This window comes from Sinohyriopsis cumingii, unplaced genomic scaffold, assembly GCF_028554795.1.
Source record: "Sinohyriopsis cumingii isolate HCF-2022 unplaced genomic scaffold, ASM2855479v2 utg001510l, whole genome shotgun sequence".
NCBI classification, from domain to species: domain Eukaryota; kingdom Metazoa; phylum Mollusca; class Bivalvia; order Unionida; family Unionidae; genus Sinohyriopsis; species Sinohyriopsis cumingii.
The window spans coordinates 974,058-1,262,415 of record NW_028316007.1 but is presented as its reverse complement, the minus strand read 5'-3'; the positions used below and the strand labels follow the sequence as shown (position 1 = coordinate 1,262,415).

Here is a 288,358-nt window from a genome sequence, read left to right as displayed (position 1 = left end):
CAATGTCTCTATTTTTTATGTTACGACTAGGATAAGCTCTCAACAGATTCTTTTTCCTACAAAATAACTTTCATTATCAACCAAACCCATATATACTCTATTTAATCTTCCATTTCTAGACTGCTTCCCACTTTTCCCTACAAATTCCGTGTGTCATATTATACTGGCCGCCATACGTAGACTATCATTTGCTGCAGCAGAATGACGTTAATCCCACAAAAAACATTTTTACATTTAAAAGTGCAAATTTATCGTAAAAGGATACGTTCAAAAAATCGTCAATAAGTGTGTGTGTGTGTGTGTGTGTGTGTGTGTAAGATTTGGATTTTTAACGTAGCTTTAACAATTTTTCAGTCATATCGCTACGGTATCTGCAGTGTGACAGTTGATAGTAATGTCTATCACTGGGGCATCATGCCGCAGACATGTAGCATGATGTCCCACCCAGTCACATTATCCCGACACCAGGCCGACCAGTCCTAACACTACGGTAACCTCTTAATGATGAGCACCTAGCGAGGCAGCTGTTAGTACCATTTTTGTAAGTCTTTGGTATGACTCGACCGGGGATCGAACCCACGACCTCCCGCATCCGAGTCGTCAATAAGTAAAGAAATGTCTAATATAGACAGCTAAATTAACTCATCATCGTTATCAGAGAGAGAGAGAGAGAGAGAGAGAGAGTTTGTGTTTTGGATCTTTAACGTAGCTTTACCAATTTTTCAGTCATATCGCTACAATATCTGCAGTGTGACATTTTATAGTGTCTTGTACTGGGCATTATGCCACAGACACGTAGCGTCATATGCCACTAGTCATATTATCCTGACACCATGCCGACCAGTCCTAATACTAACCTCATAATGCTGAGCACCAAGCGAGGCAGAGAGAGAGAGAGTTTACTTCAACCGTTGATATAATAGTCACAAACAAAATAAAGAAAGAATGTAAGGCTAAAAAATGTCTTTCCTATTGCACTGGTTTTAAAATAAGAGTATATAGGTAGTTTCTTTTTACATTATATATATATATATATATATATATATATATATATATATATATATATATATATATATATATATATATATATATATATATATATATATATATATATATATATGTAATGATAAGACACTAACAAGCAAAGTAAATTAAAATAAGACACGTGCAAAATATGACTGAATAAGCTTCAATAAGGGGCGATAAAGTAAAACAACAAAAGTTGTCAGTAGGAAAAAAATATGAACTTGAACAAAACAACTTTTATAGAACCGAACAGCATAGTAAATGAGTTGCCGTTGAGTAATGTGCAGATGTTTTTGTTGTTGTTGTAGGGTTTAACGCCATTTTTCAGCACACGGTAGCTATACATGGCGGCCAGTAGTAATGGTGGAGGAAGAACCCGGGAAAACCCTGGGAAAAAAAAACGACCCACAAGAAGCTTCTGGTAAGCTTCCTCGCATACCCACATTAGCCAAATCCGAGACTCGAACCCACGCATACAGAGGTGAGATGGCAGTGATCCGTAACGGAGAGCGCTTTAGACCACTCGGCCACTCAGGGCCCCAAAGTGCAGATGTATACGAGAGATTAATCGTTCATTATTTATTTTAATAATAGATTAATTGTCATTAGCCGTTCATTATTTCTTAAATAACAGATTAATTGTCATCAGCCGTTCATTATTTCTTAAATAACAGATTAAATGTTATTAGCCGTATTGAACGCGTGCATATATCAGAATATTTGCCGGCTGTATATGTAGATGAAAATATTATTTCTTCTCCTCTCTCTACATTTGTAAATATAACTGATAAGGCTAGATAATCTTAACGTTTTTTTATGACCCTGCCATTGCTGGCGTTTTAAAAAAAAATCATAATTTCGTTTTAGATCTCTGTATTTTTACCACACATTGCACACACAACTGCGTTTCATCTCTAACACCAATACCACACTTCAAACACGGTTGTAGTTCTCGACTCCCTAATGAAGATATTTATCGTACTGAATCTCTCCATGAAGAAATGAAAAATCTTGCGCTGAATTATACCCATGACGATGCTGAACAATTACTGAGTAATTATTTTACCGTTTTGTCAGTTGCTGATAATTTTACTCAGAAGGAAAATTCGTGGAAACCAACGCGATTGGATTTCTTAAAGATATCCAACGCAGTTGTCGAATACGGGCACGGTGGATTATGGATTACTATATACGGATATGATCTCAGTTGATATGGTTTCATGCTATCCTGGAAATTTACTTGGAATGGGAAAGTGTTCTAAATCCTTTAAGAGATTTGGACATCCAACACACGATATGACCAGAGTTGCGATAAACGGACCTTTACCAGATTTTGAACTGACCGGATTTGCATGCATTGAGTCAATCGAATTCGCACCGAAAAACCATCATCCGATTGTCGCTGTTTGGTTTGGAAAAGATTTTAGCGAATACGATTGGGCTCCAATTGTTTTATTACGATATACGTTTGATGTACAAATAGTGATATCGTTGATTGTAAGTGAAGCAATTATATCATGTTGTCCGCAGAAACAAATTTGGTGACCACAGCAATAGAAATATTCTGATGATGAAAATCCTAATATAACTGATATTGAGAATAAAGTAACCAAATATATTTGTTAGCAGAAAAATAATTGGCAAATTTACGCAAGGAGGATCATAAATGGCATTGTACAAGATTAATTATAGACGATGCTGAATTCGATTTTATAATTACTGATACAAGGATGAGAAACGCATTTATAAGTCGAAGTAATTTTAACTTATCGGACGGAACTAAATTGGGTACAGTTATGAGTTAAGCTGATGGTGTGTCTCCGCAGTTTGCTCATTTAAGATCCTCAATGATCGAGTAATATTCGATAAATTTATTATCGATGCTAAACAGATTTTCCGATGCTGCTGTTAGAGTCGCCACAGATTCATTTTATATCAATGAAAAATTACAGGATTGCTAGAACAACTACATATCCGCGCCGATTCATCATGGGGCGAATGGAGAATAAAACAAAAAACATATTTAGTTATTTTTAATCTGCCTACTTGAAATCAAAGATATTTATTACAAAAATAATAAAATATCAGAATTGTCATCTGCACCATCGGTATAAGATCCTGTGACCAGACATAATACTGTTTATATCAATGGACCGGGAGTTCGGGTAAAACAACTCGTGTGATCAAATTATTTCGTGGATTTGATATAAATGTGATAACCTCTACATACTTGCTTGCCAGAGAAATGAACGAACGAGGAGTAAAATCTCATTCTTATCATAGCTTCTTCCGATGGAAGGGAGGTACATGGACTCCTGATCGAATGGGTGAAAAATATATTCCAAAGATTATTATCTGGAATGAAATATGTACTGTGTCGCTGGAGACATAAAACATTTTTCTTGATTGGTTGTTGACAAAGAATACTGCTGTGATAATGTGTGGTGATCATGCTCAACCGTCACCTTTTGCTGGATTGTCTCCGCATGAATAGTTTAAAAAATAGTTCGTAGATTATTATGAGGAGATAACGGAGGATCATAGAGCACTTGATCCAGAATTAAGAGAGCTTAAGAAATTAATCAGACTACAACCAAATAATATTCAGTGTGAAATAATGCGTGCAGTAATTTCAGAAACTCCTATGAACAATTTTTGGAATTTGTGGAGACCAGATAATTTAATAGTTGTAAGTAGAAAGATAGTTCGTGATACACTTCAACAACAATTATTTCTGTTATACAAAGAAAAGTTTTCAGATCTACCTGTACCATTGTGTTATCGACCAGCAAATACAGGCAAACAAAATACTGAAGTTGAGGTTCCTGGACCCTTTAAGAAGCAGAAACCCTTCCATATAAATGTAATAATATTATACGAGATAACAGATCCAAGCTTAAGAAATAATAATAATACTAATAATAAGAAGAAGAGGAACAACAACAACAACAACAACAATGTGGATTTTATCTTTTGGTTGACATTTTAAGTAGTTCGGTTTGAAGACAAAGTAGCAGTCTGGGGCGTTTGTCTACGGATTACATAAATTCTTTCTTTACAGCTGTAGCATCCTGATTCCGTACCTCATTTTACTTCAGCTGGACATGCACAGGATCCTCTTTTGGTATTTTTGGTCGCCGCTAAGCGGCTAGACGTGGATTTTAAAAGACATCCCTTGGACGTGCAAAGGAGACGTAATGTGTCAATGTCTCTGACAGTTTGTTCCATGTTCGGGGCATCTGAGTGACACAGTTGTTGGCTGTCTTAGCTATTATATGTAAGTAAATAGTTTTTGTTATTGGTCTTTGCAGTTTCTGTTACCGGATTTATTGATTTTAGGTGCCCGTATACATCTATGTATATCATTACGCTATGATAAATACATCGTGACATCAAGACCTACAGCATTGGCACCATTTGTTTCTGTCAGGAGCAAATGTTTAAGAAAAGATGATAATACATTCTAACATGAACTGATTGATTCCGACCGGTTTTGAGGAATACGCTCTCGTGATGTCAGCTAAACTCATAGAAATTTCGCGTACTACTTGATAACATTTTTTCGTTTAGACCCCCCCCCCCCCATCCCCCTACGTTTTAAGGTTAATTGGTTTGCAATATTTGTACCTTGTAATTAGTCATGTAGGAATACTACATGGTTTACAATGTGCAAACTTTTACCGGAGTGCTCAAGGGAGACTGAATCGCCGCGATGAAATTATTCCCTTTTGCTTCGTCAAACCGTGTATATTATCTTAGTATTGTTATTACACAGCCATTTAATCTTATATGGTTGATCTAGTGTTTGATACGGATGTTCAATCCGTTTTCTCGTATCGCAAGTCCAGACTGGAATTATTTAGCGGTTTTGACTAACGTCCACACGTCGAAATTCTTCGATACACCCTATCAAACATTTATAATTTTCATTTTTTTTCGTCGAGAAATTAACCTGTTTGGAATGGTGCATAAACATCCGTTCTGGCCGTCAACTTGGTCTTTTGCAGCCTGCATTTTTCCATACGCCATACAAAACTCGTTCCTTCCGTCGACTCGGAACAAAACATTAATCTAGTTTTTGTATATATACAAAGTGGAGAGAGAGAGAGAGAGAGAGAGAGAGAGAGTCCTTCAAATGTGGTATAACGTATAGTATCGAAGATTGAACACGATATGTACATCGCTTACCGGTTGTTGATGGAATGACAGATTTTCCTGTTATGATTCAATAAATTGTTATTTACCTTGAGCTTTATTCCTTAGAGTAAAAACGAGAGTGAAATTAATATTTTTTCTCTGTTCATTTCTCTTAATTCAATTTAGATAGAAGAGAAGAGTTATGGTCAAGATTAGCTTGTCAATGAAATACGCATAAGATGGTCAGTGTTTACATCAGATTTAATAATCCTTGTCCACTTTCTTTCAAACAGTCTTGTTATATGTAATTTCTAGTGAATACTAAGCAGCCTACCAGTAATGTCTGCACAACAAAAAATATATATTTTAAAGTCAAGTAAAATCATTTAAAGGTTGTTAACCCACACCTGTGTCTCAACTTCGATTGCACTTGGCTGTACCTCATTGTCAGTTACCATATATAACTATCTAATACTGCAATGAAACAACGATATATATCATACTGCAATATATTGATAGATGCAACTATGATGTTATCACAAGTGGAGGTGCAAATTGAATTATATAGTATCTCAGTTGTTTGTTCCTTGAACAAAACAGAGAACACCAGTGTGATGAAGCCACTTCTGGAAATTGAAGAAAGCCTCTTAAACTAGGTTTTTGCGTAATTGAAGTTAATTTAAACAGTAACCTGATGTAAAGGACCACACACGAGTGGTTGTTTACGGCAGGGGATTGATGTAAGAGGCCATAAACGAGTGGTGGTTTAAGGAAGTGGATCTGATGTAACGGGCAACAAAATAATGGTTCTTTAATCAAAAGATTTAATCCAAGCGGTCACAAACGAATTGTTGTTTAAGGCACCGGTTTTTTGTAAGGGTTAGGAAATTTTATGTAAGGGGCCACAAAAGAGTGGTTGTTAAAGACGGGTGATTTGTGTAATATTGGTGACCTTTCTGGCAGATTTTAATATGCTCAGCAAATCATGACGGGTAACTTATTGTCTGATAACATACTCAGTCTCAACTGGTACTGTTAATATCTAGATTTTTTAAAATATAGCTACTTATGTTAAACTCCAAGTTGTCGGTCTTTTGTAAAACATATCCCCCATGTCAAACTTTGGATGCAAGTCGAATTTTACGTCATTTTAGAGCGTGCCATTGACTTTGTCACCAATCGCACACTCTGTTCTTTGGAAATACCTTCTTCGACACAGTCGTAAACCTCCTCCTCGATTGAGGCCTCGTCAGTACTGACAGTCTGAAGTGGTTTGAAATTCTGCCTAACTTCCGCCAAATTCTTGAGCGCCGAGAGTCTTTTGGCTTCTTCTGACGCGTCGCCTAGTGCAGATTTGTTGCGCGAGAGATGAAGTGACGTCACCCCTTTTGCCTTAAGTTTTTTGAAAACACTTTCGCTAATGATGCCTTCATTAATTGGCAATCCCGAAGATGCCTGTTGCTGGATTTCCGCGTCAGCTACCGCCATCCACCGTTCGAGCGACAGTTCCTCACGCGCACCTCCAATGATAACTCTAGTAGAAAGAAAAGAAAATTATTGATTTTTAACAATAATCGCATATCATGATATTGTTTTATTATATTGGCAGACACGAGAATTCATTGTTTCATCCTAAAATTGACACAAAGTCAAAATTCTGATTCTGTAGAAACCAAACATCCAGCTAGGTTTACGACTTTCTCAGTTTGTAACGAAGCTGACATTTGTCTTTAATTTGAATGTGATATATGCTTGATCTATTACCTTGAATTAAAAAAAAGGTAACCTAATACCGTCTGTAAAACCAAAAGAATGCTAAATAACCAAATGAGCCGTTCAATTTTCATTGATTTGTCATTGCATGAGTACTACACTTGAGGCAACCAGCTCAGAGGGTCGTCGTAGCCAGCGTAACTGTTACTGCACACATTCCGGAAAAGATCAACGGCAAAATGACATGATTAGGAAATTTGTTTGAATGTAGAGTGTAATTATTTGTTCTAGCAATTATATTTTTCGCAAATCTCGCTTTCGGCAGAAGAAACGATATATATATATATATATATATATATATATATATATATATATATATATATATATATATATATATATAGTGAACACCATATGACCCGCGGCATTTTTTAAATCTACATGTGCACGTGTTATTGATTCTGCACCAAATGAATCAGGTGCTACTTTCATTATTGAGCACTCCTAAGCCAAGCCTGTAAAAATACTAAAACTGCATCAATAGAATTTTGTCTATATTTTTTTAAATTGCAGATAGGATAATCTCTCAAAAGATATTTTTGCTACAATTTTAATTTTCATTATTAACCAATTATGGACCACCAAACCCGTAAATACTCTATTATTTGTTCACCAATTTCTAGACTGGTTCAGAGCGGAGAAAGAAGAAAAACATATGGATATTCAAGTATTAAGTAAATATTAAATCATAGTTGTCAGCCCCCCCCCCCTTTAGTTTACTGCCCCCAGATTTTGAAGACAAGGGTTCGAGATAGAGTTTAGATATAATCCTGTCAGCATATCTGGTCGCCTGATGATGTTAAACCCGAGACGGTCTTAGAAATTATAAATGTGTGCAGTCCATATAAAAATTTTACTTCTAATTTAACGATTTGACCCTTTTCCCGCCATATCTTAGTTTCAATATTACCCAGCAGCGACCGCTCCGGTGGCCTAGTGGTAATGCGTCCGTCTCGGATGCGGGATGTCGCGGGTTCGAACCCCGACCGAGTCATACCAAAGATTTTAAAATACTAACAGCTGCCTCGCTTTGCGCTCAGCATTAAGAGGTTAGTGTTAGGACTGTTCGGTCTGGTGTCAGGATAAGCGACTGGGTGGGACATCATGCTACATGTTTGCGGCATGATGCCCCAGTGCTAAACATCACTATAAACTATCACACTGCAGACATCGTAGCGATATGATTGAAAAATTGTTAAAGCTACGTTAAACACCTAAATCACACACACACACACACACAACAGCCATCTTTAAAATCTCGTTAACGCTACGCCTCCTGATGAATGGTTTATCAACACTGCATTTTCACAAAATTTCTTATGATGTCAAGATAGTATATCCGATGAATTGAAATGATGCAAACCACATGTAGTATAGTCGCAATGGCAGCCATATTGAAAATGTTCCTAATACTACGCTTTCTTAACGGAGAGTCATATTGACATGCGGTTTCACCAGAAGACTGTATAATGTCTGTTTTGTCCTACATGAAAATGGTGCCGACCTGATATCCAACAAGGCCACAATGGGAGTCATCTTGAAAATCTTATTATCACTTCTTCTGAATGGGAAGTCATACTGACGTGTGGTTTTGACTAGTTGACTTCTTATGTATCTAGTTCGACCTTAGTGAAAGTGGTGCTGCTCAGACATCCAATATGGCTGCACCTTGACTATCGTGAAACTCTTGCCATACTAGTAAATGAGCTGTCATATTAACATGAGACTGCCCTCTGTTTGGTATCTGACTCCATATCACTGACTTTATTTTCGTAAGAAATGAAGGAAGATCTTTGTGATTGACGCATATAGTGTCACAGATGTAAGTGTTATCTCTTCCCAGGTGTTCAGCAAGTGTAATACTGGAAAAGTACCTATCAAAGTAATACAGTTGCCCCACGAAATCTCGTGATACACCATGGACGACAATCCATACGTGTCGAGAGTTCACTTTGATCTTTTTTGTTACAATAGAACTGGAGGTTACTCCATCACACCTGGCCCAAACTCTTATTCCAAATTTGTTTGGTTTGACAGTCATGTATACCCTCAGTTGTAACTGTCCGTTGTGTCCCTTCATTTGCAATCTCAGTGGCATAGACTCGTAACATGTGTCATATATACTTACAAAGTGCATAAAGCTCATTTCAAGCTTCCATTATTAACATTAAACTTGGACTGTGGGTGAAATGGGGATGAGTATGTTTTGTGTAACATATAAATAAACAGCATTACGACTCTATGGTCTTAAAATAAGGAATAGGAAAGAATGAGATCCATCAAGCTTTGTATATTTCAAAAATAATTTATTTCCCTTCAATAAAAAAGTAAATATATAAAAATGAACTTACGGTATTGCGAATTATTTCCCAAATAATACTAGAGTTGTTGACACAAGTCCTAATAATTTGAATTCTAAATAAACTTTCATGGAAATCAAAATTAAATTCAATGCTGGAGGTGTTGATGTGCATGTGGTGGCCCGTAAAATGATGGTCTGCCAACAGTCTTTTGTTGGATGACAATAATACAATCCAAGAATGAAATCCTTTTTTAAATTTCAGTACAAATGCCAGTCTCTATTTCCACGAATGTTATTTTTGAAGAGCACTTTGTATTTCCAGAGAAGAATCATTTTAATTAAATAATTTGAATATATAAAATTCCAGCCCAATTTAATGTTTTGGACGCAACCATAATACATTTGATTCTGCCTCAAGATCTTATAGCACGAATAATTAATTTTTCCAGTAACAAAATTATATATTCTAACTGACCTCAGGTCACAATTCAATTAGCATTTTCTAAAACAAAAACATTACCTAATGGAAAATAACCTTCGGGAAGGTTCGTAATGTTTACAAAATTAAATCTTAGTTACAATTAGAAGTCTCTTATTAAAACTATAATATAAAATGTGCAGTAAACAACAGGCAGACCAGGCAATTCATGGGGAATTTCCAAATTTCAAGAATCAGATTACTGCAAAACCAAATTCAATAATTCAAGTCGGGTATAAAATGAACTTGATTTTGGACAAGGTCAAGTCCAACATACAATGTCACATAATCAATAGCATATAATGAAATAAAAAAACAACCTAACAAACAATGCAAATTGAATATACATAACAGACAGATGGCTAGTCCTTTTATTATTTTATTTTACGAGAGAGAGAGATTACGATGTAAAACTTGAATCGGCAATACTTTGAGATGACCCTCTTGATCCCATTACACAACACACTACTTGCTTTATCCACTGCTCTACAACTGCATGTTAAAACTGCTATACGTAAAGGAGATTGCATTACTGTGTATATAACCTTTTTTCATCCCAATGGCGACACCAGTACGTCTTGTATTATCACAAATTAATGTGAAAGCATCAACATTCACCCCCACACTGTTCAGGCCGAAGAGTAATTTGTTTTTTTGTCACGCGATCATATTCATTCAGAATATTCTTTCCTTTTGGACTTGTGATAGAACATTTAGGATTATTTGGGATTTAATTAAAAAATTTGTTAGTTCTTTTTAAATTACTTTGTTTCCTAGGGAAAGAAATTGTTTGTTGAATTTATTCAAATGTATTGGTTTCACTTTCTTTCTTTTACTTAGTTTAAGACCAAAGATTCGTAACATGTAATTAGTGTTCTCCGCCAGAAAGTAATTTCGGGTTGAGACTGAGATTATGTTTATTATAAAGACTGTCTTATCGTTCAAAATGGATTTATTAATTTGATGGTAAGCTCAAGTTCTTTCTTCCATGTACTAAACTGTAAGATGTCGATATAATGTAAGATTGGCGCTCAAGTTAGAGTCCAAAATTAATAAGATAAACCATTTAAAATATATTATTAATATAAAGAAAACAATAGCAATTTTAGAAGTAAATCTACATTATATCTTTTGAATAAAATAAAAATAAAATAAGACAATGTTTGTTTTCATTGATACATGTTATTATGTTAGTATTGACATCCGTTTAGCGCTGACTGATTACCAATAGATTGTTTTGAAGAACGATTAAATCCAAGTCGTAACTGAAAAACGGGATCGGGTTTTACTGTGGCTCCGCCTGTTGGGAAGAGAACTGGTTACGATCCCTCACTGAAAGCATGTGCAAGTACTACAACGCGAGCAAATGATATAAGACGACAAGAGAGAGCGCGATCAACGTATGATGAAGAGAACAGACATAAAAAAAAGTATCAGAAATGATGAGCAGATGAATAAATACAATATTACACAGGATGAATAAATACAGTATTACACAGGATGAATAAATACAATATTACACAGGATGAATAAATACAGTATTACACAGGATGAATAAATACAGTATTACACAGGATGAATAAATACAATATTACACAGGATGAATAAATACAGTATTACACAGGATGAATAAATACAATATTACACAAGATGAATAAATACAGTATTACACAGGATGAATAAATACAGTATTACACAGGATGAATAAATACAATATTACACAGGATGAATAAATACAATATTACACAGGATGAATAATACAGTATTACACAGGATGGTGAGCACGTTCTGCAGTGAGTATTTGGAGAAATATGAAAGTGTGCTGGGTACTTCATTCGAAAATGCGAAAATATTTTCATAAATCGTCAATGGAATCACACAATGCAATCACCCATCAAAAATGACAGAGGAATATGTGAAATCAAAACAGAACGTTGGTACTTCAGAAGCAAAAAAAAATTGAAGCATCTTTGAACAAGAGTGTCGTTAAGAAGCCTAAACATGAACGTTCAACTCTTCGTGAATCTTATTGAAATACAGTAATATTTTTTTACTCGATAGTAATTAATAATAATGGTTTAATTAAAGACTGAAATGGCTTTCTGTTTGATTTTAGCAGAATCAGGGAACCTGCGGGTCATTAGTTAAAATCATATGCTAGTAACTGATGTTAAAGCTTCGGATTGTGGAGACGGAAAATTTACGCTGGAATATTGCATGTGCAAAATATTGTTAGGGTCAAGAATACAAGAATTTGTGCTGCAAATAGTGAAGTCGACATAATTTATTGTCATTAAGTATTCAGTGACTTAAATGTCTTTTCATCATACCTTGTCAACATTGCTGCCTTACGGAGGGGCACGTATTGGCCGCCGGTTAGGTAGGCAAGGGCTGTGAAAAACTCTTTGTAGGGCATGACAGCAGGTTCACATCCTACAGTATATAGCGTAATTCCTTTCTCTGCTAACTCTCGTGTGGTAGTCATAGGATCTAATTCCAATGGACATCCATTCGGAAATCCGTCCCCATGTACGTTCAGCCCGTGTGGCGGAGCATCCATGATGAATACACAGATTTTCGTGGACTTTGATCGCCAGGTGAGTTTGGTCAATTCTTGCAGGGCATCGGCGACCGCTTCAGGAGTATCTCCTCCACCCTCTGCAGTACAACTCTCCAGCCACGATTTCATGGTAGGTAATGACGTAGTAAAGTCATTGACTCTTGTCACAAAAGTTGCGTCTTGGGGTGGATGATCTCTGTATTCCACCAGAGCCATGCGAATCTCGGTCTTTTCGCTGGCTACGATCTCCTCCACGATGGTCCGGATATTTGTCTTCACTGTCTCAATGTATGGTCCCATGCTGCCTGTGCAGTCCACAGAAAAAGCGAGATCAAGAGTTCTGTGTTCATCAGCTAGCTTTTCTGCTTCCGCCATTCTTAAAATCCTTGCAGATTTTCAGCCTTTGTTTAAAACCGTAAAGATGACACCGACTCCAAAACGGTTGTGGTTAATCTCGTTAACTGGGTATCTAACAATGTACTGTGTCTAATACTGAACCATGATATGCAGAAGGCTTGTTTGATATTTTACTTCCTTGTCCTTACTAGGAATGCAATTATTATAATACATGCACATATATTATGTAACTCTGCCATTGACGTATCGAAAGTAAATCACGTGATATTGTTGGGCTCGGTTTTTTTATATATACAGAAGTGTTAAAAATGCCAGGTTAAATCATTCTATTAGTATAGACTTGGGATCCAACTTGTCTTTTTCCATGGTGCTTATTTATCTGAGCGTGCAACTCGTGGTTATCAAATTGTCCTTTCATATTAACCGCATTCCTATCATACGACATTCGTTAATCTATGCAGGTATAAACTGGGACACACCCACATATCTTCTAGAGATGGCGGGAGTATACTGTTGATTTGTTGTTGTTTTGGGTTTAGCGCATTGTTCTCGCACATGATCTCGCACATGATAGGTCATACACGGCGGAGGAAGAACTCGGCGAAACCCCGGTAAGAACCAACGACCAACGGGATGCTACTAGCAGGTCTTTTCACATACCCACATTTGTCGAACCCGAGACTCGAACCTACGCGGACAGAAGTGAAATGGCAGTGGTCGGTAAAGGTTTGCGCTTTAAACCACTCGACCACTCGGAGCCGTGTTGATTGTCTGGACAAAATCTCAATTTTATAATTTTTTTCACATGAAAAAATGTTCTGAAACTAGAAACCACCGTACGCTAAATGGAGGTACACACACATATAAATTTTCCACCAGACATATAATGACATATTTCACCCAGTATATAAAGATAATAACCAACTTCTCAGTAAAATTATAATGATGTCTACTTAAAATATATATTTTCTAGAGGGAAAGCAGTAATTAGGATTCCAAGAATGTAACATTTATCTTTTAACGTCCAGTTGTGACCTGAAAGATATGATATGATATGATATAACACACACACACACACACACAAACACACACACACACGCGGAATTTTGAATTTTGGCTAGAATATTTCAGAAAACTTGTTGTTTTTTTTAAATTTGAAGTCCCATAGTTTCTTAAATCTTTAGTGAAATCGACAAGCTTTTTTTAAAATGTCATCAAAAAGGGATATAATTTTTTCAAATCCTACCCAGGAACAATTAGATATTTACAAAAAAGATGAACTGATTTAACTTGCCAGAAAATACGATCTTTCTGTGGTAAAGGCTTCCTAAACGAAACAGGAAAAAAGAAATATTTTGGTTCAGCATTTGGTAGTAAAGAATGTTTTGGATAACCCACCCCCATGAAACAGACGCAGCCCAGCTCCGAAAGCGAAACAAATTTCCATTCAAAATTACATTTTTAAACTCAAAATATCCCCATGAAACCGACACTCACTAAAAACCTACGCAATAGCTGCTAAATTCCTGACAAAGTGGTCGATATTTTTTAAGGTCTGCAAATACTGTGCCAGGAATCTGAGAAAATACCTCAAGGGCACACGAAGTTAAACCATACTTGACACGCGCGGTCATCGATTAAGGCCGACATTAGGCAAATATGAGCGAGCTTTTAAGGAAAATTATTAATAACCAAAAACATTCAGATAAGCCATTTCAGACATTTTGTGTTTATGTTCTACCATCTAATTGTGACTGATGCTAATCGTTTGTATATATAATAAATATATTTTTTTTTTTTTGGGGGTGGGGGGGGAATAAATGTCCGAACTTTATGAACCAGGCAAGCGTACTGGCTTGTGATGTTTTGCTGATGCAGACCAATGAAACAGAATTCAGAAGGTCAGATTGATTTTCAACGTCAAGATATCAAAAAGGACCAGCTTAAACAATTTTGCAAGATTAAATTAGTTCGATCAAAAAAGTATGAATATGTGCCAAAACCCACACAGAAGAAACCAGGCGATAAACTAGCACAGGAGCATCTTCTTTTTCAGAGCTTCTCAAGAAACGGATTTCTTCAAGAATGAACGAAGTTTTAGGTCTTGAACGGAGATTTAAAAGCTTTTTGATTGCTAAAGATGAGCGTTATTTGCCACAAGAACAGGAATCATTAAAATAAGTCACAGTAGCAAAACAACGATGTGATGACAAGGGGGACAACGTTCTATGCTTTCATCAATCCAGGCTATTGTATTGTGAACATTATGAATTGTACGGATTATCATTTATAACTCTAACGGACTTGTAGAAAGAGTATTACAAGTATCCCGTTCCTTAAATATTTCTTGACTCGATGACTGTACTTCTATGCAGAACTATAGTGTGACCGATTGTTCTATTTGAAAGGAACGTATTTTGGAAGCCAGTAACCCTTAGACCCAACAGAGCATACGAATATAGGTAGGAGCTTTGGTCATTGAGACGACAATTCAGAGAAACTAGACGAGAAAATGGGAAAGACTGTCTAAAGTTAAGGAAGCAGAACAAATGCGACAGAGGATGAGAATGAAGCCAGGCATGAAGATGGCCTTTATTGCAAATTCCTGCAAATTTTCTTCATTTCTCCTTGGAGAGCAGCGGTCTGGCCGTCTGGAGTGTAGCAGAATGGAAGCAGAAGAGTTCTTGAAACAAACTCATTCTGACCCACACAGAGATGATGATTTTGAAGAATGTCCCAGAATCCTACCTGTAGTTTCACCATTTTATGACCTATAGACTGGGAGCTTACCTGGAAAGAAATGTGCAATGCAGTAAGGAAAGCTAGATATAGCTCGGCCTCAGGACCTAGTGGTATCCCCTAAAAGGCGTACTGTTTCGAGTAATATGGAGGAAGGATATGATCCCTCTTTGTTGACAGGACACAAAAAATATCAGTCTGCTCCTCAGCACTTGCATGACAAGAAGATCGCTGCTGCAGACACTGAAGTCAGAACTGGAAGAAAGTAATCAATTGCCCGTGCAGTTGAATCAACATAAAGCAGACTTCTGCACAAGAACAGTGGGAACAACTTACTCTGGATGACAAGACGTTGGACTAGGTCACAACAAGCAGACCGGGCCCTAGGATGTGCGGGGCCCAAGTCAGCATGCGGGCTTAAGGCAGCAAAAGCGATGAGCGGGGCCCCAAGAAAAAAAAATGGCATTGCGTAGTAGATTTCCTGAAAGCGCGGGGCCCAAGGCGGTTGCCGTGTTCGCCTTGCCCTATGGCCGGACCTGACAACAAGTCCTGGAAGGAAGCTGATCCAGCTGCGAGCAGGCCAATGATCCAGGAAAGTGGCGGAAGGGAGTCGACAATCAAAGAGTATCCAACTTGGAAGCCAATAAGCATGGGACATGTGGTCTTTACCAGATAAGAAGATAAACCTGTCCGATATCTGGAATGACGAGCCTCTGGATCGATATTGCTGTGATAAATGTATGATATTTTGCCATCTCCAACAAACTTGCACAGATGGGGCCTGATTGAGACTCCTTTATGTCGTAAAAGGTGTAACCTAGAGAACATCCTGCAGCATGGCACACTTCATTTATACAAGGCCGCTACTGGTGGAGGCATGACAGGGTCTTCCAAGAGCTAGCATACATCTGAGAGAGAGAGAGAGAGAGAGAGAGAGAGAGAGAGAGAGAGAGAAGAAGAAGAAGAAGAAGAAGAAGAAGAAAAGGCTAGCACCAATTGATAGACCAAGATTTATCAACTTTCTCAAAGAGGGATAAGACAAAGATCAGACTTTACGACAGCAACGTAAAGTCGCAGAATAGTGGAGACAGACATGAGCAGAGTAAATTCATTTTCTCACAAGTTCTCAAGTGTGAACCTTTATAAAAAAAAATGCAACAACATTTCCCTGGAGATCTAGATACAAATTATCAAAAATCTCGGGCAGGTAATGAGGATGCACCAAGAACAGATACCCAATGTAGCCCTCAGATGGATGCCAGCTAATAAGCGCAAATGTGGACGGCCAAAGTTAACATGGCGAGGACAGGGATGACCAAGCTGGAAGAGATGGGATTTTTCTGGAATGAGTCACAAGCCATTGCTCTAGACCTATCTAGCTGACGGAAGATAGTTACAGTCTTATGCCTCAGATGGAACGAAGAGGCTAATTAAATAGCAAAGAGGGAGAAACTGGTAACACCTCACCACAGAGGAGGCGAATCCTCTATGAAGAGAGCTGTGACATACGTGTGCCTGTAGGGTAAGTCTGTCCTGCTCCAACTAATTGATTTTGAAAAGGACGAATGGGAATCTTTGGAGAATGCTCTGAAATCTTTTGATTATGTTGAATCAGTTTGACACTGGTTTAAAATATTCTGCAACAAGTTCAAAAACAACATCATCAGAATGATTACTTGTCTCAGTTCTTTCATTTAGGTAGAAGGTGTCGTCAAGGACACCCATTAGCTCCATACTTTTTTATCATAGTGATAGAACTTCTCCTCAATGAGCTCAAGAAGAATAGAGTTATCGCTGGCATAATGACAGAAAATTTAAACTGGGTGAGTATGCTGCTGATGATTTTTTCTGTTGGATGGCCCTCAACAGTCTTTCGCATCTACCATTGTAACTCTCAAGGATTTTGCATCAGCTTCTGGTTTACATTGTAATGAAGCAAAATGGATAAGAAGGAACACATTTTCAGAAGAAAACATGCCCTGACTTTGAAATAATTTGGTCTACTTTTTCCTTTCCACGTTAAGGAATATATTTTTCTTTTGAAATTAGATGAAATGTTATAATTAAATTACCGAAATGTAAGTTCAGCACAGCTTATATTATAAAATTCAGATCTATTTACAAGCAGACGATATAAAACGTAGTAACGGATACATTTAATGTGCCATGTTCAAATAGGTATGGTAGTGTTAACAAAGATAACTATTCAAATGTTAAATATATCCAGTGTATCGTGTATTTGTAAATGTTCTGTTATAAACAGACCTTTCAATCAATGGTGAAATCCATGATTATCCGAATGCTAAAGGCAACTTCTGGGCCGGTACTAGCTGATTCTTCGAAATCGGCCAACAAGTACAGAATTTTCTTCAATATGTCATGAATTCAAAGAAGTATGTTAAGATGTTTGGAAAATTAATATATTCTTGATTATTGCTGGCTTAAGATGCACATCAGGAGACGAAAGCAGGACAAATAAGTAGGCTTGGATATAACGAGGGGTGCCTACTACTTTCTTCCTTTGCGTAATATTATTACAGGTTGGACACACACACACACACACACACACACACACCGCCCGTTAGTCATTGTGATTTAACACTGATCTGACACTTGTTTTATAGTATTTATAGTGGCCGAGTGGTCTAAAGCGCTCTCCGTTACGGATCACTGCCATCTCACCTCTGTCTGCGTGGGTTCGAGTCTTGGATTCGGCCAATGTGGGTATGTGAGAAAGCTTGCCAGTAGCTTCTCGAGGGTCGGTGGTTCTTTCCGGGGATTTCCCGGGTTCTTCTTCCACCATTAATACTGGCCGCCATGTATAGCCTATCATGTGCTGAAAAATGGCGTTAAACCCAACAACAACAACTTTGCTTTACTTTTAGTTATACGTGAACTACTTTGCTCTATTTTTAGTTACACGTGAACAACTTTGCTTTATTTTTAGCTGTGAATTAGCTACACTGCCTTATTTTTCGATGACACATGGTCGGCAGCAGAACCTCATAGTTGGCAAAAGAGCATTATCTTTGACAATATAGATGACTACGTAGCTGAAAATTATAGTTGACAAAAGGACCTCACAGGGCAACATGGTTGACAACAGAGCAACCTATGCGGCTCTGCGGCTTCAAAGCAACATAACTAGCAACACAGCACTCTGGTTCGCAACACAGCGCGTGATCGATGGTTGGATGAGCCACAGAATAACTTCGTTCAAGCGATGAGAATTGTGAATTGTATATTTAAATCTTGAACTGTGAACTTGGAATTTTGCCAATACATAAGCATATATGAACCAGACGCCTCTTTATTAAAATCATGTTCACATTACGGTGACTACTAAACAAAACAAGCTGTATGTCATGAAGTCAGCATCATAATATCATACAGTCAATTTTTGTTATATATGTATGGGAGTATCAAGCCCCAGCTTTCAGGTTAATGTCTTGTTGTTTAAGGCATTGAATATCGTGTCCCTCTGATCCTGACTGTTTTATACATCATTGCATATGGTTAATAACATACACATTGACAGTGCTGACCAACTAACAAACTATTTAATTAATACTTATAAATTACAACCATAATCGTTATTTTGCCCCATTTTTATAAACTCATATTAAAGTGAAGGCTATTACTGAATGATGTTATCTGTCCATCCGGCTGTTACCAATTTCTACACAATAACAAGAGTTTTTCTCCACCGACGGTTACCAAATTTTGTGAATGGATTGTACTTGGGGGGTTAAGGAAGAACTCATACTATTTCCGGGTCATAGGTCATGATCACTGTAACTGATGAAATAAAACGGGTTTCCACACAACACTAGTTCACCGTCATCTACAGTTACCAAGTTTTGTGGATAACTTACACGTGGAGGAAGGAAAACCCATTCAGTCTAAGGGCCAGAAGAGCAAATGTCACGGTCACTGTCACTGAAAGAAGAAACCCGGTTTCTGCACAGTAAGGATTGTTCTACATTACATACCTGTACCTGTACTAAACTTTGTGGCTGACTTGTACATGGGGTAAAGAAGCCTCTTGTTTTAGGAATATAAAAAAAACTAAATGTCATAGTCACTGACGGACAAAAGAAAAATGTTGATATCACAAAAATGTTGGTATCACAAGATATTGCCTATTTGTTTACAAGTTGGGTCAAAGATGTGTTTAAGAGGCGAGAGAATAATATTGCTGCTTTGCTGACTTTAAATAAAACAATAAATCCTTAAAAGAAATAAGATTTAGTTATTGAGTAATTTCAATGATCATAAGATTTGAAATAAATATCATCAGTCTACATTGCAAGATGATTAAAAATTCACTGAATGATAATAAATTAACAGATTTGGATACGAGTAAATTCATTGATATGTATTAGCTACATTTACACTTCAGTATCTTGTAAATTTTACAAGATATATGTATAAAAACTTCACAAAATGTACAGAATTTACGGAAAATTAGGTTCGATTCGAGCAGTGGTGAATCGGTTGACAAAGTAACTGATTAACAATGAGAGTATGAGGAGATCAGAGTAATTTATTAGGCAGCAGACGACATGTTAAAGGACTGAGTTAAAGTTTGTGAAAGTCTTACATTTTTTACATCAGTGGTTGCATTTAATTGAAATTTTAAGATATTTGTATCTGACGTTGATTAAATCAACTAGCACATCTGACGTAAGCGTAGAGAGTTATACGAATGAATCCTCTGATGATATGAGCGAATATTCCAGCATTAGTGAAGATATCCAAGAGCAAATCAGTGAAGCAACCGTTTTTTGTTTGTTTTTTTTTTGGGAGGGGGGTACATGTATTAATATAACACTGGATTCCAAACTCAACAATTTTCAGCATATCTAAAAAAATTGGTACAACAACGCAAAAGAGAAGCGGTGCTAACACTTGAAACACTTTTCAGAAGCTACTGCTAAAAGTAACGAAGCAAATACTACTGAGGAAATTTAACAACGCTCTCAAAGATTTTGATGTTATTGCATACAAACTTACAAAGTATGGTCCTATCGAGTTGGTGTAATATTTTCACCATTCTAGCTACTTTGGGATGATAGTAAGTTGGAATTTATTTCATCTACTTTGCAGATGAATTTATATTTACGTTATCGCATTATATATGGATAAAAGAGCGTACCTGGTTCTCTTGATTAACTGACACAGCAAGTACCACGGTAAGAAATTTCTATTGCAGACACTGCATGCATGTATTTAACACCCAGCAACTGCTCAATGACCATGAATTTTACTGCGGTGGGATCAGTGAAAACCTGCAGCGGATATTATAAAATGGAAGTTCCATATATCATTTACGCGGAATTTAAATGTCTCAACGTTGAAGTGAAAGATGCGAACAAGTCCAACTACCAGAACCCTACAAATACAACACAAGTTGCTGAACAAGTACCATGCGGGTTTTGTGATACAGCAGTTAGGTGTGATGGCAGAGGCGTAGCGGGGGGGGGGGGGGGGGGGCAGGGGGGTACATATGTCCCCGGGCGCCAAGGTACAGGGGCGCCAAAATGAGGCTTACAACGTTACATTATAATAAGTAAACAAGGGTAATATTAAAAAATGTGATTAAACGGGGAGGGGGCTGGGGCGCCAATTTTATAGTTCGTCCCCGGGCGCAAAATATCATAGCTACGCCTCTGTGAGATGGACAAACTGAACCACCAATTTCGTACCATGGCAAGGACATGGTAGAAGATATTCTAAAATTACTATATAAGTTAGAGCGAAATCGACCCGGCAAAAGTTTTAATCGACAGCAGACGTGATTATGACTAACAATATCATTTGTTAGTTTTCCGCAGCCACTCATTGCTGGACATGTGAAGGAGCTTTTACTTTCATCGCGACCGGAAGTTCCGGTTCCAAAGTTCGCTATCACTGTCACAAAACTGGTGCGTACAAAGCGGCCGCGTTAAACGCATGTAATCAGCAATTGTGTATTTACGCAATAAAATAAAAACTTCTGAAGTGTTTGATAACCTCTGTGGGTATGATGCAGTTTGATTATGCAAGCAGTAACATGGCGTCAAAAGAATCGATAAGTGTTATTCTAAACAACATGGAAAAATACATGACCTTTAGACTGGGTCAACTGCTATTCATTTACTCATTACAGTTTCCGAATTAAGTTAGTTAGTAATGTGACCGTGGGAAACTTCAAAATCACTAGTCAGAATCGTGCTACCAACTCGGACCTGTTAATGAGAAAATACATGTATCAATACGAGTACATTAGCAATTGGGACGAATTTATCGAAACACAATTGCCACCGATTGAAGCGTCGTGATCATTGGTGTCGCGTAAAAGTGTTTCCGAGAACGACAACATGCACGCAAAGAAAATTCGGTCGGCATTCAAATTTAAAAACACGCGTGACTATTATGATCTGTATTTGCATAACCTAGGTGACTATAAAATTTATGGCTGAGCAATGATGCAACCGTTGGTGGATTTTCGTGGATTGACCAGGCACAAGTTGACATACATAAACACGTGCGCGATTCAAGCATCAAGTATGACCACGGTTTCTTTTTTGATGTTGATCCAAAATACACGGAGCAACTTCAACACGCTCATAACGATTATCCCCTGGCTCTAGAAGCCTTGTCAGTGCCTGGTACATGACTCTTCCCATATAGTGCAATCGTGAATGAATCCGGACGTATAATTCCTGAATGAACAAGCTTGTTCCAAGTCCTAAGACAGTTATGTAGTACACGTACGAAATCAGCAATTGTACATGCTATTGGGAATGCAAGTAACCAATATCCATTTGGTACGTAGATTTCGTCAGCACGCTTGGATGCCGCCGTATATACAGATTTTACCGACTCTTATGTCACGTGTTTAGGCTCGAATAAACAGTAACACAAGAAAGAGTGAAAACAACAAGCTTTGAAGAAAAAAAAATTATTTCCCTGGAAAAATGAAAAAATATGAACTTACAGTTTTATAGAATCAAATCCAAAAATAATCCAAGATTACAATGTTTGTAGTCCTAATAACAAAATGTTCTACTGATTTCACGTTCGAATCCCGACGAAGAATCCAAGATGGAAGACGATGACGTATGCTGTAATCTGTAGTGTTGAAGTCTACAGTTCCTTGTGGAAACAAGAATTATGACTCCGGTTTCTGATTACTGAATAAATTTTTATTAAAATAAACTGTTATTGTTCCACAATATTACATGACCACACGTATTTTCCAGAAAAATAATAGAATTAATCCTTCTGAATCCAAGTAATTTGAAATACCTCAAAACCAAGTAATTTGAAGTAATTCCAAACAGCACAACATACACCTAACAGTTTAACAGCCCAGCTTCTACTAAGATTAATTCTCCAAAACATGGGTTATATCGTATTCTTAACGTAAACATGGGGTCACTTGATCATCTTCTCGAAAACCAATCATTTTACTCTAAGAAATAAAAAATAAAGCAAAATGGTTTACATCTTAAAGACAAAATCTCATCATGACCTCGAAAACAACCAATCATTTTAAAATAAAATAGAACTTGTTTACGATGTTTGCTACAAATTTTGAAACAAGGTCAGGATTTATATCAACACCTGGTGTTTATAAACTACCAGTCAAGGTCAAACTATTTTCTGAAAAAAAAATATCATCTCTAGTGAATAAATTTACATTACAATATCATATAATGAAAATAATTTTAAAAAAAACCTGACAAACAATTAAATTGAAATATATATTAAATCAGATACAAGTAAATCAAATATACATAACACGATCTAAAAACAAAAGCCACTAACGACTTTCGTCAAACTCATGAACAATGCTGTATTTGGAATAACCATGGAGAATCTGTACAGACAGATTCGTGTAGATCTTGCCCGTGATATTGAACAAGATAAGCTTCGAAGGCTCGTCACTGACCCGGCATTTGGATCCCGAAAGATCTTTAATATGGTGTTCTTCTTGTGTTTCAAAGTAAAATGTCGAAACTGAAGTCGACAAAGTTTCCACGGACACTGACTCGCTGCTGATGCCTATCACACAAGCACACTCGTAGACGAATTTGACAATAGCGATTATCCGAAAGAACATCCGTTGTTTAGCAACGCCAATAAAAAGGTTGTCGGTAACTTTAAGGACAAGTGTTCGGGTAAACAATCGAACTTCGACATAAAATGTACTGAATCGTTGTTTGACCACACACCTCCGAAAAATAAGAGTGCAAAAGGCGTTCCAAAAGTTATTGTAAAAGAATATATTCAGCATAACTGTATATTAGTAAAGTCCATCTGGAGTCACCAATGCTGACATTTCCTTTACTTCTTCCGCAGTGGAATTCACCATAATACCTTCAGGAGGCAAAATTTGGTGACACATTTGGTATTTCTAAATCCGTCAATTCATGTTTTGCCACCTAGGAATATTATTGATGTAATTTAAGTCACTTATTTTCTTTCTAACTTTATAAGGATCAAAATACCTAACCAGAAGATCTTCGGCCGATTTCCTAAGAGGAAACAACACCAAATGGAAACTTTCGTCCGAATCCTTTCATATATAATACCAAAATGTTCACTCTCGTCTCATTTTTTTCATATATTTCTGTGAAAGCTGAAGTGTGTGAAAAACATTACAAAAGCTTCTACCACGGTCTTTGTTTTTATATTCTTCAAAGGAATAGCTTCTGGAAATCTTGTAGACAAACACATAATCGTCAACAAGTATTGATTGCCTAACTTGGTCTTCGTAATGTGCCGACAGCAGTCTAGAATTATTCTATTAAATGGTTTGCCAAATACAGGAATAGGTTGCATGTGAGACTTATGTGTCTTCTGATTGGGCTTTCATACCATTTGACAAGTGTTAAAAGATCTTCAGTATTTTAAAAAAAATCACTATTAATTTATGGCCCGTAAAAATTAATTAAGATCATGTGATAAGTCGTACTGATTCCTAAATCACCAGACAATGGAGTTTCATGGGCTAGACTAAGAATTTCCTGTCGATATCACCTAAGAACAACATTTTGACAGCTAAATGACCATTCATTACCAGCGGGTACCTCATGTTGCTCCCATTTCGTCAGAAGGAATACATTTTGTTTTTACAAGAGGTAGGTTGTTGTAGGGTTTAACTCCATTTTCAGCACAAGATAGGCTATATATGGCGGACAGTATAAATGGTGGAAGAACCCGGAAAACCCCGGAAAGAACCACCGACCAACGAAAAGCTACTGGCAAGCTCTCTCACGTACCCACATTAGCCAAGCCCGAGACTCCAACCCACCCAGACAGAGGTGATATGGCAGTGATCCGTAATAGTGAACGCATTAGACCACTCGGCCACTCATACAAGATGTTGGTGCTTGTGTGCATTTCGTTTCGCTAATAGCCCCCTGAATCAAAGAAGGGATCTCAGGATCTTGCTTCTGTCAGACAACTAGTGATTGTCGTTTATCACCTTCATTAGAATAAAGAGAATGAGTAGCAAAAAGAGCATGACTGTGATCAATACTATTTGATTAATTCATACCAGGAGCAAAAGTGACATCATTCAAAGTCTGACCCATAAATGTGTGAACGAAAGAAATAACATCCTGATCAACATTATTCTCAAGAGCTTTCTTTGCCATAGCTCTAGTAGCAGCACAAGCTGGATATAAACCAGGAATTTCAATTTCAATGAAATCAACTCTTTGATCCATACAAGGTTATAACTGGATTAACCACAACTTTGTCTCCAGCTAGATCATTACCTAGTAATAAATGAACACTCTCAATGGGCAAAGAGGACACCTTTAATGACGTGACCAAAGGCTGTCTGATGACAAATTAACACAATTGAGAGAAACATTAACAAATTCGTACTCAACTCTCTGAATAAGAACATTTTCACTAGAAGAGTTCTCAGAAATGGCGAAGTACTTGACAATAAAAGACTCTGAGAAGCTCCGATATCTCCTAACATCGAATAGACTGAGCATAACCACCAAGTGATACACGACGTTTTGACATGAATGGTTCATAATTATCCATAATAAAATCAGAATGGTTTTGCTAGACCCATCAAATGTATTGCTTTTAATAGATGACCATGACCTTGCCCTCTTAGGAATAAAAATCATCTGGAACAGCTGTGTTTATTTTGTTGCCTAAATTTCAACCTATAGCAATCATAATTAATGTGCCCTTCAAGTCTCAAAATGGTACAACTATTAAGAATCAAATTTCTGATAAGACTGATCAGAAAACCATCTGTTCCCAGAAACAGTAGTGCACATGGGAACAGATATGGTTTTCTAATCAGTCTTTTCAGAAATTTATTCTTAATAGTTGTACCATTTTGAGATTTTAAGTATTTACACGAGACATGTTTTTTTTTTTTAAAACAAAACTGCTGTACTAGGTGCTTTCTCTAAAGTTTCAACCTGTTCTTCGAAAAGTAGGTTCTAACTTCACTACTGAGTATTTAACTCTTCAATCAGTTGCATTGTCTAAGGTTACCATCATCTTTGTCAACCTTCTTGGCTGCACACCAGATTAAATAATCCATTCTTTTTCCAATGGAAGTTTGAGATGAGTCTGAGTGGTTTCTTTTCTAGTTTCTAAACCACACATGATAGGCCTCAGGCACCAATTCATAACCCTTCAAGATACATTCTTTGATCACATCAGTCATAACTTTGTTCTGACGAGAGCGAAGTATTCACTTCACTAGCTTTGCCAATAGGTATACTTAGTAATATTACAGTCCAGTGCTCTCCTGGCCATTTCAAAATTCAGCAAATTTTCTCAAAACAATGAAAATATTTATGTAGCTCCTTTTGTCTAAAAGGGTGTACCAACCTAAATTGTTAGGCAGCAACAAAGCAAGTATACATGAGAAGTGTGTGCTTTATTTGTCAGTTTTAATTCCTTTAATTCAAAGCTACAAATCCCTTTCTTCTTCTTGCCTTTGCATTTCCATTGCTTCTTTCTTCATCTTACTTTTTGAATTTGCATTGCAACCTGCTGATGCTGAAGCTTTCTTAATTTGATTACCATCTGGTTTTTTAACTGCAATTCCCTTAATTTCCTACCCAAACCAGATGGAGAATTCATAATCAAAACACTTTCATCAAGACTATCCTTGTTCACTAAAAAATCTTTCAAAACAGTCTTGATCTCTTGATTCGTTAAATAAACTTTTGCTTTAGAAATATCATAATGCTTGGCAAGTTCAAGTAACTTGTCTTTTTTATAAGGACTCTAAACCCTCTTGGGAAGAATCTGCAACAAAGATCCCTGCTTTAGATGTCATGGCGAAAGCTTGTTGGGCTCACTATAATTTTTCTAAATATTTGAAAGTAAAATACCAGCGACTAAGAAAATTTCAAACCAAAAGAATTTTAAATTTCAAAAAGAACTGAACTGCTCCGCAATAATAAAATCTCGAAAAATCTTCAAATCAATTCAAATATTTGAAATATTCAAAACAAAATTCAAATTGTGGACAAGCACCCCAATTTCTTTAGTACGACTCTAGGATAATAAAATAATTAACAAGACGGAGCGACAAACAACAGACATTGTATAACTGGAAATATAATTTACTTCCTAAAATACAAAGTGAAAGAATTAAAAATAATTTAAAGTATGCGGAAGAATTCCTAACATCTAGAAGTTCTATCAAATCCAATAGTTTGAAGAAATCAGAATAAGTTCCACAGGTATTTCCAATGATGTCTTTATTGTACTATGTACCAACAATACAGCTGAATCACTAGGTTAAAATCTCAAAATGTCTTTAAATGAATTCATGGTAATTCCAATACAACTATAAATCCAAATGTCTTTGAATGAGTTCACAGTAATTCTGGACAGCTATTAATCAAATTCATCTTAAGTATTTTGATAAATTTAATTCCAACATATGATTATTATATAATTCAGTTGGTGTTCCTGGGTAGTAAGTGTTATTTCTTAATTGCTTATGCCTACAAAGTATAGAAAATGGCTGTTATTCCACACAAACTTTGCTTCTGTGACCAGAACAATGATATTTTGAACCCTTCCAAACGTCGAACTGGCAAGAATGTTGAAGAAATAAATACACAAAAAAACTAAAAACATTATTTAGGAACATAATATGGTCTGTACTTCAAATACATGAAAAACCTTATGTTGACGAGAAAGAAAAAAACAACAAACAAACAACCGGTATTTAGGAACCTAATACGGTCAGTATTTCAAATAGAGTCCTAAGCTTGAGGATTTCATGACATGCAAAACCGAAGTTTCACTTCAGTTAAATGACAGATCACCTCAAACTATAACTATCTGGGTTTTAAAAACAGTACAATACTAGGATAAATATATAGGGTATATGAGACACCTAATGTGCTAGATTGGGAAAGAGCCCATCTTATTCAAAAGATCTATTTTTAATAGCAAATGGTACTAATGTATCAAAATCATCATCTTTCTTTAAGCCCCACAATAGTGAAAAAATCAACCTATTTTCTATTTTGGACTAGTTGTTGTGGGGTTTAACGCCATTTTCAGCACAAGATAGGCTATACATGGCGGCCAGTATTAATGGTGGAGGAAGAACCCGGGAAAACCCCAGAAAGAACCACCTACCCATGAGAAGCTACTGGCAAGCTTTCTCACATACCCACATAGGTCAAGCCCACGACTCAAACACAAGCAGACCGAGGTGATATTTTGGACTAAAAGTATAAAAGAAAAAAAATAGCACAAACACTAATTTTTCAACAAAATTATCAATAAAGGTACATTTTTGCGACGAAATTGTATGCAAGTTTAGAGCTTTACCTTGTATTAAATAGAAGTGGAAGTGATGTTTAATTATAAAAAGTATGTATCACTTTAGAAAGTTCCTGTATCCAGTCTCACCAATTATTAAAAAACAAACTAGAAATCCTTGAATAATTTCTTCTGTCAAAATGTTTAATTTAAAGAGAAATGTGTGTGATGGTTAATTTTCAAAATAAGGCGATAAAAACTACATTTATTACATCATCAAAAAGAAACACAATAAGACATTTGTTGCTTGAAAATACATATTATTTAGCATTGTTAAAGTTTTTCTTATATTTATCGTATTCGTTTTGGAACATATCTTCTCGCAAAAGTTGAAAAAAATCATGTTCATATTATGATTAAAAAAATTAGATTTCGTGTATAACTGTTTTCCAATACTTATTTGGCATTGTTGATGCACAGAACCTCAATCTCTGAATGTAAAGGTTCTTTTTTAAACTTTAAAACTGGTTTGCACCTTCATAACTTGTGTCTCTAAAAGTACAAATAATCAGAGACATAAGACGCAATGTTGCAAGAAATGGTTTTATTTTCATTTATTGTAATTCTTACTATTATTAAACCAATTTATAATAATAAATTGGTTAAATTAACATTCTCTAAAAGGCCAATTAAAAATGTACTATTATTAGAGCTTTCTACGATATTGCAGGTTCTTTGATATTGCAGTATAGCGCCATCTATCATGTGTTTTACACTGGATGACCATAAGTCACTATTTCTTCACCACCAGTTTTATTTTGCAAATATGTTCGAACTGCTGGTGAGTATACTATTTTCAAAAAGCATGCATAAATTTAACTTTTTCTAACCATTGCCATTCCCATGTTATCAAATAAAAATCTATATCTTCTTAAAATTGATTTCACTGTAACAAAATAGTTAATCAGTTTGTTGTCTGAAATGTCCAATGATTTCATGCAAAAGCCAGATCACATGATTACCATATTTGTCAAGAAGCAAGAGAATGTTTCTATGGTAGCAAATGAGAGTCAAAATATGAAGGATGTTAATGTTGTTTTTCTGCTGGCTTCTGCAATTGACAGATGTTGACTTAGAAACTTTCTTTTACATGATTTATTACTTTTCACTGTAATACCTGGTTTTGTTTAAACAGTCTGAGGTCGACATGTACTTTCATGCTCAAGTTGGTATGACCATTCTCACCAACAATCCTTGCAGCACCCCCCCCCCAGGTCAAAAGTAGTTACATATGCATTGTTTTAATTCACTCAGATAACCTTCTGTTCTTGGTGTTACTGATGCCATAGTTAGAGTCACAGAAGTAGCATCCAAGTTTCAAACTGATTTACAATGTGTGCAGCATAGACATCAAGATCCTAATGTTTGCACATGTATATGCTATTATAAAAGTATTTTTCTGGTTTACTGCAATATCAGAGTAGCACTCCAAACATAACAAGGAATCTGTGTGGCCTTTGTTTATCATCATTTTCCACAATCATATGACTTAAACTGGAAATTAAATACGTTAATATAGAGCAAAGAACACCAAATACAGTAGACATATATAATATCTTGAATGTAAGTGTCATTATTTACTGATTAAGATCCATGATACCACAGCACTCCAGTGTAAAGTAAATTTTCTTTTTTATCAGATAGAAATAAATACAATATTTTTAAAATAAGAAATAATATACAGGATGTTGATTTAGTTATGAAATATATCATAAAAAATTTTCATGTAAATTTCCACAAATTATAATAACAAAAGAAGAACCTCTGAATATTACTAATGACAGATCCATATAAAACTTTATAATGTTGTAAACCATTCTAAACCGTGTTAGTTATCTATAGTGAATCATCAATACCTGTCAGTCTTCACACAAGAGGACAAGAGTGACCAGCCCAGCCCACATGGAGGTCATTAAACACCAATGCAACTTGCTCCCCACCCCCATTACACCAGTAAATACATTTTGACCTACATCTGCAAAGCTAAATAACTGACCACTACAGGTTTACCCTCCCCCATAAAAAAAATTGTGGGTGCCTTGAATGCACCAGACATGATTCCAGCAAGGATCCTGAAAGATCTACCAGAAGTGTGTGCACCATGCTTGAACTACATTTACCAGTGCCTCTCAACAGGTTATGTCCCTAATGTGTGAAAAACAGCAAATGTCAGGACTATCTTCATAAACGGAAGAAGATTCAAGATGAGCAATAATCGACCTGTCTCCATTACATGTATCTTCTGAAAAATGCTCAAACACATCATAGTCAGCAATATGATGCATCATCTAGATCAGAGGTCTAAAACATGCCAAGCCATATCCTGTGGCCTACAAAATGATTGGCATCACAAAGTGTCATTAGAGATTACAAAGGTGGTGCCACCCTTGGGCCAATGAAAATGCCCTCATGCGGCCCTAAGGGTGATTATTGTTTGAGACCCCTGATCTACATCATTTCAACATCCTAACAGTCTGCCAACACGGTTTCCATGTGAAAGTTGTAAAACACAACTCATAAACCTTGTAGATGAGCTCGCCAAATCTTCTTACAGAGGAAAGCAGTATGACAATGTTGTCCTTGACTTTAGTAAGATTTTTCATCTCCCCCATTAAAGACTCGTTTGCAAGTTGGGCTACTGTAGCATCAGGGGTAGTGTTCTGAAATGGATCAAAGATTTTCTGACAGAAAGATTATTGATCACAGAGGTTACTGTAAATGGAGCAACATTAGACCCAGCATTGGTTGTTAGTGGAGTACCTCAAGGAGTGTTTTGGGTCCATCCTCTTCCTAGTGTTCATCATTGACCAACTTTCAAGCATCAAATCCAACACAATGCTGTTTCCAGATGACTGTATAGTCTACTGGGAAATCGACATATCCAAGGACTGCGAGATCCTTCAAGAAGTTCTGAACTGACTGGCACTCTGGATCCGTGGCAAAATACTAAACTAAGCATAAAGTCAAACTAGGGCAAATCACAGAAAAAGAAGTTCGTACTGGTCTGTATCATCAAACTGTTTAAAGTTCAGCAGCCTTCCATGTACTATAGGGACTTGGAACAAATTACCATCAACAATAGCAGAAACTCATGACTTAGTATTTCACAAGCAGGAGCTTTTCAACATTACAATCATTATAATAAACTATTCCACTACAAGTAAGACCCAGTGATTATCAGGGCTGTGCCAGTTGGAGTTCATCTATCTCACTGCCGCCATGGTGGCCTAATTCGTCTGAGTATAAAGGGATGAAAATGTTGCCTGATTAATCTTTGGTTTTATCACTACCTTCCTTCCTATATTTGTGACTACACACCACCTGTTGCTTAAAAGTGAAGTTTTACCGTGTCAATGTATTTATAGATGCTGATGCAGCTGCCAGCTGTGAAAAACATGGCTAACACAGGCTGAGGAGCTGACTGGATGATTATTAAGCTGGAAAGTTGATTTGCCCTGTTAGAATAGCTGAATTTTAATGAGGACTTGCTGATTGCAAAAAAGAGGATTAATTAAAATGCGTTTTTTTTCCCTTCATGGTAGATATGTGAATAATAGGATTTTCGACAAATGTTTCTGTCTGCATTACTCAATGTTGATTAGTGTAAACAAACGTGTTTGTGATGTCAGTGAGAGATGTGTTCTTTCAAGAAGTTTTGAGTCTTCTCTTGAGAAGTGAGTTTATGACTCTACATCAGAATAGGGCAGCATCAAATTTTGGTGTTAGATGATAGTGATTTTTTGCAGCAATTCTGAAATTAAATAAGAGGAATATTTAATTTCTGTCAGTATATGTAAGGAACATGTTCAAAACTTTTTATAGTAGGCTGAAAAAGTGCAGAGTGTCAATTACACCTGGCTGCCCATTAATACACATAGGCTCATGTTAGTATCAATACACCTTTCATTTGACCAAAATATTATGTTGAGGTATGTATTGGTATTTTCTGTGACAAAATTGCATTTTATCAAACTAATTTCAAATCCAAGTTTCCCATCTAGGTCAACATATCTTTTATAACTTTTTAACTATTATGTAATGAAATTTTTCCCACCAAATTAAAAACCTAAAAAGATAATAATGAACTTTGTGCATGTATTGTGGAAGGTACTTCACCATGATTGGAAAGAACAATATAATAAAGTGTTGTGGGACAAGTGTGGGTTCCAAAATCTATAGATCTGAGGACATTTTTTGTTAAAAGGGCTGCATCTAAGGCTGGAGTGTCCTTGTTTTACGAGGGGTAAGTTATTGTACATGTCGATAAATAAAGGTTACTTCATCAAACAGACCACATTGAACATTGTGATTCATCAAAGTTCTATAACCTAATCATAATGTGAAGCTTATAACCTAATCATAATGTGAAGCTTATAACCTAATCATAATGTGAAGCTTATAACCTAATAATAATGTGAAGCTTATAACCTAATCATAATGTGAAGCTTATAACCTAATCATAATGTGAAGCTTATAACCTAATCATAATGTGAAGCTTATAACCTAATAATAATGTGAAGCTTATAACCTAATAATAATGTGAAGCTTATAACCTAATCATAATGTGAAGCTTACTTCAATGGAAGTTGACATTGGCTGATGAAGTTTATCTGGAACAAAATATAAAACTGTTAGCCACTTGTTACTTGAAATATGACCATCTTTGTTCTTGTGTACATTTATTGGGTATTATTCATAATTTGAAGAAATAGGCACATAGAAATCTGAAATTTTGGAATATAAAAAGACCCCGACACTTGACCTGACCCAGCCCTGGAAATACATTGTATGTGCCCATTAATTTACTTGTAATTACAGCATTTGTTAATTGCACCCATCTCCACCTTTTAGAACATTTATGTATGACCAAATGAAGATTTAATTCAAAATCAAAATCATCTGTATCAGTGCGATGTTAGCAGGTAAATGTTTATTTTGGCAAATATTAATTAGGCATGACAGTGACAGTAGCTACCTTCATAATGTTGACCTTTATGGGAAACTCACTTTTGAAAATAAATAAAACCAAACCTTCCATAAAAAAACATACAATGACACTCACAACATTTCACATTTTCATTGATTTCTCCACTGTCTTATCTTATAACTTCACATTAATCTTCTGCATATTTCCTGGCATCTAAATATAAATATATCAATGGAACATTCAGATATCCCCATATTTCATTCAAATATGAACCTAAAGGCATTTACATTTTCACTGGTAAGACCATTGAAAAAAGCAAAAAATCTTGTGATCTCTAAAGTGCAGTTCTGATGGAAAACATTACAAGGAACTACATTACCCAAATTTTTTAACTATCTCTTTTATATTTGAAAAGCTGTAAAATAAAACACAACATACCATTCATGGAACAAACAAACAAAAAAAGATAGAGTCTCCACTTCATACCCAGCAATTCCTCTCACTCGTTTAATGGCATAGCTGGGTGTTGTGTTTGAGAAGATGTGTTCTTGACATGTTGAATAATACTGATACAAACAAAGAAAAGCCAGTCACCTTTACAACTGTTTGACTATTCAGTAAATGACAGCATTATGAAGCCTTTAGTTGGATTCTCTAGTTTTTAACCAGCACCGTCATTATGTAGGGAATCAACAAGCTGATAGCCATGGCCTGTAGATCGACATCACTCCAAAGATTCTAGTACATCGGTAATATACAATTCAAGATGTATCAACATACCAAGTAACACGACTCTCTGGCCAACTGAAGAAACTGACCATATATAAACTGGCCAACTGAAGAAATTGACCATATATAAACTGGCCAACTGAAGAAACTGACCATATATAAACTTTAGCACTCAGGCTGATCTTGGATCGGTAAGGATGGGTGTACAGATGGACTCTGCCAAGGTGGGTTCAGCAATTAAAGGTATATAATGCCATTTTGTTTTCTTGCTTACTTAAAACTTAAGGTGGCATTTTGTGTTCAAAGTGTTTTAAGAATATGAGGCCTAGGTACATTGGTTTAAAAATGAAGAATATGGTACCTGGTAAAAGTATGAAGAATACAAGACTTAATGGTACAAGAATAGTGTGAGCTATGTTCAATGATACATTCAATCAAGTACTGAAAAATCTAGTTTGAAATACCATAGTTATTCTAATAGATACCTGTGGGCAGTGTAATTTCCTAAGGGTGACATTGAAGACTGTACATCACTTTTTGACTGAAAACATTCCTAAATTAAACTGTTTTAACTTTTCTAACAGTTGTTGGATTCCTGATGAAGTGTTTTAATTAAATAAATATACCATAATGGATAAGGTAGGAATTTATTCTTTTTGTGAAAAAAAGGAGAGGGGCATTTATTATTAAGGGGCTTCGATTAGAATAACTATGGTAAATATTACAAATGAAAGCTCACATAAAATTGAATAATTACTTTTGTCTACATTTTACGTGAACAATAATTTAAATTTTACCATTACTTTATGATACATGTGAAAACTTCATATAAATTAATATAATGATGTAATATTAGGGTATGTACAAAGTATTTAGAAAGGGACAATATAGGAAACTGTGAATTCATCAGGTACTCTTTTTCTTGCGGATTTTGGTATTGCTCAGCACTATAAACTTCCTGATCAAATGAGCAATGATCCATCTATAGTGACAAAAGGACTAATTGACTGAATGTTTTTCAGAGGTTGATCTGGAGGAGGATGTGAAGCTGGCATCCCAGAGTAAAATAACCGAAACACTTTACTAATGTAAGTTTTCTTTATATTTAGATGGTTAATATTATGCCTGGAAACACATAGGCCCCACCCAACTCACAAGATCACAACAACCCAGATAATATTGTATCCACCAGTGGTTTTCAACAAACACATTCAAAACAATACTGGCTATATCATGCCAATAAAATAAAAGCCAAAGTGACTTTACCTAGAACACACACAGTTAACCAACCTGAGCTAACCTGATTACAAGTCTGATGTTCTACAAATAAAGCTATCTTGGCTCCCAACAACAGGACCAATATCACTATTAAAGGCATATTCGTGAATTTAAGTATGAAATAACATGTAAATGCTCATACAGCTGCAGAACATGGCACCAATGAAAATAAATGAATTCACAAGACATGGTTAGATTTAGTATATATACTGTACTAAGATGTAGATTATGTCAGAGTACTAATGAAACAAAACTCAATGAACAAGTTTGTAAATCAGCTTATTTTGTTATTTTTATTCATGTATAAATATTGTTACAAAGAACTCTGTTTGTCATGGTATGAAATACGATTCTACAGTGTTGACCTAGACTGCTTATGAAGGAAGGATGCTGATTGCCTGTCAGGGCACTGTAAGTCTCATCTGCAGCACCCTCTCCATGGAAAAAGGGCACTTTTATGAATACCATTGATACGGTGAAGATAATATTTTGCAATGCAAATAAACATAGATGTTAATGATGTCAAGCTGAAGCCTAAGATTAAAAGTTGAATTTTACCATAGTAACCATGTATGAACCATCCACAGAATTAAGACCGAGGCCTTCCTAAATCTGATCTTAATATTAGTTATTAACACCAAAGTTTATATTCAAATACATTTAATGTACTTAAATTTCGATATAAGAGTCTTACTGACTTTAAACTTCACATTAATTATGGATGTTGAAAGATGCATGTCCAAAATCTAACAATATACTCACTTGTAAGAGGAGCCAAACTGTCAACTGTACACACCCAGATCTGCCATCACATAATGCAAAGGCAGATCTGGATTTGTGCAGTTTGTTAGGAGTAATTAGTAGAACAAACAAAACAGACCCTGATCTGCAGGCGTATTATGCTAAAACATATCACAAACATTGTGGTTTGCAGTTTGACTCGATTTTTAAGCAAGACAGTAAACAGACAACTCTAATACTATTATAAACATAATCTTTCACAGACAATTACTGACTGAAAAATAACATGCCGAACTAACGTGGAACACTTAAAATAATTGTTCTGCTAATAAACTTGCATGTAACTAGCACAATTTTGTATCCAAGATATGAGACAAAACAAAAAGTCTACTTTTGAGATGGTTTTCCATGCATCCTCCATAATATGTTAACACATTAACCCCTGGCGACTAGTTAACGTGGCAGGAGGTAGTAGCCTACTGCCGAGCTCTGCAGTGTCATGGTCATGCACGATACACTAAAGTGGGTAGTATTATAGAAAGGTAGACAGATGGAGCTCTACAATGATACCAAATAATCAGGTATTTCTAGTTGCACTACAAAATACAGAGGGAAACACCTCATTTTTGGACCAGATTTTTTTCTACCCACAATTCGCTCGTGGTCAAAATCTGATTTTTTTGTCTGGATTTTAGACTTTTTGGTCTCAGATCTAAGGCAAACCAGTATGAACTGCAAATATATTTACCTTTGCAAAAAGTAGGATAAGATGGACATTTGGAATAAAGAGTGGTCTCAGTACAAAAATAATGGCTCCGTTTAGCAAAAAAAGAAAGAAAAAAAGAACCCCAACTTTTACCCTTCTGCTCATGCGCAAGCCAAATTGCCAATGAAAAACCATGTTTCCAACACAACTAGGCAGTATGATATTTGTTGATCACCTGGAAGTTGGTGCTTTGGAAGCTTTCAAAATGTGTTTCCTACTCGAATTTCAGGCGAAAGCGACAAAAATCTCCAGGGGTTAATGTGTTAATAAGCTTATATTGGAGTTGTTGTCCATGCATCCAAACTTGAAAATCCTCTCGATTCAACAGTCTTATGTCCACTCACCAGAAAAAGCCTCATTTTACATAAATATGTATGAGATGACAAAGAAAACTATTAAGTCAATCAGTTCTTTTGTAATGAAGTTTTCTTCAAGAAGATAAGAAAATATGGTTGCCTCTAAATACATCAAGACTGATATTAATAGACCAAAGTACCTTGGAAAGTGTATGTGCGTGTGTGATTTGGATTTTTAACACAGCTTTAACAATTTTTCAGTGATATCGCTATGATGTCTGCAGTGTGGCAGTTTATACTGATGTCTAACACTGGGGCATCATGCCGCAGATATGTAGCATGATCTCACAACCAGTCACATTATCTTAACACCAGGCCGACCAGTCCTAACACTAACCTTTAAATGCTGAGCATCAAGCGAGGCAGGTGTTAAGTACCATTATTGTAAGTCTTTGGTATGACTTGGCCGGGGTTCAAACCCACGATCTACCACTTCCGAGGTGGATGCTCTAACCACTAGGCCACTGGAGTGGTATGTACCTTGGAAAGAACAGGTCCAACTAGCTGATTTGTTCCCTATCTCATAACAGTACCACACTGTGCAGTTGGGTGGTACTGGGTGCAGAATCTGAATTTTCTGACCCAATCAAATGTCAATATTTGCATTGCTACAAGTTTTAATCATGAGCATCATAGTTACCTTTCAATGTACCCATCAATGAACCCAAAGGTTACAGAGTTTGTCATTAGCCTTTCAATGTATCCAAAGGTGACAGAAGTTGAGAGGCAGAGTTTGTCATTAACCTTTCAAGGTACCCAAAGGTTACAAAAGTAGAGAAGCAGAGTTTGTCATTAACCTTTCAAACAACCCAAAGGTTACAAAAGTAGAGAAGCAGAGTTTGTCATTAACCTTTCAATGTACCCAAAGGTTACAAAAGTAGAGAAGCAGAGTTTGTCATTAACCTTTCAAAGTACCCAAAGGTTACAGAAGTAGAGAAGCAGAATTTGTCATTAACCTTTCGAACAACCCAAAGGTTACAAAAGTAGAGAAGCAGAGTTTGTCATTAACCTTTCAATATACCCAAAGGTTACAAAAGTAGAGAAACAGAGTTTGTCATTAACCTTTCAATGTACCCAAAGGTTACAAAAGTAGAGAAGCAGAGTTTGTCATTAACCTTTCAAGGTACCCATAGGTGTCAACAGTAGAGAAGCAGAGTTTGTCATCCCTGTATATCTAAGGATCAAAAAGCAGACATCATGATGAAAACATTTACAACATGTTCAATAAATGTTGGTAGTGATTACAGTAGGGATATCATCAGTAACATGTTCAACATCAATGCCTCTGACACACATTAAAAGCTCCATCACTGACCTATCTGCAAGAATAATATATAATGATGAAAAACATTATATATATATATATATATATATATATATATATATATATATATATATATATATATATATATATATATATATATATATTTGTATATGAAGTCAGGTACAACCAATACAAGCTTATTAGTTTTATAATTTATCATAAATTTTAAGTTATACACCAATCACAGATTACAGTTACATGCCATGCATCTTAACAAAAGGTATTAAAGTTGTGGGAATGTCTTCCTCAAAAGGTATTCTGGCTTTGACCACAGCAGCTGCTGAAAGACACCGTAAGGTAACATAGTTTAGTGGACATATAGGAAGCCCTTGATTTTTTAACATTGCCAGGGCACTCTGTCCCTCGCAGTTGAACATGTCCACATGGGCTCCACTGTCCAGAAGACATTTTAGAATTCCTTCCTCTTGAAGCTCAGAATATGTCAGGAACTTGACGGCATTGTGAAGTGGAGTACTGTTCTTATCATCCATAGAATTCACTTCAGCCCCACACTTCAACAAAATCTCAATAACAGAAAGTGATGGAAATGGGGAGAAAAATTCCTCGCTTGTCAAAGAAATTTTTGGATCCACCGCAAGATGTAAAAGACTCTCTGCATGATGACCTCTTGGATCTAGAATTACTACTTTGTGTACCAGTCTGAAGAACTGAATATTTTCGGTATCACTAACATTTAGCCGGGATATTAGATGGATGAGATGTAAAGACAACTGAAGTAGAAGCTGAAAATCTTCTATAGCGTTAGCTGGTAATGGAGGCGAGGAAGTCACAACTTTGCCAGCATGGATTTGTTGTACCAGAATGTCAAACACTTCAATGGCATCCTTGAAACGAACCTTCTCATCCGTTGCTCCAGATTCCACCTCCACCTGAATTTCCCAGAAAAGCTTTACAAGAGCCTGTATTGTAAAAAGACATTCAGGGTTTAACGGCTCACCCTTTTCATGACGAAGTATGAAGGCGTACTTCCACAAATCAACACATCTTTGGTAACGGTGCGAGTCTGCATATACAGCTCCACGATACATCAATCCAAAAGTGGTATCCTTATGGTGAGGTCCTAGGATCCTTTCCCTAATCAGTAATGCCTGCATGTGAATGCTCTCTGGATCAATCAGATTTTTCATCTCTTCAACAGTTGTTGGCTCTCTGGCATGGTTATAAGCATAATTCGTCTCTGCTGGCAGTACTTTGAAGACTGGATTCTGCAGACTCTGGAATCTCATGCCCATGGCTTTCTTCCAAACTTTCAGTGCTTCAATGATGTCATTTTTCTCATCAACATAGTTTGTTCCAAGAAGTTCATAGGCATGGATAGCGTTAACATGACTTTGCGTTGTCTCCTGTAGAATAACATTTACAATTTCAACATATCCCCTTAAAGCTGCAGTTTGCAGGGCATCATCTCCAAAACAGTTCTTTGTAGTGTGATTTGCCCCATGTTTTAGTAGTAGTTTTACTGTTTCTAGTCGTCCTTCTCTAATGGCATAATGGAGGGCAAGATTGCCAGAGTTATCTCGAGCATTTACGTTAGCTCCCTTCATAATAAGAAAATCACAGAGATGTGGGCTCTGAACAGAGTTAATAAGACATGTTCCACCATTAACATTTGGTTTATGGATATCTGCCCCATGGTCAACAAGATATTTGATCACAGCAATATTGGTCATATAGCAAGCAGATCGGACTGGTGTGGAATCAGTATCGGAAGGGCTGTTCACATTGGCACCATGATGAATTAGCGTCTTCACTACTTCCATCTTGTTTCCAACTGATGCACACCAGAGAGGTGTGACTTCATGGCGTGATCGATCCTCATCAACTTCATAGATTCCATGTTGCTCAACATCTGCACTGCACTCGTCTAAGAGAAAATTCACAAAATGGACCTTTCCTTGAAGGCAGGCAGTAAATAATGGTGCATTGCCATTAATCTTTTCTTGCACAATCCTCTTACGCTGGTCATGTGTGAACTTCTTCAGAGTGGCTTTCAGCTTGCTGAGTTTATCCTCTTGTATACAATTGTGAACAATGGAAGAAAGAAGTGTAACATCGATATCATCCGTCCTTGACAGAGCAAAGGCCATGTCACCTAGAAATATATCAAAATAAATATAAATAAATTTAAAATGATGGCTGGTTAGTTGGTTTATAATGGTGCTTTCTGCACTTTATTGACTATCATTCTGAAGAAATAGCATCGCAGCTGAACAAGGTTAGCTTGGGCAGGTACTGAACCAGTGACCAACCCTTGAATTACAAGTCCAATACTCTGCAACCAGAGACACCATGTCTTGCTGTGAAATGGCTTAAAATACATTTTTAAAATAAAAATCATCAAAATTTGGGTCTCGTTTATAGAGAAATTATACATATTTTTAAAACACTAACATTTGCAAACTAATGGGATGGTAATTCAAATTGAAGGATGCAGGGTTTGTTTAGACAATTCAATGATCTACAGTCTGAAAAGAATTTCCAAGAATTCATGATAAGACTATTTCTTCTTTAATTTTAAGTTCTGAGTATTGAAACCATCTCTGATCTTCTTCATCAACAAGATCTTAAAATCAGCTACATCATAATGGATGTAAGATCAGAACCATTTTTATTTAGGATAAACCAGACATTATTAAAAGCCATTTTGGTGAAAACCCAATGTTGTTATAATCATCCTTTGTTGAGAATTAAAGACACGATTTTCAATATGTTCATTGTGGCAGCAATATTTTAGGTCGGCTCAGCTCTATTTTTTATTTAGGACTCAAAGCATATCAAAATTAGTTTTCTGGTGAAAACCCCAAGTCAATATGACTTTCCCTTAGGAATAGCAATAAAAAGATTTTCAAGATAACTGCCACTGTGGTGATAATGGATGTCAGACTGGCACCATATATAGTTTAGTACCAACTAGACATAATAAGAAGTCTTCTGGTGAAAAACCAAAGTGTTGGGACTTTCCATTTTGGCAGAGTAGAGATACGATTTTCAAGATGTCTACTAAGGTGGTCTTGTGGATATCAGGTAATAATTTTTTAAATTTAAAACCATCTAGACCCCACAAGAAATCATCCAGTCAAAACCAAATGATGACATGAACTTCCATTTAGGAGGTGTAGCAAACTGGCTGCTGTGGTGAGCATACTGTATGTTCAGGCACAGCCATTTTCATTTAAGCCCAACTAGACATAAAAGTCTTCAGGTTAAAACCCCATGTTGATACGACTTTCCTTTCTGGAAGAGAAGCAATAAGCACATTTTTAAGATGGCTACCATGGCAGCCATATTAGACATCAGATCAGGACCATTTTCATTTATGACAAACTAGTCATCATAAAAGGTCATTAAACGAAAACTCATTGTTGAGTAGGCCAGCTATAAAAATATTATCCAGAAGAAAACTGTGATAGCCATATTGGATGTCTAAGTGGACTCATTTTCATTTAGATCTAACTAGACATTATTAGAAGTCGTCTGGTCCATGCTGAAATGATTGATCACTCAGGAGAAGAAGCCATAGCAAGATTTTTAAGATGGCTGCCATAATGACATTATTAGACAAAAGTTTAGCACCATTTTTATTTAGTATCAACTAGACATCATAAAAAGTCTTTTAGTGAAACCCCATGTAGATGTGACCATCCATTCAAAAGGAGGTACAATAATGTGGCAGCCATGTTGGATGTCTCAGCAGTTTTCATTTAGGACTGACTAAACCTTGTGTGTGTAAAGGACTTATGGCATCCTTCCAAGTAGTTTAGGCTAAGGAGTGACAACAAACTTGAGCTAAAGAACCGACAGATAGATATTAGATGACAGACAATGGACCATCTAGAAGGCTCTTTTGCTTCATGATCATTTGATCTATAAATTATAACAAAATATTTCATGTATGTGCATGTTTCATGCTATCTTCATACACAATATGGGAGATCTTTTGAAATTCAGAATAAAAGACATAAAATATATTTCATTTTGTCATCAAAAGGAGTTGTCAGAAAACAACATAGCTCATCGATACATTAATGTCTGCTAGTACAATTTTACAAAGATAAAACCATTTCTATATCTATGGAAATCCAAGCTTTGAATGCACTTTTAAAACTTTTTCAAAAAATAAATATCAGGAAAGCAAGGCTTGACTTTTGGGGCTTAACAATTCATAAATTTGTATTGGAATTTTCGGCAAACAGAAGCAGATGATTGGGATAATATAAACATACCACATTCTAATTGGGGATTTACATGACTACTATTCAACCATAGCAGACTTGAGTAATGGTGAGCAGTTTACAAGTGTAAACATATCCCCACCCTGCATTCCATGCCTACCCCATGATGAAGATGCAACAAGTCAAAAATGTATACAACTCATCTGAAAACTGTTCAAGTACAATGATTTTTGTCAACTATTGTCTGATTATGACCATAATATGTACAAAGTTCCATTAAAAACTAAAAGTGCATTCACATCATTTTGTCGGCTAATTTTTAGCTAGGGAATTAGTGACATATAAACCCCATCCCATACAATGTTTTTTATCTTAAAGGAACTGAGATAATTAAATTATATTTTAACCCATTTAATTTGGAGAGTTGGAAGTCTCTGATTTTATTTGACAGAGAGCTTTCTGTAAATATCTACAGGATTATAACATAAATTAATAACCAAACTTGAAGCTATTGTATTTCTGATTGATGTAAGAAAAACCTACAAACAGCTTTTTCTAACTTAAAATCCATCTGCATAACAAGACCATACATTCTATTATTTTGACAAACCCACCCACTCCCAGAAAATTAAAGGGTCTGCACTTTTTGTTAATCATGAGACTGATGTAATGGGACTCAAAACTAACTACTGTTTCCAACAATTTCTTCATGCTCAGTTGTAGAACTCTGATTAATTGTGGCATGCACACATTTGCTCTTGTGATTTCTGATGTATAACTTCAGTTGTTGATGCACAGACACTGTTTTTCATCATAAAGTGGGGTGGGTGGGTCAAACAGTTTCTTTTTCCAAATGGTGTTTAGAAAACCTCCATATTTCTTGATGAAAAAAATGAAGCCAGAGTGGCATTAGTTTTGCCTGAGGTGCAGTGGGAAGGATTTGGTTGTTAGTCACCTGCAGGGGTCAAGCTAGACTTTAATTTTAGGAAGAAGTGACTTCTCCTTGTGGACAGAACAGGAAGAAATGAGAGAACAGGAGAAGTGGGAGCAAAGCAAGACACTCAAAATATATGTGTGTGTGTGTGTATGTTGTTTTCATTCTCTTATTTGAATTATGCCCTCTTTTTCCCAGTATGCATATTTGCATTTAACATTGGTTTTAAGCAACATTTTATTTTCAAGTAGAATCTGAGTTCTATCTATAAACACATTTGGTGTACATTCATATTCATTTTGGCAATTTGCCTTACAAAGAGAACAAAAGAAGCTTTCCACTGTAATGAATTTTAACTGAGTAACTAGACTGCAGTATTGTTATTGTAAAAATGCTTAATCAACAACCCTTAATCAAGAATTTTTGCTTTTACTTTTTAAAAGTTCACTATAAAATAGCAGTTGAAAAGATTTCTAAACTTGTTTGAAACACCCCCATACCAAGTCCATGAGAGCAAATGCACGTCTTTCTGATCATACTGTTCATCTGAATGTCTTTGTTGCTGATAAAACTGTAGCATAACTTCTCATACACAACAAATTGAAGAATGAAAGTCAGTATATGAATGAAATAAACCCTTTTTCAACCGCATCGATACAGCCAGCATGAAAGTGAATCTATTTTTAGAAGGAGGGGTTTTCTTAATGTAACCACTCACTTTACTGCTTCATTACAACAGTCCTTTGATAGGACTGCAAACAGAAGGTTTTATTATTTGTCTATGTACTTGGTATAACATTAGGCATTGGTTAAATACTATTTGCTTTGCTGTTGTTTTTTGTTTTTTTCTCATATCTTCACAAAAATGAGTGAACTCAGAATACAACCTTGACCTTACAGCATCTCTTGAATTTCACAACATAGCATTTTCCCCGTAAGTTTCTGACCTTCATATTAGCATTTAAAGCTAAATCTTCAACAACGTAATTTTAGACTCTGCTTTCTATGAACTGTATGTTTTCCTGAATATATTTACCCCCCAGTTTACGAAAAGAAACAATCTAATAAAGTGGTACTTCCCAGACTCAGCAATGTCTGCCATTATTTCCAGATGACAGGTTCACTTATGGTTCCAAACTGATTTTTATGAAGAAAATAATGTACACATGGCAGTTAAAATATTCATGTTACCAATCCTATTATTAAAACACAAAATGCTATTTACATAAGTTTAAGTTTCGAAACACAAGTTTGTATGTTTTTATCATCAAAAGGATAACTTGCAGAAATTACACAATGGTATTTGCTAACTTACTTGGGAAAGGGCAATGATCAATCAGCTATCAAAATGCATGCCTGTGAATGTGCAAGAGTTTGTCGGTGCAATTGATATCAACACCAACTATTTCATGGCTTGAAGCCTACATTTCGAATTGAGCTAGAACACTGGAACTAACCTGGCCAAGACAAGGGAGCATCTCAAAGAGAACAGTCATTCAATGTTCCTCTAAAAATTCACAGTGCAAAGTCCTTTTTGATTTCCTAACAGAAGAAGGCAAAGTTTACATTTTTTAGGTGACTTAGTCACCCAATTCAACTGGCAGATTGAACCCTGCACCTGTGCTTGAACACTCAGACTTGTTCTAGATAAAATTTTCCTTGCATGAGGGAATTTCACTATTTCTTCTGTTCTGAAGACAACACTAATCTAATCCCTTCCACTTTTATGTGAAGCCATGAAATTGGTAATAAAATGTTTTTGAAGCATTCATACAATGCAAAACAATGGGCATAGTGACCCAGACAAGTCCTGAAGCTGATCAAATGAAGCAGTGTGAAATGGCCTGAAAGGTTAAAATTAAAATCACTGACACTAAGAGGCTGTCTGTTTACAAGCAATTTTTTTTATCTTGTACAGGTTAAAAACATATAAACAGATAAGCATGTCTATCTGCAGTATGCTGACTGGAAATACAACCAGGATGTCAAAATGTCTAAAAAGGCATCACCCTAAATGAAAAACCTTCAAAATAAGTGATAATGTAATGTACTGTAGGCTCATTATTGTGAATCATATTGATACATGGCAGAAGTGTATTGTTTTACCCCTGGATGATGTCCAATACATTTTCCTGTTCTCCATTTAACATCTGGTAATTTGTATGTGGCTGTCATGTAAATGAGTCTTCCTTATAAGTAGTTTCCATAGCAACAGTGCACAGAAGTTGTTGTAAGAGTAGGTATAAGGTGGCTGTGGAAATACATGAATCACCACTTTCATTAACAATATCACAACTTTTTACACACTTAAAATGTTTATTATTAAGGGGGTATTGTGGATAATCCATGTCAAGAAACAATTTAGGGAATTATATCCCGAAATAAAGCAAGCTATTAGGTATGTTGTATATTAATTTAGGTCTATAATGAAAACAGAACAAATCCTTGCATATGTTGTGGATTAATATTTCTTCTGCAATATTCAGATGAATATCTGATTGTGCTTAAAGTATTTTTACCCAAATGACCTCTGACCTACTACAAAGGGAGTAACTCATGGTATCCTCAGAGAATTTGTAGGTCTCCACACTTTGAGAAATGCAGTAAATAAAACCTTAACGATTATGTCTTTGTCAAAAAGAATATTTTTGGAAAATCCGCATGTTTTGCAGGCTAAATTACAATTAAAAACCTGCTTTCCTTTTGACACTGGTAAACAATGCCACTGCACTTACAAATTGTTTGATACTTGTTAACCTTATTTTGAGTTGGCTTTAAAATCATTTTCATTTGAATATTGATGAACAAGGCTGGTAAACTTAGAACATTTCTGTACTAGTTCTGCCATTGCAAGACTAATTATATCAACATTTTCCATTACATTTATAAACTAATTGGAATATGCATTTCTACAAAATACTTTGATACAAACTTTTGTTAGGAGTGCCGTGTCAACTGAGGAATGAGCGCCACATGGGGAAGTATAGTCTGACTATATGAACCCATTTGTTTGTACCCCAATACCAATTTCAATAATGGAAACCTTTAATGTGATAAAAAGTGCAAGGAACTTAGTCAATTCATTCACTGATTTATAATTTCTACTGTGAGTAGAGTGGCCATAACACCGTCATCATCTGCGCATTTCATGCTTAACGGACGTTTTCAATATAATAGACGGACATGCTCGAGATCCATTTCAAGTTTCTGTAAGTTCATTTTCAGCAAAGGGGTGTGTGCACAACTACAGATGTACATACATAAGTCGTTGGCCTCCAACATTTACAATGTCGAATCAAGCAAAGGAAAAGAATGACAACAACAAATTTGCCTTGCATGTGGATTTAACAAGCCATTTAATTTCGATGAACTACATCATTATGTTGTCTGATGGAAATAAACTAGCCCACAGTGTACGCAATATGGCGCCGTGCTATTATGGAAAGTCCGTAAAGCATTAAAGGTGCAGGGGATGCCAGTATTTGTGCCATTCTGGTGACAGTCAGGTTAGAAATTATAAATCAAAGATTCAGTTGACTTAGTAATGTGCACTTTTTATCACATTAAACCTTTTCGTTTTTGAAATCGGCGTTTTTTTTTTTTTTGTTTTTTTTTTTACAAATAAATGGGGATGTATAGGCAGACTATAGTTTCATTACAGTGCCCCCAACCCCACTTCATCAAGACCATGACGATAGTTTTCCCGGGATAGCCATAGTTCTCAAGAATCGAAGGAAATGCGACAAATATTTTCTTTTAAGAATAACAGGTACCATAAAATAACCCTATTTTGTTTGCAAGGTCTTTAAACAAGCGTTATGTAGGACGACGACTGCCTGATTACAGCAGTGTTAAGTCGTTACTGTACTATCTCTGGCAGTTTTTTTCTCCTATCAACCTATTTCCAAACACACAAAGGCGCACATAATGTTTGTGTACCACAGATACTTGCTGGAGTAATTCTGATACCTTAAAACAAAATGAAATAGCGGGAAAAACATTAAAACAAAATATGTTGCAAGTTCTTATACATATCCATGGCATGGATCATATCAGAAGACAGCCGGATAGCACAATTTCCGATTATGCGCAATCGTCAAATCCGGAATAATAATCGGCGGTGAGATTAACACGATACGGAAGACGAGATCCCGATGATTATTATAGAATATAGTATTTGTACTCTTGCACATTATAAACATATTAAATAATAGTTAACGTAAAGAAAAAGTCAGCCATTTTCTTTGCAAGTCATTTGTGGTAATTTCCTTCTTGAGAGTATGGATCTGACTGGTAACAGATCTTATTTTGTCTGACTATACCAACCCGTTTGTTTGTAAACCCCCCCCCCCACCGATTTCAATAATGGACACCTTTAATGTGATTTTTAAAAAAAATGCAAGGAACTTAGTCAATTAATTCATTGATTAATAATTTCTAACGTGACTGTGAATAGAGTGGCCCTAACGCCGTCATCATCTGTGCGTTTCATGCTTAACGTTAGTTTTCAATATAATAGACGGACATGCTCGAGATCCATTTCCAGTTCCTGGACAAGTCCATTTTCAGCAAAGGGGTATGTGCACAACTACAGCTGTACATACATAAGTCGTCTGCTTCCGATATTTACAATGTTGAATCAAGCAAAGGAAAAGAATGATAACAACAAATTTGCCCTTCGCGTGGATTTAAGAAGCGGTTTAATTTCTATGTTCATTTGTGCATGGAATAAAATTACAAATTCTTAACGATATGTAATTTACGGAATTATCCGGCAGGTGCCGAACAGGATGAACTACGTCATTATGTCGTCTGATGGAAATAAATTAGCCCATAGTGTACGCAATATGGCGCCGTATTGTTTGGAAAGTCCGTTAAGCATGAAAGGTGCAGGGGATACTAGTATTTTTGCTATTCTGGTGACAGGTTATAAATTATAAATCAATGATTCAGTTGAATTAGTACTGTGAGTGAACAAAGCAGCACAAAAAAGGGGGAGGGATAAGCTGGTTCATTTGCACTGTCTTTAACCCAGCTTTGATTTGTACCAGCTTTATCTAGAACAACGTGAAAGAAAACGCCAGATCAAGTACACTGTTAACGTACAAATAGCCTTATGCAAATTATGTACGCAGTGGCCGTGTGAGTAGCCGTTGAAACTCATGTACACGTCGGCTGTATGAATAGTCTCCTTTAAAGTACATGGTGGCCGTTCGAATAGTCCAGGCGTCTTTCAATCAAAGCAAGGAGGATGTTATGAGCTGGCAGTTTAACTGAGTCTGCTCTCAATTCTCTGGCCAAACTATTCAGGTTAGAGTAGGGACTTCACAGCGGTACTTTTTCTGGCCAAAATATTCAGGTCAGAGTAGGGACTTCACATTGGTACTTTTTCTGGCCAAAATATTCAGGTTATAGTTGGAATTTCACATGGGTACTTTTCTGGCCAAAATATTCAGGTTAGAGTAGAGACTTCACAGAGGTACTTTTTTCTGGCCAAAATATATAGAATTGTGGGAATACAAGGGTAAAATGACTATAAAGTAGGCCGTGTTTGGTCACCCCAAAAAATTAAGACGCGTGGAAATGAATTTAAAAAAGAATAAATAAACGAACGAATTGATACCACAGTGAATGTAAAGGATCAGAAATTAATAAAATGACACAAATGAATCATTAGTTCTGGAAATATGATGTTTACTGACTAAACTATTTAGGAAACTCAGATTTTGAGATTGATCTGCTGCCATTCCAAATAAGTCTATTTCTAAAATCCACTTGTTTCCGTACACCTTTGGTCGATCGTGGCTGCATGCTCTAAACATGGGTCATGTGCACAAATCCAATGCTTTTTGTTATTTTCATGTTGTTTTTTTTTTGGCGTCACCTCAAATCACCACAGCTGCGTTTGTGTATCTTACAACAAAAGCATCGACGCTGAAGGTAGTATTTGCTATCCTTAACAAGACAACATAATGTGGTTGTGTTGAGATTCCATTAACTCTGAAGACATCAATTACATAAAAAGTGTATTCCGGTTCAGCAGGACTGAGGTCGAAAGTAAACTCTATGACAGAAGGAAAGTATCAAGAGAACGTGTCAAGTAGGATGATGGCTAAGCACGCGATAAGGGCTCAAGTGAGCGAGGTTATGATAATGGAGGACTCTGTAGGATGTATCAGTCCCTACCGAAGTGACCGAGCTGCTTGGACAAACTCGTAGTACCCTTGATAAGAGCAGCATAAATTCCATCCAAGCCAGTGAATACCTACCTGTACAGAGCCATAGGAGTCTATAGTGGGCATAGAGCAGACCTGCTTAGGACATAAAAAAGGAACAACTAGATTTCTTTATCGGTAATCCTATAACGTAGCTAATACGCTAACATGCCGTATATAATGTAATATTACGTGTTCTTTTTTTTTCCCCCAAACACCTGCACACTTGTTTCTTGTTTTCGTCGTGATTATTTTGCTAATGCTTCGACACAGTGTTGCATAATTCCTCCTTATAGAGGCAACTCATTGGGGTGCCATATAAAGGATTGATTGTAATATATGACACCACCTGAAATCCAAGCGGCATCCTATGTTAAAAGGGTTTTAATAAAAGATGTTAGACCCAAGCAGGAATTTAGCATTATGCCGCTATGTCGAAATATATAGAGACACTATAATGTTAGATATTGATTCATAGGTTTCACGTGATGAATCAATCTGTTCCTTTCTTTTTGGGGCACCAGACAGATGCCCCCCCCCCCATCCTAATTACATAAATTTTTATGTGTTTTTGTATTCCCCCAGATATGTTGTAATGTATTATTTCATCGTTTTTTTAACGTGAATTTAGGAGATGGGTATTTATTCAATCCCTAGTGTATCTATAGAGGAGTATCTCCGAGAGTGATTTAAATTATCCTCTCGGTTAAACTTCCTCTATTTCGTTTTCTCTGTGACCTTGCTAGGGTCTCCTACATCCCATGTTTGTTATATGTTTGTGCTATGGGTTATGTATGCTATAATGTGTTTTTGTTGGGATAGCTTGTTAGATCAAATTCTTGTAGTGTATAAGTTTTCCTAATATATTCCGTGTTCACATACCACGGAAGATCCTGTTTGTACTTTTTTGAATTTGGGAGAAAGGTGATGTCCCCTTAATTTTTGAATCTTATTGATTCTTGTGAATGTGCTATATCACCTTTCTTAATTAGATTAGACTGAGCTCCAGGAAGGGTTCACATTTTTTTTTAATTGTTAGGCTTCTCCCCCATGGAGCTGGTCTATCTTTTAATTATAAATGTTTCTAAATTGGTTTAATAATAATATTTGAGAGAATAATGAAAAAAAAAAGTAAGTAGGTAAAGAAGGAAGAAGAAAAGGTCTTCATTTTATTAATTTTTTGTAAAATAGGTGATCTCAAGAGGGTTCTTTTCCAGACTCTTACATGGGCCTGTTCACTTCGCGTAGCGCCATGTGACATAGCCCCATGGCCTCATTATCTGTACTTTCCCTCTTGAAATCTATTTTATACTAAAACTTAATTGGGCCACATATTTTAATGGTATTTACTATAAAGCTAGAAATTTTATATAGACTTTCTTTATTAAAATCACCGTCAAGGTATAGTAGACTTTGCGGCTTAAATATACTATATTTATTTATTTCATTTATTATTGTTGTTCTATCATTTTGTATTTCTCTACAGTATAAAATTACATGTCTTTTACTATAAAACCCTATTTTACACAGCGGACATTTTGGCGGTACTCTGACCATACGCCGTCTCGCTGCCACCTCTCCTGTCAACCACGCATCATGCATGTATTTGAAGGTGAGGCTTTGTATTTTCAGGGACCCTAGTCTAGACCAGTGCCCCCATGCATTCTTCCAATTTACATATAGGTTTTCTCTTTCTACTTTAATTAATATATTTTTGGTCATGTCATTTCTAATCCAATTATATGAGAGTTTTTCGTCTAAGTCCCAAAATTCTTTTTTATCTCTATATTTCATTAATAAATCCTTTATACTTTTATATTTTCTAGGTGCTTCCAATAATTTCATAACATTGTTATTTTTGTATATCACCTCCCTGTTCCGCAAAACGAAACCAAACCAATATATATATATATCCCTTCCCATGGTAGTTTTGGATCGTCGCTCAGTCGTTTAAGTCTATTTAGGATACACTGGACAACAAATTTTTACAAAAGTCATGTTACTGAAATAAAATTAGTCAATTCTTATCAATTTTTATGTGCTGAACACGAATATGACAGTCAAATTGCAAAATTGGCTCTAGTTTTTTTGTAATCTGCAAGAAATTAATGTTTACATACCGAAATGCATTCCAATAGTAAAAGGTCAACTGTAATAGCCTACCTATAAAAAATCAAGTCATTGACTACATCTTAGATTTCTTCGCCTGTCTCTTGTACAGCTGTTCGGGAGCATCTCTGAGGAGTGTCCAGCAGTAGTCAGCCAGCATTGTAGTGGACCATTTTCCCTGGTATCTTTGTTCCATTGTTGCGATATCTTGATGAAAACGTTCGCCGTGTTCATCACTAACAATACCACAGTTGCTAGGAAAGAAATCCAAATGGGAATGAAGGAAGTGAATCTTTAGAGACATATTGCAGCCAAGTTTCTTATACTTCATCAACATGTCTTCTACTAGTTCCTTATAGTTTTCTGCCCTAACATTTCCGAGGAAGTTTGTAGAAACTAGGCGAAAAGCTCTCGAATCTGAGGACCCACAAAAACTCCCTCTTTAATCTTTGCTTCGCAGAGTCGAGGGAATTTTTCATGCAGGTATAGGAATGCTGGCAAAGTCCGGTCAATGGCTTTCACGAAGTTCTTCATCAAACCTAGTTTGATGTGAAGGGGTGGTAGCAAGATTTTCTGAGCCTCAACCAGAGCTGGGTGTTGGATATTCTTCTCTCCAATGGCTACATTCTGCCTGTGAGTCCATTCCTTCCTCATGTAGTGCATTTCCCTTGCTCGGCTATCCCACTCGCATAAGAAACACATGTATTTTGTATATCCTTGCTGCAGTCCCATTAAAAGGGCAACTACCTTCAAATCACCACAGAGGTGCCAGCTGTACTTGTTATACTCAATGGAATTCAGTAGCTGCCTTAAGTTATCGTATGTCTCTTTCATGTGGACAGCATACGCTACTGGAATAGATGGAAGAATGTTTCCATTGTGCAAAAGCACAGCCTTGAGATTCAGTTTCGAAGAGTCCACAAATAGTCTCCATTCTTGTGGGTCATGAGTGATTTTTAAAGCATTCATGAGGCCCTCAATATCGGAACAGAATATCAGATTACTTTCCTTTCTGAAGAAAGGCTCCAATTGCTGGTGGCGCTTTCGATATGCAGTAATTGTGACATCTTCTTCTAGAAGATTCCATTGTTGGAGTCTTGATCCTAGCAATTCTGCCTTGTTCTTTGATAAGTCCAAATCACGAATCAGGTCATTTAGTTCTTCCTGTGTTATTCTGTGTGGGGTTGATGATGCACCACAGTGAAAATCTGGATCACTGCATGCTGATGGACCAGGAGAAGAACAGGTCGACTCACCTTTGTCTTCGTCAGATGAATCAAGAGAATATTCTGCTGGAGGTTCTGGAATAGGAAGTCCCTCACCATGTGGAACTGGTCTCAATGCAGACGGAATGTTTGGGTAGACTATTCTCGACTTCTTTCGCTTCGTTATTCCGCCGGAAAGAGGAGGAACCAAGCAGAAGTAACAGTCATTTAGGTGGTTGCTTGGCTCTCTCCACACCACTGGGACTGCAAACGGCATTGATGACCTTTTGCAATTCAACCACTGTGAAAGCTGTGTTGTACATGTAGCACAGCATATATGCGGAGCCCAAGGCTTGTCTTGGTCACCAACCTTGCATCCGAAGTAAAGATGATATGCCTTCTTCACTTGAGAATTGATACTTTTCTTCTGGTTGGCAAATGTCACTTCCCCACAAATATAGCAAAAATTGTCCGCGGTATTAACACACTTTCGAGGCATTACTGTTCTTTATTGTACGTAAATGGATAAAATAATAAGTTTTATGTAACAGTAGCTTGAACTGTCTCGCACAACGTCTAAAATATTTTAAATGCTGAACCTATCTGATTGGGCTTTATATAGTACACTGCTTACGTCAGCTTCAGCAGCCGCCTGGCATTAGTATAATAGGCCTACACATGTATAGTACACTGCTGACGTCAACTTACTTCAGCAGCCGCATGGCATTAGTATTGCATTGCATCAGAAAATGATGCAATCAACTGTGGATGATGTGAGCATGATGGTATTATGCAATGTTACATCATTATTCCGGAAGTTGCTGCAGTCCTACTGGAGAAATTTACACAGTGAAACATAGAAAATGAGGTATATGAATATCTTCAAAACTAGAGCCAATACAAATTTTTCACGGTTATATTCGTGTTCGGCACACCAAAATACTACAGATTAGGGCCTTTTCAAGTCAGTAATGATTTCACTGTTGACCAGTGATATTAGTAGTTTTTAAAATTAATGGGCTTGGTATTCCTATCCCCCCCCCCCAGTTCTCTCGTTTTATACAAAATCTCTTTTATTACATAATGTAGTTTAAAGTCCCATATATAATTAATTATAGGTTTGTCTATGTTATTCAATATTACGTTACTTATGTTAGTCGACTTCATTATATAGTTGAGGTTAATATACATTTATGTTTTGGCCACTTGGGCTCGTTCCATTAAGCATAACGGCGTAAGTGCCCAGATATCGACATTCCGTTTAACCTCGCTTTCCATTTTTTTTACAGTTTTCTTTCTCTTCGCTTTTGTCGAAGCACACCCCGAGTGCTTTAACGGTATCTTTGAATACATGGGCAGGTATGCTTGAGTGCCTACCACGCCAGTTGCCTATCTCTAATATTTCCGTTTTGTCTTGATTTATTTTTGATCCAGACGCTTGTCCAAATTTCTCATATTCCTTTATTAGGTGTTCAAAGGATTTTGGATCATCTAAAAAGTTGATGCAATCATCTGCATGTTGTAGCATTTTCACTTCATCTGTAATATTTGGAACTTTTATACCTTTAATTTCTTTGTTTAGTTTTATGCTAATGCTCAGCATTTCAATTGCTATTACGTATAATAGCATGGATAGTGGGCACCCTTGCCGCACTGATCGTTTTATGTCAAATTGTTCTGTCATTGCTCCGTTATTTTGTACTCTAGAAGTTATGTTATTATATAGTATTTTAGTCCATTTTCGGAAAGGTTCTCCGAATCCAAATTTTTCCAGGACTTTTTGTATATAATTGTGCTCTATTCTATCAAAGGCTTTTTCCTGGTCAAAAAGTACCATAGCAGCTTTTTGTCCCATAATTTGTAGATATTCGATTATTGTGTTTATGTTTAAAATATTATGTTGTATATCCCTATTTTTTGGCCCACAGGTTTGATTTACATTTATTATATCCCCTATCCCCTTTTTTAGTCTATTACTTAATATTCTACTCAGGATCTTGTAGTCTGTGTTAAGGAGGGAGATGGGCCTCCAGTTTTTCAAATCTTCTCTATCCCCCTTCCCCTTATATATTAAAATAATTATCCCCTCCTTCATCGTTTCTGTCATTTCCTTATTTCTTAAAAATATGTTGTTATATAACCATTCGAGAATGGGCAACAACTCTCCGCATAATGTCATGTAGAATTCTGCAGAGAGCCCATCTCCTCCTGGCGATTTCCCCTTATTCATTGAGTTAATACTCTCTAAAATTTCCTCTTGCGAGATAAAGTCATCACATAATTTTTTAAAATCGAGTTTAATTTTTTCACAAGGTATTTGGTTTAAGTAATTATCAATTTCATTATTTGCTATTTTCTGAGATTCGTAAAGTGTAGCATAGTAGTTCTTAATGTGTTCCATAATTTCCTCTTTCCCTGTGATTGTTGTTGTTGTTGTTGTGTTAATTTTGATTTTATTCATAGTTTTATCTCCCCCCATTCTTTTTTCTTCCCTTTTATATAACCCCTCAGCTTTTTTGTAAATCCCCGTATATTTCCCTGCCCTGATTTCTCTACCCCTGTTTTCTAATTTATTTATTTCTTCCAATCTGTTTTTTAATCTAGTTTCTATATTATGGGTGTTCAGTTTTTGCATTTGATATCTAATCGCTTCCCTTTCTATTTTTAGTTTCCTACTTTTTATATTACAGTGTTCTATCGCTATTTCCTTAATTTTGCTTTTAAGTTTCTCCCACTCTATTATTATATCTGCATTTTCCCTACTTTTAAGCTTATCTATCTCTTTTTTTGTAGTTTGTATGAAGTCTTCATCTTTTAAAATTGAGTTGTTTAGCATCCATCTACCTTTTCCCCATTTTTCTCTAGATTTGATTATTACAGTCATATTAATAAGCTTATGATCTGATATTTTAAAATCAGTAATGTTAGTTTCTTTGTATACATCTTTATCATAGTTGTTACAATAAAATTTATCTAGACGACTCCCTTTATTTGTTTTATATTCATACGTAAATTGTTTCCTTAATAAATTCTGCATTCTATAAACATCTATCAATTTGTATTTCTTAATAAAGTATTCCATATCTGGTTTTATTCTAATATCGTTTGGTGCTAAGTTACCTTCCCTATCTATATTATCTCCCACCCAATTAAAGTCACCCCCATAATAATGTTTTATGTGGCAAATTTCTCCATATATGTATTTATATGTTCTAAAAATATTTTCTTTTGTTCTCTATTGGCTGGCATGTAAATGTTAATTATGTGTATTTCTTCAATTACAACGTGTATCATCCTCCCTTTGAAAAACTCTCCTACTTCGATTCTATCCCATACTAGGCCCTTTTTGTTTTTAAATAGCATTGCCACCCCCCACCCCCTTTTACATCTGTGTGTACATAATCGCTAGTTATTAAAATTCCGTTTAGTCGGCCCTCCATTATTGATTTCATATTATCTTTAAACCCACTGTGAGTTTCCTGTATTAGTAGCACATCATAGTTTAGGTCTTCCGGAAATTTTAACAATTTTTCTTTATTTATACCATTCACATTTATTGACAGGAGCTGTAAGTTTTTTCCCTCCGTTCCTGTCTCATACCAGGGTGTTGCTTTTTATTTCTTACTGATTATCTATCAATTATAATTTACATATTTAGTTGTGAATATTCACTAGAGGGGGCACTGGTCTCCCCACCCCCCTGTGCTGAATCTATAGTGCTTCCACTTTCGGCCGTACTATTGATTGTGTGTTGCATTGAGCTGTCTGTGTTATTCAGTTGAGTTGATTCTTTGGTCCCTGTATCCGTGTCCGTGTCCGTTTCCAAATCTTCTTTTCCCTTTTCTCCCTCTCTGTCCTCTGTTTCATTATCTTTCGATTCCATTGGTCCCTTTTCTTCATCCTCACTTTGACTGTCCAGGTCTGTTTTTTCCTCACAAGACTCAGTTTCTATATCTTTTCTCTCTTCTTTGTTTTGCTTTCTTTTCGATGACGATCTTTCCTGGGGTGAGATTGTATCAGTTTTTCTTTTTCTCCTCCCTCCCTTCGGCATGGGTGTTGAGGTTAATTGTGGAGTGTTATCCTCTTGCTGGGTAGGCTCTACCTCCAGGATTTCAAATCGATTCTTTATGGGTATGCCTTCTTCTATTTGTACTTCTGATCTGCCGGTTTTGTTGGGGCTTAAATACCCCTCCCATTCTAGAGTCTTATGGGCCTCAATTTTTGTGATGTCAAGTTTTGGGAGGGTATGTATTGTTTCTTCTCTCTCCCTAACATTTTTTATCAGGTTCATTATCTCCTCCGCCTGATGTTGTTGTTGTTGTTATTGTTTTCCTTGCAGGGTTTGCAGGAATCAATCTGTTGAGCTGGAAATTTAACGATGTAGCATCTTGGGTCTGTCTGGCTGGAATGTAACATGCGGATCTGCCTGGCCTCTAACTGAACTGAATATTACGCAGTAGGTTTAACATGACGGGGTTATATTTCCTATCGCATGAAATGTAATGCTAAAACCACAACTACAATTTAGCATGCCTTTTGAAACGGCCAATATTCACTCATTTACAGACCACACAGGGCAGGCTGTGAAAGAAGGTGTATACAAATATAATTTAAATTAGCCCTTCCTTACCCTATCCTATTCTATGAAGCCCTTGTAAATAAAGTAAACTTCAAGCTCCTCAATAACGTGCCTACCTTCCCCTATAAAAAATAAATTGACGTTCGCCTTTCCATCCACATATTCCCTATAACTGTACCAAGAACCAAAAAACCAGATGGAAAGAATAAGAAACACACGCACTCGCGCACGCTGAAAGATAGAACTGACTTTTTCACATTCCCAAACACAAACATGTGTCCGTCATATATATTAACCTGTATTGTAACCCAATTGGAATTATCGAATTTTGACTATCGTAAATCTAAGATTCTCACTTAAAAATTGCTGCGTATTTTACAGACATTTTTTGCGCAGAAACATTTAATTTCAATCTGGCTGACTTGAGTTGGTCTTTTTTTTTTCTTCAGGTTGGCTGACAATTTTGCCAGCCTTAATGTCAGCCAGTTGTTTTTCTTATTCAAAACAATACATTGTGAGGCACATTTTTGTTCGTCAATATTGTTACAAATGTGCACCATTCCGCTAAGATACGCTGCCGACATTTTACCCCAATGACAAAACAGCTTCTGCCAGGAAGAAATGCACAGCTGTCCGAACGCAACCGTACACCCCAAACCACGCCCTCAAAGAGGCGATGGGGGAGGAAGAGAAGATTAAAAGGCTTTTGAAATTATATCATTGTAGGGTGGGCAAATTGAAGGCACTGTGGTTTGTATAATAGGAGTAAAGCATATTTTAGAAGATATAGAGGCCTGCTTAGATTGGTATTACCCACCCGTATCCAGTGTCAGAAGGGGAAGCAGAGCTGAAAGATTTGAGGAAAGTCACGGTGGAAGAAGTAGTGAAGATGAAGTTTAACTTCACAAAGGAAAGATAAGAAAAGAAACTAAGAAGAAACAGCGAGAATTCGAAAGACTAAATAACAATTGCATGATGGTACAGGAAACAGTCAGAGTTTGATACCAGAAGACAGTAGGAAGAAGACGAATTTCCTAACACCACCGAGAAAATGTTGGAAAAACTGGATGAAATAAAAGAAAAAACTCAGCGGCCCTTTTCAGGACCACTCCTATTCCTGAAAAAGATATGCTCTTCTACTCTTATCCAAACAATTTTTCTTTGTGTTTTATAAATGTCTGTTTGTCATTGATATGTAGAGAGTCAGATAATGACTATCTACAAGCAGAAAGGAGATCCACTCGAATGTGGAAACTACAGAGAGGTGAAACGTTTGGAAACTGTGTTGAGGACATATGAAAGAGTGGTTGAAAGACGTATCAAATGAAGAGTAAACATTCAGGACAATCGGTTTGGCTTCATGCCTGTCAGGAGCACAGCTTATGCAATTTTCATCCTCAGGCAGGTGTAAGAAACGATTATGGAAGGGAATGACAAGATATACTGGATTTTCATGGATTAGGAAAATGCTTTTGATCGAGTGTCAAGAGAAGTTGTGTATTGGAGTTTAAGGAAAAAGAGAGTTACAAAAAAGATGATACGAGTCATTAAATCCATGTATGAAGGAGCAAGAACAACGGTGAGAAGCAGTGTAGGATTACAGTGGGATTTGAAATCCGAGTTCGGGTTTATCAAGGATCGTGCCTGAGTCCATTACTGTTTATAGCTGTATTGGATGCCGTCAGTAAAATTGCCAGGCAATATGTACCATTGGATATGTGGTACACAGATGATCTGATTGTTGCAGAAGATTCAGCGACGAACCTTCATACAAGGTACATCAAATGCAAAGTGCCTTAGAAAGTAAGGGCCTTGAAATCAATGTTAGCAAAACAGAAACCATGGTATGCTCAAAGATCGAGGAACCCTTGGTAATCACTGACAGCAAAGGAAATGTATTGAAGCAAGAGGATCTGTGATAAAAGCTAACGGAGGATGCGAGGAGGATGTCAAGCAGAGAATCAAGGCAGTCTGGCAAAAGTGGAGAGACTTATCAGGTGTAGTGTCTGATTCGAAGATGCCAGTCCGAGTCAAACGTAAAGTAAACAAACAATCACAAGACTAGTGCTTATACATGGAGCAGATGTATGGCCAAAAAGAATGAAAAAAGAAGAGCTCCTAGAGAGAACAGAAATGTGACTGTCATGTTGGATACTTGGGATCTCACTTAAAAAGAGGAAACGAAATAAAAACATGATTTGTTGGAGTAGCTTATGTCACAGACTACGGTGCAATGGGTGCGTTGAACTGAGGGATGAAACAGCAACATCCGAAGAATCATGTTGGCGGAAGTCAACGGACAACGGAGTCGAGGACGGCAGAAGTAAAGATGGATAGATATGGTACAGCAGGATCTGAATAAACTCATACTCACTGCAAAAATTACTGGTGTAAGTAACTTCCAGAAAAGTTAGAACCACTGTTTACGTGTACTCAAATTGGTGGGATTTATTGCTATAAACATTTTAATGACAGTGCCAAGCTAAAGTTTAGCTCGTTTGATTCTCCCCATCCATCATGACAATCTGAATTCTCCTGAATTGGTCAAGTTTAGTACACCGGAATAATTAACACCTTCCAAAACTAATTAAAAATTCGACACGATCAGCAATCGAATGACGAGTTTAAACGATGGAAAATAACTCTTCACATGACTTGTGTTATACTTCATGTAGTAGACTCATTATTATTCAAACCATATGACCTACGTTACACTTTATAGAAGTAGTAGACGCAGTATTATTCAAACTCACAACTCATAAGCTCATGTGTCCTTAGCCTGAGCCATGAACTTTCGGAGAAGTAGCATGCAATTGCAAAAGCAATCTTGAGCTGTATTCGTCAATAATTAAATTTTCCTAAATACAGCAGCCGGATAGGGTCCTCCGACCAGGGGGCGGCCAGACATAGGTGAAGAAAATGCAGAAGATACATAGAACCGTTGGAATGACGAACAAGCAGCATAAAATATATGTGACACATCATGATGTTTTTTATGTGCAATAAAATGTGAATATTTTTATTTGATAGTCAACCGAGTGAAAATGACGCAAAGGCAGTGTTTCAGTAGCTAATCGTTGTAAGGAAAACTTAGTATCTGTCGTTGGTTAATTTCGTGGCTTCGTTGATATTTTTTGATGAATCGGACTTTATTTTGTGGACTTGGTTTAATAAATTGTGGCGAGAAAAAAAATAGCAAAAGGAAATACCTGCGTCCTCGTTGAATGATCTTGGATGTCTCTTAAGTCTTGGGTAATTTTTTATTTTTCGTTTTGCATTACAATTGTTGGATCGCTAAATGCGAAATTTTAGAGATTCAAATGATTTTCTTTCTTCCATTTTTCTTTTTCCATTGCAATTGTTGGATTCCTAAGTGCGAAAGAGGGGTTTTGGTTTGTTAATTTGTCATCAACCACGCCACCACCACCCCAAGTGAATTCCGGGCGCTTTAAAATTAACACCTTTTTGGAGCTCGGGAGGGCCCACGCAGGTTGCATCTGGGTTATTGTTTTACAAGATTACAATAACCCATATAACTATATCTCGTCTTTTTTCATTGTATCGCGGGTACAACCCCCTCCCCACTATAACAGCATATGTCGCAGACGCTGACACGTGAAGTCGTTCTCATTGGTCGATAGAAAGCTTGTCTGTACTCCTTAACCTCTTGAGCCACTGTTTCAGTTAAGAATATACGAAAAAATAATTCATATGAGCATACGAGCTTACTGAACAGATAGACACACATTAAACATACACAGGCATTTAGATAGTATAATTTATTTATCAATTATTTATATTTAATGTAACAGGTAAATTTCTCTATAGAGTGTACAATAGTAAATTTTTACCTGGAGATTTATTGTATGGCGATATCAACATGAGCAGAAAAACATTATCAATGTGAGAGAACCAAAAATCAGATGATGAGGTGGCAAGAAATACAAAAATACGTATACAACAACTCCACTATTAGAAATGATCAGTAAATGCGTTACTAATGCCTGCAATGCAATGACTCGCGATCTCAACATGAGCGGAAATAACATTTCTAATTTGAGAGAACCAGAATCAAACGATGATGCTTCAACGAAGAAATACGTGGACATCAACAACATCCCATTGATGACCTCGTTAAAGACAATCAATGATGGAATGATCACGTTCAGATTTAAATATACTAATCATTTAGCCGCGTTTGCAAATTTTCGTAGAAACATGACCAGAACCATAGATAATTTCTTTGGAAATCCAACGGTTATCAACACCAAGCTCTCTGAAATTCACACACAACTTGTTGATCTAGTCAACGTTAAAATAACAATCAAAATTATTAACAGCATCAACTTAAGAATCATTTCGATAAGTACTGAACTCCATAAAATAAAAAAGAGTGTCGACGGTGTAATTCACACGACTTCGCTCATCAACATGGTATATAGAGCAGTGTCTAGATCAGCAACATGGACGCTGAAAAACAAATTCATCAAACATACCGCTTAGGTTACTGGGGTGTATAGGTTATCCCTGCTTATCCCTGAGCAATTTAGGATGGTTCCATTCTTTCAACTGAGCTATGGCTCCGAACCTTCTTCTAAATCTATGGCAATCACGATATAACAGAATACAGAGGCAATATTCGTATTGGAATCAGAGGATAATATCTTAACCTCAGTGATATACTACTACTGTCTGGAAGAAATCTTAATTGATTACTTAGTATTACACGTAATGAATCCCACAAAATCCTTTCGGTATGATCAAGGATGTGAGTGGAAGGCGTCTCTGGAAGAAATCATAGACGAGCACACAATAAAGCAAAACAAAAAAATATCGCAGACGGACCATCGTCATCGACATTGTAGTATAAGCGGTTTCCTCGCTGGTCTCTGTCACAACGAAGTTAATCGGCACATTATCAGCGACGCATGGTTGGAATCAGTGTCTGTTGTTGTCGTTGTCGGTGGTATGCTCAATATTATAGCTAAAAATGTATCTACATCTACCAGCACAAAATTGCACGAGCACACAGAAATAACTTATGTGTGTATAAATATATCATCGATACTGTCAGCGGGGTTATACTATGGTGTAATATTGGATAATGAATTTTGATGCAATTAGATGTATTATTTATTATCGATCTCACAAGAACGCCAACACACCGTTGGCAATGTTGCCAACGCCACATTTAGAATCCGCCATATAGATAATAATGACCGCATGAATAACTACACATGGGTTTTCCAACTCCGATTAAAGCTCATAATGGTCGGTAACTTGAAATAACACTGCCACAATTATTGCTTTATTATAGTTTGCCAAATATCAGAGAAAAATCATTTGGTGGATTAGACCATAACAAATCGTCGATCTAAACCCTGCTAGGATGGACGCTGTCAGCAGCAGCTGTTGTTAAACCACGACGTCCAAAACGACATGATTTTTATTCAACGGAAGACCATTCTTATAGCTGTTTAGTTACAGAATAGGATTATCTACACAGTAATTTCCAACGTCTGGATAATTAACGTCTTCAAGGAGAAAAATAGCCAGCAAGATCTCGATGTTGTAGGAAAGGGAACAGTGAGAACTAAGAAAGAGGTTTGATAAAGATATACATCAGTATCCTAAAGAATGTATTACAATAAGTATCAGTGTTATAATGAGTCATCTAGGAGGTCTGAGTGAAAAGGATCCCGATCAGCAAAAAAAACCCATAAATTTATTTTCGTTTTTAAGATCACTGAAACAGACAAAATTGATACGTTTAAACTACTCGAGCTTAGTTATGATAAGATGATGCAGACTAGCAATGATATAGCTGACGAATATCTTCCAAAGATTGTTGTCGTATGGAAGAAAAATAAAAGCCCTCCAGACATTCTCCGACATAAGAACTATCCAACATGTGGTGGTCGTCATGTATCTCAGGGTATTTTTGTAAATCTGGTCTGTGACGCAGTCGAAGGTAGCTATACCTGGTCTGGGCAAGCATTAGAAAGGTGGGATATGTTCTTTACAGCTTTTCTCCAGATGCCCCGCCGGGTCATTGGATTGTGTCGGCGCCCGCTAATTCTGTTTATTTACGATTACATAATCCATCGATGACACAAATACGTGTTAGTCTAACCGACCAATAAGGTAATGTATTGGACACACGTGGTGAAGAATTGACCGTTAGTTTGTATGTGCGTTATAGACCATGACGGCACACTATCATGCAAAAAATAAATAAATAAAATAAAATAAAATAAAAATATATAAAATTAAATTTTTGTCGTTCATTTTTTTTTGCCGTAATTTTTTTATTGTCGCTAATTTTTGGCTGTTGTTTTGGCTATTCCTCCTAGGGCAACGCTTCTCATTCTGCAGAATCTTAATAGATTCCAATACAAGTTTTTCTTTCGCTGTCGCACGAGCACTTACAGCCGTTCCATGTTCACATTGTCGAGACAACTCGATCGTATTTTCTCAATGCACTTGCCAATAGAAGACATTTAGCTATATCATGTTCATGTAAATTCGCCAACGACAATTCTATTTGGCGCTTGAATAATTCGATAAATCTGCTCAGAATTTACAAGGTTATTTTGCATTGAATAGTACAGTATAGAAATCTAATAAACAAGCTAACCGCTCCGGTGGCCTAGTGGTTAGAGCGTCCGCCTTGGATGCGGGAGGTCGTGGGTTCGATCACCGGTCGAGTCATACCAAAGACTTACAAAAATGGTACTAACAGCTGCCTCGCTTAGCGCTCAGCATTAAGAGGTTAGTGTTAGGACTGGTCGGCCTTGTGTCAGGATAATGGGACTGGGTGGGACATCATGTTACATGTCAGCAGCATGATGCCCCAGTGCTAGACATCACTATAAGCTGCCATACTGCAGACGTCGTAGCGATATGACTGAAAAATTGTTAAAGCTACGTTCAAAATCCAAATCACACACACACACTGTACCTCGCTGCTCTATCATTTCATAATAATCGTTGATATTTTTCATCACAGATTTGACCCGCGAGACCATCTTGCTGCAATTGTTCGATCATAGAGATAATCTCGTTAATGTATTCCTGGTTCATTATACAACAAATGCATTTCTTTAATATAAAGATTTTATCAAGACCAATTCGATAACGTGTTGCTGAATCGTGTAAACGTATCGTGATGAATCCATGCGGGTCTTTCTGAGCATATCCAAGGAAGTTTTTATATTTGTTTATGTCCATGTCGCCAGGAGACCATGTCTGATTAATATTTCGCAACGTATGTGTATCAACCCCCGTTAAGAATAAGCAAATAATACAAATTTTATCTGATAACGTTGGGAATCTATGGTTTTTACGTCTGCCCCGTGAAAATATTCAGGCTCGATTTGCTTGTTTGTCAAGCATGACATCATCGTAAACCACTAGATTGTTGGTCATCCACGGATTGCACCTCTAATTTAAATAACGTTTGTCCCATTCGAGCCACCTCATTATCAGGTCGAGCAAGAACTGGGTTTTACCCGGTTCAGAATGACCAATTATTATATCTCGAATGGAATTTGGCAACACTGGATGATGCTTGACCGATGGTTGCTCACGTGTCGCTGAAAAGTCAATCAAATCATATTGTACAATTATAATATTATTTATAATCATAAGTTTATATTGTGTTCGGTGCAAGACAGTCACTGGTACAAAGTTTATTAGAGTAACCACATTGGAAAATAACACTCCGGCACTTACAGGTAAATGTGTGAAATGCGGAATACAAAAATATAAATCTGTGTGTATTCCTGTCAAAACAAAAGGTGACGATATTGTTAAGGCACTCGGGAAAATACCTGGAACACCATAGGCTAAGTAGCCTGGGGTAATTATTCTTCCAGGATACAATTATTGTGGTCCTGGACCTCGCCTTGATATTAGACTTGACCAAAAAAAAATTAAACCAAAACCAGGCGAATTTCCGGTAAATGCGATTGATCAAGCGTGCCATGTTCATAATGTCGCGTATAAAAGTCTGGATATACAACAACGACAAATCGCTAATGACAAGTTAATTCACACGCTGGATTCTATAAAGAATAAAAGCATACGAGAATCACTCGCTAATTGGTTGATAAGATTAGCGATGAGATGTGAAATAGCAAAGAATTTCTCGATACAGTAACGACTCTGATGCCACAACATCATCAGAAGTGGACACGCTGCAGTGCATCGCGATCAGGCAATTGTTAAACGATTTAATCAAACACTTGCACAGTGACTCTTTGGACATCAATATATCCAAGAATTATTGAGCGAAACTCTGAGCGTTCAGGACAGAACTCGTGAATCGGTTACGAGACTACCTCATATAGTGGCAGCGTTAAACAACGAGTGGAATTAACATGAAACCCATCGAGGCAGTTGCGAAATAACATATACCACGACGAAAATCACCGGTTGATCATCCACAGCCAGTGTTGGGTAATAAAGTAGCAGTGAGATATTTATATGAACCAAGTGAACTTGAGGGTGGTGCAGCAAGAGCAACTGATTCCGTGTGGAGTGTAACAACACATAAAATTTCAAGCGTGGTAAGATCTACCACGCAGCCACCAATCTATGGATTAGATTCAACAGCTCCTGAACGTTGACTTTTCCGTGAACAATTACAGGTAATTCCTGTAAACAGCCAGTTATGACCAGATTGGATATGCGCCAACAAAATCGCTAACAAGAGTCACACATTGAGGAACGAAGCTCGTCTACGTCTGTTACATTCAAGACATGTCAGAAAGATATTTTCGTGTGGGTGACTGAGAGAACAATCGATTGTTTCCACGGTAAATTGTCGTTCTTATTAGGAAAATATTGCCACAACGTTATTGTGTAACGGCAAGTGCAGTGATTATTTTATTGTTGTTTCAGCGGCATGACAAATTCCAAATCCAGATCAAACTTGCGCTGTTATTCTTTTGTCATCTTGCGCATAACCAGCTAATTTTTTCTTCACCGCGTTAATAATTCTGAGTTAGGTTGTTGTTTGTGACGCTGATGGCAACTGCAACACATAGACAACCATGTGTAATTGAAATATTTTTGTTACTCTGAATACAGCCAGATAAACTAAATTTGACACTTCGATGCGATAATCGACAATCCAGATATTGGTATCTGATATTGTTAATCCCCTGAGATGAATTGTTGTCGCATATCCCAGACTGCAGCACTATGGGTTTAACGACTACGCTTTTTGTATAGCCTCTACTGGACGATATGATTAAGAACAGTGTTTTGTTTTGTCTCCGTTCCTGGGATATCAACAATCATATTTTGTCTGCGTGTATCTGTTTGGTCGATAACATAATGAAACTAGTTGATCAGGAAATGTTTTCTTGTGATGCCCAAATACATTACGCTGAAGTGAATCACGGACGTTTCTCCTGGATACAACTATTAGATCATTAGGACGCCATAAGTTCTAGAAATCTGACATTGGAGTCTCTGAAATGGTATGCAGTATTTCACAGTGAATTTCGTCAGGTTCTAATCTGATTAACTATATCAGTTGTCGGAGTTGTTCATCCTGTGATTGATGGTCATACAAAACTTCTTTATGGTGGCTGACATATATATTGATTAACCATTTGTGTGGTGATTCACCTGTAAACAGCGGAGGATGATCATGATCACCACGGATGATAATTGCAGTAGATTTTGTTAATAACCAATCAAGAAACATTTCTAAAGCATCTTTGGATACTGTACAAATCTCATCCCAGATAATTATTCTCGGGATATATTTCTCACCCATTCCTTTGGGGGTCCATGCATCACTTCGCCATCTGAAGAAACTAAGATACGTTCATGAGCGGACACCACGCTCTCTCATCTCTCTGGCAAGCCGATGAGTTGTCGGCAACACAATCATGTCAGTTTCTAAATAACTCTATTGCACGTACTGTTTTACCAGAACCACCTGGACGATTCAGATATACCGTGCTATGTCTCGTGATTGGATCGTTTAATAATGGTGGTAATGATGGTTCTGATATATTATCTTTGCGATAATAAACATCAGGTGCTTTAACTTCAGCTGACTCGAGGTAATTGCGTATTTTTCACATTTTATTCGCCACGAACCCCAGTAGACACCGCTGATGACTTCTTCGATAAATGGTTTCACAAGATCAATTTTACAAGGACTAATTTATAAAGAATCTGTGGCGACTTTGAAAACGTCATTAGGAAACTGTTGATCATCGATAACAGGTTTATCGATGAGTAGAAGAGCATTGATGATCTCAAATGAGCAAATTGAAGAGAATTGCCGTCGCAGTAGATAAATATTGTACCTATGATTTTTCCATCTTGCATGATTGCATTTATCCGACACACCAGTACACCTTTTGCCGCTGTGTCCTTGAGAACAAAATCTAATTCGGCTAGATCCATGGTTAATCTTGTACAACGTCGTACATTATCAGACGATAATGTTGTTGTGGGGTTTAACGCCATTTTTCAGCACACGATAGGCTATGTATGGCAGCCAGTATTAATGGTGGAGGAAGAACCCGGAAAAACCCCGGGAAGAACCACCGACCCACGAGAAGCTACTCGCAAGCTTTCTCACATACCCACATTGCCCGAATCCGAGACTCGAACCCACGTAGACAGAGGTTAGATGGCAGTGATCCGTAACGGAGAGCGCTTTAGACCACTCGGCCACTCGGGGCCCCTGTCAGACGATGAACCCCGAGTGCACTTAGAGATGTTTTTTTTTCATGCAGATATCTTTTTCTTCTTGTGTTAATCAGACAGATTTTTGTGAATTGTATGAAATTATCTCAAATGTTACAGATAAGGAAGTGAGAATCTTATCAAGGAGCATATATCGTAATAGCGCTATTGGAGCCAAACCAGGCTGTATTTTTCCAGAAGAGTCGAGGCGATTGACACTGGTATCCGGTTTATTAAAATGTATACGAACCAAATTAGTGTCACCTGATATATACTCGCTGAAAATACTCGAATGATTCAATCTCCGCAAATCCAGTAAGATCGATATTTGGTAGTGACCCGTTTATTGCTACTCAAGTCATTTCGTGTGATGGATGACCGAATCGCTCGAAATATCGTTGACACTCGCAAAATCCAAGAAAAGCAGTGGGATAAGCAGCCACATTGTCAACATAAATCATGTCGGATTAATTATATTTTGTGTTCCAGAGACCACCATATCCAAACTCAAAAACAAGATTGTGATACATCATCTAGAAATGTTTTTGGAGTTGGACGCCATTTTTTATTTGGCTACATAAGCTACAACGGATGAGGCTATAAAATAGCTAACCAGTAAGTCATCGCTGTCGCCGTCATATTTTTACCGCAATCTGTTTCATCGCACGTTGGAGTGATTCGTTCCTATAAAGAACCTCGGACGAGAGAAGAAACTAATCAAATGTTGATTCATCCGACTCAGAGTCATCTTCGTGAAATAGCCAGACCAATACAGGGTCATGCTTACTTATGTTGTCGATTTCTCCATAGATACCGCGGTCATAAAATTTTGTTACCGAGTCTGTGCACGCATGTGAATTATGATTACATACAATTACTGGAGCACCCTTACGACAGCATTTACCAGAACTGTACAAAATCTCATTGGTTATTGTTTTTACAATTATTGAAATCTTCAACTTTTTTTGTAAAATAACAACGTAATCTATCTTAGCTCCGTTGATACGATAGTTTTCCCATTGTGATATTTTTTAATTCTTGATTCTGTAAGTCCATTTCTACGTATGGAGTTTATGAAATGTTCTCTGACACGTTGGGCAACACAAATTAGCAGCCCTGTTTTCCTTGATGCAAGAGCAGCTATGTCTGATTCATTCGTGTAATACATTGCGTAAACAACGGCTGTAGCAGGATAAACGTTCTTGTAGTAGGTAGCGTCTGTCCCTATAAATGTTCCTGGTTTCGTATTTTTCCAGGATGTCTATTGATGATGATCTTGATTGTTTTACCGGATCCAATTTATCACGTATCATCCACTGTGAACCATCTGGTGTTTGTTGCTCAGCTATAAATTTTATCCTGATAAAATTACTTCTTGTTGTCCTGCAGGTTTTGTATTATTTTATGAGCAAAAATTTGTATTAATTGTTGAATCTATAAGTATTCCATCACCATCTATTTTAAACGTTGACCAAGCATAGACAGCACCAACGTTGTAAAACTCATTCTTTGCTTGTTTGACAAAATCATGTAATTATAGTTCAAGTGGTATTTGTTTTCTATTATCATTCAGTCGGTCAAAATCAAAACTTGATGTTGACGACTCATTCGCAGACAACCATATAAACTCATCGTGTGATGCTTCCAGTGATATGATGTATGTTTTTTATGAGATTGAAATCATCTCTTGTTTTTTGGTAATATGATTGTATTGCGGGTGAGATCCTGATATTGTTGCTATGGTAGTCTAGCTTCCTCTCACCGGCCCATATTAGACCATAATAATAGAATTATTTAATTACCTTTTTTAATTGTACTTTTATCCAATTAGACCTTTACTAATGTTTTAATAATGAATAAATCATACAACAAATGTCGTTGGTTGATGATAGGATCAGTAGTGCAATGTGGTAAATACTGTTCTGCTAATAATTGTAAGATTCACGTACATTGTTAAAAACGGAAGCAGTGGGCCATTGCCATATCTAAATTGTGGTGTTAGAGTCCAAAGTAGGACAGGACCGTAGAATGCAATAACGGGCCTAGGGTAGGAAACACCCGGGCTTCTCCTAAAAAAAAATTTGAAGGAAAATTTTTCTTTTATAAAATGTAAAGGTGTTGTTAGGCACTAGCCCCCTTACAGGCTCTCTACGGCCCTGCACACAGTCAGTAGGAGGGTAGTCAATACAACGAATTCTTGATGAGTGGTAATACGGCAACCGCAAACGTATTTCGATCCGCATTTATGACTTGCTTGTCAATTTTCGGAGAATATCTTAAGAATAGGTAACTTAGTTCGACGTTTGACATGCAGACAAGTTTAGCCGGTGAACACGTTTATCGCAAATTATAAGCGACAATGGTTTTAATCATATGTGATAACATTTCCATAATTTCCTTTGAGGAGTGTGTGTGCGTGTGTTTTGTGTGTGTGTGTGTGTGTGTGTGTGTGTGTGTGTGAATTCGATAATGGGATTTTAGACTAGAAGCAGCAGAGGAGGTGAACAGACCTTTTGCTGAAACGTCATTTTTGAAAAATAAAATCTCGTACGAAAAAATAAAAAATAAGGTCATAAACGTCAAACCGAAGTCACTAACTTACCGAGAGTTTCTCTAATTGGGTTAGGTTGTTTTTTGTTACATTATTTTTGTCGTTCGTGTTTTTCTAAATTTGTATGTACGTTCGTTTAACCGCCGGACGTTTTATAGAGGTCGTTCATACTCTGCTGCTATAAATATATGAGTAATTAAATCAATCTCTCAACCAAGTATTTTATCAAGACCTGTACGATGTCGTGATCGAGGATCATGTAAATGAAATGTTAAAAATCTGTGTGGAGCAGATTGTGCTTTTGAAAAGAAGTTTTTGAGCCCAATCATGTCCATATCGCCTCTAGACCAAGACTGATATATATTTCGCAGAGTATGTGTATCAACTCCATTAAACAAATCTAAAATATTGCACTTATCTCTAATGAATTTAGGTATTTTGTGTATATCGCTGAGTAACATAAATCACATCAGTATTTTGATGTCTGCCTCGAGAAAATATTCTTGCTGGATTTGGCTGAGAAATCAATGACATCTATGTTGTGAAATATAATAAATAATATGAATTTATATTGTATTCGATGTGGAGCGTCCACAACCACAAGTGGATTAACAGCAATAATAGCAAAAAATAAAAAGCGTGCACTTACTGATAAATGTGAAAATGTGGTACAAGTAAATATAAATTTATTTCTTATAATAAAATGGGTGGTGATGTCGCTACTTCATTAGGAAAATTACCAGGAACTCCATGGGCTAAATACCCAGGAGAAAAAACTTCCAGGATATAACTATTGTGGTCCTGGAACCGGACTTGATAGCCGACTTGATATCCGACTTGACGAGCGAGTTCAACCAAGACCTGGTGAATATCCAATAAACGCTATTGATGAAGCATGTCACGCTCGTGATGTAGCTTATAAAAGTAAAGATCTGCAAAACGACATATTGCATATGTGAAGTTGATTCATGCATTAAATTCTATCTAATCTAAAGCTTTCAGAGAATCGTTAGCTAATTGGTTTGGTAAGATCTGCGATAAAGGGTAAATTATTATTCGGGGCCGGTAATTAATCAACCGATTATTATAAAATAATGGAATCGATTTATTATAGCCCAAGAGGATATTGGAGAGGTAGAGCAGCGATTATTAAAGTCTCTGATGCAGCAAACGTTACACGTTCTATTCCTGCAATATGGTTAGCACGACAGGCAATATGGCAAATTTAGCTACCACCACTTAAAAAAATTCATCTTGCACATTTTGATATCAGCATTCATAATGAAGTTCATCAAGCAGTTACTTTATTTTTACCACATGATACTATTAAAATTGGAAAACGTCAATCACGTACATATAAATATGCGTTAACTGTCGTTGAAGTTGCAAGTAGATATCAAGAAACGGAACCATTATCAACTAAAACAGCAAATGAAGTTTCTTCTGCTTTTGAGCGAATTTATCAACGAGGACCCTTACGATGGCCACAACTGTTACAAGCTGATCTTGGCAAGGAATTTCTTGGTACAGTATCATCACTGATGAAGAGAAAAAAAACATAACGTCAAAATTAGACGAGGACATAGGGCAATTCATCGTGATCAGGCAATTGTTAAACGATTTAATCGAACACTTGCTGAACGGTTATTTGGGTATCAATATGCAAAGGAAAAAATTCAGAAGGATACGAGATCTCGCGAATGGGTTGCAAGATTACCAAGTGTGATAAGTGCATTTAGTAATGATATTACTCGAACAACTGCCATGAAACATATTAATGCCATTACAAAAAAAAACATAAACCCATACAACGACATGAATTTTCAAAACAACCAGTATTAGGCAATGTGACTGTTAGATGTTTATATGAACCCGGTGAACTTGAAAGTGGTAGAAAAAAGCTACTGATCCTATTTAGAGTATTTCAACACATAAAATTTCTAGCGTGGTAAGATCCACGGGTAGATCTACAATCTACAGATTAGATTCAACTGCTCCTCAACGTTAATTTGTACGCGGGCAATTGCAAGTAATTTCTGGAGACACACAATTGCCACCGCATTCACTTTTGTAAACTAGCACCTCGACGTCGATTACATTCAAGACAGGTCAGCATTACATTTTGTCGTGTATGACCAAAATTACTATTAATTCTATCTACCGTAAACTGTCTTGGATTAGAATTTGAATACTGTCACAACATTACTGTGTTACAGTTCGCACAATGATTATTTTGCTGTTGTTTCAATGTCATGATAAATTCAGCATCGAGATCAAAGTCGCGCTTTTTTTGTCACACTGTTTATAACTAATTTTTTTCTTACTATATCATTGTCAATACCATCGCTATTACCAGCAGTTTCTGTGAAGTCTATGACAATTCTCCGCAGCTGAGATATTCTTCTGACTCGAGACTCTGCGAGATAAACTAAATTTGACCATTCGATATGATCATCGACGATCCAAACATTTGTATAAGAGATGGTTAATCCATGTGATGAATGAATCGTCATTGCGTATGCTAGCGTCCATGGAGTTTTGGACATGGTTAACGCGCTCTCAACAACATTCAGAGGAACTAAGAAAATATCATTTTGTTTTTCTGATGATCTTGGTATATCAACGTCGATATTCTGCCGTCGCGTATCAACCCGTCGATAACACAATGGTGCGGGTAGATTTGAAATTTTCTCTTTATGTAACATAAATAATTGTTGCTGAAGTGTATCACGAACTATCTTTCTACTTGCAACTATCAAATCATTTGGTCTCCATAAATTCCAAACATTGTTAATAGGGGTTTCTGAAGTTATTTCACACGTTAACTGTCGTTGATATTGCAAGTAGATTAAAGAGGCAGAACCACTATCAACTAAAACAGCAAATGAAGTTTCTTCTGCTTTTAAACAAATTTATCAACGATGACCCTTGCGATGGCCAAAACTATTACAAGTTTATCCTGGCAAGGAATTTCTGGGTGCAGATTCATCTCTGATAAAAAAAAACCAAAAAAAAAAAAAACATAACGTCAAAATCAGAAGAGGACATACCGCAATTCATCGTGATCAGGCAATTCTTGAACGATTTAATCGAACACTTGCTGAACGGTTATTTGGATATCAATATGCGCAGGAAATAATTCAGAAAGATATGAGATCTCGCGAATGGGTTGCAATATTACCAAGTGTGATAAATGCGTTAAATAATGAAATTGCTCATGCAACTGCCATGAAAGCTATTAATGCGATTACAAAAAAAAAACAAAAAAAAAAAAAACAAACCAATACAACGACATTAACTTTAAAAAAAAACTTGTATTAGGTAATGTGACGTCAGGTATTTATATGAATCTGGTGAACTTGAAGGTGGTTAAAAAAAAGAGCAACTGATCCTATTTGGAGTATTACAACACAAAATTTCTAGCGTGGTAAGATCCACTGGTAGACCTACAATCTACAGATTAGATTCATCTGCTCCTCAACGTTAATTTGTACGAGCGCAATTACAAGTAATTCCTGGAGACACAATTACCGCCGCATTCACTTTTGTAAACTAGCACCTCGACGTCGATTACATTCAAGACAGGTCAGCATCACATTTTCTAGTGTATAACCAAAATTACTATTAATTCTGTCTATAGTAAATTGTCTTGGATTATTTTTTGAATATTGCCACAACATTACTGTGTTACAGTTCGCACAATAATTATTCTGTTGTTGTTTCAATGTTATGATAAATTCAGCATCGAGAAGAAAGTAAACATTTGAGTTACCAACCCTAACCGCTTGGTAGGAACAGATGTCCACTTATATTTTCAAAGGTAAATTGTCACGCACTGTCGTACACAGATTCTGAGCTGTCTAAATCTGATGAAAGGAATTATTTGTTTTGGAACGATTAGGGACCACCGACTACGATTGGGTAGAATAAATTAAGGAGTACACTTTAGAACAATCTGACTTTAAAGTGACGATCCTAGTCGAAATTCTTTAGTCTGAAAATTTCATAGAAGAGGAAACTGAGTCTACTCCGGTGAAAGCATAAAAGTGATTAGTGCTTTCCTCGTGAAACAAGGAAGGGACCAAGTGGTCGTCGTGTATAAGGAAAGGCATGTTTAGTGCTAGGACGGAAAAGTTCGGAAAGAAAAGAAAAACAGTGACAAGTACGCAATTTCAGTTTCACGTAATATTCTATTATTTCATTGTTTGTTTTATGCCAATATGCTTGCTATGGCTAGGTTTCTATATTATGTATCGTTTATTCAGTTCATGGGAATGTGTTGATGCTAGAGATGTTATGCAATTTATTGTATTCGGTTTCATGGAAAGTATTGTTTCCAGAATTTTTATGCAATTTACCTTTTTAATTATACAGTTGTTAGTTCATTGGTAGAATTGATTCCATGCGATCCAAATGTTCATCTGTGTAGGATTTCATATGGTTATTTGAAATAACTTTCTTTATTGTTATGACGCTACAAATCATCGTGAGTTAACGATAATTACCTAATTATATCTGATTTTGTAATGCTTGGATATTCTTGTCGTTAAGGAATGCCGTGAGTTACATTTCTTTTGAATTTCATGCAATAGTAATCGAACATGCAGTAGCATATGTAAAATAATACGGTAATACTTGATAGTCGTTCACGTGGTAATTTAAGACTTGCCATTGGAAGTGAGGTCAATATCCTACCGTACTAAGTCAGAATTTACGCGGTGTGTAGATAGCAACATGCTCTAAATAACTTGAAGTGAATTGTGTGTACATCTAAATAGTCGGTATACGGAATTGTGGGGTAAATATATCCTTTGAGGAACAGTTTCTGAGAGGAAGACGAGACAGTCCGAAGACAGGAGTACGGGGAAAAGGGCGAAAGAAGGACGAGGTCAGAACAAAGAACCAGGACGTCCATGAAGGGGCCGAACATAGAGCTTAGGAAGGATGAACTAGGAGACGTTGATATACGGTCAAAGTGAATGAATGTGATGCAATCGATCGTGGACATTGCGCTCTTTTCACCTCTCGGTATGATGATGTAATGATCCAAATTGGACACACCTGTTAAATTCTACTTGTATAATCTAACTTGAATTGGAATTGCCGTTATTAATTTGTTTTGATTAAATTTGTTATTTTCTTGTCAAAAGGGGGCTCGTTTTGTTTATTTCTTCCCATTATTCTCGCTCAGTTCTCTGTTGAAATTCCATTCTTATTCCACTCCCGCCGGGCTATAATATCGAGGGAGGTCATCCTCTGGATAACGCCAGCCAAACCCAATTAAACAACCCTCTTACTAAGAGTGAGACGTTACGAAGCGAATCCAGTCAATTAAAAATCCGGTAATGGTCAATTTATCGATACTCTGGTCATCTCGTTTCTTGGATGCCCAAATCGCTGAAAATACTTAGAACACTCTTCCATACCAAGAGATCTTCCGGGATAATATTCAACCATATCAACCGAAATAACATCCATATAAACGTATTTAGTATTCCATAATCCACCGTGTACGTATTCGACACAACTGCGTTGTATTTCTTCAAGAAAACGCAGTCGTATGGTTTCCACAAATTTTTCTCTCTAGCAAAATGATCAGCCACTGACGGAACGACAAAACAATTACTCAGTGATTATTCAGCATCGTCATCGGTATATTTCAGCGCAAGATATTTCATTTCTTCATGGAGAGATTCTGTACGATAAATATCTCCATTAGGTCGTGACAATTGAACAATTGATCATAATTTCCATTATAGGAACATTGAAATAACTATACTGATACAGGATCGTTCTTACTTATTTCGTTAATAAAATAAAATATATCTCCTTGATAAGATTTCACAGTTCGACTTAGTTGCAATATTGTTACTGCGTTAGTCCACGCATGCGCATTACGATCATTAATTTCAACCGAAGCTCCTTTCGATTTATATTTCGATTCGTACAAAAATCTCTCCGGTTATCGTTTGTATTGTTATCGGGAATTTTAATTTCTTTCCTAGATCATCGACGTCTTTGACAGATGCTCCGTTATCTTTAACTATTCCTCCCCACTCGTGTATTATTTTACGTCTTTTATCCGTTAAATCATTTCCACGTATTGTAAACTGTTCTTTCCTAGTTCGGCTACACAATTTATTTTTGAATACTTCATCGATTTTACATTATTGGCGCTGAGTTTATCATTTATCATATAAATTCTACGCTCTTTCATAATACGGTTTGTCAATACCAGTCAACATTCCTGGTTTGGAATTTTTGCTTAATACGGCAATTTTTTCATTATGAAGGACGTGGTCACGTTTGTCACTGATAATCCAAGTATTATTATTTGTTTCTGTTAATACCATAAACTTACTCTGAAAAATATCTTCGATTGTCGAGATAATTAATAATCGTTGCCGCTCGGTGGTCGTTCATTGTCGGATCGACGACTTTGTCGACACAATCGGTGTTAAGTATGATCTTGACAGTCGAGCGCACATGAGAGGCACAATCTTTACTAAATTCTTTCTTGGCGTCATGAATAGTATTATTCGTCGGATCAACCAGAGCTCACATTGGTAAGTAAGGTGATATTCTGTCAAGATTAAATTTATCTCAAGAAGGTTTACTTACTATATATGATGATTCAAACAAAGAACAAATGCAAATTGCTTATGATTGTCTCTACAATTCGTTGTTACAAATCTTATGTGTACGAATTCTGCGGATATCATTTACAAAGTGTACGGGGAGGGAGTTAGGACCTAAAACGTGTTTGAAATGTGGTGTTGGTGTTAGGGGAAACATGCAGTTGTGTGTGCAACGTAGTGGTAAAAAATACTGAGAACTCAAAAGATATTATGAGAACAAATAACACTGATAATAATGGTAAAGTTATAAGAAAAGTGAAATATTATCTAGCTAGATTTTAAAAATAATTATTGAGACAAACAATCATTTAGACAAAAAATATTATATATAAATGGAGCAAAAAGAATTTGTGAAACACCCCGGCATTTCGTGATTGTATCATCAGGCACTGTCGACTAAACAATCCAATCGGTTCTGTCACTGTTACTTGTTATCTTCAATTTTCTGTTGGGAAGAAACATTATTTCTGCCACAGGTTCGTTTATGAGTGTTTTCGGGGTGAACTCGAAGACGGTCTTGCGATCGTTGATATTGATGGAGAAAAACTCAATAATTCCTTGGAGAATTTACGAGCCATTAAACAGAATCAAAAGAGCAGATTTGGAAAAACTGGGAGCTGTAAAACAACTTGAAAAAACCCGGTTAAATCCGTAAATACAGATACTGAAGAAGAAATGATATGTCAGTCAATAAACGCAGCTAGAAAATATTTCGATATTTGTGTGCCGTCGATTGAGCGCGTCGCAAAGAATATTACTAGATCAGCGTTTTCGACAAAATATAAACAAAAGATAATTTTTCATTATTCTTGAAGGGAGATAACTCCGTCAAGCTAAGATATGTCCAGTAGAGTAATTAAGTAGTTACCTTGCTTGTTGCTACTAATATTATAGTACTATTTAATTAATTTATATTTTTTTGTTATTATATTAATTGTTAGAATAGTTATTGTTAGAATAATTATTTATTAATTCTGAGAATTTTTTCATCAGAAGTGAAATTTCCATTTTCATAGAATATATATATATATATATATATATATATATATATATATATATATATATATATATATATATATATATATATATATATATATATATATATATATATATATATATATATATATATATATATATATATATATATATATATATATATATATATATATATATTAATGCACTTTGCCAGTCGTGAAACATGTAAGGTGTTTTTTTATGCTAGGTAAAATGTCACGATAGAATAGTTTTTTTATTTTTTTTATTTCTGCTATAATTGAGGGGAGATAACTCTGTCAAGCTAAAGCTCTCTCCGGCAGAATAGTTCAGCAGTTATCTTCTTTGTTATGACGTTTTGAGCTCAAGAAAGGAGATAACTCTGTAGCATATCTTTCTCCGGTAACGCTTAATTTTTTTATCATTTTAATTAATTATTAACCATCTATGTTATAATTAATATTAGTGGAGTAACATAATTTTATAATGATTCAGATTAGTAGAAGGATATTTGCACTTTCTAACTTATCGACAAAATCAGAGCATAAATCGGTCACACACGCCGTTACATGTACAATACAGCGAAGCTATTTTTAGATCTCTAGGTAAATGGCTGTATTTCAACCCTGACCTTGTCAAGTATATATATATATATATATATATATATATATATATATATATATATATATATATATATATATATATATATATATATATATATATATATATATATATATATATATATATATATATATATATATATATATATATATATATATATATATCATCTGTAGGAATCCAGCATAGATAACTTTATAATAGTTTCTGAAATATATATCCAGGGGGGCCGGCGCTACCATATAGGAAAACTAGGGAGCCGCCTAGGCCGCAGATTTCGGGGGGGGGGGGAGCGCATTTTGAATTTTTTTTAATTGTTTATAAATTTGGAAATTGATATTTTCCGGGGGGGGGGGGGCCCCAGAATATAACCTTGCTTAGGGCGTCAGATAGTCTGGCCGGGTCTGGCGCCGGCCCTGTATATATCGTCTAAATTGGAACGTAGAGCAATGTTAGCGTCGCTGAATCTCATGCTCTAGGTTAGGCGTTCGAAGCCCGTGATCGGATATACGGCCCACGTTGTCGATATTTCGCGATTTTTCATTAAAAAAAAGCGGGAATCCACCCCAAACGCGAACTTCAGCAGAAAAAAATACATCCCTTGCAACATGTCACCACTCTTTTGCACTCTCTCGGGGTTGAAGGATATTTGTGTGTGTGTGTGTGTGTGTGTGTGTGTGTGTGTATTGTCTGTTTTTAGTGTGTTAAACGTATCTGCTCCCGTGTATATATTGTGCCGTGCTTAGAATTAAGTTAACTAAGTTAATGTTTTGCCGTCCTTAGTACTAAGATTGTATATAGTGCTGTAAATAGCTTAATACAATGCTCTAAGTATGCTACTCCAAAGTCAGGGTTGAAATGCATCCGTTTACCTAATACAATACATATGCAAATATATATAATAAATTATGAAAATATTAATGATATTTGTTCTGCAATAAAACAGTTAATAAAAGACTGCATACAAATTCAACTTGATCCAGAAAAAATTAATCTTGATTTTGAGCTTGTTTCTGGTTGAAAATCCTCCTATACTTTTTAAAATTCATCTATGTTATCTAGATATTTTATAAATTCATGATCATTATCTCTAGCCAGGTTAGTATCTTTATATAGTCGATATACACATTTTTCCGATTTTTTGTACCTATGTTTTCATACTCAGATTTTACATATTTTTTCTGTGATTAAAAAAATATAATCCAAATTTAGCTAAATCAATGTCACTATGTCTTTTTATTTTATCAATAATTCCTGAATTAAATTTTTCACTTATACTAGTTTTATTCTGTTTTATTCTTTTTTTTTGGGTTCAGGTTCTGGTTCTCCACCAACAGCACCTTCAAGCATTAATTCAAGGTCTGGTTGCGTCTTAGGGGCAAGTTGCGTTGAGCAACATCTATTTCAGCTGGAAGATCTCTTTGAATCTTTTTTCTGTTTGTATAGTTCTTCTTGCTTTCTTTTCTAATTGCTCAGCAGTTTGTTTTAATGCCGGAAGAAGACTCTCAGTAACTTCTGCAACTTTTTCAGTAGCGTTTGTAACAGGTTTAAAAAATTGGTCTTTTTCTTCTGCATATTCAACTTGTGCTTCTTGTCGTTCTTGCAGTTTTTGTTTGAGAGCGTCATGAACAGGAAGATATCTTCTAATTGCTTCTAATCTTTCTCTAGGTAGTCTACTAGTATAAGATTCCATTATTAATATAATAATGATTTAATTACTCCTAAATTTTAGCAGCAGAGTAGGTGCGACCTCAATAAATCGTCCGGCGGGTAAACGAACGCACATACAAATTTAGAAAAACACGAACGACAAAAAAACAAGTAAAAATAAAATTAATTAAATAACCCAATTAGAGAAACTCTTGGTAAGTTAGAGGCTTCGGTTTGACGTTATTGACCTTATTTGTTATATATTTTTCGTATGATTTTTTTATTTTTCAAAAAATGACGTTTCAGCATAAGATCTGTTCACCTCCTCTGCTGCTCTAGAAAACAATGAATAATTTGATATTAAGATTAATATTTTTAGCATAATTTAAATCATGCAAAAAATTTCTTTGTTTTTATATGTTTGTAACATATTTGTACCATATAAATACACGTTAAGTCAAATGTTTCTTGACCGTGCAATTTACATATGCTTATATTTTGTGCGTTCTCAGTCATGGAAAAATATGGTTCTCGTGCGTAAGCGCACAACCAGGGATTTTACGATCATCAAAATGGCAGCTTGCAATAAGAACACGCTCCACCACGCGGTATTGAAGGAACAAGGGAATTGATATATACTATGAAGTTTTGATACGTAAGTTTGTACTTTTAATTGAGTAGAGAATTTGTTTTGAATTTGTACAATATCCACGCCATTTGTAACATCTGTTTTGATGATTTATTTATTACGCGGATAACAACGTGGTAGCCGAAGGCGATGTTCAATTACATATAGAACATGAAACCTAAAATGCCGGTGTTTTCAACAAAATCTGGCATTTTAGTTTACAATGGAAATGCATTCAAGAATGATAAATATAAAGTTTTCTTGGTTTGTGTGATGGTACTTGGTTTGATTTCCAGGGATTTAAGGATAACTGAAGGCGATGTTCAGTGCTGTGCAGGTTTAGACTTTAGGGTACGTTCGTTTTACACATCCGTCATAATCCTGATATCATCCGTGTTTTATCTAGCTTTCCCTTCCCAAGAAAACCAACCCTCCCCATCATAAAACAACAGTTTCCCTAAATGCCCCCAACACTTTAAAAGATTAGTCCTAGTCCTACCTGTAAGACCTTGACGCTGATATTTATGTTTTGTGCGTCAGGGTCTTACTGCCTAACAGTGCTCTGTAGTGTGTTTTGATGTCGACTAACATCGTAACAAAAGTAAAATTTTCAGGAATATCTCACACAACTGGCAACTAAAATAATGGTGCTTTTCTACACAGTAAAGTCATAATGTTTTAGTCAGACTTTACTTACTCTGATGTCTTTTCTCTAATAAATTCAAATTCTCACAAAAGAAATTGACCTGTTTTCAAGTTTCGTTGGCCTTCATTCCAGTTGACTGGAAAGTGATGAAATCGGGAATGCCGAAATTGGGTTAAGTTGAAATATTGTTCTTTAATGAAACAAATACAAAATATATTTTGCCTATTGGAACTGCAAGCAACATTTCATTTCATTCATGAAACTTATCTGCCACATGAACCTACATTGTCATACCTCGACTGTTGTTGCATTTCAACAAATTCAAATATATGTCAACGGAACATGAAAATGTGTCCATTTGCTACTGTCAGAGTAAAAAAATCTGGAATTGAGAGAGTGAGGGAGAAAAAGAATTATGTTCACTTTTAAATATGTTACAGTGCATCATCAAAAGCTGCATTTAATTGGTACTTTTAGGGAGAGAGGGAATTAAAAATGAAGGGAGACAATTTAGTCCTTTATTAATGAATTTTTCATTGTTTTTTCATTTTTATGTATATTTGCAGTCTCTTTAGAACAGAGAATTTATGGAAAGCAAAGATGGCTAAAAAAAGGAAACAACTTGCAGACAAAATCAGAGTCAATCGCAACAAGAGGAAGGAGGTTCCAAAGACAGTCAATCCATTTGAAGTTAAGATTAATCACCAGAAGCATGATGTTTTGGGCAGGAAAATTTCAAAACATGACAAGGGAATGCCTGGGCTTTCTCGATCCAAGGCCTCAAAAAGAGTAAGAATGCGTCATGTTTAATAGGGTGACAGTTAAAATTTTGACCTAATTATGACATGAGAAAAATGCACTTCAGATTCAAATTTGTGTACTTCTATATACAAGGTTCCTAAGTGATCAGGGAAAATGTCAGGAGAAAAAATAAGTTTGTATCAGACTAGGAAAAACCCTATAATTTTGCAAATATTGATCATTCACGCAAAAATCTGAAAATGTCGGCTGCTGTGTGAGTGAAAAAATAGAATGTTGAGTCATAAATGAAGCAACAGAATGTGAAATTTATTGAGTTGTTGCTAGGATATTTGGAGATTGCAGATCTCTTCTGTCAGTTGAGATACAATTTTTGTATGGATCATTTGGTTACTTGATAAGATAATAATTGTATAGTCAATCCAAGTGCTTAGGCAATCAGATTTGTCAGGTAGACTGGTTATCCTTTTGTGTACTTCATCTTGGCATAAAGTGTAGAGGATATGAAGACCAATCTAGCATTACACTGTCACAGTATGTCTGCTGCGTGTAATCATTGTAAATTCTAGATAAAAATCATAAAGCTTATTTTGATATTAAATGTTACAGATTACTCATCACTACTACTTTGACACCCTTAACTTGCCTTTTTAGTGAATTTTACTTTGCTAAATGAGTATAAATATTCTCACTGAGCAAACATCTATGTAGAATCATATGGTTTATGTGTCCTTGATAATGATCGTGTTAAACATAGTCCGTTATTGGATTACATTGAAAATAGATGTTTGGGTTCCAAATAGACTTCAACAGAGCTCAGGAAGATCACTCTTCCTTCAATCCTGATGATGTGAAAATTGCCTGTGTCATGTAAAACTAGACTTCTTACTCATCCCTGTTCCAAGTAGACTTTCACACCTTGAAAGTATCAGCATTATCAACAGCTATATAGTGTACGTCAATTGTTCAGAACTTTTGCTTAACTTAGTGCAGAAAAAATTGCAAGGGAGCCATCCAACATGGCATTAAAATGGATTATCATAATATTATGTTTAGCGCAAAGACAGCATGTTTATAATCCTTGTATCAAGTATGCATCAGGTGCGATTGTTTATTTTAATGAAAGCTTAAGCAATATCATGACAGGTGTATTATGTTAAGTGAAATTATTGAGTATCGTGACAAGTGTACTATGTTGAGTGACGTGAATGGGTTATCGTGACAAGTGTACTATGTTGAGTGACGTGAATGGGTTATCGTGACAAGTGTACTATGTTGAGTGACGTGAATGGGTATCGTGACAAGTGTACTTTGTTAACTGACCTGAATGGGTATCAGTTGCAGACATGCATATGAAAGGGAGGAGTATATTGACAAATTTTCCTTGTGATATGCACAAGTTGATTTTAAAATAGTTCTTTTGTTACAAACGATATATAATTTGTATGGCTTCTTGTCAAAATTGAATTGTAGTATTTTTAAAGATAACTTTCTTCATGTTAACATAATCAGTTTATGAGAGATGAAGTTGAACTATTTTATTCTTTACATTAAAATGAGTTATTGCAGATTTTATATGAATTTCATTTGTTATAGTTTATCTTGATAAATCCTGTGGTTTAGTGCTTGGGTTTATGTCAGATGTAATAGAAGAGCCTCAAAATAGACAAATATTTTAAATGGGTTTATTTTAATTCCATGAAGTGAGGGTCATCAGTTAACCTTGAAAAAATTAAATACAAAATGACCTGTAAAGTTTGATTTAAAAAAGGATGGAAACCCTCTCTAGAAAAATTTGTTTGAAATTTCACTTTCTTGGCAAAGATTTTACTTGTATATTTGTGCCTGTTCACTGAGAATTTACTCATCAAACCAAAGATTGAACTGTGCATGCCATCTTGATAAATATATACATACACTTTGACCCTGGTATAGAATGCTCCATTATAACATGAATTCCGCTGTAACTAGGGCTGTCAACGGGTACTCGGGTACCCGACCGTATTGAAAAACCCGGGTATTGAACCGTAAACGCGGGTACCCATAAAAAAAAATCGCCACACTCGCCAACCACTTCAAACAGGTGTGACAGCTATGGCTTTAATTAGAAACCAGATCCCTGCTTAATATAAATAAACAATACATCAGAGTCTGTTTGGATTAATAAAATTCATTGGCATTGTGCAACAGGACAAACCGTTATCCCCGATGCATTATATACCAAGGTTAAAACATAGCATTGTTCTACAGGTAATAAACCTCTTTGTAGACGATAACTATTGATTGTGGGTGCTAAATGATCGGTACATTGCATGCTCTTTTAATGAAATCCAGATGGATACCTTTGATTTCCGAACACACATGTCGACGAAGAAATCCCACAATTTATATTATGAACAATTATCACCTAGACACCTTGAAATCTTCGTAATGCCTCAAAGTAATCTTTGAGCAGCTCGTTGTTTTTCTAGTCGACTAGCTCTGCTAATTTTGAAAGTTAGCCATCATACATATACCGATATTTCTACTTTCGATACTACTATGTTTTTGTCATAACTATCTTAAGAATTATAATTCCAAAATAATATCACTTCTGCGAGTGCGTGGTCACGTGGTATAACTGGGGCATAATAGCCCGATTTGTTATTGCCATTTTAGAAGAGCTTCATGTGTCGAACAAACAGTTATTATAGCGACTCTTAGTAATATTATTTTTGTATTTAAATAAATTTTTAAGAAAGAGTAATGGGCAAAGGTTCTAAAGTGTGGGCGCATGTTGAACGACTAAATGATAATAATGCTCGTTGCAAGTTGTGTGAACTGGTGCTTTCTGCAAAAGGTGGAAACACAAGTACTTTGCGGAAACATCTCGTTGGAACACATCGCATCGACGTTGATAAGAATGAGAGCGCAAATAGTACTCCGAGCATTGCTTCATTCTTGGTCAGAAAACCAAACTTATCAAAAGCCAGGACCTTACAAATTGATCGCAGAATTGCGGCCTTTATTGCACAAGATGGGCGGCCAATAAGTATTGTGGATGGAGAAGGTTTTAAAAGCCTAATTAATTTTCTCGAGCCAGATTACGACATTAAATCTAGAACAACGACAACTGCTTTAATAAAGGAACTATATGATGGCGTTCGAAAACTGTTGGTGAAAGTTGGAAAAGGCTTTATATGTAGCGTTTACGACTGATTTGTGGACGTCTTTGCAGAACATTGCATATATGTGTGTGACTGCTCATTGGATAAATCCTGTGTGGGAACTAGAATCGGCAATTTTGCAGACAAGAGAGACTCCGGAAAGACACACTGGGCAAAATATCAGTGTTCGTCTGAGTGATTGTGCCAATGAGTGGAACATTCCAATAAATAAAATAGCTGCTACAGTCCATGACAACGGATCTAATATGAATGCAGCCATGAACTTGCTGGATGACTGGCCAGATCAACTTTGCTTTGCGCATACGTTGCAATTGGCAATTAGCGCTGGTTTAAAAGTGAAATCCATAGCCAGAATGCTTGGTGCATCCAGGAGATTATCTGCACATTTCAAACGCAGTACAGTTGCAGCTCAGGCTTTGCGTGAAAAACAGAAAGCTCTTCAAAATAATGACACCACAACGGTTTCAGAAGTTATAATAGATTGTTCTACAAGGTGGAATTCGACTCTGGATATGTTGGAACGCCTTGTCAAATTACGGTGGGCGATCGGTGCAGTTCTGTCTGACCCACAGTTAATAGTCCGCAGTATCGCTTCTACATATGAAATGATGGACGAAAACTGGTCATTGGCTGAAGCTCTCATACCAGTACTAAAGCCTTTTAAGCAAGTTACTGTCATGTCATCTGGACAAAAGTACCCATCTATCTTGTCTGTGTATGTGCACTTGTACATAATAATGAAAAACATTTCCGATTTAAAACCAGATGACGCAGCTGCAATTAAAGAATGTAGGAAAGCAATCACAAATGAACTTCAAACCCGCTATTATCCTACTGGATACAGCGTGCTCAATGCAGCTAAGGCTGCAGTTGTCAATCCACGTTATAAACTTTTAAAGTTTTTTAAAGAAGCACCACGACAGGAGACGTACGCTGCTGTCAGACTGGAGTTGATGGCAGTAGTAATCCCGGATCCACTAACTGTGTCGCATACTAATGATGCCATCACTGACAAAACGGATGAACCAGAATCGAAGAGACAGAAACTGGAAAATGTTGCAGAAAATAATATATTTGATGATCTCGCTTCTCTGTGTGCCGCAGATGACAACGCTTCATCAGTAGACGAATTGTCAACATATCTGTCGGAGACGCCACTTAATGTTAATGGTGACATTCTTCAGTATTGGAGAGACAATACACCACGTTATCCCAGGCTGGCTGCCCTTGCACGAAAGTATCTCTGTATTCCTGCGACGTCGGTTCCATCAGAAAGTGCATTTTCGACAGCTGGACACGTTATAAACAAGAAAATGTGTTGCGAACAATGATCATGTACTTGTTGACTATGACAGACTGGCATTATTGAGATTTGCTAAATTCTTTCTGAGTTTTTCTCATAAAAATAAAAACATTTACAAACATTATATTATCTAGTTTGAATTATTATTATTGTGTAGTGAATACAGTTTATGGTCTTCTCTCTCTCACTCACACACACACACACAAAGACGGTTTTAACGCATTACTCTTGACTTGTGGTAAAGCTGCATTACACGCATGCGTGGGTAATTCAAATCTGCGGTCAAAAGCCGATGAATAAATGTGGTCTTTTCTAACAAGGACTTATACTTTAAAAAAAGGTGAGTGTTCTAAAGGATTTAACGCGGCTGATCACAGTGATCATTAAAAGTTGGATTATACCTACCATCTGTGTACAAAGGTCATTCTAAATAAATTTATTAATTAATAGCGTGCGGTCAGATCATTCGCAGCTACATCGGTGTGGACGCATCAGACCGAGTAGTGCATTACACGGTTAGCCTCTATTGCCATACAAAATATTAAAGAAATGAGGATAACAATTAGTTGGTCTACGGTTGTACATGTCATCCATGTGCTAACGGGTACCCGTTAAATTTCACAACGGGTACCCGGGTTGGTTTTTCGTGATTTTTGACAGCCCTAACTGTAACACGATTGTGGGGTGGCTCCCTAAATTTTATGTATATTTTGTGTACACAAAAAAATGTTTTTTTACAATGTACAAGAAATAATGTATTAAATGTTTATAATCATTCTGGGGAAGTGATCACATATGAATTCAGTACAAGACAATCTTGGCATAGCTTCTCTAATTTCACGTGTGGGAAACAATTTTCCTTAAAAATAGGAAGAAACAACATGTAAAACTTATCATTTAAGTAAATTTCTAATCATTAAAGTCAGTTGGGGCAACAATTTATAAAGCAAAAAAATGAAATCAACCAAAACACATGGGCTTAGTTTGGTGCTGTTGTTGGACATAGTCAGTTGACTGGTGAATATCATCATTCCTTATAAAAAGTGGTTGAATCAAGAGTGTTTTTGCTGTAGTCCTTCAAACAGAAAGATGTATAAGTGTTAATTAGTAAGCATTTCAGAAGTTAAAATGAAGAAGTGGTCGCGTATTAAATTTCTGGAATGTCTGCTTGTCCAGTACAGTGTCAGTCCATTCTAGAGGCTCTTGTTATATTATGTAGTAGTTAAAGTATATGTATGGTGTACTTTATTAAAAGGTGGTACCCCCATGGCACTTGTGGAAAGTAAAATGAGTTAGTGCTGAGTTATTATTATCATTGGTGATATTAGAAGTATCTTTAATAATAATATTATTATTAAGATATATTTACTTTATATTCAGAGGAAGGAGACATTACTGCAAGAGTACGAGAATCAGTTCAAGGCTAACACATTTGTGGATCAACGATTTGGTGAGACAGATACCAGTCTCAGTCTGGAGGACAAGATGCTGAAGCGTTTTGCCATAGAGAGATTGGTTAGTTTATTTTGCATGTATGTTATGTGCTGTCCCATGTTCTCAATTCATGATTAAGAGGTTAGTGTTAGGACTGGTTGGCCTGGTGTCAGGATTATGTGACTGTGAGAGATTATGCTACTTGTCTTTGGCATGATGTCCCAGTGTTCTCACTTCATATACTGTGTCTCATGTACTGCCTTGTGTTCTCACTTCATATACCGTTTCTTATGCATTGCCCTGTGTTCTCTATTCATATGCTGTGTCTTATGCACTGCACTGTTTTTTGTATTCATATACTGAGTCTTAAGCACTGCCCTTTGTTTTCCATTCATATACTGTCTTATGCAATGCCCTGTTTTCTCTTTTCATTAACTGTGTCTTGTGCACTGCCCTGTTTTCTCTGTTCATATACTGCATAGCTGCCAGCCCTTTTGATTTTGACGTGAATTTCACGACTTTCTACAAGATTCACGCCACATGCCAAAAAATCATGAATTCCCCAATTCTCAATTATTCTCGTTACACGCTGGTTGTGATATCGGCTGTTGCCGAAACCGTTCGGCACTGCTAGTCTCTATATTAGTAGATCTATAGCTGATTCGGTACCATTGGCCTGGTAGCATTTTAGTGCATTTTAATCTATATGTGTAAGAGTAGTTTTACAGATGCTTTTAAAAGAAACTGGGGCCTAACCGGAATTTCTCTCTGCGCTTGTGCTGCCAACACTGATTTGAATTACCGTTTGGCATCACATCTTTAAAACATTTTCACCACCAAGGATAAAGAAATGTAGTGCACAAAAAGCGATGTTTACTTTGGAATATTTGCTGTGCATTCAGCCACAAGATACTGATTAACATCATGCTTTTTGCACACCGTGTGCCGCAAATTTTAACATTGTGCATGGTGGTAGAGACGATGTGAAGAAGCACATTGGTAGCAAAAAGCAAATAAATGTTGAGAAACTACATTAAGACAGCTTTTTGAGTGTTGGAATTTTTTAGATTGAAAGATTAACATATTTCGTAATTTGCTTCAGTTCCCAGTTTTCTGTGCACTAGCCAACAACTAATGGTTCATCATTTGACGTTATAGACAGTATAGATTGGAGTACACCAAAATTTGGCCTAGCGTTCAGCCATCAAACATCGATGTACATTATGCTTTTCTCACAGTAGTGTGCTGAGAATGTTACCATTGGGAATGTGCACAAGGGTTGGTATTGTTGCTTATAATTTACCTGTCATATATGTACCATGTAGTAATATTATTATAAGTACATGTATGAAAGATTAAATTGTAAGCAACGAAATAAACCATTGGAGGTATGTGGCAGAAGAATATGAAACAGCACACTGCTATAGCACCCCACCCCCACCTTGATTTCAGTGTTGAAGTACTTTAAGCCACCTACTCAAGTCCTACATGCTACCAGTGCTGAAGCATTGTTTGTGAGCTTTCTTGTTGAACATAACCTGTCTTCTCAGTTGGAGATCAGCAACAGTGACAGCGAATGATTATTTCCTATTGTAAGGAAAAATAAGACAAACTTTAAGTGCCTCCTTAGGTGCTGAAAATTTGCAGCAATTTTAGTCACCAAGATTAACTAGCAGGTAAGAAGCCAAAACTGTTTTGAAAACAAATTTCCCATAGCCTAAATGAGTAAGTCTTCCACAGCATCATATAGTTACAAATAGTGTGAAGTTTGTTTATATCAGTAAATTTGGCTACAAATATAGTAGTACATGTAATCAGTGTAAATAATATGTTTTAATTTTATTTTGGGATTTTCATATCATGCAGTACTGACCATCAGAGTGGATGAAATTACTGTTATGATATAATATTTTACTAATTTTGTTCAAAATTCGCTAATTTTTATCCCTCTTTTCACTAATCGTGAGTCTGGAAGGTTGGCAGCTCTGTATACTGTGTCTTATGCATTGCCCTGTTTTCTCTATTCATATACCGTGTCTTATGCACTTCCCTGTTTTCTCTATTCATATACTGTGTCTTATGCATTGCCCTGTTTTCTCTATTCAATTACTGTGCCTTATGCATTGCTCTGTGTTCTCTGTTCATATGCTGATATCTTGCCTTGTGTTCTCAATTTAGATACTGTAAAGTTTAAAACAAAGAAATATCTTTAATCTTAAAAAAGGTAGAATCATAAGACTTTCTAGTCAGTGGCTCATATTTCGTGCTTGATTGATGTCATTTTGGTTCAAGTTTGGTTCAGGCACCAGTCGAACCATGTCACTGACCTACATTTTATATTTTCTGGCTTAGGTTAAGTTTTTGAATTTAGTTTGTGACCAAGCAGGTTTTTGTATGAAGTGTATTATATTATGATGTTATCCATTTGACTGCTAATTGTGACATGTGGAATTTAAAAATTACCTATTTTTGACGCATGGAAATTTTGACATGCATAGATTTGGGCTGGATCATCAATCTTAATTACCCTTGATTCTCTTCCAGCTTAGTTTCTTACCAAGAGTACACTGTCCATAACAAATTTACTATTGGAGGCACTTGTTCAGGGTTCTTTGAAAGTCTTTGACAGTTTGGGGAAAATGAGGTAGTATTTCCAAGGTCTTGAAAGTTTGGGAAAATCGAGCAGATTATCCTGAGATTTTTAAAAGTCTTTGAACATTGAAATAAACCGAAACGTTTTAATTTCTTTCCATAATCACAAATAAAATTGTCCAAGGTTTTTAGGTTCGGATGTAGTCGAGTTTTCCTGGTTTCTTTCTTTTGATTAATTTTAGTTTGAATGTCATCATTAAACAATATTGTAGTATTTTGCATTCATTGTTTTCTAATATAACATAATTTTGTATACAAAATGTTATTGAAAATAGGTCTTGGAAATGTATGTTTGTGGTCTTTGATAGTTTGGGAAAAGTCTTTGAATTTGTCATTCAGAATTCTGTATGAACCCTGTTATTGACATCTGCTCGACAATAGTTTAGATCTTGATGGCCAATAATAATGCACCAATGGAAGATATACATGAACTTGATTAACAGTTCACTGAAGTCAGGCTTAGATTGGGCTGTTTTGAGATTGCATTTGAAGTTTATGATAGAGGAATAGGAAACAATTACAGTATGAATGGACTGCCTTTTGATCAAATATCAAATTATAATCAACTGGTCAGAACTGGAGCATATTATCATTATGTTGGCTCGTGCAGCCGGTTGTCAATGGAAGTGGACCAACATTAATTGTTTTATTGGCAAGTAGCTCCATTTAGTGGGATGTTGACAAATTTGAAATCATTTATGACTTACTTGATTAATTTCTGATAAAATATTGGCATTTGTTTGATTGTACTCTAAATTATAATCAGTTAGACAAACCGGGAATATGAGGCTTCTCGCTAAGCCAGTTTTTGGTGTGGGATTGTGTTTTATTTGCGATTAATTTGCTTAAATTGGCAAAACATTTAAAACCTTGAACGTTTTAATTAATGGATCATTCAGAAAACAAATGATAATAACACATGGTGCATACATCTTTAAAATCACAACGGCGCAAGGAAGTATATTTTCTTTTCTGTCTCTGTCTCTGAAATGACCTGGAGGTGATGAATTTTTTTACCCTGAGACTCCAACGAAACAGAAAGATAGTGTCAGCTTTGAGGAGAAGAATAAGAGTCAATCTCCAAAATTTGTTAGAAAATTTAAGGACGAGTGGAATATTCAACTGGCATTTCTGTGATGTACGTCATTGATATTTGAATAATATATAATCCTTATAGTTTTATGGATACATTTTTAAACATATGTTTCTACCAATACCGAGGAATCACAACTATGCGCTCATGACTGTCCAGAATAATTGACTCTTGAGATTTTCATTTGACTCCTGAGAGTTTGGGGTCAAGGGTCAACTAACTGTTCAGTTTGGAAATCTATTGAGAACCCTGTAGCATCTACAATTGACAAACTTTATAGATGGCTTCCACAGAGGGTAACAAAGCTTATTGATTTTGAAGTAAAAAGGTCAAAGTGACAGTGACTGGAGAATAAAAATGTTTCCTGCACATTAACATTAATTGTACGTCACATTACCTGGAATAAACTGTATGGATGGTTTGTGCTTGGAGTTAGGTTGAAGCCTATCAGTTTTGGGGACAAATGGTCAACGTCACAGCCTGCAAAGAAAAAGGTTTCCTTAATACGTTTAGTTCATGACCATTTACCCTGATTAACTTAATAGTTTTTTTTCTTCAGAAGACTTTTTCTGGTTTAATTTTTGTTTTCCTTTTATATTTACATTTTTTAAGCTTAATTTTGAATCGTCAACCATAGCCATTATGATATTGACATGCCATTAAACCTAAAACTAGTACTTGCTTGCATGATGACGCAAAACCACATGCAATAGTGAAATTAAATTTGGTATTTTTGTTTGTGTGGATCTTGAGATGACCTAATGTTTTTGCCCTTGTAGCATTTTTTTTGTTGTTGCACTTGTAGTCTGCAGTATGGGCATAAATGTTTGCAAAAGCAGATCAAGTTGCATTTGGCTTATTTTCACAGACAGCCATGAGACTTGATTGGGGTATCTTTGATGATACTGTTCTAGTTGCATTTGGCTTATTTCCACTGGCAGCCATGAGACTTAATTGGAGTATTCATCTTTGATGATACTGTTCTAGTTGCATTTGGCTTTTTTTTACAGACAGCCATGAGACTTGATTGGAATATTCATCTTTGATGATAGTGTTCTAGTTGCATTTGGCTTGTTTTCACAGACAGCCATGAGACGTGATTTGGGTATTCATCTTTGATGATAGTGTTCTATACATGCAGCAATTACTTACAGTGGCCTAATTTTCTTGTTTAGAAACTTTTCAAGAATTCTAGATTATGCTATGGAAGACCATGCAGCATGGCATTCTATAGAATTCTTGTGTACACATTAAAACATTTTCTCAAATTACCAAGCTAATATCATTGTGAAATAGAAGATTTATAAATTTTCATTAAAATATTTTGTTTTGCATTCAGAAAATGGCAGATAAACACAGCAAGTTTAACCTGAATGAAGATGAAGAATTGACCCATTATGGCCAGTCCCTGTCACAGATTGAGAAGTTTGAAGATCCAGATGACAGCGATGAAGAAGATGATGATAATGGCAGAATTGGAGGTCAGATAGTAGTTAACAATCATTGTTTTGTTGACCTGGTCTTGGTAGTGACTATCTGTCAACTAGTCCTTACAACTAATTCCAGTGGCCATCTTGGTACAGTGACTATCTGCCCACTAGTCCATACAAATAATTCCAGTGGCCATCTTGGTTTTTATGTAACATTTTAATATGGTTGGATTTCATCCCTCGAAGCATATGGCATGAGGTTTTTAGCCACTTACTAAAAATTGTTTGTAATAAATAGCACTTTCTATGTTGTGCTCTTCTGTCCTTTTGATCTTGCAAATCCAATCAAGATGTGGAGACAGCTTTTAATTCTGACTGGAAATGATTAGTTACCTCCCTTGATTTAGTTTTATGGTCTTTATGTAGCACCTGAAGCAAAACAGGATCATTTCATTAGAAAAAAATGCTCCTCAAAGGTAATTGCTGAACTATTTTTTTTTTCAAAATACTTTTGATGACTTTTTTAATGAGTACATTTTTAAGAGATAAAGACAAGTTTTTAAAAAATTTGTATTTAAGGTTACATATTTTTAAAGGTATTTTGGTATTTAAACAGTTATTGTTAAGATTACATATTTTTTAGAGGGATTTGGTATTTAAAAATTTATATTTAAGATTGCATATTGTTAGAGGGATTTGATATTTGCTTGTGGTCATAAAAAAAGGAACAGTTATCTTGCATTTTCACATGGCTTTCATTGTTCTTGTTTAGTGTTGTGTTACCTGAATCCTTCATGCCATCAGTATTGTCAGTATTTTGATTTCTATTGATGTGGGTTGATCGAGTGGTCTAGGATGCTTCTATGTGTTGTACCAGTATAACATCTACAATTTCAGATCTTTTTATAACTTCATTGTGTGGTCCAATTTTGATTAACATTTTTCCACATGCTTAAAAGTCCTGTCTTTCACCATACATTTTTTCAAGAGGGAATTTATAAAAAAATGGAATAACTAATTAGTTGGCAAAGCATTCTGAGAGGTCATTTGTAATGTGCATATGATGGCTGTTCCAGAATCAAAGGTGGTGGTGGTGGTGGTAAAAGATTCATCTTTTTATGTGCATGTGCCAAAAGGCAGAGCATATTTAGTTTATCATTTTGTTCATCCATCTGTTACCAATTTAATTTTTGCTCAATAACCTGAGGTGACCATTGATGTCTAACCCTCTAACATGGCCACCATAGTGGCCATTTGTAAAATCTTATAATTGTTTCATCTTCAAGATGACTGGTCATACTGACATCATGCTTTCACCAGGAATCACCTTATGATGTCTGATTTGTACAAAATGGCATTTGTGTGCATCTCTTATCCATTATGGCCAACATGAAAATCATCGTTATTACTCCAGAACGTAAAGGCATGTCATGTTGGGGTTGTCTTCAGAAGACTTTGTACGTCTTGTTGGTGTTAAATTTAAATGGTGCTGTCTGATGTCCACTATAGCGACTATGATGGCCATCATGAAAATCTTCTTGTTACTGTGCTTGACTAGAAAGTCCTTTTAACTTCATCAGACAAGTTCTTATGGTATCTTGTTGGTCCTAAATGAAAATGATGCAGTGTGATGCCTACTGTGATTATCATGGTGTCCAACTTGTTAATATTATCTTTACTCTAACATGTATGGATTTATCATAAGGGGTTTCGCCAATAGTCTTATGATGTATAGTTGTTCCCAAATGAAAATTGTGCCAATAATATATCAAGTTTGGCTGCCTTAATGACCTTCTTGAACATATTGCTCTCACTTTTCTCCGCCTGAATGGATGGGTCATATTGACATGGGTTGTTCACCTAAAGATGATGTCTGCTTGGTCATGAATGAATATTGTACCTATTGGACAGCCACATGTGAACCACAACAGCTAATTTAAAAATCTTTGTATGACTGAACAACATCTGAGATGGTTAAGAGAATGAAATGGTCTCATCTTGAGTTCCTTCCTATTGTTTTTGTCCTGTCGAGCATGTATTCCATAAAGGGAGTCCTTATTTTTCCTTATGATTTCCAGCAGTTTTATTTTCCTATTAAATTTCTTTGATTTATGCAGTCTCCACTTTTTTTTTTTTTTTTTTTTTTTTGTGTCATACTTCTGTGTATTTTTATTTTTTAAATCAATCCTTAAACAACACGATAGAAAAGTTTTTGGCTTTGTGTTGAGTCTACTTTGCCAAAACTAATCAGTGCGATCACTTTGGCATCTATGTGTTTGTCCATCCATCTGTCTGTTGTTCTGCACACTTGATAAAAGGTAATGTTGATGTGAGTCTTTTATAGATTAAACCCAGAGTTAAAGTCCTATGTCCATGAAAAGTTACTGGGCAAAAAGTTAATCTTTTGTTATATAATTTCAAGGCATAGTACATGTTTGAATTTTTTTCCAGCTTTTATATATTAGTTTATTTCATTTTGTTAGTCCACCAATAATTTATTTGAAAGTTCCTTGATTTATGTTTAGATGAAAAGAGGTAGATTAAATAAGTCTCATAATTTATTGTTGCTATCGTCTCCTTAGATGTAAATAATAAGGTTTTGTGTATGTTATTCTGTGCAAACTGTCTGTTCAACAGCCAAGATGGTGTCCGAGGAACATTTTGGAGGTTTTATGACCAGGAAGGAGGCAGAAGATGCTAGAGATGCAAGGTCCTGGAAGGAGAAAATGGAGGATGTTATTGCCAAGTCAAAGAAAGAAAAGGTGACAGAACATGTACCATAGTTATTTAATTTGAATTGAAAGATTTTGGACCTGAAAAATATTTTTAAAAATTCGGCATGATTGATCATGTTATATATTTTTTTAAGTACTTTATACATACTGCAGATCAGTATAGTCGTAAGATTCATCTTTGCTGATTTGCTGGGATACAGTAATATTGTATGACTATCCATCTGTAACAGTCTTCTAAACTGAAGGATGGACATTATCTGGTGACCTTGGGGATTTCATCAGATAAGTTCTTATGGTGTCTTGTTGGTCCTAAATGAAAATGATGAAAAGTGACACTCAGTATGGCCATCATGGTGGCCTGCTTGTAAATGTTATCTCTACTCCAACATGTATAGTTATATCAGCATGGGGTTTCCTCCTTTCTCATCAGTGGGAGAGGGTGACAAGATCATATGTACTAAAATTGTAAATTTATTGACAAAAAACAATAGTTTTGAACAAAATTTAAAAACTGGGCAAACCAGGAAGTATCATAGATTGAGGTAATAACCCATAAACCAGGAAGTATCATGGATCGAGGTAATAACCCATAAACCAAGATCAATGATAATAGAGAGAGGCAGAAGGTTTAAATTAAACCTGTTTTTAATTAAGCAATGTTTGCAGTGCTTTTCTAGTGGAAGGTCTAAAACAAAACTGTTTTAATGAAGCAATAGTCTAGATCAAAATCATTGTTTCAGTGTATCCTCTAGGGGTGCAAGACTGAGAGTTAAAAAAATCTTGGTGTCAAAACTGGGGTCATATTAAAAATTTGGGGGTCTCTGAACCATAAATGAGGGTAAAGGGAACACTTGTTTTATTAGGTTAGCTGGTATTTAGAGCTTTGAGTAGTTTTAACATATTGGGAGAAAATATGGTCAGCAGAGGGGTAGGTTGGGTTTTTCTCTCTGCAATAGTGGGTTATAGTTAGAAATGTAGCTGGAATACATTAGTGTGAGTCACCTTCAGCTAGTTACGTAGCATCAATATTTGATACAGGATTTTTGTGATGGAACTCCTTCAGCTAGTTTACTATTGGGGAAAATATCATTTGATGCAAGATCTTTGAGAAATTCCTTCAACTAGTTCAGTAGAATGGTTTTATACATGATTTTTGTGAGAAATTCCTTCAACTAGTTCAGTAGTGTTAGCAATATTATTTGATACAGAATTTTGTATATAAAAAAAATTAAGTATAACTTCTACCAAGCACGAGCATAAGTATTGATGGGTTTTAGCACCAATCCATATATCCAAGAGGCTCACTATAGTCCGACTCCCACCTGTGCCATTTTATAGCTATAAGTTAACTTGGGAGGGTTGGATTTGAAAGATATTACTCCAGAGGTATTATGATTGGGTAATGTGTTATCAAAGAAATATATTTTACTACAGAATTTTGTTTTGGGATGTTTTCTTAAAAATTTAATTTTGTACTTTACTGTGAAATAGGCAAGTGAAATAATTTCTGTGTAGTGATAACATGATTTTAAATTTGTGGTATTGTCTTGTATGTGCTGGTCGAAAAGGAAACAATGCACTTCATTTGATAATATTTTGATGTTAAATTTATATGGATGTAATGTAATCTGAAAAATTCATGTTATACATGGTAAGACATTCAGATTGTCACTTTAAAAAGTATTTCCTTCTAAATAAGGAGCCCTGAGTGGCCAAGTGGTCTAAAGCGCCCACCATTACAGATCACTGCTGTCTCACCTCTGCATGGGTTCGAGTCTCAGGTTCAACCAATGTTTGAATGTGAGAAAGCTTGCTAGTAACTTCTCATGGGTTGGTGGTTCTTTCCGGGGTTTTCCCCCATGTTCTTCCTCCACCATTTATACTGGCCATCATGTGTAGCCTGTCTTGTGCTGAAAAATGGCATTACACCCAACATCATTGTAAATAATTTTTTCCTCAGAATATTGATGTTCTTTTGGCGTTATTGCTTTAGCTGATTTCCTTTATTTCTTTAACTGATGTTGATTTTTTTAAAGACAAAATCAATGTAAATTTATGATCACTTCTGATCTTTAATTAAAACATTAATAATTTTGTTCATGCAATACATTGAATCAGAATTTATAGAGGGTTGTGATACATATTATTCTTGATTGCCTTCATTTTCTCTTTCAGTATGATAGACAGATAGAGAAGGAAAAAACAAGGGAGATGACAGAAAAGCTGGATGAAGATTGGTCAAGTTTACGGTTATTGATGAGTTCATTATCTGTAAGATTCTGATGAACTTGCAAATTTTATAGAGTCGTATAAACAGTTTATAATGTCATTAAATAAGAAAAATACAAGACATGATGTGCCATAGGACGTGAGTCATGCCATATGGTAAGACATGATGTACCATAGGACCCCAAGTCTTGTCATATGATTGTACATGATATGCCCTAAGACTTGTGTCTTTCCATATGGCAGGATATGATATGCTGCAAGACTTTGGTCTTGTTTAAAAGCAGAATCATCATGCCATGTTCCATTATACATGTTTTACCAGGGGAAAAAAGCTTCTAACAAAGTGTTAAAAATTAACACAGAACAATAAAACAGAGTATTCAGATTCTTAAAAATAAAAGCTGGAAATTATACAATTATTTTTAGTGGACATCATGTGCCAATTTTAGTATGTCTTGTGGCGGGAGATATGATTGCTGTCGTCATGTGAAATGGAAAAAGAATTTCAAAGAATTATGTCAAGTTGAGAGATAGCAACAATTCATTGAGTTGCATAGGGTTCGGAACTAAAGTTTGCGCAACTGTACTATTGGTAAATAAAGTCTGTGCATACTTTACAATATTTTCAGTTGAACATAAAGTTTAGCATCGATGCATCAAACTTTTAATTACGTTGTCCAGCTTTACCAAAGCAGTTATTGATATTTTGTTACACATAACTGAAAGTTGGTCAGTGGGAAAAAATCGACTGCCTTACAAGGCCCAGAGTGGCCAAGTGGTGTAAAGCGCTCACCGTTATGGATCATTGCCATCTCACCTGTCTGCGTGGGTTCGAAACTCGGAGGTTTGGCCAATGTGGGTATGTGAGAAAGCTCGCCAGTAGTTTCTCATGGGTCGGTGGTTCTTTCCGGGGTTTTCCCTAGTTCTTCCTCTACCATTTGTACTGGCCGCCATGTACAGCCTATCTTGTGCTGAAAAATGGTGTTAAACCCTACAACATCTGCCTTACTGAGACGGACTCATCAGGGTTGGCAGGTCTGGTTCAAGTCTCAGGTTTGGCCAGTATTGGTATGTGAGAAACCTGTCAGTAGCTTCCTGTGGACTGGTGGTTCTTACCAGGGTTTTCCTGTGTTTTACCTTCACCAGTTATACTGGCTGCCATATATAGCCTATCTTTCACTGAAAAATGGGAGTTAAATACCAAAACAATAACTTATGGGATTGACTTTCATGGTCAGGGACTCAAATGAAAACTGATATCATAGTGATACATCTTGGTCAAGTATCCAGCTTAGAAGGCTTTATATTTTTACAGTTTTTGTACGATTCATTTTACATTTTAGAACTTTACTTTTAAATAGTATGATATAGCCATTATTGTGCTGAGCTACTTTTGAATACATACATACTTACTGTTATAATCAAGTAATAAATTTCTTGTTGATATTTGTTTTTCTTCAGAAAGCAAAAGGCAGTAAAGGCGAAGAAACTGTGCAGAAAAAAGTTGATGACTACGATATAGCAGTACGAGAATTGCAGTTTGAAATGAAAGGAAAGGTAAACAAGGATGTCAAAATTGTGTGCTTTTTACTTTAACCATGTTTGGTTATTATACCCAGAAATATTGCTTCATTCTACCATTTTAATGCAGAAGAGCTTAATGAATGTACAGATCATAGTTATATATAAGTATTTTTTATTAAGATCAAAAGAGCAGTCACCATATTTTGATTTATCTTCAAAAGATTTTGGATCTCATTTCCATGGTAAATTGTCACTGATTGTATAATGAAGAGAAACAGTTAAATTTTCATTTCTTTTGCTTCACAATATTTGTTAATAATGGCCATAACATACCTATAAATATTTGAATGCAGCTTTCTTTAACTTGTTATTTCAGGCCACTGACAGAATGAAAACAGAGGAAGAAATAGCCAGAGAAGAGAAAGAAAAGTTGGAAAAATTAGAGGTATTTATTATTATTATTATTATTGCTGTCATTAGAAGCCAAGAATTTAATTGTAAATCCTAGCCATGGACCAGAATATTTATAGGCAGAGGAACTATCATTGAAGCTTTGATTTAATACTCCTTATTGCACACTTTTCTTTAATTTCATTAGGTGAATATGACAAGCATCAGGTGGGTCTGTGCTAATGATAGATTCATTTTTAGTGTCTCCACAAATTTAAGTCATTATTTTGACTTTGAGAGCAGGGGACAAAAATAATTATATTTTGCAAACTTGCAGATGAATGGCCTTGAAAGGCAGTTGTGATTGAGCAGACTTGATTGTTCTGTTTTGAAGCAGAATTCTGCTTTTCTCCTGACTTAAATCAGATTTTTCTTGATATATTCCGTTTTTTTTTTATATCATCTCCAATCCAGATCACTGCCATCTCACCTCTGTCTGCGTGGATTCGAGTCAAGGATTCGGCTAATGTGTGTATGTGAGAAAGCTTGCCAGTAGCTTCTCGTGCAGTTGTTGAAGTCCAGCATTCTCAAGGCAGCTTTTATTTAGGTCCAATCTTTCACACATTTTTGTGTGAACCACACTTTTCCATTGAGGGGTTTGATTCAGACAAGGTTTGAAATCCAGTGGTTGAAATTGGTTTTTACATCGGGCAGGCTGAAACAAAGGATGCCATTGTTTCTCAATTTATTATCATCATCTTAATTGGCTTTGAACACATCAAATGGTAACACTACAAATTGCATTAAGCAAGGGCAGCTCATCGTATGGTTGGTGGACATGCAGTGGGTGAAGCTTGCCAAAATCTCCAGGAATCTCACAAGGCCAGTAACCTCCAGATGATCCTGGTCTTGTTCGTGACCAAATGGTCCTGTATGTCATGATACAAAAAGACAACATGAAGTCAGTGGCTCAAGTAAATGCCGGTTGAGAATGAGCATTACCCCATGATGAGGTTATCTACATTATTTTTTGTGCCAGTAGGCATTGAAATTAGCAGTCTGGCAAGAATTTCAAATGCTGTTGACACGTGGAATGATGAAATTAATCAAACAGAGATCTAAGTTATATTTTACCACTCTAAACCCACTTTGTTGACACCACAGCTTATGGACAGTGTTTTAAGAATATATATGTACTTTTATAACCATTTAATAGGTTAGTGTTGTTAGCTGTATCAACCCCCATTGATGTTGAATGTAAGTCATATATCTCAACAAGTGTTTAAGTTGTGCTCATACAGGTGGTAGTGCCATTTTAACTTTTGAACTGGCCATTGTTATCGCTGTTTTTTTTATATATATAGTATTGTTTGTTTTGGGTATTTGTAGAGTTTAATCCATGAAATTAAATTCCTATATATGTGCAAACTTTGACAGGCAAACCATAAACATAAGTACCCATGAAAGTGTCTGCTTCAAAGCCATGATAATTGTGCCCCCCTTTCCCCTATTCAGTAATTATATGTCTTGGAAATTGTACATGACAAATGCTGCATCAGACCATAATATTAGTCCTGTAATCATATATCTTGATAGTAGTTTCTGATAAATGCTTCCGGAGTGTATGAAAATTAACATGTATTGCTTGTTTGTATAACCTCTTTTTTCATTTGGAAGCTTTGCATTGATTATGGTCACATTGGGCTTAATGCCCTATTATAAATCTGTGGAAACTTGACATTGATTATGGTCACATTGGGTTTACTGTCCTATTATAAATCTGTGGAAACTTGACATTGATTATGGTCACATTGGGCTTAATGTCCTATTATAAATCTGTGGAAACTTGACATTGATTATGGTCACATTGGGTTTACTGTCCTATTATAAATCTGTGGAAACTTGACATTGATTATGGTCACATTGGGCTTAATATCCTATTATAAATCTGTGGAAACGATATTGATTGTCATCACATTGGGCTTCATGTCTTTTTATAACACTTGAATCAATAATTGCATGAGACTAATGTAATAAATCCTGTAAATATTTTAGCAATTTACAGTTTTGAGCAATTCTAGTCCTGTGAATAAAAAACCTGATGAATGCATTTTAAAAAATTACATTTGAGAAAATCTTCATTTTCAGGCAGACAGAATAAGACGTATGAAAGGCATCACAGAAGAAGAAACTCCCTCAGAAAAGCGAGTTCATTTCTCAGCTGATGACCTGGATGATGGGTATTCTTACATTATTTTCTCATTGAAAGTGACGCCATTCTGTCTTTAAGGAAGAAAATAAAAAGTCCATTTAAATTGTCATGCCATTCAGTGTAATAAAAAATGAAAAGACATTTAATTGTCATTGAAAGTGAAACCATTCTGTTAAAAGAAAGAGTAAAATAAAACATTTAATTGTTATTGGAAGTGAAGCCATTTAGTCAAAAGAAAGATTAAAAACCCTTTGATTAACCTTTATATTATGTAGAGAAGCACTGTGTGCTAAATTGTCAATTATTTACAAATTTGTATTGTGCAAACTTCACTCGTTGAAAATTAGTCAGTGATCTTATTTGTTAACTTGCATTTATAACACTGAAAGTGTGAAGTTGAATTACAATATTTATTCTTAACATTTTACATAGTCTTTATAGCACTTCCTTCATATTTGCAGATTCGTAATAGACAGTGCAGACAAGGAAAAGTTCCAAGTAAGCTACAAAGATGGGAAGATGCTAAATTATGATGTAGAGGCACATGTCAGTGCAGATGATGAAGGAGGAGATGAGAAAAATGATAGTGAAGATGATGAGAAAGAAGTTGTTACAGAAGAAAACGAGGAGGAGGAAAGTGGGGAGGATTCAGGTAGCATCTTCAATTCCTTTTATGTAGAGTGGGAGAATGAATGTTCAGCACAAATGTGGTTTAAACCTCAAAATGATATTTTGAGTGTACAATCAAATTCTACATAAAAGTGGTTGAATGTCCAGGTTTGGAAGAAAACTAATAATGAGAATTGTTTTAAGAGATGTCAGATGTGTGCTTTAGTTTATTTGACGCCAAAGACCCTTAAAATGTCCAGTAATGTTGTATTTGATGCAAAAAAAAAAAACCTTAAAATATCCAGTAATGTTGTTAGAAAAAGGAAACATTTGGCAGTGTCATTGCAATTTGACTAACACAGAGCAGTATAGCTGCCATTTTGCTAACACAAAACGGTATAGCTGCCATTTGATGCAGTGTAGCTGCCATTTGACTAGCATGAAGCAGTTTAGTATGGCTGCCATTTCACTAACACAAAGATGACTGAAAGCCTATTAAAATATAAATTTGTGGGGGGCGACAATGCAAACAAGAGTAAGAAGGAACAAGACCAGATAAGCTACATCCTATGTATATAATATCATGTACAGAGGAACCCCGCTATAATGCACTAATTGGGGTCGACAAAATTGGGTCGCGTTAATATCGGGGTCACACTAATGCGGCATTTTGCAGTATTTTACTTTTTTGAGAGAACAACTCATTGGCACATATACATGTATTCATGACTAATATATATGATGAATAGGGTATCAACACCGTTTGCTATCGTGCCATCGTGGCATTCAGTTTATCTATAATGCATGCAATTCCATTGAAAAATTGCACACAGATTTACAATATTCAATATTTTTTCCCCTGATCATTGTATCTGAATTCAACGTCTAATATATATCATGAACAGAGTATCAACACCGTTTACTTGCCGTCTGATATCGTACCGTCATGGCTTGAAATTAATCAATGAAATATGTAATTCCATTGCAGAAATTGCATACATATTTAAACTATTCAATAACTTTGACACACATCATTATGTGTCTGAATTCAGTGATAAAAATTAACGGCAAAATTAGGTTAAGAAAGACGAAGCACTTGTACGTTCCAGGGTCTAGGAACGGTGTCTGCACAAATTTCATACTGCTAAAATTTTCTCATATGCGTTTCCATGTACGCTTATCCATTGCAAATTTCTAATAATTAACGCTTGTACGCCTATTCGGTTGAATGACTACAACAAGAATAATTATCAATGAACATAAGCTTTCAGCGTGCATGTAACTTTTACTTCAGATTTTGTGAATATCGTGGCACAAAGTGCAAAGAATGATTTGAGTTTGTGATCTTGCTTTTCTATAACGGTAAAATATTTTTATAAAAATAGGATGTTAATAATGACTTCATAAACAAACACCATACCCATGTAAAACCCGAGAACTAAGTGAAGTAGGCGTGCAATGGTCACGAGTCACTTTTTATAAAAAAAAATGTAAAGATTAACACACGTACAATTTCATACCCTTTCAATTTCCAGCTAATAAAGCAGACATTATTTACTGGTCAACTGAGGGGGCCCCAAGTGGTCTAAAGCGCTCTCCATTACGGATCACTGCCACCTCACCTCTGTCTGCGTGGGTTCGAGTCTCGGATTCGGCTAATGTGGGTATGTGAGAAAGCTTGCCAGTAGCTTCTCGTGGGTCGGTGGTTCTTTCCGGGGTTTACCTGGGTTCTTCCTCCACCATTAACACTGGCCGCCATGTATAGCCTATCATGTGCTGAAAAATGGCGTTAAACCCTACAACAACAACAACAACTGGTCAGCTGATTGCGTCTAATAACACCGCCAAGCCCAGCAAACATGTTGGCGGCTTTCGTCTTTTGATGTTTATTAAATTGTGAGAATCTTTTATCAACCACTGCTACTTGTGTGTGTATGCAGTTAAAGAAACACATGTTGACTATTGTTTGAGCAACGATGGTATACAGAATTAATTGAAGACAATCACTAAGATGACTTACTGGCTTTACTCATGGATCAGTAACAAGTAACATTTCCGATAATGTTTATTTTGGCATAACACTTCAAGAACCTGGTGAAATTATTAAATTTCATAAGCCAAGTCACAATCGTATTATATTTAAATTCATACTCGGACTCTTCCCCAAAATGATAATAAACTTTTATACACTATTTGTTATACTTTTAAAAAGTATTTTCCCAGGTACGAGAAATATACATGTACCTGTATTTAAAATTTCAGGAACCACACCACAATCATATTATATATCGTATTATACTCGAATTCCTACACAATCTCTTCCCCAAAATGATAAAATAATAAAAATTGCGCAAAGTGCAGATAACGAATAACGGTAACATATATATTTTTTAAAAGAAATAGGAAATTAATACCGAGTTCATAAGTAAAACCCGAGAACTAAGTGTAGTAGGCATGCAGTGGTCACGAGTCACTTTTATAAAAAAAAAAATTTTTAAGTTGAACGCATGTACAGTTTCATACCATTTCAATTTCCAGCTAATAAAGCAGACATTATTTACTGGTAACATGTCAGATAATGTTTATTTTGGCATAGCACTTCAAGAACCTGGTGATATTGTTCAATTTTAGAAGCTACGCCACGATTGTATTATATTAAAATTCATACGCGAACTCTTCCCCAAAATGATAATAAACGTTTTACACACTATTTCTCATACTTAAAAAATATATTTTTTCCCAGTATGAGAAATATACATGTTTTTAAAATTTCAAGAACCACACCACGATCATATTAAATCCGAATTTATACGCGATCTCTTCCCCATAATGATACTAAAATTTTTATTCACTATTTCATGTACAGTGTGATCCCGCTATTGCGCGCTCCGTTATAACATGAATTCGGATATAACGTAGTCGTGATGTGGCTCCCGAAATTTCATATCCAAGTATTTTTCTTGTATACAAAAAAAGATCTTAAAAAGTACGAAAAAAATGTAAAAAGTTGCTTATCATTTTGGGGAAGAGATCGCGTATGAATAATACAAGATGATTGTGGCTTGGCTTCTGAAATTTTATATGCATTTTTCTCGTACACAAAAAAGTATCTTCTTCTTCTTCTTAAAATTAAGAAGAAGAAAAAACGCATAAAAAGTTTATTCTGGGATCGCATAGGTCTTCGCCAATGTTGCAAACTTGGATTGTTTTTCCTTACTGGCTGCAAAACATACCATGTGGCTTTTTATTTATTGGCGACATTGTTGGCTGTTTAAACTTTTATATACAACCATTGGTTCGGAGTGCAGAAATTCAGAGGCAGCCGCAAACTTGTTATAAAATGCACTGAAATTTATCTATTGTTACATAAACAAATTCTTTGTCCATACTGACAAACCATCTAAACAGTGCATTGTTATATCATAATCCGCTTATCTTGACATCTAGCATGAGTTCTGTATGTTGTGAAATATCCGTTTTTTTGTTGTTGACATTTCTGGTAACAGAGATCAACCAGACGAGGCATTGTCTCGTAATCTATCTTTCATCAGATTTTTGGCCGCTTGCTAGTAAATAATATATTTACAAAGACTAACATTTGTATGTGGATGGTAAGTAAAATTCCTCTTTCCACACAGAATTAAATCCTTCAGAACACTCTTGTTTTCTGTAATAATCCCTGTCATTAGAACACCTGCGTCTCTATCGTCTGTTGACCCTTTGTTAATTTTCAGACGCATGTGTGGATAGCAGCATCACGTTGCTACCACAAATGTAAAAAAAAAATACATCTTATTGGTTTATTTCAGTAGGCATGGAGGGACAGTAACTAGAATAGTTTAAACGATGGCCAATTCCTTTTTAAAAATGTACTCAGATAAAATAGTTTGTTGAAATTTCAAAGGAAATAGATTACCTTTGAAGCACTGACTGTTATGAAAACGTACTCAGCAAATGGAAAAAATATCAGTCTTAATCATGCAATACAGTTATTTGATGTTGCCGCCACAAAAAGAAATGGGCATTCGTTTGGTTCTCCAAAGCTGTCGTTTAGTGGTGACTTCAATACCACATGCACCCTTCATCAAAGAAAGCCGAATACAATCTTTCAATAACAGCAAAGAACTTTTCTTCAAAGGAAGTCAGTACCAAACTTGAATAAAAGTAATGGAATCTGATGGATTTTTGCATTTTCCAATGTGACTGGAACACGTTAACTATGCTGTGAAAGTTTCCTTTTTGTAGGGAAAAAGTTTATGCTTACGAATGCTACCAACGGCGGCTTGAAACGCAAAGTAAATTTTACCGACTTGAAACGTACTTTAAAGTAAATGTGTTTTGTTATTCGTTACATGCTTGTGCTGTGTTTTTCCACTGAATTCAGACCAATATGACCTGCTACAAAATCATTAATATTTTAAAGCTGTGTGTGCATATTTTTGATGGAATCACTTGTATTGTGGATTCAATGTATATGATGAGGTTCACAGGTGAGTACATGGGGTGTTGATACTCTATTCATGCTATACATTAGACATTTATATATAAACAGGATTCACGTATATGTACCAATTCTTGGTTCTCTAAATAAACTTTTATATTATGTCTTCTCTGTTTTCACGACAGGTGTATTTCTCATTTAATATGCATCAATTTAAGAAGGTAACTGTGCCAACGAAGCACATATTTTACCACCTGCATTTATTACCTCCCCCACCCCCAATTTTTTTTGGAGTACATTTTCTTCAGCTAACTGACTTGGTTGCATATAACACGGTTCGGTATATTACGCGGTCAGGTTTTATGGCTCCCAACTACTGTGTTATAGTGGGGTCACACTGTACTTTGAACAAAAATTATGTTTTCATGTGTGACTGAATATACAAAATTTCAGGAGCCACGCCACGACTGCGTTATATCTGAATTCGCGTTATAGCGGGGTTGCACTGTATATACAGCACCAATTGATTTGCCCTATCAGTGCAGCAGCTGTGTATGCAGTATCACACACAGAGTCAAACCTGGTTATCTCAATTATATCGGGGGTATTAAAAAGTTTTCGACATAACCAGGTCCTGAGATGTTAGGGTTTAGTTAATAAATCATTTCTTTTAAAAATTTCTCTTAGATGGACGTTAAGAGTTGCATTTTCGCCAAATTAGGCGGGTCCACAAGTTACTTTGGACCAAAACTTATGCCCGACTTAACAGGGTTGTCAACTTAACAGGGGTCAAGATAAGCTGGGAAAAATTAGCATAGCAAAGAAGAATTTTTTAGGGACTGGTCCAAAACACTCAACATATGCTGGCTCTCGATTTAACCGAGGTTGAGTTAAGTGGGTTTCACTGTGTATATATCCAGATCACTACCATATCATCTGTCTGCGTGGGTTTGAGTCTCGGGCTCTGCTAACATGTGTACATGAGAAAACTTGACACTAGCTTTTTGTGGGTTGGTGGTTCTTCACGGTTTTCCAGCGTTCTTCCTCCATCAGTTATACTGACTGCCATGTATAGCCTATTTTGTGCTGAAAAATGGCTTTAAACCCTACAACAACAACAACACTATTTGTCTTGTCCCTAGCAGATATGTATACAATATCATGTGTATACAGTACTGATTGACTTGTCCCTAGCATGATATGTATACAATATCATGTGTATACAGTACTAATTGACTTGTCCCTAGCAGATATGTATACAATATCGTGTATACAGCACTGATTGACTTGTTCCTAACTGATATGTATACAAAAGTATGTGTATGCAGCACTGATTGTCTTGTCCCTAGCAGATATGTATACAATATCATATGTATACAGCACTGATTGACTTGTCCCTAACAGATATGTATACAATATTGTGTGTATACAGTACTAATCGACTTGTCCCTAGCAGATATGTATACAATATCATGTGTATACAGCACTGATTGACTTGTCCCTTGCAGATACGTATACACTATCATGTGTATACAGCATTGATTGACTTGGCCCTTGTTGCAGCTAGTCTTGCTATGATTAACATTTTAAGAGATGGAAAGCAAGCAAGTTAACACTGCCTCTAATCATGTACAATTTGAGTCCAACCTGACTCTAACCCTAAACTTAAAGCAAGCAACCAAGTTAATACTGCCTCTACTCATGTACAGTTTTGAGTCCGACCCTAACTCTAACGCTAAAGCAAGCAAGATAATACTGCCTCTACTCATGTAAAGTTTGAGTCTAACCCTAACTCTAAAGCAAGCAAGCAAATTAATACTGCCTCCACTCGTGTACAGGTTGAGTCCAACCCTAACTCTAATCCTAAAGCAAGCAAGCAAGTTAATACTGCCTCCACTCATGTACAGGTTGAGTCTGACTCTAACCTTAAACCTAAAGCAAGCAAGTTAATACTGCCACTAATCATGTACAGGTTGAGTCAGACCCTAACTCTAAACCTAAAGCAAGCAAGCAAGTTACTATTATACATTCTCTTTACATAGATAACAGTGATGACAGCTGTGTGACTATATTATACTTTCTTGTAATGTAGATAACAGTGATGACAGCCATGTGACTATATTATACATTCTGATAACTTAGATAACAGTGATGATAGCCATGTGACTATTATACATTCTGATAACATAGATAACAGTGATGATGGCTATGTAACTATATTATACTTTCTTGTAACATAGATAACAGTGATCACAGCCATGTGACTATATTATACATTCTTGTAACATAGATAACAGTGATGACAGCCATGTGACTATATTATACTTTCTTGTAATGTAGATAACAGTGATGACAGCTATGGAGATATTGCTTCAGAAGATGAAGAAGCAGAGGAGAGTGTGGAAAAGCAGGAGGAGGAGAAAGAGGTCATAACTTCCTTAGAGAAAAATAGAATGAGCAAAGAATTTGATCACAAGGTAGTAGAAAAGGCAGTGCTGACTTCTATGTTCATCTCACTGTTTGCTCAACATATGTTGTCACAAAGTTATGTTTGACAAGATTTTTGTTTTTGTTATATCAAACTTGTTAGTAAAAAAAAATAATTGATATTGGAATTGGTTAGACATCACTGACAAAAATGTTTATTTAAATTACCATCAATCCTGGATGGACAATTCTGTGTCAAATTCTAAATTTTTATTAAATACTCTTTCATGCTTGGGTACTCTAACCATATATATAACCTTTCTTCCATATGTGCCAACTTGAGGTTATCAGCTAACTTTGTTGGCTGAATGCTAATTAATTGATCTATCAAACTAAAGTCAAACAGAATTGGTGCACTCATATTGTGGGTTTTGTCCAGCCAATCAGTATCTTTTAAGGATCTTGTATATTATACCATCACCGTTTAATTTATATACCCTTTTCAAAATATTAACATCTTTACCTTTTATATTTTTTCTTGTACTTTTCGTATTCATTTATTTGGAACTCTACTTTTAATTGGTACCATATAGTGATCATTGTGTGATGGCTGATGTTAAATGCAAATACATTCATATACTGAATGTCCTGCAAGTCAGAGAAAGTTAATTTCCAAAATGGTGGTGAATATCTTGAATTCGTTTATATTTATGTATATCATAGGCTCAACTGGTCATTGACCTGAAGAGCTTATGTGATGACCTATTATCCATCCACTTGTTAGCACAGGTGTGTTAATAGTGCTTCTAAATACATGAAGGATTGCCATGAAACCTTACATGCACATTAATCCCAAGGTGTTCTTTAAAATAAAAATGTTGCCAATTGTACTTCCATTATGGCCACCACAGCAGCAGTCTTGATAATCTTATCAGTATTGCTTATAAATGTGTATGGTTATATCAGCATGAAGTTTTCATTGAAAAGACTTGTGATGTTTAATTCATCTCGAATAAAAGCGGTACTGAAGGGACATTAAATACGGCCACCATGGTAGCCATTTTGAAAATTATGTTATTGCTACTCATCCTACTTGTAAAGTCATATTGAATTAGGGTTTTCACCAAAAGACCTATGATGGTGTCTGGTTGGTCCAAATGAAAATGGTGTTCATTTTACATAGCTACTTCTAAACTATATTGAGAATATATGAAATTGCAATCATTCAGCCAGATCTGGATATAAATTTGGTTTTCATGCAGCTTTAAGACTTTGAAGTTGGTCAGGGAACCAGGCTAACTTTACAGGTGTGCTACAAATGCTCAAATTCCACCCATGTGGAGTTGGTCAGGGAACCAGGCTAACTTTATTTGTGTCCTTCAAATGCTCTAATACCACCAATGTGGAGTTCGTCAGGGAACCAGGCTAACTTTACAGGTGTCCTTTGAATGCTCTAATTCCACCCATGTGGAGTTGGTCAGGGAACCAGGTTAACTTTACAAGTGCATAGCTGCCAACCTTCACGAATTTGGTGTGAATTTCACGACTTTTTCAGCGATTCACAGATTCACTCCGCAAGCCAAAAATTCACAAATTCCTCCAATCCTCAATTATTTTAAATCTTTAATAAAATAAACGATTTCCTGGTAAGTGCTAGTCATGATATTCGCAGTTGCCGAAACGGTCTGGTACTGCTGGTCGCGATATTAGTAGATCTACAGCCGATTAGTACAGTTGGCCCGGTAGCAAGCATTTTAGCCTATTTTAATCTATATGTATAAGAGTAGTTTTGTAAATGCTTTTGAGAAAAACTGGGGCCTAACCGGAATTATGCTCCACGTATGTGTCACCAACACTAATTTGAGTTACCGTTCAGCATCGCATGTAAGATGTTGAAAATGTCTTCACCACCAAGGAAAAAGAAATGTATTACTCAAAAATTGAAGTTTAATTTGGAATATATCAAAAATTGGCCGTGTATTCTGCTATTAAATATTGATATTCATCATGCATTTTGCACTCAGTGTGCCATTGCTGAGACGATGTGAGGAAGCATGTCGGTTGCAAAAAGCACGTAGAAGTTGGGAAAATTAAGAATTCGCAGATTTCGTCTTTGGAATATTTTAAGCCATCGGCGGAAGACCTGCAGGCTACCAACGCTGAAGCATTATTTGTGAGTTTTCTTGTTGAACACAATCTACCTTTATCAGCTGGAGACCATGCTAAACATTTGTTCTGACAAATGTTCCTTGACTTGAAAATCACTTCCAAATTTTCCTGTGGAAGAACCAAAAGTGCTGCAGCTCCTGTGCATTCCTCACAGCAAAAGTCAACAGTGACAGTGAAAGAGTATTTTCTCTGGTGAGGTAAAATAAGACAGACTTTAGGGCCTCCTTAGCTGCAGAAAATTTGTCAGCAATTTTAGTCATCAAGATCAACCAGCAGGCAAGAAGTCTGAACTGTTTAGAAAACAAATTTAAGATCAAGCAGTTGAGGAAGTCTGCCACAGTATCATGTCTTGATAAATATTTCTGCATATATGTAGGGTTTTAGTTTTATATTGCGAACTTGATATAGTGTAGTTTTGATGGTCAGAGTGGATGGAGTTATTGTCATGGTATTTTTCACTAATTCATGTCCAAATTCACGACTTTTTATCCCAATTTTCACTAATTGTGAGTCTGGAAGGTTGGCAGCTATGCAAGTGTCCTTCAAATGCTCTAATTTCACCCATGTGGAGTTGGTCAGGGAACCAGGCTAACTTTACAGGTGTCCTTCAGATGCTCTAATACCACCAATGTGGAGTTGGTCAGGGAACCAGGCTAACTTTACAGGTGTTCTTCAAATGCTCTAATTCCACCTATGTGGAGTTTGTCAGGGAACCAGGCCAACTTTACAGGTGTCCTTCGATTGCTTTAATTCCACCCATGTGCATATAAAATGCCATCATATTTTTGTGCAGTTTGGAATATGTTTTCCAGCAAACAAAAACATGGTGAAGGTGACAAGTTTTTGAAAGTTCTAAATAGTACCGAGATCCCCCAACCCAAAATTCAGATACTTGGCCCTTGGCCATGTTTTGGAAAAAGATACAATAAGCAACAAATTTATTGGACATAATGTCATGTTGATATGAGCACTGAACACAGTAGGAGAGATGATTGCCACTGGCATGCGAATTTTAAATCAATTTATAAAAATGAGTTTAGAGACTAGCAAGAAGCTATGGGCTTCCATGTAGTTTGGAACTGCAGTTTACAAGAAAATTTGTACTAAAGTGTACTTTATGAACTACATCATTGCATCAGACTACACTTATAAACTTTTAAAATGCATGTTTTCCAAAAACCAACAGTTACAGTGCATTACATTTCAGTATGCTTTACTGTCTAGCTTAGAAAACAATTTATACTGTCTTATTGAGGTAATTGCTGAGTCTGCTTCTAAATTAATGATAGTTTTGACAGGTGCTTTTCAACACATGATCTTTTTTTATGTCTAGTTTGTCCTAAATTGTTATGGGCTAAATCCAGCATCCAGTATGATCACCATGGTGAATCTCTTGGTAATCATGTTATTACCACTATCAGTGAGTGAAAACTTGTACCAACATGATGTGTCACTAAAAGAAGTTTGTTATTAAAATGAAAATGGTGCCAAGCTGACTCCAATATTGCCACCATGGTGGCCAATTGAACATTTTCTTCTCACTAGTCCTCCAGAATGATGGCCAGTTTAACAATGGTTTTCACTAAAAGACTTTTTCTGGTGTCTTGTTGGTCCTAAATAAAAATGGTGCAATCTGATCTCCAGTTTGGCCACAATGACAGACATCTTGAAAATCTTGTCAGTACACTATAGTACCCCTAACTTGATATCATAAAATTGGTTGGGTTTTTTTTGTGTTGCTCATCCATTCATCCATTAGCACAAGTTTCTATTGCAAAATTACTTCGAGGTTTGCATTAACAAGGGGTACTGACATCCATTGTCTATATTGACCAAGTCGGATATTTGTTCTTATGGACAAGCAGCTTTTGCAAGATTATTTGTCCTTGGACAAGTAAGTTGTGGCCCGTAACTTGAAAGTTTGAGTGATGCTTTTGCTTACATAAGCACCATTCATACTTACCATCAAGTACCATATGAGCGTGGTATTTTTACATAGCATATGCTGAAATTTATCGATTAGGGCACAAACTGGCAGCAGCTTCTACAGATACAACCAATGGAAGCAGACGGTACTAGTTTTGCTTGATATCTTTTGATGGCTACATCAGAACAGATATCTTTGGCTGGAGGATAGGGCTTCCCTGAGCAATCTTGATTTGAACGAAGTGCTGGTCTCCATCAAACCTTTATGTACAACGAAGATGAATTTTCCCACAATTGCATTTGGATGGCTCGTTTTCTCATAAAGCTTGGACAAATGATGAACAGTTGAATTCAAATTCAACAAAATGGGCCAGAATTGAACTTTCACAGGAAATACTTTTAAAAAAAGAAAATGTGTGTTTAAAGATTCTTTTCATCATGAGCTTCTTTGTGTTGAGGGTAACAAAGATTGAACAGTCCTATTTAGTTCATTCCATACAGCATCGCAAATTTTATCTGTCCAGTAATTCAGTAAGTTTGCAGGTCAGTATCATTAAAAGTACCTAATTTGGTTCACATGAAGTATTTAAGACAGACTAGATACTTTTACCTACATTTAATGATGCTGACTTGAAATTTTACTGAATTACTGATCAGATAAAAAAAATTGACGCTCAGTTGTTTGAACAATAATACGCACAAGAGATATCCCTTAACTAAAGACAAAATCAGTTAACTGTTTGCAGGATAGGTTGTCATGAGGAAAGTCAAAATGTAAGCATTAGCAGAAAGTAAAAAAAAAAAGTTACAGGTAATTTTTTTGTACACCCAATTATAATGAATAAAAGGTACAAAATATTACAGGCATTACAGTAATTGTCAGATGAAACTCTTTGGTTAGATGGAAGTTACCAAATTGGTCATGGTACGTTTTGAAGTTGGTAAGAGCTTGGTTGGATGGAAGCAGAAAAATACAGTCATGGTACATTTTGAAGGTGGGAATGCTTGGTTGGATGGAAGCAACAAAATTTGGTCATGGTACAGTTTGAAGTGGTTAAGTGCCTGCATGTAACACCTAGTATTAAGTCATTTTATTTTATTTTTCATCAGGCAAGAAAAATGATTGAGGCTGCTACAAAAGAATTACCTTATACTTTTTCAGGTAAGTTTATTAAAAAGGAAACAAGTTTTTCAGCATTGGTAAATGAAATGTATTTAATTGCGTGATGGTGATCATAAAATGTCCCAGATTTTGAAACTTGGTTAAGCATTGCCAGGCGATCCAAGCATTATCACCACTTAGATAATACAACTGTCACATCAAAATGAACACTATGCCATGCTGACTTGTCAACACTTAGATAATACAACTGTCACATCAAAATGAACACTACACCATGCTGACTTGTCAACACTTAGATAATATAACTGTCACATCAAAATGAACACTATGCCATGCTGACTTGTCAACACTTAGATAATACAACTGTCACATCAAAATGAACACTACACCATGCTGACTTGTCAACACTTAGATAATACAACTGTCACATCAAAATGAACACTATGCCATGCTGACTTGTCAACACTTAGATAATACAACTGTCACATCAAAATGAACACTACACCATGCTGACTTGTCAACACTTAGATAATATAACTGTCACATCAAAATGAACACTACACCATGCTGACTTGTCAACACTTAGATAATACAACTGTCACATCAAAATGAACACTACACCATGCTGACTTGTCAACACTTAGATAATACAACTGTCACATCAAAATGAACACTATGCCATGCTGACTTGTCAACACTTAGATACTATAACTGTCACATCAAAATGAACACTATGCCATGCTGGCTTGTCAACACTCAGATAATACAACTGTCACATCAAAATGAACACTATGCCATGCTGACTTGTCAACACTTAGATACTGTAACTGTCACATCAAAATGAACACTATGCCATGCTGACTTGTCAGCACTTATATACTATAACTGTCACATCAAAATGAACACTATGCAATGCTGACTTATCAACACTTAGATAATACAACTGTCACATCAGAATGAACACTATGCCATGCAGCATTTAAAGGCTGACTTGTCAACCCTTATGATTTGATGACGAGTCTCACATGACTTGTAGAATAGTAAAAAATAATTTTGTAAATACAATCATTGTGATCAAATCTTGATACAGGTGCTTATATTTTTATGCAAAATACCTGCATTACCAAGATGTTTCTTATATAGTGTTATCTAGCAATGGCATCCAATGAACTAAAACATGTTAAAGATGAAAAGAAAATAAGCCTCTTATAAGTTTTGAACATTTGGCATGTATTAACTATAAAAAGGAATATTCAGATTCTTGGGAATAGGCTTGAAAGGCAGCTTTTAGATTTTTTTAAAATAATGTATTGATTTGAGTCTATCATGGCGGGAGAGACAGTAGCTGTTCTTATGGAAATTGAAAGTACAAGATTATGTTTGGTTGGGTGAATAAACAAGCAGGGTTTGATTGGAGTTAATGATGTTTTTGATCTGCTGTTTCTGAAACGACTGGAGTTAATAATTGAGCTCCATGAGGTTTTGATCGACTGTTTCTGAAACTGTACTGGAGGTAATAAAGTTCTAACTGTATTTCACAAACATTTAGTTGAACATAATGTTTGCCATCACTGCATCCACCTCTGATCACATCTGTTTAAAAAATTGTTTTTAAAGTTCCATTTGTAGTACATTATATTTTGTTTATCTTATTGAAAATTGTTCCAACTTAACATGAAAATACCAGTTATTGAGAAAGTGTTGTTAGGGTTGGCTGGTCAATAATGGCAGCAGGATGTCAGATGAACACTCAGCCATGCAGCATGTAAAGACAGGTGTTAAAATCGATGGTCTTGAACTTAGTAACCGATAGAAACAAAGCTAACCAAGTTTAGAAAAATCAACAAATAATTTAATTCTCCAAGTTATAAAATAAAAATTTAAGAGGAAGTGTTGTGAATTAAATCACAAATAATCCTAAAGATCCATCAAAAGTAAAAATTTATAATGTGTTTGGAATGAGTTTCATGTCTTGAATGTGCTGATACACCAGTAGCATTGAATGTGCTGATGGGCCAGCAGTCTTGAGGTATAACATTGATATAATCTAGAATGTACTTGAATAAATTCACAATAATCCCAAAGTAATGTTTTGGTCCAAAATTTCAATGAGCACTTTGTACTTCCAGTGATTGATTTAAATAATCCCTCATATTATATCTGAACATACTGCCCCAGTGGCCTAATGGTTAGAGTGTCTGCTTCGGATGCAGGAGGTTGTGGGTTCAAACCCCAGCCGAGTAATGTCAAAAAGACTAATATAAATGATACTAACAGCTGCCTTGCTAGGCACTCAGCATTAAGAGGGACGGCATGGTGTCAGGATAATGTGACTGGGTGGGACATGATGCTTCAGTCCTAGACATCACTATAAACTGCCATACTGCAGACTTTGTAGCAATATGACTGAAAAATTGTTAAAGCTATGTTAAAAATCCAAATCACACGCATTATATCTGAACACAACAAAATGTGAATCCAGGAAAAACAGGAATCCAGAATAAAGAATTAAAAATCTTGATCTCAAACTTTTATATTTCTCCACTTTTCCAATGTTGCAATGACCTTTTTTGAAAAACTTCATCTTAAGCAAACATACCCCAAACTGTAAACAAATTTGTTTCTAGAATTTTCTACGGTCATGATCAAGGCTGTGTCTTTAACTCTGCGAGTTTGATTGAGAATAAAATGAAGATGAGTTACAAGTTTAGTTTCTTATTTTGGTATGGGGTAATAAAGTTACTGATTTTATTAATTGCTGGAGTTTCTAAAGGAATCCTTTTTCTTCTTACATTTATAGATCTTTAACAGTATGTTGCTCTCATGCTAATTCAGTATATGATCACCAGTACTTAAATCAGTGACAGTCTACTTTGAGGCTGTCATGCCAGTACCTTGCATTTTATAATCAGCCATAATTGTATCATGGTCTAAAAAGTGTGGGTCTGGTAAATGTTTACAACATTCTTAGTAAGTGCATATTGTAAATTTTTAAAACGTATTCTTATAAGTATTTGACAGAATTAAAACTAAAATTATAAATTATAATTAAGCATCAGCTTATAATCAGACTATATTGTTTTGCTGTTGATACTAAGCCTTAAACATCAAGTAATCAAAGCCATGGAGATGGTAAAATTTACACTTTATGTAAGGAAGGTGTTGATATCTTAATTGATGCAGATAGTGAAACAGACACTTTATGTTAGGACAGTGTCATTATCTTAATCCATGCAGATAGTGAAATAGACACTTTACGTAAGGACATTGTCAGTATCTTAATCCATGCAGATAGTGAAATAGACACTTTACATAAGGACATTGTCAATATCTTAATCCATGCAGATAGTGAAATAGACACTTTACTTAAGGACATTGTCAGTATTTTAATCCATGCAGATAGTGAAATAGGCAGATAGTGAAATGGACACTTTACATAAGGACATTGTCAATATCTTAATGCAGACAGTGAAATGGACACTTTACGTAAGGACAGTGTCAGTATCTTAATCCATGCAGACAGTGAAATGGACACTTTACGTAAGGACAGTGTCAGTATCTTAATCCATGCAGATAGTGAAATAAGCAGATAGTGAAATAGACACTTAAGGACATTGTCAGTATTTTAATCCATACAGATAGTGAAATAGGCAGATAGTGAAATAGACACTTTACGTAAGGACAGTGTCAGTATCTTAATCCATGCAGATAGTGAAATAAGCAGATAGTGAAATAGACACTTAAGGACATTGTCAGTATTTTAATCCATACAGATAGTGAAATAGGCAGATAGTGAAATAGACACTTTACGTAAGGACATTGTCAGTATCTTAATGCAGACAGTGAAATGGACACTTTACGTAAGGACAGTGTCAGTATCTTAATCCATGCAGATAGTGAAATAAGCAGATAGTGAAATAGACACTTAAGGACATTGTCAGTATGTTAATCCATGCAGATAGTGAAATAAACACTTTATGTAAAGACAGTGTCAGGATCTTAATCAATGCAGATAGCTACATATACACTTCTTGTACGGAAGGTATAACGTATGAGAAAAATACATGTATATACAATTTTGGGAGCCACGCCAAACACTGTGTTATATCCTGATTCATAACGGAGCATGCTATAGCAGGGTCACACTACACACACACACACACACACACACATACACACACACATATATATACATAGCTGCCAACCCTCACGAATTTGGTGTGAATTTCACGACTTTTTCAGCGATTCACGAATTCATGCCGTAAGACAAAAATTCACGAATTTTCCGATCCTCAGTTATTTTAAATCTTTAATAAAATAACCGATTTCCCGTTAAGCGCTAGTCATGATATTCGCAGTTGCTGAAACGGTCCGGTACCGCTGGTCACGATATTAGTAGATCTACAGCCGATTAGTACAGTTGGCCCGGTCGCAAGCATTTTAGCCTATTTTAATCTATATGTATAAGAGTAGTTTTACAAATGCTTTTGAGAGAAACTGGGGCCTAACCGGAAATTTGCTCCGCGCATGCGTCAAAACACTGATTCGAGTTACCGTTCAGCATCGCATGTAAGATATTGAAAATGTCTTCACCGCCAAGGAAAAAGAAATGTATTACTCAAAAAGTGAAGTTTAATTTGGAATATATCAAAAATTGGCCGTGCATTCTGCCATTAAACATTGATATTCATTCATACTTTTTGCACTCAGTGTGTCATCACAGAAACGATGTGAGGAAGGATGTCGGTTGCAAAAAACACATAGAAGTTGGGAAAATTAAGAATTCGCATATTTCAGCTCTGGAATATTTTAAACCATTGGTGGAAGACCCGCAGGCTACCAACGCTTAAGCATTATTTGTGAGTTTTCTTGTGTCGAACACAATCTACCTTTATCAGCTGGAGACCATGCTAAACATTTGTTCTGACATATGTTCCCGGACTCGAAAATCGCTTCCAAATTTTCCTGTGGAAGAACCAAAAATGCTGCAGCTTCTGTGCATTCCTCACAGCAACAGTGACAGCGAAAGAGTATTTTCTTTAGTGAGGTAAAATAAGACAGACTTTAAGGCCTCCTTAGCTGCAGAAAATTTGGCAGCAATTTTAGTCCCCAAGATCAACCAGCAGGCAAGAAGTCGGAATTGTTTAGAAAACAAATTTACGATCAAGCAGTTGAGGAAGTTCAAGTCTGCCACATTATCATGTCTTGATAAATAAATATTTCTGCATATATATAGTGTTTTATTTTTATTTTGCGAACTTGATATAGTGTAGTATTGACGGTCGGAGTAGTCAGAGTGGATGGAGTTATTGTCATAGTATTATTCACGAATTCGTGTCCAAATTCACGACTTTTTATCCCTATTTTCACGAATTATGAGCCTGGAAGGTTGGCAGCTATGTATGTGTGTGTATATATATATATATATATATATATATATATATAGAGATAGATAGATAGATAGATAGTTGTGGGCTTGAGTTGCTAGGATATCTTAACCCTTCAGCCTTTGGGGGACCACTCCGATGGCCTAGTGGTTAGAGCACCTGCCTCGGATGCGGGAGGTCATGGGTTCGAGCCCTGGCCAAGTCATACTAAAGGCTTTTTAAAAAAGGTACTAACAGCTGGCTTGCTAGGTGCTCAGCATTAAGAGGTTAGTGTTATGACTGGTTGGCTTGGCATCAGAATAATGTAACTGTCTTCAGCATGATGCCCCAGTGCTAGACATCACTCTAAACTGCCATACTGCAGACATTGTAGTGATATGACTGAAAAATTGTTAAAGCCACGCTAACTAATCCAAATTGCACACCTATTGCATGCCAACTCTGTATAGTGTTGCTGTACACTACATAGGAACAAACATGCATAGAGAAAATTTGGTAGACAGTAGAAGGTTGTGATGTTTATCTCATACACATACCTATGGACATCTGCCAGACAAATAGAACATGATTCATATCACAGACACACATGTATGGACATAAGACAAAAAGAATATGGTTTATAATATCACATGCACTTACCTACAGGCAACTGCCTGACAAATATAACATGATTCATATCACAGACGCATAACTGCAGACAGCTGTCAGACAAACAGAGCATGGTTTATATTAAATAGATGTAATTGCAGACATCTGTCGGACAGATAGAGTGTGGTTCTTATGAAAGAAACATGGATTTTTGCCAGACAAATAGGACTTGGTTTATATCAAATAAACATACCTGCAGACATATGTCAGACACATTTAACATGGTTTTTAACACATAGCGGACATGGGTTCAATTACTTTTGTCATTTACAATTGTGATTGCAAATGTCAATTGCAATTACAATTTCAGTGACTTGAAGTTATGACTTAAGTTACATTTTATAATTTCAGTGACTCTAAGTTGTGACTTTTCAGTTACAGTTTCAGTAACTTGAAATTATGACTTCAGTTGCAATTTACAGTTTCAGTAACATGAAGTTATGACTGGTCAATTTCAGTTTACAGTTACTTTTGTTAGTCATAAATAGAATTAATTTATCCACACAATGAGACACAAAGAAAAAACAAATACTTTTGGTGCGAGTATTATATGCATGTGTTAATCAAACATATACATTATAAGCAAACAAAAATATATTGGCTTGAAAACGATTTTATTTGACATAATTGTTAAGAAATATTTGATAAGGAGTACAGATATGCCAACCAGTTATATAAATGCTGATTGCATCTTTGTGGAATAAAGATCTTGCCAGTGATTGAGAAAACAAGACAGTGGCTGGTCAGTGTTCATGGCGGGTTTCATAGACTAAATTTGCATAAACTTAGCCTTGTATACTCTGACTCTCAAATAGCCTTATCGCAAGTTCACAACACACTTGGACACACTGTGGTACTAAAATTGTACAGTGTGTATCTTACAGGGATTTGCTGTGAAACCTTACAGGGAAAGTTGTGAAACCTGCCATGACCAGTTATAATCTTGTTACAACATACTGATAGATATTCTGGTACCTATAAGCCCAGTTTGCACAATTCCAAAAAATATCTGCAGTCTGCATGTATAAAATCATTTACATACACATTTTTCTTATCTAAAACTTAGATATGTGTTAAATATGCATATTATGTAAGGAATGTGTTAAATATACACTTTGTGCAAGGAAGATGTCAATATTGCAGATAGATTTTATTGCATGCCAACTCTGTATAGTGTTGCTGTACACTACATAGGAACAAACATGCATAGAGAAAGTTTGGTAGACAGTAGAAGGTTGTGATGTTTATTTCATACACATACCTATGGACATCTGCCAGACAAATAGAACATGATTTAAGCTACATGCACATAGATTTTAAAATTATTTTCATAGAGGGTCTGCATACAGATGTTTAAATATACACTTTTTGTAAGGAATGTGTTAAATATAAATGTTATGTAAGGAATGTGTTAAATATAAATGTTATGTAAGGAATGTGTTAAATATACACTTCATATTAGGAATGTGTTAAATATACACTTTATGTAAGGAAGGTGTAAATATTGCAGATAGATTTTATTGCATGCCAACTCTGTATAGTGTTGCTGTACACTACATAGGAACAAACATGCATAGAGAAAATTTGGTAGATAGTAGAAGGTTGTGATGTTTATCTCATACACATACCTATGGACATCTGCCAGACAAACAGAACATGATTCATATCACAGACACACAGGTAAGGACATAAGACAAATATAACATGTTTTATAATGTCACATGCACTTACCTACAGGCAACTGCTAAACAAATAGAACATGATTCATATCACAGACACATAACTGCAGACATCTGTCAGGCAAATAGAGTATGGTTTTTATGAAAGAAACATATCTATAGATACCTACAGGCATCTGCCAGACAAATAGGACATGGTTTATGATATCACATAGCTATGGACAACTGCCAAACAAGTAGAACATGGCTTAAATGAAAAACCGCAGACATCTGTCAGATAAATAGGACAAGATTTAAATCAAATAGACATCTATGGATGTTTGCCAGACAAATAGAACATGGTTTAAATAAAATTTGTGCATCTGCTGACATTTGTCAGCCAAATGTAACATGTTTTGTATCATATGTACCTATGAACATTTGCCAGACAAATAGAGCATGATTTATATTATATGCACATAGATTTTAAAATTTTCAGAGAGGGTCTGCATACAGATAGTAAAATATACACTTTGTGAGGAATGTCATCAATATACACTTTATGTAAGTAAGATGTTAAATATACACTTTATGTAAGGAAGGTGTGAAATATACATTTTATGTAATAATGTGTTAAATATACACTTTACATGAGAAATGTGTTAAATATACACTTTATGTAAGTAATGTGTTAAATATACATTTTATGTAATAATGTGTTAAATATGCACGTTACATGAGAAATGTGTTAAATATACACTTTATGTAAGTAATGTGTTAAATATACATATTATGTAAGGAATGTGTTAAATATACACTTTACATGAGAAATGTGTTAAATATACACATGTAAGGAATGTGTTAAATATACATATTACGTAAGGAATGTGTTAAATATACATATTATGTAAGGAATGTGTTAAATATACACTTTACATGAGAAATGTGTTAAATATACACATGTAAGGAATGTGTTAAATATACATATTACGTAAGGAATGTGTTAAATATACATATTATGTAAGGAATGTGTTAAATATACACTTTACATGAGAAATGTGTTAAATATACATATTATGTAAGGAATGTGTTAAATGTACACTTTATGTAAGGAATGTGTTAAATATTCATATTATCTAAGGAATGTGTTAAATATACACTTTATGTAAGGAATGTGTTAAATATACACTTTATGTAAGGAATGTGTTAAATATACATACTATGTAAGGAATGTGATAAATATACACTTTACATGAGAAATGTGTTAAATATACACTTTGTGTAAGGAATATGTTAAATATACACTTTATGTAAGGAATGTGTTAAATATACATATGTAAGGAATGTATTAAATATACACTTTATATTAGGAATGTGTTAAATATATACTTTATGTAAGGAAGGTGTCAATATTGCAGATAGATTTTATTGCATGCCAACTCTGTATAGTGTTGCTGTACACTACATAGGAACAAACATGCATAGAGAAAGTTTGGTAGACAGTAGAAGGTTGTGATGTTTATCTCATACATATACCTATGGACATCTGCCAGACAAACAGAACATGATTTAAGCTACATGCACATAGATTTTAAAATTATTTTCATAGAGGGTCTGCATACAGATGTTTAAATATACACTTTTTGTAAGGAATGTGTTAAATATACACTTTATGTAAGGAAGGTGTAAATATTGCAGATAGATTTTATTGCATGCCAACTCTGTATAGTGTTGCTGTACACTACATAGGAACAAACATGCATAGAGAAAATTTGGTAGATAGTAGAAGGTTGTGATGTTTATCTCATACACATACCTATGGACATCTGCCAGACAAACAGAACATGATTCATATCACAGACACACAGGTAAGGACATAAGACAAATATAACATGTTTTATAATGTCACATGCACTTACCTACAGGCAACTTCTAAACAAATAGAACATGATTCATATCACAGACAAATAACTGCAGACATCTGTCAGGCAAATGGAGTATGGTTTTTATGAAAGAAATGTATCTATAGCTACCTACAGGCATCTGCCAGACAAATAGGACATGGTTTATGATATCACATGCACTTACCTACAGACAGCTGCTAGACAAATAGAATATGATTGATATCACATAGCTATAGACAACTGCCAAACAAATAGAACATGGCTTAAATGAAAAACCGCAGACATCTGTCAGATAAATAGGACAAGATTTAAATCAAATAGACATCTATGGATGTTTGCCAGACAAATAGAACATGGTTTAAATAAAATTTGTGCATCTGCTGACATTTGTCAGCCAAATGTAACATGTTTTATATCATATGTACCTATGGACATTTGTCAGCCAAATTTAACATGATTTATATTATATGCACATAGATTTTAAAATTTTCATAGAGGGTTTGCAACAGATAGTAAAATATACACTTTATGTAAGGAATGTCTTAAATATACACTTTATGTAAGGAAGATGTTAAATATACACTTTATGTAAGGAAGGTGTTAAATATACATAGGTAAGGAATATATTAAATATACACTTTCCATAAGAAATGTCTTAAATATGCACTTTTTGTAAGGAAGAAGTTAAATATACACTTTATATAAGGAATGTGTTAAATATACATATGTAAGGAATATATTAAATATACACTTTACATAAGAAATGTCTTAAATATACACTTTATATAAGGAATGTATTAAATGTGCACTTTATATAAGGAATGTGTTAAATATACACTTTATGTAAGGAATGTCTTAAATATACATAGTATGTAAGGAGTGTGTTAAAATACATATTATGTAAGGAAGGTGTTAAATATTCATATTATGTATGGAATGTGTTAAATATACACTTTACATGAGAAATGTGTTAAATATACACTTTATGTAAGGAATGTGTTAAATATACATATTATGTTAGGAATGTGTTAAATATACATATTATGTAAGGAATGTGTTAAATATACACTTTATGCAAGGAAGGTGTCAATATTGCAGACAGATTATATTGCATGTCAACTCTGTATAGTGTTACTGTACACTACATAGGAACAAACATGCATAGAGAAAGTTTGATAGACAGTAGAAGGTTGTGATGTTTATCACATACACATACCTATGGACATCTGCCAGACAAATATAATATGATTTATATTACATGCACATAGATTTTAAAATTATTTTCATAAATTTTACAGGTATTTAAATATACCTTTTATGTAAGGAGTGTGTTAAATATATTTATTATGTAAGGAATGCTTTAAATATACATATTAGGTAAGGAATTTGTTAAATATTCATATGTAAGGAATGTGTTAAATATACATATTAGGTAAGGAAATGTATTAAATATACACTATGTAAGGAAGTTGTTAAATATAAATATTATGTAAGGAATGTGTTAAATATACATATTATGTAAGGAATGTGTTAAATATACACTATATGTAAGGAATGTGTTAAATATACACTTTATGTAAGGAATGTGTTAAATATACATATTATCTAAGGAATGTCTTAAATATACACTTTATACAAAGAATGTGTTAAATATACACTTTATGTAAGGAATGTTTTAAATATACACTTTATGTAAGGAATGTGTTAAATATACACTATATCTTAGGAATGTGTTAAATATACACTTTATGTAAGCAATGTGTTAAATATACATATGTAAAGAATGTGTTAAATATTTATATTATGTAAGGAATGTGTTAAAAATACATATTATGTAAGGAATGTCTTAAATATACACTTTATGTAAGGAATGTCTTAAATATGCACATTATGTAAGGAATGTGTTAAATATACATATTATGTTAGGAAAGTGTTAAATATTTATATTATGTAAGGAATGTGTTAAATATTTATATTATGTAAGGAATGTGTTAAATATACATATTATGTAAGAAATGTCTTAAATATACACTTTATGTAAGGAATGTGTTAAATATACACTTTATGTAAGGAATGTGTTAAGTATACATTTTATGTAAGGAATGTGTTAAATATACATATGTAAGGAATGTGTTAAATATACACTTTATGTAAGGAATGTGTTAAATATACACTTTATGTAAGGAATGTGTTAAATATTTATATTATGTAAGGAATGTGTTAAAAATACATACTTTATGTAAGGAAGGTGTCAGTATTGCAGACGCATACCTGGACATCTGCCAGACAAATAGAACATGATTCATATCACAGACACATAACTGCAGACATCTGTCAGACAAATAGAACATGATTCATATCACAGACACATAACTGCAGACATCTGTCAGACAAATAGAACATGATATATGTCACATGCACATACATAGATTTTTGTTGAGAAAAGTTCAATGTGGGTTTGGCAAAAGGGGTATAAAGGTTGTTTTTTAAAAAATAATTTAGATCAGTGATCGTTTCAGAAATTACTCTCGATACGTTGCATGAGATGAGCTTATTTTGTTGAGAATGGATATCGAATGATAAGTGTTCGAGTGTTACTCTGCACGTTTCATGACCATACTCCATGTTTAGAAAAAGTCCATTGTAATAATTTTCTTTAATTATCTTGTTTCAGTTCCAGAAAATTATGAGGCTTTACTTGACTTACTACAAGAACACAATATATCGGACCAGATCACAATAATGCAGAGAATCTGCACGTGTCACCACCCTAGTTTGGCTGAGGGAAATAAGAGTTTGCTGGAGGTATAGATATCTGTCTCATTTACAAAACAATTCCACTTGCCCCTTTAAAGGTTAAAAATTTAGAGAATGTGTAGTATATATTTCACAATTTACAACATGTCTGAGTAGAAAATCTTGTCTTCCAGTACAATTTACAACATGTCTGAGTAGAAAATCCAGTCTTCAGGTACAATTTACAGCATGTATGAGTAGAATTTACAATATGTCTGAGTAGAAAATCTGGTCTTCCAGTAGAATTTACATGTCTGAGTAGAAAATCTGGTCTTCAGTACAATTTACAGTGCATCTGAGTAGAAAATCTGGTCTTTGAGTACAATTTACAGCATGTCTGAGTAGAAAATCTTGTCTTCCAGTACAATTTACAACATGTCTGTGTACAAAATCTGGTCTTCCAGTACAATTTACAATGCATCTGAGTAGAAAATCTGGTCTTCTGGTATATTTACAACATGTCTGAGTAGAATTTACAACATGTCTGAGTGGAAAATCTGGTCTTCCAGTACAATTGAATGAATCCCCACATTGTCATGCTTACATCAGTGACAAGTTTGATTTTCCAAAACTGATTACATTACATACATTGACTAAGGCTCAGAATACTGTTGTGTGTGATGTCATTCCAGAACCAGCTTATCATTGAAGACTGTAAAGGTGTTTTAATGGAATGGTAAAATCAAAGGAAACTAACATTTACAGCATATGGTCTTAACCAGGGAAAGGACATGGTTTCTTAATTCATTCTATTGAAGAAAAAGATGCAGACAATATGGATTGAATGATTAGATGGTGCCCAAAATGGAGGTCTCTTTACATTTGTTATAATTTCTGAGTTTTTAAGCTTGTGATAACCTCTTGGAAATGAAAGTCATTCTCAGTGCTGTGGGTGGAACATATCCATGGAATCTCAGTGTTGATAATGTCGGACAATTCTTTTGTGGTGACATACCTCAGCATGGGGGGAACAATCACTAGACCTTGCCTCATGGTAGGGAATACGTTTGTGGATACTCTCACTATCACCAGATCTTGTCTCACAGTAGGGGAATATCTTCATGGATATGCCCAATATCACCAGACCTTGCCTGATGGTAGGGGAATACCTTGTTGGATACTCTCATTATCACCAGACCTTGTCTTATGTTAGGGGAATACCGTCATTGATATGCCCAATATCCCCAGACCTTGTCTCATGGTAGGGGAATATCTTCATGGATATGCCCAGTATCACCTGACCTTGTCTCATGGTAGGGGAATACCTTCATAGATACTCTCAGTATCCCCAGACCTTGTCTCATGGTAGGGGAATACCTTCATGGATACTCTCAGTATCCCTAGACCTTGTCTCATGGTAGGGGAATATCTTCATGGATATGCCCAGTATCCCCAGACCTTGTCTCATGGTAGGGGAATACCTTCATGGATACTCTCAGTATCTCCAGACCTTGTATCATGGTAGGGGAATACCTTCATGGATATGCCCAATATCCCCAGACCTTGTCTCATGGTAGGGGAATACCTTCATGGATATGCCCAATATCCCCAGACCTTGTCTCATGGTAGGGGAATACCTTCATGGATACTCTCAGTATCTCCAGACCTTGTCTCATGGTAGGGGAATACCTTCATGGATATGCCCAATATCCCCAGACCTTGTCTCATGGTAGGGGAATACCTTCATGGATACTCTCAGTATCTCCAGACCTTGTATCATGGTAGGGGAATACCTTCATGGATATGCCCAGTATCACCTGACCTTGTCTCATGGTAGGGGAATATCTTCATGGATATGCCCAATATCCCCAGACCTTGTCTCATGGTAGGGGAATACCTTCATGGATACTCTCAGTATCCCTAGACCTTGTCTCATGGTAGGGGAATATCTTCATGGATATGCCCAGTATCCCCAGACCTTGTCTCATGGTAGGGGAATACCTTCATGGATACTCTCAGTATCTCCAGACCTTGTATCATGGTAGGGGAATACCTTCATGGATATGCCCAATATCCCCAGACCTTGTCTCATGGTAGGGGAATACCTTCATGGATATGCCCAATATCCCCAGACCTTGTCTCATGGTAGGGGAATACCTTCATGGATACTCTCAGTATCTCCAGACCTTGTCTCATGGTAGGGGAATACCTTCATGGATATGCCCAATATCCCCAGACCTTGTCTCATGGTAGGGGAATACCTTCATGGATACTCTCAGTATCTCCAGACCTTGTATCATGGTAGGGGAATACCTTCATGGATATGCCCAGTATCACCTGACCTTGTCTCATGGTAGGGGAATATCTTCATGGATATGCCCAATATCCCCAGACCTTGTCTCATGGTAGGGGAATACCTTCATGGATACTCTCAGTATCTCCAGACCTTGTCTCATGGTAGGGGAATATCTTCATGGATATGCCCAGTATCACCTGACCTTGTCTCATGGTAGGGGAATATCTTCATGGATATGCCCAATATCCCCAGACCTTGTCTCATGGTAGGGGAATATCTTCATGGATATGCCCAATATCCCCAGACCTTGTCTCATGGTAGGGGAATATCTTCATGGATATGCCCAATATCCCCAGACCTTGTCTCATGGTAGGGGAATACCTTCATGGATATTCTCAGTATCCCCAGACCTTGTCTCATGGTAGGGGAAGAACTTCATGGATATGCCCAATATCCCCAGACCTTGTCTCATGGTAGGGGAATATCTTAGGGTTACGCCCAGTATCACCAGACCTTGTCTCATGGTAGGGGAATACCTTCATGGATATTCTCAGTATCCCCAGACCTTGTCTCATGGTAGGGGAAGAACTTCATGGATATGCCCAATATCCCCAGACCTTGTCTCATGGTAGGGGAATATCTTAGGGTTACGCCCAGTATCACCAGACCTTGTCTCATGGTAGTGAAATATCTATATTGATACTCCCAATATCACCAGATCTGCCTCAGGGTAGGGCGTAGCTGCCATGTGTCGTTTTATATTTCCATATTTTTCCTCTATTTTGGAGCTGAATAAGACTAGCTTTTCTTGTTAAAAATCCGTTTTATTAATATAAACAAAAAATTGAAAATGTCCTTGCAATTTTCTGTTTATAACTGGCACCTGGTTCCATTTTGAGAGTAAATGTGTTGCATATGTATCGGAATATAGTTCTAAAATATGATTTATTCATTTGAAATCGAGGTGACCATGCGATTCTTTAACCATCATATTGGATTGCTTAAAGCAGTTGCACATATCTTTTCCATTCAATTCTAATTTATAATGTCTTTTTTATTTCAGACTTTTTAAAGATTTTTTAACATCAGTTTTTACATATGTCAGCATAAGTCTTTTTTATTTCAGGCCTTTTGAAGATGTTTTAATATATGACTTTACATCTGTCAACATAATGTCTTTTTTATTTCAGGCCTTTTAAAAGATTTTTTAACATACATCAATATCATGTCTGTCTTTACATCTGTCAACATAATGTCTTTTTTTATTCAGGCCTTTTGAAGACATTTTATCATATGTCTTTACATCTGTCAACATTGTCTTTTTTATTTCAGGCCTTTTAAAAGATTTTTTAACATACATCAATATCATGTCTGTCTTTACATCTGTCAACATAATGTCTTTTTTATTTCAGGCCTTTTAAAAGATTTTTTAACATGCATCAATATCATGTCTGTCTTTACATCTGTCAACATAATGTCTTTTTTTATTCAGGCCTTTTGAAGACATTTTATCATATGTCTTTACATCTGTCAACATTGTCTTTTTTATTTCAGGCCTTTTAAAAGATTTTTTAACATACATCAATATCATGTCTGTCTTTACATCTGTCAACATAATGTCTTTTTTATTTCAGGCCTTTTAAAAGATTTTTTAACATGCATCAATATCATGTCTGTCTTTACATCTGTCAACATAATGTCTTTTTTTATTCAGGCCTTTTGAAGACATTTTATCATATGTCTTTACATCTGTCAACATTGTCTTTTTTATTTCAGGCCTTTTAAAAGATTTTTTAACATACATCAATATCATGTCTGTCTTTACATCTGTCAAAATAATGTCTTTTTTATTTCAGACCTTTTTTGGTTTACTAGTGCAGTATTATGGAGACCTTGCCCTTCAACAGCCCCCTCAACTTCACCAGATGGACCAGATGGTGCCCATACTATATTCACTGACTCAGCAATCTCCTGTGGCAGCTGCCCAAGCTGTGGTGGACCAGATAGCAAACAGGCAGAAGGAGTTCAAACAGATCTGTGATAGACGTGCTGGAAGAGGGATGTACCCTGGCCTTGATACAGTTAGCTACTTTTTTATATATGTACAGCACTTAAGCATAATTCAATGCCTGTTTTACAACAAAACTTGTACCATACCCCTTTCTGTATAGCCCTTTTGTGTTATTCAGTTGTCATCTATTGTTGTTCATATGAGATGTTTATTTTCTTATTTAATAGCCATAATACATCAGCTGCTTGTCTTTTCTGAGATGGCAACTCCTCAGTACAAGATAGCCTTAGAATTGAAAAGATTGTGATTTCACTCTGATTCACGGGTCATAGCCAACATACAGACTACCTTCATGCTTTTCCTAGGGCTGGAAGTTCATACAATTTCATAGTTGTTCCTTTTAAATGTCTTTTGATGTACCTTACTATGCCAGTTGGGTGTTATTCTTCCGAGTCCATTCCTTTTGTTATTTTTGATGGGGTTTTGCAGCTTGCTTAGTGGCAGGTCATTCTTATGGAGTTGACCCATTCTTATTAATTATTGTTTGTATAAGCTTTACTTGCCCTTGTTTGGTTAACTGTTACCTTGTTTTTTTTAGATTTGTTCTCTTTCAAAGATCAATATGTTGTAGGGTGTGGGTAAATGTGGACACAAGTAAGCCTCTTGGGATACACACCACCTGCTGTTGATGCAAGGATTGATGTCAGATATGTTATCTTTTGACAGATTAAGTGTGTTTGTGTTTTGAGCTCTCCATGTACAGATTTGTTTGGGGAGATTGCTTCAAGATGGAGACTACTGCCTGACAGGAGTGTCATTAGGTCCTGTGACTGGTTAGATCTGTAGGATGTGTGCCTTCACATCCACATGTTTCTGCTTGGCTGGAAATACCTTTGGTTTTGTCTTGGCTAGGAGATATTTCAGTTTTGGGGTCCTTGTCTTCACCCACAGAGCCTTTTCCAAATGGGGGTGGGGGGATAGTGGCAGCCTTAAAAATCTTTTGGAGTCCCCATCGTTCAGTATTTCAACAACTGGTTGATGCACAGTATCCACAGAGATATGCTTCTGAGAAAAGTATTCCTCTGTTGGTCAACTATGACAGTTCAGTGTCTATTCCACAACTTCAAGAAGTTGGAGACCGCTCTGGTGGCCTGGTGGTTAGAGTGTCCGTCTTGGATGCAGGAGGTCATGGGTTCAATTTCCAGCCGATTCATACCAAAGACTTATAAAAATGGTACTAACAGCTACCTTGCTTAGGTGCTCAGCGTTAAGAGAATAGTGTTAGGACTGGTCGGCCTGGTGTTAGGTGTCTGCAGCATGATGCCCCAGTGCTAGACATGACCATAAACTGCCACACTGCAGAAATTGTATCAATATGACTGAAAAATTGTTAAAGCTACATTAAAAATCCAAATCACACACACGCACACAAGAAGTTGGATCTCATTTTTTTCTCAGGGGATGAATTTCTTTACTGATTTAGGGAGGGTTAATGGCCCTCCAGACAGGACTGCTCATAATATGTCTCTCTTATGAATAAAGACTTCATTGTCAGTTTGCCTTTACCTGTCTCTCCTAAGAACTTTGAATGGATGTGGTTCCCCAGAGTGACTTTACATTTTCACTTTCTGTGTACAGCAAGTACAGCTTGTAGCAAACTTGAAACCACACTAGGACCAGCTTTCAAATTGGATTCCTCTGGGAATGTGAATTAGCATTATTTGTTGGCTGGCCACTTTCCCTTGCACATAACAAAACCAGAGCTGCACTGTATAACACTAGTATTGGGTAAGATTTAGATAGCACTAGACCAATAAAAAAATATTTTAAAAAAACATTCAATACCCACATGCCCAATCAGACAAGGGTTAAAAAGTTTTACAGGCCCAGAATAAACTCTTACTCAGCCAACTATTTTAGAAATATTAAAGTTGACCATGATCATGATAAGTTTGATTGTGTTGAAAGTTGTATTCTGGCACTTACTCTGTAATTGCAAACTGAGATCAGTCTATACTCTGTAATTACAAACTGAGACCAGTCTGTACTCTGTAATTACTAACTGAGACCAGTCTATACTCTGTAATTACAAACTTGGACCAGTCTGTACTCTGTAATTACAAACTTAGACCAGTCTGTACTCTGTAATTACAAACTTAGACCAGTCTGTACTCTGTAATTACAAACTTAGACCAGTCTGTACTCGGCCTTTATTTGTATTGAGAGTGAAGCTTGTACGAGGTTGATCAAACCAAATACAAAAGAAACTATTTGGTAAAAGGTAAAGACTTCAAATAAGCTTATGTGGCAGTGTTCTTGACAAATTTCTTTTCATTAGAGAAGCACTTGTCAGCTCTGAATCAGCACTTACCCTTTTTAAGTTGATTGAGTCAATTTGCAGCCTTTTATAATAGTACTGATGTAGGAGCTGCCAATGAGTGGCACTGGGTGGCATATGCTAACATTTGAGAAAGAGGCAGTTTGCATCCTTCGATAGAAATGACTAGAACAATCGCTGGTCTTGGGTTTATTAGCAGACAGGAAATTTATGGGATAAACCTAAAACAAAACAATGAATACTTAATATACAATACTATAAACATACGATACACAACTCGCACTCTGGTCTTTCAGTTTGTGAGCTCATTAACATAAAAATTATATCTTACCAGAAAAGAAGAATGTATGCAAGAGTAGGCTGAATTAAGTGTTGTTCACCCAAAAACAAGAGAATTGCAAGGTGATTTTGTTAGATTGCAGGGAATTGATGTTAGCACCCCATCATGTGCTTCATGCAGTGTTCATGTTTACCCAGTCTCTCACTCGTGACAAAAACGCACATGGGATACATTTGCATGCATTTTTTTTCACCTATGTATTGAGTATGCCAGCTATTAAAATGAGGGCTTTGAGAACCTAGACATGGCTTTGAGTGCATATATAAATTGGCTAATTTTTCTTTCATCTCTGAGATATGTAGCTAAGTTTTAGCTTTGAAAGTCTAAATAGATGGCTGAATTGGCTTTGAGAAGCAACATGCATATCTAATTTGAATTTGAGAACCAAGATGATTGACTGAGAACCTAAACATATGACTAATTTGGCTTTGAGAACCAATATACATATCTAATTTGAGCCACAATAGATCCAGAGGTACTGAACATCCCTCCAGCAACTAATGACAACCACCCTATCCTACGTAAAGAAGTAGAAGCTGCAGTGAGATCGCTGAAAAAGAGGAAGTCACCAGGAGTGGAGAACAACCCACCAGAACTGATCCAAGCTTGGGAAGAAGCAATGATGAGCACCCTCACAAACATCTGCAACAAGATCTGGCAAACAGGAGTATGGCCATCGCTGTGAACCCAATCACTGATCATCACCCTCTCCAAGAAAGGCAACTTGCAATAGTGTCAACAAAGTATTTGGGGGCAACTGTAACAGACGAAGGATCGAAGCCGAAGTACTCCCCAGGATTGCACAGACAACAGCAGCGCTGAAAAAATTGAAGCCCATCTGGAAGGACATGAACATCAAACTCAGTTCAGAGGTCAGACTGATGCACTCACTGGTGATCTCCATATTTCTCTACGCCTGCGAATCATGGAGGATAACAGCTGACTTAGAGAAAAAGATACAGGTCACAAGAGATGAGATGTTTCCGAAAGATCCTTGGTGTCACACACAAAGACCATGTCACCAATGAAGAAATATGGCAAAGGATAAGACAAGCCATTGGGCCTCACGATGACCTCATGATCACAGTGAAAAAAAACTAAGCTGCAGTGATATGGGCATGTCTCCTGATCATCAGGACTTGCCAAGACAATCCTGCAAGGCACTGTACAAGGAAGAAGAAAGAGAGGCAGGCAAAGAAAGAGGTGGGAAGATAACATCTGAGAGTAGAGAGGCTTGACACTGAGCGACTCTGTGAGAAAGATGAAAAATCGAGAGGAATGGGGGAAATTGGTCGTTTGGTCTTGTGCAATGCCTCAACGGTCTACCAGACTTCAGGACTGATGATGATGATAAATTTGACTTTAAGAACCTAGATACAGTGTGACCTTGCTATAACACAGTCACTGCATGGCTCCCAAAATTTTATATACATGTATTTTTCTTGCACATAAAAAAAAAATCTTAAAAGTATGAGAAAAAAATCGTAAAAAGTTTATTATCATAGTGGGGAAGAGATCTTGCATGAATAACACAAGACAGTCGTAGCGTGGCTCCTTAAATTTTATACGTATTTTTCTCGTACACGAAAAAAGTTTTTTCTTCTTAAAAGTACGAAAAATAAAGTTTATTCTAGGATTGCATAGGGCTTCGCCAATGCCACAAACTGCGATTTTGTTTTCCTTATTGGTGGCAAAATATACCATCAGGCAAATTTTTTATTGGTGACATTGTTAGCTGTTTAAACTTGTATATGAGATGTTCGGTTTTGGAGTGGAGAAATTCAGAGGCCCCGTGAACGGAAGCTGCAAACTTGAAATAAAAGGCACTGAAATTTATCTATTGTTACATAAACAATTTCTTTGTCCATATTGACAAACTATCTTAACAGTGCATTGTTATATCATAATCTGCTTATGTTGACATCTAGCATGAGTACTGTATGTTGTGAGATCTCCACATTTTTGTTGTTGACATTTCTGGTAGTAGAGAACAACCGGATGAGGCATTATCTCGTAATCTATCTTTCGTCGGATTTTCTGCCGCTTGCTAGTAATTAATATATTTACATAGACTGACATTTGTGTGTGGATGGTAATTAAAATTCCTCTTCTTTTCACTTAGAATTAGATCCTTCAGAACACCCACATTTTCTGTGCTAATCTTTGTCATCAGACCAGAACACCTGCATCTCTTATCATCCGTTGACCCTTTATTAAATTTCTGATGCATGAGTAGAAGGTAGCAAAAAATTAACAAAAATTCTTGTTGCTCTGTTGAGTAGGCAGGGAGAAACTTTAACTACAATCGACCAAACCACAGCCAATTCCTTTTTTAAAAATGTACCCAGATAAAATAGTTTGCTGAAATTTCAAAGAAAACATTACATTTGAAGCACTGACTGTTATGAAAACATACTAAGCAGATGGAAAACAAATCAGTATTGATCATGCAATACAATTATTTGATGTTGCCACCACTATAAGAAATGGAGCTTTTGTTGGGTTCTCCGAAGCTGTCTTTAGCAGTGACTTCAATAATGCATGCACCTTTCATCAAAGAAACCCGACTACAATCTTCAGTATAAAAAAATAAATTTTTTCAAAGATGTCAGTACTAAACTTAAATAAAAGCAATAGAATCTGATGGATTTTTTCGTTTTCCAACATGATTAGAACATGTTTATTGTGCTGTGAAAGTTTCCTTTTTGCAGGGAAAACATTTGTGCTTAAAAACGCTAACAACAGTGGCTTAAAATGCAAACTAGCTTTTACCAACTTGGGATAGTAAATGTGCTTCATTTGTTACGTGATTGTGCTATGTTTATGCACTGAATTCAGACCTGTTTGACCTGTGAGAATTATTGAGTGTGTGTGTGTTTTTTTTGATGGTATTGTTTTGTTTGATTCAGTGTATGTGATGAGATTTGCGGGTGAGTACACAGTGTTGATACTTTATTCATGCTGTACATAAGACATGTATATATAGATAGTATACACGTATATGTACCAATCTGTGGTTCTCGAAATAAAGTAAAATATATATGCATTCTGTTTTCACTACAGGTGTATTTCCTGTTTAATATGCATTGATTTAAGATGGTACCTGTGCCAGTGAAGCACATATTTTACTGCCCTCATTAATTACCTACACCCCCCCACACACAAATTTTTTGGGGTACATACATCATTTTCTTAAGCTGACTGACCTAGTTGCTTATAACATGGTTCAGTCTATAACACGGTCGGGTTCTATGGCTCCCAACTACCGTGTTATAGCGGGGTCACACTGTACATGGCTAATTTGACTTTGAGAACCTAGATACATAGCTAATTTACCTGAACTGTTGTATGCCTAATATGTATTTAGTCTTGTTTCCTTGATGTGAATTAAATGTTCATTTCCAAAGGGAATGTAGTGTTTATTTTATCTTTAAATTTAACAGTTTACTGGTCAGAACATTTTATTCTTTTCCAACTCTTAGCATTTATCCACCGTACTGAATATATCTCCAAGAGGACACAATGCTCAGTGTCCTGTATAATGTGTCACACTTGATTACTGCGCACAGTCCTAACCTGAGAATGCAGAATGACATGACTACTGTGCTCCCCTTTTTTATGGTTGTATCTGTTTTCAGTTACTGATGTTCAAGCTGGTATCCATTCTGTTCCCCACATCAGACTTTTACCACCCAGTGACCACCCCAGCACTGCTGTTCCTCTGTCAAATGTTGGCACAGTGTTCAGTCAGCCAGGAAAGGGATGTGGCAGCCGGACTGTTTGTGTGCAATATCTGCCTAGAGGTATGCATTGACATATTTGCATGTAGATATTATACACAATGGACCACCAATAGGAAACCATTAAAAATCACCATAGAAGACTAACCCTAACCCATCTGCAACAGAATTGTAAAATATTGGATAATATTGTGGCATAATAATTGGGGTCTTTTGAAAGACATAGACTTCTGCAACTGAATTGTAAAATATTGGATAATATTATGGCATAATAATGGGGGTCTTTTGAAAGACATAGACGTCTGCACAACTCTGATTGCATGTGGACAAATATGCATGTATATGACTTCTAAACAGATGCATGAACAGATATGTAGATATTAAGACATTGAAAGACCCATAGACATATTTAATAATGTAAACCTCATTCCCAGTGGTATGTATTTGATGCATGATGGACTGTACACAATATATTTATGTTACTAATATATTTACGGCACGCATACGTGTAATCAGTGCAATGTATGTATGTGTGTATATATATGTGTGTATGTGTGTGTGTGTGTGTCAGGAGAATGTGAATCGGTGATACATTTAAGAACTGCGGCTAACTAAAAGTAATTGATGCAAACACTTAGAATATCGAGGAAAACTTGGCATCCTTTAGAGACTGTATTCAGCTGCATCCAAAACCCTCAGTCCCACCACAAATAAATCTCCAGATTGGCTTGATGAAAATGATGCTGTTTGGAAGGTAGTGCTTTATCATCTAAGAAGACATCCTTTAACATGAAGAGTTGTGGCCAAGCAACAAGGCAAATGAGATTTAATCCTATGAAGGCAGGAATGTGGCCTTTTGCATACTTCGCACAAAGGTGTGGAAGCACAGAAAACTTGTCAACAAAGCTGTTGTGTTGCCGACCATGCTGTATGCATGTGAAAGCTAAACAGTGTAAAAGCGACCAGTCTGAACCATTCCATGCATTCACACTTGGCAAATGAAGTCACAGATGAGATGGGCAGGCCACATCATCAGGATATCAGAAGATTGACTACTGAAGAACTTACATGGAGGAAAATGTGTCTGACCACGAGTCTTGGGAAGATCCCTCACAAGATTGTTCCACCTGACAGTCTCATCCATATTGGAACTACAGGACTTAACCGAGGAGATTGCAAAGACAGTGCAGATGTATGAGCAGCACAAATTGGCCTGAGCAGCCTCTCTTGTACTCAAAGAAATAAAACCTGTTTGTGATGTCATGGTCATCTTTTAACTTAAACGATGAACAAGATATATGTACGTATTGTCTGACCTATTTAAGCATGGTTAGACATGGTATCACATTTTCAGTGTCAGTTGTATTGATGTCATGATAAGAGAAATTATAATTATGTATACATACACAATACTTTTTTCTTTTTCAGTATGTCTCATTGTCTAAGAGATACATCCCAGAAGTGGTTAATTTCCTCCATGGTCTTCTGTTCTTAGCAGCTGAAAAAGATCCCAATAAAAGTACGGGTAATTTATAAATTTAAATTATAAGGTGACATATTGAACAGCTATTTGAAATATGATGCCATCTGAAAAATTACTGTCCTGCCCCAAATGCAAATGCACAAAAACAATTTGTTTCTGTCAATTATCATACGTTAGCTAAGTTATTAGGAAGCATTGGTTTTGGCATGCTTATTGTTATATGCCAATAACATTGTTGGAATTTTACAATGTTCAGATAAATTGTTAGGGCGCTGTAGGCCTTTTAACCAAAAGAAATTGTTTTAGAGTTATAGGTCTTTTAACCAAAAGAAATTCTTTGGAATTTATAGGCCTTTTAAGCAAAAGAAATTGTGTCTTAACATGCATATTTTTCTTTAAGCTAAGATACTTTAATCCATATAATTGAATGAGGGGATGTATCTTGACTAGTACCACACCATTGTCATAAAGGCTAGTCTGTGAGCTATATATCGTGCTTCGCTGCCTTGGTTTGTCTTGAGCATTGTTTATGCCAGAATTATCATACTGTTTGACTGTATACACAAGTACAACAAAAGGTCATTAAGACCTACTGGCATTTCTTTAGTTTTTGACCACATACTGTTGCTGCATAATACACAATAGAACTTGTTGAGAGGATGCATCTTGGTGAGTACATCTCTCCCTCGATAACTCATGTATGATGGGGTCCAAAAACATCGACCGCATTTGAGGGTGCGAGTTACCAAGGGACCTCCATAACAATATGAAATGATGCCATTGTCGCTGGACACAGAGAAAACTGTCAAGGGGGGGGGGGGCTAACTGGTCTATTTAATTGCTAAATGCTTGTTTTAAAGTCGCATTGGGAATAATTGTCAATAAAACACTTTTTCTAACCCAAGTTATTTGGGGTTTTTGTGTGTAAAAATGACTTTTATTTTCGAGATGCCCAACCACTAAGAGATTGTTAAAAATATTCCATCTGGCTTCATCAACTGTCGCATCTATGCGAAAACATTGTGTATTACATCACTGCTTTATGTTGGTGTTTAGAGTGGTTCCCTGATATGTATGCTGCCTGCTTTGCTCTCTACGATAGTTGAATGCAACGCAAAGAGCATGGTAATCAGGGAACTGGACTCCTTATTGATTCAATTTCACAATCAAACAAGATTTCTTTTATTAAATAAAAAAACAGAAAACATGTACAAAAAACCCCAAAAATGAACACTTAGTTCATGAAACAGCTGTCATCATCAAAAGTCATATTTTTTATTATTGCATTGATTTGATGCAATTATTTCATTGCAAGTAATAGTGAAGCTTCTCATCCATGAGAAAATCAGAGTACCAATTCAGTAATTACAAATTAACTACATTCTCTGAAACACATTTATAAAACATATATGTGAAACTGAATTTTATTTTATCAGGTATTCATTTTGTTTGGTTGACTTGCTATCTTTGATCACAAATGTGAATGAGTATGCTAATTTGAGGCAGTTTAATTATATTTAACAAACAAAAAACAATTGTATCATTGTTCGATGATCTGTCACTCGACCAGGGCTGCTAGCTCTTTCGCAGGATGGATTTGCATCCCTTTTAAATTTTCATTTATTCCACCCTCTTTATTTGATACAAAAGACTAGCCAACGTGGTAATACACGGTCAGCTTTCAATTCAGTGCAACAATACAACAAATACCAATCAGATTGCAACAAATACTTGTGTGCAAATTAGGTAACAAAACTTTGTTGGCACTTGGGTTCTCACAGAGCTAGCTGTCATTGCTGTTATAGTAGATTTACATATTTCACTTTTGAATGCAACATTGCATATTGTATTTTTGATTATTAAACTTAAACCGAACTAAAAGATAATTTAACATGCATTTTTCACTTGATTAAAGAAAAATTTAATTGGTATTTATTTATTATAGTGTTAGTGCATCAAGTAGGTGTTAGCGCCATTTTCATTGCAATCTGTTATTTACAGTATACCAGGAATGTAGTTTGGAAATAAATTTTAACATAATACATGACTTCTTATTAAAATTTGATAATTTCACAATATTGATTCAAATGGTCATACCAACCATTTTCGACGATAAAACAGATGATATATCAAGGTTTCATTTACCAATTTTGATCATGATTTTCTTCCTGTTCAACAAATTATTGTTACTTTCTAGTATTAAAAAAATGGGATCCACGACTGACCCCGTGTTATAAGCAGGTTTTAGTTATCAGGGCGCGAGTTATCGAGGGAGTGGTGTACAACATCCTGTTCATTAAATTAGGTCATTGTGACCCATATTTCACATTTCACTGGCTTTTTCATTTTGATATTTTAAATGTATGCTGTAATCAGTAAACTGCATGAGTTTAGATATCTCTCGTAGTACCATACCCATGCCAAAAATGGTCACTGGCTATATTTCACATTTTACAGGCTTATGTTAACTTGTTGCATGACCACACAAGTTTCTGGCATGCTCTGGGCATACTGTCCTATACAGAATTGTGAAATTCTGGGATGCATCATTATAAGCAAAAGCTATTCTCAATTAATTGACCATATTTTACGTGACACTGACTTAATTTCGTCTTTGGTGCTTCTGTTATTTCCACACCCTTATAATAAAGGACTTTTTTTCAGTCTTTACAGAGGCCCCAGTTTTACGCACTTTTTTTACTTGTTTGTAAGACTCCTTTTATTTCAGTCTTAACAGTGGTCCCAGTTTTACCCACTTTTTCTACTTGTTTGTAAGACTCCTTATATTTCAGTCTTAACAGTGGTCTCAGTTTTACCCACTTTTTCTACTTATTTGTATGATTGTTTTTTTCTGTTTTTTTCCCCAAAATAGTCCTGTTGGCCCCACTTTTTTTGTTTTCTGTTGAATATTGACTTCACACTGCATGAATGGTTGTAGCAAAGTGAATTTGGGTATGGTCTTTGCTGTAGAGCAGGGTTTTAAATGTTTGGTCATTTCATCTTGTTAGAACCATATGACAGTTAGGTGGTTTCACAGTATGACATCAAGTAAGCAGGTGAGTAGTTAGATGGTTTCACAGTGTGACTTGAGATAAGCCGGTGGGTAGTAAGGTACATGGTTTCACAATATGGCTTCAGATAGGTGGGTGGGTGGAAAGTTAGGTGGTTTCACATTATGTTTGCACAGTAATGGCTATTTAGTATTAGCTCAAATTATCAAATTTTAAAATGATTAAAAGTTGAATGTAAATGTAAATCATTGCCCAAAAATGATCTTTAGTTTTAAAAAATGGCTAAACTAATTTTAGCCTGATAATGTTCACAATATCTACTGGAGACTAGTCAAAGTTGAGGTAATCTTTGTAATCATTGATTACACTGGGTTTTTTTGGTGCCCCATTTTACAACTAACTACCTTTATGCTTGTTAAATACTATAGAATCAAACTGTGATGGGAAATTAAGTAACGAATGATGATTTTATATTTTAACCACATTGACATTAGCACTTTTTTGATAACATAACTTTATAAGAAACATGTCCAGGTGGTTATTGATGCCATTGCAAGCCTATCCTCCGTGCTGGTTCTGTATATATTATGCCTTCACGTGGGTCCAAACTTGCAGACAGAAAACCCACTGGCTATTAGGTTATGGTATGTAGTATTATCCTGCATACCATGGTTTATCAGCCAGACAAATAAATCCTGCATACCATGGTTTATCAGCCAGACAAATAAATCCTGCATACTGTGGTATATCAGCCAGACAAATAAGTCCTGCATACCATGGTTTATCGGTCAGACAAATATATCCTGCAACTTAGCGCTCAGCATTAAGAGGTTAGTGTTAGGACTGGTCGGTCTGGTGTCAGGATAATGTGCCTGGGTGGGACATCATGCTACATGTCTGTGGCATGATGTCCCAGTGCTAGACGTCACTATAAACTGCCACACTGCAGACATTGTAGCAATATGACTGAAAAATTGTTAAAGCTACATTAAAAATCCAAATCACACAGATAATAAATCCTGCATAATGATTTGAAGAGCCAGACACATAAATCCTGCATAGCTTGATTTATGAGTCAGACAAATCCTGCATAGCTTGATTTATGAGTCAGACATAAATCCTGCATAGCTTAATTTATCAGTCAGACATAAATCCTGCATAGCGTGTTTTATCAGTCAGACATAAATCCTGCATAGTTTGGTTTATCAGTCAGACAGATAAATCCTGCATAGCTTGGTTTATCATCCAGACAAATCTTGCATAACATGGTTTATCAGCGAGACAAATAAATTTGCATATTGTGTTTTATCAGTGAGACAAATAAATACTGCATTTATTTATCAGATATATTCAATATTTGTTATTGTGCCATCTCCTTATACAGGTCGCATGTCACACTGCATTTTCATTGTATTATTTAAGTAGGTTATTTAAGTAGGTGTATCCACATTAGCAGACAGAAAAGTACCTGATGTTTTGCAGTTACTGTAGTAATATTCTTCTGCTATGCACTAACATTAAAATTCTCTTGCTATGCACTGACCATTATGCTTTTGGTGTAATCATCGCGCTTTTTCTTCACCGAATTAAGCCTTACATTTGCCTGTATATAAATTGTGCTTTTCTAGTACATTAAAAATTAAAATAAAGCTGTGAAAAGTTACATCTGTCATTTACAATATCGTCTTTTTAATTCCACATAAAAATATGAATATTCTAAAAAGAAAGACTGTTGAATAAGATCAGTGTAAGAGTTAATTTTCCCATGATGGATCTACATGTACTTCCTAATTTTCTATTTATAGCAGCTGATGACCCATTTCCAAGAAAGGAGATTTAATTTTCTTTAGTTTGAAAGTTTGCTTTCATATTCATTATATTTATAATCAACCAGCCTTTTGTTTTAAAGAAAGTTTTGCTTTATTGTTTTTAGATAGCTATTCGTACAGTATATAGGGAAAATATATATTTTTTGCATATCTTTACAGTTGAACCAGTGATACCCCCTTTTAAGCCTGTGGGAAAGAATGTAAACCTGCTTTTGCTTTCTAAGGCCATGCCTGAGTAAGTTTTTGTCTTGCCTGTGGTAGTAGTTAGCAAGATGTAGATTTTATTTATATGTCTGCCATTTTAGCTTAGTCTGTTTTGCTATGACCCTGTCCATCTGTCAGCTTTAGTTTGCATAGTAACTCAAGTTTGACCTCTACCAAACTCAGGATTGATTGCACTTGATGGTGTGGAAAAATGCTATTGATTTTGGGTACAAATGTTAAAGGTCAAGGTCATAGTGGCAGTAAAGTGTTTCTTGCACAATCATGTTACCATTTACTGTTTTATCAGACTTTGTGGACAGCTTGTACTTGAGGTACGGAAGAACCCTGTTGTTGTTGGAGTCTGCAGTTATCAAACCTTTTAGATGGCATGTGCTTGCATCGCAGACCAGGACTAATTGTGGATGGTTTTTACTTGAAGAAAGGAAGAAGCCAGTTGATTTTGAGGTCAAAAGTCAAAGGTTCAGGACACTATAACTTTAAAGAGGAAAATGTTTTTGAATGATAACTTTAGTTCTAGATAACAAACCTTGACCAAAATTTATGGAAGGGTGCATTCCCGGGTTCTTCCTCCACCATTAATACTGGCTGCCATGTATAGCCTATCTTGTACTGAAAAATGACGTTAAACCCTACAACAACAACAACAACAACACTTGGGGTAATAAAGCATACTTTACATTCTCTGGTCATATGTCATACTAGTGGCAAGTCAGAAAGAACAAAAATGGCTCCTGCACAGTAACTTTAGATTAAAACTGCATAACTTGACCAGTGGTCCATTTTAGGATAATAATCTCCAGTGTCAACCAAGCCCTGCTGGTTTCTGTACAGAGGACTATTAAACATGGCACGGTATGTTCCATTCCTGGTAATTTTCTTATCCTTTGTGATCATAGACTTGATGCGATTATGGGATGCCCTGTTGTCCTTTGTCCATCTATCTGTTCAGTAACAGAGATTTGTTAGTGCTACTTCACTCAACTAATTGTATGATTGCCATTACACACATTCATTGCAAGGTCTTTGTAGTCCAGTATGCAAATGGTGCTGTTGAGACATCCATTATGGCATTAGCACTAGTAGAAGAAATGTCAGGAAAAAAATATGAAGATATGCTTGTATGTCTGTGGTCTGCCATTACTGTGGAGCTTTGTGAGACAGACACAACAGCCAAAGGTTAAGACATTGTGAGCATATACAAGAGCTAGAGCTGCTACTCATTGCAAGTTTCATCATTCATGATATGCTGACATAGAATGACATGTCAAAAAAGATTCTTAAACATGGCATCATTGCTTGGTCTGTGATATATTGTAACATCGAGACAAGTTCTCTAAAAGTTTATCACCGATATGTATTTAAAAGTCAAAGAGGACATAAAAGTCACACTTGTCTTGTGCATCTAAAGTTGCATTAACATCCATTAGTCTCTTGGGTTGAAACCAACAAAGGTTTGGAATCATTGACGTAACTGATTTACTATATACGATATTTTTCACATCAAAGCATGACATCTGTCGATGTGAAAATATAAGATTGCTTGTAGTGACGTGCCTAGCTACCATACAGCAAGAGTATGCAAATCAGAGGGGCCCACAATTTATTTTTTTACTCTATAGATTTGGCAGGGGCCCAAATATCCTAGCTATGCCACTGCTTGTATGTTTACTTATTTTCGTTCCTTGTCATGATTGTACTGTGGTATATGAACCTTTTAATCAATTTAGTTTGTAGACTAAAAAACGTTCATGATACGGCATAATAATGCAACTCATCTGTACATTTTTTTTCCTGCTACTTGCTGTTTTCACTAATATGGATGTGTTTATTGTTTGCTAAATCATTTGTTATTCTTATATTTAGTGGGTGTTTTGGTTGAATAAAAAGCAACATGCAGGGCTGAGCAAATTTTTTTTAAACCACTAGTCCAGGACAAGTGGTTTCAGAAAATTCACTAGTCCCACCTTACTCTTCACTAGTCCCACCTTACTTTTCACAGCTCCCAAAATGGTAATCACTTGCCGAGATTTGATGAGACGTATGTACTTAATCCATAGAAAAAAAACAAATGAAATAATATACAACATAATTATTTCTTAGAAGAATTTAATTTTTCAAAAACATTGGTTGTTATACATTTGGCATCTTTAGGTTCATGTATATATGTTTTTAGCTGATGGATTTGAAAATATGTCCATGTATATGTCTGCCACATGCACCAGCACTAAGCCAGCAGTTGATAGCTGTGTCTGGGTTAAAGTCCTCAAACTCTGGTCCATTTGCAGAAATGTTCATCAGCATTTGTAAACTCTTTTGGTTTAAGGAATTCCTTAAAGAAGTCTTGATTAGGTTCATTGAACTAAATCCTCGTTCACACTCAGCAGTGGATGGGCTTATTACAAACATGATTTCTAATAGTTTGCATAATTGACTGAGGCTAGGTGGAGTATTTACTAAGAGTGTGCCAGTTTTGGATATTGTTTGCAGTAAATGCAAAACATCTTTCCTTCCGAGTCAATATATTCAAGCCAGGGATGACAATCAACGCAATGCGGCTAAATATTTCTCTGTCTCTTAGTACAGTAGTCCCCCTCTTATAAGGCCACCCCTAATGCAGCAGGGAAGTGGCCTTATAATGCGGGTGGCCTTTCTAGAGGGGCATGACAAATGCAAATAGTAAATACATATGAAGAAAGTCACAAGTACATTTAATTTTAAATATTTAATATTTTCATCAAAAAATCACATGCTTGATGTGAAATAAATGTAAAACAAACTGTGTCATCATTTTCAAAAGAATGCTATGAATAATCATTGACATAGTTTTAAAACTGTATAATTATGTTACAGATCACATCATCTGTCACTTTGTTGGTAACAGTCTAATAAACAAACCAGTCTCGTCACATTAAAAATATCCTTGCTGTCATATCCCCTGCATATATCGTTTAGTCTTTTGTTCCAGTCTTCGACAACTTCATTATTAACATCAGCTGATTCTCCACTAAGGACAGAACACTTAATATTGTGTTGCACTTGAAATCTGTGCAACCATCCGTTACTTGCGGTAAAGTCGTCATATCCCAATTCAACTGACAAAATTGCTGCTTTTTCTTTTCATTCAAATCAGGATACAAATGTCTCCTGGCTCAAACAATCTTCCTTTCTCTGTCCATTTCACCTTCCCACTTCTGCAGAATTGTTTCATTATCTTTCACGATATTGTTTATCTGAGTCTTCCCAACATTAGTTTTCTGCAAGGATTCTCGACAACCCCCCCCCCCCATTGGTCAGTTGAATTACTTTCACATTCTCTTCTAAACTGAGAATTTTTATTTTCCTCGATGACATGTTGATCTTTTTGCAGTAAGTTATTCATGTTAATGATAAAACAATTTTGTATGCATGCCGTGTTTTTAAAGGAAGTGATCTTGTCACGTGATTCGTTAGTCGCAGTCTGGTACCCTATTGTTTTTATACATTTCTTTACACTAAGTCAGAGAAGCCAAAATGGCTTCGATATGTACCATTAACGCAGATTTGACCTCGCGGCCATTAGGACTCGTAATTTTGACAATTATTGTCAATTGTAATAGCCACTGATTATCAAAGTGAACAAGCTCAACATCTTACTAAGGGAAGCCATAAAGGCTATCAAACCATTTTCCTGCTGACTTGGGTATTGTACATCGATACTGCCACTTCTCAGCTATTATAACTGTTCAATAATTGTAATTTTAACAATTATCAGTGACTAAACCGGACATCTTATGATAACACAGCAGTAAGGCTAATTGGATTACATGTACGTACCCTTTTGTATGGATTAAAATTTGAGTCTTTCTCGGTTTTTTTATGGAATAAATTTGGCTTCGCGTGAGGCGTAAATGATATAATATTAACCTTAGTGGTAAGTGTACTTTACTCAACACTTCTTTCAGTAACGAAAACCTGACATCGGGGAAACAGCAATTGGATTTCTTAACACACGTTATGAATAAAATACTGGTTCTGGATACATACTCAAATCAAATGCGGCCTCTTGTGAGGGGTAAATTTTATATTATTGCACTAATATGCTGGTCGCGTTAGCCAGGTGGCCTTTCGTGAGGGGTACTTTTGAACACAAAATCGTCGGTGCCAACGAATTCTGGCTGTAAGAAGTGGGTGGCCGCTGGTCAGGGTGGCCGTTCAAGAGGGGGACTACTGTAGTGTCATATTTGACATTTTTTCCATCACGGATTGTTGCTTAATGTCTCTGGAGAAATAGTTCCGCACACTCAGTATCCGTCTTACGTTTTATCCCTCCATTTTCAAACAAATTTACCTTCTCCGAATTGCCGTTATTACCTTCCTTGTGAAAATAATTTAGCAAACTCATTTCATCTACAGAGTAGCTATCAGCTTGCTTGACAACTACTTCTAAAGTGATCCTAACATCAATTTTCTCATTTAAATACGAAATGAAACAGCTCATTAATTAGCATAATTGTTTCGCTTCAAACACAATATCGCATGTGAAAGTTATCAATTATAAATTAAAGAATCATTGCTGTCATTTAATCAGTTCATAAAGGAAACCAACACTGATGTCGGTAAGGTACCTTTCATTAATCTACTTACACTGACTCGCTGGATTAAAATCATAGTGAGCCGTTTGTTATAATCTAGATTGAGTAAACTCATTGCAACAAAACCGCTTACAACACTGCTAATTGATCATACTGGCTTTCTTTTGTTTGACGTGTTTTGATTTGCCGATAATTTGGTCGCTTAGCCCAATATGCAGTCAAGCTGTAACAGGATGTAAATGTATACACAAAGAGGGGTAAAATCAAGTATTCAGTACGCCCGGAGGGCATGATTGGCCAAATAAAGGCAGATATAGTGATTAAAGCATGAAAATAAGGACTAGCCCAATTTTTTTAAAAAGCACTTGTCCTGGACTAGCATTTGGAAAATTTTACTTGCCCGACTTCAAAAATGACTAGTCCGGCATGTTGGGCTATGGGATTTGCTCAGCCCTGACATGTTTTATTTTGTTGTTCAGATTTTAGAGAAGCATGGTTTACATCAGGTTGATTTCTTCTGTACAGAAGTATGATTTACTTTGGGTCTATAATACTACAGAAGATTTCTTGTTGAAATAGTCACATGTTATGTTCTTTGATCTTAGTGGTTTATAACCGTTTCTTAAAGTAGTAAATAAACAATAGCTGGTCACTCCCGTGTGTAGCAAGGCGGTCTTGCCAGTTTTTATCTAGACATTTTTTAAACGTCTGTAAGTGTTGGGATGCCAAAAATGCTATACATTTTAAATGCACATACATAATTATATTTTTTTTCCCAAGATTTACTCATTACAGTATGTGAGCAATATCTCTTTGCATAAAATTATTTCAGTAGTATTTACTTACACGTCTTCTTCAGAGCAGAAATGAAGAAGTGGAAGATGAGTGAACTGCTGTCCACAAATGTAGAAAGGCCAGCCGTGTGTAATGATGAATTTAAGTAAGTCTTAAAATGCAGTCTTATTTGCTGTAAAGTAACACCCCTCCCCCTCAAAATAAGCTTACATTCCACTAATTGTCAAAATGCAAAGTTTTATCATTTTGAAATTGGTATGGAAAAAGTTAAAACCATCATTTACTTATAAAATGTGCGTTTTATATATCTACCATATTTCTGGAATATCATTGGTATAATAATAAATAAAGACAAAAGTCCAAAATGTGCAGGACTGCCTTTTGATTTCTGCTTTGACTGATTTTTTTTCCTTTTATTAATCATCTGAGGAAAACATTTTGAATGCTTACCTCTTATGTTTCATTGGTAGGGATATAGATAATAAAAAAATAACTTGTTGGGATATTTGTTACAGCTCTGTGGTCACAAATGAAGCAAAACCAGCAAGTTTTGTAAAACTTAATAAAGGATTTAACTATCAAAGTTATAAATGAAAATGTGAGTGGAACTTACAGTATTATGATATGAATCCAGAATAATCCTGATGAAGTTCATTGAAAGTCCTAAATGAATGAAAAGCTCTGTATCAAATTCAAAACTTGGAAATGGACTAGTCCATAATTCTTTGAATAATTTATAACAGTTCCAGAATAATATTATAGTTCAAATAATGTGTGCTTTTTATTTCCAAGGAACAGTACAAACAAATGTTTATCCTTTTGAATAATATCTAAGTACAGCATAAAACTGCAGACTTAATGGCTGCTAAATCAGAATGAATTTGATTTCTCAGTTCTGTCCTTTTATACACCTAATATTACAAATCTTGTTTCAAAATATATCCCACATACACCTAATATTACAAATCTTATTTCAAAATATATCCCACATACACCTAATATTACAAATCTTATTTCAAAATATATCCCACATCCACCTAATATTACAAATCTTCTTTCAAAATATATCCCACATACACCTAATATTACAAATCTTGTTTCAAAATATATCCCACATACACCTAATATTACAAATCTTGTTTCAAAATATATCCCACATACACCTAATATTATAAATCTTATTTCAAAGTATATCCCACATCCACCTAATATTACAAATCTTATTTCAAAATATATCCCACATCCACCTAATATTACAAATCTTATTTCAAAATATATCCCACATACACCTAATATTACAAATCTTATTTCAAAATATATCCCACATCACAGATGACACTAATCAGTTTGCCTCTTACCTATTCGTGTGACCTAACACAACCAGTGGGAAGTTACTGAATTTTTCTAAAAACATTGAAACACCATCAGACAAATGTGAAATTAATCCAGAGGAACCATTAAGTCTTGTTATTAAGATTATTATTAATAATTGTCAACATGTGCATAAGCATCTATTTATAGCCCCTGTGTAATATGCTTTTAAAAGACTGGTCACGTAGGCAAAATGTAACAAAAGATATTTATCTATTTACAGACATGAATGCAAATTATAAAAAATTAGATAAAATCCTGTACCAGGAGTTTCTCTTCTCTCCTTCTTTTTATATATATATATATATATATATATATATATATATATATCTGTCTGTGTGTGTGTCTGTATATATATATCTCTTGCAAGTCTATCCTCCATGCTGGTGATGCTATTGTGCCTTCATGGGTTGAAAACATGCATATAGAAAAACCACTGGTTATTTAGTTATGGTATTTGGTATATCTACATACAGTAATTAATTAGCCAGACAAATTTAACAATATAACACTATATCATTGATCTTTTATGCTTTTTAATGTCGTAACTGGCTTTAATAGGCTTAAAACTGAAATTAACATATTGCTATTATGTTAACCTCTCTGCTGGAACATCAGTGTGTCGACTTAACAATCTGTTGCATGCACACTAAAATTTTAGTCTCTACATACAACACTATCAGAATTAATAATTTTGCACTGGTCAATTATATCCTACTGAATCTGTTCATCTTTGCAACCTTGGTTGTAATCAAGCAAGGGACAGTACGAACAAATGTTTATCCTTTTGAATAATATCGAAGTACAGCATAAAACTGCAGACTTAATGGCTGCTAAATCAGAATGAATTTGATTTCTCAGTTCTGTCCTTTTATACACCTAATATTACAAATCTTGTTTCAAAATATATCCCACATACACCTAATATTACAAATCTTATTTCAAAATATATCCCACATACACCTAATATTACAAATCTTGTTTCAAAATATATCCCACATCCACCTAATATTATAACATCTTATTTCAAAATATATCCCACATACACCTAATATTACAAATCTTGTTTCAAAATATATCCCACATACACCTAATATTACAAATCTTATTTCAAAATATATCCCACATACACCTAATATTACAAATCTTATTTCAAAATATATCCCACATCTGCCTAATATTACAAATCTTATTTCAAAATATATCCCACATCCACCTAATATTACAAATCTTATTTCAAAATATATCCCACATCCACCTAATATTACAAATCTTATTTCAACATATATCCCACATCCACCTAATATTACAAATCTTATTTCAAAATATATCCCACATCCACCTAATATTACAAATCTTATTTCAAAATATATCCCACATCCACCTAATATTACAAATCTTATTTCAACATATATCCCACATCCACCTAATATTACAAATCTTATTTCAAAATATATCCCACATCCACCTAATATTACAAATCTTATTTCAAAATATATCCCACATACACCTAATATTACAAATCTTATTTCAAAATATATCCCATATCACAGATGACACTATTCAGTTTGCCTCTTACCTATTTGTGTGGCCTAACACAACCAGTGGGAAGTTACTGAATTTTTCTAAAAACATTGAAACACCATTAGACAAATGTGAAATTAATCCAGAGGAGCCATTAAGTCTTGTTATTAAGATTATTATTAATAATTGTCAACATGTGCATAAGCATCTATTTATAGACCCTATGTAATATGCTCTTAAAAGACTGGTCACGTAGGCAAATTGTAACAAAAGATATTTATCTTTTTACAGACATGAATGCAATTTATAATTTTTTTTAGATAAAATCCTGTACCAGGAGTTTCTCCTCTCTCCCTCTTATATATATGTGTGTGTGTGTACATATATACCTTGCAAGTCTATCCTCCATGCTGGTGATGTTATTGTGCCTTCATGGGTTGAAAACGTGCATATAGAAAAACCACTGGTTATTTAGTTATGGTATGTGGTATATCTATCTACATACAGTAATTAATTAGCCAGACAAATGTAACAGTATAACACTATATCATTGATCTTTTATGCTTTTTAGTGCCGTCACTGTTTTTAATAGGCTTGAAACTCAAATTAACATATTGCTATTATGTTAACCTCTCAGCTGGAACATCAGTGTGTCGACTTACCTATCTGTTGCATGCACACTAAAATTTTAGTCTGTACATATGACACGATTATAATTTTGCACTGGTCAATTATATCCTGCTGAATCTGTTCATCTTTGCAACCTAGGTTGTAATCAAGCAAGGAACAGTACGAACAAATGTTTATCCTTTTGAATAATATCTAAGTACAGCATAAAACTGCAGACTTAATGGCTGCTAAATCAGAATGAATTTGATTTCTCAGTTCTGTCCTTTTATACACCTAATATTACAAATCTTATTTCAAAATATATCCCACATACACCTAATATTACAAATCTTGTTTCAAAATATATCCCACATACACCTAATATTACAAATCTTATTTCAAAATATATCCCACATACACCTAATATTACAAATCTTATTTCAAAATATATCCCACATCCACCTAATATTACAAATCTTCTTTCAAAATATATCCCACATACACCTAATATTACAAATCTTGTTTCAAAATATATCCCACATACACCTAATATTACAAATCTTGTTTCAAAATATATCCCACATACACCTAATATTATAAATCTTATTTCAAAGTATATCCCACATCCACCTAATATTACAAATCTTATTTCAAAATATATCCCACATCCACCTAATATTACAAATCTTATTTCAAAATATATCCCACATACACCTAATATTACAAATCTTATTTCAAAATATATCCCACATCACAGATGACACTAATCAGTTTGCCTCTTACCTATTCGTGTGACCTAACACAACCAGTGGGAAGTTACTGAATTTTTCTAAAAACATTGAAACACCATCAGACAAATGTGAAATTAATCCAGAGGAACCATTAAGTCTTGTTATTAAGATTATTATTAATAATTGTCAACATGTGCATAAGCATCTATTTATAGCCCCTGTGTAATATGCTTTTAAAAGACTGGTCACGTAGGCAAAATGTAACAAAAGATATTTATCTATTTACAGACATGAATGCAAATTATAAAAAATTAGATAAAATCCTGTACCAGGAGTTTCTCTTCTCTCCTTCTTTTTATATATATATATATATATATATATATATATCTGTCTGTGTGTGTGTCTGTATATATATATCTCTTGCAAGTCTATCCTCCATGCTGGTGATGCTATTGTGCCTTCATGGGTTGAAAACATGCATATAGAAAAACCACTGGTTATTTAGTTATGGTATTTGGTATATCTACATACAGTAATTAATTAGCCAGACAAATTTAACAATATAACACTATATCATTGATCTTTTATGCTTTTTAATGTCGTAACTGGCTTTAATAGGCTTAAAACTGAAATTAACATATTGCTATTATGTTAACCTCTCTGCTGGAACATCAGTGTGTCGACTTAACAATCTGTTGCATGCACACTAAAATTTTAGTCTCTACATACAACACTATCAGAATTAATAATTTTGCACTGGTCAATTATATCCTACTGAATCTGTTCATCTTTGCAACCTTGGTTGTAATCAAGCAAGGGACAGTACGAACAAATGTTTATCCTTTTGAATAATATCGAAGTACAGCATAAAACTGCAGACTTAATGGCTGCTAAATCAGAATGAATTTGATTTCTCAGTTCTGTCCTTTTATACACCTAATATTACAAATCTTGTTTCAAAATATATCCCACATACACCTAATATTACAAATCTTATTTCAAAATATATCCCACATACACCTAATATTACAAATCTTGTTTCAAAATATATCCCACATCCACCTAATATTATAACATCTTATTTCAAAATATATCCCACATACACCTAATATTACAAATCTTGTTTCAAAATATATCCCACATACACCTAATATTACAAATCTTATTTCAAAATATATCCCACATACACCTAATATTACAAATCTTATTTCAAAATATATCCCACATCTGCCTAATATTACAAATCTTATTTCAAAATATATCCCACATCCACCTAATATTACAAATCTTATTTCAAAATATATCCCACATCCACCTAATATTACAAATCTTATTTCAACATATATCCCACATCCACCTAATATTACAAATCTTATTTCAAAATATATCCCACATCCACCTAATATTACAAATCTTATTTCAACATATATCCCACATCCACCTAATATTACAAATCTTATTTCAACATATATCCCACATCCACCTAATATTACAAATCTTATTTCAAAATATATCCCACATCCACCTAATATTACAAATCTTATTTCAAAATATATCCCACATACACCTAATATTACAAATCTTATTTCAAAATATATCCCATATCACAGATGACACTATTCAGTTTGCCTCTTACCTATTTGTGTGGCCTAACACAACCAGTGGGAAGTTACTGAATTTTTCTAAAAACATTGAAACACCATTAGACAAATGTGAAATTAATCCAGAGGAGCCATTAAGTCTTGTTATTAAGATTATTATTAATAATTGTCAACATGTGCATAAGCATCTATTTATAGACCCTATGTAATATGCTCTTAAAAGACTGGTCACGTAGGCAAATTGTAACAAAAGATATTTATCTTTTTACAGACATGAATGCAATTTATAATTTTTTTTAGATAAAATCCTGTACCAGGAGTTTCTCCTCTCTCCCTCTTATATATATGTGTGTGTGTGTACATATATACCTTGCAAGTCTATCCTCCATGCTGGTGATGTTATTGTGCCTTCATGGGTTGAAAACGTGCATATAGAAAAACCACTGGTTATTTAGTTATGGTATGTGGTATATCTATCTACATACAGTAATTAATTAGCCAGACAAATGTAACAGTATAACACTATATCATTGATCTTTTATGCTTTTTAGTGCCGTCACTGTTTTTAATAGGCTTGAAACTCAAATTAACATATTGCTATTATGTTAACCTCTCAGCTGGAACATCAGTGTGTCGACTTACCTATCTGTTGCATGCACACTAAAATTTTAGTCTGTACATATGACACGATTATAATTTTGCACTGGTCAATTATATCCTGCTGAATCTGTTCATCTTTGCAACCTAGGTTGTAATCAAGCAAGGAACAGTACGAACAAATGTTTATCCTTTTGAATAATATCTAAGTACAGCATAAAACTGCAGACTTAATGGCTGCTAAATCAGAATGAATTTGATTTCTCAGTTCTGTCCTTTTATACACCTAATATTACAAATCTTATTTCAAAATATATCCCACATCCGCCTAATATTACAAATCTTATTTCAAAATATATCCCACATCCACCTAATATTACAAATCTTATTTCAAAATATATCCCACATACACCTAATATTACAAATCTTGTTTCAAAATATATCCCACATACACCTAATATTACAAATCTTGTTTCAAAATATATCCCACATACACCTAATATTACAAATCTTATTTCAAAATATATCCCACATACACCTGATATTACAAATCTTATTTCAAAATATATCCCACATACACCTGATATTACAAATCTTATTTCAAAATATATCCCACATACACCTGATATTACAAATCTTATTTCAAAATATATCCCACATCCACCTAATATTACAAATCTTATTTCAAAATATATCCCACATACACCTAATATTACAAATCTTATTTCAAAATATATCCCACATCCACCTAATATTACAAATCTTATTTCAAAATATATCCCACATCCACCTAATATTACAAATCTTATTTCAAAATATATCCCACATCCACCTAATATTACAAATCTTATTTCAAAATATATCCCACATCCACCTAATATTACAAATCTTATTTCAAAATATATCCCACATCCACTTAATATTACAAATCTTATTTCAAAATATATCCCACATCCACCTAATATTACAAATCTTATTTCAAAATATATCCCACATCCACCTAATATTACAAATCTTATTTCAAAATATATCCCACATCCACCTAATATTACAAATCTTATTTCAAAATATATCCCACATCCACCTAATATTACAAATCTTATTTCAAAATATATCCCACATACACCTAATATTACAAATCTTATTTCAAAATATATCCCATATCACAGATGACACTATTCAGTTTGCCTCTTACCTATTCGTGTGACCTAACACAACCAGTGGGAAGTTACTGAATTTTTCTAAAAACATTGAAACACCATCAGACAAATGTGAAATTAATCCATAGGCGCCATTAAGTCTTGTTATTAAGATTATTATTAATAATTGTCAACATGTGCATAAGCATCTATTTATAGCCCCTGTGTAATATGCTTTTAAAAGACTGGTCACGTAGGCAAAATGTAACAAAAGATATTTATCTATTTACAGACATGAATGCAAATTATAAAAAATTAGATAAAATCCTGTACCAGGTGTTTCTCCTCTCTCCTTCTTTATATATATATGTGTGTGTGTGTGTGTGTGTGTCTGTATATATATATATATATATATATATATATATATATATATATATATATCTCTTGCAAGTCTATCCTCCATGCTGGTGATGTTATTGTGCCTTCATGGGTTGAAAACGTGCATATAGAAAAACCACTGGTTATCTAGTTATGGTATGTGGTATATCTACATACAGTATTTAATTAGCCAGACAGATATAACAATATAACACTATATCATTGATCTTTTATGCTTTTTAATGTCGTCACTGTTTTTAATAGGCTTAAAACTCAAATTAACATATTGCTATTATGTTAACCTTTCAGCTGGAACATGAGTATCTACTTACCTCTCTGTTACATGCACACGAAAATTTTAGTCTGTACATATGACACCTTCAGAATTTATAATTTTGCACTGGTCAATTATATCCTGCTGAATTTGTTCATCTTTGCAACCTTGGTTGTAATCAAGCATGGGAATTTCAAGTGGCTTTTCGTTACATGTCTTTTTTTTTATTTCTTCACTTTGATCACACTTTTTGTAGGTAACTTGTTGATACTTTATTTATAATTTATTTGATAACAAGAATAATGGTAATACTGTATCTTAATTTTTCAACCATTCATTTGTGGGTTTCTCACAATTATAATTCATGTTGGTCAAAAGATATTCAGACACTGTAGAACACTTGGGCAGGCTTTTTTTCATCATCATGAGTCGTTGATTCTCAAGGAGAAAATACAAATGTTGCCTTCAGATTCTCGTTGGTGCACTTAATTAAAAACTTTATCCATATTTGTTTCACATATTATCAGATGTTCACATTGTGGTGGATAAGTATAAATGATACGAGAATGGCTTATAAACTGTTATTCTTTTTAGTGGGAGTGGCTAGTTCAATGTGTTATACTTAGTGGGTGTTGCTTATTTACTGCATTGTCCTTGTAATGGGAGTGGACTATTTACTTTGTTGTACTTGTTAGTGGGATTCGTCCATTTATTGTTTTACACTTTAAAATGGGAGTGGCCTATTGTGCTTTACATGTACATGGGAGTGACCTATTGTGCTTTACATGTACATGGGAGTGGCCTATTGTGCTATATACCGCTGTGGTGGCCTAGTGGTTAGAACATCCACCTTGGATGCTGGAGGTCACGGGTTCAAACCCCAGCCGAGTCGTACCAAAGACTAACAAAAATGGTACTTCGAGCTGCCTCGCTTGGCGCTCAGCATTAAGGGGTTAGTGTTAGGACTGGTCGGCATGGTGTCAGGATAATGTGACTGGGTGTAACATCATGCAACATGTCTGCGGCATGATGCCCCAGCGCTAGACATCACTATAAACTGTCACACTGCAGACATCATAACGATATGACTGAAAAATCGTTAAAGCTACATTAAAAATCTAAATCACACCTATTTAGTACTAATATTAGTACCCTTACTCGTACCTCGTGGACAGGGTACTAACATGAGCATATACGTGTTAATGGAGCAAGCCGGGTGTGATGCACACCCGGCACTCTTTTAGCCTAATAATAACACTTTAAACATATTCCTTGCATATAATCCAATAAATTGAGTAGTCTTCTTATTTAATACCGGAAATATCGACAATCATTGTAGAAAAAGTTGTAAAATCTCGTTTACCTCTTTTAGCCGATATTTTCGTTTAGATCGTCCACCATATTATTTCAAATAATGATTACTTCCATTCTCAGCCTCGTTTGTTTGTGTGCCATATAAGGACATTGACGCCTTATTTGGAAATGTAAACAGATCGTAGTAAAAATTTGGCGCCGTTTGGGTCAGAAATTCTGCGCATTAAAAGTAAATACGGTTTATCGGCAACTTTGGAATTCCACCAAGAAGCGATTATTCGCACTTGATTGATAATAATATAGCGTAGAATATCCAAAATATGGTCTGGCAAGCCTTACGTAGAAAAAAGGTCACGGCGCGAGTCTCGCGTTATCTGTCATGGTGGACAGGATAAGGGTTAGAGTAACCATGCCAATTTATTTTATCGTGTAAGGGCTTAATACATTCAAAATAAGCCAAACTTCTTTTACAACATGATTATACTTATGTAGTTGATTTCTACACTGTTTGTTTTTCTGACTTTAGTGATGATTTTTTTTGCTCCATTACATGATATGGGATCAGTTCGTAGCCTCAACCACAACAAACCAAGTTGAGGCTACGACATCGTAGCTAACACCTATTGTGCTATACTTGTAAGTGGGAATGGTCTGTTGTGAAATACTTGTAAGTGGGAGTGGCCTATTGTGCTATGCTTGTTAGTGGGAGAGGCCTGTTATATTCTTTTAAGTGTGAGTGGCCTTTTGTGCTATACTGGAGAGGGGGAGTGGACTATTGTGTTATACTTGTAAGAGGCTGTGGCCTGTTGTGTTGTAGTTGTACGTGGGAGTGGCCTGTTTGTGGTGTTGAGTTGTACTGGTAAGAGGGATTGACATATTTATTGTGTTGGACTAATTAGTGGGAGTGGCCCATTTACTGTGTTATCTTTTTTGGAAGCATTTTAAGTAATTTACATATTCAACCAATAAATCTTACTTATCAATAAAAAAATATATGTTCTTTGTTGCCTTGTATCATTGTGTGTCTTGTAGGATTGAGATGATTGACCATTTACAGGTAGTCGGAAACTTTTCCAAAAATCAAAGTGGTCTGCATAGCGTGAAAGACAGATGTCCATTCTGTGAATGCATGCTAGCATTGAAGGAATATGGAATTATTCTATGAATATATACTAGCATTGAAGGAATATGGGACCATTCTATTAATACGTGCAAGCATTGAAGGAATAATACCAATTTCATGACACACCCTAGCTGAGAGTTAAACCTTTATTTAAATAGGGTAAGCACCCATTGAAAAGATGGTATTGTATTTAGGATGGCATAGATATCAAAATAAATGAATTAATATCCTATTGTTTTTTTACCACAAGTTCTAGAGTATGTTCAAGTATTTGTCTTTATTTGTTTGGAGGGGCATGTGGTATCCCATGCCCCAAGGATCGTGTGCAACACCGGATAAAGACTTAGAACCATCTGGCTTTTCTTGTGTCCTTTGGCAGATGGTTGTATCGTAATAGACCAGGTATGATTTCAGTATATGACTCATATTGGATATCTATATATACTTTTTGTTAGCATACTGTTTATGCTTTTCAATTTCAGGCTATCTGCCATCCATAACAGTCTTATTCTCATCAGGGAATTCTCAAATCTGTATGCAGAGCTACCATCATACAAAGAAATTTTTACACCTATCACTGATATGTGTAAAAAGTTGCCAGTCCAGAATTTCCCCACAGCTTTACAGGTAAGCTTCCTGTCCTGATCTCTCTCTCTCTCTACCCCCCCCGTTCTGCATTTGAGGTAATCCAAATGTAAAAAGTATGTCTAGAGTTACAGTATTAGGTGCACACAGTACAATGTGACCCCTCTTTAGTACACTCCCTTATAACATGAATTTATATATATCATGGCAATGGGGTGGTTCCCAAAATTTCTTATATGTATTTTTCTCATACTCAAAAAATTCTTTCTTAAAATTAGGAAAAAAGCTGTAAAAGGTTTATCATCATTTTGGGGAAGAGATTGCACATGAATAACACAAGACAATTGTGGTGTGGCTCCTGAAATTTTATATGTATTTTCTTGTGCACGAAAAAATAGGTTTTTCTTCTTAAAAGCACGAAAAATAACGTGTTAAAGTTTATTCAGGGTTGTACAGGGCTTTGCCAGTGTCACAAATTGTGATTTTTTTCCCCTTATTGGCGACAAAATATACCATCTAGCGTGTTTTTTTTATTGGTGACATTGTTGGCTTTTTAAACTAGTATATACAACCATTGGTTTGGAGTAGAGAAATTCAGAGGCCCCATGAAAGGAAGCCACACACTTGATATAAAATGCACTGAAATTTATCTATTTTTACAAAATCAAATTCTTTGTCCATGTTGACAAACCAGCTAAACAGTGCAGGAGTACTGTATGTTGTGAGATATCCGCTTTTTTGTTGTTGACATTTCTGGTAGAGGAGATCAACCGATGAGGCATCTTCTCATAATTTATCTTTCAAAATTTTGGGTCGCCCGCTAGTAATTAATATATTTACAAAGACTGACATTTGTATGTGGATGGTAAGTAAAATTCTCCTCTTTTCACTCAGAACACTCACATTTTCTGTAGTAATCCCTGCCATCAGACCATAACACCTGCGTGTGTCGTCCGTTGCCCCTTTGTTAATTTTCTGATGGATACATGAAAGACAGCATCACTCTGCTACCACAAATGTAAATAAAAAAAACCCCAGCAAGATCTTACTTGTTGGTCTGTTAGATCGGCAGGGAGGAACAGTAACTACAGTCGAGCAAACGATGGCCAATTACTTTTTTTAAAAAAAATGTAACCTGATACAATAGTGTGCTGAAATTGTAAAGAAAACATTACCTTCGAAGCATCGATTGTTATGAAAACGTACTCAGCAAATGGAAGAATAATCGGTCTCAATCATGCAATAGAGTTATTTGATGTTGCTGCCACAATAAGAAAGTGCATTTGTTGGTTCTGTAAAGATGTCCTTTAGTGGTGACTTCAATGATGCATGCACCCTTCATCAAAGAAAGCCAAATACTATCTTCAATAAAAACAGAGAACCTTTCTTCAAAGAAAGTCAGTACCAAACTTAAATAAAAGCAATGGAATCTGGATTGTTTCATTTTCCAATATGACTGGAACATGTTTATTGTGCCATGAAAGTGTCCTTTTTGTAGGAAAAAAGTTTATTTTTGTGAACACTATCAACGGTGGCTTAAAACACAAACTGTCTCTTTTTATTTTGACTAGGGTCATAATGTATAGTAAATATACCTCATCATTTGTTTCATTATTGTGCTATTTTTCCACTGAATTCAGACCTATATGACCAGCGACAAAATTATTGAATTTTTTAAATGTGTGTGGATTTTTTCGATGGAATTACTTGTATTGTTGATTCAGTGTATGTGATGAGATTTGCAGGTGAATACACAGTGTTGATACTCTATTCATGCTATACATTAGACATGTATTTGTACTAATGTGTGGTTCTCTGAATAAATTAAAATATATATGCCTTCTCTGTTTTCACTAGAGGTGTATTTCTCATTTAATATACATTGATTTAAGATGGTAACTGTGCCAATGAAGCACATATTTGTGTGCCCACATTTATTACCTACCCCCCCTCCCACACACATTTTTTTGGGTACATGCATCATTTTCTTCAGCTAACTGACCTGGTTGTTCATAATATGGTTTGATGTATAAAACAGTCGGGTTCTATGGCTCCCAACTACTGTGTTTAGCGGGGTCACACTGTATTTCTATCTATCTGCCATAGCAGTATCTGCTGGTATATCAGGGTTTCTACTTTTCTCCTTTTAATTTTGTGCAAATGGTGTAAACACTGATATACCAAAGCAACATGCAACAGCAGGTATGGGTCTACCCTCATTATATCAGGACATTATGCTGGGGTAAATACAGTGGTAGAACTAAATAGTATTTACATAAAAGTGTGAATAGTAGGTAATGAGAGATATGTTAATGAGAAGAAACAGTTGTATTTAAGTGTATGAATAATGAGAAATAATTTGGTAATGGGACAGATAGCAGTTATATCAAAGTGTGTGCATAGTAGGTAATGAGAAATAATTTGGTAATGGGACAGATAGCAGTTATATCAAAGTGTGTGCATAGTAGGTAATGAGAAATAATTTGGTAATGGGACAGATAGCAGTTATATTAACGTGCGTGCATAGTAGGTAATGAGAAATAATTTGTTAATGGGACAGATAGCAGTTATATCAAAGTGTGTGCATAGTAGGTAATGAGAAATAATTTGTTAATGGGACAGATAGCAGTTATATCAAAGTGTGCATAGTAGGTAATGAGAAATAATTTGGTAATGGGACAGATAGCAGTTATATTAAAGTGCGTGCATAGTAGGCAATGAGAAATAATTTGTTAATGGGACAGATAGCAGTTATATCAAAGTGTGTGCATAGTAGGTAATGAGAAATAATTTGTTAATGGGACAGATAGCAGTTATATCAACGTGTGTGCATAGTAGGTAATGAGAAAAATTCAGTAATGGGACAAAGATAGCAGTTATATTGAAGTGTGTGAATAATACATAATGAGATTAAAAATAATGGTAATAGAACGAAACTTGTTTACTTTTGATGTCTGCCTAGTAACTTAAAGCAGTGTTTTAAAGGTCAGAGTTAAATTTCATGATTATAAACTTTTGTGACTTTACAGTCTTGGGCAGCGAACAAAAATTCACCCAAATTTTATGTTAAAAATGATGCAGAGCTATCAAATATGGCCACTATTACTATTAAAAAAACCCAGAAAAATGTATAAGAGTGTTTGAAAAAAGACAGTTCAGTAAGCATTTTTTGAAGTTTGTCAGCTGGAAAAAAACTTAAAAAGAAAAAAAGACATGCGTCCCATTCACACTGGAAAGTACGTTTGTAACTCCACAATGAGATGATTTTGGCATTACCTGATTATAGTAACTATAACAGACATGTGACATGGTCCATGTTGTTTGCAGTTGGAAGTGGACATATGTGGTACATAATGACTATTTTTTGTTTTTATTTTGCAGAAGATTTTGAAGAACTTGATGGACAATATATGTGCCAGCTGCCAAAGGAAAAGGCAGTTTCTTGCCATCCAAAAAAAGAAACCACAGCCCCTCAAAATGTATGAACCCAAGGTGGAAGAAGTGTAAGTTGTTTTACTCATTACTGTTAGGACCTGAAATTTTAGCTCTAAATATTATATAAAAAGGAAATGGTTTTTAAAAAAATTAATGTTAGCTATTGATTTTGCTCACTAGCCATCTTCTTTATAACTTATTTTTCTTGGTTAATTCATAGTAGTAGTAGTAATAGTGCAAAACATTACAAATATTCTTTATGCCAAAACTTGTTACGTCCTAGGATTTGAACAACAGTACTAGGTCTCAAACATCACTTTGTTTTCTTCACTGTAATGAGGGAAATAGTAAATATTTAAGTGTTTATTTCCGTTTTTAATTGGTTGGGGAAATAGTGAATACTTAATATTAGTATATATGTGATATTGCAAGTCCATCCTCTGTGCTGATGAATCTGGTGGCCTGTCACAAGTTTGAACCCCAGCATACCAAAGACTTATAAAAATGGTACTAACAGCTGCCTTGCTAGGTGCTCAGCATTAAGAGGTTAGTGTTAGGACTGATCAGCCAGGTGTCAGGATAATGTGACTGAGTGGGACATGATGCCACATGTCTCTGACATGATGCCCCAGTGTTAGACAACATTATAAACTGCCACACTACTGACATCGTAGTAATAGGACTGAAAAATTGTGAAAGCTACATTAAAAATCCAAATCATACCCACACACACTATCCTCAGTGCTGGTGCCATACTCTAAATCTTTATGAGGGTCCAAACTTGTGGACTGAAAACTAGGCTGGCTATCAGTTACGGTATGTAGTAACTTTCTGTGTGCTACATGGTACATCCAAAAGTTGCAGACAGAAAACCAATCTCAGAAACTTCCTGAATGAGAGGATACTTAACCGATGGACAGAAAACCATTCTACAAAACTTTATGAAACAGAAAACCATTGTAAGAAACTTTCTGACCAGTTTGAACCAATCATGGCACAAAACACCCTGGTATAAAAGGCATTTCAAGTTGTACAAGTGATTCACTGTCAAATATGGCCACTAGTACTTATGCAGCAGATGTTTAGCTTTTTGGTTTATTAGATTTGTTTGTGAATAAATTAAACAAACTGTTTCATCCATTTCAAAGTAAAGATGATAAAGTTGATGATTTGGACGAGTTCACTGAGTCAAAAAGGAAACTTACAAAAAAGCAAACAAATGAATGTGATATTTGCAAGCATATGAATGAACAATATCGAATATCCACAACAAACATGAGAGATGCAGTATTGAAAATACCATTCTGATCATTTCTACAGTTATTTAGGAGAAATGTTCATTACTTTTTTTGCAAATAAAATAGACTATGACTAGTGCTCTCTAGGGTCTAGAAGAATAGCATATTGAGGGCAAGGACATATCTATCAGATACATACCATTTTACAAATCAGTCAAAATACTAAATTCAAAAAAAATTGGAACTGAAGGTTTTGGTAGAAACTAAGAGTTCGAGAGCCAATAATCCCAAGATGATGAAGTTTTTTTCCACTAGTTGTTAAACAGTATATGCTTTTAAATTCCCATGTTGAAGTTTTTTGATACAATGTTTTGGATGTAGGCTAGTGATAGAAGCCATACAAGTCGTATACTTAGCTAGGGTCCCTCAAACAGACAGCATGAAAGTGACCTGCCAACCCTCCTGGATTATTTTGCAGGAGACTATGAATCCGACTGTTCTTTCTGTACTCAAGCATTTTTATTTTTTCTCCCTGAAAAAAAATTGTTCTGGCAAAAAAGGTCTGGAGTAAAATTAGTTTCATTTTAAGAAAAACAATTTGAAACTTTCAGGAGAGTTAAGATCAGAAGTGTGCTGAGGTTCTTTAGGACTCATCGCACTAATGGTTGGAAAAATGGGAACCAGACTAGAAATGGGTAAAGATAAAATAGAGTTAATATCGGTTTAGCTGGTCAGGATTGGTTGATAATAAAAGTTAGATTTTAGAAAAGAGGATCTTTTGAGAGCATATCATAGTTGTAACTAAAAAAATAGAGACAATGTCAGTCCTTTAACAGAAAGATTCATTATTGAAATCAGCACTAGACCATTTGGTGTGGAATTGAAAGCACGTGTTTCAATCACATGTAGGTCTAGAAAATGCAGTGGCTCATATCCTTTTCTCTGCGGAGAAGCTGCCATCCAGGATGCATCTATACGAATAAATATAAGTTTGATCATGAGCACTCCAAAATTTAAAGTTATTGAATTTTTAATATCATGGTGGTTGCATAGATTTACTATGGGAACTGAATTTGTACCGCAAGTCTGATAAAAGCGTGCTAACGTTGTTGCAAAGTTGAATCCTTATGTTTGGTGACCTATTCTATGATATTTAAAGTAAAGGGAGATTCAGATGAAATTGGAAAGCAAAATAATATTTAACTTCTTTCAAGTTTCTTATATCCTGGACTTTATATGCCTTTCTTGGGGAAGTGATTCATGTACAGCATTTTGTAAGACATGTAGTTCAAGTTTCAATGTTGTCACTGGTGGGTGCAATGATTCTTGTTAACATTTCCAGTCAAAAAATCCTACTGTATATTTGTCTTAATGTTATGCTTCAATTGTAACCCTAACCCTATGCCTCAAATTGTAATCCTCCCTGAAATAATTGAAATCTCCCAGAACAATTTTAAAAAGTCTCCCTCATTGAGTATCATTGGAGTTGGCAGATGTGTAATAAGAATGTCAATAAAGATATTTATATTTTTGCATCATGGAATTCCCCAAAATGTTCTACAAATCCAAATTACATATCATGGGTTCCAAAACTTGACACACACACTGCAAAATTGTACTGTAATTTTTGACTACATTTGCAACAGAAATCACTTTCTCCTTAATACACTCAAAACAAAATGAATGTGATATTCCTTAGGTTGTTTTTATAATTTTAATTAAAAGAGTTAATGTTTCACACATTATGATTCCAAACAGTGAATGACAGAACAGAAACAGAGGTGCGGTTGATTCAGTGCCAGTCCATGGCTCAACTCATGTACATCATATGGAATTAAATCGGCCAAAAAACTTACAAATCCAGTCCAACAAAAACAGAAAAGCAACACTGAATTGGATCAACACAAAACAAAAACAAAATCAATCCATTCCAGACCAACCAGAAAAGTTGTTTCAGTATGCATTTGTTCACAGTATGTCTCTAAATTTCATTTTAAGTAGACCAAAACAAGAATTTTTAAAAATGAATGTGGAGTCTGCAATGAAGTTCAAAGATTGCAGGGCAGTGCTATGTGCACATTAATAGTGTTACTGTGTATTGATGAATCTATGGTTGTGTATTTTGGAATACACCATAAATTGAATTACTTTGTTTCTTATAGTGTAAAAAGGTTACTGCACATGTAAGAGAAGAGTTTAACTCATTTTTTATAACCTAATAGTGCACTCCCAAAGTCATGCAGAATTGCTCAGAAAAACTTGTTCCTTTTTTCTCATAACAGATGCAGTAACGTCTAAAATGATGAAACTTGTGTTTCATATTCATTATTCAAGATTATTCATTCTGTAATCATGAGATTGATGATCGAAAAATTTGCAAGCAAAATCTTTAGGTAGAAATGGAGGATCACTTGTATATGAATTTATTTTCTGCATACTGATGTTCATGTTATCTTTTAGAAAAAGTTGAGGTGATCTTTGTAATCATTGATTACACTGGGTTTTTTTGGTGCCCCATTTTACAACTAACTACCTTTATGCTTGTTAAATACTATAGAATCAAACTGTGATGGGAAATTAAGTAACGAATGATGATTTTATATTTTAACCACATTGACATTAGCAACTTTTTGATAACATAACGTTTTTAGAAACATGTCAGGGTGGTTATTGATGCCATTGCAAGCCTATCCTCCGTGCTGGTTCTGTATATATTATGCCTTCACATGGGTCCAAACTTGCAGACAGAAAACCCACTGGCTATTAGGTTATGGTATGTAGCATTATCCTGCGTACCGTGGTTTATCAGCCAGACAAATAAATCCTGCATACTGTGGTATATCAGCCAGACAATTAAGTCCTGCATACCATGGTTTACCAGCCAGACAAATAAATCCTGCATACTGTAGTATCTCAGCCAGACAAATAAAATCCTGCATACTGTAGTATCTCAGCCAGACAAATAAGTCCTGCATACCATGGTTTATCAGTCAGACAAATATATCCTGCTTACCAAGGTTTATCAGCCAGACAAATAAATCCTGCATACTGTGGTATATCAGCCAGATAAATAAATTGTGCATACCATGGTTTATCAGCCAGACAAATAAATCCTGCATGGCATGGTTTTTCAGCCAGACAAATAAATCACAGCTTATCGTGGTTTTTCAGCCCAACAAATAAATCCATAAATCCATCATGGCATCATTTTTCAGCCAGACAAATAAATCACGGCTGATCATGGTTTATCAGCCAGACAAATAAATCCTTCATGGCATGGTTTATCAGCCAGACAAATAAATCCATCATGGCATTGTTTTTCAGCCAGACAAATAAATCCTTCATGGCATGGTTTATCAGCCAGACAAATAAATCCATCATGGCATTGTTTTTCAGCCAGACAAATAAATCATGGCTGATCATGGTTTATCAGCCAGACAAATAAATCCTTCATGGCATGGTTTATCAGCCAGACAAATAAATCCATCATGGCATTGTTTTTCAGCCAGACAAATAAATCCTTCATGGCATGGTTTATCAGCCAGACAGATAAATCCTTCATGGCATTGTTTTTCAGCCAGACAAATAAATCACGGCTTATCATGGTTTTTCAGCCAGACAAATAAATCCTTCATGGCATGGTTTATCAGCCAGACAAATAAATCCTTCATGGCATTGTTTTTCAGCCAGACAAATAAATCATGGCTTATCATGGTTTTTCAACCAGACAAATAATTCCTTCATGGCATGGTTTATCAGCCAGACAAATAAATCCATCATGGCATTGTTTTTCAGCCAGACAAATAAATCATGGCTTATCATGGTTTTTCAACCAGACAAATAAATCCATCATGGCATTGTTTTTCAGCCCAACAAATAAATCACGGCTTATCATGGTTTTTCAGCCAGACAAATAAATCCATCGTGGCATTGTTTTTCAGCCAGACAAATAAATCACGGCTTATCATGGTTTTTCAGCCAGACAAATAAATCCTTCATGGCATGGTTTATCAGCCAGACAAATAAATCCTTCATGGCATTGTTTTTCAGCCAGACAAATAAATCATGGCTTATCATGGTTTTTCAACCAGACAAATAATTCCTTCATGGCATGGTTTATCAGCCAGACAAATAAATCCATCATGGCATTGTTTTTCAGCCAGACAAATAAATCATGGCTTATCATGGTTTTTCAACCAGACAAATAAATCCATCATGGCATTGTTTTTCAGCCCAACAAATAAATCACGGCTTATCATGGTTTTTCAGCCAGACAAATAAATCCATCGTGGCATTGTTTTTCAGCCAGACAAATAAATCACGGCTTATCATGGTTTTTCAGCCAGACAAATAAATCCTGCATCTTTTTATCACATTTATTTAATATCCATTGTTGTCCCATCTCCTACAAGTCATATGTCACACTGTTATGTTCATTGTAATTTTACAGTAGGTGTTTCCAGATCTGCAGACAGAAAAGTACCAGATGTTTGCACTGTCATTAGTAATATTCTACTATACACCGATGGTAACACTATTGTCTTGCTTTTCAATGACATTAGTAATCTGCTATGTATGGATGGTAGCAGCATTCTCTTGCTTTGCGTTGTCATTAGTAATATTTTGTTGGTCATGTACGTAGTAATAGTCTTGTGCAATAAATTAAGAGAATAGTAATATAAACCTGCTATTCATTTACAGTAGTAATTTGCTGTTCACTAACATTAGTGATGTCTTCATGCTGTACACAGACAGTAGTTATACTTTCATGCTGTACACTGACAGTAGTTACACTTTATTGCTGTAAAACTAACATTAGTGATGTTTTCATGCTGTACACTGACAGTAGTTACACTTTCATGCTGTACACTAACATTAGTGATGTTTTCATGTACACAGTAGTTACACTTTCATGCTGTACACTAACATGAGTGATGTCTTCATGCTGTACACTGACAGTTACACTTTCATGCTGTACACTAACATTAGTGATGTTTTCATGCTGTACACAGACAGTAGTTATACTTTCATGCTGTACACTGACAGTAGTTATGCATTCATGCTGTACACTGACAGTAGTTACACTTTTATGCTGTACACTAACATTAGTGACGCTTTCATGCTGTACACTGACAGTAGTTATACATTCATGCTGTACACTGACAGTAGTTATACATTCATGCTGTACACTGACAGTAGTTACACTTTTATGCTGTACACTAACATTAGTGATGTTTTCATGTTGTACACAGACAGTAGTTATACTTTCATGCTGTACACTGACAGTAGTTATACATTCATGCTGTACACTGACAGTAGTTACACTTTTATGCTGTACACTAACATTAGTGATGTTTTCATGTACACAGACAGTAGTTACACTTTCATGCTGTACACTAACATGAGTGATGTTTCATGCTGTACACTGACAGTTACACTTTCATGCTGTACACTAACATTAGTGATGTTTTCATGCTGTACACAGACAGTAGTTATACTTTCATGCTGTACACTGACAGTAGTTATGCATTCGTGCTGTACACTGACAGTAGTTACACTTTTATGCTGTACACTAACATTAGTGATGCTTTCATGCTGTACACTGACAGTAGTTATACATTCATGCTGTACACTGACAGTAGTTATACATTCATGCTGTACACTGACAGTAGTTACACTTTTATGCTGTACACTATAACATTAGTGATGTTTTCATGCTGTACCCTGACAGTAGTTACACTTTCATGCTGTACACTAACATTAGTGATGTTTTCATGTTGTACACAGACAGTAGTTATACTTTCATGCTGTACACTGACAGTAGTTATACATTCATGCTGTACACTGACAGTAGTTACACTTTTATGCTGTACACTAACATTAGTGATGTTTTCATGTTGTACACTGACAGTAGTTACACTTTCATGCTGTACACTAACATGAGTGATGTTTTCATGCTGTACACTGACAGTAGTTACACTTTCATGCTGTACACTAACATTAGTGATGTTTTCATGATGTACACAGACAGTAGTTATACTTTCATGCTGTACACTAACATTTGTGATGTTTTCATGCTGTACAGGGGCCCCAAGTGGCCGAGTGGTCTAAGGCACTCACCGTTCTGGATCACTGCCATCTCACCTGTCTGCTTGGGTTCAAGTCCAAGACTCAGCTAGCGTGGGTATGTGGGAAAGCCTGCCAGTAGCTTCTCATGGGTTGGTGGTTCTTCCCTGTGTTTTCCAGGGTTCTTCCTCCACCAGTTATGCTGGCCGCCATGTATAGCCTATCTTGTGCTGAAAAATGGCGTTAAACCCTAGAACAACATTCTGCTGTACACTGACAGTAGTTACAAATTCATGCTATACACTGACAGTAGTTTTACTTTCATGCTGTACACTGACAGTAGTTATACTTTGATGCTTTACACTGAAAGTAGTAATGTTGTCCTACCATGCATTGGCAGTGGAAATGTTTTCCTTCTCTGTGCCAACAGTAGTAATCAACTGTTACGCAACCTGTAAAGTGGAACTGAGCAGTTACCCACAGCTCTAACTTCCATTGGCTACCAGTTCAATTCAGAATCAAACATAAAATCTGTTGACTATGGGCTCCAGTCCAAGGTATGTATCTGACCTCACCCATGTGTACATCTTAAATCTTAGACACAAAGACACTGTGATCTCGTTCAAGAGGTCTCATAAAACTTGCCTGTTTCAGTTACAAGAACAGATGTAAAGACTTAATAATGTTGACTTCCTTAACTATTGTTTTGTAATTTCATGTTGTTTTTTTTAAATTTTGTCTTTGTATATGTTTTTATGTATTGTCTAATGTTGTAAATTGCTTACAGCTTCTAAAGATTAGGCACTTTACTTAGATCTCACTATTACTATGCTGAAATATTTTTAAGGTTTTCAAGCAGTCAGGGTTTGTAAAGACATTGACCAACTGTGTTGCTTTTCATTTTTACTTTCCATATAACGATATATTGTATTTGTATTGGTCTTACAGCCACAGAACTCTGAGCATGGAAATTGAACTAAAACTTATTTAAAACTACAATATTATAACCTATATTAAGAGTATTTCTCAATCATACATATTTTTGTGTGTGTAGAAATACGTACAACAAGAAAATATTGAAATTTTCATCCTTCTGACCTTGCCTTTAATAAAGTAACTGAAAAACAAATTTTTTCATGAAGTAATGTTTGTGTCGATGCAGTTCTGAATGTTGTACAATCTATTCTCATTGGGCAGTTAAACAGATAAAAACTGACTTTATTTATTTATGATACATGTATAGTTATAAGGTAATCAGATTGACTGTACTTATTTATAATATAGATATAAACTAATAAAAATAAACAGATAAAGATTGAATTCACTTATTTATGGCATAGTTATATTGTAATAAACAGATGAAAATTTATTTTATTTATGATATATGATATAGTTATAAGGTAATAAAAGTAAACAGATCAAGATTATACTTGTTTACGATGATAGTTATAATGTAAACAGAAAGAGATTGACTTTACTTATTTATGGCATAGTTATAAGGTAATAAAAATAAACATAAAGATTGACTTCACTTGTGACATAATTTTAATGTAATAAAAATAAGCAGGTAAAGATTGTCTTTACTTATTTATGGCATAGTTATAATGTAATAAAAATAAACAAAGATTGACTTGTATAGTTATAATGTAATAAAATAAACAGATCAAAATTGTACTTATTTAAGATAGTTATAATATAAACAGATAAACATTGACTTTATTTATTTATGACAGTTATAAAGTAATAAAAATAAACAGATAAAGATTGGATTTGCTTATTTATGGCATAGTTATAATATAATAAAAATAAACAGAGCAAGGTTATACTTGTTTATAATGATAGTTATAATGTAAACAGATAAAGATTGACTTATTTATCGCATAGTTATAAGGTAATAAAAATAAACAGGTAAAGATTGACTTCACTTGTGTTATAATTTTAATATAATAAAAATAAAAAAACATTTGATGTTGTAATGTAATAATAATCATTGCAGGTTTGATGGAAAGAAAAACAAACAGAAAGGTACAAAGGACTTCACTGAGCATCAGAGGTTGGTCCACAAGCATAAGCGGGAACTGAAAGGGGCGATCCGTGAAATTAAAAAGGACAACCAGTTCCTTGCTAGACAAAAACTACAGAAACAGCTGTTACTGTAAGTTTGCATCTCTGTTCATGATGGTGATTTGCATTCGGACTGGAAGGCAGAGAAAATGTCTATTTACTCCCATTCATTAATCCATCCATCCTTAACAGTGATTTACTTCCATTCATTCATTCATCCATCCATCCATCCATCCATCCATTGTTACTCTTCATTGCTGTGAAAGTCAGTTGCATCCACATTCATCATGCAAGTAATCTTTTGGGGCAATTTTTAAAATTTTAAAACAGTTTTCATAGTAGCTTGAAATCTCTTGTTGTTTTCAGTACATCAGCTTTAAACTGAGCATTGATCTCAGTCCTAGGATCACAAATTAATGTATTCTTGAGAACAAAAATGAACAGGAAAGTTTGGAAACATGCCAGTATAAATTGTGTAACAGAATGTTTTTGTCAAGCTAATGAATTTGCAGATAGTTCATCTTTAAATTACATAATTTAAGTATCGAAACATGCATATGTGGGTAGTGTTTGCTAACACATCAACACATGAAAGGCTATATCATGGTGAGCGTGTTTGAGTCAGGTCAAGGAAGTATCATGGCTGCAAACATGGTCATATATGGGTACAATTCAGAGTCTGGCTTGTTAACAGACATTGCAACTCTGGATATATACTTGCCTGTACGTTCATGTTCTTTGTTTTGCTATAGTACATCAAAAAAGGCAAAGCTTGTCTCAAGATATATACAGGCCTGCTTTTCCACCTTTTGTGTGTTGTTATAGTACATCACACCAATGAAATATGCTAGCCTGCAAGTCCACCTTCTGTTTGTTGTTATAGTACATCACACCACTTTACAAATACTGACCTGCAAGTTCTCCTTCTGTGTGTTGTTATTGAACATCACACCAATGAAATATGCTAGCCTACAAGTCCATGTTTTGGGTGTTGTTATAGTGCATCACACCAATGAATATATGCTAGCCTACAAGTTCATGTTCATTGTATTGCTGTACATCACACAAGGGAAAGCTTGCAGATATAAACTTCTGGCTGATGGTGTATGTAAAGATTATTCACCTTTACTTCTATATCCTAGGGTACAGCCACCAGGTTGTAATTACCGTTAAACAGTGGCAGTTAATTTGTACATGTTTGCATGTATATAAGAAAGTTATAGTTCATAAGCATATACATGCTTTTTTTGGTTGAATTTCCAGCTCATCAGGTGGGATACTTGGTTAGATTTGTCAGATTTTTCTGGCTGTCTTGTTCTTCCTGTTGTCTCTTTGAACATCATGACTTCCTGTGGGCAAGGGAAGTAGAATAGGCTTGATACATACTCCTGCATGGCTTGTGTTCTGGCCATGGTTTCTACAACAATCATTTTCTTTTGTTTGCAGCCAAATTTTGGCCTGTGGATTGCAATTGGTAAAAACTTAAATCATTAAATCGAGTTTGATTTCAGCATTCTATCACGTTTAGAGTAGTTATGGGCCCTGTTTGTATTTAGAGAAGTTATGGGCCCTGTTTGCCCATTGAATTGACAGGTTTTTTTTGCAGCTTAACTAAGCTTTGTAACAATTTGGCATACAGTTTTATGTTCATGAGACTTGGAATAGTTTAATTTCAAGTTTTATACATAGTCATTTTAAAGAGTACGGCCCCATATTTCCCATCCCTCCATCATTTAGGAGAGTATGGTCCAGACTTTTTCATCCCTCTGTCATTTAGAAGAGTCATTTAGGAGAGTATGGCCCTACATGTCCCATCCCTCTGTCATTTAGGAGAGTATGGCCCCAGTTTGCTTATGGTTACTTTCCACAGCACAGCTGTGTTGATGAATCTTGCATATCAGCTAAAGTTGTCATGTACTTTTATGTTCATCAGATATTGGACGAGTTAAGATTTCCAGCATTCCATGTGATCAGTTGGAAGAGTTATGGCCCTTGAATTCCCATTTTCTCCAAACTTTGGTTTTCCTACAGGAATTCTTCTGTTTAAGGCCCTGCCATGCAAAATGTAAAGAGTACAGCCCTTTGTGAGAGTTGCCTATGTTTTTCAGGACTTTTTAAAGTTTAAAATCTCCCAAGTATTATTCATTTGTGAAATTAAATTCCCTTCCTGTGATTTCAAGAAGAATTTAAATGAGGAAGTTTCATTAAAAGAGAAAATTGAGGAACTGCTATGCTCTGGTACTACAGAATTTACAGACAGTTTGGCTTTGATGACATGACTTTATACAACACAATATGTTCATAAAACACTGTTGATTGAAGCCTGTTTCTGCAAACGATTATTTGGTCTCAGAAATGTGGTCTATTAAGACGTGGTCTATTTAGACATGTGCTTCTTCAGTACAGGTACTTTGGATCATATATAGCCAATATGGATTCAGATTTATCTCCTAATCCCAGTGGTATCATTGAAGAGGGGCTTTTAACTTTGTACAATTAAGATTCCTAACTAGTCACCTGTGGAAGGAAAAATGTCAGGAAGATGAGTAATCTTTTAAAACAGGTTCTCCTCAAAGACATTTTTCTTTCTATATCTTTAAAAATGCAGAACTAAAATTTCTTGTCACTTACGACAGATGGTCATGTGGAACAGGTGGTCATTAGTTCAGCTCTGACACAACTATCATGCAAGCCCATGTTCATTGTGTTGTTATGATTGGCCGATTGGTCTTAAGCCCCCACTGTTATGGATCATTGCCATCTTACCTCTATCTGCATATGTTCGAGTCTCAGGTTCAGCCAATGTGGGTATGTGAGAAAGCTTGTCAGTAGCTCTCATCGATCAGTGGTTCTCTCTGGGGTTTTTCACAGGTTCTTCTGCACCATTTATACTGGCTGCCATGTATAACCTGTCTTGTGCTGAAAAATGGCATTAAACCCTACAACACCACCACCACCAACAACAATAACAACAACAACCATCATACTCTACTGTCGGCTTAAAGGTGTAAAATATGTTTGATATTGTGTATCCTCCTAATGTTGGTTTCCACAAGACTTCAAAATTTGTTTGATTTTAACTAGGTTTGGCATGGGATGTGAGATTGATAAACTCTTTGAGTTTGATTCCAGCATTAAATAACATTTTTTACAGTGGTTATGGGTCCTGATTGCCGGTCATCCTGCCGTCAGTTGTTGTAATAAAACTTTAATAAGCTCCATTAGGTTTAAACCAAAATTGGCATGCAGCCTTATATTAATGTGACATTGAATTGAGTGTTGTACGATCTCATTTACTCAAGTTATGACCGCTGATATCTGATCTACCTAACTTTGTTTTCTGAAGCATACATTTGCCAAGGAGCAATGCATATCAGTTATGATGCACTAGTAAAACCTTAATTGGATATCTATTTATGCACAGTTGCAACCTTGAATTAGTTAGGATGTCATCATCATGCAATTATGAGACCTTGAACAAGTTGGATATATCTTGACAAATCATGCACTCATTAGAGCGTGAATGAGCTAGATATCAGTTATCATGCACTTGTGAAACCTTGAATGAGTTGGATATCTAGACAAGTTATGTACTCATGAGATGTTGAATAAGCTGGATATCAGTTATCATGTACTCGTGAGACTTTGAATGACCTAGATATAGTTATCATGCACTTGTGAGACCTTGAATGAGCTAGATATCAGTTATCATGCACTTGTGAGACCTTGAATGAGTTGGATATCTAGACAAGTTATGCACTCACAAGACATTGAATAAGCTGGATATTAGTTATCATGCACTTATGAGACCTTGAATGAGTTTCATCTCCATTATCATGCACCCATGAGACCTTGAATGAGTTGGATATCAGTTATCATGCACTTGTGAAACCTTGAATGAGTTGGATATCTAGACAAGTTTTGTACTCGTGAGACGTTGAATAAGTTGGATATCAGTTATCATGCGCTTGTAAGACCTTGAATGAGTTGGATATCTGGACAAGTTTTGTACTCGTGAGACTTTGAATAAGCTGGATATCAGTTATCATGCACTCGTGAGACTTTGAATGACCTAGATATAGTTATCATGCACTTGTGAGACCTTGAGTGACCTAGATATAGTTATCATGCACTTGTGAGACCTTGAATGAGTTGGATATCTAGACAAGTTTTGTACTCGTGAGACGTTGAATAAGCTGGATATCAGTTATCATGCGCTTATGAGACCTTGAATGAGTTGGATATCTAGACAAGTTTTGTACTCGTGAGACGTTGAATAAGCTGGGTATCAGTTATTATGCACTTGTGAGACCTTGACTGACCTAGATATGGTTATCATGCACTTGTGAGACCTTGAATGAGCTAGATATCAGTTATCATGCACTTGTGAGACCTTGAATGAGTTGGATATCTAGACAAGTTATGCACTCACGAGACATTGAATAAGCTGGATATTAGTTATCATGCACTTATGAGACCTTGAATGAGTTTCATCTCCATTATCATGCACCCATGAGACCTTGAATGAGTTGTATATCAGTTATCATGCACTCGAGAGACCTTGAATGAGTTGCATACAAATTATCTTGCACTTATGAGACCCTGAATAAGTTAGTTATCTAGCATTTCTTTTGTTTTCCATCACAGGTTCTTCTGTTTAAGGTCATTCTATGCAAATTATTTGATGTACTCATTAATTACTACTTGCTATTGTTGCCTTTGTTTTCAGTCATTTCAGCAGGTGTTTATTTGTTTTTACCTGCTTCAAGAGTATTGTCTCCGAACACACACTGTTTTTCAGCACAGGCCTTTTTGAGCATATATATCCAATATGGACTCAATGTTTCTTTCCCCTTAAGCCAAAAAGAAGGGCTCTTAGTTTGTAAAAGTTCGTAATTTAAGACTACTTGACTAGTCACCAGTTGATCATTTAATACATCTACATTATTAACTATTATGAATGGAATTAAATTTTGTGGTATTTATTAAGGACAGGTGTTCCTCCAATCCAGGTCTCTGTGAATTTCTACAATTGCTGTATGAAATACAGAAGTAACGTTAATGCTTTCTTATGACATGTTGACATGTAGAAGTATTGGTCTTTAGTAGTTTAAGACAACTAGCATGTTGAGGTGTTGTTGTGGTACAACATACTGGTCAAAGTTTGCATACATTACGTTTTGGTTGATAAGGGATGGTCTATGATTACCATTTCGTCCACCTTTGGACTTCTGCCAGACATTATCCATGTATCTAGAGCACAACTATCTGGTATTGTTGCTGTACAAGCTCGACAGTTATTTACTGTGTCATAATGTCATAGTATTTTCATGAGGCAATATATATGCTTCTGTTAACAGAATTGCCAACCATAACAGTTTTGGCAGATTCATTCCTATTTTTAATCTCCATCTAAGCCATTATGATCACTCTCTCAGCCTTATTTATGTTCAGACAGAATTGTATATCAACAAAATGCAATTTGAAAACCAATGTATCAAAATCTGACTTGAAGAAAATGTCATTCAAGGTAGCTAGAAGTTCTGAGCTGAGTGTGTCCTGAATTTGCTTTCTTTCTCTTATTCTCCTCACCCCCAGCCACCATAGTTTTGAAAGACATTAGTTGTACACCTTGAATACGTTCACCTGGATGTCAAGACCAGATCCATGGTGGTTATTTTCTACATGTAAATCAGAATAGAGTAGTTGTATAAGCATATACTTGACTTTATTGGTGGAGTTTACAGCTCATCTGGTGGTATACTTCTTGTTTGACCTTTGAGTTCAAAGATGACCTTGAAATCACTAACTGGTTTGATGTCTGGGTGTATGTGAGTTGCTAATAATGATTACATTGCTGTTTTTTTTGTTTCTGATTGTAGATTACACATCAAGATATTATTTTCTGTGGATAACCAAATTTACTTGATTCCTTGATTTTGACCCTAACAAATTCCAGACACAAATTTTGTTTACAGTTTGATGGAAATCTCAGTCAAGATGAGCCTCATCCCAGTCTTCATATTGTGACTTCTGTTTTTATATTAGGGTTGATTATATCAGAATTGCTCATTCCTATCTCAAACATCCAAAGTGGAATGAATCTTAAAGTTATGTTTCATTTATTTTAAAATCTGGGAATATATATTTATTTAAATTATTCATTGGAATTACAAAGTACTCTTTACTTTAAGACTAAATCACTATTTTGAGATTATTGAGAATTGTTTTAGGGACATTTTGGATTATATCATTGTGATACATCAAGACTTTTAGCACATATCCACTATTCCAGGCTACTGGCACACCAGCTTATTCAAGATGTAGTTCATTCCGAACATCATGAGTTCATTCAGTATACTGTATACTTTTGGACTTTTCATCAAACTTTTAAGTTGGTTTTTTTAAATAGATTTTTTTCACAATACTGCAAGTTTTTTTCCTCAAATTTTCACATTCTGTCCAAGGGAAAGAAATTATTTGTTGAATTTTCCGTAACCTTGTTGGTTTTGGCTCTTTTCTGTTTCTTAGGTTAAGACCATAGTGTTGTACCACTATTAAGACAGGTGGTCTTCAAAATTCAAGGTCTCTATGTACATCTACAGTTACTGAACAAAATACAGAAGTATTTGCTTTATTGTGACATGTAGAAGCAATGATCTTAGTAAGTTTAACAAAACTAGCGTGCAGACTCATGTTGAGCATGTTGTTATGGTACAACATACTTGTCAAAGTTTGCATACATTAAGTTCTGGCTGATAAGGGATGGTGTATGATGTACCATTTCATCCACCTTTGGACTTCTGCCAGACATCACCTCTGTATCTGCAAAACAGTTATCTGGTATTGTTGATCAGAATGGAATTCATTCAGACCACTGAATTTATTCAAAGAACTCTAGTAGTTTTTTTTTTACTTTTGATGCAACTTAGAAGTCGGTTTTTATATTCACAATACTGTAAGTTCTTTTTAAATTTTCACATTCTGTCCAAGGGAAAGAAAATATTTGTTGAATTTTCCAGAACCTTGTTGGTTTTGGCTCTTTTCTGTTTCTTAGGTTAAGACCATAGTGTTGTGCCACTATTAAGACAGGTGGTCTTCAAAATTCAAGGTCTCTATGTACATCTGCAGTTACTGAATAAAATAAGAACTATATGCTGTCTTGTGACATGTAGAAGCAATGATCTTAGTAAGTTTAACAAAACTAGCGTGCAGACTCATGTTGAGCATGTTGTTATGGTACAACATACTTGTCAAAGTTTGCATACATTAAGTTCTGGCTGATAAGGGATGGTGTATGATGTACCATTTCATCCACCTTTGGACTTCTGCCAGACATCACCTCTGTATCTGCAAAACAGTTATCTGGTATTGTTGATCTATGATTTTGACAGTCATTTCCAGTGTCACAATGTCATAGTTTTATGATGAGGTGTAATATGCTTCTGTTAACAGAAATGCCAACCATTACAGTTTTGGCAGATTCATTCTTATTTTTAATCTCCATCTAAGCCATTATGATCACTGTCAGTCTAATTTTCTGGTCAGACAGAATTGTATATCAACAAAATGCAATTTGAAAACCAGTGTATCAAAATCTGACTTGAAGAAAATGTCATTCAATGTAGCTAGAAGTTCAGAGCTGGGTGTGTCCCAAATTTGAGATGCCTGAAAGCGGAGTGATATTTCATCTTTTTCATCTCATTTGGTTTCTTTCTCTTATTCTCCTCACCCCGAGCCACCATTGTTCTGAAAGTCATTACTTGTACACCTAGGGTACATTCACCTGGATGTCAAGACCCGGTCCAAGGTGGTTATTTTCTACGTATAAATCAGAATATAGTAGTTTTATAAGCATATGCTTGACTTTATTGGTGGAGTTTACAGGTCATCTGGTGGTATACTTCTTGTTTGTTCTTTGAGTTCAAAGATGACCTAGACATCACTAACTGGTTTGATGTCTGGGTGTATGTGAGTTGCTAATAATGATTACATTGCTGTTTTTTGTTTTTGATTGTAGATTATACATTAGGATATTATTTTCTGTGGATAACCAAGTTTACTTGGTTCTGAGTTCTAGATGAAGCCTTGATTCTGACCCTAACAAATTCCAGACACAAATTTTGTTTACAGTTTGATGGAAATCTCAGTCAAGATGAGCCTCATCCCAGTCTTCATATTGTGACTTCTGTTTTTATATTAGGGTTGATTATATCAGAATTACTCAATCCTATCTCAAACATCCAAAGCGGAATGAATCTTAAAGTTATGTTTCATTTTTTTTAAATCTGGGAATATGTATTTATTTAAATTATTAATTGGAATTACAAAGTACTCATTACTTTAAGACTAAATCACTATTTTGAGATTATTGAGAATTGATTTAGGGACATTTTGGATTATATCATTGTGATACATCAAGACTTTTAGTGCATATCCACTATTCCAGGCTATGGGTACACCAGCTCATTCAAGATGTAGTTCATTCCGAACATCATGAGTTCATTCAGTATACTCTATACTTCTGGACTTTTCATCAAACTTTTAAATTGTTTTTTTTTTTTAATAGATTTTATTCACAATACTGTAAGTTTTTTTCCTCAAATTTTCACATTCTATCCAAGGGAAAGAAATTATTTGTTGAATTTTCTGTAACCTTGTTGGTTTTGGCTCTTTTCTGTTTCTTAGGTTAAGACCATAGTGCATAGCTGCCAACCCTCACGAATTTGGTGTGAATTTCACGACTTTTTCAGCGATTCACGGATTCACGCCGCAATCAAAAAATTCACGAATTCTCCAATCCTCAATTATTTTAAATCTTTAATAAAATAACCGATTTCCCGTTAAGCGCTAGTCGTGATATTCGCAGTTGCCGAAACGGTCCGGTACTGCTGGTTGCGATATTAGTAGATCTACAGCCGATTAGTACAGTTGGCCCGGTAGCAAGCATTTTAGCCTATTTTAATCTATATGTATAAGAGTAGTTTTACAAATGCTTTTGAGAGAAACTGGGGCCTAACCGGAATTTTGCTCCGCGCATGCGTCACCAACACTGATTTGAGTTACGGCTCAGCATCTCGTGTACGATTTAGAAAATGTCTTCACCACCAAGAAAAAAAGTGAAGTTTATTTTGGAATATATCAAAAATTGGCCGTGCATTCTGCCATTAAACATTGATATTCATCATGCTTTTTGCACTCAGTGTGCCGTCGCAGAGACGATGTGAGAAAGTACGTCGGTTGCAAAAAGACACGTAGAAGTTGGGAAAATTAAAAATTCGCAGATTTCAGCTCTGGAATATTTTAAACAATTGGCAGAAAAAATGCAGGCTACCAACGCTGAAGCATTATTTGTGAGTTTTCTTGTCGAACACAATCTACCTTTATCAGCTGGAGACCATGCTAAACATTTGTTCTGACAAATGTTGCCGGATTCGAAAATCGATTCCAAATTTTCCTGTGGAAGGACCAAAAGTGCTGCAGCTCCTGTGCATTCCTCACAGCAACAGTGACAGCGAAAGTGTATTTTCTCTGGTGAGGAAAAATAAGACTTTAGGGCCTCCTTAGCTGCAGAAAGTTTGTCAGTAATTTTAGTCGCCAAGATCAACCAGCCGGCAAGAAGTCTGAACTGTTTAGAAAACAAATTTATGATCAAGCAGTTGAGGAAGTTCATGTCTGCCACAGTATCATGTCTTGATAAATAAATCTTTCTGCATATATGTAGTGTTTTAGTTTTATATTGCGAACTTGATATAGTGTAGTATTGACGGTCAGAGTGGATGGAGTTATTGTCATGGTATTTTTCACGAATTCTTGTCCAAATTCACGACTTTTTATCCCTGTTTTCACTAATTGTGAGCCTGGAAGGTTGGCAGCTATGATAGTGTTGTACCACTATTAAGACAGGTGGTCTTCAGAATTCAAGGTCTCTATGTACATCTACAGTTACTGAATAAAATACAGAAGTATATGCTTTCTTGTGACATGTAGAAGCAATGATCTTAGTAAGTTTAACAAAACTAGCGTGCAGACTCATGTTGAGCATGTTGTTATGGTACAACATACTTGTCAAAGTTTGCATACATTAAGTTCTGGCTGATAAGGGATGGTGTATGATGTACCATTTCATCCACCTTTGGACTTCTGCCAGACATCACCTCTGTATCTGCAAAACAGTTATCTGGTATTGTTGATCTACAATTTTGACAGTCATTTCCAGTGTCACAATGTCACTGTTTTATGTTAACAGAAATGCCAACCATTACAGTTTTGGCAGATTCATTCTTATTTTTAATCTCCATCTAAGCCGTTATGATCACTCTGTCAGTTTAATTTATGGTCAGACAGAATTGTATATCAACAAAATGCAATTTGAAAACCAATGTATCAAAATCTGGCTTGAACTTGAATAAAATGTCATTCAGGGTAGCTAGAAGTTCAGAGCTGGGTGTGTCCTGAATTAAAGATGCCTGAAAGTGGAGTGACATTTCATGTTTTTCGTCTCATTTGGTTTCTTTCTCCTATTCTCCTCACCCTGAGCCACCATTGTTCTGAAAGTCATTACTTGTACACCTAGGGTACATTCACCTGGATGTCAAGACCCGGTCCAAGGTGGGTTTTTTCTACATGTAAATCAGAATATAGTAGTTTTATAAACATATACTTGACTTTATTGGTGGAGTTTACAGGTCATCTGGTGGTATACTTGTTTGTCCTTTGAATTCAAAGATGACCTTGACATCACTAACTGGTTTGATGTCTGGGTGTATGTGAGTTGCTAATAATGATTACATTGCTGTTTTTTGTTTTTGATTGTAGATTATACATTAGGATATTATTTTCTGTGGATAACCAAGTTTACTTGGTTCTGAGTTCTAGATGAAGCCTTGATTCTGACCCTAACAAATTCCAGACACAAATTTTGTTTACAGTTTGATGGAAATCTCAGTCAAGATGAGCCTCATCCCAGTCTTCATATTGTGACTTCTGTTTTTATATTAGTGTTGATTATGTCAGAATTACTCATTCCTATCCCAAACATCAAAAGCGGAATGAGTCTTAAAGTTATGTTTCATTTTTTTAAATCTGGGAATATATATTTATTTAAATTATTAATTGGAATTACAAAGTACTCTTTACTTTAAGACTAAATCACTATTTTGAGATTATTGAGAATTGATTTAGGGACATTTTGGATTATATCATTGTGATACATCAAGACTTTTAGTGCATATCCACTATTCCAGGCTATGGGTACAACAGCTCATTCAAGATGTAGTTCATTCCGAACATCATGAGTTCATTCAGTATACTCTATACTTTTGGACTTTTCATCAGACTTTTAAATTGTTTTTTTTTTTTATATAGATTTTATTCACAATACTGTAAGGTTTTTTTGTCAAATTTTCACATTCTATCCAAGGGAAATAAAATATTTGTTGATTTTTCCGTAACCTTGTTGGTTTTGGCTCTTTTCTGTTTTTTAGGTTAAGACCATAGTGTTGTACCACTATTAAGACAGGTGGTCTTCAGAATTCATGGTCTCTATGTACATCTACAGTTACTGAATAAAATAAGAAGTATATGTTTTATTGTGACATGTAGAAGCAATGATCTTAGTAAATTTAACAAAACTAGCGTGCAGACTCATGTTGAGCATGTTGTTATGGTACAACATACTTGTCAAAGTTTGCATACGTTCTGGCTGATAAGGGATGGTGTATGATGTACCATTTCATCCACCTTTGGACTTCTGCCAGACATCACCTCTGTATCTGCAAAACAGTTATGTGGTATTGTTGATCAGGATGGAACTCATTCAGACCACTAAATTCATTCAAAATACTCTAGAAGTTTTGTACTTTCGATGCAACTTATAAGTTTTTTTTTATTCACAATACTCTAAGTTCTTTTTTCAAATTTTCACATTCTATCCAAGGGAAAGAAATTATTTGGTGAATTTTCTAGAACCTTGTTGGTTTTGGGTCTTCTTTGTTAGGTTTTAAGACCGTAGAGTCGTACCACTATTGGGGGCGCTCACCAGTTAATATGTACTTTTGGGAGAGTGACGTATGTAAGGTGAAGTAGTTCACATTTAAAACATGCACAATGGAGAGAATCTTGGCATACTTCTATGCTGCATTAATGTAATGTGGATGATATTTCTTTGGATATTGTACTTTTGGAAATTTTACATGATTTATGCACACTGCTAGCTAAAATGACTGCTCCCTTGTGTTAAAAAATCAGCATGAATTAGTCTAAAGTACACTATACATAGCAGCTATTAAAATAGGGAAAATGAATTTTACCAAACAAGACAATACCAGCTTCTGAAAGTGCAATGAATGAATTACCAAATATATAAAATGTAAAAAAAAGTTATTGGCTCTTTTTTATACAATTTACCTCTGAAGTTCAGGAAGTGAAAATGACCAAGTAGAGCTAGCACTTTTTTGAAAGGTGCACATCTGAAGTAAGGCCAAGCTCTATACTCTATAACCCATAGTACACCCATCAATCATACACCAAAATAAAGGGAATTAAAGGTTCTTTGAATTAAACCTAAGATATACAAGGTCTTTTTTAAATAGCCAGTATAACCAGTGAGGAAAGCCAGGGAAATTCTTTTTCTTTAAAATCTTAACCTATGCAGAATACGAAACTGTAGAGCACCACCATTAAGACAGGTGGTCTTCAAAATTCAATGTCTCTGTGTACATGTACAATTACTGAATAAAATACAGAAGTATATGCTGTCTTGTGACATGTAGAAGCAGTGATCTTTAGTACAGTTTAACAAAACTAGCATGCAGACTCATGTTGAGCATGTTGTTATGGTACAACATACTTGTCAAAGTTTGCATACATTAAGTTCTGGCTGATAAGGGATGGTGTATGATGTACTATTTCATCCACCTTTGGACTTCTGCCAGACTTTACCTCTGTATCTGCAAAAACAGTTATCTGGTATTGTTGATCAGAATGGAATTCATTCAGACCACTGAATTTATTCAAAATACTCGAATTTTTTTTTACTTTTGATGCAGTTTAGAAGCCGGTTTTTATATTCACAATACTGTAAGTTCTTTTTAAATTTTCAAATTCTGTCCAAGGGAAAGAAAATATTTGTTGAATTTTCCAGAACCTTGTTGGTTTTGGCTCTTTTCTGTTTCTTAGGTTAAGACCATAGTGTTGTACCACTGTTAAGACAGGTGGTCTTCAAAATTCATGGTCTCTATGTACATCTACAGTTACTGAATAAAATAAGAAGTATATGCTTTATTGTGACATGTAGAAGCAATGATCTTAGTAAGTTTAACAAAACTAGCGTGCAGACTCATGTTGAGCATGTTGTTATGGTACAACATACTTGTCAAAGTTTGCATACATTAAGTTCTGGCTGATAAGGGATGGTGTATGATGTACCATTTCATCCACCTTTGGACTTCTGCCAGACATTACCTCTGTATCTGCAAAAACAGTGTTCTGGTATTGTTGATCAGGATGGAACTCATTCAGACCACTAAATTCATTCAAAATACTCTAGAAGTTTTGTACTTTCGATGCAACTTGTAAGTTTTTTTTAAATTTACAATACTGTAAGTTCTTTTTCAAATTTTCACATTCTATCCAAGGGAAAGAAATTATTTGGTGAATTTACCCGAACCTTGTTGGTTTTGACTCTTTTCTGTTTCTTAGATTAAGACCATAGTGGTGTACCACTATTAAGACAGGTGGTCTTCAAAATTCAAGGTCTCTTTGTAAATCTACAATTACTGAATAAAATGCAGAAGTATATGCTTTCTTGTGACATATAGAAGCAATGATCTTTAGTACAGTTTAACACAACTAGCATGCAAGCTCATATTCATTGTGTTGTTATGGTACAACATACTTGTCAAAGTTTGCATACATTAAGTTCTGGCTGATAAGGGATGGTGTATGATGTACCATTTCATCCACCTTTGGACTTCTGCCAGACATTACCTCTGTATCTGCAAGACAGTTATCTGGTATTGTTGGTGTACAATTTTGACAGTTATTTACTGTGTCATAATGTCATAGTTTTATGATGAGGCATAATATGTGTCTGTTTACAGAAATGCCATCCATTACAGTTTTGGCAGATTCATTCTTATTTTTAATCTCCATCTAAGCCATTATGATCACTCTGTCAGTCTAATTTTCTGGTCAGACAGAATTGTATATCAACAAAATGCAATTTGAAAACCAATGTATCAAAATCTGATTTGAAGAAAATGTCATTCTAAGCTCTTTTCCGGTAATTATGTTAGTGGAGTACGTCTTTAAGTTGTGTTCCGTTTTCAGTTTTAGAGGGTTTAGTCATTTAAAATATTCACTGGAATTATGAATTGCTCATGTTATTTAGAACTAAATTACTTTTGGAATTTTGTGAATTCATTTAAAGACATTTTGGATTATATCATTGTAATACATCAAGATTTTTACCACATCTTCACCATTCCAGTCTGTTGGTACATCAGCACATGCAAAATTCAGAACACCACTGGAATTCATTAGTATACTCTGTACTTTTGGACTTGTGATGGAAATTCAGAACACCACTGGAATTCATTAGTATACTCTGTACTTTTGGATTTGTGATGAAAATTCAGAACACCACTGGAATTCATTAGTATAATCTGTACTTTTGGGCTTGTGATGGAAATTCAGAACACCACTGGAATTCATTAGTATACTCTGTACTTTTGGGCTTGTGATGGAAATTCAGAACACCACTGGAATTCATTAGTATACTCTATACTTTTGGACTTGTGATGGAACTTTTAAGTTTTATTTTTAAAAAACTTAATTCACAATACTGCAAGTTATATTTGAAATTGAATTGTTGAATTTTCCCAAAATTTGTTGAGTTTTGCTCTTTTCTGTTACATAGTTTAAGACCATAGAGTCATAACTCTGTTAAGACAGGTGGTCTTCACAGTTCCAGGTCTCTGTAAATATACAATTACTGTATAAAAATACAGAAGTGAAGTTTATGCTTTCTTGTGACATGTTGGCATGTAGAAGTATTGGCTTTTAGTACAGTTTGACACAACTAGCGTGCAGACTCATGTTGAGCATGTTGTTATGGTACAACATACTTGTCAAAGTTTGCATACATTAAGTTCTGGCTGATAAGGGATGGTGTATGATGTACCATTTCATCCACCTTTGGACTTCTGCCAGACATTACCTCTGTATCTGCAAAAACAGTTATCTGGTATTGTTGATCAGAATGGAATTCATTCAGACCACTGAATTTATTCAAAATACTCGAATTTTTTTTTACTTTTGATGCAACTTAGAAGTCGGTTTTTATATTCACAATACTGTAAGTTCTTTTTAAATTTTCACATTCTGTCCAAGGGAAAGAAAATATTTGTTGAATTTTCCAGAACCTTGTTGGTTTTGGCTCTTTTCTGTTTCTTAGGTTAAGACCATAGTGTTGTGCCACTATTAAGACAGGTGGTCTTCAAAATTCAAGGTCTCTATGTACATCTGCAGTTACTGAATAAAATAAGAACTATATGCTGTCTTGTGACATGTAGAAGCAATGGTCTTTAGTACAGTTCGACACAACTAGCGTGCAGACTCATGTTGAGGATGTTGTTATGGTATAACATACTTATCAAAGATTACATACATTAAGTTCTGGCTGGTAAGGGATGGTGTATGATGTACCATTTCATCCACCTTTGGACTTCTGCCAGACATTACCTCTGTATCTGCAGAAACAGTGTTCTGGTATTGTTGATCAGGATGGAACTCATTCAGACCACTAAATTCATTCAAAATACTCTAGAAGTTTTGTACTTTCGATGCAACTTATAAGTTTTTTTTAAAATTTACAATACTGTAAGTTCTTTTTCAAATTTTCACATTCTATCCAAGGGAAAGAAATTATTTGGTGAATTTACCCGAACCTTGTTGGTTTTGGCTCTTTTCTGTTTCTTAGGTTAAGACCATAGTGTTGTACCACTATTAAGACAGGTGGTCTTCAAAATTCATGGTCTCTATGTACATCTACAGTTACTGAATAAAATACAGAAGTATATGCTTTATTGTGACATGTAGAAGCAATGATCTTAGTAAGTTTAACAAAACTAGCATGCAGACTCATGTTGAGCATGTTGTTATGGTACAACATACTTGTCAAAGTTTGCATACATTAAATTCTGGCTGATAAGGGATGGTGTATGATGTACCATTTCATCCACCTTTGGACTTCTGCCAGACATCACCTCTGTATCTGCAATAGTTATCTGGTATTTTTTATGTATGACTTTTACAGGCATTTCCAGTGTGATAATGTCATTGTTTCATGAAGAGGATTACAGGATTTAATTAACAAAGTTTTCTGCCTATGATGGGGGTTCTTGATTTATATGTATCCGTCCATAATGGTGCACAGTATATGTTTATGTAAGCATAGATTCAAGTTGCTTTTTTTAATTAAAAAAAACGTGTGCACACAAACAAAAACTGTGAATCTGGTACAGATAGAAGATTTTAGATATTATTTGGAATGTACAGTAGGAATGTTGGATTAAACTTTTTTAAAACTGGCAATGAAAATTTAATGAATTAAATTTACTAACTAGGCCATAATTTTAGAAATAAGTAGGTACTCTGTTTGAAATGTTGCTGAGAAACTATGTGATTCTGTCTTTTCCTTTCTTGCTTGCTTTCTCACCCATCACCTTTTGGAAAACATGATGAGGAAGAGTTCTTGTTAGACTTATTTTAGTGACATAATTTAAATATCTAAATAAGCACCACAGATCTTGTAGCCATATTTTCTAGTCATGTAAAATGTATGAGCTCAAAATTGTGAAATGACCATTGACTAACTTGACACATCCGACACTAAATGACCATTCACTAACTTGACACATCCGACACTGGATGTGGTGCCCATAATCATTTGATGGATTTGTTTACTTTTTATGTTTTCCCCAATTGTTTAAACTCTATTACCACAATGCCCAAGACAAAAGAGTGGAGAAAGATTATCTCCCTTGTAAAAATCTTCTTGTTGCTACACCTTTTTAACAAATGATTTTTAAGCTGTCTGCCATTACAATAGTCATCTTAAATCCTTGTTGCTATTTCTGAATGATTTTCATGATAATATTTTCATGGGGTCTTCACCAGAAGACCTTTTTATGACGTTTAGTTGGTCCTAAATGAAAATGGTGCCGTTTGGATGCCCATCATGGCCACTGGAGGCAATCATCTTGTAAATACCATTATCTCTACACCTTCTGAATGGAGCTGGGGATTTTACTGAGCAATATGTGATGTCTAGTTGGATCCTAAATGAAAATCATACTATTTAGAAATAAAATATGCTGCCAGTGGCCATCTTGAATTAATTTTCTTGAATGAACTGTAATATCAGCATGGGGTTTCCACTGAAATACTTCTCATGATATCTGGTTAGTTCTAAATGAAAATGGTTGATATGACTTGTATGACTGCCACAATGCCCATCTTAAAATATAATTGTGTGTCCTTGATGACAGCTCATGTCAACATTGTGCTTTCACCAAAAGACTTCTTATGACATGCAGTTAGTAGTAGATAGAAGTGGTGTCAGTCTGGTTCAAATATGGCCATGATGGCAGCCATCTTAAAAATCTTATCTTTTACTCCACTAAATTGGAAAGTCACATCAACATGGGATCCATCAAAAGGCTTTATATGATGCCTTGTTGTTGAAGTATAAAAATTGTGCCAATCTGGCATTGAAGATGTAAACCACAGTAGCTACTTTGAAAATCTTGTTGTTGCTGAATAAAATCAGATCTCATTTCAACACGGGGCAATTTAAAGGAAGAAAATTCTCTTTTTTTTAATTCTTGGAAATTCTTTTCACCCAGTTGAGCATCAATTCCCTTTGATGGATTCTGGTTTAACTATTGAGGGGTGTGCCTGTAACATAAAATGGCAGTCATGAAAAAGAGTTAGTCAAATTGGCAACAGCTTCAATAGCAGAAATTCTCTTTCCATACATATATATAATTTAATTAGTATTGTCCACAAGTTGTAATTTTCTTCTTGGATTAAACAAGCCACAGATGTTGGATAATGTCCCGTTTAGCTTGGGAGGGCTGAATTTGTGAGGTAGTGGATGAAAAAGTATATTTCCCTATACAGATGGTTTTCAGAAAAGTTGGGATATTTATAACCAGTACTTACACACAGGTCACTGACCATTTTGAAATAACCAACCTCATTTATGTAACATCTATTCACACACTACTCATAACCAATTAGAACAATTAGCTATGGCCAGGTGTGATTAGGTACATCATGTTGTATATAATGTAGGCAAGTTAACCTCTTGCTGTAATTTACTAGCAGTGAAAAATAACTTGTATAATGTTATGTACTTAATTTGTTAAGTTTTATTTTATTACATGAGCATTCTGCCATTTCAAGTAATTTTGTATTCTCCAGTTTGATTGCTCGCTGTCTCCAGCCACTTTATGTCAGATGTACGGCTATCTATAAACATTTTTCTACATGAAATAGAGTGTTTTAAAAATGAATCTGGATGGAGCTAGAGCAGATTTCAGGATGGTCTGCTTTTATATGCCCACAGTAAGGCAGTTAATTACCATCCATATGTTCTCCATTTAATTCATGCAGAATAGTTTTAACGTCTACCAGTACTAAACATTGCAGATGACTTGTACTTGAGGAAAGGAAAACAAATATTGATGGGGGGGGGGTAATGCTCTGTGTCACTGAATAATGGTTTCTATACAAAAATTTCAGTTCTGTGTCATGTAACTTCACCAGGGTTTGTGGATGACTTGCACTTTGGCTAATTAAGAAGCTTTTGATTTGGGGGAGGGTCAAAAGGTCAAAGCTTAATGTCACTTTGACTGAAAGAAGAAAATTGTTTTTTGTATAATAACTTTAGTTCTAACCTTGACCAGAGTTTGTGGACTGTTACTATTTAAGGTGTGGAAGACATCGGTTGGTTTTGGGTCAGAGGTCAAGATCATTGTCGACTAAGAAAAATTTGCAGAATAACTTTTGTTCTGGAGGAAGTTCCGTAACCAAATTTTGTGGATGGCTTTCACTTAAGGCAGTGCTATCCAGCCTTTTTGACACCATGGGCCACTGAAAAATGTTTTTCTTGAAGCCAGGGACTGCAGTAGAAAACTGAAAAGCAATGACTATATAACTGCTTGAGCTCTGGCGGGCCATTTAAAATCACCTGTGGGCCGCGGATTGGACAGCACTGACTTAAGGTATTGAAGCTTCTTATGGATTTTAGAATCGAAAGGTCAAAGGTAGATTAAGGTCATTGAGACCTGTCATTGAATAATCCTCAAGTTGTTGTGTCTAACTGGTGTCTGCATAGACAACTATAAATGCAAGGCAGGCAAATTAATGTGTTGTTCCTGGTATTCTTTTTCACCAAGTACATTTGTGCAAGTTAGTTATCTATGTGCTGTTGTAGTACAACATATGGGATTCAACTTGCAAACATTAAATTATGGCTGTTACAAAAGGATGTGTGATGGCATGCCACCCATTCATAAATGACTGCCACACAGAAGCTGTTACATTTACAAAGGGCCTGAATGTCTGTTATTCTTTCTATATAAAGTTTTACATTTTTCAAGTCAGATTGAACTTCATTGGAATTGCTTATAACAATGCCCAATGGACAGGTACAGTTTGCTTTTAATTTATTAGGAAATGGAGATAAATACAGGCAACTTGTTTAGATATGAAAATAAATTGATATCTCTAGTTTCTTGTTAAATTTGATTTTGTTACAAGAGGATGTCATGGTATATTTTATGAATATTTACTCTCCTGTTTGGATGCCGTATATTGCCCATCCTTTCATCATAGAGATTACAAAATCTCTCTTCCCTCCCCCCACTCCATTTAAGGCAATTCCTTTTTTGCATAAAGGTTGTTTTCCTGGTAAGGTTAGATTACTTCACCTTGAGGTGCCTCAATTGGTTGAGTGATGTAAAGTGCTCACCTTTATGGATCACTGCCACACTCTGTGTGGGTTTGAGTCTCAGGCTCAGCCAATGCGGGTACACAAGAAAGCTTGCCATTAGCTCCTCATGGGTCAGTGGTTCTTTCTGGCTTTTTCCCGGGTTCATCTTCCACCATTTACACTGATCGCCATGTATATCTTGTGCTGAAAAAATGGCATTAAACCCTGCAACAATAACAACTTTACCATGGGGGTAAAAGAAACGTGTATTAAAAATGTGCAGGAATAGTCAAACAGACACACATACATACCCGGTGCTTTAAAATGGCGACCAATTTCTAAAATCTTTCCCATGTGTAAATGAATGGAAAAATCAAATATAACATTGGGTAATAACAGTTGTGTATATTGAAGGGAAAAATGTAATATAACCTTGGTTAATAATATTAGTGTATGTAGAATGGAAAAATGTAATATAACTTTGGTTGTTGTTGTTGTTGTTGTAGGGTTTAACGCCATTTTTCAGCACACGATAGGCTATACATGGCAGCCAGTATTAATGGTGGAGGAAGAACCCGGGAAAACCCCGGAAAGAACCACCGACCCACGAGAAGCTACTGGCATAACTTTGGTTACTAATATTAGTGTATGTAGAATGGAAAAATGTAATATAACTTTGGTTAATAATATTAGTGTATGTAGGATGGAAAAATCGAATATTTATGTGCATAGGATGAGAAAAATATACTTTGAGTAATACTATTTGAACAGTTGATAATGGAAGCTCTTCTTCAGATAGGGAGGCATGGTAGATCAGTGGTTAGAGAATTGGACTCCTAACGCAAGAATCTTAGGTTAGATATCCAATCAGGTCAGCTGCCTTATTGTGTCCTTGTGAAAGGCCTTTAGCTCCTATGTTCCCTTCTTGATATAGTCAGTAATATCTTAGTGGACAGAACCTGATAAGACCGGCATTTCATTTTACAAATCAAATGTATACTTTTCTTGTGGCTTAAAATGCACACTTTATCTTCCTAGCAATACAAGCATTACACTTAAAACGTTTTAATCATAATTATCAAGTGCAAGTCAGTTATCTGTGTGCTGTTGTAGTACAGCAAACAGGATTCAGCTTGCAGACATTAATCTCTGGCTTCTACAGGAAGGTGTGTGAATTTATACATCTTTAAACAACAGCCAGACAGTACTAATGAATGACAGTTTGACCAGCAGTAGGTTTTAAACAGTCATTTGTAGAAGCAAACTGTTGAATCATGGTGGCTTAATGGTTAGATTCGGAGGTGTAAATTATTGAGCAATGATGGCATAGTGCTTAGATTTGGAGTTGTAAAATATTGAGCCATGGATAATCTAGGCTCAGCCACCATTTTGTGTCCTACCATCAGTCAGCTACTGTTTTGTGTTCTCCTGCTGGATCATCTAGGTTTGGCTACTGTTTTGTTACTTTTGGATCATCTAGGGTTGGGGTAGACCGCTCCAGTGGCCTAGTGGTTAGAGCATCGGCTTTGGATGCAGGAGGTCGTGGGTTTAAACAAATATTGCCAAGTCATGCCAAAGACTTACAAAAATGGTACTAACAGATGCCTTGCTAGGTACTCAGCATTAAGAGGTTAGTGTTAGGACTGGTCAGCCTGGTGTCAGGATAATTTGACTGGATGGGACATCATGCTACATGTCTGCGGCATGATGTCTCAGTGCTAGACATCACTATAAACTGCCACACTGCAGTCATCATAGTGATATGACTGAAATATTGTTAAAGCTACGTTATAAATCCTAATCACTCACACACGCACACTCTAGGGTTGGCTACCATTTTGTGTCCTGTCATCAGATCATCAAGGGTTGGCTGCTGTTTTGTTTTACTATCAGATCATCTAGTGTTGGCTACTGTTTTACTATTGGATTATCTAGGATTGGCTACTGTTTTGTGTCCAACCATCGGATCATCTAGGGTTGGGTACTGTTTTGTTTTACTATTGGATTATCTAGGGTTGGCTACCTTTTTGTGTCCTACCATCAAATTATCTAGGGCTGGCTATCTTTTTGTGTCCTACCATCAAATTATCTAGGGCTGGCTATCATTTTGTGTCCTACCATCAAATTATCTAGGGTTGGCTACTGTTTTGTGCCCTACCATCGGATCATCTAGGGCTGGCTACCATTTTGTGTCCTACCATCAAATTATCTAGGGCTGGCTACCATTTTGTGTCCTACCATCAAATTATCTAGGACTGGCTACCATTTTGTGCCCTACCATCAAATTATCTAGGGCTGGCTACCACTTTGTGTCCTACCATCAAATTATCTAGGGCTGGCTACCATTTTGTGTCCTACCATCAAATTATCTAGGGCTGGTTACCATTGTGTGTCCTACCATCAAATTAACTAGGGTTGGCAACTGTTTTGTGTCCTACCATCGGATCATCTAGGTTTGGGTACTGTTTTGTATCTTACTATTGGATCATCTAGGGTTGGCTACTGATTTGTTTTACTCATGGATCATCTAGGGTTGGCTACTGATTTATTTTACTCGTGGATCATCTAGGGTTGGCTGCTGATTTGTCTTACTCATGGATCAGCTAGGGTTGGCTACTGATTTGTCTTACTATTGGATCATCTAGGGTTGGCTACTGATTTGTCTTACTCATGGATCATCTAGGGTTGGCTACTGATTTGTCTTACTCATGGATCATCTAGGGTTGGCTACTGATTTGTCTTACTGTTGGATCATCTAGGGTTGGCTACTGATTTGTTTTACTCATGGATCATCTAGGGTTGGCTACTGATTTGTCTTACTCATGGATCATCTAGGGTTGGCTACTGATTTGTTTTACTCATGGATCATCTAGGGTTGGCTACTGATTTGTCTTACTCATGGATCATCTAGGGTTGGCTACTGATTTGTCTTACTCATGGATCATCTAGGGTTGGCTACTGATTTGTCTTACTATTGGATCATCTAGAGTTGTCTACTGATTTGTCTTACTCATGGATCATCTAGGGTTGGCTACTGATTATTTGTCTTACTATTGGATCATCTAGGGTTGGCTACTGATTTGTCTTACTCATGGATCATCTAGGGTTGGCTACTGATTTGTCTTACTATTGGATCATCTAGGGTTGGCTACTGATTTGTCTTACTTTGGATCATCTAGGGTTGGCTACTGATTTGTCTTACTCATGGATCGTCTAGGGTTGGCTACTGATTTGTCTTACTATTGGATCATCTAGGGTTGGCTACTGATTTCTTTCTTACTTTGGATCATCTAGGGTTGGCTACTTGGGCAAGGCACTTTGTATCATTTGCTTCTGCTCTAAATAACCTACTTGTATTGCTCTGCTATGAAACTCCACCCAAAACCAAGCCAAATTTTCATGTTTGTGATTATCTGTTATCTTCATTTTTTGTATTAGTAATTACATGAGCAAAATTTGATTAACACATAAAGTGTCATAGCCAGATGTATTTTGGGTACTCTTTCCTTGTAGCCCAAAAATGACATTATAGTGTTTGAAACTTGTAGTTTCCTTCAAATGTATGTGAACACTGCAGAGATGGACATTGAAATTGCACACCAGTGTCAACATATGGATTGGAAAGTTGTGTCCATCAACACATCTTTCTGTCCATCCATCTGGAATCAACAGTTTAGTTGTCAACATTTGTGTTACAGTATGGTAAAGTGATAGATCAACTTGAATGAGAATTTTACCATTCAGACAAAAATAGATCTCTCTGATCTATATTTCACTCTGATGACTTTGTATTGAGTTTGAACTTCATTTTGAATGACTCTATTGCCTGTAGAGTTATGAAGAATAGTCTGGCATTTAGACATAAATATGTTAAGCAGTATTTTCAATTATACCACATTGGATTTAATTTTCTGATAGTGTTGCCTACAGATTCATAAAGAGTAGTATTATCATTTTGACAATAATGATTAGTAGTATTGTCATACCACTTTTGAATTTAGTTTTCTATGACACTATTACCTACTGAGTCATGAAGATTAGTCCATCATTTTGACAATAGACTATGGGCATACATACCACATGAATTGGAAATTTTCTACGACGTCATGAAGATTAGTCCATCATTTTGACAATAGACTATGGTCATACATACCACATGAATTGGAAATTTTCTATGATGTCATGAAGATTAGTCCATCATTTTGACAATAGACTATGGTCATACATACCACATGAATTGGAAGTTTTCTTTAACTTTTATTTTTATGGACATTTTATGGCAGTGATATTTTTCATTTCTTTTCTTCTTTATAGTTGAATATGTTAAATCACATTCCCATGCATTGTGTGGACTCATTTGGACATGATAAATAACATTAACATGCATTGTGTGGACTCATTTGGACATGATAAATAACATTAACATGCATTGTGTGGACTCATTTGGACATGATAAATAACATTAACATGCATTGTGTGGACTCATTTGGACATGATAAATAACATTAACATGCATTGTGTGGACTCATTTGGACATGATAAATAACATTCCCATGCATTGTGTGTACTCATTTGGACATGATAAATCACATTAACATGCATTGTGTGGACTCATTTGGACATGATAAATCACATTCCCATGCATTGTGTGGACTCATTTGGACATGATAAATAACATTAACATGCATTGTGTGGACTCATTTGGACATGATAAATAACATTCCCATGCATTGTGTGTACTCATTTGGACATGATAAATAACATTAACATGCATTGTGTGGACTCATTTGGACATGATAAATCACATTAACATGCATTGTGTGGACTCATTTGGACATGATAAATCACATTAACATGCATTGTGTGTACTCATTTGGACATGATAAATCACATTAACATGCATTGTGTGTACTCATTTGGACATGATAAATCACATTAACATGCATTGTGTGGACTCATTTGGACATGATAAATAACATTCCCATGCATTGTGTGTACTCATTTGGACATGATAAATCACATTAACATGCATTGTGTGGACTCATTTGGACATGATAAATCACATTAACATGCATTGTGTGGACTCATTTGGACATGATAAATCACATTAACATGCATTGTGTGGACTCATTTGGACATGATAAATAACATTAACATGCATTGTGTGGACTCATTTGGACATGATAAATCACATTAACATGCATTGTGTGGACTCATTTGGACATGATAAATCACATTAACATGCATTGTGTGTACTCATTTGGACATGATAAATCACATTAACATGCATTGTGTGGACTCATTTGGACATGATAAATCACATTAACATGCATTGTGTGGACTCATTTGGACATGATAAATCACATTAACATGCATTGTGTGGACTCATTTGGACATGATAAATCACATTAACATGCATTGTGTGGACTCATTTGGACATGATAAATCACATTAACATGCATTGTGTGGACTCATTTGGACATGATAAATCACATTAACATGCATTGTGTGGACTCATTTGGACATGATAAATCACATTAACATGCATTGTGTGGACTCATTTGGACATGATAAATCACATTAACATGCATTGTGTGGACTCATTTGGACATGATAAATCACATTAACATGCATTGTGTGGACTCATTTGGACATGATAAATCACATTAACATGCATTGTGTGGACTCATTTGGACATGATAAATCACATTAACATGCATTGTGTGGACTCATTTGGACATGATAAATCACATTAACATGCATTGTGTGGACTCATTTGGACATGATAAATCACATTAACATGCATTGTGTGGACTCATTTGGACATGATAAATCACATTAACATGCATTGTGTGGACTCATTTGGACATGATAAATCACATTAACATGCATTGTGTGTACTCATTTGGACATGATAAATAACATTAACATGCATTGTGTGTACTCATTTGGACATGATAAATAACATTAACATGCATTGTGTGTACTCATTTGGACATGATAAATAACATTAACATGCATTGTGTGTACTCATTTGGACATGATAAATAACATTAACATGCATTGTGTGTACTCATTTGGACATGATAAATAACATTAACATGCATTGTGTGTACTCATTTGGACATGATAAATAACATTAACATGCATTGTGTGTACTCATTTGGACATGATAAATAACATTAACATGCATTGTGTGTACTCATTTGGACATGATAAATAACATTAACATGCATTGTGTGTACTCATTTGGACATGATAAATAACATTAACATGCATTGTGTGTACTCATTTGGACATGATAAATAACATTCCCATGCATTGTGTGTACTCATTTGGACATGATAAATAACATTCCCATGCATTGTGTGTACTCATTTGGACATGATAAATAACATTCCCATGCATTGTGTGTACTCATTTGGACATGATAAATAACATTCCCATGCATTGTGTGTACTCATTTGGACATGATAAATAACATTAACATGCATTGTGTGGAAGCATTTGGACTTGATAAATAACATTCCCATGCATTGTGTGTACTCATTTGGACATGATAAATAACATTAACATGCATTGTGTGTACTCATTTGGACATGATAAATAACATTAACATGCATTGTGTGTACTCATTTGGACATGATAAATAACATTCCCATGCATTGTGTGTACTCATTTGGACATGATAAATAACATTAACATGCATTGTGTGTACTCATTTGGACATGATAAATAACATTAACATGCATTGTGTGTACTCATTTGGACATGATAAATAACATTCCCATGCATTGTGTGTACTCATTTGGACATGATAAATAACATTAACATGCATTGTGTGTACTCATTTGGACATGATAAATAACATTAACATGCATTGTGTGTACTCATTTGGACTTGATAAATAACATTCCCATGCATTGTGTGTACTCATTTGGACATGATAAATAACATTCCCATGCATTGTGTGTACTCATTTGGACATGATAAATAACATTAACATGCATTGTGTGTACTCATTTGGACATGATAAATAACATTAACATGCATTGTGTGTACTCATTTGGACATGATAAATAACATTAACATGCATTGTGTGTACTCATTTGGACATGATAAATAACATTAACATGCATTGTGTGTACTCATTTGGACATGATAAATAACATTAACATGCATTGTGTGTACTCATTTGGACATGATAAATAACATTAACATGCATTGTGTGTACTCATTTGGACATGATAAATAACATTAACATGCATTGTGTGTACTCATTTGGACATGATAAATAACATTAACATGCATTGTGTGTACTCATTTGGACATGATAAATAACATTCCCATGCATTGTGTGGAAGCATTTGGACATGATAAATAACATTAACATGCATTGTGTGTACTCATTTGGACATGATAAATAACATTAACATGCATTGTGTGTACTCATTTGGACATGATAAATAACATTAACATGCATTGTGTGTACTCATTTGGACATGATAAATAACATTAACATGCATTGTGTGTACTCATTTGGACATGATAAATAACATTCCCATGCATTGTGTGGAAGCATTTGGACATGATAAATAACATTCCCATGCATTGTGTGTACTCATTTGGACATGATAAATAACATTAACATGCATTGTGTGTACTCATTTGGACATGATAAATAACATTAACATGCATTGTGTGTACTCATTTGGACATGATAAATAACATTAACATGCATTGTGTGTACTCATTTGGACATGATAAATAACATTCCCATGCATTGTGTGTACTCATTTGGACATGATAAATAACATTAACATGCATTGTGTGTACTCATTTGGACATGATAAATAACATTAACATGCATTGTGTGTACTCATTTGGACATGATAAATAACATTCCCATGCATTGTGTGTACTCATTTGGACATGATAAATAACATTCCCATGCATTGTGTGTACTCATTTGGACATGATAAATAACATTAACATGCATTGTGTGTACTCATTTGGACATGATAAATAACATTCCCATGCATTGTGTGTACTCATTTGGACATGATAAATAACATTAACATGCATTGTGTGTACTCATTTGGACATGATAAATAACATTAACATGCATTGTGTGTACTCATTTGGACTTGATAAATAACATTCCCATGCATTGTGTGTACTCATTTGGACATGATAAATAACATTCCCATGCATTGTGTGTACTCATTTGGACATGATAAATAACATTAACATGCATTGTGTGTACTCATTTGGACATGATAAATAACATTAACATGCATTGTGTGTACTCATTTGGACATGATAAATAACATTAACATGCATTGTGTGTACTCATTTGGACATGATAAATAACATTAACATGCATTGTGTGTACTCATTTGGACATGATAAATAACATTAACATGCATTGTGTGTACTCATTTGGACATGATAAATAACATTAACATGCATTGTGTGTACTCATTTGGACATGATAAATAACATTAACATGCATTGTGTGTACTCATTTGGACATGATAAATAACATTCCCATGCATTGTGTGTACTCATTTGGACATGATAAATAACATTAACATGCATTGTGTGTACTCATTTGGACATGATAAATAACATTAACATGCATTGTGTGTACTCATTTGGACATGATAAATAACATTAACATGCATTGTGTGTACTCATTTGGACATGATAAATAACATTCCCATGCATTGTGTGGAAGCATTTGGACATGATAAATAACATTCCCATGCATTGTGTGGAAGCATTTGGACATGATAAATAACATTCCCATGCATTGTGTGTACTCATTTGGACATGATAAATAACATTAACATGCATTGTGTGTACTCATTTGGACATGATAAATAACATTAACATGCATTGTGTGTACTCATTTGGACATGATAAATAACATTAACATGCATTGTGTGTACTCATTTGGACATGATAAATAACATTAACATGCATTGTGTGTACTCATTTGGACATGATAAATAACATTAACATGCATTGTGTGGAAGCATTTGATTTCTTCTACATTGTACCTGGTAATTATAAGTTGTTGCAAGTTAAATCCATGTGTGTGTTGTCATATACATACGGGATAATTACTTGCAGACATTAATTTCTGGCTGATAAGGGATGGTGTTTGATATCATTCATTTACCTTTGGACATTTACCAGACATTACCTGTCAGTATAGAGCATAGTTACCTAGCATTGACTACTATTAGACTTCAATAATCAAGATCGAAATCAGATGACCTTCTTTGTATCTATATTTTATAGGACACTAGTTTTAAAAAATACACTGGTTCATAGAACCTTGAAAAATCCTTGAATTTTGGCCAAACCACCTTGATTTATGTCGTCTCTGTGAATACAAGAAGCTTAAACTAAATAAAATAAATCGATTTTTTATTGGCCAAAGCTAAATAATAAAAACAAAGTAAAATCAGGGTTACAGTTGGGTGGATCAAAAGACACATGATAATTGCTGGTACCTGGCCAAAATTGGCAAGCAAAATATGATAAGGCTTGTAACTTGTAAATCTGCGTCTTCCAACATCATTTAAACAACAGTGACTTGATTCATATAATAGCTTGGAAACTTCTCCCTAAATTGCAGTGATTGGTTGATAGCTTCACATAAGCACTGTGCATTGTGGGAAAAAGTATGCAGATTCCATGCTTTCTCTAAAGATGGAGTCTGATAGTTGTCTGTGATCTCGTAAACACTACAGGTGTAATTTAGTTATCAGTGAATAGGTATCGGAAGGATTAGCCTTGTCTTTGTTTTCTACTTTGTACTTATATATGCAGTTTCCAAAAGAAAATACACAACTTGAGAAAAAAAATATTACAAGCCCTTGTGAAGAAAACTCGTTTCTGCATGAACTTTAGATTTAAACCCAGCTCAAAGAGAGTTGTTCAAGTCAAATTTGTGAAAGAAAATGTACTCAAGTTAACCATGTGAAGTGATATGATGCTGGGGTTTTCAGTGTAGTTGTGATGATCTTGAAATTCATAAATAATTGGTCTTGAATTTGTTTGCAAATCAGATCCAACTACAGACTTCATTGACCCAGATCTGATATTGTATAATGCGCTGGCAGATTTGGGACTATATCATTTGTTGGGAGTAATCAGTGTGACAAAAACCACAGGCCCAGGTCTGCCAGTTCATTATGATATGGCAGATTTGGGACTATGCCATTTGTTGGGAATAATCAGTATGACAAAAACCACAGACCCAGATTTGATATTGTATAATGTGTTGGCAGATTTGGGACTATGCCATTTGTTGGGAGTAATCAGTGTGACAAAAACCACAGACCCAGATCTGATATTGAATAATGCACTGGCAGATATGGGACTATGCCATTTGTTGGGAGTAATCAGTGTGATAGAAACCACAGACCCAGATCTGACATTGTATAATGTGCTGGCAGATTTGGGACTATGCCATTTGTTGGGAGTAATCAGTGTGACAAAAACCACAGACCCAGATCTACCAGTTCATTATGATATGGCAGATTTGGGACTGTGCCATTTGTTGGGAATAATCAGTGACAAAAACCACAGACTCAGATCTGCCAGATAATTACGATATGGCAGATTTGGGACTTTGCCTTTTGTTGGGAGTAATCAGTATGACAAAAGCCATTGACCCAGATCCGACACTTCATTATTATATGGCAGATTTGGGACTGTGCCATTTGTTGGGAGTAATCAGTGTGACAAAAGCCATTGACCCAGATCTGCAGTTCATTAAGGCATGTCAGATTTGAGAAAAGTGGGTTGTTTGATCTGACGTGAGTAATATAGGAACTGTAAATTGATCCTCTGTTGATGGATAATTGATTATTGTTTATAGATTTTCCAAAAGTGTAGGAATTGATCTCCATTAATTGATCTTTCATTTGATTGATCATTTCTTGTGTATTATTCAAAAGTGGAAGAATTGATTTACATTGATGGAGAATTACATGTTAATAGATTCATTGATGGTAAGCACTTGCTGTGTACCATGGTTAGGAATCAGTATAACCAATGTGTAATTTTCTTCTTTCAGAGATGAAGAGAGGAAAAGGAAAGTGAAGCAGATCTATGCTATGTTGTCTGCTCAGGAAGGGGATTATAAAGCCATGAAGAGGAAAAAAGTCGAGTGAACACTGATCCCACGACATATAATATTGGCCAGTTTTATGGTGCTGATCACTGTGGAGTGCCATTAAAACGGCACAATTTCCATTTTCCATTGTCCTTTGGCAGAATAGAGATAAAGTAAAAAAAATGCAGTGACTTAAATTTGCATAGAAAGGCATATTTATGGCTGGATTACCATTTATGGATTTAATCTAAAAGTTTTCTTCCAACTCGTGTAAAGAGACTGCTGAGAAAAAATGTTTAAGTACCACATATATCATAGTTTTGAGAATATTGCATTTCAGCAACTACCTAGAAAGGAAATATTTGCACAGGATCTTTCATTACCACATGCTGAAGAGAAAAGTATATCCACAATCATGTCGATTGGCTGCCATGTAGCACTGGAGTGACATTGAGGGTCACTGTATGGTTCAGTATGGATCATTTAATATTTTACTTAAACGGTCCATTCATGGAGACAATGCAAGCAGGCCGTGCGCAGGAGAGATGATTAGGATATGAAACCTGTTGATCAGGGAAGCTGAATTTCAAAATAGTTACAGAGTAATAAAACGACTACTACTAAATACTAAGCAGTAGTTACGTAACGACTACTACTAAATACTAAGCAGTAGTTACATGATTATTATTATCTTGTGACTGTGTGTGAGAGACTGTATGCTGATATGAAATTAAATTGCATTTGATTCATAGTTTGGTTTTTGTTTTATATGTAAATTCTGATGAAATGCTGATTTTTATATGCCCACTTTTTGGTGCAGCACACAACTTAAAGTTTCCTTTCCACAGGACATATTCTATCTCTCCATTAACTTGTCCTTTCCACATGACATCTTCTGTCTGTCCATTAAATTGTCCTTTCCACATAACATCTCTGTCCATTAACTTGTCCTTTCCACATGACATCTTCTGTCTGTCCATTAACACATTAACCCCTAGCGACGACTTAACGGGACAGGAGGCTGCTAAGCTCTGTAGCATCATGGTCATGCATTATACACTAAAGCTGGTGGTATTATAGAAAGGTAGACAGATGTAGCTCTACGATGATACCAAATAATCTGGAATATCTATTTGCACTATGAAATACAGATTTTAAAAAATCATTTTTTCGACCTGACTTTTTTCTACCCAAATTTGCTCGTGGTTGAAATCTGATTTTGTGTCCGGATTTTAGACCTTTTGGTCTCAGATCTAAGGCAAACCGATATGAACTGCAAACAGACAGATGAGCCTTTGCAAAAAGTAGGATAAGATGGGCATTTGGAATAAAGAGTGTTCTCCATACAAAAATAATGGCTCCGTTTAGCCACACACACAAAAAAAGAACAACTTTTACCCTTCTGCTCATGCACGAGTCAAATAGCCAATGAAAAATGATGTTTCTAACACAACTAGGCAGTATGTTATTGAAAGATGACCGGGGATTTGGTGTTTTCGAGTCTATTCAGAAATAGCTTTCAAAATGTGTTTCCTACTCAATTTTCAGGCGAAAATGTCAAAAAGCTCCAGGGGTTAATGTGTTAACTTGTTCTTTTCCACATAACATCTTCTGTCTGTCCATTAACTTGTCCTTTTCCACATAACATTTTCTGTCTGTCCATTAACTTGTCCTTTTCCACATAACATTTTCAGTCCTACATCAGCTACCATTGTGGGACTTGTACATTTCTTCTTGATGAAAGAATTAAGCATATCAGTTATGGAGGTTAAAAGTAAATATCACTAACTAAAATAATAAAACCTGGTCTCTGCACAATATGATTATATCACAGACCTGGACCAATCTTTGTAAATAGCTTGCACCTTAGATCAGGAAAACTATTTATTTTGTTGTCAAAAGATCAGGTCAAAATCACAGTTTATGAGAGAATATAAAATAGTTTCAGCAGAGAATTTTTAGTTCATGACAATGTACATTCACCAAAGTTTGTTCGTGACTTGCATGTTGGGCGAGGAAGAGGCGAGGAAGAAGCCCAATGTAGCTTTAATTTTTCAGTCATATCGCTACTACGTCTGCAGTGTGGCAGTTCATAGTGATGTCTAGCACTGGAGCATCATGCTGCAGACATGTAGCATGATGTCCCACCCAATCACATTATCCTGATACCAGGCCAACCAGTCCTAACACTAACCTCTTAATACTGAGTGCCAAGCGAGGCAGCTGTTTGTACCATTTTTGTAAGTCTTTGGTATGACTCGGCTGGGGATTGAACTTATGACCTCCCGCATCATATCAGTAGCGATATGACTGAAATTTTTTTAAAGCTACATAAAAAAAACAAAAAACAAACAAAACCATTGTCCAAATAATGAGCACTCTCTATCACCACCGAACAGTCCAAACAAATGTTTTTCCTCTTAAAAAACATCTAAGTACAACACAAAATACGTCTGTAGATTTGCATCAGGAACACAAAAAGTGTGAATGGCTCCAGGAATCTGAATGAAACTAAATGCTTAACTTTCTCCTTATATACACTGTAAATTTCAAAATGGACCCCATATGACAACATGCACTATTGATTTACGACGCACTAAATTGCGACATACTATACTCATATAGCCTCATGCTACCAATGGGGAAGCCAAAGAATTCTTCTCAAAACTTCCATATCCCATCAGACACTAAAAAACTATGCCAAAGTCTTATGATTATTACTAACTGTCAGCACATACATAAACGAGTCATAACTATTTATAGATTCTACACGACTTGTGTTTTCAACAGAACCAAATTATACACACAATAATAGTAAACGAAAGTTGTGTGAGCACACTAGTAGACCTTTAAAGGTTCTTGTATGATGAACATTTAATTTGTACAAATTTAACTTTGCCAGTGAAATGTTAAATAAGTCACAGTTACATAATTTTGTGATGATGGTGTGATCTCATCAAAATGAATTCCCTCGCCAAGTTTCATGATTCCAGGTATGCAGGGTGCAAAATTCCCAAGCTACAGCTGAGGTAAATGTACAAAATAAATCCCATGAGTTTCCTACTCAAGGTGCTTTGAAGCTCACTCCAAACTGTGGCCTAAAATCCAGGAAGAATGAATAGTTGAGATGCAGAGTGTATATACATGTGTATATGCTTTTATATACTTGGATGCAGTACGATTATAACAGTTACGGTCCATGCACTCATTCTCCTCTAGCCTAGAATTTAAATATCGATGTAGGTTTAGAAGAGAACAACATAATGCTTGTATTAGTTCATGAACTTTGGATCTGGAAAGTATTGAGGAACATCTGATGTCTGCTATTTCTTGTGTCATATTCACAGCATTAGCAAACTGGTAGTCGAAAAGGTACTTTGGTTAATTGATGTTTTTTCAGCAGTATACCAAAAAGAATATTTGGTGAGAAAGATATTGTTTTATTTTTGAATGAAGCATACATCAAGCATACAGAATGATGCACGACATGTTGGACACGGACAACGATTTCCAAGCCATATTTCAGGGTGTTGCTGATCCTGTCGGCTGGAGAACCACTTTCCCATACATTCCAAACACCACATGGGCCTGCAGTAGCACTGCACACAATCGCCTGCCTCAGGGTCATCACACAGTTTATTCAGCTTGATATCCGACTCCTTCTGCATGCAGCCAATACAAGTATCGACTTCCTGGAAAAACAAAAATCAAGGCTCATTGCTTTTATACTTTTATACTAAGTTTGTTATAAGTTAGTTAACACTTCTTAGAATTTCATACACTTTTTCTGTGCAAGACATTTTTGGAAAGGCTGTAAAAACAATGAAAGCTGACGTGACTGTCTGAGTGAGTGTGTTTGGATGTTCAGCACTTTCAATACATTGTTCTTCCTATTCTTTTGAGAAATGAATCGAGATAAATAAATGTTACCAGATTTTTACTACAAGTCAACTGTTACTCAAAACTTTTTAAAACGGGGTTAATTGTCAATGGACCTTTATGTTTCTGTACTTTTATGACCAACTGTCTAGCCAGAATTACATTAATTCTGATGGTATTTCACAGACTTTTTAAGGCATATATATATCCATAAACAAAAGTATACTTGATTGTCTGAAATTCGCATATAAGAAAGGACTCATCAGAGGTCTCGAAAATGCTTAATCATGCATATTTGGATGCCAGTTTTTTTTTATATCTGGGATGCAAAAATCATGCAGGAATCCTCTGTATGCAAGCAAAATGTGGGTGGCAAATTCAAACGCTTCAACCATCTGCTGAGTGGGCAAATGAGTTTATCAGTTTATCATTTTAGCTTTGCTGATATTTACAATGAGAGACTTCAGTGGCTGAAAGACCCCCAGATGTACATGCTGTTATTATAAGAGTACATCAAAAGAACATAACAGCTGGACAGTAAGTTCAAAGACTAGCTGCTTTGTAGTGGGAAAATGTGCTGATATTTACAATGACTGAATTCAGAGGCAGAAAGACCCCCTAGAGTTACATGTGGTCATTATAAGTAGTGCATTTTAGTGTTAAATGGCAAATTAATGACTATTGTAATGAGATTCAGACGAGTGCTAAAGTTGCTAGAACTGATACTTTGGATGGGACAGTAGCCAAGTGTAAGAAAATAGGTGATGCCTGGCTTAGTGTTTGGAATAAGACCTTTCCTTGGACTGACAAAATTCAGTCTCACTCTGATGTACAAACAAGAGCCACTGATGTAAAGAATTTGGAAAATTAAACCACTGGCAACCACTGTTTCTTCTCATCTGGACATATAGCCACTTCAGCTATTCCCAATATGCTCCTGGGAGGGGAATGCAACTTTTGCTGGTGGGACTCTTCGTTTTATCAAAATAAGATTCATGGACTCCTCGTTTTAAAATCCTAGTGAGACCTCTGACACATGATTGTCTGAAATCCATATAAGAAAGGGACACTTGATTGGCTGAAATCCATAAATGAAACCACAAGTGATTGAAAGAAATCCATGTAAGAAGGGACACAATTAAAATCCACATATGACAGGACACTTGATTGGCTGAAATCATTATAAGAAATGACAAGATTCGCTGAGACCTATAAGAAAGGATCCATGATTGGCTGAAATCCATAAAAGAAATGACATTTGTTTACTTAGACATCAAATACGGCCATCACAGTGACCATGTAGAAACTATTCTTGTTGCTACTTCTGAATGGCTAACCATGGAGTTTTCACTAAAGGACTTAATGTGATCAGTAGTTTGTCCCTCAATGAAAAAATGAGGTCAAAAATAGTCACTACAGTGGCCATCTTTTTAATCTTATTATCACTTCTGCTTCTGAATGTAAAATAATATTAACATGGGTTTTTTACCAGAAGACTTTTTATGATGCCTATGTGGGCCAAATAAAAGGAAACCATGGTGACCAAGTAACTAGCATGCTGTAGTCAACTAAAAGGCTATTGGTTTGAATTCTACCATTGGACCAGCCTGGGTCAGCTACCATGATGTGTCCTTGGGCAAAGCACTTTACTCCAATTGCCTGTGCACAAAATAACCTATTTATTTTGCTGTGCAATAAGGCAGAAAATAAACCAAACCTAAAGAAAAATGTTGATCTATATCCAGTATGGCCCGGACAATGGTAACCTTGAAAATCTTACCAATATTTCTCCTGAATGAATGGTCATATCAGCATGGGGTTGAAAGACTTATGATATCTAGTTGGTTGTAAATGAAAATAGTATCAATCCAACTCAAATGACTGCCATAATGGCAGGTCGTGAAAATCTTGTTATCGCTACTCCATCCGAATGAAAAGTAATATTGCCATTCAGTTTCACCAGAAGAATTCTTATGTGGTCTACATGGTCTTAAATAAAAATGATGCCATTCTTTGTTCACATTGGCCATGACAGTAGTCATCTTGAAAATCGTTATTGTTAATCCTTATGAATGAAAAGTAATATCACCATGGGTTTTTCACCAAAAGACTTCTTATGTAGAACAGTTCATTCTAAATGAAAATGTTGTCAATCTTAAGTCTAACATGGCCATCACAGTGGCTATGTTGAAAATATTGTTATCATTACTCCTGAACAGATGGTCTTTATGAACATTCTTATGTCTGGTTGGTCCTAACGATGCCATTCCGACATTTAATATGCCTGTCACTGTGGCCAGCTTGAAAATTTTATTAATACTATTTCTTCAGAATGAATGGTCATATCAACATGGTTTTCACTGAAAGACTTCTTGTTGTCTAGTCATCCTGTTATGTATAATTGTTTGTTAGTCTCTTTTATTTATTATATACTGTGGGTTATGTAAAATTGTATCTTGTAGGTGACCTTGTCCAAAATCAAGTTCACTGTGTACCTGACCAAAATTATTGATTTAATTTTTTTTCTGTTAACAGCTAATGCATAGCTAATATTTTCTCTGAGTATGTGTTTAATATTAAGATAATTATCAATAGAAGTAAAAATATTTATCTTGATCTGAGTCCAGGACATTGTTTACCAGTCTATATTACAATTTTAGTAACTGATTTAATCTTGTAAACATTTGGAATCTTCCTGAATGAAATGTTCCATTCTGTAACAGTTGGTTTTTTAATTTTTATATAGAAAATGCTAATTGTGACCTAGGTAATTTGGGCTCAAATTATTTAATTCAAATTATTCTTCTCTGGAAATACACAATACTTTATATAATATTCTTGGAAAGAGACATTAACTGGGATTTATCGTGAATTCAAACAAGGAAACCTTGGATTATCTTACTGTGATTCAACAAAAGACTGTTCGCACATCTTCACTTTAGAGGTCACTGCAGGCACATCAACTCCTTCAGTGTTGGAAATTATTTGGAATACCACTCAAGTTTATTCAGAACTTTACTCATTAGTACTTGTGTAAGTAATACCATGATTTTTTGGGATTAAATTCACAATATTATAAGTTCATTTACCTCTTCACTTTGTATTTTAGAGAAGAAAAAAATTATATGTTGAATTTTATAAAACTTATCAGTTCTGGCTCTTTCCTGTTACTTTGTTTAAGACCATAGAGTCCTAACAGGACATACATGAAAATGATGCAGATCTTATTTCTAATTTGAGTGCCAAAATGATAAATCTTGAAAATCATGTTATCACTACTTATAGAAGGATGGTCATATCAATAATATGCTTTTACCAAAAGACTTGATATGATGTATACCTGCTACTAAACAGATATTGTGTCAATGTGATATTAAATATAGAAATGATGGCATCCATCTTGACAATCTTGTTATCGTTTGTTCTGGTTCTAAATGAAAATGGTGCTAAAATGACAGTATGTCCACCACAGCAGTAAATTTGAAAATCAATTATTGCTTTAGAATATCAAAAATGATTTCAGTACTCCACAGTTACCCCCCCCCCTTCCAATGGCTTAACTTGAATCCCTGGAAGTTCTTTTCAGCCTGAAAAGCGATGGTCCCTTCGAGGGACTCTTGTTTTTCTGATGGTCCAGAATGTAAAAATTGTTATGGTGACAGATCTTTTGGTTTGTATGTAGTTGTTCTGAACAAAAAGGTTGCCAATCTAACCTCCAACACTGCAACTATTACTGCCAATTCAAAATGTAATTGGTTTGAATAAAAATGGTACACATCACCTGCATATCTGTACTTTTGTGAAGGATTTGCAAAACCAGACCCACTTTATTTTGGAATGGAGTCAAAGGTCACAGTTTGAATTTCTGTAGTTCAATGAACTTGTAAACATAGTGGCTAAATGATAATTGAAAAGAAATTAAGAATTCTTTTTTCTCCAACAAACAAGCTGATAGTCAGCACTCTGGCAATGCTATATAGACATCAGAATTATTAATAGTATTCATCCTTCTGTCCATCCAGCACACAGTTTAGTAAATGCAACTAGTCTCAAATTGTGTATTCAATTGGTTTGGTCATCATTTAATGATGTGCATATTAACAAACCACAATGCCCCTGTAATTTTATATTTAATATCACCTAAGGTGCACATATAAAAACATTGCTTGGTTCACAATTTTCGTAAGAGTTTTTGCCCTTTTTCATTTTCCAGCCAAAGACAGTGTATGACAAAATCTTATGAATGCAACTTATCTCCGAGTTCATTCAATCAGCATGAAACTTGGTACATGTTATGGTCATCACAATGAAACTGAGTACATGTTATGGTCATCACTATGAAATTGGGTGCATGTTATGGTCATCACCATGAAATTGGGTACATGTTATGGTCATCACCATGAAATTGGGTACATGTTATGATCACCATGAAATTGGGTACATGTTATGGTCATCACTATGAAATTGGGTACATGTTATGGTCATCACTATGAAATTGGGTACATGTTATGATCATCACCATGAAATTGGGTACATGTCATGGTCATCACTATGAAATTGGGTACATGTCATGGTCATCACTATGAAATTGGGTATATGTCATGGTCATCACCATGAAATTGGGTACATGTTATGGTCATCACCATGAAATTGGGTATATGTTATGGTCATCACTATGAAATTGGGTATATGTTATGGTCATCACCATGAAATTGGGTATATGTCATGGTCATCACCATGAAATTGGGTACATGTTATGATCATCACCATGAAATTGGGTATATGTTATGGTCATCACTATGAAATTGGGTATATGTCATGGTCATCACCATGAAATTGGGTACATGTTATGGTCATCACCATGAAATTGGGTACATGTCATGGTCATCACCATGAAATTGGGTATATGTTATGGTCATCACCATGAAATTGGGTGCATGTTATGATCACCATGAAAATGAGTACATGTTATGGTCATCACTATGAAATTGGGTGCATGTCATGGTCATCACCATGAAATTGGGTGCATGTTATGGTCATCACCATGAAACTGAGTACATGTTATGGTCATCACTATGAAACTGGGTGCATGTCATGGTCATCACCATGAAATTGGGTACATGTTATGGTCATCATCATCAGAATATGCACATACTGACAATTTGCTTTGCTCTGAAAATTGTTCTTAAAGAGAGATTTTTTCTTGCAAATGAATGCATTATATGACAGAAACTTGTGAATGCAACTAACCTCCAAGAGTTTCTGATAGATTACCATGTACCTATCAACAAATTACTTCACATCTGCTGCCTTTGTCAAAATTATTGCATTGTATTTACTTGTAGCTGGATGTAGTGCATAACAGAATCTCGTGAAAGCAACTACCTGGAGTCTCACACATTTAAACTTTGGAAATGTTATGGTACTCATCTAAAGAAGCACATCTGAGCAGATCAAAAGGCTCCTGCAAAAGTTTTGACCATTCTATTACTCTGCACCTGATGAAGTGTATAAAATAATCTTATGAATGCAACTATTCTGTTTTCAATGTATTGTTATGAAGACATCGTCATTTGAAGATGCACATATTGACAAATAATTGTTGTCCCACAACCTTATTTTAGTCACTGCTCTGGTGTGGCAGCCCATTGCAGTACACGACTATAACAGAATCTTGTGAATGCAACTATTTAGTTACCAAATTTGTTATGCTGGAGTTTTCAAGAATATCTGATAGTTTCAATCCTCCAAAAATCAAATAGATAAAAAGACAGAAGATATGGATCTAATCAGGATATCAGGGTCATAAGATATGTATGTAAGGAGGATTTCAAGGTCAGAAGATGCCGATCTAATGAGGATTCCTGATGATTATTTTCGGACACAAATTTAAATCCTTTGAGGGATTCTTACTTTAAGGTTTTTATTGTCTTAACATGCATATAATAAATTTGTTATTCAGCTTTTCTGGGAAGATAACTCACCATATGTGGAGGAAGTCTGAATTTTGGATTTTGAGAGACCTGCTCCCTAAAAGCTTCCAAAAACTGTTCACTAAGAGATTGTCGCACGACAATATTCCTTGCATTCCTCACTGGGGACTGCAGTTTGTCTGTTAACTCCTTGTACTCCAGAGAATTTAATCTGCAATGAACAAAAAATACAGAAAAACTTCAAATCTGCTGAAATAAATATGAACCTGCATTATCTCCCTTTACAATACATGGAGAAAAATATGTTTATCTTACACAATAGATACCTCTTTGTAGCTGTGTGTCACCAATAATAACTGTCACTAACAGTAACTGTCACCAACAGCAACTGTCACAGCAACTGCCATTGTGATGTCACATTGCAACATCATGTCTCTAGTGCACAGTAAATGGTCGATTGAGATGATCGGTTTTCAGTACTAGGTCAGCAGAATGCAACTGTGTACAGGAGATGAATTTGGTTTAATGTGTGTGTGTGTGTGTGTGTGTGTGTGTGTGTATATATATATATATATATATATATATATATATATAGTATGTATGCTGTATCAATGATAAACCACACCTTGTTTCCATTTAATGAAAAATTTATACAATGGGTGGTATATCACTGATATAGTGTACATACTATACATATATCACATACAAATACACATATTTGCCTTGTGAACCGAGTTAAAACTGACTACGGGCAAATCTGTATTGACCCAGTAAATGAACTCACATCCCTGCCGAGTGTGTGCACTATAAATGTAGTTCTATGCTTTTATTAGCTATTCACAATCACTTTTGCATATTGATAAGTTAATTGTTTTCTTTTTATTTACACTGATTAAATCAATATAAGAAATATTTATGATTTATACATGAAAGATGGTTTTAAAGAAGAAAAGTTGCACACTACAAACACATCATTACATTCTTTAACACTGAAATATCAGCCATTCATGTACACATGCTTGGAATTTAGTGCAGAATAGAAACTAAGTGAAATCATGAACCAATATGAGGTTAATTAAAATATTTTAATATATTTACAGTTGACCTAAGTCATTATTCTGCTTTAATTAACATTACTACTGACCATAAAACTGTTTCTCTCTCTCTCCACCCCCCCCATTGACTGGTTTGATTTAACATTACCATCATTCGTCATAGATCCAGAGACATCATGGTATGACACAAGCAAAAATCATCTATGCTTGTCTTTTCATGGATTTTCACCCATCTTGCTACGATGGTCAATCAAGACAAAGAGAGAGTGTGCGGCCTTTGGACATTTTCATATTTAATTTAATAATAATCGATTTTCAGAACCTAATGAAAGGTTTAAGAAACAACAATAACAACAAAAAGATTTAAATACATTCAATTATGTATGCCCCCTAACCAAGATCAGCTAGTGCAACTTTGTATCATTTATTATATAAACACTGTAGACAGATCCCAAGGGAAGTGCACACATGCCATTACAACAAACCATATTAATTGTAGGTTACTTGGTGCAAGTTCAGTTTTAAGGTTTTCATCCAGTCCAAATACCACATACAAGTTTTCATTTAATAAAACTGACGGCCATAAACAGTGCACTGTAGGGGAGTGAACTCTTCACAACCCTTGGCATATTTGTACGCTCGAAAAGTTCTGTAGTGACTCTTAATTTTTCATGTACACTTCATTCATATTAATTGCTATGTTTCCTTTAGTAATATTAATGATATGAAAACACAAGGCTGATAGTTAACATTCAATTTTTTTTAACAATGTGCATGCAATTATTGAATTTGCAGCATTCGTTGCCATGAACAGTAAAACGGCGAACATTTGCATCTATAGCGACAGATTGATTTGAGCCAGAAACATCAAAATAATGAAGGAACAAGAGGCAATTAAACAATTTAACCCTAAATACATTAATTGATATCGTTTCTGTCCATATTTCGCTACTCCTACTGTCAGTGTCACTTTCAATAATTCTACATTTCCACTGTGTGGGCCCTGTTTGAGAAGTCACCTGTTGAAAGAAGTAGACCCAGTTAGGGATTTTGTTCACGTTTTGCGGGAGGTTCATAACAAACATTTTGTTTGATCCGTAGGATGGGCTGCTGATAATGTGATTCAGTTGAATATTACAAATTTGGGAACTTGATATACTACAGTCTGTTGCTGTGCAGTTTGAAATTTCTTCATTGTGGGGGTGGGGGTTGACAGCATCGTTACTTGGGTGGCCCGTGTTGCTCAGATAATTGGAGTAGTCTGTTGTTGTAGAGATGACAGCAGATAACACAGGATGCAGCCCAATAATATTCATTTCCAGGATCAAGCATGATTGTTTTTTTGTATTTCTATAAAGATATTTCACATGAAAATCATGTTAATGTTCCTTTCTTCTCTTTAAATGTAATACTTCAAGAAATTCAAATCCATGTTTAAAGAGTATAATACTATAAAAACATGATAATTATGCGTATTCATACGCTATGGGCAAATCACAATTTGATATACCAATACTATTGGTATATCAAGTTACTTTATACCAACACTTCAAAGACCATGTTATTTTTAATGTGTGTGTGTGTGTATGTATGTATATATATATATATATATATACGATTTATTAACAAATAGAGATAAACAGTTTTAGTAATATTAGTATTATGTATAATACACGCTTATTAGAAGAAAAGAAAATAAATTACACAAAAAAAAAAAAAAAAATTGCAAAAATCAATGTAAACAACATAAACACTAGTATAATCTTTATAGCTGTTAAAGTGGTTATCAGAACTCAATTTATTTAATAAAAATATGGTGTGCATTACGGTTACTATCAAGTATTTTATAAATAATTAATCATATTATATTGATAATTAATTACAAATTCAATTTCATTTTTAAAGAATTAATAAACTTATTTTCATGTTATTAGATTATACTTTTACCAATTAAGATTTTCCGCAAAGTAAAACAACACGAGACACTCATATCCAACTGCAAACAGGGGACATAATTCAGAAAAAAAAAAAAAAAAAAAATTAAAAATTAATAAAAAATTACTAAATGTCATATAGTGTTTTTGAATTTAGACCTTTTGGATATACCGTATTAAGACGGTGAATCCAATAGGTTTCCTTTAGTAGACGTTCCATTTCAGAATCAGCTTTAACAATAGGTTGGAAGGAGAAATCTTGCAATGTATGGGAATTTTTGTTAAAATGTGCGGCAACATGAGATGAAAATGATTGATCGATATAATTTTTTATATCTGATCTATGTTGGTTCATACGTTTAGATATTTGTTGACTGGTTTGTCCAACATATTGGATGCCACATTTTTTGCACGTTATCAAATAAATAACATTTGATGTTGCACAATTAATGTCACAACGCATATTAAAAATTTCTTTCGTATTATTACTATTGAAAGAAGTATTTTCATTAATAAATGAACAGTGTGAACATCTAGGTCTATTACATTTAGTTGGTGATCCTATTTTATATGATGGTTTTTCTAATTTGGAATTAGTTAGGAAATCTTTCAGATTTTTAGTCCTTTTATAAGCAAGTGTGGGTTTGCTTTCGTGTAGCGATTTAACACTTGCTTTACATGATAAGTTTAATAAATCCCAATATTTATTTATTTTATAATTTATATATATATATATATATATATATATATATAAAAGGATACATGTTTTCAGGGTTACAATGTTTGAAATATAATCCTCTTGCCAGGGTTCATATAGTTTTTGGTAAAACAAAAAATTCCAGACCTTTTCCAGACTGGTTTGCATTTTATTTTCCCAGACCCTCCCCCTTTTTTTAACCTTAAATAGTTGTTACAAGTCAATTCTACTGTAAGTCAACCTACTCCTTCAGGGCTACAGAAAGCCAATTTCTTTGAGGTGTATTTTGAAAGTTGTATCTGTTTGAAGGGGTGACTTGTCAAGGAGTCCTAGCTGCATTTTGGAAAAATAAAGATGGCTGGCTGGCTGGAATTGTTTTATTGAGTGGAACATATCAAAAATAAATTGACAACCTACAATTTTGTCAATATTTACAGAAAAACCTCTTAAAAGAGGCTTGCCCATGAGACAAAAATAGGATTTTCTTTGTCACTTGCCGCAGCTGACTAAACTCTTTCTTGGCCAAGTGGTTATACTTAAGCACATCCGGACGAGACTCCTCTTCCACAAATTCTTTAAATCCATGGCTCATTTCTGTTGCTTTAACAAAATCCTTGTATTGTTGAAGGATATCGTCACAGTGGCATAGCCTGACATGGTGGGAGTCTTTAAACTTGAGCAGCCTGGATGAAGAAGTGTTTGTCTTCACTATGTCTTCCTTTACAAATCTGTCATTGAGAACCCTTATAGTGTTTCTTATGTTTTGGTCTAAGAATGACACCATTGGTGCATCAGTCTGGTACTTGCTTAGGAAGGGCAACATGTCTCTTGCTACTGTCAGGAATATGGTTGCCTTCACTAAAAACAGTGAATCAGTGCAACTACTGGCCACAATTCCAAATGATTGCATTTGTGGTGGGTAACTCATCCCTGTTTGACTGCTACAAAACACTTCTGTACATCTGGCCAAATCTCAATGACCCTATCTACAAGGTCCACATTTTTGACCCATCTGTGGGAGCAGAACTTCTTTGAAAAGATATAAGATCCAGTCACTTGTGTAAAATCCTCACATAGAGCAAAGGATCCTTAAAGAGCCAAAACAAAGAGGTCAATATATGCTCAATATCCCAACATGTTGCAGTACCAAGTCTGAAATCATTATGAACAATGTGTAGTCCACAACTTCCAATGTTAATAAAACCTTAGCCTTATTCATCAGCAATCAAAAAGATCAAATACCTTCTAGCTGACATCTGGTCAAGTCCTCATGTCGCAAAGAAAGTGCAGGCATCATTCAACTTTTTATACAGATTGTCTGTGTGTGTTGTCTGTGTGTGTGTTTTGGAGTTTTAACATAGCTTGAAAAAAAATTCAGTCATCTCACTATGATCTCTGCAGTGTGGCAGTTTATAGAGATGTCTAGCACTGGGGCATCATTCTGCAGACATGTAGCATGATGTCCCACCCCGTCACATTATCCTGACACCAGGCCGACCAGTCCTAACACTAACCTCTTAATGCTGAGCAACTAGTGAGGTAGCTGTAAGAGGCATTTTATACATTTTGGTATGACTTAGCCAGGTTTCAAACCCATGACCTCCTGCATCTGAGGCAGTTGCTATACCCAATAGATTGTCTGCAGTGTCATGACTAAGGAATTCAGAGGTATAAAGCCATGTAACAACCTGGCCTTCATCCCAAAACCAGAACTGCCACATGAAATTCAAATGAACAAATGAGCATGTGGTATCCGCAAGATTTAAGACAGTATCCACTAATCAAAAGTGGGTGATAGGTTAAGCGTGTCTCTCCAACTGCAATGAAATGGTTTGCACCAGCTGACCGGACTTATTGGGCAAATGTTTATTTTCCATACTTTTTCCAGGTCTGGATAAAGCACATTTTTTCATACTTTTCATGAGTTTCCCAACTCTGTGTAAACCCTGTCTTGTGCTTTCACACTTTTGGGATTATTTAAAACTGCAACACTGAAAAGGGTCATCAATCTATGCACACAAAAACCTCCAAGTTAACCTTTTTTAAAAATAAAATAATACATGTATTGCATGGAACACACATCTTGCCTACACTGCATGTTGTGGATTGTAATCCAGACTTGCAAATAACTGACAAACCTTAACACATTCCTAAATCTGTTGATGATGCTTGCATCAGAAAATTGATACCTACCAGTATGTACCATCAATTGCTAAAGCAAGTATGAAAATAAGACAAGTTTCTGTGATAAAATCATTTTGTGATCCAAGTGATGAACAAGCCACTGAAAACTATTTAATAATTTTTTTTAAAAATGATCCCTTATGATTGGATTAGATGAGCATTGAGGATTCTATTGTACAGTTGTGCATTGATCATTCTATTGTACAGCTGAGTAAAATTTTGTGACTACCAACAACTAAGGGATATATGCATTTCTGCAAAATAAAAATATTCTTTTTGGTAGTAATAGCCTGCAATTATCAATATGACAAAATATGACATCTAAGTAACATACAGCAGTGAGAATAAATGACCTCTTTGCATGGGTTAAAATTAGGTACTTTATCGGCATGTTGGAGCAAATGTCAACATGCTGAATTTAGAAATCATCAAATATTCTAGAGATTTCTTCATTACAATCCAATAATGTCCACTCATGGGCAATAAACCTGCCATTTTTGCAATAATATGAAGACTGCATTAGATGGAGACTTGTGAAGACAAAGTTGTTGGTGCCAAGCGATTCTGGCCATAAAAAGTGGGTAGCCACTGGTCAAGTGGGCCGTTAAAAAGGAGGACAGATGAAGTTATATTATTTTGATCATGTGTGGTGGATACTGAGGCATGCGAACAAACATGCATACCAAATTTCATTTGACTACATCAAGTCATCTTTGCTGATACTGTTTTTATACAAATAAACAAAGATTCAAGTCCAAACTTTTAATACTATAAACAACTGAAAGTCTAACCATATCATTTACATTTAATGGGTGATCAACTGAAAGTAATTTTATGCCAATCATTTCTATCTGCAAAAAAGGCAATTACTTATAACATCCACTCACCTTCTACAAATTACCAATGTGACTATAACTTGTGTGGTTTGGAATCTGCCCACCCACCCCCACCCCCCGCCAAATCTGTGCCCATTTCTTTTTAATCCCATCAGGACAATCAGTACCTGATTATACATATGAGTGTAAAAGAGACATCCCAAACTTGTTCCCCATGTATGATTCAAGTCTTCACAGATCAATTAATAGCTGCAGCAGTCTCAAGTGAATTCTCAAGTTAAAGAATAAAATGGAAAAGGACTAATAATTATTCACAACTATTAAAGATATAACATGCATCGTTTTGTATCAATATGGGTATCAATATGAAAAAAGTATCCATACATCAACTAATCATTTCACCCCAACAAATGTACTAAATTTGTTCATTTAATATACTGTGGATTGAATGTTAAAGTTTACAGTGTTAATAATTTAACGTAATATGAACTGAATATAAAATCCGCACTAAACTAAGCTTGTACATGTTCCCTCTTACCTAATAGAAAATGGCTTGAGCTTCTGGTTGATGCTGATGACATCGATATTCAGGTACTGCACTGATGTCATACTTTCATAGGACACTGAATGATCTTCTGATCCCGATATGGTTAAGTGAATATCATTCTGATGAGCTATGTATATATAATATGTTGATATCTTCATGACCCAAGAATCGGTCACTATCACTCTTCTCCCTGTGGGAATTCCCGAAGTAAATTTGTCAATCCTACGAAATTCAATATTAATAGAAGATGCAACAGCTCGCCATGACTCTTCATTGCTGCTCAGATGGGTTAACTCCCTTGCTATGGGGTGGTTGTCCCACTTGTTTCGAGACCAGTAAAAGACAACTAAGGATGCAGATAGAAAGATGAGGATGGATATGAGCAGATAAAGCTGCCAATAGAGAGAAGTGTTCCATGGTGTACACAGCTTCAACTGTGGCTGGAAAAGTGCAAGGCACAGGTAGTAGACTGCAAAAGAAATAAAAATAAGAAATATTCAATATATATGTTTAATATGACCACTATCCTGTCATATCTGGTACAATATTTCGTGAGATTTCTGTGATTTACTACATCTCTTAACTATGATTGCTGACTTTTTTAAAATAGATGCAAATTATAAATATAGTACTCCTTCATTATAATGCTTTATAATGAAAAACATGATACTGTACTCCATCATTATAATGATATCCAGGGAGCAACAGCATATACTGTCTTATAATGAAGTACATGGTACAGTATTCCATCATTATAATGATATCCAGAGAGCAACAGCATATACTGTCTTATAATGAAGTACATGGTACAGTACTCCCTCATTATAATGATATCCTGAAAGCAATAGAATATACTGTCTTATAATGAAGTACATGATACAGTATTCCCTCATTATAATGATATCCAGGGAGCAATAGAATATACTAACTTATAATAAAGTACATGATAAGTACTCCCTCATTGTAATTATGTGCATTGGAGCAATAGAGTATACTACATTACAGTGAGAAGGAGTGTAATAAAGTTCATGTTATGTTTAAATTTACATCCACTTAATGAAATGGGATCCATGACCATACCTGCATTATAACTGGAACCATGTTATAATGAAGGGCCTTATAACAGGAACTGTGTTATAATGAAGGGCCTTATAACAGGAACTGTGTTATAATGAAGGGCATTTGTGCATCAGTATCACGTGAAATTATCTTTTGCAGCCGACATGTTTTCTTTTAAATAATTCTCCAAATAGCCTATGACTACTATCACAATGAAATATTCGGGATATAATTTGAGTTTACATAAATTTACATAAAATAACAAATGTTGTTATGGCTCATCAATTTCTAGGTCAATACAAATATTTTCCAGTATCAGCAACAAGCTGAAATAAACTAGCTGAGATATAATAAAGTTAAAAGGTTTAATTCCTGTAGAAACAGCCATGTAAAGTTTTGCAAACATAACCGTTTTTCTGTTTTATTTGTTTGTCTTGTCTATGTTTTGTATTTGCCTTTGAAAAAGTCTCACGAAAGAATCAAAAGCGCTCAGGCTAGTTAGATACTAGTTTCGCACTGTTCATTGAAAAAAGGACATTGTTATTCGCCATATGCTTTGTATTATATATATATATATATATATATATATATATATATATATATATATATATATATATACACACAAATATTACTATCGTACAGGTTAGAGAATTTTTAATTTGTACTCTAGGAAGATTCGAACCCAGGTCCATGTGTAAACAGCACCCATCACCTTGCCAGCACCCATGAGCCCATATATATTCCCTAACAACTAAGCACACATTACCAAAAAATGATGTTACTCAATCAGTGTTATATGCACTTGTGTGTAGCAGACACTCGCACGACGTCCTAGTAATTCTCACCTGTATGATAGTATTATTTGTATTAAAATATTAAATCTGCCTACTATTATCAAGCATTCTTCTATAGGAATCCAGGGATTGCACTTTCCATTCTATCTGGTGTATATTTATAATTCTCTAAGCTATATATATATATATATATATATATATAAGATAGATTAGTCTCATTTACATGGCATCTCTTCATCCCATAAACACTTTTACGCAGAATTAAAAGCAGAACGATTTGTTATTTATGAATTGTTGTTGTTTTTATGGGTTGAACTCCATTTTCAGCACATCACAGAATATATTTTAACCAGTATATATGGTGGAGGAAGAACCAAGAAAAACCCTGGGAAGAACCACCAACCCACAGGAAACCACTGGCAAACTTTCTCACATACCCATATTGGGTGAGCCTGAGACTCTAATATATGCAGACAGGTCAGTGATCTGCACCTTAGACAACTCTGACACCCATAGACCTCACACGTGTTGTATTCAGTTATCTACTATTTTTCTTGGCAATGATTTGTGTTAGGTGTAAGATTTACTACTGTAAGAGACTGCATCATATGCAATTTTAAGTTGGGCATGCATAATACACCACTCCCTTGATAACTTGTGAATTGGCATAAAACACAGGGGCAGTCATGAATCCCATTTCTTTCCTGAAAATGCAAAAGAATTTACCCTTTTTGTTGAAAGTAAGGCAACTACTTCTGATGGGAGGGTTCATTTTGGCTTCGAGGTGTGGAGACTTTAGTGGCATAACATTTAAAGCACGAAGTCATTTTGGCAAACTACTGTCTATATCCAAATATATACATATATACATGGTTATATCTCTCTCTTCTATTAAGTCCCCATCTTAAATATGTCTATCTATTTCTGATGGCTCCTTGTCTTGTCATGTTTCTCTCTCTTTTTTTATATATATATATATATATATATATATATATATATATATATAGATAGATAGATAGACACATACAGTGGTACCCCTCTTATACAGCCACTCCTTCTGCATCATGAAAGTGACCTTATAAGAGGGGTGGCTTTTCCAAAAGGGGACTAAATTGTTTGTGAGAAATATATGTAATGTACGTAGTAAGAAAGCTAAATACTTCAAAGCATTTAATATCTTCAAGAAAAGGTTCTTCTTTTTATATAAACAGACTTATTTCAACTAAATATACATTATTAGTTCTTATTCTTGACATAAGCGTGATATGCAAGTGGGTATTGTTGTCATGCACATTGCAAAACTATTCAAAAACGTTATTTAAATCTTGGTACATACATAATTCTCCTTCCATTTTCTCCATTTTCCCACTGCTGCTAAATAATCTCCTTATCGGTTACGATGTTGTTTAGACAAGTCGTTGCAACATAAAATTGTTTTATTCGAGTCTTTTCTATATAAAATTGTTCAGCATGTCCCCCTCCCCACACCACCTGATGTCATCGAGTAAACAATTGACTTTTTTCTAAAATAATGTCTCGTTTACATGATGACATGTTAATGTTTGGTAATGATTTATTTGGATGTTACAAATTGTATGCAATTTAATTATGCAGACTGAACTTTTGTAGAATGGACGAAATGCCTTCTTCTCAAAGGAATTGATAAATCTTTTGTCATGTGATTTTTCAGTCTTTGTCTGGTACCCTGTTTTGTTCAAGGTTAATTTCTATTTTTAGCCTATGCTGGCCCTTTTATGATCTTGACAATTACATCTGGTTGTAATCATGAAATATATGAACTCGACAGATGTGTGAAGCCCAAAACTCTATCATAACATTGTGGAGTCCATTTCCTGTAAACGTCAGCTTTTATAATGACATAATATTAATCTTAGTGTTGCATGTACTTTAGTCAACACTTCTTTCAGTAACGGAAACCTGACATTGGGGGACATGTATCGACAGTAGAAATAATCTGATTACTTACCTTACATCACAATGTGAATTAACTATTGGTTCTGGACACATTTGAAATAAAAAGTGGCCACTTGTGAAGGGAACATTTTACATTTTTGTACTAATATGCTGACTGCTGTCATGTTAGAGGAGTGGCCATTCTTGATGGGTCCTTTTGAACACAAACTCGTCGGTGCCAAGGGATTCTGGATGTAAGAAGCAGGTGGCCGCTGGTCAGGGGGACTGTTCAAGAGGGGATATATATATATATATATATATATATATATATATATATATATATATATATATATACCAACACTCACTTCCCTTACATACATAATGACCCAGTTACCCAGATTTGTCAAGATGCTGACCCAATTAGGCACATTTGTCATTGCTTTTTCCACAACAATCCCAGATATTGATGTTTTCCAAATTCTCACACCCAACTTCTGGCTAAATAGAAACCTGAACCAACACTAGTAACTACTGTATTTTTCCTGTCCATTTAAACTTGTATATTTTAACTTTTTCTCAATAAAAATCCCTTTGGTAAGTTACATTTATTGTCACGTTAATTATATCTTTTATAGCAAACAAATAAAGAAATGTAATAAATACAAAAAAAGTTCAAACACATGCTGGCCATACCTTCAGCTCCATCCAGAGCAGTAGTTTGTTCTAAGTGTTATATACCTCACTAGACAATTTCCACCTATTACTCTTACATTGGGATGCTGCTGCTTTCCATGCATGCATCACCAATTTAAATCTTGGCCAAAAGCTGCCGAATATGCAGTTGTTCTGTTCTGACTGGGATTGATACTAAAAAAGCTAATGTTTTCAAGGATTTATTGCCATCAATCAATAAAAGAGGGATTATATTTACAGTTTGGATTCAAAGGTTAGTCAAAATAAATTTATTAATTTGTAACGAGTGGCCCTATAATTCACCTGCATAATGAAACTGATACTCCAACACAAATCATGTCCTGATACAGTTGTTCACCGCTACCCGACATGTTAGAAAGAAAATAAGGCAGACAACTCTTGTTGATTTAATAATGACACTGATAGATGATATACACGTCAACACGAACATCTGAAATGTATGGATAAATGTTTCTTCTAGACGTCTTAAGCAATATGAAATAATATAAACGAGATAGAGGTGATAGATTATTTGTTGTTCTAGGTGGGTTGGTAGTCCTACATGTAAAACCTTGACGCTGATATTTATGTTTTGGGCGTCTAAAACAAAACCAACATGTGCTATTTCTTACATTGTAGGACTAGGTGGGCTGGGTGGGGTATCTGGAAGTCATAGAAACAATCACAAAATAAAATTACCGAGTGGAAAAATGGAATGAAAAATAAGGGTTGCTGACGTGCGGCGAAATTGGTAGTAGATAAAGTTTAAGTCTTCACTCCCAAGCCAGTTGGAAAAAAGGTTTTGCACCGTTAGCCCTGCTGAAACGAACTCTGTTGGAGGAGCAATGAGAAGAGTGCAGAAAAACGAATAAAAAAGAGTGAACAGTCCAATCAAAGCATCTTCTGTCATCTTGTGCGTATTATGGATCTTGCAGGCAACTGGCACCAATATAAATGTGAAAGAAGCACTAAAAGATACGTCTAGAACATATCAACAACAAATGCATCCCTGGAGTTTTCTTTCTCTCAAGACGTATGCGCTATGAGTAACATCATCAGTATCTTGCACTGCACATCCGCAAGAAGAACCGGAAGTCCACAGCTAGAACCACTGCGAAGGGGGCGCTCACCAGTTAATATGTAATTTTGAGAGAGTGACGTATGTACGGTGATGTAGTTTGCATTTAAAACATGCACAATGGAGAGAATGTTGGCATACCTCTATGCTACATTAATGTAATGTGGATGATATTTTGTTTTGGATATTGTACTTTAGGAAATTTTACATGATTTAAGCACACTACTAGCTAAAATGACTGCTCCCTTGTGTTAAAAAAATCAGCCTGAATTAGTCCAAAGTACACTATACATAGCAGCTATTAAAATAGGGAAAATGAATTTTGCCAGACTAGACAATACCAGCTTCTGAAAGTGCAATGAATGAATTACCAAATATATAAAATATAAAAAAAAGTTATCGGCTCTTTTTTATACAATTTACCTCTGAAGTTCAGGAAGTGAAAATGACCAAGTAGAGCTAGCACTTTTTTTGATAGATGCACATCTGAAGTAAGGCCAAGCTATATACTCTACAACCCATAGTACATCCATCAATCATACACCAAAATAAAGGGAATTAACGGTTCTTTGAATTTTACCTATGATATACAAGGTCTTTTTTAAATAGCCAGTATAACCAGTGAGGAAAGCCTGGGAAATTCTTTTTCTTTAAAATCCTAACCCAAATGCAAAATACGAAACTATAGAGCGCCACCCAAACATCCACGACGGGAACCAATTCAAGACTAATTTCCCTTTATTAACAATTGTACGAAGAAGAAGAACAACAAAAGAGATAATAAATATGTTACCTCTGTGTCTTCAAGTAAAGTGTTGTTGTTGTTGTGGGGTTTAACGCCATTTTTCAGCACACGATAGGCTATGCATGGCGGCCAGTATTAATGGTGGAGGAAGAAGCGTGGAAAAACCCCGGGAAGAACCACCGACCCACGAGAAGCTACTGGCAAGCTTTCTCACATACCCACACTGGCCGTATCCTAGACTCGAATCCACGCAGACAGAGGTGAGAATACGAGCATTTACATCTGCGATCATAACATTCTCACCAGGAACCTAAACAATCAAAGGCATTTTTTTTTTTTAGCAATAGTCAAAATAATTCTTAAGTTATTTCAAATTCTCTGCCCATAATCAATATAGGAACTTCATGGAGCTCTTTTACTCTGTCATGGTGTGCCTACTAAAATGGAGTATGTAATACCACTCGAATATTTGCATCCGTACTGTAAACCAGCCTCTAGATTCGTGTTTCTCTACAACACAATAATAAATATAGTCTAGTCTGTAAATGTACAGAAGTCAACGAATATCATGGATTTCTTTTGTTTCGTGTTCCATAGAAGATATATGGGCATGTGCTATGAAGTACAGCATGAATTCTAGCACCCGTATCAACAACTAACTTATACATGTGTGTTTGTATGTGCCTAAGTAAAATGTATTCGGCTTCCTTCACATCGACCTACCGTTTCAATTTTAGCATACTTGCTCAGAACCAACTTATATATTTCTCTTTGAAAATGACTAATATATATTGGGTTTCCTTCTCATTTGTAGACGTCAATAATAAGGACATTCAAACCATGAATGATAAAATCCCCGCTGGGAACCAAAACAACTTCACGTATGTTTTATCATACTATAGTTAGCATATTTGAAATGCGGTGTGCTATATAAATCAAGAAATGTCATGCTGTTCGTGCTTTTCGTGTTGTTTCACTTACATCAAAGATTTATGCACCTGAGCTAAGAAGTGACGTATCAATTTTAGCATCCGTGCTCAGAACCAATTTATATATTTCTCTTTTTAAAAGCCTGAGTCATATATATTTCGTTTCTTACACATCTGTACACGTCACTTTATCTCCATGTATATCATTTAACATCTCTTCAACTTTAGGTATTGCAATTTAGCAGCTATATTCTTAAATCGTTGCTCACAAGACCCATTTCCTATCCAAGGTACCTGAACTCGTTTCTTTAAGCGGTACATCTGCACTCAGAACCACGACCTTCTTACCACTGCCTGTCACAGCACAAGTTGATGCCAAAATAAACATGAGTATAACTATTTTCTACAATAACCATCTGATATTATTCACCAGTAAATGAAAGAACTATTCCTATTTTTTTAGACAAAAATCGTATCACGACGATATATAATATAACAATCGACCATAGTCTATTCTTTTCTGCATGTTCCATTATAACATCCGTGCCTAGAACCAAGATTTCCTGGTAAAAGAAAATTACAAAAAAGTAGAGTTCCGATACTCATACATCTTCAGAACAAATGAAAAAATGAATAAGATCTTTACTGATGCATATAAATTCACGTCCTTTTAAAAAACATGATAAACCGGAAATGTGCGGGTCTCCTAAACACAGTAATGTACTGTAGTGGGCTATAATGGACAGTAATAGTCAGTAATGAGGAATAATGGGGACAAAAATACAATATTGCGAAAGAAATTACAGTAATGTACATTAAATATTATAATTTTCATTGTACGGACTTAAATACATAGATTATAAATAACAAACGTGGTTGTCGTATTGTTTTATTAGTGATCATAATATGCTTTAATTAAAATAATGCCAACAAAATGGAACAACCCTCTCTCTCTCTCTCTCTCTCTCTCTCTCTCTATATATATATATATATATATATATATATATATATATATATATATATATATATATATATATATATATATATATATATATATATATATATATATATATATATATATATATATATATATATATATATATATATATATATATGTATATATATATATAAAATTGTGTAGATCTATCTGTATAAGTAGTAATAGGGGGCTGTTTAGGGTCTATGGAAATCCCAGTCAAAAAGGTCGTGTTTAGGTTCTATGGGAAATTTAACATGGGGAAAAACCTTGGGCTTGTATAGGGTCAATGGAAGTCCCAGTCAAAAAGGTGTCCCTCACTATGGGGTCTTTGGGAATTTATTTAGGTGGGCATTATAGGGACAACGGGAATTTGACATGGGAATGGCACCTGGGGAATTGAACATGGGTGACGTCATGGTGTTTATAGGGTTAAAACTATGTATGGGGTGAAATGCATTTATATGGACAAAGGTTGATGGGGACAAACATAGACATACAGAAACAAACAAATACACATTCAAACAAAGACGATGGAAACACACAGAAAAGAGGACAGAAATGTTCTAAAGAAAGACTCACAGATAAAATAGAGACTCGAAAAAGAAAAATTTATTTTATGGGTACAAAACATTTGTTCAAGTATATACATGGGCTGTCTGACCTGTACTTTGGTCTAAGCACTATCCATTTAATACATTACCATTTCGACATGAAACAAACCTATTTACTAGTTATTTAGTTATTGGTTCTATAAAATTACTTTTTAAATTAAAGTTCACGCCTTTCTAAAAATCTCTTCATATACAACTTATTTACATTAAATGTTCATTTATAAGAAAAAGCTAAAAACAAAACAAGTAACAAACAATCAAATAGGACAAAGTTCATGTTTCTCTCTATATCCGTCACACACGTTGTTTAAAATCTGTTCAGCTACCACTTGTGTCCCAGCATAGATGTTTCCCATCACGTACTCCCTTTCATTCGTAAATCTGCTATTATGTCCATCTTGCTAGGTACACTTATCGGTAAGCAGATCAAGTGCAGTCACCGTCTTCTTTCCATGGAGGTACAACGTATGCCATATGAATGGTCACTTTTTCATCGGTGATATCAAATTTTTCTCTCATCGACTTCACGTCTTCAATAACCCTCAAAAGTTTGGAAGAAGTTAATTATGCAGGCGTGTTAAACCCGAGACATACAAGTGAGTTCAAACTGTCGTGATACATAGATAGGCTCAAACGACCTCGATCTTTAACTTGGCATGACCTTTGAGTTCCTCTAATAGTGAGTCAAGTAGGTCCGTAATAAAACCTCATACTTCCTCGGGTGAACGTCAGACGCGAAGTCTTTAAATTTCACCGTGTAGGTGTAAGCTGTCCTAAATTTTCTAGAAGTCGCTATCTGAATCATTTGCATGCTAAAATAATCCTTTAGGTCTACTGAATCCTTTCCCTTCTTGGACCGCTCCGGTGCCCTAGTGGTTAGAGCGTCCGCCGCGGAAGCGGGAGGTCGTGGGTTCGAACCCCGGCCGAGTCATACCAAAGACTTACAAAAATGGTACTAACAGCTGCCTCGCTAGGCGCTCAGCATTAAGAGGTTAGTGGTAGGACTGGTCGGCCTGGTGTCAGGATAATGTGACTGGGTGGGACATCATACTACATGTCTGCGGTATGATGCCCCAGTACAACACATCACTATAAACTGCCACACTGCAGACATCGCAGCGATATGACTGAAAAATTGTTAAAGCTACGTTAAAAATCCTAATCAAAGACACACACACACACACACTTCCCTTCTTGGACGCACATTGCTGTGACGGTATGGTGGTGAAATAGGTCAGTGATGTTTATTCCTTCTCTTTTTCATCTGCATAGAGTGATTCATCTTTCTCGTCGCTTGTCCTCGCAATGAAGTGTCGTTCTTGGAAGTCGCCCATTTTTTCTACTGGGCGATATCAGTGGTCTGGATGTTGCACTGGTTGCACGTAGTTTGTCATGACGTTAGTACATAAACAACTAAAATGTGGTACTGCATTCGTGATGTGATCGTGAGGCATAGCATCACACCCGAGTTTCTCGTTAGAATTGAGTCTTTCTCGATTGACGTTGGTAGTTACAACGAACTATCGGTCTTGGACGTTGTCCCTTTTTATATGCTGACCAATATCGGCATGACCGTACGGTAAAGTGAAGTGGTTGGGAAGCCGAACTATCTTCTGGTACACGATTTGATAGACTTTTTCCAAGGGTCGACAGACGATTTGGTGTGTGCGTAAACGTACAATCTTGTTCTTGCAAGGCTTCTTTCATTACGTCTAAGTTCACCAGTCGACTGTTGCGATAATTGAGAGTCAATCCTTTCACTTTACAATCCGTGTGCACTTTTCCTTGTGGGTCCCGGTATTCGTAGCCGTAATGTTTAGGACCGCCACTAGCAAAACTTAGAATCTTGTCGTCGGGGTGCTCTTCCGTCCAGGCTCCTAAACGGACTCTCTCGTGAATCATCTGGAAGTAGTGGGAAGGTTCTGTCAAATACTCTGTCTTCGGTAAACACGGTCGTTGTGCCATTTTGCCCCACAAGCAATTTAACATCACTTTGGCAAACGATCGCCTGCCTTCGTTTTTCTCTACGTGGTCTAAAGTGATGCCTTCTTGCTCCCAGTATTTCTCTTTGAATTTCTTTTGGTCTTCGGAAGTGTGGCACCAGGAAGGATAACCGCTGGCTTCTTGTTTCATTTTTGAAAAAGGCATCCACGTAGTCAGTGAAAATGGCTTTCTGAGTTTGGTAACCCTTGTGGTACTGTTCTGTCTTGGGAAAGTGGTAAATTTCGTACACTTCTAACAGTTGGTAACCAAGGTCCAGAGCTTTAAACAATTCCACGCTGATCCACGTTTCCGTCAAGGCGCGTTCTTCCTGCGTATACTGACAAGGCTGATCTCGATTGCACGTTTCAGCACAAGTACGACACAAGGAAAACATCAATTATACAGCCCCAAGGTTTTGCCCCATGTTAAATTTCCCATAGACCCTAAACAGCCCCACGACCATTTGGACTGAGATTTCCACAGACCCTAAACAAACCCCTGTTACAACTTGTATACTACTTGTACTGTTTTTACTTTATATCTATATTTTAATTTAGATGTATGGACTAGGTAGTCAGAAATAAAGAATTCTTATATATATATATATATATATATATATATATATATATATATATATATATATATATATATATATATATATATATATATTCTTAACTAAGACTGTCCACCTTTTTTATTTTGTTCTCGTCTGACTCCGCTCAGCTCTCATCCTTTTTCTCTATTGAGCTTTTTTCCTCCTGAAGGTCTTTTTGGTATAGTAATTGTACCATTTGTCGACCTTACCGTTAGCTATTTGTACCATTAAACTTTCTAAATATTGCTTCTCGTTCAGTTTCTGTTTCTTGACACCACACGTCAATAGAAACTCTGTGATGCATATAATTGGATGTTAGCTTGAAATTGCCTCTTCCAATCAATGATCTTTCCGCGTCTTTATAATGGGAACTGAGAATCGATTGTAGTGCGTCTATCAGATCGGATATATTTTTTGTTTCCAGTTGGTTCCAGTCTTCATGATATTATTGGCAGATTCTGCATTATTATTTGTCCAGTGGGCGTCCACATTATTTACCCTCGCAGGAAAGTTAACATGATCTTTCAGAATTGGTAACATTCGTTTTTCGAAGTATGGCTGGAAATCCAACGCTTTTCCTGAAATGACATCTGTTGCATGTTTTATTCTTGCTTAATAGTTCAGATTTTGTGAAATTCCTTCGTCACCGAAAAAGGTGTTTACAATCGATTTTCAATGTTGCACGTTGTGGGAGAAGTACCTTTCACCCACGTGTCACAGTGATACCAAAACTCTCTCGTCGTACCAGTTTCTCGTTTAGTGTAACAAAGTAATTTGTGGGAGAAGTACCTTTCACCCACGTGTCACAGTGACACCAAAACTCTCTCGTCGTACCAGTTTTTCTTCTCTTCTCACTAAGTGTATTGTCAACTATAAAGAACACGTTTTCCTTTATGCCAGGTAGTACACGTGGTAGTGCACTATGATATTCATTTAGTTTTAAAATTCTCAATGTTTATGTTAGTCCATAAAATTCTCATTCTTCAAAATCCCACTGTGAGGCCCAGCAGCAGTAACCTTACCAGAATTCCCAACTATTGATGCCGATTCATTATTCGTTACAGAAACGTTGTCCCAACATACCTTGTTTGGCTTTATTGATTCCAGTGCGAGGTGACTGGTGTTATCTTTCTCAACTAGGCTAGTATATCTGTTCGAACAATTGAGTATGTTGAAACATTCTTGAATGACCACGAGGACCAACGGCGACGTTCGGAGTCTGCCAGTCACAGTCATATGATTGACGCTTAGGTGTGGACGTTTCCATGCTAACGTCACGCTCAGGTGTGTTATTATTGGGATAGTCACTGATGGCTAGGATACTAGATGATGCTGTGAATTTACTTTGGGGGCCAATGACGGTTGGATTACTGACTGAAGGTTCGTTGACTGTCGGCTTAATGATTCTTGGTTCTCTGACGGTTAGTGCTTCACTGAAATAGTCAGGGGTCCATGTTTTTCTTTTCTTTTCTTTTTTTTTTGTTGACCAAAAGAGAGTTAGCTGGTTTGATTACATTGCTCCACATCACTGAAATCATCAATCCTTCTGCAGCATGGTTGAAGGTTGTATTAAGGCCATAAATGCCAAAATGCCAAGTCTTTTGTCCCGTTTACAGCTGGATAAACACTACGTAACGGACGCTTCGTAACCATGGCAAGGGCAATCATAGTCCACGCCGAGGAAAATCTCCCAAACGAAGCGCAATTTAATGCGGCATCGGAGTAATCTGGCGACAACAACTGAATACCTGATCTATTTGGATGCCCTAATATCGCTGACTCTTCAAGCACCATCATTAAAATTATCTTGTAGCGCAGTTCAACGGACTTGGATTCATTCCCGCACAAAAGGACTGAGAATGCGTTGAAAGATAGTCTCCGTCCTCAGTTGTTCTTAATGGTATTCCTTTCTCAACATGGTACCGGAACAAGATGTCAGCAGCAATTGCATCTACTGGTAGACTGGGGTGTTCTGCATACTCGCAAGAACAGTACCTTTCATCAGTCAACAAAGCCTCCCGCTCAACTGAAACTTTGAGTTTTTCAAGCCCAATCTTAGCGGTCTGTTGCAATGAGAAAAAAATATAACATTATAAACATTTATAATTTTGTAGAATATCTATTTAAAACATAGGTTTTCTACCACGAATTTCTCGAGAGGATATTTATTTAAAAATGAAATTGAAATTTAATAAATGTACCATTAAAAAGTAAATAGTTCGTGTCAAACAGATATCTAATATACTGGTAATTTTATCATTTTTAAACAGTAGATAGATATATTGATTAAAACGAAACAATCCAACCTATACTCCGCAATAATAATTGCAAGACATATGTACACATATAACTATATTTAAGTAAGTAAACGCATAAACTAAAATCAGATTTCAGTAAGTCTCAGTAATTTTACAGTTTCCTAAAATTACAAACCATTATAATCAAAATTATATTTGGTTTCTTGAAAAGTTGCAAGAAATTTAAATTGAGATTATATAATTACAATTCTAATAATAGGACCAATATAATTTTTTTTTGAGAAACGTATCGAGTAGTCAAGAAAAGAAACAATTAAATCCTTATAAAATAACGCATTACTTTTTGAAGTCGTGTGATACGCATCAAATAATCACATTTGCCTTCTAACGAATGACGCTGACGACAAATGTATCCCTCGCGGCATTTAATGAAAGCACACTATACTAGTTTAAGGTGGCTATGCAATTGAAATCTTTCAGCCATTGGTCCTAAAATATAAATCAGTTAACTATTTTTTTTATAGAAAATTTTGATAAAACGAACACTTAAATGGAGTCTCTTAAATGAAGAAAGAAATAAAATGCTAAATATATTAAGTTTCATAGCCATGCAGCTCTATGTTAAATATTTGGCAGCATCGATTAGTATATACCGTTCACAAGTGCCACCATATATATTTTGTTTTGTTATACACATTTTATTTCCCAGACGATCACATGTGTGCATACAGAGCAAAAGGATTGACATAAGTTTTTCAACTTACAAGTTTTACTCCATTATAAACATAAAAAATGAATACACACGCTTGATGTCTCAAAAAAAAGAGGTCAAGACAGTTGGCATACATACATAGAATTAATTGAGAGGGACGAAAGAATGATAAAGTCAGAGTAATGTTGATCTATGTGGTCTGGAATGTACAATTTTAAATAACAATCGAGATGGAACAAAATTAAAGATGTTTCTGAATATTTTTCTGTTAATAATAAATGCTGCATGTAAATATTATAAAACTAGTTCCATTAACTTACTCAATTCCTTCTCTTACATTTACAGTACATTAGTCTATATTACTGTCCATTACTGTGCTTAGGTAGACCGGAAATGTGCTACTCAGTCGGCGTGAAAACACGAAAGTAAGAAGTTCGGGAAGATGGCAACCTCCAGTGACAACGTGGAGATACGAATTATTGACACTCGAAAGGTCACAGCTGCATAAACTCTTAAGAATTTAATTAGATTATCACACTCATCATGACCTTTAGCTAGTAGCTTAGGTACCTATGGTATATGGAGAACTTGCCCTGAGAAAAGTCGTCCCAAATGGTTGAAGTAACCCCAAAACTCGTCACCTAGAAAACCTATTCAATATTAATCTTTGAAATAATTAAGTTATTTTAAAGATAGAAATGTGTACCTTAGGTAGGGATAACACTGTTATTAACAGGCCAAATTTAAAAATTTCATCTCGGGCTAATATGGTATTTTTGAGAAGGTCAAAGCATCTGAAATAACAAATTAGCAAATAAAGTATACTCCTTTTCATGGTTTTTGTTCATAGCAAGTGCAAAGAACTTATATTATTGCATGCACAAAAAAAAATAATTCTCCAAAAGATGGGCATTTTTTTTGTACAGTGTATATGTTGAAAACAAATCCAGTAATGGAAAGTTTTTGGGGTTAATTAATGATGTTGTTGTTGTTGTTGTAGGGTTTAACGCCATTTTTCAGCACGATGGGCTATACATGGCGGCCAGTATTAATGGTGGAGGAAGAACCCGGAAAACCCCGGAAAGAACCACCGACCCACGAGAAGCTACTGGCAAGCTTTCTCACATGCCCACATTGGCTGAATCTTAGACTCGAACCGCCACAGACAGAGGTGAGATGGCAGTGATCCGTAACGAAGAGCGCTTTAGACCACTCGGCCACTCGGGGCCCGGGTTAATTAATGAAGTAGTCAACAGAATATAACCAGACTGTTCTTGAGGCATAATTACAAATGTTTGTGGTATATAAAAGGAAATTTTGGGGAAATGTGCCTAGGCCAATCCAGAATTTGACAGCTTTAATTACTCAGAATTTACAATTATGAGAGTATGTCCAATCCAAAAGCCTTATTATTTGTAAAGCTTGTTTTTATTCATGTTTTATTCATGTGAAGGTGAAAAACAAAAGGGATTGGTAGCATCTGTCTCCTTACTTTTCAAAAGAAATATATAAGGACAATGTAACAAGAAAATCTATGTATTTATTCCTTTTAAATGTCTACCTGTATTAGAATTTGTTTAGACTAATTCATCAAAAAATATTGTTTTTATGAATGAAAGTTTACATAAATTATTTATTTTTCTCTAATATTTCCCATGAAAAGTTAAATACAGTACTGTATATACTTTTTCTTTTTCTTTATTTATTTTGCAGTTGCTTTATTGCATGGTTGGATTGTGCTGGCATTTTGTGTCATAATAATATTAACTTAATTTTTAAACAGTGTAAAATTACAATAAAATCACTGACAAATGAAGATGTTTACGCAGGGGGTATGGATGCTACAACAGCCTGAACTGTGAGTAACCTTAAAAACTTCAAAAGTTTCTTTTAAATTATTACGGGGGTGGGGGTGGGGGGTGTCTTATTCTTCAAACAGAAAACAGTCACATCTCATGTGAAGATACAAGTATAAATTTGTATTAATCTTTTTTTTACTAAATCACACACACACACACACGCACACACACACACTCCATTCGACAGTGGGAGTTTCATTGTCATAAAACCTGTCATTTGCATCCTTTGGAAGTCCAGCTAGCTTGTGAACAGAAACTGTCTTCACTGCAAAGCCTACTCCAGCCTCATGTTGCTCCTTACTTCCTCTTCTGCACCAAATGTGTATCCAGTGCCTCTTTCACAAAGTTCGTCCTCTCCTGCAAGGCGGGTTTCACTCAGGGCTTCAATATCGAAGTTATATCTGGCTAGCTCCCTGCCAATCTGGGCAGATCTCCTCTGAGGTCTGTCAGCATCATTTCTATCCAAAAGTGTGTACACGTTCCATGCACTGAGGGTGAGAGGAATGATTTTCATCTTTTTCTTTGTAGTGTTTCCATCGCTGATGTAGGGTCCCCTCCAGCTGTGGTTAGCTGGCTAGTGAACGATGGAGCAGGCAATTTTTAGGGCACTTTTTCTAGCCCCTTCCTCATGCCATGGAGCTGAGCAGTGAGAATTATAAAAAGGGCTGCTTAGTCAGCTGCCGAACTCCACTGCTGCTCCATGTCAGTGAAGAATGACCATATGGCCTGAGCTGCCTGTGTGCGGATGTGTGGTTATGGCTGCCAGTGTACCCACACCTGCTGCTTCGTCACTTGCCCATTGCCACAGGGTTTTGGGGAGAAGGATGACCAAGTGGCTTGTGCATTGACTTGGTTTAGATGTATTCCTTGCTATTGACTGTTTAGCCAGTAGTTGTTTTAATTCCATGATGTATTCCTTGCTATTGACTGCATAGCCAGTAGTTGTTTGCAGGGTGATCATTACTCTTCAGTTTCTATTTTATAACCCAACATATTTCATTTAAGTCAGACTTTACTGAACTTTAAAATTTTTGTTTTTATTTGCAGGGAAAGGGGTTATTTGCTCAAATATCTTTGAAAGAGGGAGATGTGATTTTTGAAGAACAGCCAGTTGTAAGTACTCAGTTTCTCTGGAATGAGATGTACAAGTACTTAGCTTGTGAATACTGTTTACAGTCCCTGGAAACAGCTGAAGAGATGAGCAGGCGACTTACACAAAATCCAGCCCTTGATTTGCCATACCAACAGTGTTGTGAAGCAAGACCTTCTGAGTATGTTGTCTGTCCAGATTGTCAGGTGAGCATTTGGAGTACTCATGTTTCATCTATGTCCTTGATTTACAATATTGACAATATTGTGAAGCAAGACCTTCTGAGTATGTTGTCTGTCCAGATTGTCAGGTGAGCATTCGGAGTACTCATGTTTCATCTATGTCCTGGATTTACAATACTGACAATACTGTGAAGCAAGTCCTTCTGAGTATGTTGTCTATACAGACTGTCTGTTGAGTATTTGGAGCACTCATGTTACCTCCATTCAGTTCTTGTACCATATTTTGTATGCATTATTACAACATTTTTCCTCTTAGTAATGACTTTGAACTTGTACCTTCTCTTTATATATATAGCATAGTGGAATAGGTCACATTGACGAGACAAGTTTGTATATATAACATATTGGCAAGAGTAATGTTGAAGAGGCAAGGTAGTAATATAGCATATGGCAAGAGTAATGTTGAGAAGGCAAGGTTGTAATACAGCATATGGCATGAGTCACACTGAGAAGGCAAGGTTGTAATATAGCATATGGCATGAGTCACATCGAGAAGGCAAGGTTGTAATATAGCATATGGCATGAGTCACATTGAGATGACAAGGTTGTAATATAGCATATGGCATGAGTCACATTGAGAAGGCAAGGTTGATAAATGCTTGAGCATGTGAAAGGAAATTTTTTAATTTGATCATATCCATGTCCCCTGAACACCAAGGCTGGTGGATGTTTCTTAGTGTATGTGTATCGACTCAGTTAAACACAACTAAAATTTTACAGTTATCTGTGATCACTTTAGGTATTTGTGTATATCGCTGAGTAACATACAGTGTATATAAAATATGTGTTTTTGTGCCTGCCTCAAGAAAAAATTCGAGCTGGATTTGATGGTTTCTCAAACATCACATCATCATATACTATGAGATTATTAATAAATCCATCGAGGTCATCTACAGATGGGTTCTCATCAATATCGGCGATAAAATCAATAATATCATTACCATCCTCGTCTAACAATTTTTCATTTTCATTAAAATCTTTAAGCACATTGTAGCATCGCTGATCATCTACAGATGGTGCCACTAAATATAACTTATCACATTTGAGCCATCTCATAAGATTAAACAAAAATTGCATCTTACCAGACCTATGATAATTGCTCTGATAGAATTTGGTAGCGCTGGATGATGCTGGACTGGCTCTTGTTTTTGTGTCGCTGAGAAATCTATGATATACATGTTGTACAAATATAATAAATAATATGGAGTTATATTGTGTTCAATTCCACAAGTAGATTAATAGCAGTAACAACAAGGAATAAAAAGTGTGCACTTAAAGTGAGCGTGTAAAATGTGGTACAAAAAAATACAAATTTATTTCATCTCATGGGGACAGGTGGTGATATTGCTGCTTCACTGGGAAAATTACCAGGCATTCCATGGGCTAAATACCCAGAAGATAAACATCTTCCTGGATATACTTATTGTTGTCCTGGAACCCGACTTGATATTCGACTTGTCAAACAAGACTAACCAAAACCTGGATAATATCCAATAAATGGAATTGATCAAGTGTGTGACGTTCATGATGTAGCGGATAAAATAAGGATTTACAACAGCAACATATTGCAGATGTGAAGTTGATTCACTCGTTAAATTCCAGAAAAAAATAAATCTCTGAGAGAAAACCTTGCTAGCTTCCTAGTAAAATCTGCGATGAAAGGTAAACTAGTGCGAGGGGCTGTTAATTATTTGGCAGATTATTATGATAATATTGAAATCAATTTAGTGTAGCCCAAGAGGATATTGGAGGGGTAGAGAAGCGATTAGTAAACTTCCTGATGCAGCAAATGCCACACGTTATGTTGCTGCAAATCAGTTAGCATGACAGTCAATATGGCAGATTTATTTACCACCACCACAAAAAACCATTCAGTACGCACAATTTGATGTCAGCACTCTTGGTGAAGTTCATCAAGCAGATATTTTGTTTTTACCACACGATAACCTTAAAACTGGTAGACGTCATTCACATACATGCAAATATGTGTTGACTGTCGTTGATGTTGCAGGTAGGTATAAAGAAGTAGAACCACTATAAACTAAAGCAGCAACTGAAGTTGCATCTGCTTTTGAACGAATTTATCAATGTGGCGGTCTACTATGGCCACATATAATGCATGTATCCACTGTACAACAACATAATGCTTGTATCCACTGTACTACATCACCTAATGCTTGTGTCCACAGTACCACATCATATAATGCTTGTATATAATGCTTGTATCCACAGTACTACATCATATAATAATTGTATCCACTATACAACAGCCTATAATGCGTGTATCCACTGTACAACAATATATAATGCATGTATCGACTGTACTACATCACACAATGTATGTATCCACTACTACATCACCTAATGCTTGTGTCCACAGTAACACATCATATAATGCATGTATCGACTGTACAACAACATATAATGGTTGTGTCCACTGTACTTCATCATATAATGCTTGTAACCACTGTACTACATCACCTAATGCTTGTGTCCACAATACCACATCATATAATGCTTGTGTCCAATGTACCACATCATATAATGCTTGCATCAACAGTGCCACTTCATGTAATGCTTGCATCCAGTGTCACATCGTATAATGCTTGTGTCAACTGTATCACATTGTACAATGCTTGCATCCACAGTGCCACATCATATAGTGCTTGTATCCACAGTACTACATCATATTATGCTTGTGTCCACTGTACAACAGTATATAATGCATGTGTCGACTGTAAAACAGCATATAATGCATGTGTCCACTGTAAAACAGCATATAATGCATGTGTCCACTGTAAAACAGCATATAATGCATGTGTCCACTGTACAACAGCATATAATGCATGTGTCCACTGTACAACAACATATAATGCATGTGTCCACTGTACAACAGCATATAATGCTCAGATATAGCACAAACTTAAGTTGACAAGATTCTGAGTAAGTTTGTTTGGTAATACAATTATTTGCTTCTATTGGTTCTCAAAGTTCTAGTCTGTATTCTCGATGGCCTCCATGTTCTAGTCCGGTATTCTCTATGGCCTTGTAAAAGTGGTTTTTTCAGATTGTTTTCTTTTCTATCACAGGTTGTTTATTGTTCAGAAAAATGCCTGCAGTTTGCTCTTTCCAGTTACCACAGAGTGCTATGTATGGGGAGTTCCAGGAATGACCCAGAACACCCATTGTCACGTCTGCAGGAGGCATGGAGGTATTATAGTCTTATTGTTGCCAAAGGTCAATGTTTTGAGGCCACATGCTCTGTAAAATCACTTTATGATCACAAACAATTCTCATTTACAACTGATGTTTTCCTTGTCCTATCAGTCATAACAGTTTAGGTATGTGATTTACGTGTAAAAAAAATGATTGATTATACAACTTAGTGTCATCAAAGTTTTTTCTATGAAACTAATATGGCTAACTTAGCACAGGGTTTATTTGTAAAAATTGTTACAGCACTAGGCTATCCATGGATCTGTATCCCAGTCTATTGTTACAGCACTAGGTTATCCATGGGTCTGTAACCCAGCCTATTGTTACAACACTAGGTTATCCATGGGACTGTAACCCAGTCTATTCTTACAATGCTAGGTTATCCATGGGACTCTAACCCAGTCTATTGTTAAAGCACAAGGCTATCCATGGGTCTATAACCCAGTCTATTGTTAGAACACTAGGTTATCCATGGGACTGTAACCCAGTCTATTGTTACAACACTAAGCTCTCCTTGGGTGTGTAACACAGTTTGGTGTTGTAGCACTAGGCCATCCATGGGTATGTAACCCAGTCTATTGTTACAACACTAGGGTATCGTTGGGTCTGTAACCCAGTCTGTTATTACAGCACTAAGCTATCCATGGGTCTGTAACCCAGTCTGTTGTTACAGCACTAGGCAATCCATGGGTCTGTATTCCAGTCTATTGAATTTATTAAAATCCTTGGATTTTGCTACTGCTTTCAATTACAGTATTTAAATACATGTACCTTGTTAAAATTGCCAACCCTGACCCAGACTGAGAAAATATCTGAATTATGGGAATGTTCTAAGCTTCATACATGCATGGAGAATTAGATCAAAAAGGATATATTATGAAATATTCAGTAAAGAAAAATACTAATCAGGAAGAATATGAAGTGGAACCCTGCTATAACTTGATTGTCATGGTCCACAAAGTGCCATTGTGTTATGTAATGTGTTGTACAATAGAACGACAAGACGGTTAACTGAAGATGATATTATGACTCTATGGTCTTTAAATAAGTAATAGAAAAGAGCGAAAACCAACAAGTTTTGAATTCAATAGATAATTTGTCCTAATGAATAAAGTTCTGAATAAGTGACAATACAGAATGTTTCCACTTAATGAGTTTTGACTCATCATTGGTTTTTCCACTTTGATAATTTGACAGAAAATTAACATTTGATGCTGAAAAAATATAATTTTTTTTAGGTGCATTATAGTTAAGAAATGTTTGAAACCTGTGCAGTTGTGTGTTAGAATCTTATATTGTGATTTGTAATACAGTATGCCATTTAAATAGTGAAGTTATGTTTTAGAATATTAAATTTGTATTCATAATACAGTATGTCATATAAAAAGTTTATTTGTTAGAATATTAAATTTGTATTTGTTATACAGTATGTCACTGAAATAGTGAAGTTGTGCATTAGAATATTAAATTTGTATTCATAATACAATATGTCATATAAAAAGTGAAATTATTTGTTAGAATATTAAATTTGTATTTGTAATACAGTATGTCTCTTAAATAATGAAGTTGTGCATTAGAATATTAAATTTATATTCGTAATACAGTATGTCATATAAAAAGTGAAGTTGTGCATTAGAATATTAAATTTGTATTCGTAATACAGTATGTCACATAAAAAGTGAAATTATTTGTTAGAATATTAAATTTGTATTCGTTATACAGTATGTCACTGAAATAGTGAAGTTGTGCATTAGAATATTAAATTTGTATTCGTTATACAGTATGTCACTGAAATAGTGAAATTGTGCATTAGAATATTAAATTTGTATTTATAATACAGTATGTCACTGAAATAGTGAAGTTATTTGTTTGAATATTAAATTTGTATTCGTAATACAATATGTCACTGAAATAGTGAAGTTGTGCATTAGAATATTAAATTTATATTCTTTAATACAGTATGTCACTGAAATAGTGAAGTTATTTGTTAGAATATTAAATTTGTATTCCTAATACAGTATGTCACTTAAATAGTGAAATTGTGCATTAGAATATTAAATTTGTATTTATAATACAGTATGTCAACTGAAATAGTGAAGTTATTTGTTAGAATATTAAATTTGTATTAAATTCTTAATACAGTATGTCACTGAAATAGTGAATTAGTGCATTAGAATATTAAATTTGTATTTGTAATACAGTATGTCACTGAAATAGTGAAGTTGTGTGTTAGAATATTAAATTTGTATTCATGATACAGTATGTCACTTAAATAACGAAGTTGTGCAATAGAATTTTAAATTTGTATTTGTAATATAGTATGTCACTTAAATAATGAAGTTGTGCAATAGAATATTAAATTTGTATTCATAACACAGTATGTCACTTAAATAGTGGAGTTATTTGTTAGAATATTACATTTGTATTCATGATAACAGTATGTCACATAAATAGTGAAGTTATTTGTTAGAATATTAAATTTGTATTAAATTTGTAATACAGTATGTCACTTAAATAGTGAAGTTGTGCATTAGAATATTAAATTTGTATTCATGATACAGTATGCCACTTAAATAATGAAGTTGTGGAATAGAATATTAAATTTATATTCTTTAATACAGTATGTCACATAAATAATGAAGTTGTGTGTTAGAATATTAAATTTGTATTCATAATACAGTATGTCATATAAAAAGTGAAATTATTTGTTAGAATATTAAATTTGTATTCATTATACAGTATGTCACTGAAATAGTGAAATTGTGTGTTAGAATATTAAATTTATATTCGTAATGCAGTATGTCACATAAATAGTGAAGTTGTGCATTAGAATATTAAATTTGTATTAGTAATACAGTATGTCACTTAGATAATGAAGTTGTGTTTTAGAATATTAAATTTGTATTCGTAATACAATATGTCACTTAAATAATGAAGTTATGTGTTAGAATATTAATTTTGTGTTCATAATACAGTATGTCAGTTGAGGCCTAAATAGTTTGTTAATATTATTTAACCCATAGTTTATGTTAAATTGTCTTTGTCTACAACAGGAATATCCACTACCCACCAGAGACAGCCAGCATTATGCTCCTCATTAAAATGGTTGCAATAGTAAAACAGGTGAGATATTAACATGTACATGACATTAAAACAGGTGAGATATTAACATGTACATGACATTTTCTCAATCATAATCACATTGCATGTCATGAACCAGGGCTATACAATTTTTTCCCCAGCCAGTTTCCAATGAGACAAGTGATTTTGGAAGAGTAGCTTGACCTGACCAACATTTTGCTTATTCTAGTTCATGATTTGAATAGCATTATCTGCTATTTTTGCATTGCTATATCTTTTCCTGGTGCTAGTCCTGAATCCAAAGACATTATTCTCTCCCCCAATATGTGATTGGAGGTATATAATAAAGAATGTTGTAATCCCAGTCTTATACCTTAGTTCACTTTCCGCAGTCATACTATCTTCTGTTCCATGGACTTCCTGCATTTAAACCTGTGACTATTGGTGCTGTCAACACTTTGTCAATTTAGAGATCTTTTGACAATTTATTTATCAATGATATTCTTTTTATCTTAGATTTGTTTATTTCTTCTTCAGATACATTACCCAATCCTAATCCCTCAGGAGAACTACTACTACCTCGCAAATCCCATCTAAAACTTTGAGCTACATAGGTAAAAGTTATTTGTCCACTTAGCTTCAATTTGGGAATTTTTTGTCACACCATGGCACCATTAAGATTGCATATTTGATATACTGTAGAATAAATGTCACACCATGGTACCATTAAGATTGCATATTTGATATACTGTAGAATAAATGTCATACCATGGTACCATTAAGGTTCCATATTTGGTATACTGTAGATTAAATGTCACACCATGGCACCATTAAGGTTCCATATTTTGTATTATAGTAGAACAACTAAAGACTGAACATGGTACTGCAGAGAAGCAAGGTAAGTATCATATCATGGCACCTTAAAGTTTATATATTTGGTAATAATAGAATTTCAGTGATTAAAGCCCTGCAGGACCATTTATATGGTTTGAATTTTCAGTGACATGGAGTTTTCCAAAGTCGTAGTCATGAGAATATATTACACTGATAGTGTGGATCATTTGAATAATTCAGACGTCTGTTCCAGCAAAGCATATATCCCCCCTCCCCCGATGACACTTTAATAAGACTTACATTATAGGTTGTGTTTTATACTATTTTGATTCTGATAGTGTAGGGTTGGTTAGGCAAATCATAATTTCTGGTGTGGTTCGTGTCAACAAAATCATAAATAACGTGGGATTGTTGAAGAAGAAAAAGATTATATATTTAAAATTGCATTTAACCCTCTCTTAGTGGTTTAACTCTCAGCAAATCAACATACCGGGTCAACTCAGCAAATCAACATACCGGGGCAACTCAGCGAATCAACATATCAAAGCAAGAAATGCTTACAGGATAGTTTGCCAAATTTATCTGAGTTTGTGCACGTTGAAAGCAGTGATGCTCAAGAACTCTCGCAAATCGTTTCAGAGTTGCACATATAAAAATGTAATTTGCATGGTATGCTATTTTTATTTAACTGTATTTGTCATGACCAAGGTCACACTGCTGGTAGATCTCTCATAGTGCTTGTTTTTATGGTAGGCAACTGTTTATGCATCTGAATACTTAAGCTTAATATGAATCGTTGTTAAACTAAATTTGATTGGTACATTGGACCCAGGAACAAGCACTGATTTGGAGTTTTAGGTCTCTCCAACACACAGTGTCAATTAGAGATGAGACATCATGTTGCTGGTAGATCATTTTGTGTTTTACACCATTTTCAGCTCTAGAGAATCTGTGTATGGCTGCCAATTTTCTGCTTTTAGAAAATCCCAAGTACTTTTCAGGCACCAAAGACCACCTAGGTAGAATCACTGACCGTGTGTCATTAACTGGCAACATTATAATATATGATTAGGATTGGAACCTATGCAATGAGAGGCAAGTGATCACATGACAAGTATCTGAAACCACTCTGCCATGGAAGCCACTCAAACCTTAGGAAGTAAGTCTTGCACAAAAGAAGTGGGAGGTTGGGCCTGCAACTCCAGGATTCAAATTGCAGAATCTTACTGTTAGGTCATCGTCATGATGATCATGATGAGACCAATACACAGTTGCAGTATCACTGATTTTAAGAGTACACTGGGAAAAAAATTATTCCTGGATTTTCATCCATTTTTTAATATAATTTATGTTTGACATGCTATATTGTTTTTATTAGTCATGCGACAGGGCATAAAAATACGACATATCAGTCACTGAAAATATATTTTTCCTTCAAGATATTATATAGTGTAAAAGTAGACAGAAATGATATCACTTCCATTGGCATTAATATTTGATGTGATATCACTTCAATAGGCATTAATATTTGGGTTTTTTCTTCTGACAAATGATGTACTATCTGTTTACAAAAACAAATAAAAAATAACAAGAAATAACGGCATCTACATTTAATGTACTACAAGGTTTAACTATCATTAGATCAATGGCAGCATGCCTGAGAGCAAAGAAAACTTAGAAAAACATAGTAAGCAATGAAATAAATAAAACTGTGAAGTGGATTATATGATCTATAAGAATTCAGTATAGGTTACCTCCAGTCAGCTGCTATTTAAATCGTGTCTTTTCTCAGTCCAGTGTTAAAATAATTTCTTCTGACCACTTACATCTAGCCAGAAATGATGTAAATAATATGCTTCTTTAGGGGGCAACATTTTCTGTTAAATCACATGAGACAGTTGATCATAATTTCTTTATATTGCTTCTGTTGTAGGTTAATTGAGTTTGAAAGTTACTTCAGTGTTGGGGAGTTGTATATGTGTTCATGGAACAGCCTAGAGTATTTGTGTGGCATTTGAGTTATTCAAACTTTGTGATATTTTCTTTTCTACTTAAGTTTACTTTATGTACACAGGCTAAGAACAAGGAGGAGGCCATACAACTGTTCTCCCAATTTGCCAGAGCCACTGTAAATGAAGAGGAACAAATTGCACATAAACTGCTTGGAGCTGAGTTCAAGGTAAGCATGGTAACAGAAGTGTGCTTGAACTGACCCAGATTATCTGTAAACCATATTACTTTCACACACACACACACACACTGAGATAAAAGGACAGAGAAAGCTGAAGAGCAAGTTAGAAAAGATAGATGGACAAACACACAGACATGCTGCAATAGCGGGGCAGCAAGATCAAAGGCTTTGTTTATTGTAGCTATTAATTATTTTTATTATTTAATTTTTGGACATTTAATTTTCATTGGAAGGAAGGTGTTAATTATTAGCTCTTCGTTTATAATAAAGAAGAAAATGAAAAAGCCATTCATTGAACAGATTTGGATGCTTCAAGGTAATGGAAGACTTAAGTGAAATAAGCCATCCAAGAAACAGGTTTGGATACTTAAGTTAATGGAAGGCTTCAGTGGAAAAGGCCATCCACCGAACAGTTTTGGATACTAAACTTAATGAAAGGCTTCAGTAAAACAAACCATCAAATGAACAGATTAGGATGCTTCTGTTAATGGAAAGGTCAAATGAAATAAGCCATCAGATGAACAGATTTGGATGCTTCTGTTAATGGATGGCTTCAGTGAAGCAATAATGACTCTATGGTCACCAAACTAAGAAACAGAAAGAAGCGAAAGCAACAAGTTTTGTAAAACTTAACAACCAAAATTATTATCACAGTTGTAAATGAAAAGTGTGAGAGGAATGTACAATATTATGAAATGAATCCAAATTAATCATTATTAAAGGTCTCTGAAAGTCCTAAATGAATGAATGTTCAAAAGCAAATTGTACTGGTCCTTCAAGAACCATGATATTGTCAAAATGGTGTTGTACAGAATTCCTTCAAATAATTTATTTTAGTTCCAGAATACTGTTATAGTCCAAATATTGAGCACTTTATATTTCCAATGAACAGTCCAAACAAATGTTTTTCCTCTCAAATAATATTTAAGTACAACATAAAACGTGTCTGCAGACTTAATCAGGAACAGAAGATATGAAAATGACTCCAAAATCTGAACGAATCTGATTGCACAGTTCTCTCCTTATAGACACCTAATAGTATGTCTGTTAATTCACAATATACCCCATGTGAGAGATCGCACTATGAACTTGCCTACTCATGTAACCCAGCCCAACCAATGGGAAGCTACTGAATTCTTCTAGAAACATTAAAACCCCATCAGCCAGAGATAGATTAATCCAAAGGCTCCATTAAATCTTATTATTTATTATTAAGATTATTATTAATAATTGTCAACATGTACACTAACATCTATATATAGATGCTATGTAATACAATGCTCTTAACAGACTCGGGTCATATAGGCAAAATCTAACTAAAGATATTCTGCACAGCTTACAGCCATGAATAAAAATAATAATAATTAGATAGAATTATATACCAGGAGTTTAAAAAAATATGGATATCCAAAGCAGTATATAATTATGCCTTTTGGGGAAGGATTCATTTTGAGCAAGATCAGAGTATATAACTATGCCTTTTTGGGGGAAGGATTCATTTTGATAAAGATCAGAGTATATAATTATTCCTTTTGGGGGATGGATTCATTTTGAGCAAGATCAGAGTATATAATTATTCCTTTTTGGGGGCCAAGGAATTTCATTAGACTAGCGAACTATATCAAATCAACATGATATAATGTTGGGAAATAATTTACGTTGGGTTGTATTCTTTCATATATATGATTATGAAATGGTTAATAAATAAGCTATGGAGGTAATCTTGTGTAAATTGTGTCATAATGTTAGCATTATTATGTCATCAAAGCCAGATAGATGTAGGAAGCATTCTACTACATTTGAGACTCTTAACACATTTTATTTCTCATCATCAGATAAAATTAATATATTTCAACACATGGTAAATAGAGTCTTTATATATTTTTATGTTTGTAAGAAGAAAACCAAGAAGTAAGCTTTCAGGAAAATATCAGTCTTTCCTCAGCAGTCTTTACAGTAGCTTAAAGTTTAATTTCATATGTAATGTAAGACAGTTCTCCATGCATTAAATTTCCTGGTCAGTTGATTTCTGGCAATTATTTTTTTCAAACACATTGGACCAAACAAATATCATGTAAATTCTGTCACCATTAAAATTATTATTGACATGTAATGATTTTGCATGCTTTTAGTATTCATTTTGTATACATTCAGTATCCATTTTGTATACATTCAGTATCCATTTTTTAAAAACTGTTTTCTAATTTCATGGCGTTTGTTTTTGTAATCATATCATTATATGTTTTTTATCTTATAGGTGTTGTCTAATGTTGTAAAGCGCTTAGAGCTTCCAAAGATTAGGCGCTATACAAAGTCCTCATTATTATTATTATTATTATACATTCAATATCCATTTTGTATACATTCAGTATCCATTTTGTATACATTCAGTATCAATTTTAATACCGTTTAATATCCATTTTGCATGCTTTCATTATCCATTTTGTATACATTCAGTATTCATTGTATAACCTTTCATTATCCATTTTATATACTTTCAGTATCCATTTTATATACTTTCATTATCCATTTTATATAAATTCGATATATATTTTATATCCTTTTAATATCCATTACTTTAGGATCAACTAGAAATACTCCGACAGTTATCAATAGAGGCATTTTATGAAGAATCTGTACAACAGGTATGGAATAATGGTGATCAGTGAGTTCAGCCCCTTTCTCCCACTTTTCAGATTCATTAGTACAACATACTTTTTTATATCAAACATTCAAAGCTGACCATTTAAATAAAAATGAATAACCCTTTCAATATGCGTAAACCCTGACATCAGAATGAATAACCTCTTCCATATGTGTAAACCCCAGTATCAAAATGAAAAACCCCTTCATATGTGTAAACCCCAATTTGAAAATGAATACCCCTTTCCATACGTGTAAACTGCAATATGGAAAAAAATACCCCCTTCCATATGCGTAAACCCTACTATCAAAATTAATAACCCCTTCCATATGTGTTACCCCAATATCAAAATGAATAACCCCTTTCACATCTGTAAACCCCAATATAAAAATTAATAACCCTTTCCATATGTGTAAACCACAACATCAAAATGAATAATCCCTTTCATATGTGTAAACCCAAATATAAAAATGAATAACCCCTTCCATATGTGTAAACCCCATAACAAAATGAATACCCCCTTTCCATATGCATAAACCCCAATATATAAAATCCTTGTAGTTCTCATGGGAAAATTGCATAATTTATTTCTTTGTTCTTCTGTCATATACTACCCATGTCACAGTCTGTGTCCCATTTATACTGCCAATGTCAGTCTTTGTCACATTTATACTACCCATGTCACAGTCTGTGTCCTATTTATACTGCCCATTTTATTCTGTCCATGTCACAGACTGTGTCCTATTTATCACCATATAGAGCCCATATCACAGTCTGCATCACATTTATCACCACATTCTGCCAGTGTCAGAGTCTTTGTCCCATTTATGAGTTATACATAGCAATTTGTGAAGGACTTCTTGCATAAAGTCCAGATTTCATTTGGGGCTGAATCTTAAAATGACTGAAGTAAGCAAATGTTTTCATTTAGATCCATCTTGGCATCCATCTGCAAAGTGCACAGACCTTCATCTACCATCATATAGTTTGCTGGCATCTCATGGTCTGTGCAGTTTCTTAGGACCAGTCAGTCTTTGGTTGTCCAATTGTTACATGTTTAGGCTCAAATAAACAGTAAAACATTAAGAGTGAAAACAACAAGCTTTTTAAAATTTAACAAATAATTTATTTTTCTGGAAAAATTCTGTGAAAATGAAAAAAGGAGAAGATTTTACAGTTTCAAGAGTCAAATCCAAAAATAATCTAAGAATAATCCACAAATTAAATTGCAAAAGTTCTAGTAATAAATGTTCTAATAATTTCAAGTTCAAAGCCTGATGGAAAATCCAAGATGGATGATGTATGCCGTAGTCAGTACTGTGCTTATCAACAGTTCCTTGTAGAAATACAAATAATGGCACTCTGGTGTTGGAAATCCAAATTAAATCTGTAAGCAATGTCTTTCCAAAAAAGAATTAATCCTTTTAAAATCTGATCTGAAGAAAATTAGAACTATAAATCTGGCTACAACAAAATAAATTGACATCAGTGTAAAAAGACCAAAACTGAGAAATGTCTCTCAAAGCATCTCTATTAAAACTAACAAATCGCATAATGGTAAAACCGGAATTGCAAAATTGAAAATGGGGTGGGTCACATGATCATGTTTACACCAAAAATGACCCTGACAACAACCAATCATTTTACTCCAAGAAATAAAAAATTGTTTACATCTTAAATCATGTAGTCCCCTCATGACCTTGGAAACAACCAATCATTTTAAAATAAAATAGAACTTGTTTACGAAGGTAGGTACAAGCGCTGAAACTAGGTCAGAATTTAGATCAACACCTGGTGTTTATAAACTAACAGTCAAGCTGTAACAATTTTCTGAAATAGTATCATCTCTGGTGAATAAATTTACATTATAATAACATGTAATAGAATAATTTAAAACTGACAATTAAAATAAATATGAATTAAATCAGATATACGTAACACAATGATGTTTCGCTGCCCACATGTGGCTCCTGAGTCCAAAGCTGGAAGTGCACAGGATGTTACAGGATAGGCTTGGGAAATCTGTAGACGTGATTGTCTGGGATGCATTGATGTGCTGTTTTTCTCTCATGGCAATGAGTCATTGGCAATAGCAGACTGGACCTTGGCATAGGTTTCCAGCTTGCTGAGTTGGATTCCACTTTATTTCAGTTACACTTAAGGTTGTCTTTGTACATTTTCCTGGAGTGCTCTCATTTCAGCTTTCCCTGTTTGAGCTCACCGTTGAAGAGCTGTCTCGGTATTATGGTCTTCTCCATCCAAATGATGTGGTCAGACCATCTGAGCTGGGCTTTCAGCAGCAGTGCTGCCTTAATGCTAGGAAAATGTGCCCTTTTGAGGACTTCTAAGTTGGACATCCTGTCTTACCCCTGGATATGCATGATTGAGTATAGTGAGTGCATGTGGAATTGATCAAGCTACTTCACATGCTAGCAGTATACAGTCCAGGTTTCACAGCCATAGAGTAGAGGGGTGAGGATGACAGCTTTATAGACCCTGATCTTGCAGGACTCTGACACGAAGACTCCCAAGTGCTGGGCTTGCTTTCTGGTTCCTGACTAATTTCATTGTCCAGCAATCCATCTGAAAACAACAGTAGAGCAAACAATGTAGGCCCTGATCTACTGACGCAAATTCTGCCTGACTGAACTTGTTACTTCAAAAGACTATATCTATCAACCACTTTTGATTATACTTGCTCTGAAAGCTTGTATCAAGATCTCATCCTTTGTAATAAAGATTGTATCGTCAAGCTGTCATACTTGCTATATAAGATTATATTATCAAAATCTCATACTTGCTATGCAAGCTTGTGTCAAGATCTCAGACTTGCTATGCAAACTTGTATCATCAGGATCTCAGACTTGCTATGCAAACTTGTATCATCAATATATCAGACTTGGTATTAAAGCTTGTATCAACAAGCTCTCATACTTTCTATGTAAATTTGTATCATCAAAATCTCAAACTTGCAATGTAAGCTTGTATCATCAGTATCTCATACTTGCTATGTAAGCTTGTGTCATCAGTATCTCATACTTGCTATGTAAGCTTGTGTCATTAAAATCACATACTTGCTATGTAAACTTGTATCAAGATCTCAGACTTGCAGTATAAGCTTGTATCATAAATATCTCGGGCTCTCTACGTAAGCTTGTATCATCAAAATCTCAAACTTGCAATGTAAACTTGTATCTTCAGGATCTCAGACTTGCTCTGAAAGTTTGTATCATCAATACCTCTGACTTTATATGAAAGTATGTATAATCATGATCTAAAAAAAAATTGCTAAGAAAGCATCTGGCATCTATTGTCCAATAGCACAAGACAAATTGGAGGATTGCCAAGAAACTTATCACACACACTCCTCCCAAGATCTAGTAATTTCTATTTGAATGTGGTGCCACTTGCAAAACAGTATGCCAACAATGGCATCCTTCTTCTAAACCTTGTTATCAATAGTCCTCCAGATGTTCATATTGACTTGGGGTTTCTCCTTCAAATACGTTCCCCGATCACATTAATGTTAGGGATATAAGCCTGCTACCTCTCGAATCCAGCCCTACTAAAAGATGAAAATTTGTCTTTTCTGTCTATCTCATATAGACCAAAAGGCAATAACTCTTGCCCCTTGCCTCCCCTTGCCACTGCCAGGTGTCACTAGTTTTTAAGCTTCGCTTGTACTGATAACACATACATTATACCTCCAAACAATCCAAGCCATCTTAGCGTTAAATTGGACCATCCAAAGTTAAATTTGGATTTATTGCGTTGGACAATCATTCTTCTACAGGTTGTATACATTATTTTAACACTTTTTTTCAAAATTGAGTGACTTTGTCACCCTTTCGTTTACTGAAGTCCATGTTACACATGCTATCGCGGAACTCGTGTTGTCAATTAAGAGTTAACGCGACACTGACTAATTTCGCTTACTCCGTTAGTAACGGTTGTAGTATTAGCGAATTAATAACATGCTGAATTGATAATTTGTGCTTTGTTTTCTTTTCTTGTGTCGTTTCAGTAGAAATGTCAACCAAATGCATGAAATGCAAAAAGTTCAAAGCAAAAGAAGACAACCATGACTCTTGTATTGTATGTACCAAGTGGACATCATCTATACCATGCAGCATGTGTAATAACTTGGACAGAGCAAACGTGGGCTGATGTAGTCCAGAAGGCAGCAAAAGGGAGGGATAGACGGAATAAGTCGAAGAAAGATAGCATTGATGTCCTCAGTATACATCAGAAGACAGACTCCATTGCGAGCCTTGTGGGGGACGTTGGGGTCCCCCCTCCACCTAAAGTTCGTCGTTTGCAACCGTCAGCCACAGTAACATCAGTGGCAATGGAGGAAAATAATGTTGACAGGGTACAACAGTCCAACTTTGAACAGATGCGTCGTTTGGTCCAGGAAACGACGACGCAGCTATTGACATCAGGCCAGATATTACCCTTATTTCCCTCGCTCGCTTCCACAGCTTTTTCTGACTCTTTGGGGGAATGTTCCCCCAATTTTAGGCTGCCCAGTGGGCGTAAGTACCCCCCGCATGTCCGAGCATGGCCTTCGGGCCTGTAAGTCAGGACGCATGGGGTTTTTACCGGATCCATCGGATCCATTTCTTTATACAACCTCTACGTCACCGGCCGTCCTGTTGTCCCAGCATGGGGACCCTATTGCTAAAACGGTCCGACCAAACATGACTTACGGGGATTTTAGTGATAAATCTGTCCATCAAGCTGTACCACCGGCAACATACCAATACTATGGCGGAGATTTTAGTGAGAAATCTGTCCGTCCAGCCAGGTCATTGGAGCAGCCGGTACCAGTGATAGCAGGACCGTCGCCAACATTCAGACCGACCACAAGCCAGACAAACCAGCTGGCAGGGCCGTCCGTCCATATGTTCACGGCTTATCCACAAGGGGGTGTTAGTGACAGTGTTAAGGATGACAGAATCGCGTCATCTATGCCACCTGGTATGCTCTATCCAGAAAGGCAAGCTATTACAAAACACGACTTGGCACACAGTGAGGGTGACGAAACTCCTGCAAATCAGCCGTACACAAATCCAACCATGGAACGGAACGTATTTGGCTTCAAGGCGGCAGTGGAAGAAATTTATAGGTGTTGGCAACTTCAGAATGCCCTCCACCTCCTACCGCCACTCAAGACTACAAAGTTAAGGCGTCCGTAGATCTTGGCGGGGAGGAAGAGATGCCGTCCTTCCGGCTCCTTCCCCAGTCGGCAAAAATTAAGGAGATCAGTGATCGACTATCAGGACGAATAGGTGATCTGGGGAATGCTAAGGAGTTCTTTTCAGAAAGCCAAGTACCAGCGACGTTCTCGTGTCGCTGGTACAAAACTCATTCAGACGCCTTCAGTACGGATCTTCCGGCTCTGGACAAAAATAAGGCAGCAGTTCACATGTCCACTCCACTGTTTTACAAAGTGGACAAAAATGTGTTCCATGTCACGTCAAAGCTAGTCCGGAACGTAGTCGCTACGTCTTCATTGTTAGACTTGGCTTCATTAGCCATTTTCTGACTCGCAGAATAATCCGACAATGACCACGCTTGGGAAGCGACAGCCCAGATTGCTAGAGTTATTAACAGGGCAGCTCACCATTCCATGGCTAATGCGTTGACTGCTTCTGCCAACTTAGACCCAATACGATGTGACGCATGTCTGCGGTCAACGTTGCTCAAGCCCCATCTTACTCTGGCTTTACTGATGACTCCGTTTGGGTCGCCTTTACTCTTTGGAGGAAAAATTGAAGAAGTTCAGAAGCAGGCAGCTAAGGAACTGCCCCTCCAACTCGCTGCCCAACTCTCGCAGGCGTTTAGAAAAAATCAGCCCCTGCCACAGTGGAGGGATGATTGGCGGACCAGGGACAAGGAATCCTTACAATCAAATGTGCAGTATAGATCCCAACCCAATGCCAGGAGACAACAGTCTAATCAAGCTAGGATGTAACCATACAGAGGTGGTAAGAAACAAAGTTTTTCTGTCTCGAAGCCTCCTAACTCTAAAAATTGACATACCCTCTCCACCACCCGCGGACAACCTACCTGTGGGCGGCCGCCTGTTGCAATTTCAGGACCACTGGACCACCTTTTTTCCTCAGAACGATTGGGTGATCCAGGTCATTTCAGAGGGACTTCGGATTTCATTTATCCAACCCCCTCCCCTGTCCTCCTCTCCCCTCTTCACGGATGTACCGTCCGATCGGGAGAAGGATACCTTTCTACAACAGGAGATATGGTCGCTCATAGAAAAATGGGCGGTGGAGATTGTGAAAAAAACACAATCGCCGAGGTTTTATTCCAGGCTGTTTCTTATCCAGAAGGCAAACGGCAAGTTGAGGCCGATCATCGACCTGAGTCACCTCAACCAATACATTTTACCACCGAAATTCAAGATGGAAACGGCGAGATCAATCCGTCTTTCCATCCGGCGGGATGAGTATGCCGTCAGTCTAGATATGACCAATGCATATTTTCACGTCCCTATCCACCCTGCATCACGGAAATTTCTCCGATTCGCTTACCGCGACGCAGTTTATTAGTTCCAGGTCCTACCCTTTGGCCTCAACATCAGCCCTTGGGCTTTTACCAAGGTTATGGATTGCGTCGTCACCCTGTTCCGCTCGACTTCATCTACAGGGATGGCAGTGTACTTGGACGACATCCTCCAGAAACGTAAGGTAAGTTCTATTCTGCTCAAAGGCAGAAACGATCTTTTAGCGCTTTTAGATCATCTAGGCTTTCTCGTGAACTGGAAAAAGTCCGATCTCCGTCCATCCCAGCGTTTTGTCCATCTGGGTATGGAGTTTCTCACCGATCTCAATCTGGTACGGCTTCCTTGCGCTCGCATAATCCGGATCGTTGAACTTGTCGAGTCCGTTTCCAACAGGACGTGGATTTCAGTGAGAGAATTCTTGCAACTCCTCGGATTATTCAATGCGGCAGCGGACTTGACCCCGCTTGGCCGTCTTTTTATGTGTCCCTTACAAATGACGTTACTGGCACAATGGCGCCCGTTTTCAAGTCCCCTCAATCAAACAATAATGATCACGCCTGAGATACGATTGTTCCTGCATCAGTGGCACAACCCCGGTTGGCTGTCCACGGGGATTCCTCTGGAGATTCCCCAAGCGGAGATAACGGTATGTACTGACGCCAGTACCTACGGTTGGGGTGCCCACCTGTTGCTGGATTTTGCTACAGTCAGCGGCACGTGGGAGCCAGGGGAGAGGCCTTTCCACATCAACCTTTTAGAAATGAGGGCTGTCATCAATGCCTTTCATTTCTGGAAGGATCAGCTCTCAGGAAAAACTGTCCTCATTATGTCAGACAACTCTGTGGTGGTGACTTACCTCCTCAAACAAGGGGGCACCAAATCACCAGACCTGTGCATTCTGATCTGGCAGTTTCTACGTTGGTGCGACAACCTTCACATCAACGTACAAATCAGACACATTCCCGGCAGACTCAATGTCTTGGCCGACACTCTGTCAAGGAAAGGTCAAGTCATTCACACGGAATGGTCACTCCATTAGTCTTTCTTCGGATTTGCACACTTTGGGGGCGTCCGATGATTGATCTTTTTGCGACAAGGTAGAATCGCAAGTTGCCCACCATTGTCTCTCTGGTTCCAGACCCAGAGGTTTGGGCCGTGGACACTCTGTCAATCAGCTGCGAGGGGTTTTGGGCATTCGCCTACCCTCCCACGGTTTTGGTACCGAAAATAATCCAGAGGTTAAGGGGTCAGAACTGTCGGATGATTCTGATTGCCCCTCTCAGATGGAACAAGTCCTGGGTCACCGATCTACTCGATCTAGCGATAGATCTACCCAGGAAGATTCCAACCAGCCCAAATCTTCTCAAACAACCGCGGTCACAGGTGTTCCACCCTTGCCCGGACCGTCTTCTTCTTCACACTTGGCTCTTGTCCGAGCAGCCTTGTGAGACAAACAGTTTAAACCTTCGATTGTGGAGAGAATCTCAAGAGCAAGAAGGCCCTCCACTCTGAAGGCTTACGAGGGAAAGTGGCGTGTTTTCAGGGACTGGTGCCATATCAATAACATCGTCCCTTTGAGTGTCTCAATCCTTCAACTGGCCGACTTTTTGCTCTGGCTTTTTGAGGAGAAACAGTTGGCCCCAATTACTATCAAAGGCTACTGCTCCATGATATCAGACACATTCCGCCATCATGGTAGATGTGATATTGGGCATAACAAAGATCTATCAGATCTTTTAGCCAATTTTGATTTCAATCGACCAAAATCCCTCACCCTGTTTCCAAAAAGGAATCTGTCCTGGGTTTTAACATGGCTCAATTCAGACAAATTTGAACCTTTAGCCCACACTTCGTTAAAGCTACTATCATACAAAACATGTTTCTTGATAGCCTTAGCTTCACCATGCAGGGTGAGCGAGTTACATGCCCTTTCCAGTGACCCGAACTTTCTTCAGTTCAGATCAGATGGTTTGGTGGTACTCCTGACGCAACCAGGCTTTGTAGCCAAAAATAGGTTACCATCCATTGGCAATCAAAGAATCATCATTCCTTAGATAAGTCAAGAGCAGCAGCCATGCAAGATCCTGTTCGTGCACTCAAGCACTATTTAAAATGCACAGAGGCGTGTCGGGACACACGTAAGCGCCTCTTTCTTCCTGTCAAAGCTGGTAAACGGGATATCACCCCTCAAGCCCTTGCTTCATGGCTGAAGTGGGTTATACGCTCAGCGTACTCTGAGGTCTCACAAGATCAAAGTCGCCTCATGAAGATTACAGCTCATGAGGTTACAGCAATCTCGGCGAGCCTGGCATTCGAACACAATGTTTCGATCCGAGATATAATAGAAGCTGTTGGCTGGCATGCAGAGTCAACCATCTCCAGTTTTTATCTCAGAGATTTGACTTCGCAGAGGCAAACCTTGAATCTGGTAGGTCCGGTGTCGGCAGCCCAGATGACCACCAGACCCATTTAAAACAGTCAACACAGCTTATCAGCTTCGCTGGATTCACCAGTGAAATTTCGTAGGTAAGAAGATTTCAATAACTATCTTCTTAACCGTATATAGGTGTTACATATCACGGGACCCTAGGCTGTGTTGCTGATGAAATTAGAAGAACGGGTTATCGTTCAAATGGGGAATCCAGCCATCATTCCCTAGAAGGTACCCAAGGTGGGGGTAGGATGCTCAGCATTCCCTTCTCCTATTACTTATTCTCCTAACGTTAATGTGATCGGGGAACGTATTTGAAGGAGAAAGCAAATTTTTAGTAAATTGTGTTTCTCCAAGAATAATTACCGATCACATTACTTAAAAACCCTCCCAACCACCACGCTATGCGAGCATCCTTGTATAATATATATCGCTCAGCTTAAAAAAAACTAGTGACACCTGGCGATGGCAAGGGGAGGTAAGGGGCAAGAGTTATTGCCCTTTGGTCTATATGAGATAGACAGAAAAGACGAATTTTCGTCTTTTAGTAGGGCTGGATTCGAGAGGTAGCAGGCTTATATCCCTAACGTTAATGTGATCGAGTAAGTATTCTCGGAGAAACACAATTTGCTAAAAATTTGCTTTTTCACCAAAAGACTTCTTATGATGTCTCGATGGACCTAAATGAAATGGCGCAAATTGAAAAACTTGATATCATTACTCCTATAGGTATGGTCATAGCTAAATCGGATTTTCACTAAAAGACCTTCTATGATGTCTCAGTGATCTTACATGACAATTTATACTGATCTGACATCCAAGTTCTGAGTAAACTTTAGTTGTATTCCAAATAATTTCTAACTGGAAGTGTTGATGTGCCTGTAGTAGTGGGTAGTCGCTAATGTACTAATGTATCAACGGCTTGAATTCTAATGATGTGCCAATGGTATTTTGTTGAATCACAGTAATATAATCCAAGGTTTCCTTTTTCCAATTCACTATAATTCCAAGTTAATGTCTCTTTTCAAGAATATTATAGAGCATATTTCATTTCCAGAGAAGATGAATTTGAATTAAATAATTTCAGCCCAGATGAAATACTGAACACAGCAATAATTGATATCTACCCAGATGTGTTTACAGGAATAAATAATTTTCCCAGTAAACAAGACTCTAAAGCCCTCTACTTGGCCTAGGTCACAATTAGCATTTTATAACAAGCAATATTACTTAATGGAAACTTCAAATTCTAGAGGATTCTGTTACTAAAAGTATACTAAAGAACATGGTAAACACAATGTCCTTGACCCAGACCAAGATAAATATGTTTACTTCTGTTGATAATGATCCTGATATTAAACCCACACTCAGAGTGGAACTTTTGCTATGTATTAATTGTTTTCAGAATTTAAAAAAATCACTTATTCTGGTCAGGTAGACAATGAACTTGATTTTGGACAAAATCAGCTACAAAATATAATTTTACATAATGCATAGCATATAATAACTATAAAAAATTTAATGCAAAATAAATGTACATAACAATACCTTTGTCAGATGTTAGTTATATGCGTAATTCACATTTTCTCATATGCCATTAAACTTAAGAGCTGTTTAGGTAAATAGGTAAAACTTGGTATACATATATAGATGTGTTGCATTCTACGCTTTTTGTCCTATTTTCAAGGTCAGATTTGCAGGTCAGTATTTTAAGGTTTCTGTTTCACATCATAAAAGTTGAGGAACGGGTGTACCTTGATACACAGATGCTCCTCATTTTGATGGCATTTCCTGTATCACAGTCAAGGTTTTATCTTCACTGTAAAAATCAGTGATTACTGTTTATTCTACCCCCATTACTGCACTTTTATTCCAATGCCCTTTGAGATAGGGGCATAAGTTTACTAATTTGCATATTTATTTTTTTGTACACAGTTATAAAATTTTTCTCATGCTGCAAACTTTTTGTAGAAACTTTTGCTACTAGACAGGATATTTTCAGTCTTTGCTTAAAAAATTGTACCATTATCTTGTTTCTGTTTCTTTCAAGTGGTTCACACCAGAGGGATTCCAGTCACTTTTTGCACTAATTGGTACCAATGGTCAGGGAATCGGGACAAGGTATGCAAATTTTATGCACCCACCTTAAATTGGAGCATATATGATGTTGACAGTCTGCCTGTTACCAGTTTTATTTCTGAACAATAACTCAAGATTTCTACCATCTATGGTTACCAAACGTTTTGGATCGTTCATGTTTTGGATAATCAAGAACTATTGATTTTGGGATCGAAAGCTAAAAGGTCAAAGTTACTGTCACGGAAACAGAAAAATGTGAGTGGTCCACTATCTGCATTGAGTAGATTTTGTCGATAGCTAGCCTTTAGGGTAAGGAAGAACCCAACTGATTTTGGAGTCAAAAGATCAGAGGTCAAGATCATTGTTACTGAAAGTTTGACTAAGTGGTCTAAAGCTGTCACATTTAACAATCACTGTCTTTTTACCTCTGTCTGTATGGGTTAGAGTCTTGGGTTCTGCAACTGTGGGTATGCAAGAACGCTTGCCACTAGCTTCTTGTGGGTTGGTGGTTCTTACCAGGGTTTCCCTGGATTCTTTTCCATCAGTTATACTGGCTGCCATGTATAGCCCCAAGCAAGAACTGAAAGAAGAAAAATGGTTTTCTCATAGAAACTCAATTTCTTCACCATCTAAAGTTAGCTGGAGTTTGTGGTAAGGATTAATTTTAGGTTCAGAAGTTGTTGGGCCAAGGTCAGCAAAGTTGAAAGGTCAAGGATGATCAGACTAAAAGTAATTTATGGTTACCAAACATTGTCATTGGAATTCTTCATTATTTATGATTTATGATTACCAAACTCTTTAGATGGTTACTTTTGATGTAATGAAGAACTGTTTATTTTAGAATCAAAATGTCAGTGGTTGACGTCACTGTTATTAAACCTGAATAAAATGGGTACTGCACAGTCACCTTAGATTTATATGACATACCTGAACCAAATTTTGTAGGTGGCTTGCACTAGGGTTTAATAATAGGCTTAATTTCAGGAGGAAGCATGGACATTAAATGAAATATTATAATAACACTTTACTTTCATTCTTTTAAATGTGCAATAAACAATTTAAAAAGCAATGAATTAAATCTTTTAACTTTTTAGCTACATGAATATAATTTTTATATTATTTTAAATATAAATTGTTTAATGTTTACTTCCAATTGCATCAATTTATTTGGAATCAATAATAATGTAAATTTATCAGACACATATCTTATAAATTCTAATTATTGATTTCAGTATTATTGTCAATATATATGTCTATTATTATCTGTTAATGTATTTTTTTTATACAAAGTTCAATAGGAGTATGGGCCAGAAACTGTGATGCTCTAGAGCTGCCTGAAGAGGAGAAAACAGAGTTAGACAAGTTCATTGATAAGCTGTATGATGATTTAGACAGGGGTGAGGAGTAATGCAGATTTGTGAGACTTTGAGGAAGACTGGTTATAACATTTAATTGATCATTTGATTTGTGTGGCTGGTCCTGAGAACTTTAGCTAAATATACCCATTTTATCACCAGACAAGCCGAAGCCAAATAAACAGTGGCAGTCATTTAAATTGCAAAGGTGTAACAGCAAAGCACCTGGTAACAAAAGCATGATACTCACACTCTGTTTATAATCAGTAAACAACAAAGACATTTCAAAGACAGTAGCTAACAAATACATGGTAATCATATCTCATTCAAAATCAGTGCTTTAGAATTATGGATTGCTGGGGTTTAATGCAGTTAAAGCATGAAACGAAATGTTTTTATTTTGCTCACTTTTGACTAAACAATTTAGAAACATCTTTAGCTTTAATTTTTTTTTTTACCTGTATGAGGATTAACTGAGTACAACTTGAAGTGGTGATTCTTCCAGGGGTTTTCCAGGGTTCTTCCTCCACCAATTATACTGGCCGCCATGAATAGCCTATCTTGTGCTGAAAAATGGCGTTAAACCCTACAACAACAGCAACAACAACTTCAAGTAGTTATAAGTTACAGAACAAAGACATTTTTACATAAAAGTGATTTTTATGATTCATTGTACATGGTTGCTGACACTTTCAATGCATGGTAAAACTTGCTGGGTTATAAAAACAATTCATGATAACATGTACAGCATTTATAGATAACATGTACAATATGTATAGATAACATGTATAGTATTTATAAAATAACATGTACAGTATTTATAGATAACATGTACAGTATTTATAGATAACATGTACATTATTTATAGATAACATGTACAGTATTTATAGATAACATGTACAGTATTTATAGAAATATGTGGGTTGTTTAAAAATATACCATCTTGACACTAATCATACCAGTATAAATTGTTTAATGCATGTATGTCCATCATCATCGACATGGACAATTACATGAACATCTTTAAAAATAAATGATGAATTTGGATATAATGTTTCTTGCTTATAACTTTCTAAAATCCTAGTGAAACATAATAAACAATCTGTACTGTACATATGGACAAAACTATGAATTGTACTCTTCATAGAGCTCATTTTGTCCTAGAAAAGAAGTGTTTATCCAAACATCTTTCATCAATCATCTAGCATTGCCCTGTGCCCATTAGCATGTTTGTTATCGCCACTACTCCCACACTACTGTGAAGATTGCTATGAAAATGTTAATCCCAAGGTCAGTTGATTCTTACTAAAAATGACATTCTGTATGGCCACCATGACAGTCATCTTGGATAACTCCCAAATAGATGGTTCTATTAGTACGGGGTTTTCACTTCTTATGATGTCTTTTTGGTCCTAAATAAAAATTGTTCCAGTTTGCCATGTTGGCCATCTTGCAGATATTTTTATCTTTCTTCCTTTTGTCCAGATTGGCATATTGACATGGAGTTCATTGTCTAGTTGGGTCTAAAATAAAATGGTACAGATGTGACATCCAGTATCACTGCTTCTGCAGCCATCTTGAAAATGGTATCACTAATCCCCCTGAATTGATGGTTATATCGACATACGATTTTCACTAAAAGCCTGGTAATGGTCTCCAGTTGGCACCTTATGGAAAATTGTTATTCTCAGACATTTATGGTGGCCATCTTGTGACAGCTACATGTGACAGAACCATGATCTCAATCCAGTGCATGTACACATTTTAATCAGTAGATTGACTTCTAATCCAGTAGATTTTTAAAAAAATTTCAAGGAGTTGAAAACAACATGAATGCATTTTTTTGCCAAAGTATGCATTTTTATAGTATAATAAAACAGCAAGTTTTGAACATAAATTGGATTTAGATACTAATGTTACAATACTTATTAATTAAACTGAGTCAATATATTAATGAAAAGGAAGCGTTTTTATCTTATATTTCACTGCAGGGATATTTTAGAAAACATCCAAACACTAATAAAACTACTTATGATGTCTAGTTGATATTGAAATACAATGGTGTCTCTCTAGATGGTGTTAATGATGCAGATATGACTTACAACTTTGACATCAAGTGTTGTTAATGCTGCTTACTGGATTTTTCTCATTTAATCAAATATTTTGAATGATATTACTTAAATAACTTTGTTCTGGTCCCAAAATATTACACAAGACATGATTTTAAAAAAATGTTTTGGGTAATTCAGGGCCACCAGCCCCAAATACAAAATTGTGTGAGATTTTTCTCTACAAGAACATGTGCATAAATAGATGTGTTAAGCAAAACTTATGTTGATGTAAGAGTCTCAACAACAGGGACCTGTTCAGACTCCTTTCTTTCCCTATATAAATTTATATATAGGGGCAGATATCTTACCCTTGGTACGAGTTATTTTACTTTGCTTCAAAGAATAAAATGTGTTAATCATGATTCATCACACACTGTGTGTACGTTACTATTATTAATATGAGGATTCACCACACTGTATGTAGGTTACTATTATTAATATGAAGATTTACCACACTGTTTGTAGGTAACTATTATTAATATGAGGATTCACCACACTGTATGTAGGTAACTATTATTAATATGAGGATTCACCACACTGTATGTAGGTTACTATTATTGATATGAGGATTCACCACACTGTATGTAGGTTACTATTATTGATATGAGGATTCACCACACTGTATGTAGGTTACTATTATTAATATGAGGATTCACCACACTGTATGTAGGTAACTATTATTAATATGAGGATTCACCACACTGTAGGTTACTATTATTAATATGAGGATTCACTACACTGTCTGTAGGTTACTATTATTAATATGAGGATTCACCACACTGTATGTAGGTAACTATTATTAATATGAGGATTCACCACACTGTTTGTAGGTTACTATTATTAATATAAGGATTCACCACACTGCATATAGGTTAATATTCTCTTCTTTGCTTTGAATAAAATGGACATGCCATAAATACATGATGTTCATCTTGAGGCAAATAAATCAGCATGGCCATTGATGATGTGGAATCTTAGGGAATGTCCTCCTTTCCACAATCAAATCATGAACTGAGCATCAAAATTTTAGACTGCTTGTCTGTAATGTTTAGGTGAGATTCCATATCTCTTTTAAACTTCTAACTCCCTTAATTAAAAGCCTTAAGTTCAATTTGTTACTCAACCATTCTCGCAATAAATTATCTTTTGTCATTGCTGGAATAAAGATGAGGAGAGTTCACTATTTCCAACATATTCAAGGCCATGCCATGATAGCAAACCTCATTTTAGCTATTTAAATATGTTATGGATATTGAACCCAATCCATTCTTTTCTATTAAATCCAGTACTTTATGCATTGTACAAAATATCAACACACAGAGGGTATCATTCTTATTCTCTACACACAATTAAATCCAATATCTTACACATTGTGCAAATATTTCATACATAGAGGGTATTATCCACATTCTATACTAGTAATTTAAATATAAATGAGCGTGAATAGTCTATTCATTTCAGTATAAATAGACATGAATAGTCTATTCATTTCAATATAAATAGCCAAGTATAGTCTATTTATTTCAATATAAATGAGTGTGAATAGTCTATTCATTTCAATATAAATAGCCTAGAGAACTCTGCTCATTTTGTTTGTGGTGTGTTTAATCAGTTCACTAAGGATCCCATCCAGGCCCCTCCCCCCAGTTTTTCACATTCTGATGTTTTGTATACTTCATATGACTTCTGATATACAGTCTATAGGCTAGTTAAAACTTTCTTCTATTTCTTTACCTTGTACCATTCTGGCATCTCACCTGCCAATTTAACAGTTTCTACATGTAAAAGCTTAATAAAATGGGTCAGCGTCTGTTCTTTTTGTGTGATTGCAGTTTACTAAAATGGGTCGGGGGCTTTTCTAGGATGTATGATTGCAGATTAGTAAAATGGGTTGGGGTCTTTTCTAGGATGTATGATTGCAGATTAGTAAAATGGGTTGGGGTCTGTTCTTGGTTGTGTGATTGCATATTACTAAAATAGGTCAGGGTCTTTTCTAGGATGTATGATTGCAGTTTACTAAAATGGGTTGGGGTCTTTTCTAGGATGTGTGATTGCAGATTAGTAAAATGGGTCAGGGTCTGTTCTAGGATGTGTGATTGCATATTGCTAAAATGGGTCTGGGTCTGTTCTAGGATGTGTGATTGCAGCTTACTAAAATGTGACCAGGTCTTTTCTAGGATGTGTGATTCCAGATTACTAAAATAGATCAGTATCTTGTCTTGGATCTGTGATTGAAGATTCATGTTAATTTCTCTCAGTTGATAAGGGGCCCCGAGTGGTCTAAAGTGCTCTCCATTATGGATCACTGCCATCTCACCTCTGTCTGTGTGGGTTCGAGTCTCTGATTCAGCCAATGTGGGTATGTGAGAAAGCTTGCCAGTAGCTTCTCGTGGGTCGGTGGTTCCTTCCGGGGTTTTCCCGGGTTCTTCCTCCACCATTAATACTGGCCGCCATGTATAGCCTATTGTGTGCTGAAAAATGGCGTTAAACCCTACAACAACAACAACAACAACTCAGTTGATAAAAAAACAAAACAGTCAAATGCAAAATTATTGTGCATTATATTTTCAATTTCCACCTTTTTTTCTTCATTAAATCCTTCCAATATTCAGACAATTCTCCTTAGTTTTTAAATTAAGGGGAGAATTTCTTCTCCATAAATTTTTAATTCTAGAATAGACTCTGATGGATCCAATTAAAACACTTTAGTGTGTGAAAAACTTGCATGCTGCATTTTGGGCAAAAAAGCCAACTCAAATCAACACTTATATTTCAGTTTCTGGAACATTTCTGAACAGTGAAGGCTCAGGGCTGTACAAGTTACAAAGTGCATGTAAGTTGGAATCCATTTTGTAATATCTGCACTTTTAATTATGTATTGTGATTTGCCATGTAGGTCCATCCATCCATCAATCGATCCATCCATCCATCCATCCATCTATTCATCATACCTTTTTCCCAAGTGTCCATCCATCCATCCATCCATCCATCCATCCATCCATCCATCCATCCATCCCTTGTTCACAGGTGTCCATCTATCCATCCATCCATGCATGCATGCATCATACCTCTTTCCCCAGTGTCTATCTATCCATCCATTCCTTGTTTCTAAGTGTCCATTCATCGATCCATCCATCCATCCATTCCTTGTTCCCAGGTGTCCATCAATCCATCCATCCATCCATTCCTTGTTCCCAGGTGTCCATCGATCCATCCATCAATCCATCCATCCATCCATTCCTTGTTCCCTGGTGTCAATCTGTCCATCAATTCATTCATCCCTTATTATGAAGGGTCTATCCATCCACCCATCCATCAATCCCTTGTTCCCATATGTCTATCCATCCATTCATTCCTTCATCCAATTACTTGTTCCAAAGTGTTTAATATAAATCAGAGAAAGCTGAGCTGTTTGTTACAGTGATTAGAAGAGCACATAAGTAATAATACAGTGAAATTCTTGTGCATTGTTTTCTTTTTGTGAAAGCATGCATGATTGCAGCATTTTTAAGGACGTTCTTCAATTTAGACCAGAGGTTCTCAAGCTGTGGCATGCAGACCACTGGTGGTCATTGAGCTCCATTCATTTGGTCTGTGGAAATGTTATATTAAAATATGAGTTGTGTGCTTTTATTTGTAAAACACAAATATTAATTATTATTCATTTTTTTAAATATGTATTGCTTTTATGCAAAGTGTTTTACAGTCCTTAGCTAATGGTAAAGTCAACATTAGGAATGATCATTAAGTGGTCCACCAAGCCCATCAGCAATGTTCAAGTGGTCCACATAAAAAAGTTTGAGAACCACTGATTTAAATAATTACACCTTGGTATTACTTTTTGGCAGAAACTTCCAAACAAGTTTCTTTTCAAGTCTAAGTTTATTTGCAATATACAGTAATTTAATGCATTTGATACTGTTGTATGATGCTTACTTCATCATCTGATATGGTTGACCATTTTCTGGCATGTTTTACCATCTTACACTGTATTGCTCCCTCAAAGTGTTTCTGAGATGACTTTTTGGTAGAAAAGTCATGTGTTATTTCCATCTGTGTGATATGGTAAAGGCTGGTAAGGCCATTATGTGTATGTGTGTTATATGGAAATGGCTGGCAAGGCCATTGTCATGTGTATGTGTGTTATATTTAATTGGCTGGCAAGACCATTGTCATGTGTATGTGTGTGATATGGAAAAGGATGGCAAGGCCATTGTTATGTGTATGTGTGTGATATGGTAATGGCTGGCAAGGCTATTATGTGTATGTGTGTTATATGGAATTGGCTGGCAAGGCCATTATGTGTATGTGTGTTATATGGGATTGGCTGGCAAGTTCATTGTCAAGTGTATCTGTATTATATGATAATGGCTGGCAAGGTCTTTGTTATGTGTATCTGTGTTATATGATAATGGTTGGCTAGGCCATTGCCATGTGTATTTGTGTTTTATGGAATTGGCTGGCAAAGTCATTTGTTATTGTCATGTGTTTCTCTGTGTTATATGATAATGGGTGTAAGGCCATTGTCATGTGTATCTGTGTTATATTGTAATGACTGGCAAGGTCATTGTCATGTGTTTTATTGTGATATGGTAAAGCCATTAAGTGTATTTGTGTTATATGGAATTGGCTGGCAAGGTCATTGTCATGTGTATGTGTGTGATATGGATTGGTTGACAAGGTTATTGTCATGTACATCTTTGTTATATGATAATGGCTGGCAAATTTTCTGTCATGTGTATCTGTGTTTATGATAATGGCTGGCAAGGCCATTGTCATGTGTATCTGTGTTATATGATAATGGTTGGCAAGGCCATTGTCATGTGTATCTGTGTTATATGATAATGGTTGGCAAGGCTATTGTCATGTGTATCTGTGTTTATGATAATGGCTGGCAAGGCCATTGTCATGTGTATCTGTGTTCTATGATAATGGTTGGCAAGGCCATTGTCATGTGTATCTGTGTTATATGATAATGGTTGGCAAGGCCATTGTCATGTGTATCTGTGTTATATGATAATGGTTGGCAAGGCCATTGTCATGTGTATCTGTGTTATATGATAATGGTTGGCAAGGCTGTTGTCATGTGTATCTGTGTTTATGATAATGGCTGGCAAGGTCATTGTCATGTGTATGTGTGTGATATGGATTGGTTGACAAGGTTATTGTCATGCACATCTTTGTTATATGATAATGGCTGGCAAATTTTCTGTCATGTGTATCTGTGTTTATGATAATGGCTGGCAAGGCCATTTTCATGTGTATCTGTGTTATATGATAATGGTTGGCAAGGCCATTGTCATGTGTATCTGTGTTATATGATAATGGTTGGCAAGGCCATTGTCATGTGTATCTGTGTTATATGATAATGGTTGGCAAGGCCATTGTTATGTGTATTCTGTATAAGACATGGTAATGTCTGGCAATTAATTCTTTTCCCTGGGATTATTTAAGTGCTCAAAAAGAATTCTTGGACAAAGACATTTATCAAAATTTTATTTGGAATTCAAACACCGAAATATTATTTCCTGTGGTACAACTCAGAACTGTTGACACATCAATACTATACTGGCTACAGTATACGTCATCGTCTTCCATTTTGGATTTTTGTCAGGACTCAAACTCAAATTCATTAGAACATTTTATTACTAGGACTTCAAATTTTTAATTCTTGGATTATTCTTGGATTATTTTTGGAATTGATTCTTAAAACCGTAAGTTATATTTTTTCATTTTTACCTTGTTTTCTAGGAAAATAGATTATTTGTTATATTTTTTTTGTTGTCTTCACCCTTTTCTTGTTACTGTTTATGAGAGCCTTAACACATAACAATAGATGGATGGATAGATGGATACACTTGGGAACAAGGAATTGATGAATAGACACTTGGGAACAAGGAATTGATGAATAAACACTTGGGAACAAGGGAGGGAGGGATACATACTTGGGAACAAGGGAATTTAGCAAGTAAATTTTTTTAGCAAATTTAAGAAACATGCAGATTTTTGAAAAACTTCTATTTATGCTAAAAAATGTGATAAAAGATTCTAGCACAATTGGTGTAAATGTGAATGACTAAATTGACAGAAGTTGTGTCTTTTTTAATGAGAGTTACATATTTTTATCTGCTATTTTAAAAGTGCCATATTCTTTTGTGGATGATATGTGAGCATATTAGAAGTGCCATATTCTTTTGTGGATGATATGTGAGCATACTGAATTTTGAATATGCTTACTTTTTTCTTGTCAGTTTCATTTTATGATTGCTATTTTACTTGTCAATTTTCTCTTGTGCTTACTGTTGTTTTATCAATTGCCTTAAATGCTTACATTTTTCTTGTCAGTTTTGTTTTTTGCTTACCATTTTTCTTTAATTTTAGACTGTATATTATGAACTTCATCTCTTTATTGACAGGTAATCATAGCTGTGTTCCAAATGCTGAGATTAGATTTCCTCATAACAACCACATATTGGCATTGGTGGCACTTAAAGATATAGCACCAGAAGAAGTAAGTTTTGGAGGGGATAATTAAGGATCACATTTGAATGGTGATGAAACTTATACAATGATTTTTCTGTTTAGCAAATTTCTGAGCAAAACATTCAGTGGGTCTCAAAGTTTGCATGCTTTCTGTATAGGCAGGCTACATAGAACATCATTGCAGTCGATATTGCTGATTGTCCAGAGAACTATCTGTGTGTTAATTAAGACTTATGACCAGACAGGAGCCAGATTATGTTCATAATTTCACAGGTAACAAAATATATGTAATCATTTCAATGTTTTCTACTTGAGGATTGAATCAAGTTCCCCCCAGTTTTGTTGGCTACCATATTCCTTTGTCCCAGCAGTTTCACTAGTCTTGGAAGAGTAACAGACATCTCCATATCTGAAATTGTCTCACTGATCATTTTCCAATAGTCTATGCTTATAAATGTTAAATAAATCTATTTAAAGATAATGACATCACTATCAACTATGCATTTCTCTCAGTAACTCAAATGCAGTAAATCCTAAAATATTGACCACAGGATAAGTGAAGGTGCGAGTTACAAAGATACCTCTGAAAAATTAAGAATGAAATGGATATAAATAGTGAGAAGAGCAAGGGAGGTGAATGGTTGTGTTATGGTGTAATGCATATCTATTGCATTTTGTAATTATTGGTATATGATTGTACCTGTAAATTGTAGTGATTATCTATAAGAAGATAGTACATGTCTAATTTTGTACACAGGTATAGATTCTATATTAAGATATTACAGTGTATTTAGATTGCATAGAATCTATAAATAGATGTTTTCATGTTCTAATAATAAGTCATTATACAAGTTTGGTCTATTTTCTCATTGGCTGGTGGGATCAGGTGGGTTCTTAGAAGTATTAAGTTATTTCCCATTGGATTGCTAAGGTCACATGAATAGTTATTGTGAGATATTAGATTAATTAGTAAGGTATGTCACATGGGATACATTGCAACATATAGTTGTAATAGACACTTGAAGGTAGTATATAAGGAGAGAAACAAGCAACCAGATTGATTCCTATTTTTGGATTCATTCTTACTTCTAATGCTTATTTCATAATTTAAAATGAGTCTGCAGATGTTTTTAATGTTGTATTTAGATAAAATTTGGAACTTCTGAATGAAAATGATGAAAAGATCAAAATTCTTTTAGAAAAAGGTTTTAGACTGGGTATTGCCCTCTTTTCAGGAGATTTGTATCAGCTACCTTGATGAATGTGAAAGAGAAAGAAGTAGACACAGTCGGCAGAAGTATCTCAGGTACAATTATCTTTAAGGTATACTGTAGATTACAGGAGCTTTTGAGCATTATAAACATACATTAGACTCAGACAGTGTCAATATTGAGCAGTTCTGGCATGCAGTCTGAAATTGCCCATGCTGGACTCAGTGGAGTTGTACTAACATTGCTACATTCCAGTATTCTAGTGCAGCCACTGAAATGTAATTTTGCATTTTGAGGAAAATTCAGGCTGACTCTATAGGAAACTGGATCCAGTAACAATTTTTATGTCATCATTTAAGTGTCAGCAATGATTAGGACCACCACCAATATAATCCAGGCAATGATTTCAGTATAATCCAGGCAATGATTTCAGTATAATCCAGGCAACGTGTATAATCTAGGCAATTATTTCTGTATAATCCAGGCAATGATTTGAGTATAGTCCAGGCAATGTGTATAATCTAGGCAATGATTTCAGTATAATCCAGGCAATGATTTCAGTATAATCCAGGCAATGTGTATAATCTAGGCAATGATTTCAGTATAATCTAGGCAATGAAATGCTAAAAGTGATTGTGATAAGGAGACAATGAATGGCTGCAAGTGAAAGGACTGATTTGATGAGATGAAGTGCATATTTCAGTATGTTTAAAAAGGTAATTGTGTTCAATAGTTTTAATTTTGTTCCATTTGCATGCTAAAAAGTGGGTAGATAAAACTCCTCCCTCTTTTGAGGTCACATCTTTTGGCCAAATTTCCAAGTCTCCTGTTGTTGTTGTTATTGTGGGGTTTAAAGCCATTTTTCAGCACAAGAAAGGCTATACATGGCGGCCAGTTTTAATGGTGGAGGAAGAACCTGGGAAAACCCCAGAAAGAACCACCGACCCACGAGAAGCTACTGGCACACTTTCTCACATACCCACATAGGCTGAACCTGAGACTCGAACCTACGCAGACAGGTGAGATGGCAGTGATCTGTAACAGTGAGCACTTTAGACCACTCAGCCGCTCGATGCGCCCTCAGAGTTAATGTATTTCTCCTTAAAAATGAACGGGCACAGAAAAATCCTGTTGATTTGCCAAGTGCATAACAAAAACCCAAAACATTTACTAATATTAACAACACTCAACATAGATTACCTAGTTAATAAAAGCATTTTACCAACTGCACTTGACAAGGTTTGTACAAAAGGTGGACCCCGAAAATCTCCTGATCTGTCCTTACCCGATCAGTTTTTTCTGTCACATGTAAAAACTACATATAATACAAATGACTATACAGAGAGTGTTGTATATATGCATAGAGTTTATGTGCATGTATTCACGATGCTATTAAATTGAAGAAGAAAAAACTTAAGATAAAAGTTACACTGGAAACCAATCTTTTGATTTATATAGACTGTGTCATATATAATGCAGTTGTTTCTAGGCTAGATTTACACCACTCTGGTGGCCTAGTAGTTAGAGCATCCACCTGAGATGCAGGAGGTGATGGTTCGATCCCCAGCCAAGTCATACCAAAGACTTACAAAAATGGTACTAACAGCTGCCTCGCTTGGGCTCAGCATTAAGAGGTTAGTGTTGGACTGGTCCACCTGGTGTCAGGATAATGTGATTGGGTGGGACATCATGCTAGATGTCTGCGGCATGATGCCCCAGTGCTGGACGTCACTATAAACTGTCACACTGCAGAAATCGTAGCAATATGACTGATAAATTGTTAAAGCTACGTTAAAAATCCAAGTCACCCAAGTCTAGGCTAGATTATGGACTGTTTTGTTCCTGCAAGGCTTGATTTATAGACTGTTTATGAAGTCACACCATTCTTGCATGGCTTGATTTATAGACTGTTTTTGAAATCACACCATTCTTGCATGGCTTGATTTATAGGCTGTTTTTGAAATCACACCGTTCTTGCATGGCTTGATTTATAGGCTGTTTTTGAAATCTCGCCATTCTTGCATGGCTTGATTTGTAGACTGTTTTTGAAATCACACCATTCTTGCATGGCTTGATTTATAGACTGTTTTTGAAATCACACCATCTTTGCATGGCTTGATTTATAGACTGTTTCATAAATCACTTCATTCTTGCTAGGTTTCATTTATAGACTGCCTCATAAGTTATTATTCTTGCAAGGAGTGTTTCATAAATCACACCATTCTTTAAAGGCTTGACTTATAGGCTGTTTCAAGAAACATACAGTTCTTGCCAGGCTTGATTTATTTATACTATTTCATAAATCACACTGTTCTTTCCAGGCTTGATTTATTTAGACTGTTTCATAATCTAATCATTTTTGTAAGGCTTTTTTTACATAGACTGTTTTTTTTAAAATCACACTATTCTTGTCAGGCATGATATATCATTGGTTGACCATCAGACTTGATGAAGTCAGTCCTGTGCTGCTCTTCACTGATGGGTCTTCATGTGGCTGATGAGTCGGATACAAGATACACATGTCCTGGAGCAGTGTATATATTGGAGGCATGGGTTGGTTCATGACTTTGAAGCCTTCCTGCATTCCCTGGCACCGGCGACTTTTGTTCTATGGGCATCCTTGAAGGTTTTGCACCTATTACTAACAGCTGCATGCCAGCCAGGTCTATCCTTGGCACAGGACTCGCGGTTTGGCACAGATATCGAGCAGCATCTCGGGCTGTCCTTGATGGAGTCTTTCAGTCTTTTCTATGGGTGACCAATTTTTCGTTGTCCACGAGACAACACTCCATTCTTCACATCTGTCCTGAACCATGCTGCACATGATCTCTAGAAAGGAGTGTACATAAAGTACAGACTGGATGGCTCTTTCTTCGATCTTCACCGACTGAATGCCTGTCCAAAGCAATGAAGAAACTTATTTTTTTTCATGGATGACTGTGCTCTTATGGCACACATGGAAGCAGATCTCCAGGTCATTGTTACTCACTTCATGGAAGCCTCAAGACTCTTCAGACTCACTATCAGTCTGAACAAGACATAGGTACTTCACCAACCTGTCACAGGCATCATAGCTCACCCCCCCACCCCCCGATTGTGTCTGTCAAAGACACCCAACTGAAAGCTGCTGATCGCTTCAAGTACCTTGGAAGCATCATATCTTCTGATGGATTGCTAGACAAAGAGATAAGGTACACAACAGCAGTGCCATTCAATTTATAGGACATCTCTGCTCTCACATGTTGAGTCACAGGAATATGAAACTGTCCACCAAGATAAAGATATATAAAGCAGTTGTGATATCAATCCTCCTATATGAATGTGAGACCTGGACAACATACAAGAAGCACATCAAGCAGCCTGAGCGCTTCCACACGAGAGCCCTTACCTGAATTATGGTTGTCAGATGGCAAGACAGAGTGGCAAACCTAGAAGTGCTGAATAGAGAATGCTTAACCAGTATCGAAGCGATGGTCATGAGAGCCCAACTCTGGTGGACAGGTCATGCCATCCATATGGAGGAGTCTAGAATGCCACGTCAGATTTTGTATGGAGCTATTTATATATATATATATATATATATATATATATATATATATATATATATATATATATATAGAGAGAGAGAGAGAGAGAGAGAGAGAGAGAGAGAGAGAGAGAGGCTATTTCATAAATCACATTATTCTTGCAAAGCTTGATTTTATAGACTGTTTCATATATTAGTTTTTTGGACAGGCATGATTTATAGACTTTCATCAATCACACCTTTCTTGCTAGGTTTGACTTATAATCTTATTATTTGTTATTTTTTTTATTCATTATATGCTGTGGATAATTTTATTTTGGACTTACTTGACCTCATCCAAAATCAGGTTCATTTTCTGCCTGACCTGAATCATTGGTTTTGGTTTTGTAAACATTTTTATCTCAGTCTGAGTCCAGAACATTAGAAATTCCCTATGAAATTCTGGGTCTACCTGTTGCTTAACACATTTTATATTATAATGTGTGTTCGTGATTTAGATATATAACATAGCTTGAACAATTTTAGTCATATCACTATGATGGCTGCCGTGTGGCAATTTATAGTGATGTCTAGAACTGGGGCATCATGCTGCAGACATGTAGCATTATGTCCCACCTAGTCACGTTATCCTGACACCAGCCTGACCAGTCCTAACACTAACCTCCTAATGCTGAGTGCCAAGTGAAGCAGCTGTTAGTACCATTTTTACAAGTCTTTGGTATGACTCAGCTGAGGTTCGAACCTGCAACATTTCTCATCTGAGGTGGATGCTCTAACCACTTAGGCAACTGGAGCATTATAATGTTAGTAATAGACCTTCTTATTATAACAAAGATTTTTTTCTTGTAAACATTTGGAACCTTCCAGAATGAAATTTTCCATCAGGTACAAGTGATTTTATTTAGAAAATGGTCATTGTGACCTGAAGTTAGGTAGAGGAGTATATAATCTTGTTTATCTAGAAAGTATTCCTTTGTGCTGTAAGATCAGTTTATTATTGTTGTGTCCAATATATCATATGGGCTGGAATTTGTTTATTCAAACTGTTTAATTCAAGTTATTCTTCTCTGGAAACACAAGGTGCTTAAAAATAAAATTCTTGGAAATAGAGACTTTGATTTATAGTGAAATTAAAGAAAGGATATATTCTTGGATAATTCATTGTATTATTTTGATCCAACAAAAGCGCAGCAACATGGGCCACCGCAGGCATATCAACACCTCCAATGTAGAATTTATTTTGGAATGCCACTAATATTTTTTCGGAACTTTAATCATTAGGACTTTTATTAGAAATTCTAGGATTATTTTGGATTTATTTCACAATGTTGTAAGTTCTTTTTACATTTTTCACTTTGTATTCAAGGAAAATAAATTATTTTTTGAAATTTACAGAGCTTGTTGCTTTTCACTCTTTTCTATTACTGACTTTGAGTCACAATAATACAATTCTTGCTGGGCTTGTTATGTACAGTATACTGTTCTGTGGTAATCAAGTTATGGATATTTTGAGGATTAAGCTATAAAAATTGAAAAAGAAATTACCCAAATCTTCATTAAATCAAAGTACTCCATATGTCTTAGACTGCTTATGCACATTTATCAGAAATATATTATATCGATTTACTTGATTAGTAAACTCTTATGGGTTTGGATTTATTTAAATAATATATTCATATGGGTTTAGATTTATTGTATCAATATACTCTTATGGGTTTGAAGATGTCAGATAGGCCCAATATAATCACCTGAAACTATTGGAAATAATCTGTTTGGCCATGAGATACATTATATGATGGTGTTCCAACTGGAAAGGTCTTGGATTTTCGCAAGACTAAAGGCTCTGTACACAGATGTTGGCCTTGTATTTGAAGGATTTTCCACATTTTTTAGCAACAAGGTTATGGTATGACAATGTGACCCATGGTATGACAATGTGACCCATGGTATGGCACTGTGACCCATGTTATGGCACTGTGACTCATGGTATGACAATGTGACCCATGGTATGGCACTGTGATCCATGGTATGACAATGTGACTGCATAGTATGGCACTGTGACTGCATAGTATGGCAATGTGGCTGCATAGTATGGCACTGTGACTGCATAGTTTGGCAAAGTGACTGCATAGTATGGCAGTGTGACTGCATCATGGTGTGCATTGTGACTGCATAGTATGGCACTGTGACTGCATAGTATGGCACTGTGACTGCATCATGGTGTGCACTATGACTGCATAGTTTGGCAATGTGACTGCATAGTATGGCACTGTGACTGCATATTATGGCACTGTGACTGCATCATGGTGTGCATTGTGACTGCATAGTATGGCAGTGTGATTGCACAGTATGACATTGTGACTGCATAGTATGGCACTGTGCATATTATGGCACTGTGACTGTATTATGGTGGACACTGTGACTGCATCATGGTGTGCACTGTGACTGCATAGTATGGCACTGTGACTGCATTATGGTTTGGTACTGTGTCATGGGATTCCACTGTGCCATGGTATGGCACACTGTGACTGCATGGTAATGCACAGTGACTTGTGTTAATGCACTGTGACTTGTGGTATGACACTGTGATTCATGGAATGAACAATACTTTGAATATTAATGAAGTGATTTTGTATCTGATTAGCAGAAGTTGTTGCTGTAGTGTTATGACACTATGATCTTAAACTAAGCAACAGAAAAGAGTGTAAATTAAGTTTTGTAAACTTCAGGTAATAATTTATTTCTATAGAATACAAAGTGAAAATTAAAAAGAACACAATTGTGAATTAAATCCCAAATAGTCCTAAACGTTATATCACAAGTCCAAAAATATAGAGTATTCTGAATGAATTCCAGTGGTGTTCTGAATGAATTCTAATCTTGAAAGTGCTGATGTACCAATAGCCTTGAATAGTGTTCTTGTCCTAACAGTCTTGATGTATCATAATAATATAATCCAAAATGTCTCTAAAAGAATTCACAATAATACTTAAAATAATAATTCAGAATAGTCATTTAGTCCAAAATAATGAATGAGCACATTGTAATTCAAAAGAATAATTTTAAAAAATCTGCTTAAATTAAAACTGGATGCAACTAAAAGACAAATTCCACTTTGGATGTTAAGATGGGCAATAAGAAATTCTGTTTACTTCTTCCTTATATAAAATACCCAGTCACAATATGAGGACCAGGATGAGGATCAAAAGTTCATTTCTAGAACAATTGTCAAAATATCAGATATATTACTAAAACTTTACTGCTCTAGTGGCTTAAGTGGTTAGAGCATCTGCCTTTGGTGCAGAAGGTCACAGGTTTGAACCCCGGACGAGTCATGCCAAAGACTTCTGAAAATGATACTAACAGATGCCTCACTTGGCGCTCAGCATTCAGAGGTTAGTGGTAGGACTGGTTGGCCTGGTGTCAGAATAACTTGACCAGATAGGACATCATGCTACATGTCTGTGGCATGATGCCGCAGTGCTAGACATGACTAGAAATTGCCACACTGCAAACAGTTTAGTAATGTGACTGGAAAATTGTTAAAGCTATATTAAAAATGCAAATCACACATCCACACACACAGACACACACTAAAACTTCAGCAAAGAACAAGGCAAACAGCTGGTACTTCAGGAATACCTGAAGAAACGTGTTTACCTACAAATAATAATAATTGTGAAATTAATCTGCAATCACACACAAAAATTAGCTATATAATATGTTATTTACAAACAAACAAAAACAACAGCCAGGTGGACATAAACTCCTACCCTCAAGGACAAGGTTACACAGCACAAGTGAAATACACATTTTCATGAAATTTGGAATATATACTCATAACATCATTAATGAGTCTATCTTTCATCTGATTGACTGAGCTTGATACCAATTTGAAATCCCTATTTCTAATTCAGTTTGGTTAAAATTGGAATGTATACTTATTAAGATCTTGAACAAATTCAATGATGAGAGAGATACATGAATATTAATGAGGTGATCTTCCCTGAAATTGTTCCCGCTCTAGAGACAGGATTATTGATTTTTAAGTAAGCTTGAAAAACATATGTAAATACTCAAGACAACCACTGAGTTTTATTAAATACTCAAGACAACCACTGAGTTTTATTATGAGCAAGATCCTTTCATCTTAATGAAATGTGCAGTTTGGAATAGTTCTCAGAATATATGCTGTTTGATTAGTTATTTTATGATGTCCACCATCTACATTTAGCATATATAGTGAATAGCTTGTAATTTTGGGAATAACCCTTTTTGTTTAGGACCTCAAAGGTCAAGGTCACTGTAACTGAAAGAAGGTAATCAGTTTCTGCACAATAACTTGAATTCTCAACCATCTTTCAAACTTTTTTTATAGTTTGCATTTCAGGTTAAGAACACAATTATGTTTCTTAAACATCACGTGCCAATTTGAGTGGGAGATATGATTGCCATTGTCATGTGAAATGGAAAAGAATTTCCAAGAATTACATCAAGTTGAGAGATAGCAACAAGTGATTGAGCTGCATAGGGTTTAGAACTAGAGTTTGTGCAACTGTACTATTGATAAATAAAGTCTATGCGTACTTTACAAACTTGTCAGTTGAACATAACGTTTATCGTAGATGAGTTGAACTTTTAGTTAGGTTTTCAGCTTTACAATAGCAGTTATTGATATTTTGCTACACCTTACTGAAAACTGGTCAATCTTATGGAAAAAATTCAACTGCCTTACTGAGACTGACTCATCAGGGTTGGCAGGTCTGTGTCATGGTCAGCTTCTATGGTCATCTCTTCAGCTGGTACCCCATCAACCCTGACCACCATGGTCAGCTCCACAGCTGTCATGGTCAGCTCTTATCATGGTTATCTCTGATCAGCTGAAAATAAATCTAACACCATAGACTAAGAATGACACTGGCATATACGATAACACGTAATGATGTTATGTACAGTAAGCTATTCAAATTACATTATCAGCACAACATTACAAAGCAGTAAACAGGTTCAGAAGTGAACCTACCTGTGTCCAAAAAGAATCCTATGGTACTAAACGTTTCTTAATAAAAATGCAACTTTATTGCTAATATAGATCTCCCATTAAGTCACATACAAGAATAGAAAATATTTGCATTATACTCCTTAAGTAAACTGCTCACTGACAAGACATTCCATAACCCAATGATTTCATCCTATGGTGAAGTATTTATACACAGACGATGTAGCCCTACATCATCTGTGCGCTTGATGAATATTGGTTTTTCCCATCAAAATATTATACAACATACATAAATCACCTTCGGGTAATGTTGTACACAAAAAATGAAACCCAAGTACATGTATTTAATAAATAAAGTGATTTATACAATTCCATGACAAAGTGCTTGTAACAGTTTTTTTGCATGTCTTATCAAGTTTATATGCATTATTTTACATATGTGTTATTATGTGTATGTGTATTATTTTATTTATCTGTTATCATGTGTATGTGCATTATTTTATTTGTGTGTTATCATATGTACGTGTAATGTGTGTGTGTGTGTTAAAATGCATATGTGTATTATCTATGGCATTTCATATACTCAGAGCCATTATTCACAGATTATTTGGTAATTTTATATTTTTTATTTCTGTCTTTTAATAAAAACAAATACCCAACATGCTTTTCTCCTGAGACACATTTCCAAACTTAATTTCCAAGAGTAAAAGGATCCATGTTTTTTTTAAAGAAAATAACATGTTATATATAATTTTAGTTCAAGTGCAAGACAAGTAACTCTGTTAACCACAAATGAAAGCTTTGTCTTTAAACTTTATTTTTAAATTTTTTATGTAACTTCAATTAGGGGACAGTGCATATAAATTATGCTTATCTTTGAAAATAACTTACAGACTGTGTCAGAGTGGTCAGATCAATACAACATAAATTTGGGAGGTAGTTTACATTTCAGATAGGTCAACTCATCACAGCATAAGATAGGGAGATCGTTTACTTAGTTGTGTTCTTACACCTGTTTTGTGTAATGGTCCAATGCTAAGTTATGTGGTTTAAACAAGATGAGTGATATTTTTGTATCTTTAGTTTTGTTTTGTGAGTTTTTGTAATTGCTTTACTGTGTATATTTTGTCTCAAGGTGTATTTCTGAATTTGTTATGATGTCTGGTTGGCCCTATTGTTATTCCACCGGAACAGATGGTCCATTATGAGACTTATGATGTCTAGTTGGCCCTATTGTTATTCCACCAGAACAGATGGCCCATTATGAGAATTATGATGTCTAGTTGGCCCTATTGTTATTCCATCAGAACAGATGGCCCATTGTGAGACTTATGATGTCTAGTTGGCCCTATTGTTATTCCACCAGAACAGATGGTCCATTATGAGACTTATGATGTCTAGTTGGTCCTAAATATAAATGGTGCCAGTCAGACATTCATTATGGTACCGTTGGTTGGTTGGTTGGTTGTTGTGGGGTTTAACGCCATTTTTCAGCACATGATAGGCTATACATTTATGGTACCGTGATAGCCATCCTTGAAATCATGACATTGCTACTTGTTCTGAGCAGATGGTCATACTGACATGGTTTTTGTCTCCACAATACTTTTTATAATGTTTGGTTGGTCCTAATTAAAATGGCACCACTCTGACATCCAATATAACCACCATTGTGGCCATCTTGTAATAACAATTGAAGTTGGAAGTTCTCTTCAGATGTTTAAATATGCTTAGAAACAAAGAAAATTCAAGAGAAAATGGAGAATGAGTATGTCATCAAGTTACACTGCTGTCTTGTAAAAAGATTATTTTGATGAACATTTTTAGAAAATGTAACTTCTCTCTTTCTGCAGGGAAAACTATTTGTTCTCATGCAGTTGTGGGAAGTGCCTAGCTCAAGCAGATGATCCTGACATTACATCGGAAGAGGAGGATGAGGAGGAGGAGGAAAAGGAAATGGAACAGATGGAAGAGGAGGAGGAGGACCAGTAGAACTTGTTGCATTGATGTTTCAGCAAGCATGAAAATTTTCTAGACTGATAGAATATTGTGGTTTTCCAGAAATGCCAATCATTTCTCTTTTTAACCCACAAGAGTGCATGTAATTTCTGTCTGTAATTTTTGTGTGAAAGTATGCCAAAACACCAGTTGCACAAAAGCAATTGAATATTGTCCAGTCAGAAATCACTTTAAATTAATCCCCATATTCACCTGATTAAGTTCATGAAAGATGTCCAGTGAGGATTACATTCATTTAAAACAGATGTTAGAGACATTCTAAATCAAATTCAGCGGGAATTATGCTTCAATAAATACATTGCTTTGCACTGTTTTCAACCAGGAAAGATGACTGTAGGATGCCTGTTCAGACCGTAAACCTCTTTAAATCAATGATTTATTTTTTTAGTATAAACTGTTGTATACAAATTTGGAGTATATTATATTTATGCTAAGATTCCTGTTTTAAGAGCAGTTACACTTTGGTTGGCCAATAGTGTACTGAAGAAAGAGCTCAGGTTAACTTGTAACTGTTCATAGTTTTTCTTAAGCATGTGTAAACCTTTGTTATCATAATATTTATAAGCATTAAGAACCCAAAGTATAAGTCACTATATTTCAGGCTTTGTTGTTGACAGTGTCTTAGATAAGTGTACAGTCTTTGTCGTAAGGTTTTAGATAGCTTTAAATTTTTGTCTAAAGAATTTTTAAGTGCACCAAAACTTTTGGGACAGTCTTGGTTTGGTAATTTTATTTTCAACCCTGATTTTTGGATTTAAATAACATCAGTGGCAGTTTTCATTAAAGAACCAAGAAAGGTACTGGTATTACCCAAAATAGTCAGACCCTCCAGCTTTCAGCTACCCTATTTTCAAACATTTAAACAAAATTTCAGTCATGTGTATGGCTGTAAAACTGCTTTGATTACCCCAATTACCCCATGGACTAACTGAATGCAGTGTTAATAGTCAGCAAAAAAAAAAAATAGCTGACATGACTCAAGATCAAGCAAGCAGTTCCTTTAATAAAGTGAGCTGAAGGTAATGATAAAGATAAAACTACCTTTCACCTTGAAACAGTTGGAGGGGAATTAATTCATGAATAACTGTAAAGTTACTGGCCATCAGTTTTACATGGTGCTAACATATGATTGCAGCTTCTTTGATATTTACTGTTGGAGAGTATGCAAAGGGAGACAACACAGTCATGCACATCATTTCCTATACTTGCTAAAGTGCATTAACTTGTGAGATATAAAGTGTTTATATATGTATGTGATTTGTTATCTTTGTTTTCCCATTTCCACTTAAATAAACTTGGAGTGCATTTATTTCTAATAAAGTGGTCAACATCTCCAACACAATTTCTTTAGTCTTAGTTTCATTCCTTGGCATTATGTCTTCATGGTAACCTCATTTCATTTTAATGGGACTTAATAAGTTCATTTTTTGTCATAATATGTATTCTCTTTGTAGTTTAGTAAAACAGCAATTTTTGAACACAAATCAGATTATGGTTCAGATGTCAATCATACAATGACTAATTAATATGAGTTAATTGTCAGTTAATGAAAAAGGAAGAGTTGTTTATCTTACTGTTCACTGCAAAGAATTTTTAAGTATCATCCAATAGCATTTTTAGTTTCCTTCACAAGATCACTGAATGTTGACAACTTATGACATCCACTGGGATTATTACGCTTCCCATTTAACAGGCTCAAAATAGTTTCCTAGTCCAGATTTGTCTCTAAGTCACTTTGTATTTGCAAATAATGGGGAATGTCATCCTTGTATCAGTATTACAATGTTGTAATGACAGGACAGCTATGCTTAGCTGCAAAGGAGTTCTAACATCAGTTTTCCTGTTACTGGGTTTGTAAGGTTGCTGACTGCTCTCCGATGCTTTTCCACAAACAATTTGTCACTGACTTTAACTAGAGATGTATTACTGAGTCTAATCTTCAAGGATTACCCATGGTAAGGTTGCTTAAATCTACAATGTCAGTATATGACCACATGGTAAGGTTGCTTAAATCTACAAGTATATATTGGGGAGGGTATTTAAGTGACATCATTCAGTGTATTCATCAGATATATCCACAAATTGGCTTGCATAAAATTCCATTCTTGATAGCATCATAATGCTCACAAGTTTGTGCAGCAAAGAAGTGGAGTCAAAACTAAATACAAAGACTGGTCTTTGGAATGCAACTAAATACAAAGTCACATGATCAGAATGCAACTAAATATAAAGTCTTGTCAGTGGAATGCAGCTAAATACAAAGTCTGGTCTTTGGGATATATCTAAATACAAAGTATGGTCATTTGGAATGCATCTAAATACAAAGTCTGGTCATTTGGAATGCATCTAAATACAAAGTCTGGTCATTTGGAATGTATCTAAATACAAAGTCTGGTCATTTGGAATGCAGCTAAATACAAGGTCTGGTCATTGGAATGCATCTAAATACAAGGTCTGGTCATTGGAATGCATCTAAATACAAAGTCTGGTCATTGGAATGCAACTAAATACAAAGTCTGGTCTTTGGAATGGAACTAAATACAAAGTCTGGTCATTGGAATGGAACTAAATACAAAGTCTTGTCATTGGTGTAATGTAATCAAGCTGTCACCCTTTGAGACGGAACTGGATTTAAGAAATAACAAACACGTATTTGAGTGACATTGAAAAAATGTATTATCCTCTCCTACTAATGATTGTAAAATAAAGAAACAGGACACTGAAATAAATACAAGAGTACATAGTATGGACCCAGTGGAAAACAATGATGAACAAATAACTAATTATTTGGAATATTCAGTAACACTACGACATTGTTTTAGATAGTCAAACACTGTCATGCATCTTGTCTCTATAGTCAACCACTACACTGACATTAAAAAAAATATGACGTTTCTCATACATATGACCAATGTTTACTACCCACTTTACGATGGCACTTCTCCTGTCTTTCATCTCTCCTTACTACAGTGGCCTCTAGCTTCATCTAGTTAGCCCACACCCAGTTATCCACACCTAGTTAGCTGAATATGAGAAAACGACTTTCTGAATAATCTCTTTTCTGATTATCATTCAGCTTAATAACATCTGAGTGTTTCAAACGAATCTATAGCAACACACCTGAAATATTTCCTGATGTATGACTTTCTGTAATGTACAAATGACATACCATTGATTGGCTAAATAAAAAATATGATATACTAAAACTCTAATATATACATCTTCAACTGCATATATTCTCATATCCCTGTTAATAATCTGAACCTTACTATCTCTCGC

At 35.6% G+C, this 288,358-nt stretch overlaps 5 protein-coding genes across 7 annotated transcripts; 2 read left to right on the top strand and 3 right to left on the bottom strand.

Annotated features, from left to right (window-relative positions):
• Positions 1 to 5,406: 5,406 nt before the first annotated feature.
• Positions 5,407 to 12,833, bottom strand: LOC149772401 (uncharacterized). Its single transcript, XM_089947844.1, has 2 exons — positions 12,044 to 12,833; positions 5,407 to 6,697 (listed from the first exon to the last, which is right to left on the bottom strand). The coding sequence occupies exons 1-2, from the start codon at positions 12,646 to 12,648 to the stop codon at positions 6,304 to 6,306; spliced, it is 999 nt and encodes a 332-aa protein (XP_089803970.1). The 5' UTR covers positions 12,649 to 12,833; the 3' UTR covers positions 5,407 to 6,303.
• Positions 12,834 to 28,723: 15,890 nt separating this feature from the next.
• Positions 28,724 to 47,509, bottom strand: LOC149772400 (protein fem-1 homolog C-like). 2 transcript variants are annotated; one of them, XM_089947881.1, is made up of 3 exons: positions 47,412 to 47,509; positions 45,549 to 45,693; positions 28,724 to 40,428 (listed from the first exon to the last, which is right to left on the bottom strand). In XM_089947881.1, the coding sequence occupies exons 2-3, from the start codon at positions 45,583 to 45,585 to the stop codon at positions 38,510 to 38,512; spliced, it is 1,956 nt and encodes a 651-aa protein (XP_089804007.1). In that variant the 5' UTR covers positions 45,586 to 45,693; positions 47,412 to 47,509; the 3' UTR covers positions 28,724 to 38,509. The 2 variants fall into 2 exon arrangements, with proteins under 2 accessions (XP_089804007.1, XP_089804008.1); XM_089947882.1 differs by lacking the exon at positions 45,549 to 45,693.
• Positions 47,510 to 81,243: 33,734 nt separating this feature from the next.
• LOC149772399 (nucleolar protein 14-like) lies at positions 81,244 to 206,521 on the top strand. The gene is made up of 22 exons (XM_089947871.1): positions 81,244 to 81,371; positions 82,557 to 82,779; positions 88,600 to 88,734; positions 93,738 to 93,879; positions 96,466 to 96,590; positions 98,739 to 98,834; positions 100,254 to 100,349; positions 100,693 to 100,761; positions 102,855 to 102,946; positions 103,380 to 103,570; positions 110,309 to 110,445; positions 115,601 to 115,652; positions 127,885 to 128,015; positions 132,099 to 132,323; positions 138,570 to 138,734; positions 140,100 to 140,190; positions 145,154 to 145,229; positions 150,650 to 150,730; positions 161,729 to 161,873; positions 165,213 to 165,334; positions 174,567 to 174,725; positions 205,732 to 206,521. Exons 2-22 carry the CDS (start codon positions 82,591 to 82,593, stop codon positions 205,826 to 205,828), a joined length of 2,616 nt encoding a protein of 871 aa, XP_089803997.1. The 5' UTR covers positions 81,244 to 81,371; positions 82,557 to 82,590; the 3' UTR covers positions 205,829 to 206,521.
• A 2,668-nt stretch (positions 206,522 to 209,189) lies between these two features.
• LOC149772398 (E3 ubiquitin-protein ligase TM129-like) lies at positions 209,190 to 228,395 on the bottom strand. Of its 2 annotated transcripts, none has more exons than XM_089947872.1 (4): positions 227,995 to 228,395; positions 222,827 to 223,304; positions 215,634 to 215,793; positions 209,190 to 209,462 (listed from the first exon to the last, which is right to left on the bottom strand). In XM_089947872.1, the coding sequence occupies exons 1-4, from the start codon at positions 228,203 to 228,205 to the stop codon at positions 209,211 to 209,213; spliced, it is 1,101 nt and encodes a 366-aa protein (XP_089803998.1). In that variant the 5' UTR covers positions 228,206 to 228,395; the 3' UTR covers positions 209,190 to 209,210. The 2 variants fall into 2 exon arrangements, with proteins under 2 accessions (XP_089803998.1, XP_089803999.1); XM_089947873.1 differs by lacking the exon at positions 227,995 to 228,395 and adding an exon at positions 227,373 to 227,524.
• A 9,150-nt stretch (positions 228,396 to 237,545) lies between these two features.
• LOC149772397 (protein-lysine N-trimethyltransferase SMYD5-like) lies at positions 237,546 to 286,329 on the top strand. The gene is made up of 12 exons (XM_089947840.1): positions 237,546 to 237,678; positions 240,092 to 240,340; positions 243,466 to 243,587; positions 246,646 to 246,715; positions 249,582 to 249,686; positions 252,281 to 252,343; positions 263,347 to 263,417; positions 264,666 to 264,772; positions 269,618 to 269,674; positions 273,258 to 273,352; positions 274,560 to 274,630; positions 284,914 to 286,329. The coding sequence occupies exons 1-12, from the start codon at positions 237,628 to 237,630 to the stop codon at positions 285,050 to 285,052; spliced, it is 1,200 nt and encodes a 399-aa protein (XP_089803966.1). The 5' UTR covers positions 237,546 to 237,627; the 3' UTR covers positions 285,053 to 286,329.
• Positions 286,330 to 288,358: the final 2,029 nt, after the last annotated feature.

Excerpts from the sequence above, each read along its gene's own strand:
- LOC149772401 (XM_089947844.1), bottom strand. The coding sequence starts at position 12,648 with ATGGCGGAAGCAGAAAAGCTAGCTGATGAACACAGAACTCTTGATCTC. Across the intron at positions 6,698-12,043 it reads AAGGCAGCAATGTTGACAAG|AGTTATCATTGGAGGTGCGC; the intron begins GTATGATGAAAA and ends TCTTTCTACTAG.
- LOC149772400 (XM_089947881.1), bottom strand. The coding sequence starts at position 45,585 with ATGGAGAACAGGAAAATGTATTGGACATCATCCAGGG. Across the intron at positions 40,429-45,548 it reads GTATTGGACATCATCCAGGG|GTGACATGGCCTTTGCTCTG; the intron begins GTAAAACAATAC and ends ATATATTTCTAG.
- LOC149772397 (XM_089947840.1), top strand. The coding sequence starts at position 237,628 with ATGGCAACCTCCAGTGACAACGTGGAGATACGAATTATTGACACTCGA. Across the intron at positions 246,716-249,581 it reads TGGTTGCAATAGTAAAACAG|GCTAAGAACAAGGAGGAGGC; the intron begins GTGAGATATTAA and ends TTATGTACACAG. Across the intron at positions 273,353-274,559 it reads AAGATATAGCACCAGAAGAA|GAGATTTGTATCAGCTACCT; the intron begins GTAAGTTTTGGA and ends CCCTCTTTTCAG.
- LOC149772399 (XM_089947871.1), top strand. The coding sequence starts at position 82,591 with ATGGCTAAAAAAAGGAAACAACTTGCAGACAAAATCAGAGTCAATCGC. Across the intron at positions 98,835-100,253 it reads TATTGATGAGTTCATTATCT|AAAGCAAAAGGCAGTAAAGG; the intron begins GTAAGATTCTGA and ends GTTTTTCTTCAG. Across the intron at positions 110,446-115,600 it reads GCAAAGAATTTGATCACAAG|GCAAGAAAAATGATTGAGGC; the intron begins GTAGTAGAAAAG and ends ATTTTTCATCAG.
- LOC149772398 (XM_089947872.1), bottom strand. The coding sequence starts at position 228,205 with ATGACAGAAGATGCTTTGATTGGACTGTTCACTCTTTTTTATTCGTTT. Across the intron at positions 215,794-222,826 it reads CTCAAGCCATTTTCTATTAG|ATTAAATTCTCTGGAGTACA; the intron begins GTAAGAGGGAAC and ends TGTTCATTGCAG. Across the intron at positions 209,463-215,633 it reads TCAGACTTCCTCCACATATG|GAAGTCGATACTTGTATTGG; the intron begins GTGAGTTATCTT and ends TTGTTTTTCCAG.